The following is a 288,358-nucleotide window of genomic DNA, read 5'->3' on the forward strand; positions in this document are numbered from 1 at the left end:
GGTTTCTGTAGTGAATTCATTGTAGCCATCCAGATTGGCAGGATTCAGCAGGGGCAATTGGAGAGAACTGTTTATGCTGAGCCCCAAGAACAGACCCTGCCTTAACAAGGTGCTAGCAAGTGTTGTTTGGTAATTTCCACCTCTCTTTCTCTCTTCTGTTAGCCTCCTAAGTGCTCTAGCACAGTGGTCCCCAACCTTTTCGATACCATGGACCAGTTTAGCATACGTGTGGGGGCGGGTGCATCTGTGTGTACATATATGTGTTTGAGAGTACGTCTGTGCGTGCGTATGGGGGCGGGTGGGCATGTGTGTGTGTGTGTGTGTGTGTGTGTGTGTGTGTGTGTGTGTGTGTGTGTGCATCTGTGCCTGAGGGGGCAGTGGGAGATCTGTCTACGCGGCCCAGTCCTGCCAAGGACACAGACTGGGGGTTGGGGACCCCTGCTCTAGCAGAAATCTGTTCCAGTGCTGAAGTAAAACCTTTTATTTTTTAAAAAAATACATAGTTGGAGACAAGAGGCATTTGATGGAGGGGAACTGACACCCCTGCAAGTGCCCCTTCGCTTCCAGTTAGGCAATCACATTAACAGAAAGGGAACAAAAGCAATGTCGAAACAATAACAAATTTAAACTATCCATGGCAGCTGAACAAAAAGATGGTTTTGCCCTCAAAAAAGATGATACCACGATGGACTTCTGTATTTTGATCTTTACATTGTGTCACTGGGATTTAATTTAAATTCATTAGTGCCTAATCTGCTGTAAATTGTGGGATTAAATGGCCAAGGTAGTCACTCCCTGAAAACACTACGTATGTGCTGCGCATGTTGTTTTGTTTCTCTTGAAAACCTTTCTTAATACAAGGAATTCTAGACTTCTCCCTTCAACGCTGGACCTCCTTAGTAGTCATCCTTCAGTCTCGAGAGACTTTGGTAATGTGCTGTGTATGGAGGACTTGGAACAGTGTCTAGTGTGGCTGAGAAGGCCAATTCGAGAGTGGCAATCCCTTCCACACTGAAGACAAATACAATCTGTCCCCTGTCCAGCTTCCTGGTTTTGCTTGTTTCGGGACTGCCTCTTTGCCTCGGCCTGCTGTACAAGTGTCTCTTCAGATTGGGAGAGGCCATGATGCACTGCCTGCCTCCAGGCTGAATGCTCAGATGTCAAAGTTTCCCATCTGTTGAGGTCCATTCCTAAGGATGCTTGCAGATATCCTACATGGACCTCCATGTAGTTCAAAATTCATGTATAACTCCTATGCCCCAAAAATACAACTGCAAAGCATAAACAGTTGATTAATACAGAGACACACACATGGGGGGGGGGAGACCTCGCCTGACCCACATCAGTCTCCTGACATGTCCCAGCACACTCCTTGGCCACCACATGGAGCCGCCATGCCAGGAGAGGGAGCGGCTGGGCCACTGCCACCAAACAGGTACATTTTCACTGGCAACAGCAGGACCAACCTCTCTCAGGTCACTTCCTGGAGACAAACAGCACAGTATTTATTGAGTGTTTGTTTGTTTAAAATGTATAAGCAAAACCGCACTACTTGGATACATAATTTAAGAGAGAAGTGTAATGAAGAAAGAAGGCTAACTACTATATTCATAGACCTAGGTAATCTAGAAGTAGATGACATGGGACTGAAAGAATGTGATTTTTTTGTTCTTGTAACATTAACTTTCATTTCACAAAGTTTAAAATGCAGTCAACAGAAAGGAAGAACAGAAATAGCAGTATAACATAGTCACTTATTCAAGGATCCATTTTATTAGTCTTTCGCTAGCATTTTCCTAATATTTTGTAGACCATCCGGATGGGTAGGATACATGAGCAGCATCTCATTTGGCCTCAGTGGATCTTATTTGTATGGATGGAACATACACTATAGCAGATATTAGATGCTTCACGTACAAAACTGCAGGCTAAAAAGTGAAGTTCAGCAAAATGGTGGAAGATGCTATGAAAGAGGAACTGCAAATATGTGTATATGTGTGTACACAATAGCAACATATGGAGCTCGGTAATGGGCTCAAGTTACAGGAACAAGAACAAAAAGGACAAAAAAGAAAGAAGGGAATGGAAAACTGTCCCTAAAAAGCCTCAGACAGATTCAGTATAAGTGCAATATCAATGCCCCTGAAGAAGGCTAAAATACATTAGCCGAAACGTATTGGGCTCGCATCTTTAAATAATAAAATGATATCCATTTTACATCCTGGGACTATCATCTCTCCTTGCTTGACAGCTCAAGTTACAGGAAGCCAGATTTCAGCTGAATATTAGGAAAAACATCTCAACTGTTAGAATAATACGACAATAAAACCAGAAGCTGTTGAGCTGTCCAACACTGGGAGCATTCAAGAGAAAACTAGACAGCCATCAGTTAAATATGCTTTAAGAAAGAAAGACAGTATTTTAACCTCTATTCCTGCCTTGAGCATGGGATTGGACTTGATGGCCTTACAGGCCCCTTCCAACTCCATGATTCTATTCCCATTGCAGTGATGGAATAAGAACTCCACATGGGCACAACGCAGCTGCTTGAAACATCTCAGTTCTTTCAAAAGACTTTGAAACATAAAAAGTTTTGCCTGGGAAAAGAAGAAGGTCCGTTCCCACCCCTCTTATAGGCCAAAAGACTCAAGGCTAGGTAAATATCTCTAGGAAAGAGGTCCAACAGCCAAATGCCACCCAGAACGTCTCCAGTCACAATCTGCAGTTGGTGAGACCCCAGGAAGGCATTCAAACTTTTGAACGTAGTTTAAGAGATCTGTAGGTCAAAATTGGCACTTTGAAACTGAACAGGGCCCATTACATCTGCTACAGGATGGCAGTACAGTAATTGGTTCCAACTCCACATTTCCATAGTGGGATGCCTTTGGAAGAGAATTTTCCATGATTGGCATCCCATAGCCAAAAAAGTCCTCTCCGAAGTTATCCTTCCCCTAACTTCAGAATGTGGAATCATGCAGGGAAAGCTCTCCAATGAGACCTTGGGAAAATAATGCAGGAACGGGGGGGGGGGGGGGAGGGGAGTGATTCTTCTGGTACCCAGATTAGTGATGCACAGACCTGATACCTGGGTGTGCAATCTTGACAATGGATGTACATCCTGAGTATGCATTTTTCTGGTGTTGTCAAATACCAGGTGTACTTAAACAGACATTTACTTCGCAAGGTCAGAGCAAAACAATGGTCTGTGCAGGAGTGGCCTTTTCTAAAGCCTTCTTGTTTATCACCCAGTATCTTCTCGTCATCTATCTGGTGTGTCAGTTTTCTTTGTAAGAGTGATGAGTACAGCTTGCCAATCACTGCCAGAAGGCAAATCAGTCTGTAGTGGTTTTGGTCGGTTTTATCACCTTTTTTGTTATGGGCATAACCAATGATGTTTTCCATGAACCTGGGATATTTCCATCATTGTTTATCAAAGTGTTGTCAAATACCTTAAAAATCATTGAGAGGTAGGTGTTGAGTTTTGAAACAAAAACTGAAAGTAAATAAATGGTGTCACCTCTTTGCTGCTGGTAGTCATGTTCCCCGCCAACTGAAAAAGGCCTCTTTGTACCACCTAGTGGTTGAAAAGTATTTTCTAAAAATGTGCCTTGTACCACAAGAAAACAAACTAAACAGTTTTATAAACCACACGAGGCCACAATTTAGTTGGATTGCATAGTGACAAGATTTGTAAATCTGACTGCATGTAGTATTCTTTTGCTTAAGATAATTGTTTTGTTTGTATTGTGTTGCTTATAAATATCTGAACCTACAGTCCTCATAAATGAATCTGAGTTGCCAAAATGTAATTTCTAAAAATGTTTTTTTTAAAGCAGCTGATTGTATGGTGGTGGAGGAGACAGGGCAACTGGACAACCCTCAAAAACTGGCAGAATTGTCTTTATAATCCCTAAAGGATTTTTGAGCCCAATTAAAACACGCACAGAGACACTTTGGGGGGAGGAGTTCATTTTCCCCATCACATCCTTGTAGAAGATGAAAGAAGCCCAGCAAGATGCTTCTCATCCTTGTAAATAAGGAACACTACTGGTGTCCTTGAGCACCTAGCATCATGGAAATGAACGGACAACTCCATGACCTAAATCCATCATTAGTCTCATCTCAGTTTAGGCTCATTGAAATGTGTCGGATGCAAGCTACCAATCTTTCAATCCGTTTGATTTCGGTTGGTCCATTCTAGGTAGGAATGAAACTGCATTTCATCCCCTAAATCCCAGCAGAAAATGATGTTAGGCTGTAATTGGAAATTATGCTGAAACCGTCATTGTTTGCAGTCAGTCTTGAGAATTATCGTTCAAAACTGATTTTGGGTGATTAAAAAATACTGTAAATACACCCCGTATACCCATTGTGGTACAAGAGTAACAAACTAGGACTCAGGAAGCCTGGATTTGAATCCCTGCTCAGCCATGGAAACTCAGCAGGGAAGTGGAACTGGTAAAACTACTCCTTAAATATCTTACCTTAAAACCCCTATTAGGGTTGCTCTAAGTTGATTCTGACTTGAAGGCACATAACAAATGCATTGTAGGGTGTGAAAAATGGGGAATGTTTATGGTGTGGGGTTTGTCCCACCATTTGTACTCAGATACATAATAAGCTTCAGGTCTGTATTCTTGTTAGTCTTGTGTCTCCTGTTATCTAACCAGCTTTTTCTACTTTCAGTGAAGATGTCAGTGTTAATTACAAATGTTATTTGCAACGTGTCAACTCTTTAACCTTATGTAACCTGCAAAGAAGCACCTTCCTTTACCATGCAAAGGTGCTGATATTTGCAATGTGTTAGCTTGCTGATAAGGTTGGGTCCCTTGCCAGACAGTTGTGCTTATAAAGTCCAATGGCTGAAGTTCCTGAAGTGAACCAAGTCAACTATGGGGGGAAAAAACACAGTCTGGTTTCTTGCTATTGCACTTGCAGGTAAGAGGTTCAGAATTTAATAGTTTAATTCCATTGTATCAGAACCATCCGTTCCTCTCCCCCACTCTTCCTTGACCTGGTGCCCTCAAGACGTTTGAACATCTGGCCCCATTAGCCTCAACCAACATAGGAAGTGATCAAGGTTGATGTGAGCTGTAGTCTTAATTCTTCTGCAGAGCAAGTGTTTGGGCAAAGCATTGACTTGTGGCAGGTATATCCAGGTTTTCAATGAGACATAAGAGCTTAGCGGTAATTATTAATGAATACCTAGTTATTTGGAAGTCAGTCCCTTTGACCAATAACAAAGGTATAATTAAATTACCACAGAGGTGAAAATGAGAGAGTCAGAACTTTGTCTTTTTTGTGGTTTAATGGTAACTTAACTAGTTTCTGTTATGAGATGTGGGGCCTTTTTAAATGGTGGAGAAGGAATATTACATGGTTCAAAGGGTCCTGCTATTGCTTCATACACAGTTGTTGGTGTTGAAATGAGAAAAAAGTATATTGGAATAATATGTTCTGTATCGCAGGCAGTTGCAGGCAGTATCTTGTAGCATCCAGATTGTGGGATTTAAAAAAAACATTTAGTCACTTTTAGAGAAACTGCAAAGAATTGCTTTTAAAAATAGTTGGGGGCCCCCATTGACTACAATCTGTTTTATTTATTCTTGTCATGTGCTGTCAAGTTGCCTCCTGCTTATGGCAACCCTATGAATGAGTGATCTTCAAAATATCCTGTCCTCAACAGCCAAGAATGACTGAGCCTGACCTTTAAGGGCCAGTGTGGTCAGAGTAGTTAAAATATTGGGCTAGGACTTCTGAGGTACACGTTCCAAAACCCACTGAATAGCCTTTGGGACAGTCTCTCTCTTCCTCACTCTGACCTACCTCACAATTTTGTGGTGAAGAGCGAGGGAATAATGCATGCCACCTTGAACTTGCTGGAGAAAAGGCAGAGTGCCAATGAAACTCGATAATAAATTAATATTGGCTGATGTATTGCTGATCCACAGCAATACACCAAGTTATTTGGAGGCAAAACACTGATGTAGTTGGACACTCTTGCACATAACCTTGAAAAGGTTATCCAAAGGAGTTAACCAAAGAGGTTATCCAGTGGCCTTGCCATTGCCACTGAAACTAAGCCATGGCTTAGCCAGACATTTGTGGCAGTGGACTGCTGCAGGTTGTATCATTGCTCCTGGATCCTCTGGGTTGAGAAAGCCACTTTTACCTTCCTTGACCCCGAAGGGATGGATTCCCATGTACGTATGTTACTCATTACATGTTATTCCCTAGTGCTGGCTGCTGATGACAAAGTCCATGTTCCAAGGACTTTCTGCCAGTGGAAGTAAGTGAATTTGCTGCAGATAAGACTCCAGGGCAGGCTAATAGAGATGATGTCAATCTACAGAAGCAACCCTTCCACTGACCTGCAGAGCAACCCTTCACAATCTTTCTCTGTGTTGGGTTGCAAATTTGTATGAGGCTCAGCCAATGCAATTTGGCTGTTGGGAGGTTTACTGCAACAGTTATCTTGCTAGGAAAGGGTGATGCACAGCATCTTATGTCTCCCAGAGGTTAGTGTTGCAAAGAGGGTTCCAGCTTCTGGGGGGAAACAATACTGCTGCAAAAGAAAGAATGCAAATTCTTTGCATAGGGACTGGTTAATAATATGAAGCACACAGGTTTGGAGCATTTACTTGCCAAGCAAGCTTTCCAAATTGGCAAAGGGTAGTTAATTTCAGTGCATTGTGTAACCCTGCCAAGTGGTTGTTATATCAGGTCTCTCAACGGCAAGTAACATTTTTGATTTGTTTACTCACTCTCAGATGTAGGCGAGGAAGTGTCAGCACACAGAGTGCCCCTTTATTGCACCTGTTTGTCTGCTTCCAGGAGAGCTTTCCTCTACAAGGAGCTTTCCAAACAAGCTGGTTGTATAGGTGGGGATATTCTCTTGTGCATAAAATTAAGCAGATGTTTTTTCTGGACTGAGACCAAAAATATGAAGGAGACTAATCTAACCCATTCACATGTACACAGCCTCATTAAAGTTAAATGAGACTAATTTAAATGCTAAATAAAATGTACATTGCTGAAGGTAAGTGGGAAACTTAAAATGTAAGCGCTGAATACAAAAGATATGCAAATAACCTTACACTCATATACCTGGGTTGTAGGGATAGTTGTTGTTGCTATTTCTAATTGTACTTATCTTTAAGCAGTGCAAATATTGAAGACACTGGGAATTCCTTTTAAGTACAGTAAAGTCTTTTTGGGCCAAATTGGGTGGGGGGGGGTAGCAGTAGACAGAGGTGGGGGTGGGAGGAACAAGATTGGGTACATAGACGGTCCTGTCCTCTGGCTTTTTCCATTTCGGATCGGCAGGTCCCAGCAAATCAGGCTGGGGGAATGTGGCCCTTGACAGAAAATGTTTTTCCCCCCACCTCTGTGCAAAAACATAGTGATTTTAGCAGCTGAAATGTAAAAGCCTCTTCTCTCTCTCTCTCTCTCTCTCTCTCTCTCACTCACTCACTCCTAGGCTGATTCCTCCTTCCCTCATTTAAATGGGGATGGCCAAACTTTGGCTTGGGAATAGCACAAGGCTCTCAGCCCCATAGAAAGTTTTGCCTGAAATCTATGAGGTTTAAAGGAATCCTCTCTTCTACATGTAACTGAGTACGTGTTCAGCATCTGTGTTTCCCAAGTCAATGTTGTTGAACAGAAGCCGCTAGTGGGCAATGTCAGCTTTCATGAATTTCACAGGCGGATGGTGTTTCTGCTGCTTCTGCGCCAGTTCAGATGCACAATTAAAATGCTCAATTGTTATTTTCTCTGGGAACTGAGATTATGCCGGATAGTCATTCTCTCTCTCTTTCTCTCACTGTTGTGCAGAGGAAAAAAACAATATGGAAAATGTTCTTCACCCATTCAGAGCAAATTGTTTCTGTTTTCAGAGAGGGATACAATGAACAGTATTCTTAACACCAGGCTGGAATTAACCATTATGCTAAATATGCCCCGGAATTTTCCCCGAAATCAAACTGGGTTCCTGCTAAAGTGGAATTACCCGAACAACAGGAAGCCATTATACAGATTGTGTTTGTCAAGAATTTCTGCAATGTTTTCTCAAAGCATATGCGGCTTCTTAACGCTTTGAATTTTTCAATGCCAGAAGTCGTCTTGGCAAAACAACACCCATTTTTTAGGATGGGAAGACATTTTAACTAAAGGAGTGGCTGCCATGGCGACAGTTTCTAATCTAGTGTTGGTGGGAAATGACTGTGTTTTTTAATTCTTTCGTTGCAATTTGACTGGTGGCAGTTGGGGGCATTTTTGCACAGAGGACCAGATCCTCAGTGTGTGTGTGTGTGTGTGTGGGAACCGGCATTTGGCCCTATCCCCGGCAAGGGATCCTCTCCCCATAAGGAGCAAGAGTGGGGGGCTCACTGGGTGGACTCAGCTCAAGAGGGCTTCCGCAACCTTCTCCACAGCTGATAAAGGGAGACCCACCTAATGATCTTGCACCTGGAGGATATTCTCAACTCTGGTTACCAGCCCTTGGCTAACCTTTCTCTTCAGTCACACTTTCAGTCAATGACTGGCTGCCTGAGTTGGATTTTTAAATAGATTGTTGTGCCTTATTGTTTTTTTATTGCATGCCTTTGGAACTGCAACAGAAGGTGTCTATCTCTGGACTAGATCAGATGGAAAGCTCTTTAATCTCTCTAGATTGAGAGCAAAGACCAAAGTCCAACTGAAGTATATGCGAGACTTCCTCTTTGCTGATGATGCAGCCATTGTTGCCCACTATGCTGAAGACCTCCAACAACTCATGAATCGTTTCAGCAAGGCCTGCCAAGACTTTGAACTAACAATCAGCATGAAGAAAAAAGTCATGGGCCAGGGCGTGGACTCACCTCTCTCTATTACCATCTCCACACAAGAATTGGAAGTTGTTCATGACTTTGTGTACCTTGGCTCAACGATCTCTGACACCCTCCCTTTAGATGTCGAGCTGGATAAACGCATTGGCAAAACAGCTACCATGTTCTCTAGACTCACAAAGTGAGTATGGCTCAATAAGAAGCTGATGACACATACCAAGATCCAGGTCTATAGAGCCTGTGTCCTGAGCACACTCCTGTACTGCAGTGAGTCCTGGACCCTTTGTGTACAGCAGGAGAGGAAGCTGAACACCTTCCATATGCATTGCCTCCGATGGATTTTTGGTATCACCTGGCAGGACAAAGTTCCAGACAGAGTAGTCCTAGAACGAGCTGGAATTTTTAGCATATATACATTACTGAAACAGTGATATCTACGTTGGCTTGGGCACGTCATGAGAATGGCTGCTGGTGAGACCCTTGTCAAGCAAGTCAATGCAAAGAGGCAGTCCCAGAACTAGCAAAACCAGGGAACTGGACAGGGGGTAGATTGTTTTCAGTTTGGAGGGATTGTCACTCTCAAATTGGCCTTCTCAGCCACACTAAATGCTGTTCCAAGTCCTCCATACAGAGCATGTTACCATAGTCTCTTGAGACTGAAGGATGCCTAATCTGAAGGAGGTCATGTAAGGTGATTTTTGTCATTTTCCTCTTCAAAGGTTTTTTGTAACCAAAATAATCAACAATACCTTTTTTAATAAATCCAACCAATTGTTTAAAGCTCTGTTTAAAGATGCAGTCAGGAAATTTGGGTGGGTGGGAAGCAGCCCTTTAACAGCTTGGACAGATCCCAGAGAACAGACAGCTTGTTCCAATGACTATGGTGGAAACTGGCTTCTTAGCAGCAGCTGGAAAAGTTACTTGTTTTTACTACAGCTCTCAGCCTGAGTTTGCTGGCTGAGAGCTTCTGCTAGCTATAGTCTGAAAATGTAGCTTTCCTCAGGATAGATTCTTATATTCTCTATAAGCCTAATTTCTTATGCCTGGCCCGGTGGGGTTGCTGGGCTTCACCATTGCCTCTCATTAGGCATTACTGTCTTCTACAACTATAAGCACAGTTGGCAATCCATTAGGCACAGCAGGAGTTATCATTGCTGAATGCTGCAGTCACTGGCGCATCCCAGCTGGGGAGTCACTAGGTTAGAGGATCCCTTGTTAATGGATTCAGGCTCAGTGTCCTAGCCAAGATGTATTCATGGTTTGTGCTACTGGCCCGCCTGACTCAGGGGGTCCCTTATCCTTCACATCAGTGTAGTAGAGCGTATCTCCATTGCAGGTTTATACACCAGTTCAATCATCACTTGCAGTGAAATCGTATTGGGAGTGGTGGCTCCTGACAGTAGAGTACACTGATTAAAGACTTCCATTTTCAGCTGTAGAATGGACAGAAGTTTGTCTCATTGCTTGAAACTGAAAAAAGAAGTCTTGCAGCAGCAGCAGCCATCTGCTGCTGTTGGTGACATCATTCCTGTCATACAGGTGGAGCTGTGCGCCAGGATTCTGGCCTTTAACTGCCAGGTTCCTCCCTATAGGACACTGGGATTTCTGGTTTGTTCAGTTACTTGGAATTCTTTGGTACAGTTCAGTGGCAAGCTCCGGAGCTTTCTAAGATAAATATCCAAGTACATCAAACTACAAAGCCCAGGCTCCCACAAGATAGAGCCATGAGAGACAAAGTGGTATCAAACTGCTCTCACTCTCTAATGCAGGCACACTCTAAATCCATACTGATGGTGTGTTCATCTGAATGTATAATCCTTATGTAAGTAGCTGGGCAGGTGAATCACTTTATAGACTGTACTGAAAAATTGCACATACCAGAAACCTACAGAATAATAATTATTGTTATTATTATTATGTGCTGTCAAGGCAATTCTCAGTTACGGCAACCCTTTCCAGTGTTTTCTGGGTAGAAAGTACTGAGAAGTGGCTGACCATCCCCTTCTTCTGGGGGCATCCTGGGACTGTGCCGCTTGCCCAAGGCCACACAGGCTAGCTCTGCTCCCAGTGAAGAAGATAGCTCCCAGCATCTGACTCTGCAGCCAGATGTGTAACTCAGACAAATCTAATGAAGGCACAAACTGCATAGATAGGTTAATTTGTTTCCAGGACATTGAGCTAATGGCCAGAAATAATGTCTAGTTTTAAAATTGTTAGGAAGGTTTCTGCAAACGATACCTTCACCTCTATAGTTGCCTCATGTGGAATTTAATCTTTATGCAGTATCAACATGCTTGCTCCTCTTAAAGACAATAACCAGCGTGGTACACTGCTAAATTAAATGCAGATAATGGAACTCACTTGCAATAAGCAGGGGCACAACTTCCAGAAGCATAACAATAGCTGTGTAGTAACACCCAGCAAGGAATTAATTTGGTTTCCTTTCCTTTAAGTAATTGATTTCTGGGTGGCCTTTCCCTCATTCCAACTGAGACAATGGCCAGTGTCCTATTGAGAGCGTCAGGATGATCATGCAAGCATCTCCCCATCCCCGCAGGCCTTCTGTTATGCAACCCATCTTGCAAGCAGTGTGAGATCAGACAGGCAAAGGGAGGCTGCTGGAGTGGGGCCAAGGCTTCTGCCATTGTCCCTGTGATGCTATGGGGACTTGGCCAATGTCATCCATTGACCTTTCTGTCAAGAGTGACTTGGAAGTGAGGGAAAGGCAGGCATGGATATCTCCCACATCAAATATCGAATTCCAGAAGTTTCAAAAGCACTGGTGTATCTGATCAATACACAGAATGTTTGGACATAGCTTTTGCCTCCCACCGGCATCCCCTCTGTGAAATTGTGTCCCTTGATGGCAAGTTTGGGACCTACAGAACGTTAGCTGCTTCTTTCTTTGTGAGTTGGGAGAAAGCACAAATATTGTGGCCCTGATCCTCTTGGGAAGCACTGCATGCCAAGGACTTTCCCAATTCTACAAGCGGTGTAAGACCGGAAACATGAAGGGCAGCTCACTGGAGGGGGGGAAATAGCATGCCCAGCTCCTCTTGTGTATCCTCAACAGGATTCTGGCCCTTGCACTCTTTCATTTGTTGACGTTCTTTCTTCTGTCTCAGTTTTGGCTCAGGCTTGTGCTGCAGGCAATGATGGCCCATCTGGTTATTCAGTGACTGGAAAACCTGAAAAGACAGCAAAGGGCTGGAGGTAACCTGAAATGGATTATTTCTTCTTCCCTTCCCTTCTTTGCATATTTACTATTTTATTTATTGTGACTTTCATGGGGGAGGGACACCTCATTCCACTATTGTGGGTGGGACCCCACATGCCTGGCCCTTGATTGCCCTGTAACTGTTCTACAAAGAAGCACTGCACACATCTGTGCTGAGAAACAGTAGCTAAACCCATTTAAATGTTTATGAGTCAACGCAAAACCCAGAATAACCATCTCTTTGCGGAGTCTGTAACCAAGATAAATTATTTGGAAATTATCTAGAGCAATTTGTATCTGGAAATGAAGGTGACTGGGCAGATGGGCTACTTTCTTGGTGCACTTTTGTTGCTACGGCCACAGGATAGGTTTCAAGCATAACGCCTAGGGTTTGCATGCAAAGAGTACCAAGTGGATTGTAATCCATGAAAACTCAAATTGAAACAAATATGTTAGTTGTAAAGGCACCAAAGCATTTGGCTTTTGTTTCTGTTCTTGCTGAAGCAAGAGCTCCTTTTGTGAAAACTGTGGCTTGTGACTAGGGATAGCCTATTCTTCTCCACCTCAGAGAAAGGCTCACTTATATGTTGCACTACATCTAGGGAAGAGTCCTTTCTATTAACAGCAATTTCTGCTCTTATGGAGCTTTGCATATGTGTACTGTACACTGGTGTCCCTAGATGGAGCACCATTACAAGTGGAAGGTGGGATTCTAAGATTCTCTGAGTGGAGATCTGTTCACCAAAAGGGTCAAAGAGGCAAAGGTTACCAGCTCCCTTTCCCTTCACATTCTTTAAATCTGCTCTGCTGGGTTGGGGGGGTGGGTGGCACGACAAAAAAAGAGAGGAGAGAAGATTAATGAAAACCAGCTTCCTCCCCACCAGAAATTCCCACTGGATCAGAGTCCCTTCTGCTCATGGCGGGAATCTTTTTAGGAACAGCAGCTTACAATTCAATTCTAAGTGGCAAGAGAGTAGAACTTTCAATAGAACACATTAGTAGCTATGTGATGCTTAACTGTCATAACAAGGAACAGGACGCTGTTGAGGAAAAGTGGAGTGCAACATCGCATGGGTGTAGTGATCTGTGTGATTTCTGTGTGCAACAAATGATCACAAGTTTGCTCTAGGAATTCACGCTGGCCCATGACATCATGTGCCGTTTGATTTTCACAATACAGTTACTTGAATGAACAAAAGGTTACAGAGTAGCAATGAACCACTTTCCCCAGCTCATTGGAGCACCATCCATTCAAAGGAGCAGCTCAGTTCTTAAGTCCTGCAAAGAGAATTTGGTCCTGGCCTTGATGAGCCTGGATTCAAATTCCACCCTGCATGAGTTGACCGCAAATTGCTTTATAGACCACTTTGCACAAGTGACTTAAAGCAGTGGTGTATATTCTTTTGTTTCAATATGTTGTTTGCTAAGGGTTGAGATGGCCAATCTTTTCCCCTCTGTTTCATTGTATCTGTCTTTTTTGCACACAATATGGCATGAATTAAAAAATGCCTGTGCCTGTTTTTCAGGTTGCGTCTCTCGAGACACGGGACCGCTTCGCCCTATGGGAATGACATTTCTCAAATTGCAGTGGATGTGGAATTTCAGACAAAAGACAGAGTCAGGTTTAAGGTGAGAGAAAGGTAGAAAAACCATATCATTGATATCAGGGATGTCATAGCAGCCAGCCATGAAGGAGAAGGCTATGAGTAATCTGGCGTGCTCTGGTCCATGGAGTCACAAAGAGTCAGACACAACTAAACGACTAAACAACAAACAACAATACTTACTGGACATAATGGTTATGTATTACCTCTAGCACCAGAGGCAGTATGCTGGGGAAGATGAACAGAAGGGTGCTACCACCCTCAGGCCTTGTTTAGAGAGTTCTGATGGACATCTGTGTTGGTAAATGTGGGAAATGGGGTCTTATAGAACAGTGGTCCCCAACCTTGGGTCTCCAGATGTTCTTGGACTTCAACTCCCAGAAATCCTGGACAGCAGAGGTGGTGGTGAAGGCTTCTGGGAGCTGTAGTCCAAGAACATCTGGAGGCCCAAGGTTGGGGACCACTGTTATAGAACATATCCAGGCAACTGTAGCCTTCCATATGTTAGACCAGTGGTTCTTAACGTGGGCAGTAATGCCCCCCAGGGGGCGATTTCATTTTTCAGGGGGGCGGTAGAACTAAAAGGGGCGGCATGGGGGCGCTGGAGCAGAAGGGGGGCAGTAGGGGGGCGCTGGAGCAAGCCAAACCTGTGGAGGTGGCTGCAGCCTTTTTACAGTGTGAATGAATATATATTTTCCTCCAATTTTAATTTAGTTCCAGACTTTTTGTCTTGAAATTTTTAGTTCCTGCATTTGTTTTTATGCCCTTTTTATATTTCTTTTTGCATCTTAAAATTCACTTGCAACTAAATCATAAAATGTTACTTTTCGGGGGGCATTTCATTTTCTTGGAATTTAATTTTGTTTTCAGGGATCATTGGATTTAAGTGTCTTAAATAAATAAATAAATAAATAAATAGATAGATAGATAGATAGATAGATAGATAGATAGATAGATAGATAGATAGATAGATAGATAGATAGATAGATAGATAGATAGATAGATAGATAGATAGATAGATAGATAGATAGATAGATAGATAAGATATCATCACCATGGGGAGGGGGGCGATGATAACTTCCTCAATGGCTCAAGAGGGCGTTTCTTTCAAAAAGGTTAAGAACCACTGTGTTAGACTACAATTACTATAATCCCTAATTAGCATAGTTAATGGAGAGGGGTGATGGAAGTTGCAGTTGAATAGTATCAGAATAGCCTCTGTTGACCACCCCTCACACAGGTCTAATCCAGCAAGGGCTCTCCTTACGGTCTTAGGAGAATCTGCTATTTATTTTTCATCTCCAATTTGGAAACAGATCTATGATCCGAACAACCTTCGGTTTGAAGTTCCCCTCAAGATTGAATCCCCACCTCTTGCTGCTGAGGACACCAGCTATGACATCGAATTTGTCAGTGATTCATCTATTCAGTTTAAAATCATAAGAAAAGCCACCGGAACAGTGTTGTAAGTACCCAGATATATTAAGTTTGGCTCTTGGCGGCTCATTGTTATTTCATATACTAAAGAAGTGATGGAACATTTCTCATGCATTGCTGCTTATTTCAGCATGAAAGGAAAAGAAAAATGATCCTTTCCTGGTCCTGAGCAGAAATTCAATTTATCACAGGGACTGAAAGTAAATTACTGCCAGTCTCTGGATAAAAATACCAAGTGTACATTGAGATAAATAAAGATGGGCTGCTACAACCTCCATATATGCTCTTTTAACCATTCCATCTCAGCAGGATGGCTGGCTTTCATCTTCTTGGAAAAGTTTGTTAGTTTGTGGACTGCATAAGCAAACAATGAGTTGGGTATCTGTCAACAAACCTATTTTTCTTTCATAAATTCTGCTCTCCAATCCCCTCCCTTCTGCACTAGAGATAGTGCAGAAGGGAGATAGTTCTTTCTTTGGACAAACAGGTGTTTGGTGCTTCCCAATCCTGCTTCCTCTGGGGAGTGCCCGGTCAAAGGCAGCGCAATGGCTTCCCTACTTTGCCTACTCCAGGCACTGCCTCTGAGTGGCTGCCTGCTGGAGGAGGCAGGCCTGGGGAATGCCCAAACACCTGTTCTCCAAGGGACGAACTGGTACGATCCACCAAACCAGCAGTTTGTGCCCATCTCTATTCTACACTGCAAAAGAAACATTAATGATTACTTAATATGGGTGGCAGTTCTGTGACTCAAAAGGCATATGATCTCTGTATTCAAATCCTACAGTGTAACGATAATTTAAGGTTGCAATATTGGGTCTAAGAAAAAACGATAAATAATCATATGTTGTTGAGTCATTTTTGACTTAAGGCCACCCTTCTCACGTGGCGTGGTGGCACAGTGGGTAAAACTGCAGAAGCCTCTGTGCTGCAAGTTCAGAAGACCAGCAGTCGTAAGATCGAATCCACACGATGGAGTGAGCTTCTGTCGCTTTGTCCCAGCTCCTGCCAACCTAGCGGCTCAAAAGCATGTAAATGCAAGTAGATCAATAGGGATCACCTTGGTGGGAAGGTAACAGCGTTCTGTGTCTAAGTCGCACTGGCCATGTGACCACGGAAGATTGTCTTCGGACAAAAAACGCTGGCTCTATGGCTTGGAAACGGGGATGAGCACCGCCCCCTAGAGTCGAACACAACTGGACAAAAAATGTCAAGGGGAACCTTTACCTTTACCTTTTACCATCCTTCTCAGGGTTTCATAGGTAGAGATCGCTCACAAACGATTTACCATTCCCTTCTTCTGAGAAAACACTGGGACTGTGCATCTTGGCCATGGCTACACAGGTTGGCTCTTCTTGCAAGAGACACAGTGGGGAATCGGACTCCCAACCTCTGGCTCTGCAGCCAGATCCCTAAACCACCGAGCTATCCTGTGAGCTCCAGTGGGTTTAGTACGGCTCAATTCAGTTACAGGCAATTACTGAAAGACTGTGTCCTAGAAGTACAGTGGTGCCTCGCATAACGAGCGCACCATTTAACGACGAATCCACATAGCGATCTATTTTTTTGGATCGCTAATGCGATCGCATTGCAATATTTTAATAGCCTAAACATTGCATTGCGATGATCAGTAAGCGTTTTGCTTACCAATCTTCGCATTGCAATGTTTGCAGAACAGCTGATCGGCGGTTCCAAAATGGCCGCCGGGTGCGCAAAATGGCCACTGCAACCATTTTTGCACGATTTCTTCTCTTACCGAGGCAGCGAAAATGGCGGCGCTATGGCGGATCTTCGCATAACGGTGAGTTTTCGCCCCATTGGAATGCATTAAACGAAGTTTAATGCTTTTCTATGGGGTTCCCCCCGCATTGCGATGTTTCCGGATAGCAATGATTAATCCGGAATGGATTAATCATCGCTATGCGGGGCACCACTGTATAATGAACTAATGGACTAAATGGAAAAAGATCGAAGACAAGATTTGAATACCAAACACCAGGAGAATTAGGACTTTCTCCCCCCCAACTCTCCTGTGGCTGTCCTTCATAGTGTCAAAAATCTGCTCTAGATTTAGTTTGAATAGGGAGAGAGGGAGCTGGCGGGATAGCTCCGTGAGCTGGGTATCAGACACTGAGAGTCCAATTCCCCACTGTGCCTCCTGCAGGATGAGCCAGGCTGTCTAATCTTGGGCAAACTGTGAAGTCCCAGAGCAGCCTCAGAGGAAGGGAGTGGTCAATGACTTCTGAGTACACTAGAAAATCCTGGAAAGGCTTGCCATAAATTAGAATTGACTTGATGGCACATAAGTATTATTGGTATTTATAAGGAGGAGACAAAATTGGTTCCCAGGGCATTTTTTTGGAGGGCACTGCTATGCTCCAAGCACAAGAAGGGCTGCAGGATGGAGGAGATTGCTCATTTCGACAGAAACTGAGAGGTCTGATCTGGCCACCATGACACATCCCCTAGTTACACCTCTGTAACATGCTCTATGCAGGGCTGCCTTTGAAAATTGTTCAGAAACTCCAAAGGTTCCAAAATGTTACAGTCAGGTTGTTAACTGGGGCTAGTTACAGGAAACATATAACTCCTCTGTTATAGCAGCTCCACTGGCTGCTGATCCATTTCCAGCCACAATTCCAAGTGCTGGTTTTAACCTATAAAGTCCTAAACGACTTGGGTCCAAGCTATCCAAAAGGCCACATCTCCCTCTATCAGCCTGCCTGGGCATTAAGATCATCAGGGGAGGCTTTTCTCTCAGTCCCACCACCCTCACAGTGTGTTTGTTGGGGACACAGGAGACAGGGCCTTCTCTGTTGCTGCTCCCAGACTTTGGAACTCCCTCCCACTGGAGTCCAGGCTGGCCCCATCTTTGCTGTCCTTTCGCAAGCAGGCAAAGACCTTTCTCTTCAGGCAGGCTTTTCCTTACTGACTGGTGGTCAGAAAGGGGTTTTAAATGGATTGTTGTGCTCTGTTGTTTTAAATGTGTTTTAATACTGATTTTATTTGCCATTTTAATAGAATACTTGTTTAATTCTTTTTAAATATTTGTAGAATTACTATTTTTAGCATTTAAATACTCTATTTAAATGATGTGAGCCATCTTGGGTCCTTTTAAGGAGAAAGGTGGGACAAAAATATTTTAACTACTGTAACTAACTAACTAACTAACTAACTAACTAACTAACTAACTAACTAACTAACTAACTAACTAACTAACTAACTAACTAACTAACTAAATAAATAAATAAATAAATAAATAAATAAATAAATAAATAAATAAATAAATAAATAAATAAATAGCCAGATCCAGCAGAAATATCCACTGGATCTTGATTCACACTTCCCCCACTCCCTGCCAGCTTGAATGCTCTGCTCATTCCAGAATATTCTGATATCTACTGGCATTGTTGGGTGATATCAAAAAATGAAATACTTTCCAAAAATCAGTATGCTCATTTTAATTTAACAGTATTATGTAGGCATTTGTGCCTGGTGTCAGGGATCTCCCCCCCCCCCCCCCCAAATCCTTGAAATTAGAGTTTCTCAAAGAACTTGAGTTTGCCTGTTTAGACAAAGGGTTATAATTTTAATAAGCTGTACATTGTTTTAGATTGCGAGATTGTTTCAGTTGCTCTTTCTGAGGCTTGATGGCTGATGGTGCAAAGTTTCCTTCTACTACATATTGTCAGCTAGACTATTTCACAATGGCTGCTTCACCATAATACTCCTTCCTCTTTACCTGGTATAAATTCCATTAATTACAATTACACTTAATAGGGGAAAAACAGTGTACTGAATGACTCAGTACTTGCTCAACCTGTGGCACTATGTAGTTCCAACTATATAGCATGAGCCAGGATGTCTCTAAAAGCCCTGCTGGATTTATTTCTTTATTTAAAGAACTTTCTTCATGTGTTTATTGGCAAAGTCTCTTTTCTTCCCCTTCGGTTCGGGGTCCTTCTTCTAGCCCAGCAGTCTGATTCTTATTGTGGCCAGTCAGGCATTGCCAGGATTTAAATAAAGGCACACAGGGAAATGCCTCTAGCTCAAATGTTGCCAACCTTGGACCTCAAGATGTTCTTGGACTCAAACTCCCAGAAGCCTTCACCACAAGCTGTGCTGGCCAATATTTCTGGGATTTTTAGTCCAATAATATCTGGAGACCCAAGGTTGGGAACCACTGCACGTGTCATTGAGATCTTTTAGGTTTCATGATATTCTCTAGCACTCTTCTACCCCAATCACCATTGTCACATGGTGGGGCAATTAAATCCATGAGTCAAATGCACTTTGGGGTCGAGCTTAGAAATATTATTATTATTTTGCTACAATTCTCAGCAGCCCCCAGCCAGCATAGCCACTAGCTCAGACAGCTGGGGTATTATGGGAACTGTAATCTGAAAAGATAATATTTTCAGAATCTGGCGAACTTACTCTGAAAATTCTTCTTTACCCTCCATAATCCTGTCAAGCTCAGCTCATCAAATCTCCCTACAAACTCCCTTCATCCTTAAAAGGTAGTCAACTTTCTATCAGTTCCTTCCTCATTTCCTGCTTTCTGAAAAATACCAAACACAATCAAATGCTTATTTCGTACCAGAACAGTTTTCAGTTGTGCTGTTGATGTACAAATCTAAATACAATTGCTTTTCTTATTATTCCTGGCTTTGTTAATAACATACCTGTCATAGCCTTTATTCTCTGTGTCTCATCTCCCTCTGACCTGTTCTCCCCCAATCTTCTCCCTCAAACATGTGAATGTATGACTCAGTATACCATCTAATGCATTTGATGAAGTGGACTATAACCCTTGCAAGCTTGTTGTTGTTTAGTCGTGTCCGACTCTTCGTGACCCCGTGGAAGTTGGGTCAAATTCATGTTGGTAGCTTTGGTGACAATGTCCAACTATCTCATCCTCTGTCATCCCCTTCTCCTCTTGCCTTCACACTTTCCCAAGATCAGGGTCTTTTCCAGGGAGTCTTCTCATCTCATGAGATGGCCAAAGTATTGGAGCCTCAGCTTCAGGATCTGTCTTTCCAGTGAGCACTCAGGGTTGATTTCCTTCAAAATGGATCGGTTTGTTCTCCTTGCAGTCCAGGGGACTCTCAAAGAGTCTCCTCCAGCACCACAATTCAAAAGCATCAATTCTTTGGTGGTCAGCCTTCTTTATGGTCCAGCTCTCACTTCCATACATTACTACTGGAAAAACCATAGCTTGGAAGTTTATGTCATAATAAATAATGGGCATTTTTAATATGCCACATGGTTCTTTGTTGATTTAATTACAAGAAACTAACAAAGCCATGTCTCTGGAAATATATTTATTTAGTTCACCAGATTCCCTCCAAAGAGACTCCTAGTGGCATACCTTGGTCTCTCCCCCTTCCCCCCGTCTTTCCTCAAGCTAGATTAAGTTGAAAGATAGAATCTGGCAAAAGATCACCTCATGATCTTCATTGCTTGGATTTCAATCTCCTTCACCCCAAGTTCTATTGTTATGGCTCAGTTTGGAAACAGCTATTTTGAACAACAACTCCCAGAATCCCCAGACCAGCATAGTGGCTCAGGAATTCTGGGATCTGTTGTCCAAAAAATCAACTCTTCAGAGCTCTGGGATAGGACATCACTTCGGCATTTGATTTTTCTTAGGCACTGAATGATAAATTGCTTCCATTTCAGCTTAAATTAATGGAAGGGGTGACTACTTGTTCGGGCGATGTTTCAAAGAGGCTTCTGCAACACTAACAAAGATTGGGATTGCCCCAAAATATGTTGCTCCTTGAGGCCGAGGCCAAGATGGTGCTGTCTCTGTAATCCATCCATAGGGAGCTGACTGAATTGACAGTGGACTCTCGTTTCAGAACTGGTAAATGACTCATGTCAAAAGCTGTGGGCTTGTTTAAGGTACCCAGGACATGCTCGTATGGACCTAAAAAAGAGAAATAATTTAGTTAGAACAGCTGAGAGACTGCCATCACTCCCCCCCCCCCAAACATCTATCACCTGAGGCAAGGGCCTCACACTGCTTAATGGTTGCAGCAACTACCCAATAATACTCTCTTTAGAAAAATGCACTCTGCTTTTAAAATATGCAGCAGTACACTCCAAAAATCTGCTTCATACATTTTCATACAAGTAAAAGGAAACCAGGGAAATGTTGAAATGAACCAACAGTATGTTGTTTCTGTGTTTTGGAGCTCCTGAATGGTGAATGGTGTGTGCGTGTGCGTGTGCGTGCGTGTGCGTGTGTTTGTGTGTGTGTGTGTGTGTGTGTGTGTGTACTGCACATGGTCATTCTATTCAGTTCAGTTTTGATAGCATTGCCAGTTCTATGAGGAGGGCATTGAGTTGGAGAGTGAAAGAAGCTAGAGGGCACCCTTGGCTAATAGACATTTATCTACAGCAAAGTAAAAAAGCATAACAGTATCTAGGAAAGCAGGCGGGGTTGGGAAGACGTGCAGGGTCTCAAAAAACAGGCTCAGCTGCTTATCCTTGGTCTTCCATGATGTACTGTACTGATTTTTCCCTCTCCAATGAAGAATCAAATTTAATGCTTGGTTAATACCTTTTACAAAAAGAGGATTATATGAATGAAACATTAGCATAGGAAAAAATGAGTGAATCTTCATACAATATGTACCGGAGGCAGGAAGAATATTATACGCCTGGGGACATAATCTTTTGCCACATGGAATACATGTGAATTCCAACATCTCAGCTCAACTGATCACAGTACCAGTCCTACCACTGGGCAGTGAGACAACTGTCTCAGATTGGAAATTGCGGATGCCATAAAAGGGAAGGAAATAGGTAGATATTTGTGGCACTACTGTTACTGCCAGAGACATGCTTGTGGGATTTCCTGCCCCATTTGGCAACACAACCTACTGACTTGTATCTATGCATTTTGACTTGTGTTTTCGATCTCCTAAGTGGTTCATTGTGTGTGTATATAAGGAGATATTGAATGCAAGGGCTCTCTCTCTCTCTCTCTCTCTCTGTGTGTGTGTGTGTGTGAGAGAGAGAGAGCATATTTGCACATGTGTGGTGCTATTTGCTGCTTTTCCTCTTACACCAACACAACTGAACTCTGGAAAAGTTGGTCTTAGATGCAGTGCTTGTTTCACTGTTAGACTCAGGCATTGCTTCTGTGCAGATCAGAACTTGTTCTTGTTGCTGGTTCCATTCCCAGGGCAAAGGACAATTCTATCATGTAGATTAACACTGTCTTGTTGGGCTGGCTAGGGAATTCTGGGAGTTGTAGTTCAAGAGGGAAACACACCCTCTACTTCTCCAGGTTCCATGTCAAGATTTAATTTTTTTGTGGGTACTGTATAGAGTATAAAAATAATTAAGGGGAAGAAGTAGCCCTGAAAACAAAAATTGAGGCTTGAAGAATAGTTTATTATAGTCTTTCCAAAACAATAAACTGACTCTCAAGCAAGCAAGATCACTGAATGATAACAATTCCCAACACCTGAAACCTGTTTATGTTATCATTTACTTGTTTATGTTACAATATATAAACATGAAGTGGGATTTTAAAGTCTTATAGTGCATTCTTTACAAATACTGCAGGAACAATACATTTTCCTACTGAGAAATTGTTGTTGGAGTACTAAGCTTTTGGATTTCCAGGTCCTTGGCAAAGAGATTATTTACAGATGGGAGGAGGTGTGAATAATTGAAATAATTATAAATATAAACACACACACACACACACACACACACACACAGGGAGAGAGAGAGAGAGAGAGAGAGACCACAGAAGACAGGTTCCTATGCTGCTACCCAGGACTACCTTCTGGGATCATAGGTAATTAAGAACATTAGAACATAATCCAGTTGATGTCAGAAATCCAGACTTTACACTGCAGTACAAAAGTAAAGGACCTGAGGCACTCAACCTGTTACTCTACATCAGTCTCAGCTATCACCATGAGTGACCAGACATGGTGAGAGTATCATGTTGAAGGACATGTTCTTTCCCACCCTAGTTCTTGGCTCACAAAAATATCTCAAAGACACTGTCCCATCTTTGCTGCATGAGACATGCACCGGTTCTGTGCAAGTGAAAATGCTTCCATTAATTTTAAATCCCCAAATGATATGCAACAATAGACATCTTGTACTGCATCTAGCCAAGAAGTATATGGCTTTTTGTAGCCCCTGTTCAGTTTCCATGAGACTTAGGGAAAGAGAGAGGGACATTTAGCCAACTATGTGCCAATGTGCTTTTTAGTGAAACATCACCCAGGTGTGTGTTAGTGTGGGAGGAGAAACCGTGAGAACAAATGGAAGGAAACAAAATGTAAACACATAAGATTAATGAATGAATTCTTAGCCTTGCCATACTTTTCCTGTAAGATAAATGCCTGGCTAGAAAGAGAGAACAATTGAAAGCAAAATTTGGGTAAGGTCCATCTCTACATTTGCTAGCCAGGCACTTCAGAAAAGCTATTCCAGATCTGGGGTCTTCCTTCAAGTGGGATTTCTTGACCAAGATGTCAAAAGGAAGGGTCAGCCATGCTTAGCCATTCTCTGTACAAGAGGGATGGGATGTGCAGTTCTCCAGATGTTTATGAACTACAACTCCCATCACCCTTGATCATTGATTGCACCGGACAGAGTTGTTTGGAGTTGCTGTCTGACCACATCTGGAGGGCCACTCATTTCTTTCCTGTAAGGGCTGTGTTTTAGAAGAGTTTTTGAAAAGAAATGGCAATAATAAATATCCCAGAAGAATTAACCTTGGGACAAGCAAGCAAGCAAACATACAGACAAACAGGATATGGCTGAGGGAGAGGGAACAAGAAGGATGGCTTCCAGAGCAGAAGGTTAGTGTATTCAGGTAAAGAAAGGAACTGATTGTGCATCTTTGAATATAAAATATTGCTAAAAGCAATCAATAAGCAACAAATGAGGCTGCCTGACAGTTTCCCCAGCTGCATTTGAATGTTTGAATAGATGATAAATGGTGTCGAGAGAGGAACACAAATTCTTCTCTACCTGCTGCTGTACAATTGGTGGGCCCCTGCTGAAGCACGACCATTGTTCAGCCATCCCTGATTTCCCAGGCCCATTTCGCACGGAGAGGGCTTTTTATCTCTGTCGAGCAGCTTTTCATTTCTGGAGGACCTTGCAGAAAAAATGCCTTAATGCTTCTTCCAGTTCTGTGAATCTTCCAGTGTAACACGGGGAACTCTGCCGCAAAAAGGCCTCCGGTGGAGCAAATCTGTGCAGCAGCTTGACATTTTGCTTTTGACCCACCGGCCCACATAACAAGACTAATGAGGTTTAGACTCAAGATTACAACCAGCTTCCTAGCTTTTCCATACCAGATTTCCAACCGTAACCTTTTTGTAGCCCCCGTTTGTTTAGTCATTATTATTCTTTTTTCTTTAAATTTTATTTTTTTTCTCCTTGACTTACCCCTTAGTTAGCAATTTGATTTGGTTGATAGGGCCCCAATCCCTTACTTTACTTAGCTTATCATCTATCTATCTATCTATCTATCTATCTATCTATCTATCTATCTATCTATCTATCTATCTATCTATCTATCTATCTATCTATCTATCTATCTATCTATCTATCTATCTATCTATCTATCTATCTATCTATCTATCTATCTATCTATCTATCTATCTATCTATCTATCTATCTATCTATCTACATTTCTCTCCTGCCCATCTAGTGAACAGGCACTACTCCGGGTGGCTAGCAGCGATAATAAAAAAAGAAACAAATCACAACTACACACCCCAACCCATAAAGACGTAAATAACGAGATCCACACAATAACAACAACAACCCAAAAATGAAATAGACCCACAGGCAACAGCCAATCAGGATCAGCTTAAATTACTTCCTTTATCTAATTTAAAATACTTGAAGGATTGTCATATAGAGAAGGGCAGAATCTGTTCTCAGTCATCCCAGAGTTCAAGACACACAATACGGGGCTCACATTTCAGGAAGCTTATAAAATTTATGACACAAAATAACTAATTCCTGAGAAGACAGAAGCAAAATTCAGAAAGATATGGATAGGCTTGAAAACAACAGAATGACATTTAGCATGGATAATTGCAAAGTTTCAGCTGGGGGAAAAAAGAATCCAAACACAGTTACAGGGTGGGAGTTATTTGGCTCAGTCAAGTTAGGCCTCATACTGTGTCCAGTTCTGACACTGCACTTCAAGAAGGATACCAGCAAACTGGAGCAAGTTCAGAGGAGAGCAACAAGGGTGATCAGGGGACTGGAAATCAATCCTAATAAGGAAAGAAAGAAAGATGTGAGCATGAGGAAAAAAGGTTGTGGTGAAATATGATAACACTTTTCAAGTACAGTACTTTAAAGATTGTCATACAGAAGAGGAACAGGATCCATTCTCAATCATTCCAGAGTGAAGGACACGTAATAATGAGCTGAAGTTAGAGGAAGCGAGATTTTGGTTGAGTATCAGGAAAAACTTCTTAACTGTTAAAGCACTATGACAATGGAACCAAATTACGTTGAGCGGTCCTGAGTGCTGGAAGCATTCAAGAGAAAAGTAAACAACCATATATCAGATATACTTTGATTTGGATTCTTGCATTGAATAGGAGGTTGGACTTCGTGGTTTTATAGGTCCACTCCAGCTCAGTTTTTCTTTGAAATCAATGTAACCTTTTAATCCCTAATTGAATGGGTCTAATTTGCTTTAGGGAACTTTTCTTAGCTGGAAATTACATGGACTATTCTAGTGGGAGTGGATGATAGGGAATATGTTGAGTATTATTTTTGAATTTATAACCCAGATCAGTTTTACTACTGTAATTAGATATGAGAATTTAAATTAAATTTAAATGATTATTACAAAATGGACAAAATGAAAGGAACTGGTACATCTACGCAAGTTCAGATTATAAATGAGAGACGAAGTCTCGGTATGTAGAAATTCTAATCAAGTTCTTTATTCTTTATTCTTTAAATGGTTAGTTAAAAACCTCTGGCTCAACACGTTTCAGCAAAACCTTCTTCAGGAGCTAAGCATAGTACAAAACTACATGTTAGATATTGAATCACTCACATTTCTTTTGAAAAAAGTGATTTGATATCTAATGTGGTTTTGTATTATGCTTAGTTCCTGAAGAAGGCTTCACTGAAACGCATTGAGCCAAGGCTTTTTAACTACCCATTTAAAGAATACAGAATAAAGAACTTGATTCTAATTTCTATATCCTGAGACTTCATCTCTCATTTATAATCTGGAAATATCAGGTTGGTCCAAAATAAATTTGGGTTAACACTTGAGTTTATATTTGACAAAAGGGATGACCTGTTTTGTCCAAGTGAAACCTGGGCTGGTAAGGAAGGTAGTGTTTCCTCAGTTATGCCCTGCAGAATATTCAATCCAGCATCATGCCAGATCAGAGGTTCAAGGAGAGGTTTTGCCATAGTCATAGATTAAGAAGGAGGGTACCTTCGTTAAGTATTATTAGCATTATAGTCAGTATTGTTATTTCTGTCGAAAAGTTGTCTACCATGACCACAAGATAGATAATGCTTTGCGGTTAATAGGCCAAAGGCTCTCTTAATTTTTTTTCACTGGACAAGATGTAATGTCAAATTGGGTGGACATCAAAGAATGTCTTTCAAATATAGTAACTAGAGAGCAAGAGAAGAGGTCAAAGTAATATTGTGCATGAGAACAGGTTACTCCAAAGTCTGCCAGGAGGATATTAAGGACACAAAAAGAGATGAAGTACAGTACTTCAGTGCAGTGGAGTTTCACAGTACTTATAAGTCAGAGCCAAATCATGAAGAAGTTACTTCCCAAAATCCTCCAGTCATCATGAGAGGCATTGTCCACAAAAGTAACTTTTCCAAGCTGTAGCCAGAGCACCTCTGTTCAGACTTGTCTCCCATAAACCATATGAGCTGGAGAATTCTGAGAGTTCTAATTCAGAAAAAGCAACTTATCTAAGATCTCGTTTTACATTGTGGTAGAATGAAGGGAGTGAACCCTCAGTCATCTGAATGTGACAGGAGTTCCCAATGGGTTCCACCATCTGCCTTGGAAGAAGAAGGCATTGTAGCAGGAATGAGGAGGCCAGCCCACAAATGTTCTTAGCTGGTTTTCTCACACAGCTAGCTGTGGAAGAAACCCTTGCCTGATGGCTTTGGAGTCACACGCCCATCTTTCAGTTTAGTCTCTCTCATTACAAAATTGACTTTTTGCAGTGGGGTAACCTCAGCCTTATCCAGAAAGCTGTCTGGAAATGATCCGTTCAGGCCTTGGCCAGGGCAGTCTCCCCTGCCTCTCTTTTCCTGCAGCCTGACAGTTAGGTGAAGGGACGCGGACATAAATGACTGGTGACCATGGCAGGGGTAACCCCCCTACATCCACAAGGTGGCCTTCCACAGAGAAAGGCAAAGGGGCTTGATTGTTTACATTTAGCTCTGGCCCACTCATGTGTGATAGTCCTCAAAGAGATTACCTCGGAGGGGGTGCAATCTTCAATAGAAATGGTCTTAATGGTACTGTTTGAACTCCTAACCCGATACTATGCACGTATGTAGCAATTCTTAATCATTTAGCTTAATGAAAGAACATTAACCTTCCTTCCTTCGTTCCTTCCTTCTTTGCGAAAACACTTCCCCCCCCCCTTCAAGAATACCATAGGCAGTAGGATATTTTGGGAACTGTCATTTGAAAAGGGCAACTTTTTCTCTTGCCAGACAGAAACCCTGTAAAAGAAAGAATAAGGGAATCTTGTGTCATCCCACTCATCAAGAAGCATCTCGCAAATGGCGAAAATTGTCCCTCAGTGGATATTTAGTTCCTCCTTGAAGGTCTCTGTGGCACAATTACATGGCAGTAACAGGGTACTGAATTAGAGGGAACATTGCTTCAGTCGTCTGTGATTATTCTTGAGCGCCCAACCTGATTTTTCTCCCTCTAACAACTTTGCACATGTACCATTTGTATTACAAGTCAGAAAATCTTTTCCGAGCCAAGCAATTTCTCAGTTGTATTGATCAGGGTACATTTGTAGCTGGGAAGGCGAGAAACAAATCACCGAATCTAATCAAAACCTTTGCTAATTTCCAATTTCCTGCTCCAGTGTTCATTTATTATATATAGATTCTGTTTGCAAGCAAGAGGATATCTCATTGTGCAGAGAAAAAGGTTTCAGAGCAATTTTTTAAAAAATGCCATTGTTTTACATCGCGGTCTCTCTTGAGTGCAATTTGTACAGCCACCCAGTGCAGCCATTCTGCTTGCAGGGTCGATTTTGGGAAAAAAAAGTGATTTGTTTTGATTTAAGACTCTTTTGTTTGGTTTCTATGTATCTTGATCTAACAAGGCCCCCTTTAAGAAAAGGCATTTTAGGAATGTGATTTCTTCCTACTGAATAGACAGACCTCTATTCAATCACAAATATTAGCTGGGTAGGTGGATTTATATGGCCACTCATTACAAATATTCTTTGGGTAACAAAAAGAAGGAAATTTTTTTTTTTTTGTTTTCGCCATTGTAGATTGAGGTGGAGGAGCACTGCTCAATGACTCAGTCTCATAATGAATTGTTCTCACAAGAAATGTGGTACCAAATAGCAGTACCTCCATTGTTCTAATAGAGACAGCACGAAATAATGTACAGTTGACTCACCATCAGCCCCACAGCAATCTTAGAAGCAACCTTAATTGTGAGAAAGCAGCAAGCTTGCCTATGTTGGGAACGAGGGGAGGAAACTAAAGACTCCTCCAGCCCTTGAGTGTGATAGACTGATAGCTCTTCAATGGGCAAAGGACGAAACTGGATAGGACCCCTTGATGCTCTTCCGGGTACACAGGAAGCAGCTGAAGGCCTTGGGCTGCCCATGTGGGCTGAACAACACAGTCCTGTACAAGTATTCATAATCAACCTGTGCAGAAGAGGAATGTGCTAGTCTCACCCTTCCACCATAGTTTTCCACATACGAAGAGTGATGGTCTAAAAAGAATACCCTTCTCTGTGAGTTCAGATTCTCCAGAACTCTGGGTGCTGGTCCAGATGAAGAACCTCCACACAGATAGGAAGGTTGTTTCTATGGACTGCCACTTTCCATGTGTGAGAGCAACAAAAGGGACATGATGAACACATGAACAAGACTCATCGTGATGTGTAGTATCTACCAGTAGTCAAAGTCTTATAACTGCTAAAATTTGATAAGTTTTTTAGCTGGCCAAGTAACAAAAGGGAAATATTCCTTGCCTGGAACTCCTGCAAAAAGAAAACAATCTGATGCTCTTAGAAGAAAAGTAAATGGAACAACACAGCTTTTGAGCCACGTGAACTTTTAATGTTCAGGGAATAAGTGACCATGTTTCCAACAAGCCTCCCTTCATTGGGTTTCAGTCAGTCATGAAATGCACCAACTAAATTAGTTATATTCTGCTTCCTAAAAATAAACCAAGCCCTTTCTTCCACTATGTATTTCTTTTGCAAGCTGGCTCACTGTTCCATTATAGCTATACCTTCTTTGTATCTTGTGCACTAAAGATGTCTTTCTGCACGTCTTGCTTGTGCTGTGAAGTTCAAGAGCGAGTCAGAGAGGCCACCCTCTGCCTCCTGCCCCTCCTGGAGTCCTGAGTCAGTCAGTCAGTCAGTCCTCCTGAAGAGAAGTTAAAAATAGCAATGCCTCTTCCGTGAGGCCGCTGTATGCTGCTTGGAACAGAACACCTGCTTTCTGAGTTGATGTTGACAGGCCAAACAGCAAAACAAGGGGCTCTCCCAGTGATTAAGCTGTGGCACGTAATTCAAAACAAAGGCAGTGTAGGCTTTGTTGGTGGCTCATGTCAGTACTTCTTTCCTCTTGTCATTGGGGGAGACAGTGCAGGAAGCAGAAATAAGGTCGAACCTTGGAGAATATATGCAGCAACAGCAATAATATTGTGCTATTATGCTCATGTTTTGGACCCCTCCCCTACAGTTTTTCCCTACCCCTTCCCAGTCTTCTCCAAGAACCATCCTAATTGTTTTTCTCCACATATTTTGGACTGTAGCTATTAAACTTGCTGGCCGAAGATGACAGGAATTGTAGTCAGACATTGAACTGCTGGATAGCTCAGCTCAGTGGTTTAGATATCTGGCTGCAAAGTCAGAGTTTGGGAGTTCAATTCCCCACTGTGCCTCCTTGACAGGGACTGGACTCAATGATCCATAGGGTGATGATGATGATCTCGAATATGATTTGGGAAGGACTGCCATAATCACAGATATTGGGGAGAAAATTTATTTTTTTCAGGGGCCAGTTTTGATGAGAGAAATATGAAACTTGCTCTTCTGGTTTTTATGTTGTTTTGTTTTCTTTACAACAGGGTGTGTGGTGACTCAATGCTTTTATAAGCGAAGTGTGTTTCCTTGAGCATGATTGTCCTTGTTTTACCACAAGAATGTGGTATTTCTCACTATTATGCCTTTTCAGTTTCATTGAGAGTCAGCAGAGAAGCCACAAAAATGGGCAGTGGGCCTGCCAGTGGCTCATGAGCAGTACTGCCCACTGCTACTGTCAGTCATTGAAACTGGACTTAAAACAGTGAAAGAAACGGTGAGAGAGCATGCAGCTGTAAGATGAGAGGGGTAAATGGTCTACCATGATATGAGGCTTTACACTCAGGTTTCTGCTGTGATGGAATCATAAACCCACCATTCTCTTCAGAAAATTCTGAAAACTCAGTGATCGAATAGAGGAGCATTTTATTAATGTACGAATAGAGGTGAATTGCATGACACTGTGAAACCACTTTCCTTTAGAAAGAAACATCAGCATGTAATAGTGGGACTTTCAAATAATTAATGGCAACAAATTGACTAGCCGTGAAGATACAGTGGTGCCCCGCATAGCGACGTTAATCCGTTCCAGGATTAACGTCGCTATCTGGAAACATCGCTATGCGGAACGTAAAACCCCATAGGAACGCATTAAACTCTGTTTAATGCGTTCCTACGGGGAGGAAAACTCACCGGTAAGCGAAGACTCCCCATCTGGCTGCCATTTTCGCTGCCTTGGTAAGCGAGGGCAGGGCGCGAAAACGCTGCGGGCGGCCATTTTCTGCACCCAGTGGCCATTTTGGAACTGCTGATCAGCTGTTTTCTAAACATCGCAATGCGAAGATTGAAACGCTTACCGATCATCACAATGCGATGTTTTGCCACCTAAAACATCGCCATGCGATCGCAAAAAATGTGTCGCTATGCAGATTCGTCGTTAAACGGTGCGCTCATTAAGCGAGGCACCACTGTACTAAAAAGGAATCCTTCCAAACTAGAACAATAATGCTAGACTGTTACCTCACCATATTTTCTCTATTTGTGACTGATTTTTCACAAACGTAGAGTGGCTCAATGGTCAGAATTCTATGCCGGGAGCTGGGCAGCCTGACATCAAGTCCCGTAGCAACTGTGTGTCAATGGAGGTGTGGTGGGGCTGAGAAGACCATATCTGCCTTCCTTTCATGTATAGCTCACTTATAATTAACTACTTATTGCCCTCCATTTACAACAGCAGTCTGCTAATTGTCTGTGAGTCCTCAAAGGTATCACTTGATTGATTGAGATTACATTTTCACTATTGTTATGGATGAAAAATTATTTCAGTTCAAATAATATGCCTGTGGGAGGGTTGCAGTCTCAGCTTTGGTGCAGTGATATTTATTTGCTACCACACCCTGATTTGCTGCTACTTTCATCTCTTTTAAGTTGTTAGGAAGCGCTTCAGGCTGCCTGGTCCTGGACCTCCACCACAGAGGCAGAAATTCTTCTGCTTCACATAGTAAGTTACTCAAGAATAGATCTAGTGAGGATTGGTTGAGTTATCTCTTCTATAAATTCAACTGATTTTAATGGGCCTACTCTAGGATTTCAGCCTCTGTGGTCTTTGCTCCTTTAACTCCATCCCTCCATCTTTAAAGATAACTTGCTCCCTTGGAAGACCCAATTCGTTGTCCTTTGCTGCTCATAGGATTAAAACAGTCTCCCAAGGAACCTGAATGAGGCTACCTGTCTTGCCTTCTTAAAATCACTCATCTCAAACTGATTTTCTCTGTTAAGCCTTTGGTGGCACTGTTAACCTGGCAATATTCAGTACCTTAGCCTATAATTAGTGCAACTACACACGTGCAACTGTAACAAATGTTTGTCGTGGTGTTACAGGACATGTCTCCTTCCAGGGATGGTTTGGCTACAACCATTATTGCCATCGTTGGTGTTATTGTCATTGTTGCTATCATGACCACAATAACAACAATAATAGTTATGAATACTGTAAATCTGTGTGATTCATTCCCTCTATTGGTGCGAAATGCAACCATTTCACACTGTTTTGCATTGTAGCAAGAATAATAATATTACTAGAAATAAGAATAAAAACATCCATTTTATAAGCCCAAGAGTGTTTAGGAGCAAGGAATTAGGATCTAATGTGCAAATACTAGGATGACATCTGTTGGAATGTTTCTATAATGGGCTGTTTGCTTGAGGATGATATGATAGCTAATGTCCATATTACCCAGATACCAGTTGGGGTATCTTTACCTTTGTTTTGCCACCTTTGTTTGCTTTTTTCCTTGAGGAGTGCGCACGCCACACATATCCCTAATGCTTGGTATGGGACAAATAATAGAACCCTGATTTGCTGCCAACACAACAAGGCGTTTATGTCAGGTTAAGTGAGCTCTCTTCTGTCAAACTGTCTGAACACCAGCTCTGAAAATGCAAACACAGTAAATTGCGGTGGTAATTGAGTCATTTGGGCGCAGAGAACATTCCACTTAATTTATCCACTGGATAATTTTTTTCTCTTCCAGTTCATTTTGTCAAAGCCCCTAATAGCAAGTAATTTTCATTAAGAGTCATGTCTATTTCACATATTCCTTCCCCAGACAATTTTGTTTAATGCGTTTTATTACATCCACACTTTAACAAAGTCAGAAGAGAAGATCTTAAATAAATATGTTGTTCAAGTCAAAGGTTTGTCATAGCCCTACTAACAACAAGCATAATGGAAGAGGCTAATTAGAATGTGCCTGTGAGTTACACAGGGGGGTTAACTGGAGTAAATATGAAAGGGTCAGGAGAGACAAAAATAGAAAATCAAAGAGGAAAGAAACCTCTCTGTGCTTTGATCAGAGCTGATGTTTCCCAATTTCTTTTTTCTTCCTCCTCCAACTAGTGTAAGCTGAGAGAGATGCTAAGCACCTCAGACCTTAATGGTCAGTAAGGGAAGGAGCTTTCATGTATTCAGTTGACAGTTTTATAGTTGTGTCATGGTGCCCGTCTATTACGATGTAGGCTGAGAACTGTGGATATAACTATACACTGCAGGGTGTCCACAAAGGGTTCTGTGAACCAAACTGGGGATGCCTTTAGAAAAATACCCTATGGCTAGCTGTCCAAAATTTGGCATGTTTACTTTCTGTTTTGGGTTCTAGCATGTTTCCAAATTTCATGCACACCATTGTGAAACCTAAAAAAGTTATAGCCATTTTGTTTTCTTCATGCAGGTCAATGGAAGGTTATACAAATCATTCCAGATAGGGTGCACAAATCACTCTGGACAGAGTTGGGATCCATTTTGAAGTCCCATATTGGCCTTGAATTGACTCTGGGAGGTGTGCCCATCCTGCTTAGATCTGATGTGATGCAAATCAGGAAACCAACTCAGCAGTTGTTCCCTTCATGTGCAAAACGAGACCTAACACGAGGCAGGATGAGGCATTTTCTTTGAGTAGTAAATACTGGAGTGGAGGCAAAACAACTCCCTTTATCATCCACTTCAAAATAAAGGCAGCTCATGACTTAGGGCTCGATCACACATGAGAAAAGAACCCCAGTTATATCAATTCTTTACACACCTCTGTTGTCCTGATACATTTTTTTCCAGTGGTCACATGGTATATATATTGGTGGGAGCATTCATATTGTTTTTAACTGTATCAATTAATTTATTTCTATTTGAACCATTATAACTAGCTACACTGCCCCATAATGTGAATCAATTCATTTTCTCTACTGTTTCTTGGGGCAGTCAGCCCCACCTTGTCATTTAAAAAACAACGGAAAAAAAAACCCAAAAGTGATATATTGATAGAATAGAGCAGCAGAAGCCTTCTTTTCTCCTCTCCTTTCCATTCACTCCTCATCCTATTATATATATATATATATAATTTTTTAGATTGTTTCATAATTTTCTGTTCACATGATGCGATGCACAGCTAACACAGATTCGTGTGTGTCATGTGAACAGAAAATTATGCATCATGTGAACAGAAAATTATGAAACAATCTAAAACAAAGGCCAGACCAGTAAAACTGGGGTTCTTTTGGCTCACGTGATTTTGTTCTTAATGTCCTCTCAGTGGCATCTGTCACATTGGCACATCAGTGTAGCTTACTGTTATTCACATCACATTAGCACCTCTATCTGGCTACATGCTCCTATAGTGGCTTTAGCTTCACGACACAACCTTAAAGTTGTGCAGTGAGAAATTCCTTTCAAATTGCTGTTTGTTTGCATTTTTTAAATAAAAAATAGCAGTCATACCACAACAGCAGCTCAGGTAAATCCTGGCTTCATAGGAAAGTGAAACTGCACAGAAAAGCACAGAAAACAAGTTTTTGTTATGTTTCATTTTCCCGTAGAACATTTCTTTGCCTTTGTACTGGCACTTTGTACTCCAACATCAGCGGAGGCGTTTGGTTAGGATACTGAAAAGGCACTTATAAGTGGTCCTGTCTCAGATGTGAAACTCAGGGAGATGTCTTTCCGCAGCTCTCATTGCTTTTCACAAGCAGCTAAGGCTTCATATCCTTCTTTTGTGGCTAGTGACTCATTTGCTTCCTTTCGGATCAAGTCTACTGTTTGGTTGGTTCTTGTTTGATCCGATGTCCCTGCCCATTCCCAAGTTCTTGTTTATTTTTTTATTATTGTAGGTTGTTTAATTTATAATGGATTTCATTGTTCATTGGATGAACTGATTGGTGCAAATATAATGGAAGGCAAATTTCATTACAGTGGTGCCCCGCATAGCGATGATAATCCGTTCCGGATAAATCGTCGCTATCTGGAATCGTCGCTATATGGGGCAAAAAACCCATAGGAATGCATTAAACCCTGTTGGGGGATAAACTCACCGCTAAGCGGAAATCCTCCATACGGCCACCATTTTCGGTAAGCGAGGAAACTGCGCGAAAATGCTGGGGGTGGCCATTTTTTCTTTGGGCAGCCATTTTGGAACTGCCGATCAGCTGTTTACTAAACATCGCAATACGATCGCTTTTGCGATCACAAAATCCGCATCGCTATGCGGATTCGTCATTAAACGGGGCGCTCGTTATGTGAGGCATCACTGTACTCAAATTTGAGTCTATCTCAAATAAATGAACAATACATTTAGTACGATGTTCTTACCAAGAAGAAATACTGAGTAATTTAAAATTGTTATACTTTCAGTTGGTTCATTTAGGGCTCGCAAAGGTCCTTGAGTTTCACACTTAAGACCTATTGAGATGACACTGTTTGTTTTCTAGCGCAGAACTCTTGCAAAACTTAGTGTGATCTAAAGATGATTACAAAGACATACTGTAATAAATAATGTTTAACAAAGTATTAGGGATACAAGATGTCTTCAGTCAAGCATATGTGTTTATGGACAGTGACATTTTAAACGTTAACATGAGCTGTGTTTTGGACATCAGAGGGGCTGGCAGCAGATCAAGGAGTTAGTTTCCTGAAAATGTTGAACTATGCATTTATTTGATGAGTCAAAAATGGATTATAATGAATTCTATTATTAAAGTTTTTGTCCTCACATATCCTGTTTCCCTGAAAGTAAGACAGGGTCTTATATTAATTTTTGCACCAAAAAACACATTAGGACTTATTTTCAGGGGATGCTTTATTTTTTTCATAGACAATTTACATTTATTCAAATACAGTCACCTCATCTTCTTCTGGTTGGTGCACAATGGTGGAAGGCAGGCTTTCACTTAACTAGGGCTCATTTTTGGGGTAGGGCTTATATTACAAGCATCCTGAAAAATCATACTAGGAATTATTTTCAGGTTAGGTCTTATTTTCAGGGAAATAGTGGATTAGTTTTTGAGTATTTTGATGTAAAGGCTAAGGAAATTCTTCTCAAGTCAAAGCAACCATGTTACAGTTGTGCTTTCCATATTTTTGTCATAGATGGGACACCTCTCTTGTGAATCTCATATTTTCTGACCAGTACCTTCACATCACAACAAATGTCCCATCCACTTCTGTATATGGCTTTGGTGAAAATCAACATCCATCCTTCAAGCATAATATGGACCATATAACATATGGCATGTATTCTAGGGATCAACCTCCACAGGTAAGTAGTTTGTTTTTGTTTGTTTGTGCTTTTTCTGAAGCCACAGATGGGCACCTTTGGAGTGTCTAGGGCTATTTTTTCCCATCCCAACCCACAGAGCTCTGCAAATTCCCTCTCCCACCCCCACCCCCGTGTATCTGTGTATCTGTGTAAGAAAGGAAAAAGGGGGGAGGGGGGAGAGAACAGTGGGCTACTGCATTCCAATGCAAACAATGAACATTCTTATTTGGGCAAAACATGTCAGGAATTTAAAGGGGAAGAATATTGATTTATTGATTTTGCATAGTGACTAACAAAAGAGAAACATTATTAATTTACAGCAAAATACTGGACTCCACAGACAAAGAACTACTATGCCTACACATTACTATCAGTCAAAAAAAGAGAGAGAGAGAGAGAGAGAGAGAGAGAGAGAGAGAGAGAGAGAAGTCAAGATTGGGACAAGATTGATACCCTCTCTTACAAAAAGATGGAAAAAGAAATGATGAACCACACAGCCAGAAAAAAACAGAAATTCAACAAATGCCAAACATGTTATCAGGAACCTACACTAGACACCTCACAGATCATCATCAATCTATTGGGACGCCAACTCTCCCCAGAAGAAACCTCAGTCTTAAGCAAAGGAGGAAATTTTGCAGTCACACACAGTAAAATTCCTGTGGAAGACATCATTGCCAATGTGGAATCAGCATTATATCATTCTTCCAGAAGAAAAAGCAGAGGAAATAAGAGATGAAGTGACTAGGATCCTATGGAAAGCAAAAAACCCCAAAAGCAACATAACAAGAAAGGAGAGAAATGCCATTAAGTCCCTGAACTCATACCTGGACATCATCATCCTGCCAGCAGACAAAGGCAATGCCACAGTAATCATGGAAACAGAAGAATACAAGGACAAAATCAGGGAACTTCTAGACACAACCACCTAAAGAAAACTGAAACAGGACCCAACCAACAAAACCACAAAACAAACAAACATGCTGATCAGGAGTTCCTCCCTGCACCCTAACGCTCTTCAATGAATCTGCAAGACAGAAGCTCTCCCACCAATACTATCCGGACTCCCCAAAATCCACAAGGTCAATCCCACTCAGGCCCATTTTAAGTGCCATCAGCTCCCCAACATATGAATTAGCCAAACACCTAGCGACCCTCCTACAGAGCCACATTGGACAAACCTCATCCTACATCAAAGACTCAAGACATTTGATAAGCAAGATCAGCACCCTAAAACTCAACCCTGATCAGTTTTGATGTAGTATCCCTGTTCACTAAGGTACCAATAAAGGACACTCTGACACTCATCCAGCAGATCTTTCCAGAAGACATCAAGGCCCTCTTCCAACACTGCCTAATGACCAGCTATTTCCAGTGGGATAATGAATTCTATGAACAGACAGATAGAGTGGCCATGGGGAGCCCCCTCAGCCCAGTTATAGCAAACCTCTAAATGGCTTCTTGCCCTGGCTTCGGCACCCCTCGCACCTACAGCCTGGTTCCGATATGTGGATGACACCTTTGCAATCTGGAGCCATGGTGAAGAAAAATTCACCATGGGAAAAGAAATAGAGGGCCAACTCCCATTCTTAGATATCATGGTCCTACGGAAAACTGACCTCCAACTGGGACACAAGGTCTACAGAAAACCCACCCACACAGACCGGTACCTACACAAAAATTCCAACCACCACCCACAGCAAAAAAGAGGCATAATCAAAACACTGGTAGACCATGCAAATCGGAACTGTGAAGCTCAGTTTCTCAGCACTGAACTCAACCATTTGAATTGGGCCCCACAGGCAAATGGCTACTCCAAAAATAAAATCATAAGAGCCATCAAACCAAGAAAACAACACCAAACTGAAGAAGAAAAACAGCCATCCACAAATAAAGTAATTCTGCCATACATCAAAGGGGTCATGGACCACATGGGGAAACTTTAAAAAAACACACAACCTACAAACAGTATTCAAGCCCACCACAAAAATACAACAAATGTTACAGTCAGCAAAGGACAGAAGGGACCCCCTCACCACTGCAGGAATATACCGGATACCTTGCAGTTGTGGACAGGTATACATTGGAACCACAAAACGAAGCATCCACACCAGAATCAAAGAACATGAGAGACACTGCAGACTAAAACAACCGGAAAAATCTGCAGTAGCTGAACATGCCCTAAAACAAGCTGGACATGAAATTCTATTTCAAATACTGAAATACTGGACAACACCAGCAATCATTATGTCAGATTGCACAGGGAAGCCATTGAAATCCACAAGCACCAGCAGAACTTCAATAGAAAAGAGGAAAGTTTGAAACTCATAAAACTTGGCTTCCAGCTCTGAAAAATACAGTGTGCAAAAGGTCAACAACCTCTACCCAGCCACAAGGACCGGGGATCACAACACACAAAAGACCAGCTAATGGCAGCCATCAATCACAGTGACAGATAATCTCTTCTCCTTATCGCAACAATACACCCACAACAAGACACACTAATCACCCATCTCCTGAATAGGACAAAATCCTATCTCACAGCCATAAATACTCCACTCCCAAGCAAACTACACCAGAGGACAGAGTGCTGTCCTCTGAAGATGCCAGCCACAGAAACTGGCGAAACATTAGGAAGAACAATCTTCAGAACATGGCCAAAGAGCCTGAAAAACCCACAAGAACCATAAAGTAAAATATTTCAGCTTTTGTTGCACCTATCAATGCAGAAGTCAAACTTAACCAAGTAAATAAATATTCCTAATTTCATGTGTTTAAAATAGCTATTCAATATCTTATTTCTGCATGTCAGTGCTACAGTCTGGCAAATAATGTCTTAATTTGGAGAAGGGGAAAATGTGATTGCATCTCAACCTGAGGAAATAAACAAAGACATTTTCTTTTTCTTTCTCTCTACTTAAATGAAAAGAGGACCTAAAAAAGTAATCGATACAATTTTCAAAAGGAGTCCACATTTTGTAATTTTAATTGTTTAAACACAAGCAACATTCATTCTTGACTATGATTAATTTTTTGCGTTAACTTATTTCACTACTTTGGGAGGGCAATTGTTTTACTATGATTTTTGGGGGGAAAAATCAGAACTAATGCATTAGGAATGGTCAGAATCCTATTGTTTATGGTCATTGGTGTTAAATCCAACAGTATAAATTTCAGTGCTGATTTACCACTGGCTAAGAAGTCAAGGCTTGCATTTCTTGACATGCACTAAGGGTGTGTGACAAGAAATACGTACAAGAAGTGACTTTTTAATTAGTGGCATTTCACTGCTGAGATTTAAGGCATAGAATTTAACCCAGTGGGCATAAGTAATAGGATTTTGCGGCCATTCTATTAATAAATGTTGATGTAACATATTAATTTTCCACATTTCAACAATATTAAGACTAGTAAATTAATGTTCCTTGTGTTAAAATGTTAATGGCAACACTAACCTTCCCAGATTCTGGTAAATAATGTGCTAAAATTGTATTTGCTGCCCATTCATAGTCTTCTTTGTTTTGAAAGCTGAAATAAACTGGTATATGATGGTATATCATCATCTACTTTTGCTCTTTCAGATGTATGCAAATCTTTATGGAGTCCACCCTTTTTACATGTGCATAGAGAGCGATGCAAATGCTCATGGTGTCCTCCTCCTGAATTCCAATGCACAAGGTAATCAAAGCATTATTTCCCATGACATATCCCTTCCAGGATGAAGTCCAGTTGAACTGAGTGTGAATGGATGTATACTCACTAAGCAGTTGTCTACATTGCAAACCTTACAGCATCCTTGGACACTGCAAAAGGGATATACATGATGGCAAATGTGCAATGGTTTTCCCATTCATTTCAGCAGAGGTATGAAACTCCATAACAGCCTCTCTTTTTTTGACTGAAGAGCCACGCAGGTCTGGCCCAGGCAAAGGACAAGATGGTCCCTGCCTTGCACATTCCATGTAAACAGAACTCATCTAGCTTCATTGTTGTATCTTATTTTAACACTGGTGACAGGAGAGTGCCCTCTACAGAATCTATGGGTAACAGCCTTACTTCAGGAAGGGAAAGGACAGGCTGTGTGGCATATGCACTTGTGTCCTCTAGCATGTCGCTGCTGTTTGCACTCACCAACATTTTTTGCCTGTGATGATCACCTCTGCCTAATGGTAGGACCAGCCACACGAAATGCAGAAAAGAAGTCCATACATAGCTCACTTGCAATGTTGTTGGTGTATGTTATTGCTATAGATTGTCATACAAAATATTTATCCCTTAATGAACTTTAATGCACTCAAAATGAACTGAGTATGTAAAATATGAGTCTGGGACCAGAATAACTAAACAAATGAGTCTGACAAATTTGCAAACAAATGTTAAATTATAAACTACATTTTATTCTCAACTGAACTTAAGTTGGCCATGAATAAATTAACGTCTATGGATAGCAATGACATTCAATGGCCAAAATCTTGTTGGTTAGTGTAATATATAACACTAGAGTAAGCAGACAGGCCTTCTTTAACTGTGACTTCCTATGCTAAAGTAAGTTGTAGTTAGAGTAGAGCAGTTGTAGTTAAAGAAGGCTGACCGCCAAAGAATTGATGCTTTTGAATTGTGGTGCTGGAGGAGACCCTTGAGAGTCCCCTGGACTGCAAGGAGAACAAATCTATCCATTCTAAAGGAAATCAACCCTGAGTGCTCACTGGAAGGACAGATCCTGAAGCTTAGGCTCCAATACTTTGGCCATCTCATTAGAAGAGAAGACTCCTTGGAAAAGCCCCTGATGTTGGGAAAGTGTGAAGGCAAGAGGAGAAGGGGATGATAGAGGACGAGATGGATGGATAGCGTCATCGAAGCTACCAACATAAATTTGACCCAACTTCGGGAGGCAGTGGAAGACAGGAGGGCCTGGCATGCTCTGGCCCATGGGGTCACAAAGAGTCGGACATGACTAAAGGACTAAACAACAACAACAACAACAAAGGCCCCTTTTGAATCAATGGAACTTATGGAGGAGCTGGCTCAACAAATCTCCATTGATTCAATGGGCCTGCCATGTAGTAATTTGCTACATACACTAAGCAGCAAAATTTGGCTAAGCAACTAAGCAACACCTTATAAAATAAGGCGCTTCTAATCTGCATTGTTAAAAAATCTAAAAAAAAATTCTCCAGGTCACTTGATCCCAAGCAAAAGCTGGGTCGTACTGTATACACACTAAGTCCTACTGAAATCAGTGGTGCTTATGTCTGAAAAGATAAGAAAGACATTTGCTGAAATCTTGTTGCTTAGTGTAGTAAGTCACAAGAATAGGCGTACTGTATCAATTGGTATTTGTGAAGGCTTTCACAGCCGGGATCTAATAGTTGTTGTGGGTTTTTTGGGCTCTTTCGCCGTGTTCTGACATTTCGCCAGTCGCTGTGGCAGGCATAGTCAGAGGACAGGAGTAGCACTCAGTGCTGTGTTGTAGTTTGCTTGGGAGTTGAGTATTTATTTCCAAAGCTTCCCCATGCGGTCCATGGCCACTTTGATGTATGGCAGAAATACTTTATTTGTGGGTGGCTGTTTTTCTTCTTCAGCACTGAACTCAACCATCTGAATTGGGCTCCACAGGCAAATGGCTACTCCAAAAATGAAATCACAAGAGCCATCAAACCAAGAAAACAGCACCAAACTGAAGAAGAAAAACAGCCACCCACAAATAAAGTATTTCTGCCATACATCAAAGGGACCATGGACCGCATGGGGAAACTTTTGAAAAAACACAACCTACAAACAGTATTCAAGCCCACCACAAAAATACAACAAATGTTACGGTCAGGAAAGGACAGAAGGGACCCCCTCACCACTGCAGGAGTACACAGGATACTTTGCAGTTGTGGCCAGGTATACATTGGAACCACAAAACGAAGCATCCACACCAGAGTGCTACTCCTGTCCTCTGAAGATGCTGGCCACAGAGACTGGTGAAACATTAGGAAGAACAACCTTCAGAACACGGCCCAAAAGCCCGAAAACCCCACAACAACTAACTGGTATTTGCTGCGTTAAGGTCTCTTCAACTTCCATTAATTCAATCAGCCTTCTCTAGCTGTGATTCACTATGATCAGCAGCAAGATTTTAGCTGGTATATATATAATTGCAGTGTCACAGAATAATCTTGTTAGTAACCAATAGTGTCAAGCATGCTGGTCTAATTATGCTAGACTGCTTTTTTTCTAAATGAGACAGTGAAAACTGTTTTACTTTTGCTAAAATTGTATCATAGGTTTCTGAAAGTATCACTCCCAGAAACTGCAATAAGCTATTCAAAAAGACTTCCCTTTTATCCCTGCTAAATGAAGCAAATACTGTATGTCTATTTTACTAAAAAAAAGGATGATTAACTGTTAAAAATAGAGGCCTGTGCTAAAGAAAAGGATCTGAAGAAGATGATTTTCAAAATTCCTCAGGGGTTCCTACCAGTGAAATAAGCCAATTTAGATTTACCCTGTATTGTGTTGACAGAGAATAGTTTCTCTGTTGCCATGGCCACCCCACTGTATTAATCTTGCTCTGTAATTTTTGAAAAGGGGAATCTTTTCCTAAAGCAAAGAAATACAGTCCTTATTCAGCAAGGACTTATCCAAAAAAAGGCCCAGAATCAAAACATAACATTTTTTGCAACCAGATCTATATTTAAGTGTTGCTGAGCTTCTGCTGATAGTGAATTGTTCCTTAAAAGGACTACTGGTGTTGTTTTTGTTGCTGTTCTTTATGTTGTTGTTTCATAGGTAAAATCCTATCATTTCACAATCTGTTGCTCTCCTGTTGCCATGTGTGTTGAGCTATGTGGGCGCCAAGTGTGGATTCAAGGAGCATTTAGGGGGGGAAAACAGTTCTAGTAGTGATAAATATTTTGAGGTTGCTTCACAGAATGGTGGGTGGGGTCATATGAAGTTTTTGAATGACCTACTCAGTTATTAATTAGAGAATGATTAAAGACTCAGAGGAAAAACTGGCCCTTTGGTAATGCAGTATATGCCGAATGCCAAATATCTCTTTTCTTTCAGATGTCACATTGAATCCAGAGCCATCTTTGTCCTTCCGCACCATTGGAGGGATTCTTGATTTCTATGTCTTCCTCGGCCCAACCCCTGAAAACGTAGTCCAGCAATACACAGAGGTGAGTGGAGAAATTGGTTAGTCAGAAAAGACTAAGAGAAACCTTTACTTGTTGATGGGGAATTTAACGGTGGCTTTACAAATAGAAATGCATGGCATGGAGGATCAGGAAATCTGCTACCATCATCTCCTTCACAGATATGATTGTTGGTTTAAGGTCTATTGCCCACCTTCAGTAACCAGTGTGAGAACCGACATATTGAACTTCCTTAGAATCCTATGAACTTTAACACAAGGAAGGAAAGTAGGAGTATTCTGAAAGAAAGGCTGGCATCTAGAACATGACTTTATCAAGGATTCTCAGAAGGAATGGAAGGCACTAGACCACAGTTATCCAAATGTTATCATGCTGCTAAATGTGCTGCAAAATATTAATACGTACCACTCTAGCCTCTGGAGAGCATCCAAGGGTAGAATAAATGGTAGAATTTTGGAATGGTTTATATTCGTTCCCAGTTTTTCCACCCAATATGCTTTTTAATCTCTCTAGCATGCAGCAACAGTCATTCCTCAAAGCACAAGGAACCCTAGTGGTCTGTTATCCTCATCATAGCTGGGGACGCTCAAGCCACTTTTCTGTCACCTGTGAATACTTGCCTGCCTAAGAAGAGCATCAAATCCCATAAGAATATATTGCTGTTACTTTACCACTATGTGTTCTGTATTTGCCTTCCTTCACCTCAGTTGTCTCCCTTGAAAGGCTCATTGTTCAGAGAGGTTTCGTAAGCAAAAACGATTGGCATAGAGGCTCATAGCAACAACCAGTAATGTTCGAATGAACCCACTATTGTTACCTAATCTGTTTCTTAAGCGAGCTTTCCCCCTACTTGCCCTACTCTTCGTCCTTCACCCTTTTCCTCCTACAGGTTCACCATCATCATCACCATTACCATCATCATCCAGGTCTTTCTCCTTCTCTTATTTCTTACACTTAGTTCTTTTTCTTTTTCATATTCATTACTAAGCCTTCTCTTTAACAATCCTTCCCCATAAGCAACAAAGACCAGCACACACATTGTTTTACAACCTTCTGTGTGCTCAAGCTTGCTTTGGGATGGTCATTACTATTCTCATCTGACGATCTGTATCCTCAATGTGTACATGAGTAGAATTACAAAAGTGTGGAGTGAGGAAATTACCACCCTGGCACAGCCTCCCCCATCCTGCTCTCCCCTGAATGTTTCTGATTCCAAATCCCATCAGTCCCAGATAATGATTAGCAGTAGTGGAGCGTCTATTTGTGGAAGGTTCCACAAGAGGGCCAAGACACGAGTGTTTGCCATTTCTTTGCAGACACTCAATGTGTGTGTGTGACTACCCCACTAGTAGTACATTAGCAAAGCACAGTAAATGAGTTTGAACCTAAACTTGTAAGCATGAGCAGAGACTTTCTCTAGCCAGATCCAGTCTCTAATCAGCTCAAGTCACATACATATAATGCCTATGAGCTGTGTTGAGGGTGAGCTGGACACAGGTTCTGGGGAAAGTAAAAAAAAAATCCCAGCTTTACTGCAAACATGGATAAATATAATATAAAGCACTGAAGACAAAGGGGAAAAACTTGTATGCCACTCTTTCGACATCCCCCCGGTAGCTGTACCATGGGCGTGCATGCCCAACTGCTTGGGCTCATGCTTGAGCCCTGGGGTCTGTCTCCTTTTGGTTAATGTCCAGTAAATCTGCCTATCAAATCTAATTTAAAACTTCTCTCTGAAGTCTCCTTTTGAAGCTTGTCTGCTTAAACCTGTTCCTGAAGATGCTTAGCTGCTAAAATCAAACAAGAGTACTTACTAAGTACTGTGGAGATCATTTGTACATAAATGAACCAAAACATTCCAGTGCTCATGCCTGGGTCCCCTCATCATTTGCATCGGGACAGTTTTGATTCAGCCAATGTAAAGTGGCCCAAAGGCTCCCATGGTGACATATGTATCCCATCAGAAGAGGCACGCTGAATCTGCACTTGGTCATGGCTGTTGTTGTTTGATCCTGTGGTGGTGATGTTTGAGGAGATATGGTGGCACCAGGATTGTGGCAGGCAGTAGCAATTCTGTTTTTATATCCACTAGATGGTCTGGTGTTGTCAGTGACATCAACTCTAATCCAGCCTTTCTCTATTATTCTCATTTTCTAATGTCTCTTTCTTACCTAGCCAGAGTGGGGAGACTTGCCAGTTATGTGGTGCTTTATCAGATGACATTGTTGCTCCCATTATTGAAAAGATCCTCTTGGGATATATGCCACCATTGAGTACATTAATTCTTTTAGGGATTAAATTGGGCAGTGAAAGGCTGCACGGGCTGTTCACACTTACCTAGGAGAAGGCTTAACTTAATACAGTGCATTTCCGTCTCAATAAATATCTGTATAGTTGCACTGTGAGACACAGGCAGTGAATCAATCTGCCTCCCTCCCTCCTTCCAATATACTGTATCCCTGTTGTTTTCTCTGTGTGTCATTCTTGCCCATGGTAACTTTAATTCTCCCTGTTAGTGTTGTACCAGCTGTGAAATAATGAAAAAATTCCGAGAGAAATTGCCAGTATACCTGCAATCTGAAGGGTTTTTTTTTTTGTTTTTAAAAGAAGGTTTCAGAATTTCACACCAGCACAAATGAAATCCTAATCAAACAGCAAAGCTTTGGGAAATCCTATCCACCCCCAATGCCTGAAATTATAATTTTCTCAACCCAGCAGGGGAGCAGCAGCTGAAAATAGCAGGTAGTCAGCAACCACTGGCAGTTTACATTTCACCCTTGCGTCTCTCAAAATATAGGGTGGAGCTGTGAAAACAGCCTCAGCTATTTCCTGAATAAATATGTGAAAGGTAGATTGTAATGAATGCAGCCCCTTGTTCGCTGCTTCTGTGTACCTCCTGATGGGAAGTCTGAGGTTGGGCACTGAGGTAATTTCACAGTGAAATTATTTCTGAAGCCGCCTTCATGGAAATCTTTACAGTGCCTGCTTCTATTATTAGAACATTATTTAAACTGGTGTGTGTTGACCAGGGACACTGAATAAAAGAGATCTGCCTATAGGGAAATAACATATTTTGATCAGACCCAGTATAACCTTTCACCCACGACAGTGGAAGCCATCGTTTGTTTTTTGTTTATCCACCACTTCCACAGCTTGAACGAAGAGGAAATGACAATTTCTGCCCAAAATAAAGATAGATTTGACTATGTTATCATCACAGAGCAAAATTTAATAAAATGAGCTTGTCCGTGTCTTTTTCTAGGATCGTATGGCCATACGTGGTGGCGCTGTGGGCTAAACCGCAGAAGCCTGTGCTGCAGGGTCAGAAGATCCGGCAGTCATAAGATCGAATCCACGCAACGGAATGAGCACCCGTCGCCTGTCCCAGCTCCCGCCAACCTAGCGGTTCGAAAGCATGTAAATGCAAGTAGATAAATAGGGACCACCTCGGTGGGAAGGTAAACAGCGTTCCGTGTCTAAATCACACTGGCCATGTGACCACGGAAAGATTGTCTTCGGACAAAAACGCTGGCTCTATGGCTTGAAGAGCGGGATGAGCGCCGCCCCCTAGAGTCGGACACGACTGGACAAAAATTGTCAAGGGGAACCTTTACCTTTACCTATGGCCATAGATCATTACTGCTAGTTCAAGAAAAGAATATCAATACAGCTTCCAGACACTCTTTATGCATCTGGACACTGCACTAACAGAAAATACATTCTTCTGCTATCTGCCCTGTAATTGCTTCAAGAGATCATGAGGGAGCAATGAAATGTACAACTCGCTATTCTGTAAGGCCATCTCCCCTGTGGTGTAACTACACAGCTGCCATTACACCACAAAAGAAGTGGAAATATCCCTTGTTAAATTACAATGATGATGGGAATGTATTTATACCCTCATTTTCAGAAAACTATTCATTGCAAATTGTTTCTTGTGCTTCCAGCCGACCTCCAAGATGATGTGTGTTTGGATAGCAGGGGAAAGGGTTCTTCAGGTATAGTGATATGTGTATGTAGAATTCCACTATTTGAGGAGAATCAGCTGTGGCTACCCTCATGGGGAAGGATGTAAAACACACATGCACCAGTATAGGAGAGCCCTTTTTCATGCTGTCTGAATGTGCTGACAGTGAGGGTGGATTTTTCTACCTAGTGAAAGCGATGGGGATGTGGGCTAATTAGAGATGGGGGTATTTGTATTCGCATACTAATATCCCTGCACAGGTGGTGATAATGAGGGTCCAGCCCTATGGGGCCGGACGGTCCACTCACTGATCCACTGTGGACGGCACAATTCTACGAATGGCTCTGCAGTGCGCGATCCACTTGCTATTCCTGGCAGGAGGCGGGAGGACAAGCCTTGCTGAAAGGTTGAAGAGTGGCGAGTGGATCGTGCGCGGCGGGGCCATCCTTAGAGTCGCGCTGTCTGCATTGGATCGGTGAGTGGACCATCTGGCCTCATAGGGCTGGACCCTCATTAACGCTACCTGTGCAGGGATATTCATATTTGTTTATAAACATCCCCATCTCTAGTGCTCATCTGCGTAGCTCCATACCCCTAATGGTTGTTTTTCAATGTATTGGAAGGTGATTTCATGTGAACTTCTTTACTATGAGCAAAAAAGAATTCACACACTTTTTTTTTCGTTTTGGAGTTTGCCTTGTTATTATTTTATCCCTTGTTAGCGGCCTGTATCTTTAGCACATCCCATCTTTCAACCTTTACCTTCCTTTTTCATAAATTATTGTGTCACTTTTGTTTTGTTCAGCTTTGCAAATCCAGAGCACTCTGCTCAGGGTGTATTTCAAGGCAATAAACTCTATTCCAATAACATCAAATCAAACATAAATTCCAGGTCTACTAAATTCTGTGTCTGCTTCAGCAGATCCATCTGGAGTAGGTACCAAACGTCAGTTGCTTTATTGGGATGCTTCAGGGGGACCCATTAAAGAGACAATCCAAGGCATAATTAGATTAAAGAACATTTGTTTCCCCAGCTGTCTTCAATTCTTCTTTTAGATATTCTGTTGATTTGAATTAACCTCACTTTAGATGCTTCCGCCTAGTGAATGCTGAATAAATTGTTTCAAAAGTTAAGCCCACCTTACAAGCAAAGTTTTCTTGGATTTGTTCAACCCTAAATGCAAACTCCTTAAGGGGCTTTGGCAAAATATATATACTTTGCTTTAAATCACACCTGATGTTTTAAAGTTCAAGAGTGCAGTTATGTAACTGAAACTCTAACAGGAATGTGTAGAGGGGGGTCACATACACTGCCTAGAAAAGACAGATATAGTACGGATCAGGATGGTCCTAAAGGCAAGCTAATGGGAACAAGAACAGGATATATAAGGCTTACACCCTTGAGTTGTAACATCAACAATTCATGTTTCTTTGCCAAGAGGGCACTGCAAATGTCTCTCTTGTAAACAAAATGAAAATGTTTTCTGCACAGTGATACCACTTCCCGATATCTTGTTTTGAAAACCTTGTCAAGGATCTGAAGGACTGTCACATTCTGTGACTCCAAAAGGCTTCCCTTTTTTTTTTTAAAATGTGGGCTGTCAAGTTAATTCCAACTTACCGTGAACCCTTCCAGGGTTTCCCAAGGATAGACTATTCAGAAGAGGTTAGGCTTGCTTGCATTTGTGATCCCTGCCCCATCATCTGACAGGGCATTTTAAAATGGAAAGGACTCAGCAAGAGTTGGTGCTAGATATGTCAGGGGGAGCATTGTGTTCAATGAAAAAAATGTACAGGACTAACATCAGGCTTCTGTGTGTGTCTAAGAACTTCTTGAACCCCAAGTCCTCTTTCTCATTCAGTTTATGGCTAATATATACTTCACCCTCAATTTTTGTTCAGTTTCATTAAGCCAAATAGACAGATATACTGGAACACTGCCTGAAAGAAAGGGTGCCTTGGTAGCATGCTTAACTCCAGAAGGGAACTGTCTCAGCTTTTGTGTTAGTAATAGGAATATCACTACTAAACCTTGGTCTGCTTGCAAAGCTGAAGAGATATGTGGCGGTTGCTTAATATTCTTAAGATTGGTGCCCAAATAAAGGCCAGAGTTGGTGCTAGGGTTCCACAGTGGGCAACCCATGTGGTCTGCATATGCCCCACTGGCCATTTTTGCAGGAACAGAAATTTCTTCTAAAGCAAGGCACAAGGCATGTGCATGTGTCTATGTGTTGGGATGAGTGCTTTTCCATCGCTCAAGCACCACCACCACCCTGCAAAAGGAAGCAAACTTCTACTCACTTTTGGTTGTAGGGAACAAATTGGAAAACATATATTTTTGAGGGGGAGTTGCAAACCCTTCTGGGTCTTACTGGATCAAAATGGGACAGGCAGCTGGTACCATTACTGAGGTTGAAAAAGCAAACCATAGTAGGAGCTTGGGGGAATCATTTGTTCCATTTATTTGGACAGTGCAGATACATAATGGCATCAGAGAGAGCATCAATGCAGGTTCTGCCATCATTGTCAGTCTGACACCTGAGGCAAGTAGCTCAGTATGGCTGAAGATAAAGCTGGGACTCCTCGTCTACTGGTTTGAAGACCTTCTGGTGCTCTGGTGAAATTTCAGTATAGGATTCACAGCATGTACCCTACAAGGCCAATGTTTGCAAACATTATTTGTTTGGACTATGTTTCCAAGCATTCTCCACTGAAGGCCACCTGACAAGGGTAGCTAGGGGATTCTGGAGCTTGCTGTTTGCTGAAGTAACCCTTCCCAATTCTTTCAGAAGCTCTTCTGTTACTAAAATGCAAGATCATTTTCTCAGTACTGGATGAGTAACCTCTCATTTCCAGCTAGATGGGCGGCAGGGAAGAAGACAATATGTGAACAAGCAGCAGAATGTTCAGCCAGTTGCTTACCTTTGAATAAATAGGAAGCAGTAATCTGGAGACCAGGGCAGTGTTTGGACATCACTATGTTAAATTGTCAAGTCTTTGTAGAGGGCCAGAGCTGTTACAGGAGGGCCCAGTCAATAATGGCTTGTGAACAGGGCAGGGGGTACCTCCTTGAAATGTAGGGATTATGTGCCCCCTCCATCCTGGTCCACAAGCTGTTCATGGTTAAACTGGATGTGGCTTCATCAGGTAGTCTCCTTCTGGATAGGCTGGCTGGGTTGGGAGCTGGGGGCACTGCTTTACGGTGTTTCTGCTCCTTCCTGGCTGACCGTGTCCAGAGTGTGGTGCCGGTGAACTGTTGCTCTGTCCCATGGCATTTATGTCATGGGGTTCCTCAGGGCTCTATACTGTCCCCCATGCTGTTTAACATCTACATGGAACCATTGGGAGAGGTCATCAGGAGGTTTGGGCTGAGGAGTCAGCAATATGCTGATGACACTCAGCTCTACCTCTCGTTTTCCATCAATCCAGGTGAGGCGGTTTCTGTGCTGAACTTGTGTCTGGATCTGAAAATGGACTGGATGAGGGTTAATAAATTGAAATTCAGTCCAGATAATACGGAAGTGCTGTTAGTGGGTGCTTCACCGGACAGGCTGGAGGACCATTTCTCTGCCCTGAATGGGGTTACACTCCCCCTAAAGGATAGGGTCCGCAGCCTGGGGGTGCTCCTGGACCCCAGTCTAACTCTGGAAGCCCAGGTGGACTCGGTGGCCAGGGATGCCTTCCTTCAGCTGCAGAAATTATACCAGCTATGACCCTACCTGGATAAGTGGAGTCTCATGACAGTTACAAACACACTGGTAACATCTCGTATAGATTATTCCAATGCGCTCTATGTGGGGCTGCCTTTGAAGACGGTCCAGCGACTGCAACTGGTCCAGAATTGAGCTGCGTGGCTGGTGAGTGGTGGGGCCGCTAGGGGACATATCAAGCTGATTCTGCTTAAATTACATTGGTTACCAGTTGCTGCCCGGGCCCAATTCAAAGTGCTTGTTTTGACATATAAAGCCCTAAACAGCTTGGGTCCTGGATAACTGAAGGACCGCCTCCTTCCATATGAGCCTACCTGGCAGTTAAGATCTAGCCGGGGGCCCTTTTGAAAGAGCCGTCCCTCAAGGAGGTAAGAGGGAGGGCTTGTAGACAAAGGGCCTTTTCGGCAGCTGCCCCCAGACTATGGAATGCCCTCCCAACTGAGATTCGTCTGGCACCAACGCTGATGGCATTTCGGCGCCAGGTCAAAACCTTCCTGTTTCAGAAGGCTTTTAATTGAAATAATATCAACTGTGGGTCCTGATGGCAATTTTTAGAGTTTACAATACATACAATAATAAAAAGTGAATATATAAAAATTAAAACATTAATAATATAAGAGCAAGTGACTCCAGGAACAATTATCAGAATGATGGCAGCACAGTGAGTGAAAAAATCAAAATCAAATAGGGTTGGTGTGGAAAGCGTCCCTGAAAAGCAACATATTAAGTCATCTTCTGAGTGTTAGCAAGGCGGTGGTCCGGTATAGCTTCACTAGGAGCTGGTTCCATAACACCATCACAAAGAAGGTTCAAACTCTCATGGAGGACTGCTGGGCCTCTCTTAGGGTGGCTATGCAGAGGAGCTTGGTCTGGGAAGCTCTGGTGGCTTGGGCAGATGACATTGGGGAGAGACGTTCCAATATGTAGCATAGTCCCAAACCGTGTATGACATTATACATAAGCATCAGAACTTTGAACCTGATCAGAGACACAAGGGGTAACCAGTGAAGATGAGCCAGAACTGGTTCACACCAGCCACCAGTTTGGCCACCACATTCTGGCCCTGCTGTATTCTCAAGATCAGCCTAAAGGGAAGGTCCACATCAATAGCATTGTGGTAGTTGATCTGGGAACTGGCCAGCGCATGCACTAACATCCTGAGCAAACCCTCAGGGATACCCAGTGTGGTGTAATGCCACAAAACTCCCAGAAATCCTGGCCAGCACAGCTAGTGGCAAAGGCTTCTGGGATTTTTAGTCCAAGAACATCTGGGGAGCCAAGATTGGGAACCATTAGTGTAGTGGATAATGTGACAAACTAGGATTCAGTAGGCCTAGGTTTGAATTCCCACACAGCCATGGAAATTTACTGGGGGATGTGGAACTGCTAAAGCCACTTCTTAAATGTCTCACTGACTTTGAAAGCCCTATTAGGATCATTGCAGGTCAGTTCAAACTTGATGACGCACAACATTAGCAAAACAGTTTACACTGTACTTAAAAGGACTCCTTAAGAGTTGCATTTTCCAGACAATCTCATTTCAAAAGCTCTTATAGTTTATTCTTTCTATTTCACATCCTCATTTCTTATCCTTGGCACCTCAGTGCCTGTAACAATTGTGATAAAACTGTTAAGAACTCTCAAAGTCATAATCACAGCATCCAGTTCCACTTTTACAGACTTCCATGAGGGGCTGTTATAGATTTAAAAGAAAGTTTTTAAATTTGCTAACCATGGAAACTTGCTACTCTCAGTTCATCTCTGCAGATGGCAAGGTCATCTTGTGTGATAATTTCAAGGGACACATTGCTGCATGTTGCAATTCATCCATTTGAAAATGCAGTACTGGATACCAGACCAAGGTGTCTGCTAGCTAAGCTATGAGTAGTCAGAGTGGAGTCTGACCTGAGGAGGCGTGTGTAAATAATTAAAATATAGAGCACTCCAAATAAACACCTAACATTTTATGAGGTAGTTTAGCAGACTGTGACATTAACAATAGCATAACTCCTGTTGGAAATTTCAGAATGTCGTGTGGATTTAATTAAAGGTTTGCTTTTCACAAATTAGAGTAATTGGCAATGACTCTGAAGAAACTGGACAGAGTCAGTAGGTGGAAAAAAAGCTCAGCTAATTAAAAAAAATAATCAGCAGAGCAGTATTAGCATCTAGAGTCATAAAATCATAGAGTTGGAAAAGAGGCCATCCAATCCAACCCCCGCCATGCGGGCACATTCATCAAAGTACTCCCAACAGATGGCCATCCAGCCTCTGCTTAAAAACCTCCAAAGGAGACTCCACTACCCTTCGAGGCAGCTTTATCTAAAACAAAGCAGCCTCCCAAAACCCAATCAGCACATTCCAAATATGCTAGCCGCCATTTTTTAGTGTCCCATATTAGCTCCATGTTGGCCTTGGGTGATGGGAGCTGTATTTCAATATGACTGGATGGACTAGGTTGGGGAAGGCTGGTATGAAAACATGGAACTAGGCACCAGTATCTGAGAAGAGTTAAAATTAGCCTCTCCAGGCCACAGTTGAAACTCATAATATTTGGTGGGCCACACAACTGGGGAACAAACAACTGGAGCATAAGCTATGCTACTGGAGTAATGAGATTACTTTAATACACTGGTTCCCAACCATGGGTCCCCAGATGTTCTTGGACTGAAACTCTCAGAAGCCTTCACCACTAGCTGTGCTGGCCAGGGTTACTGGGAGTTGCAGTCCAAGAACATTTGGGACCTAAGGTTGGGAATTTATTCTTTAGTAGGTTCCAAGTGCAGACTAGTCTCTTGTTTAGGCAAAAAATAAGGTATTTGTTTGCCATCAAACATACTTTGATAAGTGCACTGAACTGAAGACCAAAAACATCTGGGGGGGGGGTCAAGCGTTCCCCACCTCTGCCTTAGCAGAAAGTACTTCTCTTTCAGAGGTTCAAAATGTTACTTCTTTTGGACTGTAGCTCCCATGGCAGAGCATTCCACAAACTGACATCCAAAAAAAAAAAAAAAAAAAAAAAAATTTAATGCCTTCAGCCTCTGTTTTGCTCTTGCAGTTTGGGCTGCTCAGTTTTGGTCAGTGTTCTTCACCACAAAAACTCCTCCAGAGAGTTGGAGGTCCCTCCAGAACAGAAGGAGAAATAGCACAGAAGGCTGCAGTTGGTTGTGGGAAAGATCAGCATAAATTGGAGAGTTAACCTGAGGAACTAGTTGGGAGTAATATAAGATATTACAGTAAGGCCAAGAGACAAAGATAATATAAGGGAAGTAAGCAAAGAAGAAATGTTGTGAACTGGTAAACTAAGGTTATTTTAGGTTATACAATCTTAAAAGTGAAAATAAAGGTAAAATTTAATGGAAGGGGTTTTTTTGTTCTTTTTTTAAAAAAATAGATTTTTTCCATCTTTTAAAATAAACGTAGAGGGTGAGAAATTATGAGTGAATTAGAATATAGTAGTAGATTATCCTAAGAAATTTGTCTAATAAATGATTAGATAGAATTTGATTATTTAAAGATGGCTGAATTTAATCAAAGTTGTTAGAAATTATAGAAAGGAGAAGTGTGGTTAATAAATTAGAATAAAGCATCATTAAGATGGAGACTTCACTTATATAAACTGAGGTAAATGAGGATGGAATAAGGATGTTTAGATATAATGGGCTCATTATTTGAATATTATCTGATTGTTTGAGAAGTATCAGTAAAGGAAATGTTAGTTAGAAGATTGGGTAGCTGTGAGTAGCTGCTGGCTATGACAGTGGGTGGTACCTCCCCAATCTTATGGGTTTGGGAACAAACTGTGGTTGGGATACTAGAACCCTGGTGGATCAAGGGTAAAGATAAAGTTATGTAATGGGCTGGAGGTCTAGGGAAAAGCTGGTTTAATTTGTGTGGGATGGGTTGTTTGGGATTTTGTATATATCTAGTGGCAATCTGTGTATATTTGGGGGGGAGGCTTTACACTTTATGAGACCAGAATGGAGATACGATGTTGGATAAATATGGTTAAGATGTTAAGAATTTCAACTTTAAATGTAAAAGATCTGGGGAGTGTTAGAAAAAGATTAGCAGTGATGTATAATAAAGATAAAGCGGATATAGTGTTTTTATGAAAAAACTCATCAGGCAGACGAAAGTGTAGACGAATTTAAATTGACTTGGTCAGTTATTTATGAGATGGCTTATGGAAACTCAAGGTCAAGAGGGACTGTAACAATCATTTCTAAGAAATGTAAATTTAAATTGAACGTTAAGAAGAAAGATGACAGAGACAGATACTTAATGCAACAAGCTGAAATGAGAAGAGAAGAATATACTTAAATTAATGTTTATTCTCTGATTTTTAAAAAGAAGAATTTAATGAATTAGAAAAAATATGGAAGGAGTTTGTAAAGATGGCGAGAGACTATAATATAGTAATGAATAAAGAAAAAAGCTAAATTAAATCCCACCAAAAAGGAGAACAATAATAATATCTTGCACCTAGAGAATACACCTCTTCTATTATTGGTTGTATCTTGTTCTATTTGAGTCAATGAGTAGATTTTAATTTTTACCCTAGATATTTTATTACTGTGCTGGAAACCACCCAGAATAGTACTATGCATTAATGGGGCCATAAATAAGTAAGTAAGTAAGTAAGTAAGTAAGTAAGTAAGTAAGTAAGTAAGTAAGTAAGTAAGTAAGTAAGTAAGTAAGTAAATAAATAAATAAATAAATAAATAAATAAATAAATAAATAAATAAATAAATATGAACAGAATGACAAGGAGAACTGATTTGAAGAATGTTTGGACAGAGTTGAAAGGAGATGTTAAGAACTTTACTTTTTATTATAAAAATTACTCCAGAATAGATTATATATTTGTATCTAAAGATTTGATTTTGAACCATTAATACTGATGTAGGTTTTATAAAAATAACTCATCATGCTTTACTGAATACTGATATTAAAATTAAATGTGATTGTAGAGAAACCTAATGATGGATGATAGATAAAAGTATTTTTCAGCATAAGAATATCATCCATGGCCGTATGGGCAATTAATAGCTAAGTGGTTTTTATAATAAAAAGTAAAGTTCTTAACATCTCCTTTCAACTCTGTCCAAACATTCTCCAAATCAGTTCTCCTTATCATTCTGTTCTATCTATCTATCTATCTATCTATCTATCTATCTATCTATCTATCTATCTATCTATCTATCTATCTATCTATCTATCTATCTATCTATCTATCTATCTATCTATCTATCTATCTATCTATTTTTATTTATTTATTTATTTATTTATTGCATCTATATATGGCCCCATTAATGCATAGTGCTATTCTGGGTGGTTTCCAGCACAGTAATAAAATATCTAGGATACAAATTAAAATGTACTCATTGACTCAAATAGAACAAGATACAACCAATAATAGAAGAGGTGTATTCTCTAGGTGCAAGATATTATGGGAACAAACTATGTTTAGATGTATGTCTGTGGAGGCAGAGGTTGGAAATCTGATTCCCGTTTGTGCCTCCCTGTGACAGGGGCTGCACTCATAAGGTCCCTTCTAGTCTGCAGTTTTAAGATGATGATGAATTAGAGATAGGCACAAATTTAAAAATGATTCACCACATTCATTCAAAAATCACTTTGTCAATGCTTATTCATACGAAGCAATGCCCCAACAAATAATGAATCAATGAATTTTTAACATTTTTTCATTTGTTGGTTAATTTGGCTATAAAATGGCCTGCATGGCACCTAGAGACATCAGGACTGCTGGGCAGATTCCTCTGGTTCTATGATCTCTCCGAGTTTCTTGGCAATTTGGTTTCAGATGTCTGGGTTATGCACCCCCCCCCCAAAAAAAATCCTCCCAGGCACCCAGGGACATCAACATCACAGAGAAGCTTCCCATGACTCTCTTCTACAATCCCTCCAAGTGTGGGTTTCCCCAAACCAGCTGCTAAAGGCCACTTTCCTGGAGGAACCACTTTGTGGGCATGTAACTTGGATGTATGAAACCCAATCTTCACCAAACATGGAGGGACTGTAGAGAAGAGTCAGTAGAAGCTTTTCTGTGATTTTTGGTGTCTCTAGGTGCCTGGGGGGACTTTCTGGGGGGGGGGGAGGCTCCTCATGGGTGTATAACCCAAAAGTCCAAAATCCTAACTTCACTGAACTTGGAGAGATTGTGGAGGAGAGTCAGTGGTTCCCTCCAATTTTGGTGTCTCTTAAGTGCCTTGCAGGCCATTTTATAGGGCATTGAATTAAAAATAAATAAATTGATGAATCAGTTCATTGATTCATCAGAAAAAAATTATAAATTCCTAATTCATGGTTCGTTAACCTGGATGAATCATGAATGAAAATGAATCACCATTTTTCTGATTTGTGCCTATCTCTAATTATGGTAGTGAAGGCTGCAACAAGAGTATTGATTGGGATATAATGGAAGTTATTATTAGATGATGAAGTATTAGATAATCATATGGCTTTAAAAGACAAAAGGAAAAGGATAAATATAGAGTTTGCCCTAAAATAGTTTTTTAAAATCAATATTGTATAGGGAGCAAAAGAGTTGGATAATGAAAGAATTAAGGTCAACTATATTAACAGTAGCAGTGGTAGAAAAAAGTCTGGAGTATAACTATTCACAATAAGCTAATGAGAAATATTAAATTGAAGAAGGGTGTGATAAATAAGAATATTTTATTGTAATCGGGGAAGAATTTGTCTAATTCGTGTTAATAAAGAGGAAGGGTTGTGTGCTTTGCAAGAATCAATGTAGCTTTGGAAGAGGAATGGGACTCCATAATTGGAGGAAAAATTGGTTATATCTCCAGATGGACCCAATTGGGGGGAGCACATTATGTGGTTTAGTGTTTTAAAAGCTTTCTGTAGTTACGTTTCTTTATAGTTATCATTATTTTTTAAATTTTTAGTTAAATAAATTTAAAAAACAAAAAGAAAACTTGTTTAGTTGTTAAGTCGTGTCCAACTCTTTGTGACCCCATGGACCAGAGCACGCCAGGCCCTCCTGTCTTCCACTGCCTCCAGGAGTTGTGTCATATTCATGTTGGTAGCTTTGGTGACACTTTCCAACCATCTCGTCCTCTGTCGTCCCCTTCTCCTCTTGCCTTCACACTTTCCCAACATTAGGGGCTTTTCCAGGGAGTCTTCTCTTCTCATGAGATGGTCAAAGTATTGGAGCCTCAGCTTCAGGATCTGTCCCTCCAGTGAGCACTCAGGGTTGACTTCTTTCAAAATGGATAGCTTTGTTCTCTTTGCAGTGCAGGGCCTCTCACTTCTGTATATCGGTACTGGAAAAACCATAGCTTTGACCATGCAGACCTTTGTTGGCAAGGTGATGTCTCTGCTTTTTAAGATGCTGTCGAGGTTTGTCATCGCTTTCCTCCCAAGAAGCAGGCATCTTTTAATTTCGTGGCTGCTGTCTCCATCTGCAGTGATCAGGGAGCCCAAGAAAGCGAAATCTGTCACCGCCTCCATATCTTCCCCTTCTAAAGAAAAACAAAAAGAAACCTAGCACTGAATATAACCTGAAATTATGATGTCCTGAAAAATAAGAGAAAAACAATACAAATTTTAATGATGTGGTGACCTGTGTTTTTACTAGACCTTGGGGTGCTTCCCAGAGAGCCACATATTTTGGCTGGATGTTGAGGGTCAAAGTCACTTTGTGACGGTTCTTCTACAATGTTAGATTTTAGACATCCTTGCACGTAATCTAATTCTACCCCACTGCCCTGAAACAAAACATTCTGCAGTTGCCCCCACTATACTTAATGACACATCAAGATTGACAGATTACAGTTTTCAACTCTGAGATTTTATGCTGGGGGGACTCCTGCTTTTTATAAATGCTGGCCTTCTTTTCTCACTCTAAAAATTACTGTGGGAATGTATTCGCGAAGGCTTTGACAGCCAGGATCTAATGGTTGTTGTGGGTTTTTTCAGGCTCTTTGGCCATGTTCTGAAGGTTGTTCTTCCCAACGTTTCACCAGTCTCTGTGGCCGGCATCTTCAGAGGACTGGAGTAGCTATGAAATGTTAGGAAGAACAACCTTCAGAACACTGCCAAAGAGCCCGAAAAACCCACAACAACCATGCTGTGTGGATGTTTGATTTTGCCATATGGAGCAAGCTGCCATGTTTCCCGTCACAAAATCAAAACCTCTGTATCCTAGAGACATCTATTACCAGGAGAACTGCATCTTCCATGCAACCTGAAACCAGGTTTTTACTGAGTCACCCAAAGTGCTAGATATTTCGGAATATTCTTCAAAATGGAATAGCATTTGATCTTTGCTTAAGAAACTATCCTTCTTGAATTGTGCTTCATATTTCTAGAAAGACCTGATCCTATACAGTATGTCTTTAGTATCTCAACTTCTGAGTTTTCTGTCACCGTTAAAATGTAAAGTTACGATGGGTTTGTTTTTCTTTCCAAGGCTATTGGACGACCACATCTCCCTCCCTATTGGTCTCTGGGGTACCAGCTCTCACGATGGGGATATTCTAACATTGATGTATTAAAGCAAACTGTTGAGCGCATGGAGCAGTACAGCATCCCATATGTAAGTGTGAACTTTGTAACATGCATTTGAATAACTGATAGGAATAAGTAGCTACGCTCACACTAGCATTCAGGCTACTGTTAATTCAGATTGATATAGTATTAATGTTATAATAGTAATTAATAGGATGATTATCTAGCATTAGTATAATTAATAGTATTGATATTAATTATTTAAGATTTAATAATATTAAAACAGAAAAAGTGGTTTTCAGAAAAATATGTATGTCCTAAAACAATTCTTTAAGAAACTCTAGTGCACCTGGGAAATTTAAAGTAGGAATCAAGCCTTCACCCCATGTTGATGGTCTCCAAGAACCTCAAAATTTTCAGGGTCAAATTTTGGTGGCATCTCATCCTGTGGCATGAGGAAAAGCCTCATTGAAAGTAGGTATTTAGGGAGAAACTGAGAGTCCATGTAAATGGCTTCCTACAGTTCACTACCAAAATTTTGCAGGCAAATAAGGAACACTCAAATTAAAGCAAGCATTAAGGTTTACTTGAAATGGCTTTTGGTGGTATGCCACCAATGTTGGTGGTAGTCCATGGGATTACATTAAACATGTAAAATGCTTGCTTTGGATATTTTTCCTTATTGTTTTTTGGGGGGGAGGTGTAGGCCATTCCCAGAATGTCCCAAGTGGATAAAAATGATCCTCAGACCTGACAAAGTTGCCCACCCTTCGTCCCTAGGAGGAATAATGTTGGGCAACTCCTACATCAGCTTTTATTATAATAATAGTGTTAGCAAAATAGTCAATATGAAGGGTTGAACTTTGCCATCTTTAAAAAAAAAACAAAAAACACACAAAACCTCAACAGTCTGTCTCTGTTGTATTTGTCAGGATGTCCAGTATGGAGACATTGATTACATGGACCACCAGCTCGACTTCACTTATGACAAAGAAAACTACGCAGGCCTGCCAGAGTTCATTCAAGAATTGAAGAATGATGGATTGCACTATGTTATTATTCTGGTAAATTAGCAACACAACCTTACTAATTGACTTTACATTACCTTTTTAATATAGATGGTTTGCTATTAATTTTGAACAACTGACGCAAGGGTTCTCCCCCTTATTTTTGTTTATAAAAGGGTGCCACCTTAGACTGAAAACTTTTTAAAATCACAGTTATATTTCCAGCTTGCTCTTTCCAAGATTTTTTGGAAGAGAGGGGACAGGGGAGAGGGAGAGAGAAGGAGGTTAAGGGAAAAGGGATCAAGAAAAATGCTACATTATGTATTTCTGAAAACAGTCAATGGGATGGTTGTTGTGGGTTTTTCGGGCTCTTTGGCTGTGTTCTGAAGGTTGTTCTTCCTAACGTTTCGCCAGTCTCTGTGGCCGGCATCTTCAGAGGACAGCACAGAATGCTGTCCTCTGAAGATGCCGGCCACAGAGACATTAGGAAGAACAACCTTCAGAACACGGCCAAAGAGCCCGAAAAACCCACAACAACCCATTAGATCCCGGCCGTAAAGCCTTCACAAATATAGTCAATGGGATATTTATAGTGTTGACTCCATTGCACTGTAACGGCCTGCCTGCCTGTGGATAGGAGAAGTTTGTTGCTGCTTGGGGTCCATTGAACTGACTTTTTTAGATTCTGTAAGAAAAAGATGGCATATAGACTTCATGATGAACTGCAGTTGTCACTTAAGCCACAATCTGCATGGACTACCAAAAAACGCCTTTCTTTGTATTCACTGTTGGTGGTACGTTTCTCTCCCTCACTTTTATTAGTTCCTGTTTCAAGAGGAGCAGCCAGGGAAAGCAAACAGGGACAAGCCACAATTGTAAGTTCACGCATGTTTTAAAGAAGCCAGAGTTCATAAGCTGCCAACAAACCGTGGGTTGACAAGTACTGTACCATTTTTTTTACTGGTTAATAAACCACAGTTTGTTAGCAGAGACAGTTTCCCACACTACAAGACAGAAGGTTTCAACATACCCCATGGCTTGTCATAATGGCCGAATACTGTTAAAAAGTCTCTGTTTTTTGTTTTTCAGAAGGAGGAAGAGAGCTCTTAAGCCATCTTGCACATCCTGGAAACCAATTAATGTTACCAGAATGGCTTGGGAGCTATAGCTATGTGGCCAGATTCTACAACTGGGGAAAAACTACATTAGGTGACTACAATGACATTTGTACATTTCTACTACAAACAAGTTGCATCAGACAAATAAAAGCTTGTTTGTACTAGAAATTTGCAAACATCATTGCTCATTTATGTGTTTATTTATTAGAATCATAGTAAGTGCCATTAGGTCATATTCAACTTATGGTGTCTCTAATGGTTTTACCATTGCCAACATCCCCAGTAGGTTTCCATGGCTCAGTAGGGATTCAAAACTAGACTTCCAGAATCCCAGTCCATCATTTTATCCATATAATAAAATAATAAATAATAATATAAAAAATAATAAAATCAATGGTTCCCAGCTTTGGGAACCCAGGTGTTCTTGGACTGCAGCTCCCAAAATTCTTCACCACCCACTGTACTGGCCAGAATTTATGGAAGTTGTAGTCCAAGAACATCTGGGGACCCAAGTTAGGGAAGCACAGCATTAGAAGATTCATCAGACTTATACAACTAGATCCACACAAGCCAGAGGACTATGGCGTTGAATGTTTTGGCAAGAAAACTCAGATGATGTGGAAAACCATTTGAATTTCAGAAGACTTTCAAAAGCAGATTGTGGTAGTGCTTGGCAGTCTCCGCTTCGAAGAAATGAAAATGAGGGGAATCCCACTCAGCCGATGGCAAATGCTTGGGCTTGTTGCTTTTTTGACTTAGGGCCAATGTATTTAAGGAAAAGACTGAACCAGCCCCCAGATTTCTTTTTAACAAATAGGCCATGTCTCTGATAACCAATTTGTAGTGTGCATCCAACGTTGCACTTCCATATATTTTCAGAACTGGGTACTGTTGCTCGTCTTTATTCCATAGCTTCAAAATAACAAAGCAGTTACTCCTTCTCCCCACAGAACCATGGGTACAATGAGAGGAAATTGTCACAAAAATTAGCAATAAAATTCTAATATCTTTGTGGAAAGCTATTCCAGTCAAACAAAGGGGTTAACCCCCCCCCCCAAAAAAATCTTTCTTGTTGATGTTGTGAGGAATGGGGTTTTGACTCTAAGGCTAGATTCATAATAATGGCTAAATCACAAAAAGAAGAGAATGTCTTACTTTTTTGCATTTGTCTTCTGAATTAGCATTCCTAGTGTGAGATTTGCCCAGTCTCAAAATCAGGACACTACCCCTGTCTGTACCTGAAATGTAGCAACAACAGCCCTGCTCTTCAACATCCAGCCATCTCTTCTTACGTCCCGGCATCTGAGTAGCTGCCCCATTCTGCCTCATGGTAGGGCTGGCCCTGCTTAGGAGAATAATATTTAATGCCATTTTCATGGAGTGCATCATAGATCTTATCAGGCGGAGAAACACATGGAATTACCTGTGAAAATTACTGCTAAAAATGGAGTTACTCTATTATTTGAAAATCAATGGGGGCATCTGATTTCAGAGGCTCTGCTATCTGCTGCTTTCTCTCCCCTCTTCTTTTTTTTTTGTGCTAAGAATGTCAGGACTTACTCATCATGATTGCTGTCTTCTCCATTTTTGCCTGTGACTTATTCTGAGTCAGAGCAAAGGCATTGTTTTGATACAAAGAGCTATGCTCTAAAAGTAACAATGGCTATCAAGCAGAATGATAAACATCTATTACAACAGAGGAGCATTAATGATGACGGTTGCCTACCGTTCATTAGTACCTAGTGAAAATAAAATTCATTGCCAAACCAAGTGGAAAATTTAAATTCATTAGAAGGAAAAAGCTGTGATCAAAAACAGTATGCTGAAACTTAACATATTAAAAGAGAGAAAAAAAAACCTAACATTGTGATGAATCTTAAAATAGTACATTACAGTTATGAGGACTAGGAAATTAATTAATGCAGGCTTCAATTTTATACATACTTGTTTTGGAGTTAATATAATTTGATACAGTGAGATTCATCTGTGATAAAATATACTATTGCTTGAGGTGTTAGTTGCCAATATGGATGCAACCTGGTTTTGTCAAGGGTTTATATTTTACCTTCAGTAAATTCAGATTATTTATACATGGTCCTTGGAGGATTATAGCCACATAAACCTTATTCAGCTATTCAATAAAAGGGTTAAACTTAACCTGTGAACCAATGCAGTGCTATGTCATTTACCCATTTTTAAAAAATCCAGCCTTCCCTGAAGTGGGAGACAGATGAGGAGGCAGAAATGGGAGGAAATCTTTTTTTCCTTTCTCTATTTTTTCCTTTATAATATAGTATTATTTCACTTTGGTGACAAGGCAATGCAGCGCTGTGTCACTTAGCAAGAAATAAAATTTAAAAATAATAAAATCAGTTTTCTCCTGCTCCCCATAGAGGGATGAGCAAGCTGATGCAGTGATATGTCACTTATCAAAACAGGGGGGTGGGAATCCAGTTTTCTCTAACTCCTTGCAGACAGGGAGACAGAAGAAGATGTGAGGGCATGGAGACTCAGAGGGAGGAATTGACTAAATGGGGTCACTCTAAAGTGCACTGATTGTTCTAGATCTCAAACTGCATTTTCAGGTGCTCCTGTTTGGCCTGACCCATCCTGAGATAACATTACTGATTAGTCACACTCTAACCCTACCTTGATCCATCCTTTGTATGGAGAGCTCAGTCCGAGGAAAAGATCAGTCTCCACCCGTGGAAACCCTCATTTGTCAGATAGATGGAGGCTGCTCTCTTTGGAGTTAGTATTTCATATGCAATAATGGGATGGAAGGAGGGCAGGGCTAGTCTGTCCCTTCAGCTCAAGGGTTAAAAAGAACCCTTTTATTGTGCACCCAAATGGCTTCTGCTGAAACATCAAGAGTCCTGTGATACCTTAGAGACTAACAAGTTTTACTGGGCATAAGCTTTCATGAATTGTAGCCCACTTCCTCAGATGTATGAATCTTAAGATTCTTTCTTTCTTTCTTTCTTTCTTTCTTTCTTTCTTTCTTTCTTTCTTTCTTTCTTTCTTTCTTTCTTTCTTTCTTTCTTTCTTTCTTTCTTTCTTTCTTTCTTTCTTTCTTGGAATGGACTAGCACGGTTGGTCCTGGGAAATTAGTTTCAGCTGTAGAACCGCACTATTTTGAGGCTTTAGGCCATTTTGTAGGCTGTTGTGGTATAGTCTCATGTGCCCCTCTTTCCCAGAAGTATTTGGGAAGGAAAATGTGGAAAATATTTGTTTAGAGTGCAAATCACTTAGGGCCTTTTTATTCTGCTTTGGAAGACGCTACTGTTGCATAATATATTTTGTTTATGTAGTACAAGCATCCTTTTGGGCTAAGACATAGCAGTGGTTCAAATTAGGTGTGTGTGATTAAAATGACTTGTTTTAATCTGAAAACATCCCTTGGAGATTGCTAGCAAAGGAAAGCTTTTGAAGAAAGTCAGAGGCATTTTGAGTAAACTGAAACGATAAGATATAATGCACATAAGATATAATACATGTACACCTTGAGTCTAGAAATGCTAGCTCTTTTATTCTTGTTAAAAATGAAAATAACTTTTAAGATAAACTAAGTAGCTGTTGAGGTTTTAGAAAAAGAATGAAATGAGATTATTATTCTGTGATCAGCCACTAGCTCTCATATATTTATGAGTAGGTCTGTGGTGCTAGAACAATCCCATGAAGCGATCCTAAAATGGGCAGAAATTTCCCAGCTGGCTCTTGTTCAAAAGAGTAAATGTCCCTCATCTTTCAGTAGCAGAAGATGGCTATGTGGCTATAAACCTGGACTTGATATTTGCTAGTGAGTATATCTGCAGACTCAGCAGTCTGAACCTCAGCTCCAAATATGCAGCACTGGCCCATAACGTGCCAACTCATGACAGCAGTCCACCATCAACAGTACCTTTGTGAAGCAGGTATACTGTTTAAAAAGCTGAATGACACAAGTTCAGTGCAACCTTGGTTGGAAGTTTATTGAAAAATTTGTTTGGTCTCCGAGATCTATGAATGGTTTGCTGCAATAGTGAAAAAATCATCCTGATTGTCCATAGCCCAAGAACTAATTACCTCCAAAGCCCAACACTGGAAATACTCAACCAAATGAAAAATAATTTTAAGTACATGAACACAGCCCCTTGAGTAAAGAAACCTTTTTGATTGGACAGTGATGAAGGTTTTTTTTTTTTTTGGTCTGGGAAACTAAAAGAGGTAGATGGATAAAACTCATGGAAGACACAAAAATGTCAAGAAACAGTCAAAAGTCCTGCAGGTTGTTAAAGTAGCTTGACAACAACCCAATGAAAGTCCTTAATCATGCAAACATTTCAGTAAAACAAACAGACCACCAGTTCCACATTAATGGCAGATCTGAAAATTGCAATAGGAAATCAGAACTTAAAGTTGCAAGAGACTAGCAACTGGAAACCAATGACCTTACAAGACTATTCAGTGTAAGCGAACTGGAAAAGCTATCTGTAGCTGTAGAAATGCCAAGGCAGCAGGCCTGGATGACATCCATGTAGAACAGATCAAACATTTTGATACAGTTACAGAAAAGTGGCTCCTTAATTTCTCTAATAACTGTATTTACTCTTGAGATCCTGAAAATCTGGAGAAAGTAATGGGTAATTGCTGTCTTGGAATTTGATTTAAAAAACCAACAAATAAAAAAAAATTCAGGCGGATCTCACTACTCTGTCATCTTTATAAATTTATGTATATTTATTTATTTATTTATTAGACTTATATACCACCCATCTAGAACATGTCTACTCTGGACTGTTGAATTCCTGGAAAGTCCTGGAAAGAATTATTCTTAACCATCTAATGGCAGTAGTAGACCTACTCCTCATCCTGCAGCAGCTGGCTTTAGAGCTGGGAAGAACTATACAGCACCACTGAACACAACCTATTGAGATTTTTCAAATTAAGAAAATGGTTACCGTTTGTTGACTTTTCAGCCACCACTAACATTTTTCATCCTCAAGTACTACTGCAAAAATTCTGTAATTTAACCAAGGATTATAAGCTAAGTAATAGCAGTCTTTTCGCAAAATTGCAGACTTATTTTGGTTAATTTTCAAAGACAACACAATCAATGGAGAACTCGGAAGAATGGTCTACCCTAGGGCAGCTTCCTGGCTCCAATTGTGTTCAACATCTATACCGACAATCAACTTCTTTCTCAAGGCACTACAAGTTTTACTTCTGCTGACAGCCTTGCACTTGCTGCTCAGTTGGACAGCTTTCAGATGGTAAAACACTTTCTAACAAATGCATTAGAAGAACGTGGTGTACGTTATGATAGAAACCAACTTAAAGCCAGCCCTACTAAGACTCAGATTATCTGGAAGGGTGTCCAGCAGATCATAGTTTTGCCCCCAAATACCTAGGTGTTACTTTGAATTATATGTTTATCTCTAAGAAACACTTCAAAAACACAATGGAAAAGATATCTGCGAGGAACAATATTCTATGAAAGCTCTTGGGAATCTAACTGGGGCACCCAGCCACTAGCACTAAGAATGACAGCCTTGGCCCTATGCTACTTTACAGGTGAATATGACATCCCAGTGTGGTATAGTTCAGCCCATGCAAAGCAAGTAGATGTATTGCAAAAATTGTAGATTCATTATTGGATGCTTGAATTCAACCCTTATTAATAAAATTATCTAGCAAGAATTGTGCCTAATGACATATGCAAAGAAGTAGCAATTAATAAGGAAAGACTCAAAGCATCTACATCAAATGCACATCTACTCTTCGACTACCATACAGCCACTCTCAGATTAAAATCAAGGTAAAACTTTTTCAGAACATCTATACGTCTTGAAGGAACAGTGGAGAATGCCAGGGCTCTAATGCAGAAAGAACTACCCACCTCTTTAAATGGTTAGAACCCCAGGAAAGTCTAGCCCCTGGCCACACTGGGACTACTTGGAAGTCATTTAGTAGGCCAGAGATTGGGACTGGCGGAACCAAGCTGAACTTAAGAAAATTGTGCTTTTGCCCTGACCCAGTTCTTTGCCGGAGTGGAGGAGAACAAGCAGCTTCACACCTATAGCAGTGTATGTCTCTCAACAGGTACTAAGGGAGATTTGATATTAGCTGCCCCAAATGCTCTTGATGGTGGGCAAAAGTCACCTGATATATTTATGAATTGAACTGTGGTGCTAAAGAAGGAAAGAAAGAAAGAAAGAAAGAAAGAAAGAAAGAAAGAAAGAAAGAAAGAAAGAAAGAAAGAAAGAAAGAAAGAAAAAGAAAGAAAGAAAGAAAGAAAGAAAGAAAGAAAGAAATTGAATTGATGCAATAAATCACGCAGGATACTGTATAGCTAAAATAGTATGGCTCAAAGGTGGGCTGCCCCTGGTATTAGTAAGGTATCTATCTCAAGTGGCAGATCTTGAGGGAGCGCAGTGTCTCTCACATCATTCCTCCTATGCTCCCTTGTCTTTCCCATCTTTCAGAAGAGAGTTCTGAGGGTGCTGCACCCTGTAAACCAGTGTGATAGACCTTCACATTGAAGTAAGAGTCAGCTGCTGGGTCAGGCAGCTTCTGCACAAGGACTGCAGGGTTGCCTCATCCTGGCCTTTGCCGCAAGCAGCAAAATGTGTTTGGCCAGCCCCGGATGAGAGCGGCAGTGCTAGAAATAGCCACCACCAGAGCATTGTCATTGCAGTGGAGGAGGCTTCGCACAGCAGTTGGATGGCAAGGGGCAGAGACTGGAAAATACATTTTTTGGGGGGAGGGGGGGTCACAGCTCCCAGAATTCCACAACCAGGTGGGGGATTCCAGGGGCTGTTGATTCCAAGAGGCAACTTTTCTGAGTTCCGGAAAGGAGTTATTAGGGGACCAGTGAAGGCAATTGAGGGAACCTTTGAAGTACAAATGCTGTTCTCTACTGGATACATGGCAGGATGGTGCTTCTGCAGTAGAAAGGGCAATGAGAAAGGACATTAGTCAAGTTGCTGTGGATCTCAATATAACAATTTTTATATCAACCAACATAGATTTATTGAAAGACTTACAACTGACAGGTGTGGCCTCACCGCAAAACTTTCCTTATTGCTTGAGGGGAGCCGTCAAAGCTCTCCCATCACAGGCATTTAAGGAGGGCTGGGGGCTTTGATGGGATGGAGTGCGCAAACTCTCAGAGGGCTGAGAGTTTCACACTTCCCAATATAGTACATCCTTTCTCAAAGGGGGGGGGGCTTACCGAGCATTGGGAAGCCCCCCTGGCTGACTAGGGGGAATCTGAAGGCAGAGAGGCTGAGCTGTGCAACAAATGGCCTGGTGCGAAGGAGAGGGTCTGTCCATCACCCTTTCTTCTAATCTGCATTAAAGGGTACACACACACACAGTCAGAACTACCACCCCCTAAAAATTTGGGGCCACTTTGTTCAATGTTTAAAAGATGTGCTTTACCTAGCTTAACAGTCGAGCCGGCACTGCTTTCATATGTGTTAGAGATATAGTGAATTTCTTTCATTTGAACATTTGGGTATAAAGTTCCCTAATGTTTCACAGATTAGCCATTGCTAGAAATTTCTTTCTTGTGTCTGTAAAGGAAATGTGTGTTTAATTTCATATGTACTTTCCATTTCTTTCAAATTCAATGTTAACACTAAAGTGGGTGAATTAATAATAGGTGGTTAATAGATATCCAGACTATTGTCATACACAAACAGTGCTCTGAAAACCTCTGTGCTGAAAATATTTGACAATACCAACATTCACTTAATTTATCATGTGCTTTAGAATGTTCCAGAATTTGGAAGAAACTCTTAAATAATTATATTACATACTTGTAACAGTGCTTTTGGTCTGTGGGAACACGGGCCTAAGGATGTGCCTTTCAGCAAAACAACAAAAACAACAATGATCAGTAATGTAGCTTTTAAAAAAGTATAACAGGTACCATTTATTCATTATTTCCAAAACATTAATGTGAGAGATCTTTTGGGATGATTTTGGACATTTGGGGCCTTTCCCCCCCTCTTTTAAGCCTCATCTTTTAAAAAAATGTTGCTCTAAGTAATGTATTAACAACAAAAAAGAAAGCATTACTAACAAGTGGCTCTTAAAGTATCAAGCAATGAAGAATGTGTTGGAAAAGTGACAAACACTGCCTAATGTGTTATTTTCAAAAATGTTCCAAGGTCTGAATATTTTTTTCAAACCTGGTGTTCCATTCGCTATTGCCTGCTTTTTTCTTTATTTTCTTAGGATCCATTTCTAAGTAAAGATCAACCTAGAGGGAGTTATCAATCCTATGACCTTGGAGAACAATTAGGAATCTGGGTGAACAATTCAGATGGAGTGACTCCTGCTGTTGGCAAGGTATGTGTTTACCTGGCAGTTGTAGGCATTCAGTTATCTCTTGGCAGCAATGTCAAACACAACAACAGTAACAGAAAAGAGAACAAAAACGAGCATCATTCCCTCAGAGTCCCTAGCAATACCATTGTCGTTATTAATTATAACATTGCTCTCAACAAAGTTCCATTCTAGCCATGTGTTGAAGGCGCCAAACAACATGGGAGGCTAACAGAAAATAATGACAAGGCTGCTCAACTCGTCCCTTACTCTTTCCCACATTAAAGGCTCAGGCATTCTGCTGTTAAAAATTCAGACTGCCTAATCCTGTACAGTTAAAACCATTGATCAAAATGGTTAAGGAGGTCACAACTGATTCCTGCAGCTGCAAACTTTCCATGCAGAAATGAATCCAGCTGTTTTAGGATTGAAAGTCCCATCAGCCCTAACCAGCATTGATGATAGTGGCAGTTGTGCAAATTGCAGTTCACAATATCTAAGGATGTGTTATTGCAGCCTTGGCTTTTATGGTCTACAGGCCATTTGTGTAGCAGAAAATCTGGACAATGCTTCATAAATCTGATTAAGTGTCCGCCTATTGTCTGTGAAAACACATGTTATAATACAGGTACTTTTTAAGGTGTAGGTGAAAAGCTTCAACAGGTTTGGTGGCCAATTCCCTGGCAAACAACTGATGAATTTTGGCAGCAATTGCTCAGCACCATTAAGTAAACAGGAAAAAAAATGTTTTTATTTCCAAATAAGCACCCATGTTAATGTGAATGAGCATGCGAAAGAAAGAAAGAAAGAAAGAAAGAAAGAAAGAAAGTCAAATATTTTAGCACTTTTAGAGACTAACAGATTTATTACTGTGTGAGGCTTCGTGGATTAATATCCACTTTCTCAGAGACAGTGCCTCCAAATGTTGTGTAACTGCAGGCAGCTATCTCACACAATAATACATTCCTTGGCCTTTTAAGTGCTATATATTTTGCCTCCACCCTCTCCCCTTTCTTTGGCCCCTTTAATTAGGTTTGATTTAATTAGGTTTTCCAGGTTGGCTGTCAAAATCTGGCAGAGCAGTATGCCATCAATTTTTGCCACCACTGGGAGAGGGTGGGTCCCATTTAAACAGGCTTGGGAAGCTGCTTCTTTACTTACCCTGGCTTTGAGGTGCCATAGAATTAGTTTCAAGATCAAGAGACTAACATTTTCAGGCTTAAAGCTGCAAGAGACTTATTAAAGGGGCTATCCTTTTGGGAAATGTTACACATTAGTCACAGTCATAGTAATTTATCTCCCTTTTCTCCTTCTTTGAAGAAGTATTCAGATATCATGCTCTGAAACTACATCGTTTCTCCTCAACCTGGCCATTTGAATCCAGCTTTTACACTTAATTGAAGCCAGCAGTACATATTTACAGCTTGCATTATATGAAGTCCTTGAAATTTGCCAAGGCTATTTGAACGAGCCCAAAGGTGTATTACATCAAGATAAGGTGTTTTATATTGTTAAGATCATCAGGGGAAGCCTTTCTTTCTGTCCTACGATTCTCACGGGCATGCTTGGTGGGGACACAGGAGAGAGCCTTCTCTGTTGCTGCTCCCAGACTTTGGAACTCCCTCCCACCAGAGGCTAGGCTGCCCCCATCTCCTTAGTGACAAACTGTCTAGGACAGGTTTTAAAACAAGATGGTTTGCATTTGTTTGTTTCTAAATCCGTTTTAGTAATGCTTTACTTAACATTCTTAATGTAACATTATTAATTTGTTTAATATTTTCATAATTCACTGTTTTTAGCTTTAATATTGTATTTTAATGATATAAGCCACCTTGGATCCTTTCTTAGGAGAAAGGTGGGGTAAAAATATTTTAAATGAATGAATGAATGAATGACTCTTACTCTCATGTACAGGCCTTGGCTCCAGGAATGTCTGTGTATCCAGACTATTTTAACCCCAAAACAGCTGCCTGGTGGGCTCAGATGTGCATTGAGTTCAGAAATGTCCTTCCTTATGATGGCATTTGGCTTGTAAGTTTTACTGTGTCTCTTCATTATACTCATTTAAGTAGCTATTTCTGCCCTCTCAAGTATGTAATTAGGAGTGGCCCATAAACCAAGTGGTGTCGGGTCACCCCCAAATTTTGAGGGGGCTGCCCTCCTGTTCTGGTCACATGTTGCCTATGTTTATATTATATAACCTAACCATTCTGAAAAACAAAATACTTTCTTCTTGTTTTGTTATACTTAGGACATGAACGAACCATCCAATTATTTAAATGGCCAGTACCCAGGATGTGCTCACAACAATCTCAACTACCCTCCCTATATACCCAGTAAGTGGATTTGGGATAGGGAAGTGGGGTTTTATCTGGCTTTTATGAATACAGTTTCAGGCTTCTGACTTTAAAACTGAAAACTCCTGTAGATATCACTCAAGGCATATGCTAGGACAAGGGCTACCATATCCTTATTTTTTTTTTTTTTACAGTCATGTGTTTTGACAGTGAAGCAGCCACATATTTAATAAATCAGATTCAGTCTTGGAATCATAAGGAAATTTTGTCTACATCTCTAATATTTCATAATGGGTTTTCATCGATAATAGGACATAACAAGGGTGATACGGAGCTGAGGCTTACAAAGCACCGTGTCGAAAAGCACCAGGAGATCTTGAGTGGCAGCAACAATGACATTACCTGCCACCACCATCTCACTGACGTTCATGTTGCCTCTAAGCATAGCTGCAGTCTTCAAGGTTTCTGAGGAAGAAACAAATTTTTCCCCATAACAGCTGATAGGGAAGTAGATTGTCAGTTACATGTGTTGGGAGTGAGCTGTAGGGTGGTTTGCTCTTGAAGGGACAGTTAAGACCCATTTGCTTTGCAAAACCCGTGTTCCTGATAAAGATGAAAACTGGTTTGCTTTGTTGAATATAGGCCAACACAGCTGTTTGTATTTCTGGTTCCTCCTTCCGGGTATGGCTATGAGGACTATTAAGTGGTGCACCTACATTTGAAATTTACTGTTATAACAGTGGGGCTTAGTGTGTCTTTGTTCCCTGCTTAGATGGGCAGCATAGGGGAGGGGATAATGGCTATAATTGTTAATGAGTCTGAATAGAAGTTCTACTTTGACTGGAAAAAAATGGCCAGCCTCTGGAACAATCCTGCCAATTGCATATGTCTACTGACATAGTATCATCTTGTGGTTAAAAAAATAATCATGTTGTCCTTTGTGGAGTGGATTCATGGGAGTCTAGTTCTCAAGCAGTTGGGAAAGAGGGCTGAGCAAAATGGATAACCAGATGGTTTCACCCTCCTCTCCCAGGTTTCTCCTGACTTCCTTGCAATCTCAACACTTTTGACAGAGCAGGTGGAAAAACTAGGGAAAGATGTGGTGTTAGGAATAAACACCAAGAGTCCTACCTTACATGACCCACTTTGAGCTACTGGTGACTCCACTCCAACCTGAAAATGGCAGAAGCCACTACAACCGGGGCCGCATTGCATTTTCATGAATGGGGTAGTCTTCCCTGGCTGAGAATACTCCCTTAGTCGACTGCTGAGCCCTCCTGGCTAAGAAGGATGAGCTATAAATGGTCTCTGTGACATCTACCCCATGGCCCCTGCTTGTTTCACAAAACACAAAGCTCACAAAGGTATCCCAACACGCCCTTTAACACGCTGCCACCAGTTGATCTCTTTATCAACCTATATTTCCCATGAAAGACTGAGGTCCATTCAGCACTGAACTTTTAAACAGAAACAGGCTTATTGATTACAAGTTGTTTAAGAATAGTTCTTAAGCTTGCACAAAAGTTACACAAAGCTTCAGTATTTTACTTTAACCTCTTCTATCTTAATTAATACAGGTCACACTCTGACTAGTCACTCCTTAGACACTCTCTCCGCCTCAAACTCCCAAACTCTTTCTTCTCTGTCTTAGACTGAACTCACTAGAGTCTGACTGACCCCTCCCTTCTAGTTTCTTTGGCTCCATCTCCCAACATCTCTCATTGGTACATGCCAATAATCTTCTACCTGAGCCAAAGCAGGATGATCGCTACAGTCTTCTGTCCAGACTGGGACTTGAATGAAAGAGCCTTCCTGGCTTGACATGTTTTACCTTCTTCAGCTCAGTTCCGTCTCCTCCTACCTCAGTCTTCAGCAACATTCGCCCAGCACAATTTCTGATTCATGGCTTCTGGGCCTTCTCTGACAGCTGCCTAAGGCTCAACCTTGACAAGCAGGTGCAACCAAGAGAAAGCACAATGTTTTAAAGCCTCATTGATTTCACTCTTCCCTGTCCTAATTGTGTTTCTAGAAAACTCCTGAGAAAAATGAGAAAAATGTAAAGGTTCAAAACAGCAGATTCATCTGCAGTTCTGAGTGTTACAGTGCTTCACTGGTTTTGACAGCCTCTCAACATTTTATGTTCAGTATCACCTGGGAGGGGAAATAATCCTGGCAATGCTTTCGGCTTAAAAAAAATAAACCCTGTTTCTCCCAGTAACGTGAGAGTGCAGTGTCTCTAGATAACTTGCCTAACGATACATGCACAAAGAATAAGTCAGCTTGCCAAAGGTTAGACTCCTATTCCAGGAAGTTAAATGCCCCCTGGCTTCTGTCAACAATTCAGGAATTAGCCCACTCAGCATTGTTTGGATAAATCCCTGTTATTTTAGCAAACCTACTTGGCAGGAGGGAATTGATATCTATTATATGCTCTTGGCAATGGAACAGCGGTGGAAAATCCAAAAATGGAAAAACAGCTACTGTATATGGGACTTTCCCCAGAACTACTAACATTGAAGGCTCCACAATTGTGCACTGTTACTTATTTAGGAGTATACTTCCTTTGTGAATGAAATCATTGCTTGAAATATGACAGTAACATAATGGCCAGAATTCTACTGAAGATTTTGTTGCATAGTTTTGAATTTATGGTAAAATTCCTTGTGGTATATAGTAGTTCAGAGATTCATGAAGGACAATGGCTACAAGTTCATCAGAGTCCACTCTTTCTTATTAACTGGCATTTAAAGTTTCAATAACTCAATATGGACATTTGTAGGAGAAAAAAAAGAATTAAAAAATTCTTTACTCACAGTTGCTTGAAATTATAGACTTATGTGTGCCTCTTTCTTTACTGCACGTATCCTTGGCAACCAGCCGAACATATCAACAGCAAAAAACAACAACTGACACCAATGAAGGAAAGAGAGGGAAAGAGACACTTAGGAGAGAGACAGGGCTCTCTTTGAAATCAAAGGCTTGGAGGCATAATTAGTGCTGAATAGAAAATCACCTCACCTCAGAAAAGTCTCTCCCAGTCATGCAAACCCCAGAGAGCATGCAAGTTTGCAAATAAAACTCCAAAATCTTTAAGCTTGCATAAGAGAAATATTGACTGTTGCAGCAACTAAACGATAAGGTGTCACTGCATGTTAGTCACTTTCCTGATAATTTACTTCATCAGGCAACTGGGACCTTCTCACTTAGTCTCATGCATGCATGTGACTTTCCAAAAGAATTTTGGCCAATGTTAAGAAAAGATTGAGTAATTATGGAAACAGATCTGCAGAATATACTTAAATGTTTAGAGAGGTTTTGTTTAGAAAGGTGATGTAAAATACTTTGAAAGAAAGCAAGTTGTTTGCCTGTACTGACACTGAATTGCAGCCCTGATAAGAGATGGCAAATGCAAAATGAGAAGCTACCATGAATGGATTCAAATACAGTGATGCCTTGCATTACGACGTTAATTCGTTCCAGCGAAAATCGCTGTAAAACGAAAACGTTGTAATGCAAAAATAAAAAGCCCATTGAAACCCCTTCAATGCATTCCAGTGGGCTGGAAACTCACCGTCCAGCAAAGATCCTCCATAGGGCGGCCATTTTTGGTGCCTGTGCAGCGAGGAATCCATCCCAGAAAACAGCGGGGAGCCATTTTATTTACCCAGTGGCCATTTTGAAACCGCCGATCAGCTGCTCTAAAATCGTTGTTTTGTGAAGAATCGGTTCCCAAAGCAGGGAACCGATCATCGCAAAGCGAAAAACCCCTATTCAGACCATCGTTTTGCTATCGCAATTGTGATCGCAAAAAGATTGTCTTAATGCAGTTTTGTTGTAATGCGGGGCAATCGTAAAGCGAGGCATGACTGTATCATGTAACAAAGTTGTTTCTAACACTATGGTACTTATTTCTACAGTTAAGAAGTTGGTGAAATTAAATAATTTAGTTAAAAATCTTCTTTAGATGTTCATTGTATGTGAAGTGTTCATCTAGATCTCTGTTCATCCTCCTTCCTCGTGTCATGTTATACATTGCAGACAGTCTTGTCATCAAAAGAAAAAAAACCTTAAGTGCTGAAGACCTGTGATTGTTAGAACATAACTTTTTCACATCTTCCATAGTTTTTTATGTGACTGATCAATAGGAGGCAAATTCAAGTTCCATTTGCAAGTACAGTATGATTGTTCAGACATGAAGGTCTGCTAGAATCAAGTGTCTGGAACGTGAACAGGATTACAGCTGCTAATTTTGAACTTTCTATAGTACATAGGTTGATTCCTAGATGGCAGTTGTGAAGGCTAATGCCAAGCACTGTTTTTACTGAATAAAATCAGTGTTTACATAATTTAAGCATGATCCAGCCCAAACTACTACTGAAAAAGAGCACCCCTGAACGCAGTAGGGGATGCACTGTCCCAGTAACCTCTACATATTTTAAATGGTCATGTCATGAGTTGTTCATATGTGTGAGATGTAACTTACTAAATCCTACACATCCCGTGTGTGTCACTGGAAATAAAATGCTCTGATTTCAGTGGTACGTTATGTCAGAATCGTATGTTTGGAACCTTAGGCCAAGATAGAAACGCACCAATAAATATGATTTTTCAGTGATTATACCTGGTGGAAATTAATTCCGAACCTCTTGCATAAAATAGGATCTCTACTATTTTGTTCCAGTTGACTGAAAATGGGAAATTATATTGACTCTAAACAAAGATATACCAAATGTGCATAATTCATTTGAAGAACAAACCTTGTCTGGCAAAATTTCACTTTCTGATCTAAAATAAAATGCATTTTAACCCATGACAACAACACATTAAGATATCAGATGTTAGTCTTTAAAAAGAGTTGTAAAATGAACCTAATTAACCAGGGTTTGGAAGCTGAGTATCACTGCAGAAATAGAGGTATTCAAAATCACAACATTTGGATTCATTTGTGGTAGTTTGTCATTACACATTTCTTGTCTCTTATTTGGACCCCAATTAAGCATCAATGCAAGCATCACTTTGCTTTGTGGCTGGCTGCAGATGCTGTTTCTCCCAGCTGCAGGTGAACTGCCAGCCAGTCAGACTTTTATGGAAACAGATGGTGAATGGAAATATACACAGGAATAATTTGTCTTCAGTTCTTTGTCACCCTCTTTGTCTGTTTCTCATTACAAGGACTTCTGCTCTGGCACAATAGTTAACACAAACCATTTCCTGCATATCTATGGTTTCCTGTAGGAAACTTGGTTTTATAGCAGGGAATTTTGAGGCAGAAACAGACATTAGAGATAGGCTGAAATTAGAGCTGAAAGCACATTAAGAGGACAGCAAGGTGACTGAAGCAGCCTTTCTTTGTTTGGGAAATCATCTCAAAGGAATCCTGGGTTTAAGTCCTGAAGATCCTAATCACCAAGCAAAGCTAACTCAGTTACACAGTCTTGGATAAGGGAGTGGCTTCTGTGTGACACTTGGATAACCCTCATTAAAGAATTACGTTCTCCCAGTCCCACAATTCACTCAGTGCAGGTGTGTTGTTGTTTTTTTAAAAAATCCAGAGGAAGAGGGTTAAATAGCCACACATCTCAAGCAATCCACTGAACTTCAAAGTTTATTCTTTATGAATAGAGTCTGCATGTATTTTAATAGGGAATGAAAATGTGGATGGTCTTGCTATATAAGGGTTAGTCTTCATTATTACTTTAATTCCCTTCTAGGAATTTCTGGTTCTTCTCTCTTTGAAAGTACATTATGTCCAGATTCTAAAACTTATCTGGGATCACTATATGACACACATTCCCTGTTTGGATGGTCAGAAGCAAAACCCACTTACAGGTAAATTTTCTGTTTTGTGCTGTTTAAGCTTTTGTGCTGTTTTTATTGAAGTTGATTGTAATGCAAGAATTACTGATACTACCCGAAAACCTGAAATAGCTTCTGCTTAGAAATGCGTTGTTCACTTCTCATTCCTCAGTCTTTTAGTTCAGGGTGTTAACCTGGGCACTTAGAATGACATGGGTCACTCAGCTACATGTCTTGAAATAAGAAGATGACTGTGGACCCTGCCTGAGGCAAGTAGTGGTGTGGGGGGGGGTAGGTGTAGGCTGGCAATTTTAAACCAAACCCACAATTTGATAACTGCCCTGAAGTCTTTGAATTTTTTTTAAATGTGATATTAATTTTTTGTTTTCCAATTTTAGTTGTTTTAGGTAGGAACCCAGTTGAGACAAAGTTAAGTAATTTTCAAGTCTATCAATTGTAACATAACAGTGATCAAGTTAAAGTGAGCATTGGCCGCTTCTTTGCGCAGAAGGGGTACATGTAGGGTTTGGAGGTAAATACCATTAATACATATGTCTGAGCTGATGGCAGGTAAAACCCAGACTCTCCCCTCTCTCACACATATTATCCTTCTCTTCTCTTTTTCCACACACGAACAATGCCTTCCCCATCACTCAGTCCTACATACAAAAATAGGGACAGACAGATGGGCGAATACAGCCCGTCCTCACCATAGATGCACATATGTGTGTGTGCACATGTGCACACACTCAAATACTCATGGAAGTCTACACACACACACATTATCTTTTTTCTGCTGCTGGAATAATTGTAAGGATTATTTAGTGTTCTGTCTTATTGAGCACAGCAGCATAGTTCAGAGCTCATAACTATTGATAAGCAATCATGCTGGAGACAAGCATTAAGGGGAAAAAAGGAAAATCATGGCTGAAATGCTGTTGCGCTGCGCTGCATGTGCAGTGATGTTGACATCATGCTCAATGGAAAATCACTGCTGATAAAGGCAATTTCATGTTACTCATATACAATGCAACGAAATTTCATGCACTCTGAAATCCTCAAAGGAAGCTTTTAATCAGTTCTTATTTGTTCTTATTGCTGATGTCACCACTATTATGCACGCAGAGTGTCATGAGTTCAGCTGAAGATCCGGAACCTGAGGGGTTAACTGTAGCTGAGGAGAATGCTGAACAATTAGAAGCACAGACAGCTGAATCGCCCCCAGATTCTCCTCCCCCAGTAGCCAGGGTAAGGGCCAGGCTTCAACAAAGACTTATGACACAAACGTCAGAGGATCGCCTGAAGGCTGCCCGCAGAAACATCAGGTCAGCTAGTCCTGAATTCTGACAGGATGAAAAGGCTTCCAGCAGTTCCATGACTGTTTTTACTATATAAGCAGCTCCCAGACAGCTGGGAAGCTCATGGAAGCAACAAGTCAAATCTCTGGCTCGCACCCACATTCCTGAGTACCTTGAACCTTGTTCTTTGGACCATTGGCTTTGGACTCTGACCCTGGACTACGTTGTGTGATTTGGCTTTGGAGCCTGACTTCAGATTACGGTTTGTGATTTGGCTTTGGCATTTTGATATCGGCTCTGCATTCTCTGAACTTCTGACATTCGACTGCCTTATCGGACTTTGCTCTTGAAACCCCCGGGAATGTGACACAGAGCTGCACAACAGGATTTCAACCAATGTTTGTGAACATAGGAAATTCATCTATGAATAGTGCAAGAAAACAATGAATCTTGAAAAGAAAAGCTTGTAGTGCAGATTTCTATGCATGAAGATCTGCCGGCATCCCTTTATCTAACTAACTGGAAAAGCAGAAGCAGGATGTAACCCTGGAAGTTGAAGAAAGAATAAAAGAGCAAAAAGAGGTGGGATCTAGAAACACTAAAAGACAAAACTGGAAAACATACTGAGGCTATTTCTCAGACTATTCCTGCCTCCTCCATTACCCTTCAGACTTTTTGTTACATGCACTGGTAATTAGCAGTCTACTTCCAGCACTGGTGAGCGCTGGAAACATCTGAGGAGCACATTCAATCGAGGCCTGAAGCTCTGGCATGAGAGGATTAGTAATAATGTTGAGCGAGCGAGCCCTCTGTCGGGAAATCTTGTCTATACCAGTGGGGGAATCCTAATAATTTTCTGTGGAGTCCAATAGTTCCTTTAAACCCATCTAAATCAATATATTCCAATATATTCCAAGCATCTCTTTAGGAATTTCTTTGGAGGTTTAAAAGCCTGAGGAAAATTTTAAAATAATCAAAAGTAATTGCATGTGTGTACTCTGATGGGCACTTATATAACTGCAGATCTCAACTAGATCTTAAATGGAGCTTTGGAAGCCCCATGAATTATGTAGTCTTCAAATGGCCATTTGACATTGGACTGCTTTTGTCCGGTGGCATTTCTGTTGTTAACAGGAACATTCTATTACTTCTGCATTAAATGCTATATAAACTTTCTCAAACTCACGTGATGATATTATCCAAGAGATGGGATTTGAACACAAACTAGTGAGGTAACAATCCCAAATCTCACACTTTTGCAGATCAAAAAGTGCTCCATGCTGGTCAGATTAAAGGCAACCATCACTCAGCACTGAACTGGAAGGCTGAAAGAGAGATGGGAAGCCTTTAAGGTCTAAAAAGGCAGAAAAATCAAACTGACGCATCATGTTACTTTCAACAGAAATTTAAGCTGGCTGAAGTAGTTTTAAGCTGCATTATCAAACGAATGAATAGAATGAAGCTGCTTCCGCTGTGGCTCCTCAGGCCTTATTATTAAATATGCAGGTACCCCAGGGACATTTAAAAGATGGCTGTAGGAGAGGAGGTTCATAACAAATAGGCTGCTATGTGGGTGGCAAATCAACTGGAGCTTTCTTTCTTTCTTTCTTTCTTTCTTTCTTTCTTTCTTTCTTTCTTTCTTTCTTTCTTTCTTTCTTTCTTTCTTTCTTTCTTTCTTTCTTTCTTTCTTTCTTTCTTTCTTTCTAAGAACAATGAAAACCAAATTGGGATTTTCCTTCTTATTATTGCAGCTAACTAAGGGCTTCATAACGTCATAAGAATTTTCCAAGGACAAGTCGGACACCCCCTTGGAGTTCTTCCCAGGGGGATGTTTGTTACCAAACACTTTGTTTCCCAAGAGGCAGTCCAATTTAAAGGGGAAACCAGCATGCCTGTTGCATCTTTTGTGCGGACGTACATGGGCAAGAAAAGGTCAATTTTAACCTTCTCGCCTGCTGATGTCGTTCTGGCACCGCACAAAACCAACTAGACAAAAGTATCTCTTGGTGATCCTCTTCTCCCTCGGGGAGAGAGCAGTGACACTCATACGCAAATGCATTGTTTGGCCAAACAAAGAGAAGCCTGGAAGACTGAGAGAGTATTCTCAAAACACAGAGATGCTCAAAAATGCACCTTCAGATGGAAGTCGGCAGAATAATAGAACTTGCTAAAATGAGTTCTGTGTAAGACGTCCAATTCCTTAAAGCGATTTGAGACAAGAATCTGTATTTGTGTATTTGTCCCTCCATATGTATGTGTGTGTGTATATATATATATCCATGGTTCAACACCACACCCACTCTTGTGGGTACCCCATGGTTAGGATTTCTTAGCATTGTAGTTCAGAGCATCTGGGACCATCTGTTTGCAAACCACTGCTCCAGGGGGACAAAGAAAGTAACTGTTCTACCTGACTAAACCCAATCTCATCTGATTTCAAGACCTAAGCAAACTTTTAAAGGCAAAAAGTAAGGCCTTTCAAATATTTGGATGGGAGTTCATCAGGAGAGGCTCATAAAAGTGGAGACAGTCACCAAATGTAAATCCAAGAGATGCATTTCCCCCCATTTAGCTGTTAAGTAAACTTATGCAGTATAGAAGACAGCTTATCCATCTTCAAGCCTTGGATTGAAGAAGGAATTCTGGCAGGAACAGTTTTTCCACCACGCTGCCCCTTTGATCTGACAAGCACCATCTGCCTATTTGCCTTCTCTCACAAAACTATTAAAGGCACAAGCAACATTTATTACAGAAATAATGATCGCCACATGCAGCCTCAGTATTCAGAAGCAGCTTTCAGGGACTGTAGCCTGTTTCTTTATACATGTGATGTTATTGCACTTCTTTAAACATTTATTGCCTTTATTTCTTTTGGTGCTGATTTATTATTGTTGTTGTTATTTGTTAGTACCTGGTACTAGGTCACAGCAAATTCTTTCAGGAAGGGTAAGATGTTCATGGGCAATTCATAAGAATCAAGGTTTAAGATGCCAAAAACTGCAGTGAACAACCTTTGGTCCCGCAGGTGTTCAACTCTGGCTCCCATCAGCCTCAGTCAGAAAAATGGGAATTGTAGTCCACAAGATATGGAGGGATACAGGTTCACTAATGTCACAGTTTTTGAGTGCATCAAACATTGTTTTGGGCAGTTTCAAAAGGATATAATTCTAGACCAAGAATGAGGAGTCTATGGTCCACCACATATTGTTAGACTACAGTTCCCTTACTTTTCAGTCTTTATCCTTTCTAGTTAAGGCTGATAGGTTTTAGAGTTCAGTTATATCTTGGCAGATCACTCATTTACTATTCCTGGCCTGGACAAATCCATTAAGGAAAATGCATCTACCCAAGGCTAATGAGTCAGTGGGTATCTGAGGGTGAATTTCTGAAAAACAACAAAGGAGAGGGACACTGCCTTCAATGGGGCTATGGTAGCCTGGTAGCAAGCATGGTAGCGTGTTAGATCAGATGATCTTTTGGCTCAATCCAACTGGACCATTTTTATATTGACCCACTGCACCCTTACTCAGAAATCCACTAACAGTATTAGAGTGGCCAGTGAGACCATGAATTCATAGCAAATAAAGACAAGGGGTAGTCAGGGATGCAGCAGAAACATGTCATGTGCTCTGCATAAAGTTCTAGAAAAAAATACGCCATCAGCTTTAATCACTGATTTTCATCTGGTGGAGCAGGTGCATGATTTCCTTACATTCCAAGCTATGTTTAATGTTTTAAATCCAGCACTGGCAATCTTTCACTGGAACAGTAGCTGTGGAAAGAGTTATATACCGAAGGTTTACTTGGATTCCAGAAATTACACATTTTACAGACATCCATTCTAATTGCCATATTCCATTGGCTAAGGTTGTGATCAGGGGGAGAAAGAGCTCACATTGTGGCACAGTCCAATGAGAGCTATTTTCCGGCAACCACACTGTTGCAGAGTTTTTAATTTCTGGTTAAATTCTTCTAGCTGCGCAGCAGAAGTCCAGGGATTCACAGAGCAGAATAGCTTCAAGTTCCCCGAGTAGTCCTCTCCTCCCCTTTTCTCATCAACTGGCACTTATAGCTTCAATAATTCACTCTGAGACATTTGTGAGAGAAATAATAAAAATGTTTCATTTACTTACAAATTGAATAGATCAAACAGCAAAGTGAGAAATACGACTGCTTTCAGCAAACCACCTCAGCAGATTCACTGCTTCCAGTACACTCAAGAGAGGGAAAGATCTCTCAGCAGATTTTATTTGTTTGTTTTCCTCAAAAGGTCCCGGGGCTCTCTTAGAATTCAGAGGCAGGGAAGGAACAATTGGTTTGTGCTGGATAGATTGACAGTTATTCCAGCCCAGAAAGCTCCCTCCCAGCCAAACCTACTAAAGACAGCATATGAGGTTGTAAAAACTCCAACACATACAACACACAGGAAATTGCAAATGAGCCTAACCCTGCTCCATGCCCAAGATGGATCTTTTTGGTCCAGCTGTTTCCTGGAGCCAGTCTGGAGTGATTCCTGTACAGACTGGAGGGTCATTTTAAGGGAGGTCACTCCCAGCAAAATTACACTTTCCAGCGCAATCAGACATGATCCTTTCTTACCATATGATCGCATCCTAAGTTGGCTGTAAGTGGGAACATGTAGCAATCAGAATTAGAGTCAAGCAGTCTTTAGGTGGGTGAGGAGAATGAAAGGTAAAAATTAATATCGGGGAATGTAGTAAACTGGTGGAAACATCTCTTAGACTAGAATGTACCAGCCCAGAGTTTATACACCTCAGGAATGACACAGGAAATGAGAAATGTTCCTTGGGATCCTAAAACTTCAAACTTTGAAACTCAGACCATATATCTCATAATTTTAATTCAGTCCCCTGTATGAAAGGTTGTGCTGCTATAATATTTTTTTAAAAATCCATTCGCATGATGTTATACAAATGCAAATACTGCACGGATGGAGGATGAAACTGATCATAAAAATAAATTAGTGATGCACCAGATTTGGTCCGGGCTTTTAAAAAAAGCTTAAAGCAACCGCCTGCCTAAAGCCTTCTGCAAATTCAATTCTGAAGTCAAATTTGTTAGTTATTAACATGGAATATTGGTTAAATAAAATCACATCACAGCTACAAGTAAAAAAATGCATTTTATTCTGTAGAAGATTGGACCTCTACCCATTTAATGTAGCAGGAGGAATTGAATCTGATCTTCCTACAAATGCAAGAAACTACATATTCTTTGATGTTCAAAAGAGAAGGAAGACATTCATCTGCTAGTGAAATCGTTATCAGGAAATGACCGATGTTGCACCTAGACAGGAAATCCAGAGTCAAAGCAGACTACATAAGAAATAAGGACAGCCATTTCAAAGTTTTATTTGAAGTTTATTCTGTGACGGGGGTTTTGTTTTCCACTTCCAAGCAGAAGGATCAAAACGCTTTTGTGAAAACTAATCTTTGCTGAGGTCAATGCATTTCTTTTCATATCCAGCGCTATCCAGGAAGCCACAGGAAAGAGGCCCTTTGTCCTGAGTCGCTCGACATTTGTTGGAAATGGAAAATACACTGCACATTGGCTAGGGGACAATCATGCTCTGTGGGAAGATATGCACCTCTCCATAGTTGGAATTCTGGAGTTCAACCTCTTTGGAATCCCACAAGTAAGTGATTCAGACCAGGCCACATAATTTTACACCCACACCCCCATACAAGTTGCCTACAAAGGGGAAGGTTTTGGATTTAAAAAAAAAAGAATCATTTTTGTTATGGTCTTCCCTTATACTGGAAAGATAAAGAGGGTTCAGATGTTATTTATTTAATTAATTGTCGGCTAAAACTCTAACTTGCCTTTATTCCAGGAGCTCCAACTTATATATGGTCTACCTCAGTTGTTCCCAACCTTGGGTAACCGAGATGTTCTTGGACTGCAATTCACAGAAATCCTGGCCAGCCCAGCTGAGGATGAAGAAGTCCAAGAACACCTGGGTTACCCAAGGTTGGGAACCACGGATCTGACCCACTATTTTTATATTCACATTGGACACTGGCAGGCTGGCAGATGGTAGTAAATGCCTATTCCAGAATCTTGGGGAAAAATTCTGTGAAGGTGTGAGCAGGGAGAATGTTCTAGCCCTGCCCCCCACCTGCCAATGTGTCTATATAGTAAAAGGGACTGTCTGAAGAGGAAAGCATCCTCTTACCCAAGGAGTCTCTCTGCAAGATTGGAAATCCTGAAAAAAACATGGTTCTAGATTGTGCAAAAAGACATCATGAAAAACAAAGTTGTCTCTTTTTCAGACTATCCTTCATGCGGAGGCAGTGACAAGCAGGGGAGGGGGCTATAACTTCCCCTGCTCATGCTTTACAATTAAGGCCATTGACTGGCTCAAGCTCACTCCGGTTCCTATCTCTGCGTTGAATTCAACCCAAGTTCCCCAAGTCCTGCAGACAGTTAGTACACCATACACTGGCTCAGCCTACACTGCACTGTTTCTGTGATTGCAGGTAAAAAGTCAGGCTGCACGGCTGATTTTTGCTTGGAAAGGTATTTATACTCAGGTCCCAAAATGATTTGGGATCATTTTAAGCAAGCTACTGAAATCCCCAACAGAAGAAAAATGTGAGAGTGGGTTTTTTTCATGACTTTCACTCCCAGACAATTCCAGAAAAAGTTTAATAAATAATTGCATACTCTTAAGTCGGCTCTAACTTCTAGCGACCCTGGACAGGATTTCCTAGATACGAGGTAGTCAGAAATGGTTCACCGTTCTCTTTTTCTGGGATGCTCTATGACTGCCTTTTTTCTGAGGAGGCACAGCGGGGAATTGAACTTCTGACTGGTTAAATCTGCAATGCATTCTTTGCCACCATCTCAAACAAGGTTTTCTTTGCCTTTCAAGCCTTTGGGAATGCCAACCATACCTCACAGTTTAAGTACACACTTTTGAACATCAAGAGTTCAAACCCATAACTATCTGATGTAACTGGTTGAAACTAGAAGAGTGGTCCCCAACCTTGGGTTACCCAGGTGTTCTTGGACATAAGTTCCCAGAAGCCTTCACTCCCAGCTGTGCTGGCCAGGGTGTCTGGAAGTTGCAGTCCAAGAACACCTGGGTTACCCAAGGCTGGGGACCACTGATCTAGAGATGTTAATGTTGTTGGAGTCTGCAGATCAATTGTGTCCCAGTATGCAGTGGGTGATTCTGTAAATCATTTAGTTCTACCCTGCTATTGGAGCACTATTGTGCATTGGTCACTTCCTGCCCCTCCTCCCTGTGTGTGCCTTGTTCCTTGAAGAAGGCCCTTTTCCAAGATGGGGATTACCTAAGCACATGCTATCTGATGACTCTCTCTCCATCTACAGTTGCATCCATGCCATCCAGCTTTAGGGGGTGGTTTACCCAGTAAAGGGACATGGTGGCACTGTGGGCTAAACCACAGAAGCCTGTGTGCTGCAGGATCAGAAGACCAAGCAGTCATAAGATCAAGTCCACACGACGGAGTGAGCTCCCGTTGCTTTGTCCCAGCTCCTCGCCAACCTAGCAGTTCGAAAGCATGCAGATGGGAGTAGATAAATAGGTACCACCTCGGCGGGAAAGTAAAACGGCGTTCCCTAGTCACGCTGGCCACGTGGCAACAGAAAGTGTCTTCGGACAAGGGCTGGCTCTATGGCTTGAAAACGGGATGAGCACCACCCCCTAGAGTCGGACACGACTGGACTAAAAATGTCAAGGGGAACCTTTACCTTTACCCAGTTTATAAACTTTTTTTAAAGCTAAAGAAACTTAACTGGAATATGTAAGACAAATATATCATTTGTTTTTCACTCAAATGCTATATTTTGACCTTTCCTACTGAAACTAAAGTCTGTAGTTAATAAACCGTTTTCTAAAGTTATTACAAGTTAACTCCATGTTTTTGACTCTGTACTTAATTTAGCCCATTGAAGATAATTGGTCAGAACACACAATGATCTCTAACAAATGTAAAATAACTTTCTCTCTGCCCACATGTTCTACAGGGGAGACCCTCTAGAACAGTGGAGGTCTGCGCCTCAAATTTCCATCAATCTTCAATCCCATTACAACCATGCCCCCAACTCTTTGGGAAGCAGGGGCTGCAGTGGGAAAGAGTCTAAAACCTTGGTGAGATGGTCCAGTTGAGGGCTAGAGGATGGGCTTGTGAGAGGTAAACTGGGACAACTTCTGCTAATATATGATTTCTGATTTTATGCTTATGTGGGCTAAATTAGATACAGTAATTCCATTTGTTGCCTAGAAACAAAGTTATTTGGCATTTCAACACTGACAATTGAGGAATTCCCCTGATCAACTCAGGACACATTAAAAGGAATTAGAATGTACAATTAGGGGAAAAGAGAGAGAGTAGGACAATAACACGATTAAAATGCACATCCTGTTGCTCTTTATCTGACAAACTAAGGAATAACAATCTACCTGTTCTATCTATTCTCTTTACAGGTTGGAGCTGATATCTGTGGCTTTTACCTTGACACCACCTTTGAACTTTGCTTGCGCTGGACTCAACTGGGTGCATTCTATCCATTGTCCAGGAACCATAATGCGCTTGGTCAAAAGGTAAGCAGGCACTGTGTAGAAACTATGCTTTCTGTCCCTCAAACAGGTATGGAAGATGTTGAATTTACTACTGGTTATGCCAAAGGGATGTGGTGACGCTGTGGGCTAAACCGCAGAAGCCTGTGCTGCAGGGTCAGAAGACCAAGAAGTTGTAAAATCGAATCCACACGACGGAGTGAGCTCCCATCGCTTTGTCCCAGCTCCTCGCCAACCTAGCAGTTCGAAAGCATGCAAATGGGAGTAGATAAATAGGTACCACCTCGGTGGGAAGGTAAAACTGCATTCCCTAGTCACGCTGGCCATGTGACAATGGAAACTGTCTTCGGAGAGGCGCTGGCTCTACGGTTTGAAAAGTGGGATGAGCGCCACCCCCTAAAGTTGGACACGACTGGACTAAAAATGTCAAGGGGAACCTTTACCTTTATGCCAAAGCATCATTTGGATGGGCCTGGGAAGGGGAGTGACATTAATCAAAAGTGGGACAAATTGGGGTGATCCAAAGACCTGTCTGGAACCTTCTTACAAAAGAAAAATGTCATTCAGTGTGAATGGAAGGAAAGTTTATGTGAGAGATAAAAGAGATCACACTAAAGACAAGAACTTTTAAGTGTGAAGCAGACTGCTCCACCATCCCTTGTATCGACGTGCCCTCACTAGCTTTACATGGCTTTTTTCCCTTCTTCTAATATTCCAAAGAAATACTTTTGGATCATAATAGTAAAGGAAATTGGAATCAACATGAAGTCGATGCTTGTGGAGCTAATTTATATCTCATAACATTAGGGCTTTATGAAAACTTCTTGATCACTTGGTGCAATTGTGGAGAATTACCATCTATGTTCATTTGAGCACCAGTCCACAAAGGCCCACACTCTGGTACATTTATGAGTCTTACATAGGCATTCTAAAGTGGAAACGCAGGCATTCTAAAGGGAGTTTGGGACACATATGCCCCAACCCCTCCCCTTCCTCTAGCCCTTCCCTTTCCTCCTCCACATCTACTCCTGATCTTCCTGCATTGACAGGAAAGAAATTTTGGAAAGGCATTCTAATGGCATACAACTGAATACACTTGATGATTTCCATGTGATTGGAAGCCCTGATAAAGCAAGACCTCTGATTCCGCAGAGTTCTGTAGACATTTCCTGCTAAATGCAAGGGGAGATCTCTTCAGAGCTTTCTTTCTCATCAAATGGGGAGACTGGGAGTGGAAGACCGCAAGTGGAAAGACATCTCTGCCTCCTTGTCCATTCTTACCCTTTAGAACACCACAAAAGGTTGTCAGGTGCAATGAAACTTAATGCAGGATTGACAAAAAGAAGGGAAACATTAAATAGCTGAAACCCTGTTGTTTAGCAGAGCAAGTAACATTACAGTAAGCCATTGAATTGGTGGGGATTTGGTAAGTCAGCTGCTCCATAAGTTCCATTGATTCAAGTAGGCCTACACTAATGACAACTTGCTATGGTAAAATAAGATGCGAGTAGGCTCCTTTGAATCAATCAATTTTACAGAGGAGTTGACTCATCAAATCTCCAGGGATTCAATCAAAAAATAACAAACGGTGAGCTTATTGAGAGAACAGAATATCTGTCACTAGTTCAAAACATAAGATGAACAGGATAACACTGCTGTTTTAACAACATAATTAAAATGATATATCTGTATTTTATTTCTCTGGATATTAGCATATAAAAAGGGACTCATTCAAAATCAACCAGAAATAAGTGCGATGAATTTAGATCTTTATCCTGTCCTGTCCATTACACCACTCCAGCATTTCTCCTTTTTAAATCATAAATGATAAAGTACAACTGATCAAATGGGGCACTTTTTGAATTTCAAGATATTCACAAAAGCTTCTGTATTTGATCAGTTTTAGTTTGTTTGGTTGAACTCTAGGTCATTGATGGAATGAAAATGGTCTTAAATGGGGTTGGAGGTCCCACACTATTATCTTCTCTACACTTTTAGTATGTGGACAGACAGCTGCGCAAAGGTAAATGCAGAAATAGGAATAAATTGGTCAACTTGAGAATCAAACCAAAGTGCTGCTTTTTCACAGGATCAAGACCCTGGAGTGTTTGGGATTGAATTTGCCAGGATTGCCCGATCAACCCTGCAGATTCGATACTCCCTCTTGCCATACTTATATACCCTCTTCTTTGAAGCCCATGTCTCTGGAAACACAGTGGCCCGAGGGCTAATGCACGAGTAAGTTGCTGATTCTTTCCCCCTCTCCATGAGGTACTTTTCATTTTAGATGCATTATTAAGTATTGATTTTACTGAATGCAATGATGATTACAAAGCGGCATTAACAATTGTTCACTTGTGTACAACAGAAGAAAGAATACAGAGAAAATGTAAGATTTATGTCATTAAGAAAGCCGGTTCCTTTACTGCTTCAGGAGCTTTTTGTTTGACGGGAGCCTTGCTAAGTTAAGAAAAAGCTGGACAGTGTTCTCTAAATCACATTAGGACAAAACAAAGTTAGCACTGCTCAGTTTCATCTGGGCTCAAGTTATGGAAAACTTTTTGAGATGTAATGGAAACACACAAACAGTATGTAAGCAAAAGAAAAAAGGCACTTAGCCAAGACCTACAGTCATGGCCAAAAATATTTGCATCCTTGCAATTCTGTCAGAAAATGCAATTGTATCAGATTTGACTTTACTTCTCTGTTTTTTTGTCTTGTTCCAACGCAAACCAAAGAAATGAACATGTGAGTACCAAAACATTTGCAACTGCAACAATTTTCTGAGAGCAGGGTTGCATTTTCCGACAGAATTGCAAGGGTGCCAATATTTTTGTTCATGACTGTACATCATACAAACAGCAGCCTTGAATGCTTTACTGATTTGGGAAGGTTTTGCCTTTGGATTAAAAGTCCCAGAATCCCTCAGTCATTGAGATCGGTGGCCATGGTATCTGGGGGATTCTGGGAGTTCTAATCAGTGACTCTCCTGTACTTCGACATGATGTCAATGGCATGATTACACTATAAGTAGGATTGCTATATTTACCTGGTAGGCTGGGGTTTACCCAAATAATGCAACTCTTTCTTTCTTTCTTTCTTTCTTTCTTTCTTTCTTTCTTTCTTTCTTTCTTTCTTTCTTTCTTTCTTTCTTTCTTTCTTTCTTTCTTTCTTTCTTTCTTTCTTTCTTTCTTTAGTTAGTTAGTTAGTTAGTTAGTTAGTTAGTTAGTTAGTTAGTTAGTTAGTTAATCTCTGTGTGCTAGTAATGTACATGGCTGCTTTCTATGATTGCTTTTGCCTCATTTCATTCTAGAAATAACTTTATAGGTAAGCTTGATGGAGAGGTACTGACTTGGTATATACCATATTTTTCCATGTATAAGACAATACTTTTCTCTAAAATATTTAGATTAAAAGTTTAGGGTCGTCTTATACATGGAAGTAAGGAGGAGGGAGGGATCAAAGCGCTTTGATTCCTGCTTTCCCCCTCCACTTTTTGCGAAGAAAGTGGAGGGGGAAAGCACTTTCCTCGCAATAAAGTGCTTTCTTGCGAGGAAAGTGGAGGGGGAAAGCAGGAATCATCAAAGCGATTCATCCAAGAGATTCCTGCATTTCCCCTCCACTTTCTTGTGAAGAAAGTGGAGGGGGAAAGCACTTTCCTTGCTAGAAAGTGGAGGGGGAAAGCAGGAATCAAAACGCTTTGATGATTCCTGCTTTTCCCCTCCACTTTCCTCACAAGAAAGCACTTTCTAGCGAGGAAAGTGCTTTCCCTCTCCACTTTCTTCAGAAGAAAGTGGAGGGGAAATGCAGGAATCTCTTTGATGAATTGCTTTGATGATTCCTGCTTTCCCCCTTCCAAAGAAAGTGGAGGGGGGAAGCAGGAATCAAAGCGCTTTGATCCCTGCCTTTCCCCCTCTACTTTCCTGCAAAGAAAGAAATTCTGGGTTAGAAAGGGGGGGATCTTATACGTGGGGCCATATTATACATGGAAAAATATGGTAAATGATGCAAGGGCTTAAACATATTGGTAGAAAACAATGTAACAATTAATGCTCTTAATTTACATAACATGATAATATGGGTACATAATAAAAATACTATGATTATAGATTTTCAAACTTTAAGATGTAGAATATGGCAACCCAGCCTATAAGGCAACCCATTCCTGTAAACAGCTTTTCATGCAAATTGGTCCTCATTACATACTTCTCAGTATCAATATAATACAGGAAGGATATTATGTAGGGTGGTGCTTCCCTCCCTTGCATCCCCAGATGTTCTTGGACTAAAACTCCCAGAAGTCTTCATCACTAGTTGTGTTGGCCAAAGTTTCTGGCAGTTGCAGTCCAAGAACATCTGGGGGTCCAAGGTTGTGAAGCACTAATGTAGGACATGGCAATGTCCAGTCACCACAGAAAATGAGGTAAGTTACTATCAGCTTTGTAGCTAACGTCCTCACCCTAGCATTTAAATCACTGTCAACGTTCACACAGAAATGTTCAACTATACTGAGAAGACACATGTCACAGTGCCCTCCTTTTCCCTTATCCTTCTCTGTCATTATCACCAGCTTCTCATCTGCCCTCTTTGCCAGCATTCAAATTTCTTCCATTTTAAAATGATTAACAAGTGAAATAGCACTGAACTGACAAGACACAATATTTGAATGAGTCCTGCATAGATTTAGAACTATAATGCTAAGCAAGGAGGAAAAAATTACGTTACAAATTGCATTGTAATTGTAGTCCTTACCAGTGCAAGCAAAAGGGGGACTAAAGGAGTACAGTTCCCTTCCATACCACACAGCACTGTGAGCATCACCAGTGATGTCACCTGCACATGCCCTGTAACTGCTCAAAAGGACTGATAATAGGTGATTGCACAAGCTGAAAGCAAGGCAAAACAACATGATTTGAAATGCTGTAAAACAGCACAAGCTCTGCCAGCTGCAATAATATACTGCACACTTTTGAGAAAAGAATGAATCTACTCACACTTAGTGCTAATGCTGTGTAATTGATGGAATAACTATCAAAAGGAACACTGCGAAATAGCACAAACAATGGGACAAATGCTAATTGATCCCTTAGACTTACCAATACTGCTATTTATTGGTAAAGGGCAGAGTAAGTCCTGTGATGAGGTAAAACAAGGAAGCTGTAGCTGGGAGCCTCTGTAACACAGATTTTGTTGTGCTGTCTGTATACAAAGAGCTCATAAGAACATGTGTTTGGAAAAAAGTGCTTCTCTTTAGTGCAAAGCTATATTCAAAAGTTATCTGACATGAACATTCTTACTCTAAGAATGTCATGATAACTAGTTCTGAAAGATAGCATAAGAGGATACATGTTGCATAATGCATGTTAGTTTATTAATATTTATCACCAGCATTGTACTTGTCAGTCTGCAGAGGATTTTACTGTTCTTATTTTATTTTTGTATAAGTATTTACCATACATGAGATAATATTAAGTCACTAGATGCTAGATAAAGAGGCAAAAATATTTATAAGTGCCTAAAGAATAGAGCTCAACCTGCACTGTTTTGAGCCCCTATTATGGACATCTACTTTTTTGATATGGGTTGGTTCACTCTTGTTTAGTCCATTCCCAGCATATGCAATTGCTGGGAATGGATTAAAATTGAGCCTTACACCTGTACAAGTTGCCAAGGCTCCTTCCAGTTTCATTTTGCAGTACAGTAAAGTGGCATAATAAGCATGACACTTCAGGATATCGACAAATTGCACACTTCTCCAGTCCTCTGCAGAGGGGCAAGGGGAATTTTTTTAACTCTGCTAGACCTTTGCTGTTGCACTTAATCACTTAGATGAAATTTAATTTTCCCCCCTTTGCCTTTCTGTGAACTACTGATCCAAACTGCTGCTGTGGGCAGTTTCTCAATTGGCACTACACACAAGAGAAAGAAAACATTTTTAAATTTAATCTTAGTGATTCAATGTATCAGCAATGGTTGGACACAGGTAAAATACATCTCCAACATATAGATGATAAGTCTTTATTCAACGTATTCAATTTCATTGGTGTTAAATACCATTTCCATATTATTTCATAACAGTTTTCCTTTGCCCTAACTGACATCCTCTCTCCAATTCCAAGCAACCCTAGTTATACAGCAGTAGCCCAGAACTAAAGGGTCAATATAGACAAGCCCTCTACTTCCGAATTCATAGAGAGTACTTCCTCCTGTTACCAAATAGTGTACCACTTGGCCAGTCAATATGGCAGGGTACAGGAATGCTTTCCCTAAAGCAGTGGTTCTTAACCTTGGGTGACTCAGGTGTTTTTGAACTGCCACTCCCAGAAACCCCAGCCAGCGCAGCTGGTGGTGAAGGCTTCTGGGAGTTGCAGTCCAAAAACACCTGAGCAACCCAAGGTTAAGAACCACTGCCCTAAAGGACTGTATTCCCTTCAAGGTAACCTGCCATTGTTTCAGCAATGGAAACAATTGCCTCTTTATCTCTCTGCCCTTTTCTCCTTCTCTCTCTCTCTTTCCATCTCTCTCTCTCTTCCTCCTCCTGCTGTGCAGTAAGGCAACAACATAAAACCCTTGTAAAATGGAGGTAATGTTTTGTATACTTCAGAGAAAACTAAGCTGTGAAGCAAATTATACAATTTCTGAAATCTAGGTTTCCAGCTGACCTTGAGACGCATGGCATAGACAGAGCTTTTCTTTGGGGACCTGCACTTATGATCGCACCCGTTCTTCAAGAGGCAAGTGCTATGCTAGTGTAAAATGCTGTGAAACTGGTAGCAGAGAGCCTATCGTTCCTAACCACCGTGGAATCCTAGAGCTAGTCAATTTTAATTTGATCCTAGTCAATTTCCTGATAAAACTGATCCAAGTGGATGTCAAGCAGTGAATGCCTGGCCCTTGCTCAGTTGTTTGCAAATTTCCAACAGCTTTGCCTGTCTTGTGATGCTTTTCTGTTTATAGTAATCAGATGGTTGGACTTATTGAGAGGAGGGAAGAGCTGGGAAAACACCCAGAATGATAAAGCAGGTTGAAATCTTTCATAGTGAAATTTAAAACAAATAGATAAATCTTGCTGCCAAACACTAAGAAAAGAGTTGGACCACAGTGAATACTCGTGCCTGCATTTATTTTTGTGCGTAAATGTGTTGCTTTAAGAGCGCCACAAGACATACAGAACATAGTCATGAACTAATTGTACGGGTGCAATGGGCCTTGTGCTTATATCTCTCCCACCTCTTTATAGCAAAGTCAAAAGACTCCATCATAAATTTGCCTTATTCAAAGTAAAATATCCAATTATCAGAGTTGGTAGTCTGGAGACAAGCCAAGAAGCAAGAGAATTGGAAAAGACAGCATGAGGGCTCAGTGCTAAACAGTGATTTGGTTTCAACAATCAGTCCAGAGTCAGTGTAAAGCCAGGTGAAACCTCATCAGTCCCTAATATTATCTGGCATATGATACTATTTCCTGGTCATGGGGGATGCCGCAATAGCAGTGCAGCAGGTAAACCACTTTCTGTCCTAGTGAGTGACCATGGAGAACATGGAAAAGATTATTCATTAGTCTACAATTCCCAGAATCTCTGAGCGGCTCTTCTAAATGCAAGTTTGAAAAGAAACAAGAACCTTTTTCACATGTTCTTGGGCACTGTTCTCTATGTAGAGCCCCATGGCATAGTGGTTAAACTGCAGTACTGCAGCCAAAACTCTGCTCATGATCCAGGTTCAATCCCAAGTAGCTGGTTTAAGGTTCACTCAGCCTTCCAAGGCTGGTAAACTGAGTAGCCAGGTTGCAGGGAGGAGGAGCGATGTGTAACCTGCATAATTAAATTGTAAACCACCCAGGAAGTGCTTTAAGTGCTATGGGGCAAGATATAAGCAGCACACTTTCTATCCCGTGCAGTCCCCTGGCCTGAAAATGTATGTGTTGATTCCCCTCCCTACAGAAATGAGCACTGTCATTCTGGTGTGGCTCAACCACACCAGATAGAAGAGAGCTCACACTAAGGGTGTGATCACATGGGTACATAGCTCACACTTTGGACCACTAGTAGCACTGTCCAGTATGAGCTATTTCCCAGCAATCACATGTACAGAGAATAGTATTCTAGCCCAATCCTGAGCCAGGTTCTAAACTGGACTTTTTTGGTCCAGCAACAGAGCTACAACTGTTGAAGGCTGGGCTGAAGCAATTTCCCAATGGATGGATAGATGGATGGAAGGGTTGTTTTATGGGAATTGTTCCCAGCAAAGCAATCCTTTCCGGTGCAGTCAGACATGCACCTTTCTTTTAATCTGATGGCATCCTGAGTCAAATCAAGGTAAGACAGTTTACTACTTTGGTCCTGGTGATATATTAGAAATGTACAAATTAGTGTTAACTCTCTTCTGATGCTTACAGGGAGCAAGATCAGTGGATGTATATTTCCCAGATGCATCCTGGTTTGATTACTATACGGTATGTATCTGTGCAGATTACTCTTCTACACATGCACAAAGCATTCAGTCTTTTGCATAAAATCTCACTGATCTCTATTCAGCTGGCATTTCAGGGTTTTGTTTGTTTTTTTTAAAAGTGAAATGAAAAGTTCCCAGTTTTCAGAGTCATTTTAGCATCTTTGTTCTCCACTGGATTGAAACATAGGCCAGGACCCTCTTGGTTAAACAGGGAGCGAGTGGACAGTCAATCATGAAAGCATCTCCTTTGTCTGCTCTGAAAGGCCTCCTGTCATATTACCAGTTGCAAGACAGATCTTGGAACCGTGTGAGAGTAGACACACAACAAGGGGCTGGCTGGAGCAGGAGAGGGGCATTTACCAAGGATGGGCAGGTGTGCCCTTCTCTTCCCCCAGTGAGCAACATCTTTCTGGATTTATTTAATTTTATTTTATGGGCTGGCATTCCCATCAGCCCTAACTAGCATAAGCAGTGATGAAGGATTATAGGAATTACTGTATAGGCCAAGAGACATCTGGAAGATGACGCACTCCTGCACCCACCCCTACTCTATCAAGTATATTCAGTTTCCAACTTTTCATCCAAAACAAAAACACTTTCTGTGTCCGTTTGGATCTTATGGCAGGTTCAGAGGTACAGAACCTGGAGAAGTTAGTTATTTGGCAGATAACTCCCAGGATTCCCTATCAAGACTGAGGAATTCTGAGAACTATCTAGTCCCAAGATCAATTTTTCTGAGCTCTGTTGCAGGTTGCAAAGGAGACTGAGCCATATGCTGAAGCACACCTTCAGTTTGCATTTTGCAAGGCTGGTGGATTTCACTTTTGTTGTACATCATGGTGCGAGAGTGCAGTCTAGCACAGTCTGAAAACCACCACTACCATCAGTAGAGGTTGCCACTGGAATTAGATATGTAGGAAATGGAGGGGGAAAACCTCTTTATGTGCTGTTTGCGATATGGTTTTGTACTTTTAGATAGCCAAGAGACACTGATCAGATTGCTTTCAGAAGAGTTCTTCAGCTGTATCAATTTTTTTAATAGGGTGATAAAATACCGGCTTCATCACACAATAAATATGTCAGTGTTGATGCCCCTCTGGAAAAGATACCACTGTTTATTCGAGGAGGAAGCATTTTGCCAACACAAAAACCGGCCACAAGAACTGCCAAGAGGTAACTAACAGGTTTATATTCATAGTATGATCATTCCTACGAGTCAAGGTGTGCAATATAATTTGATCCCTGTTTCAAAGTTATGTAAGCGTGGCCGAGGTATTAAGGTTGCGCCACAACCAACATGGCATATTTGTTACCACTATATAGTTAAATACATTGGCCAGTATTTGCAAGCATGCTGAGCTTCAGTTCTGAGAAACTGCAATGATGATGAGACTTGGTGGCAGCCTCATGAAAGCCGGGCAAATGACCAGCATTGTCAGAGTTCCATAGCAGCTTCTGCTCCTGGAGTTCCCTGTGCAGAAATATTGAAAAGGATAACGCCCGTAACAATTAGTGGGCATAGACACCAATGATCTTGCTACTCTTCTCAGTTTTTGTGATGTCCCTGCAGGTAACATTTTTGCTATGCTGATTTGATCAAGGAAGGCATGCATGTGGGCCTGCCTTCCTTTGGATTCAGTCCAATGTCTAGTGCACAGATAGGACCTCCACGGCTGTTTTTTTGCAGATGGAAATTTGGGAGCTCCTGGGAGACGTTTCTCTCTTTTGCCAGTTGCTGCCACTTGCTCACAGGACTACACTGCTGGATCGTGCTTCCTCTTGTTTTAAGCTAACCTGCCATGCTGATTTCCTCTATAGCCGCCTGAATCCATTTGGACTTATTATTGCTGTGGATGAACAAGGCCAAGCCTATGGTTCTCTCTTCTGGGATGACGGCGAATCGATCGGTAAGTGTTCAGAATTGCTGTAGTGTCATTAGTGACAACAGATTGGCTTACCTGAGAAGTTTGTGCTTGACACCTGTGTCAGATCCGTGGCAGAATGGGTTCTGATTTTGACCTCCTCTTTATAAAGATCAGAAATGATTGCTTTGAAAACCTGGAAATGATGCTGAGGTAAAATCTATATCTGAAGTATACATTTTATGCAGAGTAAAAATCATATGGTGGTGGCTGACACACACCTTTCTCTGATGCACACTTTAATTTGGTGAGGGACCTGTGTGTCAAGGAAGTAATATTGTCAGGGGGCTAGATTCCATTACAACTCTGAACTCCTAGCAGAGTCAGCCCATGGTGGAAAGGTCAAAGCTGAAACAGCAAACTAAGATATACCATCCTCTTCTGGAATTAACAGTCAGCAAAAGAGAGTTGATAGTTCTGATGGTGATGGAAGCGGAGAAATTGTTGAAGTGTAGCTATTTGTTGGCAGCAGCACTCAAAATTGACACTGGCAGAAAATGTTTCACAGACAGTGATGAGTTAAGTCTTGTTAGTCCTTTGCATTTCCGAATATTTATATCTTGAAAATCCTATGATGAGACAATCCAAAATGAAACAAGAGATAGTGCTGGAAGAGGTTCCAACATCCAGGTTTGAAGCTACTCAGTCAGTTACTGAAGGAGAGTGAAACATAAGTATGAAGAGCACTGTCAGTTTGTGCTTTGCAGATTACAATCTCATGGAAAAGCTGTGGCTTGTTCTAAAAATAAGAACAATTGGTGTGCAACAGCATTGATTGTCCTGCTGTGGAACTTATATTCTAGATAAAAGGCTCCTGTTAGGACAACTGTATGGCAAAAGAGAATGGTTTCCAGTTGGCAGATATATCATACAAGCAAAAGCAAAATCATGACTGCAAAAAAATTGCATATGTTCAATGCTGAAAATGAAGAAATTGAAATCATTAAAATTTTCAATACTTCAGTTCAATCATCAGTTTAATGGAAGCTATAACCATGACATCAGACGAAGACTGAACCTGGGAAGAGAAATTGTGAAAGAATTAGAAATGATCTTTAAGTGTAAAGATATATGGCTGGAGACCAAAGCCAAGATCATGTATACTATGTTATTGCCAGTTACGATGTATGCCTTTGAAAGCTGAACAGTAGAGAAAACTGACAGAAAATCAATTCATTTGAAATGTGGTATTGGAAGAGAACTTTAAAGATATCACAGACCACCAGAAAAACAAGTGTCCTCTTCATTTAATGAAACCGAAATACTTGCTAAAAGCTAATGGACTAAACCAGGCAGTAGGAAAAGAGAAAGCTCTGATGTGAGATGGAGGAACCCACAACCTTTCGTTTTCACGACTGGAGCAGTACTGTTAATGATATAACCTTTACAGTCATAGGGTCACTGTCAGTTTGATATGTCTTGATAGTATGTAGAAAGAAGAGTGGCTGACAGCCTCCTGTGTAAAACCCAGAAATTTGGATAATAACCCTTGAATGGTCAAGCAGATGTTTGGATATTGTTTTCTTCATTATGCAATTATCTAAAAACAAACTGCCACTCCTCCAGCTCTTTGGATGGCCTAATACTAACATTGTCTTGTGGCTTGTGTTTTGGCAGACACTGTTGAGAGTGGAAACTATTTCCTGACCAAATATACATACCGAGAAGTAAGTACTGTATAATCATGGGCAGAAACTAGGCAAATAAAGGACGTGTGTTGCAGTTGTGGATAATGGTTAAGACGGGAAAATCCAGAAGTAAACACTAAGTAAGGAGTGACAATGGGTATAAATAAGGCAGTTGTTGCCTCTGCTAGGACCAGGTGAAGAAAGGAGAACTGGGGAAAGTAATGTAAAGACAAGCCAGTTTCCTCTCTCCTTTTGGGAAAGAAATATAGATTTTGGGGCAGAGTCTTTTTTTATTTGCACTTTTGTTAAGTGCAGTGGGGTAAAAGTGCACCGGCAAATTCTTACTAGTGCAATAAAGGATGCTCTCTAGTTGTATTGTTGCACTCTAGTTGTATTGGCTGGTGTGTGGTGAGGGATAAGGGTGGCCACTTACTAACTAGCAGCAATTTGCTGATGCAGGTTATGCAGTCATCTCTACACCAGCATAACTAACTGGAAGGATTCCAGTCCTTAGTTTTTGTTAGGAGCTAAAACAATGAATTGCATAGTCCTCCTACTTCAGACCACCAACACTGGGCAACATGTGGTCCTCAAGATGCTTTTGGGTTGTAGTTTCCTTCAGCTTGACCCTGGTAGCCAATGGAGGAGGAAGATGGGAGTTACAGCCTAACATTACATTATATACAGGATATATTCCTCATCTCTGCTCCCATTCAGTTCCTTCAGAACCATTGATGGCACATGTGCCTGCCCAGTTTCTATTCTAAACTTTGGAGGATGGAGCTAACATAGTCTCCTCACTGTCCCCAGCAATGGATTTCAGCCATTCTTATTCTGCTTCGTGCAACCCTTACCTTTTGGTAAACAATGTTGTAGGCTGCTGATCAGCTATCCTTTTCTTACAGAGATTGTTGATAGCCCAAAATGGCTGGCTGAGGGTTTAATCAGCGGAAATGAATGGTTGGGGAAATCATTCAGAGCATCTGATGAAGCGGGCTGCAGTCCATTAAAAGCATTTTGCCAAATAAAATTTGTTAACCTAATTGTTAGAACTTAGAGATAGTTGCATTAGCAGGTAAGAGAAAGTGGTCAATCATAGACGAAGAAACAACAGGTTGGAATACAAGAACCAAGAGGCCAGAACTCTATTGCCAATTTATGATAGCATAAGGGAAATGGTGTAAGCCTTGGGCATAAATCACCATTCATTAAATGAGGGTGCTGGTTGCATTTCCAGAAGTGCACTTGCATGATACAAAAAGAAACGCCAAGGCAGAGAGAAAGAGACTTGTGTATTAGCTGGAAAGAACCCGGTGCTTTCTTGCAGAGCCCTTTCCTGGGTATTTCATGTGTATTAACTAACCTACTGCTTCCTAGGACTGCATGCTCTTTGCGCCGCTTGAATTCTAGCTGTGCATTGCAAATGAAGCTGTTATTACAAAAATACTAATCTTCAGCATTCTCTTATCCAAAAGGAAACCAAATCCAGGTGATTTCCCCCCCCCCCACTCACAGAAAGCACACAACATAATAAGCAGGAGTGTTGCTGTTTCACAGCGTGTATAATTACCCTATATTTCTCTCTGCAATAAAATCAGAGTATGAAAGATGATGGAATCATGTCCTGATTGCTGCAGCAGAGAAAGACCCAGCCGGAACCCATGTCTCCATTCGGTCCCAGTCCCCAGAGGACCCCCCCCCCAAGGATGATGTCTCTGAGGTTCTCAGTCCCAGAAGTATGCAATTAATAGGGCCCATTTAGAACAAGCAAAGGCCATTAATATTCCTGTGATGCTGCAGCCAGACCTCCTGCTTCTAGCCCTGACAATGAACTGGAAAAGACTGATGACTCCTTTTCTGTGTGATGATTTCTACAGAGACTAATCTCAGATATTCATTCTAAAACAGAGGATGCTGCCAAGTGTTGTAAGGCTCTTCCTCTCTGCTTTCTTCCAAATGCTTTTATCTTGTTCTCCTGGAGGAAGCCGACATAACCTGAACAGAAATGGAGGGTAAAGATTATCCCACGTTCTTCTGTTTGGTTTAGTGCAAATTGCTGAAGGCAGAACACAGAAAGACTTTATCTGCTCTCACATTCTGCACGAAGTCAGTTTGAGTGTGATTGCCAGCTCTTTGGCACTTCTATTTCACATTGCTAAAATCAGATATATTTTTTTTCCTGTCACACATTCTTGTGTGAAATTCCTACCTGCATTTATGCCAACCCCAGCTGTCAAGTCAACATTGCAAACATGATGTAATTAAAATTGCAGTTGAATATAGTAGAGGACAGCGTCACTGAAATAAGCAGAGGCCTTGTATGTGCATTAATGTAAGTCTGATTGAAAAACTGGCTCTTTTAAAAGCTATTGTGAGTGAGAGATGCTTAAACGTATTTATAAGCCACAATTTTTTTAAAGGAAAGGGTGGCTAGTAATAACTGCAGTAGAATCAAAGAGACATTAAAATCTTCACATAAATATGCTGTTGAAAGGGATGTTCCGTTCAAAAGCATCTAGTCAACCATTGTTGGAAACAGATGGACGTTGGTCTAACTTGGCAAAACAATTATTGTGCTTTCCTTAATAGCTGATCTTTTGTTGCGTTTATAATCAGTGCTGTAATGTACTCAGGGCTCTCAGTTGCCAGAGTGTCTAGACTTTTTGATTAGCAAGGATTAGAGATGGGCACGAACCTCAGTTCGGAGGTTTGTGCCGGTTTGTTGGATTGGCACCCTGGGTGTCGTATGTTCAGTTCACCCACCCACCCCCAGCCGGCTCTCCCACTCACCAGCCAGCACATGTTGCTCTTCTCCTCCTCTTTGCGCATTTAACCAGTCCCAGCAGGACCACATGCTTCCCTCCTTTGTCTCTTCTGACAGCCACCCACTGAGATGAGGAGGTGGAGCAGGGATTCCTGCAGTGCTGCCTTTGATTGGGCAGCTACTGGAGGAGGCAGAGCAGGGAAACACATGCTCCCGATGGGAGTGGTCAATTGAGCAAAGAGCAGGAGAAAGGAAGCACATATCAGCTGGTGAGTGGAGGAGCCAGCCAGGGGAGTGGGAGAAGGGAACCCGTCGCACTTGTGGTGCTGGTCTGATGAACCAGCATGAACTTCCAAGCTGAGGTTCATGCCCATCTCTAGCAAGGATGGTGGTGATGAGATCATCAGCTTCTGCCTTTTAGCTTTCTGCTTCCATTTAAATTAGAGAGGTCATTGGCCCAGATTTTGGCCAGAACGCCCTCTTTGGGGAATTCCATTCTTATTGATCTGTAAGTTTCATTGGCCAGACAGCACTAGAGATTTTCTTAAAGGGAGTTCTTGGGACCAAGGAATGATGGAGCAGATAAGGTCTAGGAAACACAGATACGATCCTCTCCATCCTGTCTTGGTTTTGAGGATCTCAGAACTGGAATTCAAGAAAAGGAGTCAGGACTGAAGAATGTGGCTTTCTTCATTTGTTTCTATTGTGTCAGCACGTACTGCAGGGACGGGAGGTTTGGGCTTTTTCAAACCCATTCTCAGAAAGAAGAAGAGAAAGGAGAAGCCCCATGGAGATTTTTAAGTGGTCAAACCTGGTGCAATCCTGTGTTGGGTTGCTCTGTGCTTTGGTCAGTGTTCTGGCCTGCTAATTTTACTTATGAGTAGCTGGATAGCTCAGTGAGTTAGGTATGGTTGGGAGTTTCCCCGCTGTGCATTCCAGAAGAGCCAGCCTGTGTAGCTTTGGGCAAGCTGCATGGTCCCAGGACACCCATTTCTTAGTACTCTCTACCTAGAAAATTGTGGAAAGGGCCACCATAAGTCAGAATTGACTTGAGGGCACACAATTAATTAAATAATTTTACTTATAAGTAACTTAGATGCTGATGGATTCAAGAACTGATTTTAGGCTAATTCATATATTCCATTTGTTTTGTAATGCATTTAAATTGAGGGATAAATGCAAGTTAGTGAATTAAAAATATTCTTTGTGAACACTAATTCTGAGTGGATAGTGATAAAGATTCATGGCTTATTCTCAACAAATCTGTTTAATGAAATTAGAAGATTAAAGTTGGAACAGATATTACTTTCCAAGTATATTCATAGTTAGTGAATTGTAGAAAAATAGTAGGAGGCTATTAAGCACTATGTTTTTTATCCCAGTACTGCTACTGAAAATAGCAGGTACCATCCACTACCAGTTGTTCCCTGAGTGCTAAAAGGTATGTCTCTAAGACAGCCCCTCCATTTTTGCGTTCCCAGCACCCCTTGAGTTCCCCAGCACCTCCACCCCATAATTTTGAACAAATGTTAAACTAAAATCTTGTTCATGAAGTCGCATTGTGTCCTACAGAAGGTGAGGGTATGTGTGATTTTGCCAGATCCTGGTGCCCACCTTATCTGTATCCATCTGCAGTTTTAAGTATATCAGTGTTTGCAATGTTGACGTGAGAGCTGAGGTAGGCTGAAAAGCAAGTAGGAATTTCACGTATGACAGAAAGCGGGGGAGAAACACAAGTGCTGCAGAGCTGGCAATCAAATGCAAACTGATTCCTCCAGAAAATGAAAATGGCTTACGTCTTCTGTATTCTGCCATCAGCAGTTTGTTATACAGCAAACAGCAAAATCTGGGATAATACACACACACACACACACACACACACACACACAAACGCATGCACGCACATATTTTTCCATGTATAAGACTGCACTTTTGACTAAAATATTTAGAATAAAAATTGAGGGCCGTCTTATACACGGAAGTAAGCTGTGGAGAGAACAAAAACAATTGAAAAGGAAAGCAGGGATTAAAGTGATCCTGCAGGGCTTTGATCCATTTGCCCCTACACTTGCTAAGTCCCACTTAGATTTCTTACTTTTGGGTCAAAAAAGTGGGGGGTCTTATACATGGAAAAATATGGTATATATTCCATTGCAACAACCTTCATAGTACATAACCACAGTATTAAAAGAATTTAAAAATAGTGCCCAGCATCTTATTGGGGATTTACATCTAAATAAACATAATTGTATAAACTAGGGTGGTAAATTTCTCCTAATTAACAAATTGCTACTTGCATTCCTGTTTGCATGCCAGTTGCCAAAATCCTCAATAGGATTCTAGACAGTAACAAATTAAATATGCAAATTAGTCTGTCTGGAATACCTTCTTCCTTAGCACACCATCTAGGGAATGTGGTCTTCAGCAGACCTGAGAAGTTTATTTATGTGTTTGTTTGTTTAAACTTATACCTTGCCCAGCTTACCCAGATATGATCTGAGACCTGGACTAATAAAATCAGGTGTGAAAGCACAGTGCACTGGTACGGGATCTGTGCAAATTGTATTCGTCACGTAGTCCATTGTCTGCTGACCCTTGGCCTGGAAGGTCGAGGCTGGAATCAGGTTTACTTTGGGTAGTAAAAAGGAAAAAATAGGCATACATTCACCACTCTCCACGGGATGGGGGGGGGCTAAACTTCTTTTCAGATGCTGTTTCACCTGCAACTAAGCCAAAGCCAGATTTTGTTTTGGCTTGGGTTTGGCTGTTAATTATCTCCAGAGTTTAATGCTTCCTCAGAATTGAATCCCCTCCTATTTTGAGGTACCTTTAAAAAGATACACATGGGAACTTATTAGGATGACCTGTAGATATGTTTATAACTAGGAGCTCTTCCAGAGGAGAGACGTTTGCTTCAGTAATTTCGAGTGTTCATCCCCTCCCATACCCCTGTTTTATTTGTTCCGGTGTCACTATGCTGCCATCTTTTGACAGCCTCCCTGAGCCACTGCTGTCTCTGATATGTACTCTGGCCCGTCCCATGTAGCAACGAAAGTTCCTAGCACCTCTTTTTCCCATTTGCTTTCTTCCCTGCTGCTGCATACACCCCACCCCCCTTTCGGTGTTCCTGGTCTCCCCACTGGCTGCCATGCTGTAGCTTTTCACCTCTCCCTATGACACGACCGGCACCTCTGCCATGTTATATTTTCCTCCTTTTCTTATTTTTGTAAATCTGTAAAAGTGTAAAAAGACACACCCACACATCCCTGACACAACGTACAGGCTAGGGGGTGTTTCTAAAAGGCAAGGAGAAGTTGACAAAGTGGAAGTTGACAAAGTAGAATGAAAAAAAAAAAGCCAAAAATGGTGGAGGAAGGAAGAAACGGTTTCGGAAGTCGGTCAAAACCCCCATCTAGTTCCTGTTCCTAAGGAGGCGAAACTGGATGGATGGTGGGAAAAATACTGGAGACTTCAGTACTTAGACTTCAGTACATTTTGTATAATATTTTGCATGACAGTCAGAATGAGGGCTAAGCCATCATATTGCAGCTATGATACAATATGTATAAGAAAAAGGTCTTTCTTGTATAAACATGATTTGATGCACATGCCAGCTGGTCCTTCCTATGCCAGTTTGCCAGTCTGATATCATGCTTGTGCTGCACTGTCAGTGTGGTATTCCAAGAGCAAAAAAAAAGGAGGGCAATTTTGTGCATGACCAAACAAAGTAATATGAGGATTATTCCTCCCTGGCCTTGTATGCTTTTGTTTTAATAAAATAATGTTCTTCTGAATTATTTTAGGGCCACCTGGAGACAAGAATTGTTAACAACAACTACCGGGGAGTTGATTCTCTGGTGTATGACACAATTCAGATCCTTGGTGTAACCTCAAAACCTCGGAGAGTTCTTCTGAATGGAAAGGCCATCCGTGATGACACACATTATCATGGAAATGGGGTAGGAGTTGTGCTTGTTAATTAATGAACATATTTATGTTAGTATCAATGGTAAGATATGGATTCAAAAGGAATACTCTAAAGTTGGGTGGCTTTGTACTCAGAGCTTAACGAATGAATCCCTTGGTAACTGCTGGGTTTGGCTTTGCTGTGGGATATTGATCACAGAAACCTGCATCAACCTGTATTTTCCTACTCCATTACCTTAGGCTCTGTTCCATACCTCTAATGACTATAAAACTAGGGGCGGTTGCTCACTGTCTTAATGTAATTGTTTCAGGAATATTGTCTGCCATGTTCCATCTATTTATTGGCAGGGCCCTGACAGGAAGAGTCATTCCTATTGCTTGAAAACATGGTCTATTGAGTCATGTTGTGGCTATAGGAACAGCCTCCTAGAGGCATGCACTGGGCCTTCTCCCTCTGCTCTGCAAACTTTTATTCTACCTGTGTTTGAAAGACAGAAGCTAGATCAGCACCCCAAAAGCTCTTCCTCGAATAATCTTCGCATGGCACTGCTGGCAAGATGTTCATGGGTGTGCTTTTTGCACATACATGTGGAATCAGAGACTGGGAAAGTTCCATTTTTGGGTGGGACACCTACAACTTCTGGAATATGCTCATGTGTGTGACCACAAGGTACATTGTACCTCTATGGTAAAACATGCCATGATGAATTGTGAGTCCATAATGAAATTGAATTGCGATCCATAATGAAAATGCAAAAACAGGAGGAGTGATGGAAAATCACAGGCAGCGATGGCTAGCCTTAGACCCAGGCAAGAAATTCTGTGATCCTCCCATATAATTTTCAAACTCCAGTTCCTATCTGACTGGCCAGTGGTGAGGCATGATGGAAGTAATAGTTTACAAGCATCTGCAGGTCTCACAGCCCTGTTTTAGGAAAAAAAATACCCACCAAGCTTGGAAAAGTTATGTTCTAGGACTAAAACGCCAAGAATCCTGCCACCTGCAGGACCCCTGGCCATACTGGCTGGAGGATTCCAGGATTCTGTGGTCCAGAAATGTAATTCCTTCAAGCCCTCCTAACCACCCTGTATGAGCAGTGATGGTCTCTAGAACTGTGAAAACCAATGGAAATTAATAGGTGACAGTTTTCTCAGCACAGAAGTATACGGACAGAGGAAGTTAGCTGACCATTTCTTATTTTATATGTAGCTAGTGGCAGCTGGAGTAATTGCTACACCATCAGTGTGGCATTCCAAGAGGAAAAAAGGGCAATTCTGTGCATGACCAAAAACAGATGCCTGTAATAGTGTATGTAACCCTGGGGTGTTTCTTTTCCCTGTCTAGGAACTATCATGGCTTAGCCAGAGTAATTAGGGCTAAGCCTCAGTAACTAAGTACTTTTATTGCAGATGTTCAGGCTGGAAACATTTAAAGTGACATCAAAGAGTAGGGAGAGAACATGCAGAGTGCTCTTTCCTCACTGCACAGTAACTACATATGGCCACACCGGAGACTGATAATTAGACCTTATAGGCAGTTTTGATTCCCAAGTCTCTCATTCTAGAAAAGATGTGAGGGAGAAAATATCAATTTTCTCTTAATGGGGAATCTTCCACTCTCCCCACCTGGGAGCAAGCTATTCCATCCTAAAAATGTCCTGTTATTTAATGTAAATCTCTTAGGATGCAGCAGTACAATATATCTAACTATTCTTCTGCCTTTAAATGGCTATTATAGCATGTTGGAAGAGTACTGTCCCTAGATTGCTATCATATTTCATTGGAAATAAATCACTAAAGGTACAAGCAGTAAACTAGTTTTTGCTGTGCTTTCTAGCTGGGAAATGCAGACAGAATAAAGTGTGTTGCCCAAAACTTTTTTTTTTACCTTGAAGAAAATAGTTAAGCAAAGCAAATAAGAGAAAGAAATTTTGCTTGAACCAAAACAGGAGGGAAGAGATCATTTTTAAAAAAGATTGGTGTTTATCATAAACATAGTTCAAAGGAGATATTGTAATTTCCCCTCCTGCAACAAAAAATATGCAAGAATAAGTGGATGAGAATGCTGTACTAAAATACGGAGGAAAATATGTGAAATAATATGTTCCAAAGCTAACAACCTTTGAGGCTACAGAAGCCCACAGAAGCTGCTTGTCTGTTGTTTATTTTAGCCAAGAAGCCGGAAACAACTTGCATTTTTCTTCAGGGCTGGCCCAAGGTGTTTTGCTGCCTGAGGGGAAATTAAGTTGTCCCTTCTCTTCCCCCCCCCCCACATTCCCTACACAGGAACACACTGCACTAGCAAACTGAATTTTGTGTCAACAAAAATGATCAGGCAGTGTCCTTCACTGAGGGCAGGAGGCACGTTTGAAGCATGCACTTTACTAGGTTTTTGCCCAGAGATGAAACTAGACCAGGGCTTTGATCTAGGGTGCAGACATTCAGAGGGCATAAAAATCCACTGCTGGAATGGCCCACACCCAACTGTTGGTATTTGTGGCTGGAAGGTCATGAACCTGTCTGCCTTGAGGACCCTCCAGCTGCTGCTCTTGGGCAGAAGGAAGAATAAAACAATATAGCACTTAGTCTTTAAAGTGCCACATCCTTTTTTTCTTTTGTTTTTCTTGTTGAAATAAAACAAGTGAGCTCAGAAGATAAAAAGTGTGGAGTATGTTCAGTGGTCCCAACCATTCCTTCCTGTTCTTTCATCCTCTGCATATGCCAGTCTCTTAAAACCTAACCTTAACTATTAGCACAGCAAAACCTCAAGTTTCAAAACTTGTAGTTACAGTTCTATTGTAATCTAAACCCATTGAAATCTATTGGGCTGTGGCATATTTAACTTTGGTGGGATCATTTCTCATAGAATCATAGAAAACTGAAGTTGGAAGGGGCCTATGAGGCCATCAAGTCAACCCTCTGCTCAATTCCTCATCTTTTGCAGTGATCCCTATCATTAATTTGGAGATTGTGGTGGAATCCCGATGTCCCACCTGTCAGTCAGGTGGAGCTCCAGAGCAAGAGCCTATGAGAGGACAGGAGGGCAGAGTCAGGGAGACAGTTGGAGACTGGGAGAGAAGGAGAGAGGAGGTTTTGAAGGTTTATGAGAGAGATTGGAAAGTTGGTGTAGTTGGTTGATGTGTTAAATAATAGTTAAAGGATAGAAGTATAATAAAATAGTCATCAGAGCTTATTCCAGTGATCGATGTGAAGTAATACAAATAAAGAAACGTGTTTAATATCCAAGTTTAATGAGTGCAACATAATAAAACATCTGTGAACCTACTTGTGTGATTCAACTACCAAATAATATTCAATTGTATTTGACAACACGTGTCTATGCACCATTATTGGTAAAGTGTGCATAAAGATCCACTGGTGGCGGTGAAAGGAGAAATAAGCAAGTCGTGTCCAAAGGTGGACCTGGGTTTGAGGGAAGCAAAGTAGGGACACTGGGGGTGCAAAACATAAGTAGTGGCAGCATTGGTGAGATCCAAATTGAATTCCAGTAAGCCATGGGATGCAAAGGGAATAAATTCCAGTATGCCAAAGAAAGGGAAAAGAAATTCTTTGAGTCTAGTTAGTCAAGGGCCAAAGAAAAGGAGTAGGAAACCCTGAAGCTCTGTGTGGATAGCTTGGAAGGGACTCCTGATCATGGAAAAACTAAAGCAGGAAAGGACTCTGAGGAGAATTCTCGTGTTGAACATTTACCTCAAGCTTAGAGAAAGACCAAAGGGCTAACTTTGGATCCCAAGCTCTGAAAGAAGAGCGCTGAAGGGAATTCAGTGGTGCCTCGCTTAACGGCGATAATTCATTCCAGGAAAATCGCCGTTAAGCGAAAACATTGTAAAGCGAAAATAAAAACTCAATTGAAATGCATTTAAACCCGTTCAATGCGTTCCAATGGGGTAAAAACTCACCGTCCAGCAAAGATCCTCCATACGGTGGCCATTTTCGCTGCCTGTATAGCGAGGGATCCGTCCCTAAACACAACAGGGAGCCATTTTAATCATCCGGCAGCCATTTTAGAACCGCCGATCAGCTGTTCGAAAAACGTCATTTTGCAAAGAATCAGTTCCCGAAGCAGGGAACTGATCATTGCAAAGCAAAATTCCCCCATTCAGACTATCGTTTTGCGATCGCAAAAGCGATCGCAAAAAGTTCATTGTTAAGCGGTTTCATCATAATATGGGGCAATCGTAAAGTGAGGCACCACTGTAGAAGGGAGGCCAGGGTCAAGGAAATAGCTGAGTAAACTAAATCTAACTGTGGCTGGAATAAAATAAATATTAAGGGGGAAAGCTTGGTGTCTGGAGAATGACAGAAACAGTGTATCAGAACCAGAGACAGGGATCCTGGATGCCTAAGGAAATTAAGTAACAATCTGCAGGTGCCGCGGAAGGCTACTATATATCACTCTCTCTCTAACACAGAAAAAAGAAAAAGTGTTTTTAAATTGAGGCTTGTATATTTGCCTCTATTAAACCAACCAACATCCAAAAGAAAAACAAATAAACCATGCCTTCTAAGAAAGGGAAACGGTTAACAATTGAGGTATCGGATGTTCAAAGTTTACCTCACAAAGAGGAAAGCATGAGGAGCAGGAGGAAGATACCTCCCAATTGGGTTAACTTCCCAAGAGTTTGACAGATGGAGGGTGCAGCAGGAATTTGAATTAAAAGAGTTACAGCTCAAGGCTGAGGCTGAGGCCGAGGCCAAGCAAAAGGAGCCAGATTTGGAAAGGGAGAGAGCTAGGGCTGGGGCCAGGCAAAAGGAGCTAGATTTGGAAAGGGAGAGAACTAGGGCTGAGGAAAAAGCTTTACAGCTCAGGGCTGAGGCTGAGGCCAGAGAAAAAGAGATAGCTATGAGAGCAAAAGAGATAGAATTCCAACTAGAAATGAGACTATTGGAATTATCAGCCCGAAACAAAAATAATAATAATTCGCATCCTGAGAATTTATTAAAAGCAGACTTAAAGAAATTCCCTCAGTTCAGAAAGGATGATTACCCTGAGGCATTCCTCATCACTTTCGAGAGGACATGCTGGGATTATAAGGTGAAAGATGAGGAGAGAATGATCCTGATAAGATCTCAAATAAGTGGAGAGTTAAATGAGATTTATTCTCAAATGTCCCAAGATCAGGCAAAGGACTAGAGGCATTCAGAAAATTGGGTACCTCAGGAGGAAATTTAGACAGTTAATTAAAAAGCCTGAGGAATCATATTAACAATTGGGAGCCAGTCTAGTCAGGTACTTGGAGAAGTGCGCGACAGAGATGTTTTGGCAAAAGAAGAAACAAACAATGAAACATGGTTTGGTATCATTCTCTCCTTTTCTCTCTCAACAGAAACTCACCATTCACATTTCTGCACCACTTGGAGAACCCTTGGACATCACACTTCAGTAAAAGACTGAAAAGTCCAGAGCATTTTTTTTTAACCTGGTTAAACCTGTAATTTGCATGTCTTCATGATTTTCTGAGTTGAATTAAAAAATCACGACTCCATGTGTAGTGAGTTTCTTTTTTTTCTGGTGACTTATATGATAGGTTATGCTAACAATATAAAATAAGTGAAATCAATAACCCCTTTTTAAAAACTATGTTAAATGTGTGGTGTAAGTATAAAAAAATCTGTGTTCATCTAACTCTCAATTAAGAATAGCAACTGAAATAGAGAATATCCCTGCCAATGTGAAAGTCTATTTAGAATCATTTAAAGAAAAAAGTGATTAGATTAAAAGATTGGCTGGAGCAGGGAGTTGGGGCTGCGGTAGCCAAGCAACTACCACAACTGTGCTGCAGAAGATGACACCAGCCACAAGCGCCGCATGGTAAGTGGTCTAACAGGGTGGGAGGTAATCAGTAGGAAGTAATCAGGCTGGCCACCTGTGCTGGGGGGGCTTCATATTCAAATACAAATACGAAGCCCCTATCTCTACTTGTGACCACATAACAATACCACAGTAGTGTCATTGTGGTTCTAAGGTCAGTGTTTGGATGGCTTCATCTACTTTCATCCGATATCTTAGGCTGGCTACCTGCCCAAAAATAATTTACCTCACCATTACTAGGCAGAATAAAATTTGTGACAGGCACCGGAAACTCATCCACCAACATTTTGAGTGTCAGTTCATGACCATCACCCACCTGCAAATGAAATTGCCTGTTACCATAATCTGAAAAATTGTTTTGAAAAGTCTGAAATTTAGTGCTCAGTTGCCACTCTATCTATCTATCTATCTATCTATCTATCTATCTATCTATCTATCTATCTATCTATCTATCTATCTATCTATCTATCTATCTATCTATCTATCTATCTATCTATCTATCTATCTATCTATCTATCTATCTATCTATCTATCTATCTATCTATCTATCTAATCTATTTATTTATTTATTTATTCATTCATTCATTCATTCATTTGAAGAGGTACTGGGGTGTATGCTAGTTGTGCAGTCAGGCACGCTAGTTGTGCAGTCAAGCACAGTGCCCTGGCACCTTATCTGTTAACTGTGGAGAACTGCACAAACTTTACACAAGCAATTCCCGTTGTAGTTTTACAGTATATCACAGAAGTGAGTACACCCCCTCACATTTCATAAATATTTTAGTATATCTTTTCATGTGACAACACTATAGAAATGACACTTGGCTACAATGTAAAGCAGTGAGTGTACAGCTGGTATAAGAGTATAAATGTGCTGTCCCCTCAAAATAACACAACACACAACCATTATGGTCTAAACCACTGGCAACAGAAGTGAGTACATGAAAAGATATACTAAAATATTTATGAAATGTGAGGGGTGTACTCACTTCTGTGATGTACTGTATCTCCACCAAGGAAAACTTAAACAAATGTATTCAGCATCTTAAGATAAATATAAATGCAATATATATTTTAAATGTTTAATCTAGGTTGCAGCTTGAATTATTTACTCATTTCCCTGATCAGTTGATAAATTTTAATGTGCTGACTTCATTTATGTGCCAACCGTTAACTAGTCCATAATGGTTCATCCTCTCTTTGCCGTGTACACAAAAAAGCAACTAAATGAAGCCCAAGAGATAGCTCAACAAGGGAAATGGATCAGGCTAAATCATGCTCACTTAATGTGTGTGAGCAGCCTCATCAATGCTCCTTATAATTTTTATTTATTTATTTATTTATTTATTCGATTTTTACCCCGCCCCTCTAGACAACGTCTACTCGGGGCGGCTTACATAAGTTAAAATAGCATATAAAATGCAATTATACAATTAATTCTAAGCAACAGATTTCCAAGATGGCAATATTCAAAAGAAGAAAAAGAAAGAGAAAGAGAAAATCACTTAATTGACTGGGGGGAAGCCCTGTTTAAATAACCAAGTTTTTAATTGGCTTTTGAAAACATCATGCTATTAATTATTGCAGTGGCCCATTCAGTTGTTACCGGCCTGGCTGCTTTGATTAGCCAGGCCGGCCAAGGGTCGAGAGAAGAGGTGGTGGCCCGACAGCGATCAAGCGCCTTGCCTACCAAATCTGGTGTTACAGGCTGAAAGGAGTAGAGAATAACCGGGCAGGACGGAGCGCTGGACATCTCTGCTAGATCCATTGTGTTTAAAAAAGGAGAAAGGTCACGGAGGATGGCCTCCACTTTGAATTTTAAAAACGATGCAAATTGGTCAGGTGAGATGCTAGTGGGAGGCCCTTCACCCTGACCAATTCCGGATAGATCGCGAACTATACGGAAAAGTTCCGCCTGCTGGTTGGAAGCTTCGCTTATCCGGTCAGCGACTTGAGATCTTCTAGCAGCCTTTACCTTAGCAAGGTAATGGTTAGTTGCGATCCTGACAGCTATCTTATTATAATCTGTTGGTTTCCTTCTCCAAATGCACTCTAGCCGTCTCCTTATTCGCTTCATCGCTCGTAGATCCTGATTATACCAGGATCCTGGCCAAGCTCTGCTCCTGAGAGGGCATTTAGGTGCGATCGTGTCAACAGCCCTAGTAGTGGCGGAGAACCAATCATCAACCAGGGCTTCAACAGGAGCGCCAAAAGGGCTTCAACAGAATCCCTCTCATGGTATCCTGGAATCTCATTGGATCCAGTAACCTTCGAGGGCAGACCATCAAAATAGGTCCCTGCTCCCTGCGGGGAGGGAGCGCCATTGCGAGGTTACATTTTATCAGGTGATGGTGTGACCATGACAAGTGGACTGACACAAGGTCAGTCACCATCAGACCACACTCGCTACACTCGGTGGAAAAAACCAGATCAAACATATGGCCACCCATGTGTGTGGGACCGTTGACATGTTGGGACAAGTTCAAGAAAGCCATGGTTTCCAAGAACTCAAGAGCTGGACCAAATACCTCCGCCTCCGCATGGATGTTGAAGTCACCCAGGACCAGAAGTCTCGGGGACTCCAACAGTGCCGTGGAGACGAAGTCCGCCAGCTCCGGTAGGGAGGTGGCTGGATCGCGGGGAGCGCGGTAACCCAGCAAGATCCCAATACCATCCCTGGCCCCAATCCACACATGAAGGACCTCCAGGCCTGGCTTCACAACCGAGGAGCACCTTGTAACCTCTAATGATTTTCTATAAACAATGGCACCCCCCCCGCCCCTCCAGTCTGCCCTGGTGCTGCACTGCATAACCCGGAGGGCAGGAAAGGGTCAAAGAGACCCCTCCTTCCCTGCCCATCCAGGTCTCAGTTATAAGACTTTTTGCACTCAGGTACACAAATTCTCAAGCATGAAATAGATAATATATCAACTATATGTGGCATATGTGCATTTGGTCACTGCTTTTTCAGGTATAGAATGTGGACTCAGCAGTGGTAGATGGATCAGGGTTCTCTTTTCATCTACTTCGGAACTGTTTCTGTGAGTAGAACGGGGAGACAGCAATCCTTTAAACCCTTCCCCACCACAGCCCCCCTCCAATATGCTTCAAAGGAGTGGGAATCCTCCGGAGAGGCATTTCAGAAGAGCAGAAATTGCTGAGGCTAACATAATTCTTGATATTATTGGTCATGTACTGTATATTTTGGCTGTATTTAGCATATATAAGAATTGTCTCAGTTTCACACAAATAAACCCAAAACAAAAGAAGGTACAGTATAGGCATTTGGCAGATATGTTGTCCCATAAAGTACTCTGTGCTGTAAATGGACATGGATTTGTCACTTATTGATTGAACAGACTTGATGCTGCAGCAGCGAAAACCTCGAACAAAATAGATGATGGCTGGCCTTTGTACATATATTGCAAGTTCCAGATAGATAGGGATAGAGGGAGATAACTTTCAAAGCGCCAACCTAGCAGTTTGAAAGCATGCAAATGCAAGTAGATAAATAGGGACCACCTTGGTGGGAAGGTAACAGCGTTCCGTGTCTAAGTCGCACTGGCCATGTGACCACGGAAGATTGTCTTCGGACAAAACGCTGGCTCTATGGCTTGGAAACGGGGATGAGCACCGCCCCCTAGAGTCGAACACGACTGGACAAAAATTGTCAAGGGGAACCTTTACCTTTACCTTATCTTATCAGTACAATCCCATATATATCTTCTTGAAAGGAAATTCCGTTGAGTTTGAGGAAACTTACTCCGCACTCCCCATAAGAATGCAACCTATGGGTGTAGCCAGATATCCTCCCTCCATTGAACAAGGAGGGGGTGATTTCCACTTCCCTTGCAGCCCCCAAATCTACTTCAGAGGACAGATGAATTACCAGAGCAGGGTCAAGAGAGGAGGAGATGAACAGACAGTCCCATGGTACATACAGAAGTCTCTTTGTGCAGTGTTGGACTTTTTCCCTAAGCCTGTACACTTGGACACACTTACCTAGGAGCACATCCCACTGAATGCAATGAGACTTAGTTCCAAGTAGATAATACATAGGATTGGGGCATAAACTTGTTATGACAACTACAAATAACAATGAATTGCTTACAATGAAAGACAAGGGACACCAATCTTTATTTCTCAAAACAGGATTCAGGAAGTTTCAGTAACTTGAATTTGTGTGTGTGTGTGTGTACACAAAAAGTATCACATCTATGATGGTATGGTGTAGTTATTGGTTTGGGGGCCCATGTGGCCCTTAGGAGTCTTGAGCTCTAAAACAGGAAGGCACGGTTTTGAGGCAACAATGTGATTCCTCTCCACTCTTGCCTCTTTGTATTTGACCAATAGACACATTTCATGCCTCCAAGAGATTATGTATACTTGTGACAGCATGTTTTTTGTACCCCTAAATACTGGAGTATACCTTTATACAGGGTTTGGGGATACAGTGTGGCCCTTGGAGGTACAGACTGGTCCTTAAGGGGCCTTAACCCTAAAACAAGAAGGAAAGGTTTTAGGGTGGAATGTGACACATCTTCCATGGTTGACCAGGGAATGTGTTTCCAGGCCTTTTTTTGCTGTCCCATTCTTATATGACATTTTAAACAAGTGGCAGGCATTTTCTCCACAGAGTTGAACAATTTAACCCTTCCATGATGAACCTCTTAAAATGGACATTACTCTAGAAATATTCAGTATTTGGCCACACAGAGAACCAGGCTATTTGGAAGTCATTTAATAGCCTCTGGAGTAGTGTTTGCGGAACCAAGCCAAACTAAAAAAAATGGGGCTTTTCCACTGTCCTATGTGAGTGTGGAGAGCAGTCAACTTCACACCTATGTCAATGTACTCTATGCTTTTCAACATATATTATGGAAGATAATGTATTGCGGAAGCCACCCAAAGTTGTCAGTTGACTAAATGGGCAGGATATGAATACAATCAGTCAGTCAGTCAGTCAGTCAGTCAGTCAGTCAGTCAGTCAGTCATAAAGATTTGGTGTTAGCTGCTCAAAATGCTCTTGATGTCACCCATTATTGGATAGAACCTATCTGAGATATTTATTGATTGTATTGTGGTACTTCTGAAGTGAATAAAGAAAGGCCCAAAGTTAGGCACATTATTTTGATATGTGAAGAAGAACATCCCACAAGGACCTCTTTCCATCTCTGGCTGTAAAAATTTAAAAAATTAGAAAAACAACAATAGCAGGTTAACTAATCAACAGTTTGCTCCTCTTTTATGACACCTAACTTCTGTGCTGGTGGCAGCTGCCTCATTCTTGCTGACAGTAGGGCCGGCCTTTACCAATAACTGCCCTCTCGGTAGGATGTTTATGAATGTTTGCATTTTAATGCTAACTGCATCCTGAAGGGTTAGATAAATGTGTTTAAAAAGTAAATCTTTTAAAGATGCTTAGAGACTGAATAGCAACTCTTAAGACAATCTCAGATGTGATCACTGGACATTCCAACCTAAGAAAATCATGTCCCTTCTGTTTAAGATGAAAATGAGCATCCGTTGTTACTGTGGCCACAGCTGTGTTTACAGTGAATTCCAAAGTTATTATCTGTAGTTGCTATGAAAAGGACCAATTTTGTGTTGGGGAGCACTGGGAAAAGAACCGAAAATAAAATTGCCCTGGGAAGGGATAGGTCTCTTCTGAGGGGATGGAGACCACAAACGATACCTCTATGTCATTCATCATAGGGCAGAAAGCCCAGAATCAGCAGTCAACTAACAAATATTGATTATGAACAACATGCACCAAATCTCCACTATACAGTTCTCTTCACAATGTTAGCCATAGGAGAATCAACATGAGTCCATGAGGGGTCGGGGAGGGTTACCTTCACCACACTCCATACCCGTACAGTACAAACACCAATTAAGGATTGCAGACTTCTAGTCTTCCTTCTTTGATATACCGTGCCAATTCACACAGGCATTGGAAACATGGCACAAATTGCATTGTTGTGTTGAGCCTAAATCCTCTACCTGTCTTGGTTCTCTCTGCACAACTCTCAGTTTGGTCTTGGCCATGTCAGGCCGTTTAGAGTCCTGTATAATGAACCCCTTCAGCAAGGAGTAGGGGAGGAAAAAACCCAAGGGAGGACGGCTTCTTGATGCTGCAAAGCCAGCATACACAGCAGGGTTCAATGTTTCTCTGCTTCACTCTTTATTTTCTGCATCCACCCAGTCTTCCAGCTTGCTCTTTTCCTCTTCTTCCCTGCTGATAGTGCCAAGCTCTTCCTCTACCTCCCTTCCCTTTCCCTCCTGGCAGGAGATTCCTGTGGTAATGTTTTCCCTCCTCTGGGTCTCTCCAGTCTCCTGGTTCCTGTGGAGAGTTCACCTCAGGGTAATAGCCAAGAGAGGGGATCTGGCCCACACCCACCAAATATTTTCGGCAGGGACCTGTGGAGGGCCCGTGGGATGCAGAGGTAGAGCCTTCCTCAGTAGCCAAGCTCATACTTTTATTATTACCATCCCTTTCTACTGAACTTTGGTGTAAATTACATTCAGAAAACTGTGTCCAGTTTTAGTGACCTCATCTCGAAAAGGATATGTAGAGTTGGGAAAAGTGTTGAAAAAATCAAGTGAAATGTTCAGAGGGATTCAAGAATGGTTGAAAGACTACAATATTTGTGGATTCTTACCTTTAAAAAAATCCAACTAAGCAGGAACATGATGCAATTAAATACATTTCTGTACAATGAATAAAGTAGGTTTTACAGTGGCGTTTGGCTTATTGATCTTATGATTTTCAGTTAATGTGGATTTATCTGTTTGTATTCTTTTATGATGTTAGTAAGCTGCCTTGAGTACTGTCTTTTAGTGGAAAGGTGAGGTATCAATGTAACAAATAAATAACACATAGGTGGAGATAAGTTTTTCTTCTTCTCCATAATATCAGAAGCTGGTATTGTCCATCAATGCTAATAGTGGGCAATTCAAGACAGAGAAAAGCAGGTACTTCGCCATATAATAATCATATGCTGTCAAGTCAATTCTGACTTAAGGTGACCCTTTTCAGGGTTTTCTAGGTACAGAATACTGAGAAGTATTTTTACCATTCCCTTCTCCTGCAGGCACCCTGGGACTGTGTAGCTTGCCTAAGGTCACTCTGCCCTGGAGGCAGAGTGGGGAATTAAATTCCCAACCTCTGGTTCCATAGCCAGATGTTAACCATATAGCACATACAAACTGCGGAGTTTACAAGCATAAGATATAGTTATGATTACCATAATGGGCAGTTTTAAATGAGAATTACAGTACAGGCATTCACAGAGGAGGAGGCCACCAGTGGCTGTTGGCTACATATTGCCATTATAGTCATAATAGTGTAGTCAGGACGACTGTAGGTTATACATTGCTTCCAGTACCCAATATGTTTTGTAATGACAATTCCTAGAAGGTGTTATTGTACTCCTGTCCTGGACTTTCTATTGACTTTGATTGGCTATTGTGGAAGCACAAACATGACTAAATGCACCCCTGGTCCACTCTAGGGCAGCTATTCAAATTTATTTATAGAGTATCTAAAATTTCTTGTGAGCTGTACAATGATTAAAAACCAGGACGAAAGCATGTAAATACAAGTAGATAAATAGGTACAACCTCGGTGGGAAGGTAAAACGGCGCTCCATAGTCACGCTGGCCACGTGACAACGGAAACTGTCTTCAGACAAGCGCTGGCTCTATGGCTTGAAAAACGGGATGAGCAGTGCCCCCTAGAGTCGGACACGACTGGACTAAAAATGTCAAGGGGAACCTTTGCCTTTACCTAGGCCCAGCCATCAGGCTTACACTCTATGAGATGCATTATATGAAATACAATGTGAGGAGGAAAATGAGAAAACAGATGTGCCAAAACTTTTAGCTACGTGACCACTAGGTAGAATGGTCAGCAGGGGCATATTCCAGGAAGCCTATGTCTACCGCATGAGTCTTGTCTGAGCCAATGGAGTCAGCTGTCTTACTTCTTTTCTTTCTCAATTGAAGCCACCTGGTTACCAATAACTGACACATCCAGGTCCCAACTAAGTAGAATAATCAGTGTATGCAGAACATTGTTACAAGACTGGCCAGAATTGTAATGATCAGAGAGAGGAAATTTCACGGTAGTCAAGGAGACAAGAAGGAAGGTTTTTGCTGAAGAAACGAGACCAAATGGAAAGACATGGAGGCAGAGGGAGATAGAGGGAAAATATACTGGTTGAATAGCTGGGGACAAATTGAGGAAAGATTAACAACTTTCACTACCATTATGGAGAAGGGATCATGGTCTTTGCTATCAGGATTGGGGGACTGGCCTCCCGGCAACTGAAAAGATTTGAAGACAAGACATTCAAGAACGTCAGACACTGTTAGTATTAGACAACCTGAGCCCCTACTCTATTTTTTATTACAGCTCTTACAACTTTTAACTAGTGACATGATGCCTGGGGCTTCTGAGAGTTGTCATTCAGAATACCAAAAGGGCATCAATTTGTATCCTTCTGTATTCGTTCACCATTGTATTTTTATTGGTTTACATTCTGTCCTTAGTCTATAATCCAGACTAATTTGATTTGAATCTATTTCACTTTCATTGTTCAGATTTGGAATTGCAAACCATTCCCCTCCCCACAAATAAAGCCCAACAAGCAAAGAAAGAAGGGGAAGTGCTAGCAGGGCTTAGGAAATGTTGGGCACTCCCACACTGGAGGATATTCATTTATATATTTGTTGTTGTTTAGTTGTTAAGTCATCTCTGACTCTTCGTGACCCCATGGACCAGAGCACACCAGGCCCTCCTGTCTTCCACTGCCTCCCGGAGTTTGGTCAAATTCATGTTGGTAGCTTCAGTGACACTGCCCAACCATTATCTATTAGGGATGAGCAAATGACAAATACAGTGTTGTTGCTAATAAATCACTTGGATTAAAGCCAAGAGTAGAACTAGTTGCTGATGTGCCCAGAGGCAATAGGAGAGTCTGATGCTGCACAACACATATAATTAGAACATGGAATGTGAGAAATATGTACCAAAATAAGTTTGAAACTAAAACAAGAATGGAATGTTTAAAATATTGTGATACTAGGGGTGAGTGAACTAAAGTGGACTAATAATAATTATGTGCCATTAAGTCTGACTTATAGTGACACTTTTCAGAGTTTTCTAAGTACAGAGTACTCAGACGTGTTTACCATTCCCATTTTCTGTGGGCACCCTGGAATTATGCAGCTTGCCCAAGGCTACAAAGATGTAGACAAAATCAGAGGACCATGGAGAGAGATAGGTTTTCTCAAGAAAAGTGGCCATGCTTTCCCAAAGGAAGCATTGATGTGCTCCCATAGCTCCTTGGTCATTAGATACCCTCATAGTGAAAGCCGCTGATGAGTATAGCCACCTGCCCATAGAGTTGATTCTTCGACTGTCCTTGTTAGGTGGGATAAAAGTCTGTCAATGCCAAGATTGAGATTGTGAGGCCTCAACAAATATTGAATTTGGGGTCAGCTGTTTTTTGAGAAAGAGTGCTCCTGAGTCGTGTATCCAGTAGAGATTATTGATCTGTTTTGAAACTGAGTGAGAGGAAGCTGGTTTAGTCTAAGATCACAGAGCAGTGCTGAGAACGGATGGCAGCATGGAAATATGGACAGGGGTAGTTGTGTCTTTAGAAATAGGATCATAAAGGTGATCTGCTAGTTTAGTTGTGAGGCGATGGATTTGAAGACCCATGAACTTCACCATGCGTATCATGAGTTGAGCACAAGTCTGAAAATCCTCTGCTGGTGATGGAGGATCTACATCTGTGAGGATGGAATTTGTTGATGTGAGAAGCACAGATGGAGTTTGCAGTCGAGAGCCATGTTCTGAGATTTCAGGATCAAGTCTGGAGTTGATAGAGCGTTGATCGACCTTGGTGTTCGAGAGGTTGTTGATCACAGTAATGTTGACGATGGCTTGCCATTGAAGAGGGTGGCATGTCCATAGACATTTGGCGACATCGAGAGTCGTTGACTGGTATTGATGTTGAAGGTGCGTCCATGGACAGAAGCAAACAAGTTGGAATCTCGGTGTAAAAGTCTACATCTCAATATTGATGGACTGCATGTCTAGGGTGGTGCTGCTGTTGAGGGCTAGCAACTGAGAAAGATTGAAGGGCATCCATGGACCAAGATGGATATCGAGAGTCATCAATATTGGAACCAGTGTCTCCATGGTGCCGAAAAGGCAGCTGAGGCCGATTTGGTGGATGCATCAGTAGGTCTGTAGAGTAAATCGAGGCTGGGGATGCTGAACAAGAGGAACGGTCTCCATCATTTTGAGCCAGAAAATATGTACTAACAGGGACTGCAAATGCTTCGCGAGTGGAAGCGTGTTTCTCGACTGTCCTGATTTTTGCAGGTTGTTGATAAGGAGTTGTCTGATGGCTGTGTGCATCTGAGTGATAAGGCCTCTTTTGATACCGAAGATGGAGATTTTTGACGTGATGCTAATATGGGACCAGAGGAAACAGCCGGTGGAGCATCCGCAGCTGGCAGGTTAGAGAAGCACTGATCAGGGCAAATGTCTACCCGATGAGAGTGCTGGGCATGGGGTTGGCTCACACGGGCCTGTGTGTCACGTTCCCGGGGGTTACAACAGCCAAAGTCCGATAAACCAGTCCAGGGTCAAGAATACCAAGAATGCAAAGCCAATGTCCATAAATCAACTCACAGAAGGAAGTCCAGTATCAAAGTCCAGAGTCCGATACACAGCGTAGTTCAGAGTCAGAGTCTGAAGTCCAATACCGGCGTAGTTCAAGGGCAGAGTCCAGAGTTCAGGGTCAGGAACACGATACAACAAACGTGGATGCAAGCCAAGGTTTTGACTCCTTGCTTCCACAGAATTTCTGGCTTCACTGGGAGCTGTTTTATAGTAAAACAGCTCCTTGAGCTGCTGGAAAGCTTTCTATCCTGTTAATACTCAGGACTAGATGCACGTAGGTTTCTGTGGACAGCCTTTGAGCGATCCTCTGACCATCTGGTCCTAAGTCTTTCCCGAAGCCTGCCCCGAAGCCTGTCTGCTGTGGAAGGAGAATCTGGAGGCGGTTCAGGTGTTTCTGATCTCTCCACATTCTCTTCAGCCACAGTTAATCCTTCCGGTTCCAGGTCTTCGGAAGCACTCATGACACTGTGGAATTGCCTCATATGCTGGATGCACCTGACAGTGGTCATGAAGGCTGGTCCAATGGTACAGGATAGCGCACTGTGTCTGGCTGAGGCTCAGGTTCCTCTCTCTCCGATGAGGCATCAGTGGACAGGTTAGGAGGACAGAAAGAGTCTGGGGGACGATTAGGTGAGGAAGTAAGATGGTCCACTCGCTCATCCCATGCCGGTGACTGAGAAACTGGTTGACGAGATGTAATTCCTTCATCATCAGAGTGTGAACCAACAGAAATTAAATCACCGGGTTCGGAGACCTGTTGTGGAGGCACCACAGGAGTGGTCTGCTTAGATTGCTTCGTTTGCGGGGGACCCGGAACCGGATCAGATGGAGGCTTTTGTTTTTCAGAAGGCTTCAGTGTCGAGGTTTTCGATGTTGATTGCTTGGATCTATGTGTCTTAGAGGTTTTCAATGAAGTGGAGGGTGCATCAGAATGAGATGGAGTAGTGGAGGACGATGTTTTGACGATTCTGCAATGGCTTTTTCCATGGCTTTAAGCTTGTGAAATGGTTTTACAGAGACTGAGCCATAGGATTTACTGGTTGCAAAGACTGTTCCCAGAGACGGAGTTTGTGTTGAGACAGGCAAGAACAGAGGACACCTCATTTAAAATTTTTGTAATGAGAACACTAGGAGGTTTGGTGCACCTCACCTAGACCAAAAAAGGCATTTGCATGGCCATCCGACAGTGGGATCTCATTATCGCAAATCACACAATGCTTGAACTGGCCCAAAGAGGCCATGAACAATTAGGAAAAGAAAAAAATGACAGAAGGGGTATGTGACGGCCGGAGGCCAAGGCATGCAGGAAAAAACTAAAATCAGTTTGTATTATGTTATCTTTGTATTAATAGTAAAGAAATGTTTAAAAAATAGAAGTAAAAAAGAGCTTGTTTCACTTTCAGACTCACAGAAGATAGAAGCACAAGGCTCTTCAACGTGGCGGTTGAAAGACAACTGAAGGCAGAGTCCTGGCACCAAGGTACTTATACGGAGGGGGAAGGGGTCTATTTTAATGTGTTTTTTTGCTACCTCAGAAGCTCTAGAATATTCCGACGAGGCCCCATGCAGGCACGGATCACCCATAGTGTGATTCACAGAGGCCACGAAGAAGAACAGGAAGCTATTTGTAATTTGTTTATTTCCCCAATAACAAAAGGTTACTTTAAATTATCACTGTAAGTAAAGAAGGCATAACCCATTGAGCGGTAGAAGAACCACATGGTTCAAGGACTGCTTCATGCTGTGCCAGTGGAGATGACAAGATGGATGGAAGAAAATAATGCTTTGCATCAAAAGCCCATGGCTTGTAGCTTGTATAATTTTTTAAATCAACTAATCTCAATTTGTTTAAAGAATCTAGAAAGCAAAGACTTACTTTTAAAAATTGTAGTTGCAATAGTAACTTATTAAATTTTTGCTTTTGGGGGATATAACCCTGATTATTTCTTTAAAAAATAAATAACTTTTTACACTGTGCCAAAAAGTGTGACTCATAAAGATATGCATGGGGCCCCTTCAAAAGTGAGGATGAATAACCTAAGGCTGCTCAGTAAAAATGCTTACATGCTTTCTTCACATTAAAACACAGTATATTCACTATTCAGCATGGTTGTTCTGGCATAACCGAATGCAGAATTTGCTCCTTCATGTTATTGCCTTAGCCGGCAGCCAGAAGAACTTTCAGTTGGAAGTAGAAGCTAAATTAGACTTATGTAATATAATTAGACTGATGTATTAAGGTACTTACAGATACTTAGAAATTTTTTTCAAGGGCAACATGCATTATCAGGCACAAAGTTAAGCATGTTAATGAGTCATTTTTTCTTTGTTGCCAAAAAAATCAGTCAAAAATAAATCAAGGTCAATTCTAGTCTTCTACAAGAGTAAACTAGGCAATCACTACTTAAAATTATGTATATATTATGACACTGAGCTCTTGACAAAAAGGATAAATAACTCCTGGCACATTTTTACAGTGTTTCAAGAGTATATCCATTATTGTACAGAAGCAGACTTGAGTCATATTTACATATTTAGCTATTATGCCCCAATCCAGTTGCTAGTTCTGCCTAGAGTAGACCTGCTGAATCAACTGAAAAATACTTAATTAACCCCCATGCAAATTATGTTGGTTTAATTGGTCTACTCTTCTTGGATCAGACAGAGGCTTAAATAGATAGAAAAGGACAGTAAAACAGATATATTGCTACCCCAAAACAAAAGTTATTTCAGTAGCTCACAAAACAAGCAGAGTCTTAAAATATGATGTAAGGAAACTACTGAAGCACAAATATTAAACTAAGATCTCTTCCAGATGGCACATTTCTCCCCCTTAGCCCTACTCCAGCTTAATTGGGGGGGGGGGGGGGAGAAATAGCACACACCATCTTATAAGGTTCATTATGCATTGAATTGTATTAATCCTGATTCAGTCTATATTTCTTTCACATTGCGTTTGTGGTGTGGCAAAAAAAAGAAACAAACAGTTGAAATGGCTGCTCTACATAGTTGATATAATGCTGACTTGGTCAGAGGAGTTTATGGCACTCAGCAAGAGGTTTTCTCAGCAGTGACATGAGATAGAATATTGTCTTCCATTCTTTCCTGACATTTTCCACACCAGGAAGCTAGGGTATAAAGACCCTTTGGACTGTCCAGGTTGTGGTCACCCTTCTGTCCTGTGAAGGAGGATCGGTCTTCTGTGTGGCGCCTGGTCTCAGGGACCACACCCAGGTGGACTCAGGAGGGCTTCCCAGGATGTAAAAGGAACTACCGTATTTTTTGCTCTATAAAATGCACTTTTCCACCCAAAAAAGTGGGGGGGGGAGTGTCTGTGTCTTAGGGAGCGAATACTGTAAAACAGCGCTCCCCAGGGCCCAGCGGGGGGATGGTGGGGGGAGCCTTGGAAGGGTCTGAGAATGCCTTCCAGGACCCTTCGGAGGCTCCTCCTCCCCTCCGTGGGGCCAGCGGGGCCAAAACTGCAACCTTCCAGGGCCCTTCTGAGGCTTGGAAATAAGACATCCACAAATGTACAAGTGACTGTAGCCAGAACTGCACATTCAGTGGAGCTACAGGTCTCTGGTGTTACACATTTCACAGTTGACTTGTGGCAGTTTAGTATTAAATTACTTAGGGTAAGATCCAGAGGTGATTTATTGCTGCTTCAACATGAATGAAATGGTTGATGGAGGCAAGGAAATTGGAGTAGATGAAGTTAAACAGGCCTCCTGGGCAGAAATAGCTGGGCTGAGTTCAGTTTTCAAAGGAAAAAAATCCTTCAGACTCTCTTAGATTGGAGATTAAACAGGTTCAGTTCCTGCTTTTATTGGATGCTAAAGGCATTGTACCTGTGCTACGTTCACTCATCTCTGGCTAAGCACCTTCGGAAAGATATTGCTGCGTCTTCAAAAGTTTCCTAGATATATATCTCGAGAAACGATAATAGAATAAAGGAAACAAGTGGGTACAGCCCAAGACAACAAACAGTTTATTGTACTCTCTTAAAAACATGCTTATGTCCATCCCATGCACAGCTTGGCATTGGATAATATAGTGAATTGCAAAATGCAGAGCATAACTGCTTCACAAATGTACCTGCCCCAGGCACTGTGTTTGTTCTCTGACCCGCAGATCCATGAGCTGCAATTGCTCCATTCATGGCAGTGGGGCTTCTGCTTGTGTGATGAGGTAGTAAATAATCTCTTGTGCAAATGGCAAGAAAGCTTTGTGGTCATAATGAATTGTTATGTGAGCCTCATGGCGCAGTACTGCAGTCAAAACACAACCTGTGTTTGATCCCAACAGATTCAGGTAGCTAGTTCTGAGGTCAGTAAAATGAGTACTGAACTCACTACGGGTGAGCCTGCATAGTTAAATTGCAAAGCACCCAGAGAGTGCTTTATGGGGCAGTATATAAGCAGCACACTTTGCTTTTTTTTTTTTTTTTTTTTTTGCTTTATGCACATGGGGAAAAGCAGTAAGATTCTAGCCCCATTTTCTCTTTAACACTCTCATTCTCTCTGTCTGCAAAGATTAATTAATTAATCTTTTCAATAGTTTTAAAGTCATGCTTTCCAACCAACAGGTTTGTTTACAGAGCTGCAGATAAAGATCAGTAATCTTACAGTCCAAAAGCCATGATACAATAGGAGAAAGGGCCTGAAAAGAGGAAAGCAGGGGAGTAATGGTACTGAGGCTCTAGTTCTTAGTTGTAAAGTCAGCTGGGGGAAAACAGGTCCAGGAGGAGTCACTTCTGATCCCAAAGGAGATGTTAAGGACAATGCTTATTCCCCACAGTTAATATGTTTTCCTGCCTACAATGGGATTTCCTCAGAGGTTAATGTCTTCGGGATCATATTTGCAGCTTATCCCCATGATTACCTTTTAGTAACCACTGGTATCAAGAACATTCCTGTTGATGGTGTCCCTTGTTGTTTACACTCCTTCCCCGCGCGCCCCCAGCTTGATGGAATGTCTCTTATCCACATTAGTGGCCTTGCAAACAATACAAATACAGTGGGGTCTTGACTTAAGAACGGCTTGAGTTAAGAACATTTTGACTTAAGAACCACTCTCATAGGAAAATATTGACTTGACTTAAGTACTTAGATTTGAGTTAAGAACTGAAAAAAACCCACGTGGGAGGCAGGGAAAGTGCAAAAAGTGAACTTTCAGTTAACTGTTGGCCAGTGAAAAGGGTGCCTGTCTGCTTCCTCACTCCTCCCAGCATTTAGAGAGTGGATTGCGAGACAGTCTTCGGACTGCCTGGTCCTGGACTGCCTGGACTGTATTTTCCCTGCCTTCCCTGAACCTTTCTTGACCTAAGAAAAAAAGAAACAAAATATCCCCCTCTAGTGGTCGAAGGCGGAATAGCAGCTTCCCATTAGTTTCTATGGACGGAAAAGAGCAGATACGGATCAAATGGTTCTCAATGCATTCCTATGGGAAATGCAGATTTGACTTGAGAACTTTTTGACTTGAGAACCGCCTTCCAATACGGATTAAGTTCTCAAGTCAAGACCCCACTGTATGTCACTTGTAGGAGCAAGCTATCACAGTGATGCCACAAAACAAACTCTTTCACTCATTCTGCCCTGATGACGGGTGAGTGTTGCAGTTATGTGATGGATCAAAATATGCCCTTATAATCTGAACTCTGTGGAGTAACTGTAACATCACCATAAATTGTCTGTCTTTAGAAGCTCTTAGACCCCACTAGAGTATGCCATTATGTTTTGCCTCTATCCCTATGCCCGGTTGCCATCTAAGCTGCCTGTTTCTGCCAGATAATAAATTGAGCAATAGATTTTGTGCCACAAGCAAATTTGAGCTTCCCCTGAAATTCCACATCAACATCTTCCTGTCCTACTGTGCTTGACAGTTACAGAGCCAGGAGATCCATAAGCAGATTGCTCTGATTTGCAAAAATTATAGCTTGATGTGGAATCTGGCCACATTCCCCTTTGAACATGCAGCATTTGAGACCAATATTCCTGAGAATATTCTTTGCCTGAAATGCAGCAAGCAGAAACTCTTCAGATATGCATTTGTCAGGCAATGGGCTAAAACGTCCAGTGCTTTATGTGGAATCCTATAGGGTGAATGTTTAGAGCATAATTAAATGGCCATTTCTTTCAGGCAGGCTCCACTTAAGTAGTCAGATGTTGTTGACCAATCTGCCTTTATTTCTGTGAAACTAGCATAGAGAAACATAAAAAAAACCTTTATGTCCTTCTGTTTCTAGCACATTTCTAGAATATATCATGCCGGCACACGATGTTTCTTTTGCTTCGTAAAATCCTAAACCACCTTAAAAATAATGAGATTATTTAAGACACTACTTTAGCTCCTCCTGTTCAAATTACTTTGTTTTTACACTCTGAGTAGAAAGAGGCCCTGCCTACTATACTGTAGGAATTTGTGGTAATTATGTGATCAGAAAAAGAGCAGACTAGGAAGATGAGTATATCGCTATGAATTGAATACTCACTCATCTTAGGCCCAAAGGATAATTGTACACTTATTATATAAAAAAATCAAAGGAAAACAAGATAAAGCCTCAACTTTCTCATAGAGTTTTGCCAAGACAGGAGCAACCCTTTGAAATGGGGAGAGATTACCTGAGCACACTTTTGCAAAGGAAATCACATTCACACTTTTAAAAAGTGCAAGCAGGTTCCCCCCTTCTCTAGCTAGCCTTTCTTATTCAAAGACAAACATCGTCTTGGGTATAAGTTGAGACACATCCAACAAACTCCAACAGACTTGAGCACAGAAACCCCTAGAGCAGGTGTCTGTGCCTGCAAGTAGGCCGAAGGCCAAAATGGAAGCAGCCTCATAGCGAACCTTCCACTGCAGATAAGGTAGAAAAGAAACTATTTTCTTGAAGAAAGGGAGTGTAACCTATAGATGAAACGATTAATGACATTATTCAAGCCCACTTGGCTGCTCTATTGTTCCTGCATTAGCTAATTGAAATACAATGTTGCTGCACTTATTTCAACACCTCTTCTCAGTATTGCTTGTTTTATTTTTTTCATGTACAACAATCTATTCTTATTCAAATACAGTCATGTCATCTTCTTCTGGTTGCTGCACAATGGTGGAGGGTGGGGTTTCCCTTAACTAGGGCTTATTTTTGGGGTAGGGCTTATATTACGAGCATCCAAAAAATCATACTAGGGCTTATTTTCAGGTTAGGTTTTATTTTTGGGAAAACAGAGTATTTGTTCAGTTCAGTCCCCCAGTTCCCAGTGGTAGACTTGTGATTAGTTGTGCCATTGGTCTAATTTGTGTCAGTATAGATGCCTGATTTGAAACTGTTTGTAGCTTGCAGCTTTAGATATACAGTACAGTACTACTCATTTGACCACACTCCAGTCTTTCTTGCTTGGTGCATTGTTTTTTATTCAAGATTCCAGCTGCTATTCCTTGTCTGAGCCTACAAGATACAGGAACTTTGTAATAGCAGTCTTGTATTACCATAGTTATTCAGTAGCAAAAGTTCACGTTGTTATTTTTTCTGAAGGCAGTCTGTTTCTTAGGATGTGGCCACTGATACTTTCCTAGGTACTGTAGAAGTTCATTAATCTTTTTTGATTGTGGAGATAGCTTCTATCTTCCTTTCTTTTTATTTGAAAACCAGGTTAATAATCAATGCCACTTCACTTTCTTTATTCCGTTTTTAGGACTTCAATCAGCTTCATGTTCCCAGGCTAGGAGTAAAAATCCTATTGATCTGTGAACACAACAGTCTGTTGTGTGAACAGATTGCCTTTTTCTGATCCTGCACAAGGACTAACCAATAAATTGTGCTTTTTTAACCATTCTTCCTATAAAAGCAAGACGGAACAACAAGGAATAATTCATTGCTAGAGATTGGGTTATTTATATTCATTGTTGTTGTTTAGTCATTTAGTCGTGTCCAACTCTTCGTGACCCCATGGACCAGAGTACACTAGGCCCTCTTGTCTTCCACTCTCTCCTGGAGTTGGGTCAAATTCATGTTGGTTGCTTCGATGACACTGTCCAGCCATCTCGTCCTCTGTCGTCCCCTTCTCCTCTTGCCCTCACACTTTCCTAACATCAGGGTCTTTTCCAGGGAGTCTTCTCTTCTCATGAGATGGCCAAACTATTGGAGCCTCAGCTTGAATTTCTGTCCTTCCAGTGAGCACTCAGGGTTGATTTTGTTCAAAATGGATAGGTTTGTTCTCTTTGCAGTCCAGGGGACTCTCAAGAGCCTCTTCCAACACCACAATTAAAAAGCACCAATTCTTGGATGGTCAGCTTTTTTTATGGTCCAGCTCTCACTTCCATACATCACTACAGGAAAAACCATAGCTTTGACTATGCGTACTTTTGTTGGCAAGGTGATGTCTCTGCTTTTTAAGATGCTGTTGAGGTTTGTCATCGCTTTCCTCCCAAGAAGCAGGCATGTTTTAATTTAGTGGCTGCTGTGACCATCTGCAGTGATCATGGAAAACATCCCCTGAAAATAAGCCCCAATGGGTTTTTAAAGCAAAAATTAATATAAGACCCTGTCTTATTTTCAGGGAAACATGGTATTCATTACACTCAAAAAACACCAAAATTCTGGCCCAAATCATCAACATATGTCAATATGGAGGTCCACCTGTCATTTTTGTATCCCATGTAGAGACATTTACTAGCTTGGCTTTGCATGATGCCTCCTCTGAGTCACTTTTTCTGAATCAGTTTTTCTGACAGGTCAGTTTTTCTTTCTTTGCTCCTGCTGCTTGCTTCAGACTGTGCATGCTTTCCTTAAATTTGCACACAAGTGACATCTCCTGGTTTTTCAAGTAGACATGCTACTTGCTTTCTACATGTTAGAAGCCTGCTTTGTCATCAAACTGCTCAATATGTATTTTCCTGCAGCGCATCACCGGGAAAATGCCTTATTTTAACATGCTTCACTACAAAGGCAAAAGAATAATCAAAATGTTCTCTTCATATCTGGAAATTGCCATTGGCTGTTAGTCAATAGATCAGTGGACTACCCTTTGCACCACATCGGTTTCTTGACTACTGCTAGCTCTGTGAGTACGAATGACGGCACTTGGTGAGTGGCAAGTTTTATTTTTGTGTGAAATGTAAAAAAAAAAAAAAAGGTACAGCCTACATTTCTTCCGGCACAGACTTTCTCCTCTAACTTAGTTCTGTTGCTAGTGTTCTCTCAATTTCCCCCCACGATAAATGAGCTGATGCTGCCCATGTGAGGAAAGATAGTTGACTGCCTCGTATAGTTTTATTAGGTCACATTGAGTGTCTGAGTTCTTGTTATGGATCCCCATCTGTTCATGTGGTGATGTCCAAATCTAAATCTCCCTCTGCTTCCTCTGCATCCTTTTCTGCTTGAGCAAGGGCTTCCACTTCACTGGTGATGGCTGAAAGACTCCTTCTTTCAGTTTGTTTCTGCTCTGGCAAGTCATTATAAGAAGAGGAACTGTGTCTGACTGTGTAATGGCCATATCCTCTGCGTTACAACTGCATACTGTATAATGTTAAGAATTGCTGCTTAGGTATTTTTCTCTTCCTTTTTTTGTAATTTTTAAAACTTGTAAACTTGAGGGCTGTGACTGTCTTCCTTCACTGAGCTGTAAGTTGCCCTAAGAGCCTGATGGGAAAGAAGCATAAATGTGTTAAATAACTGTGGTCATTTATAGATGTAAAAAGCTTAGAATGCAAAGTCAGGCAGACTTAACTTTAAGGCTAGAGATGGGCACAGACCGCCATTATTTATTTATAAACTGTCGTTTATTTAATAGTGGTTTAGTGCTAAAATTAAAGGCTTCCGGCACAAGAAATGCCTGCCATTGAAACTCTGTGCCCAATACAAAGCAACACAAACAAAAACCCTCTAGTTGTTATAGGGTTTTAAAAAGTGCATTCAGATCAGGTGATCTCACAGAACTGGCAGATTATTTCAGAGCCAGTACCCACACTGGCCCCTCAAGTTGGTGCAGTTTGATCCTCACCACAGCCCCCTTCCTTTAATCCCACCCTCTGGCAATCTCTGGCCCTCCTTTTATGGTTCACTCTTAAAACCAGTGAGCTTTTAAAAGTGATGGATAGTATTAGAGAAAAGGGACAGTTTTCTAGAGTTCTCCATAATATACAAACATACATGCAGCCACCTAGAGTGGTCACAATGACCAGATAGGTGGGACACAAATAGAATGAATGAATGAATGAATGAATGAATGAATGAATGAATGAATGAATGAATGAACAAACACACACACACACACATACTATGGAAACACAGTTATCTGCTTTAGTTTATCAGAGCTGTTTCTATTTTATATGGATTTTATCTCTGGTTTTTTTTTGACACTGCAGAAGTGATCTAGTGCTAAACTAGTACAGTATAGCAATGCACCGACAAGGTGATCAATTGCTAAACTCAGTAATTTGTTTTTAAAAAATTAAAAGTACCTTGAGGTGACTAAGGAGAAAGATTGTAAGGGTGGATGTTCTTGCTGTCCAAAGCATCATGTCCAGCTTTGTACATCACCAGAGTACCACCCATAAACACGAATATCCTTTCGGAGAACAAAACAAAGAATCACATAGGGAAAAGTCTGTTCAAGTAATTCTGGCTTGAAAAAAGGAGACACTCCCAGTGGCAGAGAAAAAACAAAACGAAACTCCACATTCGGAGCAAAAAAGGCTGGGCTGATTCATATTGTGTTTGTGTTGTGTAATCAGTAAAAAGAAAAGAAAAGAAAAATAAAAAAGAAAATCCATTCATTTTACACGTGCAGCAATATCTGCATTATTTGACCATGTAGTCTCAGTCTTAATCACTGTGGGTCTCTCTTTGTATCGGTCATGCCTTGCATTGTCTGGAGGATGAGGAAAATAACAATTCACAATCTGGCGCTTCTTAGGAAACAAATGCTATGCCTGGAAGACTCCTTAGTTATGTTTTCTCACACTATATCTTTCTTCCCTATAACAGATTTATAATTAGGGTTGATTATGTCTCAGTGTGCCAGGGAATTGATTTGTTCCTGTAAGTTCCCAAGTCAGGAGACAAATCTCACGATGAGCAGTGCTAGAAGATGAGCCTGTTTCATTTTCATGTACTGTAAGAGGTGAATTTAAAGTCTGGTCAGACATGTTACAGAAATATATTGATCCCCAAACTATTTCCGTAATAGCTATGTCCATCCATTTCCAGCTGGTACCACAGCATGAAGGTGTTTGTTGTTCCAAATACCATGCACCCACCAACTCTCTTTTCAGTCCCCTCTCCTTGTTTTTCATTTTGTGGTGTCCCACCATCAGATCCTTTGTGTTATTTGGTGCAAGACATGCAGCAACATTAGAACTCATGAGCCTTCTTTAAAAAAAAAAAAACAATTACAGCACAAACCCTGGAAGAGTGGCCTTCCTTTGGGATATCAAATTACATCAGAAACATCCATCCCCTAGACTCAGATTTTGGCCTTGAAATTTCAGGGAATATCCTGCTGCTGACCTGGCAGCTCTATTTATATACAGCTCCATTTTTGAAGAAATATATTTCAGTTGTAGCTGTTAGAAAACGCAAGTGGAATCTGCACCACAAAAATGAAATAAAAATGCAGCAGTAAACGCTCTCCTCCTCTCCTCGCTGACTTTTCCGTGATGCCTGCTACCCCTAGCTGTCTGATGTCCCCTGCTGTGAGGCTCAGTCGTGTTAACAGAAGCAGTTTTCTGAGTGGAGGAACTCAATTGGACTGTGGTCAAAACCTGAAACCAATTTTAGATGGGGAAAATCTCACTTAGATTCTCCAAGCAAGTACAAAGTCCTCAAAACTTCCCAAACGAGGCACTTGAGGTTCTTCCAGGACACGGAGAGTGATCAGCTGGCCGTAAATCAGTGCTGCTTCAGCTCTTGAAATCGTTAGGATGGAAGGTCACTTCATCAACTGTTATTTGCAGCTTCTTAAACCATCCAAGCAACTTCAAAATGAAAGACAATTTGGAGGGCTACTTTTGCCCTGTAATTTCAACCGTTTGGGAGTTTACTCTGCTTATGAAAGAAAACTGAGCAATGATTATGATCTTGTCCTGTGGAGAGGATCCTGTAAGTATAGGAATTTAAAAAAATGTTTTTCTGCTAATCTTGATGTGCAGCTGGAAAAACAACTGGCTGGAAGGGCTCTGGGAGCAGTCATCCAAAAAGGGAACCTTTCTAAGCCCTACCTAGTGCTCAATGTACTTCCATTCTTCTTCTTGTAAGAAGAATGCAATAATGGTTTGTTCCCATGGCCTTTTCTCTTCCTTTGCATGGTTGTGGGGGGAAAATGGTCAAATGATGGGAACTGTGCTACAGTTGAGTAGATACTAGTCTCAGTGGTCTCAACTCCTCCACCATCCGTATTACTTAGATCTGTTACTTAATTTCCTCCAGACTATGGTAAGCAAGTTCTGATGGGTTTTATAGCCTCCGGCTCTTTCTGCTGAATTAGGCTTTGTACCTCTTTCCAAAATTTGGGCCTTGAATGCAGAACTCTGTCCCATGGAGTGGGAAGAAAGCCAGTATGATGTTGCCTAGCGCCTTATTCCCTAATGCACAATATATTGGGAAGATTTAGTAAAAACAAAAGAGAAGCTTTGGGTTTTTTATTCTTTTTAGTTCGCAGAGCATATAGTAGAAAACAACAATACAGTACAGAAACGTGGAGCGATCAGCCCAGTGTCATCAAAACTCTCTTTAGTTTTGTGCACGAACTAGCACTTTGTATGATAAAATCACTCCAGAAGCATTTAAAGGAGGAAGAAAAGTGTGTTTGCTTACAGTTACCACCTGTAGTTATGTCAGAAGGGAAAAATGGTGGTTGGGGTTGGAGTCTCCAGCATGCAGGACAATCTTGCTTGGAGGTCAGAGAAAGAAGAGAGGCTATCAATAAAACAATGAGAGCAAAAAATGAAGAGGAAGATGAGGCGAAGGCTTGCCTCAGATAACAGAGGCAGGGAAAGAACTTTACCAATCAAATTACTGGCAAAGAGCAATCACATTAGGCTGTAAAGCCCTCTTCCCATTGACACCCAGTGTTAGTCCATGTAAGATTGCTATTATTTCACTAGAATATGAACCTCAGCAACTCATAACACCCATTTTCATTATGAAAAGAGTAATATGGTCCCTGAGTTCGGCTTTTACTGTAAGAAAAGAATAATTTTGCTCATTTAGGTGGCGGCGGCAGTGGTAGCAGCAGCAGCAGCAGCAGCAAAAAGAAAGACAGATGGATGCCTCTCTCCTAGTATCAGGAGTCTTGGGAATATTCTTTTCCCAAGGCACCTTGAATTAAAACAGTAGCATGCAAGGAGGAAATGAGGATAAGGCAGGAGGAAAGACAGAGGTAGAAGAGGAGAAACAGTTATTTCTTTAATTACCATTACTGTCAACTAGCTAGAGGAGAGATTTAGAAAGTTGCCAAGTGGCCTCTACCACTCTAGATTTGATCTTGAGCGTCTTTCTGCCAATCAGCCTCAGATGACGCATTTGTCAAAGCCAATCATTTTCAGGCAATTTGGGTGGCTTACTCATGAGCAGCCCACTGTGGCCTGATGAGGTTGGGAATCCCTATGGGTCAAGTGTTTCCCCATGATCATCATGAATGGACATGATTGTGGGAAAGCAAAGTCTTTTCCTTTTGTGAGATTTATCTTCAGTGTATGTTTTTAGTTCATTTCCCCACCACCACCTTTCTTTCGTGAGGGAGTTTAAAGTTGCATACATGGTATTCCTTGTACCTTTTCCAGGCACTGCCTGAATCCCAAATCCAATGAGCATTATAAAGAACAGATATAATGTGCACTCACCGTGGTACCTTTCTATTTGGTTATTGCATTTTGAGCATCCTAACTCTAGCCTGCTTTAATCTTTCATTATATCTAGCTATTTGCGCTCCTAATGTCACCACTGCTTTAAGTAAGGGCTCCTTTCCTGATCTAGTATTCAAAATGTGTTCTATTCTGAATATAATTACTGAATATTAGAACCTCTATCCTGAAATTGCTGAACTTTCAACAATTATACAGCGTAAACCAAAGTCTGTGTTACAATCTATTCTAGCACATCCCACAGCATATAAGAGAAAAACTGAGGTGCTAGAATTTGTCTGTTACTTATTCTTGTGACGTTTAACATGTAACCCTGCTTTTTCCCCCAAACAAAGGGCTCACGCTATGTCTTCCCACCCAGCAGATAACAATTGGGATGTTCCCCCTTTTTCTCACTGCCACCAGTGGATTTCCTTTATCCACCACGTATAAAGAACTTTATTCAGACACTTGTCAGATGGCTGCCAACAGAACTGATTTATTGAAAGGGGTCAACTTTAATCAGAATCACAGATGTTATTAATTCAATGCATATAATCAAATCATTCAAATATCATATATCTTGCCACCTTCACCACCTGCTCTATTTATTTTGACCAGCTTATCTCTATTATTTTTATTAATCACTATTTCCTTGACTATCTCTCTATCTCTCTCTGCTTCCTTCTTTGCTTCCCTCTCTACCTATTCTATTTCTCCCTGCCACCTTCTTATATTCTGCTGACTCCGCCCCTCCACTCGTCTCGTAGGCTCATGGAAATGAGACTCAGACTGTGAGTGACAGGAGTGATGTGGGGCAACCGTCACAATTCTCATAACAAAAAAATTGAAAAACTGTTAGCAGGAACGTGGTCTCTGAAATATTTTGAAATATCGAAACAAACATTGATTTAAGTAGCAGAAGAAGATTGCTTAGAAGATATCATTTAGTTTACCTTTATTATATTTCAACTTTTTGCTAAGGTTAAGTGCATAGTTATAATGGATGACTCCTGAGTGGCTATTATTTGGGAGATGCTGTATTATCACTGCCCAAGAATGCAGTGATGTTATTGTGCTGGCAGAGTAAATCAACATTGTACAAGGCAATTCTAAACATGGCGGTCCAAGCAACAAATTATAACTTTGAAACTGGACTTTGGATCAACATCAAGTCTGACACAGATGTAAAAGACAGCCTTCTCTCATTCTGTGCCAAATTTGGGGATGTTTGCACAACAGGTTTTCTAGTTACATTTTTTTTTAAAAGTAAAACTGTTTTACCTCCCCATGAACGATTTTATCTGCCATTCACAGTTGTTGAAAAACAGCCCTGACAATTGCTTTGTTTGGATGAAAGTTGATTAATTCATGAAAAAAATAAATCAGCTTCTGCAATTTTCCCTTGGTTGGTATCACTGAGAATGTCCTATAGATAGACTTCTGATACTGATGTCATCAACATTCAGGCTGCCCTTGGCTATGTAAAGCTTGACATCCTTTTTCCTGCTGACAATGTGGGCATGATTTTGTGCAGCAATGTGCCTGGCATTTTGAATCATGGATACAGAAGCATAATGTCCCACATTCATAAACCATAAGTTTTTTTTGAAGAATTGAATTTCCTTTACATTTCTTTTTATACCGTATTCTGAGCATGCCAAATGACAAACTGCTTTATAGTGGGCTATAATATCTACAAAATCCATCTTTATTAGGACCAATTGTAAATGCACAAAATATACAAGCCTTTCAGCTCTATAGGACTTTATTAAGTGAGATGGTTAAAAAAGGAGAGGAGAGGTGGAAAGGTATTGAAGTCCAGACATATAATATGGAGAACAAGGATGAATAATAACTGGCTTTTTTAAAAAATTTACTCTCTTTGTCTATAACTTGCATTTAATTTTCAACTTTTCTATGCAAGAACTGTGGTTTATTTGCATCTCTCCTAAGACATACGAAGGAATATGTGTTTTGCCTTTGGCCAATGCATGTGCATATTGCTACTGCCTTGAAGAGAAGGGGAACCTGTCTCCATCTTCTTCAATTCTCAGTGGGATTTGCCACCGTCATGCAATAAGTGCATGACTATCTGACCCACCAAGCTATATTTTCCAACCTGGAATTCTGCTTGCAGTTTTCCATGATCCAAACACATAGTCATGTACTTTGGAATTCTGTGTCTTCACCAGTTGTTGTTGTTTTAAACACTGTGATCAAGAATTCTGTAGTGCTTGGAAACTTGCATAGTTTGTGCAATTACAGTTGATTGTAATCAAGTTATAGTCGAACTGTGGGTTTTGGAGTTTGGAGTTTGACTGTTATGATGAATCAACACAGCCTCACCTATTTAAAAAAAAGGCTTACTCTACTAAAAAAATTTAAAACATAATAAGAGGTGTATTCTAAAGTTCAAAGCCAATTTCTCTTTCACATCTCAGTGAACCTATCTTTGGATCCTTTTCTATGGAAACAGCAAGTGATTCAGAGCATTACTTCCACTTCCCTGGAGGGGGTGGGGTAGATTTAGCAAGCACATTCCCTGCACACCAAGCCTGTAAAGAGATTAAGCAATCAGGAGACAATTAATGCCAATTAGACTAATTTTGCAGCTGTAAAAAGGGACCTTTTTGTTGCAGGGATTTTCTCCTTATGGCACATGTAATGAGAAGCTTGTGATGGAGAAAAGAATTAAGTACAGGATTTGAAAAAAAATTACAGAGAAACTCTAAAAATAGGCCATGTTTAATTTGTATCATATACTAGAATATTATTGTTATTTAAAATTGCAAATATACATTTTAATCATACTTTCTCATTGCACCAGTCACCCAAATATAATACAATAAAGCCAAGCCAAGCCAAGCCAATAATGAATGTAATGAAACTAAAGCAATCCATTCCGTGTGAGCAGTTCTTTGTAAACTAAATTCCAATCGCATGTCTTAGCCACCACTTAGCAGAGTCTGGCATGGTTAAACACATCAAAATCAAGACGCTTAAGAGCATCTAACCTGCAGCCATTTTTATAATTTAAGGACATGAGCTATAACACTGTTGTGTATATGCAAATCCTTTAGTTCCACTGACTGCACAGGCGCTTAAACCAAGTGTATGATTCCAGTGGCTACATTTAAATTAGCAAAGTAGGATAATGGTTGTTGTAGGTTTTTGGATCTGTTTGGCCGTGTTCTGAAAGTAGGATAATGTTTGTAGGAAGAAAACCATTTACTTCAGTAGCAACACACTGCTATATCAAAATGGATTTGTATTAATTTTTTCATTTTCATTCACACCAATTCTATTTCAGTTGCAATTATCAGATGCAAAATTCAACTGGAAAACTAAATGCTGACAATTGGAGCTTAACTGCTTATTCTTCAGAATACCTCAGGCTGTGACTACATAGTCAAATATTGCAGGATTTGCTCTGCTAAAAAAAATCAAAAATTTTAACTGATCACATGATGCAAAAGCTGATTTGAATTGGTCTAACCCTTTCTGTTCCCAGAGCAGCTTTTTTTCTCTCTGTTGCATGGAGACTTCCACTTTTTTCAAGCCGGAATAGGTAGAAATGGCTTTTCCTGTGTGGTTGGTTGTGAACATTATTGTAAAGATGGGAGGCACGTGTGTAGGTGGTGTTTCAATAACATGGGCAGTTGGGGCATAATGTTCAGGACCAAGGGGACACCCCCACTCACATTCTTTCCTCACCCCTGATCGCCATCTGAATTTTTAATTTTAAAAAACCTTCTTACATACTGTATATGGGATTAGTGCTAGATTACAGTATCACTTTATTGCTGGGTCCTAATTATTATTATTTCCTGCATTTATGCCCCATAAAAAGATTGGCAAAGGTGGTACCAGATAATGAATGAAGAATCAGCAGAAGTAGGACCAGAGGAAGGAAGGAAAGAAGGAGGGCTCTGGTCTAGAATGTGAATTGCATTGTCTTCAGTACAAATAGTGAACTCCCAAATCAATCTGCAGCCTCTGTGTGAGCACTGACTTTGATTTCAAATATAATACAGGCTGTGAGTGCATTCTTAGTGCAGCCAAATTATTCCAATTCAGCTTTCTAGTGTAGTCGCACCTCCAGTAGTGTAAAAAACACTTTCTGTTTCAATTAATTCAGTCAAATGATGCATTATGGATTGCACATAGTTGGAATGATGTCTGACTTATTTATTTATTTATTTATTTATTTATTTATTTATTTATTTATTTATTTATTTATTTATTTATATCCTGCCCATCTAGACTGAAGTCTACTCTGGGCAGCTAATAACAATAGATAAAATAAAAACAATAGAATAGAATAAAAAACAACAACAGTAGTATATAGCTCAAGATGGGGAAAATACTCAAGTGATGATGACAGGAGGGAAAGCCTGCCTAAAGAGCCAGGTCTTAAGTTTGCTTTTGAAAACACCCAGAGCGGGAGCCAGACAGATCTCTGGGGGCAGTCTGTTCCAAAGGCTAGGGGCCACTGCAGAGAAGGCCTGATGTCTTGTTCTTTCTCTCCAGGCCTCCCTCGGTGTTAGGCCCCTCAGCCACCCTTCCTGGCTAGAATGAGTGATTTGGGTAGATCTAGGTGGGAGGAGGTGTTCCACTAGATATCGAGGTCCTAAACCATTTAGGAGTCTAACGTGGTGGCGCTGTGGGCTAAACCGCAGAAGCCTGTGCTGCAGGGTCAGAAGATCCGGCAGTCGTAAGATCGAATCCACGTGACGGAGTGAGCGCCCGTTGCTTGTCCCAGCTCCCGCCAGCCTAGCGGTTCGAAAGCATGCAAATGCGAGTAGATAAATAGGGACCACCTGGGTGGGAAGGTAAACAGCGTTCCGTGTCTAAATCACACTGGCCATGTGACCACAGAAAGATTGTCTTCGGACAAAAACGCTGGCTCTATGGCTTGAAGAGCGGGATGAGCGCCGCCCCCTAGAGTCGGACACGACTGGACAAAAATTGTCAAGGGGAACCTTTACCTTTACCTAAACCATTTAGGGCTTTATATGTCATCATTAACACTTTGAAATCAATGCGGAAACAAACGGGCAGTGCGGAAAAAATGGGGCTATTATAAGAATTATTACAAAGCTCTTTGATATTTCAGATATGCTATATACATAACAAATAATTGCTAGAATTCTACTAATGTTTGCATAAGGTTTATGTAATAACTACAGCTAATAAATGTTGCTAATTGATGAGGTACTGGGATGCCTCTCAGTCACATGCCTGGTCATGTACTTGGTTGCTGAAGGAAGATGTGCTCTGGTACTTCATCAATTAACCACATCAGGTTATCTAAATTTTACACAAATGTCAGTAGGTTTCCAGCCATTATTATTCCTGGTATCAGTAATTGCCCCCCATTTGCAATGTCAGTCTTTGAAGGAATTCCTACTTTTTCGGGATTGCAAAGACTGAAATGCCATTTCATTCAATTATATTTGATGAACAAATCAAGTCACAAAGCTTAAACACTCTTTTGGAATCTTTCCCCCTTTTAAAATCAGGGGGGAAATTGGCATAGCAATTTCCCCCCTGTAATTGCTTCCATTCCCTTAATTGAATTTCCTTTTCCCCTTTACTGCCATGCCATTATACATTGAAAGAAGGTATGTTAATAAAATGTAGCGTATGTTTCTTGCGGAAGGAACAAACAAAATTGAAGATTTCAGGGAGAAGCACAATGAAGGCAGTAAAGTAATCTGAGGGATTGTTAAATAATATGCTCTTTATAGTTCACTGAGAAAACGGAACAATTAGGGGGAAAGCATAAATGACACACAACTGAAGTCATAATGAATGCTATTAACCTTAATGGAATTAAGAGTATGGATGAATTTGATCCAGGACACTTCTGGTTTTTTCACAATATTGGTTTAATTAGGGGTGTGGCAGAGAATAAGCATAGGCAAATGCAGAGGTAGTTATTATGCATGGCAATAATCATAGAATAATTGCCCCCTTGAAGCACTTGGGATCAGTGAATAACCGAGGAAGGGAGAAAGAGCAAACATGCAGTATGGAGCAGCACACTGATATAATTTCACTGATATTATTTCACCTGTTTCGTTTTCTTGTTGGCATCGTCAAGGAGATCTAAGCAGCCTTGATGCTGTTGTTGTGACAGATTCCATCAAGGTACCCAGTGCTGCCTCTAGCCCAGAGAGGCACCCACCCCCACATACATGGTCTTCCACATTTTATATGGCTGTAGATCTGCCAGACATCACACGTCTTGGGCACTTCCCCCACCTGTCCATTTCAAGCCTGTTATATATAGATTTATGTCTAACCACCTAGATCAGGTCTCTGAGGAAGCATTTTTAATGCTTGTGTTGTGGATGGTGGACTACAGTAATGATTGGCAGTTGAGTAGCCGAATAGTGATTGGTTGATGTGACTTGAATTTTTTGTGGGAGTGCAGTCTGCAGTTAATCTCAGATATGACTGTTTGGGGAGAAAGATCAGGAAGTTAGAGCAGAGAGCTGAAGAAAGGCTGCTTGAGAGTAATAGCGTAAGATGGAGTTGATAAAGAGACAGTGTCTATAATAGGTAGTGTGTATTTCTAAGGAAAATTGAGAATCTCTAATATAATTGTTTTGAATTCTAAAAGAAATATTTTATTTTAATAATAAACAATAATACGATAAATAAAAAGACAGAACAGAACTATAAATTCTAAAGAAATATATTTAAAGCTTACTACTTTTTTCAAACCTGATCAATTATAGCCAAGAACCTACCTTTCTCATCGCTTCTATTATTACTTATGTCCCTAAATAAAAATCCTGTTTGATTGCTTAAACCAACCTTTCCTTGTTATTTGTTTTATATGGAACTAAGAATAAGAAACCCAGAGTACTAACAAATGAAAACACACCCACATCACATAAAGCTATCTTTATTAATAGGAACACAATTAAGAGTTTCATAGAACACCCAGGATACTAGCTTGGCGGAATGGAGCTCTGGCTGGGACAGGATAAAAGGAACAACTGCAAAATATTTTATTTATTTATTTTGTTTGATTTTATTTATATCCCGCCTATCTGGTCTTACGACCACTCTAGGCACTTCCAAATACATACATAAAAGGACATATAAATATAACACAAAAAATTATTACATCATCTAACAAATTCTTCAAGGTGGAAAAAAAGAAAATAAAAAACAAATAAAGAAGAAAAGAGCAAATATCAACTGGAGGGAAGGCCCGTGTGAACATCCATGTTTTTAATTGGTTTTTAAAGATTCCCAGCGTAGGGGCCGCATGAATCTCTAGAGGAAGCTTGTTCCAGAGGCAAGGAACCACCGCCGAGAAGGCCTGGTTTCTTGTTTTTTCCTTCCGGGCCTCCCTCGGCATCAGGGTCCTTCAGCCTCACCTCCTGATTCGCTCGGGTGATATGGGTAGACCTTGGTGGGAGTAGGCGTTCTGCCAAATATTGAGGCCCTAAACCGTTTAGGGCTTTCTAGGTAAGCATTAAGACTTTGACGTCGATGCGGAACTGAATGGGAAATACTGGGAAAGGGATTTTTAGGGTGGCTGTCACCATATGTCAGAATCAACTTGACAGTGCATTATTATTATTAGTGTTACTAAACAGTAGTGCCTCATATTTTAGGCATTAAATATGTGAAAAGGTACCTAAGTGGTGCTTGCAGCAGCTTGAGGAACATGTAACCGAGCTAGCATGAAAATTAGTCAAAGGGTTGGTGCCTGCTTGGGTCAAAACATCACCCAATGTGCTGAGAGTCCTAATGCTACGTGAGCCATATCTGGGTCTTAGGAGTCCCTCCCCCACCTTTTAGGCACTGCACTGCACTGCACCTTAGGCATCTGCCTGGTCTCCTATAACTGTCCAGGACACTCATCTGAAAAACAGGCACTGGTTTCTGATCTTCCTTTAAAAACAAAAGGAATAAAAGGAAATGCAGGCAGACAGGAGGGAGGGAAAGGGGGAAGAGGCAGTGGACCTTCTTTGGAAGTGACTGTACCAATGGCAGTTCACCATCTCTCTCTGCAATTGATATACCATCCCATTTGAGAAGGGATCCTTCTCTTAATTTGTTCTTTTAAAAAAAGGACATTGCTCGCGGCAGGGCAGCTGAACAGACACTTGATCATTATCCCTTATGGAATTAAAGCTACCTGAAGGGTTATGACCAGATGAGTGAATGCTTCTTTAAATAGGGGGCAGTACCTGCTGCCCTGAGGTTGGCGGTCATATGGTAATTGTCACACACCCCCAGCTCCTCTATATATTCTCCCTAACAAGCAGATTGGCCTTGACAACTTCTCTTGTCTCCACTTCCGCTGCCACCAGGGGAAATCCTTCCTCAATTACCAAGTAGGACCACAGAATCAGTCGTGTCAAATATAACAGATTAACATATTTAGGACTCAAGGAAATCATAGATGGTATTGTATTTGATATTCTTTAAACTTCATTTAACTTGGAAATATGCTGGTTACTTTGTATTTAGTTTCAATCACTTTAAAACAATTTATTTATTTCTTATAGTTCTCATTGCATTCAGTTTTCTTATACGTTTCTTTTCAAGGGTTTCTTTACAAAACAATTCTTTGAAATACCTAACTCTTTCCCTAACTCCTAACTAACTGTCCTATATCATCACTAACTGAAACCCTTAACTCCTGGCTAACCGAAACTCTAACTGATTATAACTGTCCTCCATTCTCTTCTTATATTCCTTGGTTCCGCCCTCCTGCACAACCATTGGCTACTGAATCAGTGTTCCATTGTGATGGACAAGTGTGGTTTCTGGCCTGTCCGTCACAGTAATCCTAAAGAAACCCATCCTGTGTAGAGCGGACCCAACGATTTTAGACTGTTGTCATTCGCTTCAGGGAAATGTTCTCATGAATAGAGATGGGCACAAACCATACTTAGGTGGTTCAGCCCAGTTCGACCTGGCACCCACACAGGTGCTCCACAGGTGCTGCACACTACCCTCCTGTCTCCTCTGGGCAATTGCCTGCTCACCAGCCGGAGCCCACTTCCCTCCTCCACCTCCTTGGGTGATCCCCCAGTCACTGGTAGAAACATGGATGTCCCCGTCCTGCCTCCTTGGGTGATTGCCTACTCAGGGCAGGGAAGCCTATGCTGCTGATGGTGTGTGGGTGATCGCCCGAGGAGGTGGGGGAAGGAAGCACACAATGCCCACAGAACACCTGTGTGGGCACCACGCCAAATCGGGTTGAACTGCCAAAGCTAGGTTTGTGCCCTTCTCTACTCATGAATAACGTAGCAGTGCAGCTGCAAGCATGTCTGAGTGTTACTACTGATTTAGATGCACTTCAGCTTGGGGTCAAAGCTGAACTTGATCTCCAGAATTCAGTGGTTCATAGAAACATAGAAAAGTGACGTTGGAAGGGGTCTACAAGGCCATCTAGTCCAACCCCCTGCTCAACTCAGGAATATAATCAAAACATATCTGCCAGGTGATTATCCAAGTTTTTCTTGAATGCCTCCAGTGTTGGAGCACTCACCAACTCCTGAGGTAACTGGTTCCACTGTCATACTGCTCTAACAATTAGGACATTTTTCCTGATATGCAACCAAAATCTGGCTTCCTTTAACTTGAGCCCAATATTGTGTGTCCTACACTCCGGGATGATCGAGAGCAGATCTTGTCCCTCCTCTGTATAGCAGCCTTTCAAATATTTGAAAAGTGCTATCATATCACCCCTCAGTCATTTTTTTCCTCTAGGCTAAACATGCCCATTTTTTTCAGCCTTTCCTCATAAGGCTTGGTTCCCAACCCCCCTGATCATTAGAGCTGGCAGAACAGCTCAGTGAATTGGGTACCTGGCTGTGGAGCTAGAGGTCAAAAGTTTAATTCCCCACTGTGCTTCCCGGAAGAAGAGCCAGCCTCTGTAACCTTCGGAAAGCTGCACAGTCTCAGGGAAGCCCAGAAGAAGGAAATGGTAAACCATTTCTGTATGCTCTACACTTAGAAAACCCTGGAAGTTGGAGTTGACATGACGGCACATAATTACAGTAGGACCCATGCGTCCACAGGATTGGTAGCCACAGTTTCACTTATTCAGTCTGGAAAAAAATAAATAATAAAAGAAAAATCCCAGAAATATGTATTTCCACAATCTCATTATCAGAACTGACTACTAGAGGGAACCAGAGACCATGCCATGTACAGTACAGTATTCACTATTATCACATGTTTGCTGGCATCCACTGGGGGAGGCTTGGAACTAATTCCCGGTGAATACAGGAGCCCTACTATATTAATTATGATGGGTGTAGCACTCTTGATAACAGCCTTTAAATCTTGAAAAGCTGGGATATTGAAACGAATGTGGTAAGACTTGGGATGATGAACCTTATATTAGTCTAGAAAATATTTGATCTCATGACCCTCTGGAGCCAATCCTTCTGTCAGCCCTGATTTTTAACTTGTGTTGCTGTTAGGGGAGACTTTGGGGGTAGATATCTAGTGTTCTGGCAAAAGTACTCCCACTAGCAGTAATGCTTGCCTGCCACATTTTATGCTATGTGAACTGTAATGTACACTATGATCAAAGAAGGATTCCTTTCTCCTCTACATAGAGTTGTCATATCCTCCAAATCCAGACACTCAATTTTGCATGTCATACAAATCAGGTTGTGTGATTTGCATATTGTGCAAATCAAACATATGGATTGTTGCACTGTCTTTCTACTAGTATGTTTCAGCCGTGGCATTCTTTATATAATAACCACTGATCTGAGAGAGCAGGCAGACTGCGATGATTAGTATCTGGGAGTTCCAAGTTTGAATCCCAGTTTAACCACAGTGATATTCCCATTAGATGGCAGTCAACCCATTCACTCCCTATTCATGAGAATACCACACAGGAATACAGAAAGGTGACATACTGCCCCCTATCTTCCCTTTCATTTTCTTTTTTAAATCAGATGACAACGTTCATAACTCTGTTGTGTTTGACTTTTCATCTATCTTTTTTCTGTCTTTTTCCACATTAACGGCACACCTACTGTAAGGTTCTCCAATATTATGCTACTATTTTTCCTCAATATAAATCCTGCCTAAACTCTGCCCATACTAATTTCAGTTTTGTTTGACTGCTGTGGGCCACAGTAAGGGAATGAGAATCATAGCAGAGCCTGGGAATTGGGCCTTTCATACTACGCCGTGCAGAATTCTGCAGCCGGAATATTCACTGACCTTGTTGGTCAGCGAAGAATTCTAGACATTCTGCTAGCCCCAAGAGAGTAAGTTTGCCGATCTCTGCTTCTTAATAAATCCAAATCCAAATGCACACTAAGCAATAGGCTTTCAGTAATTGTTTGAAATATTTTCCTAGAAATTTAAGATACACAGAAACTCGGTGAGCTGAAGAATTTTCCAATAATATATAGTGGTGCCTCGCTAGACAGTTGCCCCGCATGACAGTTTTTTCGCTAGACATTGGCTTTTTGCGATTGCTATAGCGATTCACAAAACAGTGATTCCTATGGGGTAATTTCGCTGAACAATGTTTGGTCCCTGCTTCGCAAACCGATTTTCGCTAGACAACGATTTTGACAGCTCCCTCTGCGTTCGCAAACAGGTGTTTTTGGGACCTTTGCTTCGCAAGTCAGCGATTTAAACAGCTGATTGGCGGTTCGCAAAGCGGCTTTCCTATGACTGATCTTCGCTAGACAACGACGATTCTTCCCCATTGAAACACATTAAACAGGTTTCAATGCATTCCAATGGGGAAATGCTTTTTGCTAGACAATGATTTTGCTAAACAGTGATTTCAGTGGAACGGATTATCATCTAGTGAGGCACCACTGTATCCTCCCTCTTCCTCCTCTATATGTCCCTGACTGTTTGTTTCCTCAGGCGAAGGTCACAGAAGCCTGTGGGACATAAAGTGGAACTTGATTTTTCAGGAAGCCCAATAAGATGCATGGGGAGAAGTTTTGGACTACATCTCCCACAATCCCCCAGCCAGCATTCATTCCTAGGGGTTCATTCCTTTCTATGCACTGTTTACAGGCAACTCTACAAATAGATTTCAGCTGTTTGAAGTCCAGCTAGGGCCAGGCAAAATCATAATTATCCATGAACTGGGAGATGATGAGTCATTATTTCTACATTTGCAAGATTCTGTCAAACTATGGATAGTTTCACTTGTTGGCTAATCACTCTGAAAACCTCCTTTCTCACAAAACAATTGGTCCAATGGACCACATGCTTTGCTTAATATATCTGATTCTGTAAGTGCTAGAGGCTACATTCTTTTTTCAGTGAAAGACTGGAACCTGGGATTTAAAAAGGCACAAGGTGATTTGCCTAAAGTCCAAGTAAAACATGGCTAAATAGATAATATGGCAACTCTATCCTAAGACTATTTGAAATATATGGAGACAAGTTTATTTATTTATTAAATCTTTACACCTCCCATCTAGCAAGTCCACTACTCTGGGCAGTGTACGACTGTGAAGGTGATCGAGAGAGTGTGCCGTCCTCTGTTAAAAAGGAAGATGTAGAGGAAGGCGGATGTGTGGAAGGGGTGCTGATAGAATTGGACCAAACGGAGGTGGTGTCTGAGAGGGCTGAAGAGGTGTGTCTTGTGGAAGAAGGAGGGGAGGAGGTGGATCTAATTATGTGGGAGGAGATAAAAGAAGGAGGAGGCGCGCGGGACTTTAGAACTTGGACAGACTTAAACGTGGACAGACCAAGACACCGAGGGGTCCAGACTGAGCCCATTCTCGACCCAAGTCAAGCGTCTGGAGCAACATCGGGGTTCCCTAATCTGATGACCGGAGGGGGACTACTGCCGGATCCACCATTCCTGGGAGCCAAAGGCAGAGGTATTGAGCCCCTGGAATGGAAGGTTTCAGTTTTCCCCCTGAACTATCCTGGGGGAGGGAGACGTGTGATCCGGCCCGGGCCAGAATATCAGAAGAAACCTTTAGAGGGAGATTGGGCCCGCCACCCTTGCTGCGGCACGGTGTGTGCACTGAGGAGCGCGCCTTTGCGTCAGATGACAGACAGGGAGAAGTTTGGGCCAGCTCCCTTCTAGGCGAACAAACCGCGGTTCCTACTGTTCGTCCTAAGAAGTACCATTTGTTGAATGATCGGTTGTTGCAAGATCCGTTTGATCCTTTAGAGTTGGAAGCTGTTTACAATAAAGTGTTTAATAATGAACCCCGTGATGAGCCTCCGTGTCTGTTTCCCGCCTTCACCACAAGTGCCCCCCCCGCTGGAGAAGGACCTTCTTACACTGGCGCCCAACGCGGGGCGGGGGCGGTACCGAAGGCGGGAAAGGAAGAATGGCTGGGACTAAAAGAGACTATGGACCGGCAGGCGAAGTTAATAGAAAATCTGGTTGAACAACAAACGCTGATCGCGAGACAGATAAGGCGGCAAGGGCCAGAGGAAGAGAGAACGGAGAGACCGGCGGCAGCAGTAAGGGGGGGCTTGATAGCAGGGCCTGCCCCCATTCGTATGCAAAAGATGACAAGCTCTGATGATCCTGAGGCCTATTTGCATACCTTTGAGAGAGTGGCTGTAGCAGCTGGGTGGCCGAGAGAACAATGGACCCTCATTTTGATTCCCTGCCTTACGGGGCTGTTGCAGGAAGTGGTGGATACTTTGAGCACACAAGAGGCCTCCCAATATGAGTCAGTAAAGAGGGCTATACTTCGAACATTGAATTTGACTGAAGAAACGTATCGGAAAAGACTGAGAGATCTAAAATGGAAGCCGGGTTCCCACCCCCGCACAGTGGCGCAACGGATGAGGGCAAACGCGTTGAGATGGTTAAAACCTAATGGAGAAGACGGCGAGCGGGTAGTGGATTTGATTGTTATGGAGCAACTAGTACAGACGTTAGGAGCTGGCGCGAAAAACTGGATTCAACGAAACAACCCGAAGACACTGGAGAAAGCAATTTCCTTATTGGAGGATTATAGTATGACGGAGGAGGCTGCGAAAGAAGGCAACACCCCCTGGGCGGAGAAAGGCAAACCACGCGGTGGAGAGGCTTCACTTTCGTTTTCTAATTCAAGCACGCGGTCAGCAGTAGAGCCAAGCGGAACGCAGAAATTCAAAGGGAAGATGTTCGAACCCTTTGGATCTAAACCTGTGCGCCCGGTAACTGTGGATCAGCGGATTTATGCTCCTGGGACGGGATGGAGAGAGGGCAAGGACGGGCGCCCTATTTACACTCCCGGAGCAGGGGTACGCGAGAACAAAGAGGGGCGCCCTGTCTGCTTCGCCTGTGGGGTCCCTGGCCACGTGAGGAGGAATTGCCCGGGGGCCGACTGTTCGTGGGTGGGGCTGTATGACAAACCTTCCCCCCCTAAAGTGGATTCATCAGAGAGGTGGGAGGTAGAAGCCTGGGTGAATGGAGACAAGAAAAAGGCTTTGATAGACACAGGATGTGCCAAGACGTTAGTACGGGACCTTTTGGGACAGAAAAAAGAAGAGGGATTGACTGTTCGCTGCATACATGGGGATGTAAAGAAATATCAGACATTATGGGCCACTGTGAGGGTAGGGGCAGAAGAACGAAGGATGAATATAGGTGTGGTGCCGGGGTTATCGAGGGAAATGCTGCTGGGAAGAGATTGGGTCGGATCTAGAGATGTGGGGAAGATCAAGGAGGGATTGCAGGGAGAAATGTTGAAAGCTGAAGACCAGTCCGATTTTTTGCAGCGCGCCTCGCGGGAACAGATGCGACTGATGCAGCAAGACGATGCATCGCTTCAAGAACCATTGCTAGCGGCTCAACCGGTGGGAACTGTGGTGAAGGGGCAAACGGGATGGGAGTTGGATAGGGGATTGTTGTATAGGGTGGAGGGAGACGGGGGGAAGAAGCTGGTGGTACCCCTGAAATGGCGAAGTAAGGTAATGGAACTGGCCCATGACGTACCCCTAGCTGGGCATTTGGCAGAGGAAAAAATGAAAGCACGAATTAGGCAAAGGTTTTGGTGGCCAGAGATGGAAAAGGAAGTTAGAGAGTATTGTGTCACCTGTCCACAATGTCAAAAAACGCAAAAGCGCCCAGCAAAGGGTGCTGAATTAATGCCAATGCCCCTCATGGATCACCCTTTTCAAAGAATTGGCCTTGACATAGTAGGACCTCTGGTTAAATCAGCAGGAGGTCATACCCACATTTTAGTGTTGGTGGATTATGCCACCCGATACCCGGAGGCAATCCCCTTAAGGTCCACCACGGCTAAGGTAATCGCGCGAGAGTTAATGCAGGTATTTACAAGACTAGGCTTCCCTAAAGAAGTCATAACAGATCAAGGGACCAACTTTATGAGTATTACACTGAAAGAGATGTGGCGCTTACTTGAAGTCAAACCTATTCACACCGCGGTCTATCATCCACAAACCAATGGCTTAGTGGAGCGTTTTAATAAAACACTAAAAGGCATGTTAAGGAAACTGGTTATGGAAAAACCTAGAAGGTGGCATGTATTAGTGGCACCCTTAATGTTCGCCATTAGGGAGGTACCACAAGCATCTACGGGCTTCTCGCCCTTCGAGTTAATGTACGGATGGAATCCCAGAGGCATACTGGATTTGGTGAGGGAAAAATGGGAAGAGGGCCAAGATGATGCTCAGATCACGGTACAGCATGTGATGGAAATGAGGGACCATTTGAGGACTGTTCTAAGTATTGCCAAAGATCATTTGGGAAACGCCCAAGAGGGACAAAAAAGAAGGTATGACCAAAGGGTAAAAGTTAGAGAATTCCACCCAGGCCAAAAAGTCTTGCTATTGATGCATTCCGAACAAGCTAAACTATTTGCCACGTGGCAAGGTCCCTACGAAGTGGTTAGGAAGGTAGGAGCGGTGGATTATGAAATATACATGCCGGATAAGACCAAAAAGAATGGGATTTTTCACGTCAATTTGTTGAAGGAATGGAAGGAAAGGGAAGCCCTGTGGGGGGAAGTAGGAGAAGAATTTGGTCCCGAAGTAAGTATGTGCCTAAGTAAAGACCTAAGGTTAGAGGTTGATGAAATTTTGGAAGAGGCCCAACAACTAGATGTGAGGAGGTTGGAAAAGGAATTCGAAACGGTATTTTCAGGCATACCCGGGGAGACAAATCTCATTCAGCATGAAATTCATACACCCCCGGGGATGGTTGCTAGAATGGGGGATAGGACCTGGCCCTATCATTTGAGAGATACTATCAATGCTGAGGTAGCAGAGATGGAAAAATTAGGCATCATAGAACCATCCCGCAGCCCTTGGCGAAGCTACCCCGTACTAGTTCCTAAGCCAGATGGGCAAGTTAGGGTATGTATTGATTTCAGGCGCCTTAACGAAATTTCTAAATTTGATGCCTACCCAATGCCAAAAGTGGATGACCTCTTGGAGAGGCTGGGGGGGGCCGTCTACCTGACCTCGCTGGACCTCACTAAAGGTTACTGGCAAATTCCAGTAAGGAAGGAAGACCAGGAGAAAACCGCCTTTGTCACCCCCAAGGGGCTGTTCCATTTTAAAAAAATGCCCTTTGGGCTACATGGAGCAGCCGCGACTTTCCAGAGGCTTATGGACCGTGTGTTGGAACCGGTAAAGGATTTCGCGGGTGCTTACATTGACGATATTTTGATATACAGCAAAACTTGGGAGGAACACATTGACCACCTTAGGAGAGTCTTGAGGGAAATCGAGAAAGCTGGGCTAAAAGTTAATCCTTCCAAGTGCAAAGTAGCTAGGAAGGGGGTCAAGTTTTTGGGGTTCCGAATAGAGGGAGGAAAGATTCAACCAGTGTCTGACAAAGTAGACAAAGTAGTGTCATGGACAGTTCCGCGGGATAAGAAAGAAGTCCAACAATTCCTAGGACTGGCTGGTTATTATAGGCAATTTGTGCCACACTTTGCAGAAGTAGCTGCCCCTCTCACCGACTTAACCCGCAAAAGGAAGAAGAGCCGAATAGATTGGGGTCCACCGGAACAGAAAGCCTTTGAGGAGTTAAAAGGGGTATTGTCATCTTTGCCTAGTCGCTTCGCTCCTGATTTTTCTATTCCCTTTATATTGCAAACGGATGCTTCGGACAGAGGCCTAGGTGCAGTGCTATCTCAGAAGAAGGAAGAGGTAGAGTACCCCATAATGTATCTGAGTAAAAAGTTGAGCGACCGGGAGAGGAAGTATGCCACCATAGAAAAAGAGGCGCTGGCAGTCAAATGGGCCGTTCAGGCCTTAAGATACTACTTGTTAGGAGCTCCCTTCATTTTAGTGACGGATCATGCCCCTTTACAGTGGCTGAACCGAATGAAGGATACCAACCCTAGACTTACCAGGTGGTATCTAAGCTTACAACCCTATTCTTTTCAAGTGCAGTATAAAAAGGGGACAGCCCATTCTAATGCGGACTATTTCTCTCGACAGGACAGAGGGGAGCCCGAACTGGAGTCGAGGACGGCCCACTCGGAAGGGGGGGCGTGTGAAGGTGATCGAGAGAGTGTGCCGTCCTCCGTTAAAAAGGAAGATGTAGAGGAAGGCGGATGTGTGGAAGGGGTGCTGATAGAATTGGACCAAACGGAGGTGGTGTCTGAGAGGGCTGAAGAGGTGTGTCTTGTGGAAGAAGGAGGGGAGGAGGTGGATCTAATTATGTGGGAGGAGATAAAAGAAGGAGGAGGCGCGCGGGACTTTAGAACTTGGACAGACTTAAACGTGGACAGACCAAGACACCGAGGGGTCCAGACTGAGCCCATTCTCGACCCAAGTCAAGCGTCTGGAGCAACATCGGGGTTCCCTAATCTGATGACCGGAGGGGGACTACTGCCGGATCCACCATTCCTGGGAGCCAAAGGCAGAGGTATTGAGCCCCTGGAATGGAAGGTTTCAGTTTTCCCCCTGAACTATCCTGGGGGAGGGAGACGTGTGATCCGGCCCGGGCCAGAATATCAGAAGAAACCTTTAGAGGGAGATTGGGCCCGCCACCCTTGCTGCGGCACGGTGTGTGCACTGAGGAGCGCGCCTTTGCGTCAGATGACAGACAGGGAGAAGTTTGGGCCAGCTCCCTTCTAGGCGAACAAACCGCGGTTCCTACTGTTCGTCCTAAGAAGTACCATTTGTTGAATGATCGGTTGTTGCAAGATCCGTTTGATCCTTTAGAGTTGGAAGCTGTTTACAATAAAGTGTTTAATAATGAACCCCGTGATGAGCCTCCGTGTCTGTTTCCCGCCTTCACCACAAGTGCCCCCCCCCGCTGGAGAAGGACCTTCTTACAACGACAAAATACAGAAAGAAAATAAAGACACATTGCTGTCCAAAGGGAGAAATGAGGATGTATATGACTAATAAATGGAGACTTTCCAGAGTCTAAATTGACTTAACTCTGTTTAATACCTTATGTGCTGAGGGGGTTCCATAAGAATACATGTCTGATGCAGGAAAGGAAGCTCACCAAGTCACGGCCTTCTATTGCTGCGTGCCCCTTAACCAAAGATGGGGGCTCCTGTCTCAAGCATTACCCTTTGCTGGACTGGGGTCCTAAGGCAGCAGTTTCCAACCAAAGCCTGCAGCTGCCAATTCCAAATATAATTTCATTATTTTCTGGGCATGGGGACAGAAGCTGATCTGCTCCAGTGCTGTGACTGACTGAGGCCCCAGGCAGAGAAACAGGGTTTCATACAATATTTCCTGGGTAAGGGGAGGTAAACTGATTAATCCAGTTGCCTAACTGCAGCAGTTCATGAAACAGGGTGCCAGAGTCAAGTAATAATTGGCTGTACAGTACAGTACATTGAATGTGCAGGAACAGAGGGTTCCAAAATACTCTGACACTGACTGGCGGTCTCCAGAGGTCGAGAGCTGTATCAATTCTGTCACTAAAGAGCTGCACCTGCTATTTTGACTCACATAGCCCAGTGTTTTTATTTTTTATTTTTTACTATAAAAATGTATTTTTAAAAACACACCTTTGTACCATCTGTACCGCTTTTGCATTTAGTGGCTGAATCAAAACAATTGGGGTATGGAAGGCCCTGGGGTGCTGTCCCCCAAATTGCCCCATGCTCTCTATTGGACATAAGTGGAGACTGAACAGTTTTTTTTTTAAACTGGGGAATACGTATTGGACATGCTGAGAGCCCAGTGAGGCTCAGGAGCTGCATTTGAGCCTCTCAGGGATCACCATGGCCTACATTTAGCCCACCATTGTTATATCACCTGCCTAGGCTAAATAAAAGTCATAAGTACTACAAAACTACAAAAGAAGGGCAAAATTGTGTCCAAAACTAGGCAATGCTTCAGGCTTGTCTGCTGTGAAGTATCAGCATGATTCTTCAAGACTTTGTGGAAAGGTTATATTTCCCACCCATCATTTTCTCAAAGTTTCTCAGAACTCACTCGATTCTTTGAGTTTCATAAGTTAAGAATGTGCTACCAAGCAGCTTTTGAAAATTGATTTTTTTTTAAAAAAAGGTCAGAAAGAAAACAGAAGGTTCAGAAGAAGGAAAGTTGCTACAGTATCTCTTTCAAATAATAGCCGTAATGCAAAAAGTGGAGGAGGATGGTTCCTTCTATAAATAGTATAAGAACTGTCTTGGTATTTCTGTGTTGTTTCTCACTAAATAACAGATTTATTTATTTATTTATTTAGTGTGCAAAGAATGAGTCATGAAAGCTGTCTTTTTCTTGAGATGTACTAATTAATGACTTACCAGGAAGAAAACAATGGAGAAGGGAGGGGAGTGATTGATGTTTGCATCCTGTGGCAGTCAACTTCAATTATGGAAGCAGCAATATTAGATGGTAATTTATTCACTACTGTATATTTCATTTATTCTAAACTGGGCAGGCAACTTGTTATGTCATACTGCCTTTTGCCTTGAAATCAGGTTGCTTTCTTCAAAGTAAGCAAGACAGATCTCAATTAGTTAATAATTATGGAGTCCCTAAATAACATCAAAGAATGAAAAAAATCTGTATTGCCTTTTCAGCCTTGCACATGGCCAGCAGGGCATTGCAGTAGTATGTCTCCTTCCTGCACAACCAAGGATAACATGAGAAGGCCAAGACTGCATGGGATGAAACCACCAACGGTACAGACTTCCCTTCTATCATCTGCCAGAACAGGAAGGCGCCAATTTGCAGCAAGTTCTGCCAAGGGCAGGGTAGTAAAAGAAGAGGTGCACAGTTCAGAAGAACATTTTATGGCCTTTGGATTAAAATCATTCAGTCTGTCCTCATACTTGATTTTTAACAGTTGCATTTATATGTTAAGAAAACAATGGTATTGTTTATGAATCCAGTGCAATACATTTGAAGGAACGTGAATGTACTCCATAAATACTCGTGCTGCCAAAGCCTAACACGGCTTCCCTCTGAAAATCAGTACAAACTCAGTTGCTATTGCACCTTGTAAACACTTGATGTTATCTGTGAATCACTTCAATATCTCTTGTAGCATGCTTGTAACAATCATTAACCGTGTTCTGGTGAAGGTTGTTTGTATTTCACACTTTCCCAACAGAGAGACAATCTGGGTATCATTGTCTCTTGGTGTCCATAGTTCACAAATAGGAATAGAGCAAAAATGGTTTTCCTGTTCATTCTTGTCTACTAGAATCACGTCAAGCCAACTGGCAGCTGTTATCCTGTCTGGATGGGGAATATAAAATTTACTTTTCTATAATTCACTCTTAGAATAAGCCAGATAAATTTTGTATTCCAGTTTTAATATTAGCAAATGTAAACTATTTTAGATTTAGATCACTTGTTTTTTGAGCTACAGTGTGGTTGATATAAACTCCATGAAACAGATGTCATATATTAGTGAAGTTTGAGAACCAAGACTGAGTACATAACGTTTGCTGCTGTCAATCTCTTTTAGATAATCTATCAAACAAGATGCAGATAAATCCAAACTGATGAAAATACTTCTGAGCATTTGTTCATTTCTGAATATTTATTTATATCTGAAACATGGAATGATGAAAATTTATCCCAGTCAGTAATGGTCTGAAAATGTTTGGATACAGTACAGCTTGACGCAGTTGATTTCAGCATCTGTTATTAACTAACACCTCAGTTCACGTGGCACAACTTATGACTTACTTTAGTATTTTTAAATGAGCCATTTGTAGGCCCATTCCCACCACTACTAATCATGGAGCACAACTTTTCTCTCAAGCTGAAACCCATTAATTAATGGGAACAATTTCAGACTTGTTTTGGCTTGCCAACTACATAGAACACAGATCAAGTTCACTGGTTGCACAAGTACTGTATGGGAGAAATACAGGAGACATAAGTACGTATAGCAGTTTGAAACAGCAGTTAGAAGTTCTCTGAACCTGCTGGATACTTGAACATACACTGATTTAACTCACTATGGCTGAAATTCTGTAGCTTAGTGTAGTGAGTTACACTAAAGTAGGCCCACTGAATGAGTAGAGATCTGGTGAGTCAACTCCTCCATAAGTTCCACTGATTCAACTGAGCCTACTTTAGTTGTAACTTACTTTAACATAGTAAGTCACAACTAAGTTCCATGTGAATCAGTGGAACTTAAAGAGGAATTGACTCACCAAATCTCCACTCATTCAATGAGTCTACTCTAGTGGTAACTTACAAATCAATGGTAAGCAATTTGATTTGAGCCTATATAATATCTGCACAATCATAAAGGGGCTCCTTGTAAATAAACGTATCTGTTTGAAAACACTGCTGAAAGTAAGAGAGGAATAGATTTGGAAGACTGTGCTGCAACTCAGTCCTGCATTCTGTCAACAACTGCAGCTACTGGACTTCTGCTTTCAAACCTGACAAACAACACTGAAGAGGTTTCGGGGAAGAGGAAGCACCACCGTTATCCAATGTGTCCTTCAGCAATGTAGATTTCATGAAAGTTGAGAGAATGCAGCTCTTTGTATTCCAGTGTACTGCCTCAGTAGGCCTTTCAGCTTCTTTTAAAAACTGTTTACACCCCTATATTTTCTAGCTGTAGAATACTAATATTGCCAGGGAAAGCACTGTGCTTAAAAGATTCAGAAAAACATGGTGGTTAATTTGTAATGCAAAATGTATGACTATTAATAAGCTTAGAAAGCAGAGGAGAAACACTGTTTCTAGCAGTAAAAAAACTCAGGTGCTGATTGGCCAAGCTTGTATGATGAAAATGTTCAGTTGCTGAGGAAACTAAACAGTTTGATGTCTAATACTGAGACAGAAAGGTTGATTGTTGGAGACTGAAACCTCATACATGATGCTGAGCCCTGAAAAGAAGTCACAGTTTGTTAGGAACAAGGGACAGAGACACAGCAGAATGAAAACTGCTGAGAGCACTACTGAAAAACAAGCATCTGGAGGGATTATTCTGAAGGAAATGACACTTGTGGAAAAGGGTAGAGGAGACAAGACAGTCATGAAGCAACCATTGAAAGGAAAATTGAAGAAACCTCACAATACTGGGGTCCTTCACTGCAGGGATAAAATAAGAGAATGCTGTGAATGCTGGTGAAGGAAGTTGATGGTTAAAGAAGTCAGACCAAACGGGCTGAAAAATATTAATGATGGGGGACAATGACTGAAGGAAACAGGCAGAAAGCTGAAGAAAGCCAGGGACTGGAAAGCAGGGCTGGAACTGAGTACTATTTGCAGGAAGGCCATGAATGGACAAGCTAGGGAAGGAAGGGTTTAAGTCTAGCATCTTGACTAGGGATGGGTAAAATCTAAATTTGGCACACCAGGCCAGCCCATTTGGCCCATAATAGGCTTCTGTGAAGCCTTCTGCCTTCTCAAAGGCCCCGCTTCCTTGCAAAAGGGAGAATAAGAAAGTCACTCCCTGACTAAAGTGCTAGTTTGAGGAGCCTTCCTTGAGACAGTTTCTCAGTCGCTTTGCTCCCCTCACATTTCCCCTGTGGGAAAGCCAAGAAAGGAGAAAAACCCAGTGCCTGACAGACAAATATTTGGTGGTGTACCTGTGTGTTCTGTTTGTATTTTATGGGTCTTGACAAGAGACTGAAGGAGTAGGGGGCACATGCCAGTAGTGCCCCATTCACTCTACAGCTGCCACCATCTGTGTGGATGGTAGTTTTTGCCTATACAGTATGTCAATCTACATACACTGCAAGAATAAAGGGAATGATCTATACTGCAAGCAGTAATGACAATGTTTCAGGCACAAATCTACACCTGAGGAGTAAAAACCCTTCTGAAGGCACCAGGACATCTTAAGTCAAGGTGCAGAGGGTAAAATTTTAATCAGATTTGTGGTACAAATTATAAACCGTTACTCATTCCTAAACCTTTGGAATTAGTTCAGTCTGGTGGGATTAGACCAGGCTGTAGATTTCAAGAAACAAGACAGTGGGCAGATGCTTACTGGCAGTCTCAGCTAGAGTAGCACCACCCATTAAAATCAACAGGATCTACCCACGTGCTGACTTACCAGCAGTACTGTAGCTTGATTAGTCCACGCTGGTTAGGACTAGAGAAAGACTTGTAGTAGCCAATCACGAGTGATTTAAGCATCACCTGTGAAAATCGCTTAACTGAATCGAAGGGGATCTGAACTTGGCAACTAGTGGATTTAAGAAGGGGAAGGATTTCCAGGGAAGGGAAATGAAAACTAGAAAGAGAAGCAGCTGATCGCAGCTCCACGTTTGCCAGGCGCTGTGGGTGTCCCTCCCCTCCCGTAGAGTCAGCGCTGGGTCTGTGCACAACGGCAGAGCTCCTCCTTCAGGTTTCTTTGGCTCTTGGCCCAAGGCTTTCGGGAAAGCAGGCCGCCCTCGCCGTTTTTGGCCCGAAGTCAAGGAATCCCTTTCGCCAAGCCTTCAGCCACCCCCGCCTTCGGGCCATCGCCTTGCGCCACGCTTCGGAATTCTTGCGTCACCCGCTTCCACACATGCACATGCTCCCGCCTTTTCCTCTCCCCCCACCCCCTTTGCTAAAAATAGCATTTAATCATGGTTTGGAAGCAGGTTTACCGAGATCTCACCGTATTCTCACTTCTTATTAGGATGTGGTGCTGAATTCAATTGTTCTGGTCCGCTCTGACGACTTATAAAAGCCATCAGTCTCCCGCTGAAATACGTATTCATTCGTAGAATCTTGGACGGGCTGTTTTGTTTACTTCCGATTCATTTAACTTATGAGATGGCTGACGCATTTGTAAGTCGGAAGAAGCGAGGATCCGTGTGTGTCTGTCACTACTGCCAACAAAACACAAAAACCCGAATTGCCAACTCTATCTTGAGGACGACAAAGGCCCCCATAGTGCAACTTCTCCTGTTATTCAACTGACACACACAAGGACTGGTGCCACTTCCCATTTTTTTCTTTAATGAAAGAATACTAGATGGGTCTGTTTTCCTATGTGGTTCATGATCGGGGACGGGGAGGGTGTTCTGTCGCGAAATGTTGGGGTAGACCACCCTTCTGTTAGATGCAAGAGAAAAAGCTGCTCTAAAAAACTTCAGGAAAAACACGCCTGTTAACCTGCAATGCAACGTTCATAAATACGGATGCAACTCGGAAAACAAAAGAAGAGGGCACCCCCTATAATGCTGTTGGTCTGAGCAGATTGGGAGAAAGCAGCAATATGTGCTTACTCAGAAATAAGCCTTTCTGGAATCAGCAGGATTTCCTCACAAGATGCCTACTAGAGTGCAGCTTGGAAAAGAAAGTAAAAGGTGGCTTATGAAATCAAGAACAGATCCTAATTATTTCATATTTTTGTGTGAGATTCTTGCAAAACCACCATCCAATATTAGATCCCATCTATACTCACAAACTACACCACAGAAATCATGGATCCTTTGGGGCAAAAACATGAATCCAGAACACGGCTCCTCATGGACCCACATGATTTTTCAGCAGGGTCATCCCCAAACCACTGTCCAATCATAGGTCCCATCTCTCCCCACAGACTAAAACACACAAGCTCGGGGTCCCTGAGTGCATGGCTCACCAGTGGCACAAAAACACCAATCCAAGGCACCGATCCTCGTGATTTTTACATAGGATCATCCCCATACTACTCTCAAATAATAGGGACTATCTCTGCCCACAGAAATCATGGGTCCCCCAGCACAAGGTTTTGCAGTGGTGCAAAATGTGGATCTGATGTGCAGAGATCTCCATGATTTTTAGGTATGATAATCTCCAAAACGACTGCCTTCGAATGATTCAATGTAAAAAAAAAATCATGTAGATCCTTTAAGATCCATTCTTTGGATTGGTGTTTTTGCATCACTACAAAGCTGTGTCCTAGATTTCTCTAATACAATCTGTGGACAGAGGTGTGTCCTATAATTGGACAGTAGTCTTTGAATGCTCCTATGTAAAAATCATGTGGATCCATGTCTCAGATCAATGTTTTTGTGCCAATGAATAGTCATGTGCTGGGTGACCTATGGTTTCTGTATCATACTCTGTGGGCACAGATGATCTGTATGATTGGACAATGATTTGAAGATGATCCAACATAAAAATGTGGATGCATGTGGATCTGTACCTAGGATCCATGTTTTTGCATCGCTGCAAAGCCATCAATTGAAGAAGCTATAATTTCTGTGGTGTAGTCTGTGGGGCACAGATAGGGCCTAAGACGGGAGGAGGATGCTGCACTGTTTGAGGAGGATGCCGCATTAAAAAAAAACACCTGGAATCTTGAGTATCTGTTTCCTGGATTGCTGTTTTTGCACCGCTGCAAAGCCATGCACTGATGGACCCATTATTTCTGTATAGCAGTCTATGGGCACAGATGGGCCATAGAACCGGATAATGGTTTGGGAGTTATCCTATACAAAAATCATGTAGAACCATGGGGATCCATGCTTTGGATTGGTGTTTTTGCACTGTGGTGTAGTCTGTGGGCAAAGCTGTGCGCTGATGGGCCCATGATTTCTATTGTATAGTCTGTGGGCAGAGATGAGTGCTATGACTGGACAGTGATTTGGAGGATTATCCTACCTGAGAATCATGAGGATCCATGCATCAGATCCATGTGTTTGCATCACTGCAATGCTGTGTGCTGATGGATTCATGATTTCTGCAGCGCAGTCTGTGGACACAGATGAGTGATAATTGTTTGAGGAGGATGTTGCATAAAAATCATGTGGATCCATGAGGATTTGTAAGTTGGATTCATGTTTTTGTGCACCTGCAAAAGCATGCGCCAAAGAACTCATGATTTCAGTGGTGCACAGTAGTCTGTGGGTGCAAATGGGATCTATGGGCTGAAAAAGGTTTAGGGATGATTACATCTAAAAATCACATGAAATCATGTGGATCCATGCCTCAGATCCATGTTCTTGTGCCACTGCAGAGTCATGTGCCAAAGGATCCATGATTTCTGTAGTGCAGTTTGTGGGCATAGATGGAATCTATGATTGATGGTAGTTTCCCAAAAATCCCACCAAAAAAATCTTACGAAACCATTGGGATCCGTTCTGAATTTCACAGATCTGCCTTCTTGCCAGACCCGCAGCCTGGCTTGATGCATGTAAAGCGTTGTGCCTCACCACCGCTATAGGAATCACCCGCCTCACACCAGGCATATTTCTGTAGCCAAGTTGGGTTACGGGGGTTTCCAGACACGTGTATTTAGGCGGTATTCCAAAGTAATTTGATCAAGGCGTATACCCAGGCACGTGAAACTTCCCCTTTCTTAAAAACACGTTTGCCCCGGAAGGCATCGATGGGAAGGAGCGCTGTTCGCCCGCAGTAACGTGACGCCCTGTTCTTTCTTCCTGAGGAACGGGCCGGCGAGGCTTGTCTCTGACGAAGTAACAGCTCCTCTTGCTGGCCCGGCCGAAGTTGTGGTGAGCGATCGCCTTCGTCACGAAGTTTTCTGCACTATATTCCTTCTCTTGCTTTCACTTTGCTTTCTCCTTCCTTCAGCGTTACGGGGACTAATTTGAACATTTCCACATTGCATTTCGGGGTGGAAGGCGTTATGGAAATCTCCAAAGAACTTACAGTGATAGCTCCCGTTCTTGCCAAACATTCCAGCGCATCACTTCCCCAATGCATTCCAGCCATTCTAGATTTAAGTACTCCACGAAAAAGACCACCCAGCTTCAGTGCTCGTCTGGATCGCCTCCCGTGAGAATTCCCATTCCGCCCAAGAGGGAAGTCTCTCCGCACCTTCGCGAAACATCCACACCAACGTCACGCGATGTGCTGCCGACACGTCGCGTCCGATTTATAGCGATCCTAACAGGGTGTTTCAAAGGAACTTGAGATCTCCGAGGAGCATTTTTACGAGCGTTAACCTCGCTTCCCGGTGAATTTCCAGGGCTGAGCTGGGCTTTAAACACAGTCTTCCTCTGTCCCTCAACCAACACCGAAACCCACCGTTAACTACTACCCTGTTTCCCCAAAAATAAGACCTAACCTGAAAATAAGCCCTAGCACGATTTTTCAGGATGCTCATAATATAAGCCCTACCCCGCCCCAAAATAAGCCCCAGTTAAGTGAAACCCCGCCCTCCACCATTGTGCTGCATTGTGCAGCAACCAAAAGATGACATGACTGCATTTGAATAAATGTAGATTGTTGTACATGAAAAAAAAATCCCCTGATAATAAGCCCTAATGCACTTTTGGAGCAAAAATTAATATAAGACCCTGTCTTATTTTCGGGGGAACACGGTAGTTAAAAGTCTGTTTTATCACCCCAAGCCTATGCAGGTGGAACCCACTGTAAAATCGACAGGATTCTTCCCTCGGAACGCATGTGCTGTATATACGACGGCAGGCATTAAGAAGTCGAAGTAGTTAGGCAGAGCTGGAACGTTAACGCGTCACAAACTGGAACGTTAACGAGTTACGCCTGAAAGAACGCCCTGCGTTACCGAAATGACGGCAACACTCAGCAATATTATTTCATTTCCCGTCCGTGTAACCGCCCTCCCTGGCTCGCTCGCGCCAGGCGAGGGCAAGGAAACACGACCTAAAAACTGTACGAGGAAGCGACGCATCCCCTCCTTCCCTCCCTCCCTCCTTCCTCTCCCCTCACGCCACCCGCTCCGGGCTGGAAGAAGAGCAAACAACCGTCTCCCCGGGGAAGAGTTACCAGTAAAACCCGGGGTCTAACGGTCACCCTCGAGTGAAAAGGGGGGGGGGGGGAGGTGTCACGCGCTACTCCCGATGGTGGTGACGACACAGACCTACAATCTTTCTCTCTCTCTCTCTCTCTCTCTCACACACACACACACACACACACACACACACACACACTTCGTTCTTCGCCCTCCTCCCCCTTTCGGTCCCTTTCCGTCAGTTCGCCCGCCCGCTTGGCTGGCTGTCGGGCGTTCGCCGCCTGCGAGGATCTCCGGCGCGGCGCGACCCCCTCCTTCCTTCCTTCCTTCCTTCCCTCACCGCCTCGCACCCCTGCCGTGCCTGCCCGGGAAACCCCGTGGGCGCCACCTCTTCTCCCTTCTGCTCTGCTCCCGCCTTTCGGCCCCGGGATGTTCAGTCCGGACAAATTGTTGGGGCAATTGTCGAAGCTGGACCGATACGGGAATATGGCGTCCATGGGGGATTTTAACTCGGTCAGCGCCAACATCCCGGCGACCCGAGTGGAGGTGTCCGTCTCCTGCAGGTGAGCAGCGGGGTGGGTGGGGGGTATCTGCCGGGACGGGAAAGTGAAGGGTTGGTTGGAAGCCGAAGGGTTTTGGGGCACGTGAGAAAGAGATCCGAGGGCTGGGCGGGCAGGCGAACGTGTGAACGAAGAAATACGGTTTACCAACACTAGCGTCGGTGCTCTCTTGAGGAGAGGGTGTTGGTAGGGACAGGGTGATGCCCCTCTGGCTGTGGCATTTCCCCATCTCATACCGGGAAGAAAGCGGGTAGGCGCCGGCAGTCTCTCCGCCCGAGGAGGGCTGGGCTGGGCAGAATCCCCGCCACGAAGACTAAAAAGTGCCGCACGGAGGCAAACACAGCGTTGCGTGACCCTCTGCCCCTGTTCCCCCCCCCCTCGGGAGCGCTCCCCTGGATCCCTGTGGGGGGAGGTCTGGGATCCTTTGTGTACCCAGTGCAGGGAAGAAGGTGAGTGGGTGCGCGTGACGCACCCATTGGGAGCAATGAACCCGGGAACCCTTGATCCCTTAACAAGAACCTATACTGTAGAGGGGAATGGGGTGGTGTGGTGTCTGCGTGGATGAGGTTTACTCTTACTTGCTGTCTTAGTGCCCTGTAGAAAGCTTTAACATCTGGATCCACTTGTGAATATGCCTTCCTTGACCCTTCCACTGGAAAGGATTAGGTTTTTCTTTCTGAACACACAAACACACACACACACTGCTGGACAAACTGCTGAATGTCACGCCTTTATGCGTTTTGTTTTGTGGGGGAGTACGGCTCCTTCTCCCCCCCCCCCCTTTCACTTGACATACAGTAAGCTGTAACTTCTTGTTCCACCTGTGGCCACACTTTTTCAAGCTCTTGTGTGTTCAATATTGGAGTGGCACAGAATGTGAAATCGCTTGGTCTTCCAGTATTCAGACATTCTTTTTCCATTCCTGTTGCTCTTCCTCTGTATTTTGTGTTGGGAATTATTCTACCTCTGCACAATTTCTTGTATGATTGTTGTTTCTTGTCTGAAAGAGAATCGGCCTGTGTGCCTCTTGGATAAAGGAACCTTCCCACTTCGGGATAAAAATCCTTTGATTTCTGTGGTGAATCAAGGTAAATGCTACTTTGCATTTGGGAGAGAGATACTGGGATCTTTCTCCCAAAGTGGGATCAGGGTCTGAAATGTGTATCTTTTAATTCTGGTGACAACCCCCATCCTCCATAGAATATGTAACAGGTCAAAGCTTGGAAACCCCATTTCTCCAAAGATCTCAATAAGAAGAGTGAGAGATAGCATTCAAATACTGTACCTTCTTTCTGCTGGAGGGAAGAAAGAAAACCTCCACAAACTGTTTCCTTTTCTCCGTAGATTGGTCAAAATCTTTTTGCTTAGTGTAGTAAATTGCATTAGAGTAGGCTTATTTAATCGGTGGGTGTTAGTGCATCAACTCCCTAAGTTCCACATATTCAAGTGGGCCTACTCTAATTGCAACTTACTACTGTATGCTAAAGTAAGTTGTAGTTAGAGTAGATCCACTTGAATATGGGGAACTTATGGAGTAGTTGATTTACCAAATCCACAGAGACTAGTGCAATTTTCTATGCTATGCAACAGGATTTTAGCTATAGAGTAATATAGAGGCAGTGATTTATTTGCTGTTTTTCAGAATAGTTTCTGGACTTGTTATAGAGATCTCCTCTTTATTTTGGTATAGGATCAGCTGAGAAATTGTAAATGAAGGAGGTACGAAAAGGTGGAATATTCAAGCTGTGTTGTTGTAAGCCCCCTGTTATAGAAAGAAGTAAATGCTAGGGGGGTGTTCAGTGCATAACCTCAGTACAAAGATGGAAAGAGTAAACTGCTTTTTGGTTATTTACTGTATGGATAGGTTTCTTAAATTAAATTCATCTTGACAGAATTACAGTAGTCTGAAATTCTGTTGCTAAGGAGCAACCAGTTCAGTCTGATTTCTTCACCTTTTAATGCATCCCAAAACTGAGCCTTGAAGTACAGTACAGTATTTGCTTTTGTGGTGGTATTAAAGGCAAATACTGTAGATAACTGAAACAAATATGATGTAGGAAAGCAGTTGAAATTTGTTTTGCGTGTTATGAAGTCAGGATCTTTTGTCTTTTAGTGCTGCCTCATTTGTTGTTTTAATAGGAATCTTTATAATCTCTACACTCTTAGATTTTGGAGTTCTAATGAAGAACACTGGCTAAATTTAAAACTTAAGTCTTGCAGTTGAAAAAATGAATATATGTATTATTCATGTCATGGATCAAATATATATTATCCACAAACTTGAGGAAAAGACAGTCACAAAACATTATTGTTTCCTAATTATTTTTGTTTGCCGTTTTCTTGTGTATATCTGAAGAAAAAAAAACTTAGATTTTAACTGCATCTCCAGAGGCCTTCATCATCAGAAAATCAGATAGAAACAGTGTTCCTTTCTTATACAAGTACTTCATGACCTCATTAACATTTAGTTTTGCAGTGTTTAATTATGAAATACCTAAAACAGCAAAGGTGCTTGCTTGGAGCATTACTGGTTAGTTTCAGTGTAATTGAATGAATGTATGAACCAGTGACAGAAATAGATGCAACTTTTTGCTCTCTAGCTTTTCCACATCTCTGAGGCCTAATGTTACTTGCCCTGGGAGCAAAATCCCTTGATGAAAGATAACTACTGTATTTGTCTCTTGTATTCTGGGAGTGATTTTTATTGTTTGAGTGCACTGTTGATATGTATTTTTTCTTAAAGTTTTGGAAAAGTTTGTTTCTTTGTCAGAGATGGCTGCAAAAGGGGAAGATTGTACAGAGCACACTGATGCTAATGTAGGGTTGGGGAAATGCCTTGTTCCTGGTTTCTCAGACAGTTGAAAATTCGACACAGGCTGGGAAATTTCCAACATCTGTTGAACTTTTTATAGAGATACTACACGTTTGAAGACGTTTCCTGGAAAAAACAAAACAAAAGAATCATGTTGACATGTAGGAATCTGAATTAAAGTTATTTCCCAGTAACTTCAACAACTTGATGGGATGCACCAACCACTAAAGTTGCAAAGACAAACAAGACATGTGGGCGAAGCAAACTCTGTTGAGACTGGGTGTTCCAGAAAATGTATTGGGAGTAAGAAATCGTGCTGGATGGATGCAACATGTTTTCACACTTGGGGATCTAATTGATTTTCATGGCAGTATTTTGTACTGAAACACAGCTGATGCTCTTTTAACTTTTAAAGAGCAAATTGTTTGCCCATTTCCATTAGGTTTACCATACTTCTTGCATTCAAGAAGTAGGTGTGTTACTGTATGTATCATACTGAAGTTTATCTTATTTTTGCCCATTGTACCTGGGTTCTTTGGTAAGGACCATTGAGTATGGGGCATATTGTTTGAGGACAGAGTTATGCTTAAGATAACAATGTGAATGACTTGTCTATTAAAATTGTAAAATAACCTTAATTTGAATGTAATGCCATTTGACTGGCAATGGATTTGAATTTTTCAGTGGAACAGATTCCCCTTTCCTTTGCTCCTTGTTTTCCTGAACCCCCCCCTCCAAAGTTTGAGAGAGGCTTTAGAGCAGATCTTTTGAAGGGGATGGGAGCTGAATGGGGAGGAAAGCAAAATAAGTGCTGGATTCAATCCATTGCACTCTCAGGTAGGAAGCTAAGGGTAACCTAAAATTCATGTTTATGGGTGAAAACAAATTCCCTAATTTTACTCAGTGATTGCATAGGAGGAAGTAGTTGTATGGATGGATGTATTTTAGTTCACATGCAGGCTTATAGATAAACAGACTTTTGTTCTAAAAACTAGACAATTGGAGGATGTATCAGGTTATTTCTTTCATCTAAGTCAATGTATTTAAAATTAACTACTTTTCAAAACATACTGCCACTTGTAAGCTTTCAGTTCTTCAGAAATATTTACTTTAGTATAATGTATCTGCAGTTGACTGAATTTTTCACAGGATCATTAACTGTTTGTTAGGTCACTTTTTCAGTAGCTACAGAACTGAAATATGGGACATGTAAAATCTAAAATGCCTGGATTGTTAGAAAAGTTTTTAAAGAGGTTATTTCTACATCTCCCTTAGAATGGGAGACATGACTTTATCTCAAAACAGCAAATATGGCATGCAGTGTTGAATAGTGGATTGTTTGTTGTTCTTTCACATAGTTGAATCAGACAGGTTTGAAGGCAGAAGGGGAAATTTCCAAGAGAGCCATACATTTATGACTACATAATGGAAGTTATGTTTACTAGTACACTAAGTGTGCATTGAATCTCTCCACTTATTGTTAGATATTTAAACTTGCCCAGTGGTTTTGCTGTCTTGTTATGCTAATACAAGAGAGACTAGTTTGGTGACAGAGCATATATTTTGCCCACAGAAGATCTTGGGTTCAATCTGCAGACAAGACTCTGAGAAGCTTAATTGCAAATCCTGGAAAGTTACTCCCAGTTAGCATAGACAATGCTGAGCTAGATTTTTTTTCTCATTGTGAAATTGCTTATGATACTCCATTTTGTTGCACAATATATTTACTTAAAATTATTTTACCCCACCTTTCTCCTTAAAAAACACCCAGAGCAACTTACATAATTAAAAGACAACATTTAAAGCTAAAAAACAATAACTATACAAATACTTAAAAGGATCAAGGAAATACCACACTAAAAACTGTAAACAAAAACAACACAAAAATACATTCAAACAATAAGGCACAACCATCCATTAAAACACCTCATTCATTTAGCCAGGCACTGAAGGAAAGTGTGCCTGAAAAGAAAGGTCTTTGCTTATGAGAGGACAACAAAGATGGGACCAGCTTGACCTCCTGTGGGAGGGAGTTCCAAAGTCTTGGAGCAGCAATAGAGAAGACCTTCTCCTGTGTCACCACACACACACCTGTGAAACTGGTGACACTGAGAGAAAGGCCTTTTCTGATGATCTTAACACTAAATATACCAGATGGGCGGGATATAAATCGAACAAAATAAATAAATAAATAAATAGGTTCATATGCAAGACCTATTCTTTTAAATACCTTGAACCCAAGCCATTTAGGGCTTTATAGGTTAGAACCAGCTCTTCGAATTGTGACAGATCAGCAGCCAGTGGAGCTGCTCTAACGGTGGACAGGGGTGGCGGGAGGGGTTATGCTGTGACTGGCCCCAGTTAGCAGTCTGGCTCCAATGTTTTGGAGCCATTGTAGTTTCTGAACACTTTCCAGAGGCAGCCCCACATAGAGCACCTTACGGTAATCCAGCTGAGATGTAACTAAGGCATGTGTCGCTGTGGCCAGATCAGACTTCTAGAAACAGGCTCAGCTGGCACACTACTTTTAATTTTGCAAATGCCCTCCAAGTCACTGCTGAAACTGGACATCCAAAGTATTTTCAGTTCAGAGGAAAAATAAGTTTATTCAGACAATCAAAACGTGACCATTCTTTATTTTAGCTTTTGCATAATTCAGCAACTCTTGATTCAAAGCAGAAGTATGGGTAGCTTTGCTATATGTTGGGATATGTGTGCATAGTTTCCCAAAACACTTAGAATAGGAGGATAATGAGTATATCAACACATGGGAAAAGATAACACTCATCCTATAAATACTGGGACAGTAAATGTGTGGTCTCAGAAGGTAAGGTGTGAAAAAACATCTTGCTTCATGTTGACAGCCTTGTGGTGCTTACTTTGCAACACTCATTTATTGGGAGAATAGCTTCATTATAAGTGATGGAAAAATACAATACTGTATCTCTGAAAAATAAGTTCTTCCTTGAATGGAATTTAGAAGTCAGAAATAGGTGCTAACTGAAGGCATTTAAAGAAATTAAGCACAAAGTGTATCTATCCTTTGTAGGGTCATATGGAATTGTGTGAAATAGCGCTATGGAGGGTGTCTGTGTATGCATTGGCTATCATGGTCATAAAAAGCTAAATGAGTGACGATGAAAGACAAGTAACGTATCTGAGATCTGAGATTTATCCAAGAAGTTGAATGTATGAAAGAGATACAGCCTAAGTTTAAAAAACACACACTTGTTCCTATGAACGTATAGCCTTATTTCCCTTGTTTCAGATTATCACCAGCACACTGTCTACATTATAGACATCTCCCTCACATTTCATAAATATTTTAGTATATCTTTTCATGTGAAAACACTAAAGAAGTGACACTTGGCTACAATGTAAAGCAGTGAGTATACAGCTTGGATAACAGTGTAAATGTGCTGTCCCCTCAAAATAATACAACACAAGCCATTAATGTCTAAAACTGCTGGCAACAAAAGTGAGTAACACCTCTAGTGACAATGTCCAAAGTCCCTCCCTGGTGTCATGAGACCCATTAGTGTCACAAGTCTCAGGTGTGAAGGGGGAGTAGGTGTTAGCGCTCTCACTCTCTCAGACTGGTCAGTTCCACATGGCACCTCATGGTAATGAGCTATCTTAGGATCTTAAAAAATGAATTGTTGCTCTACATCAAGATGGCCTAGGCTACAAGAAGATTGCCAAAACCCTGAAACTAAGCTGCAACACGGTGGCCAAGATCATACAGTGGTTTAACAGGACAGGTTCCACTCAGAACAGGCCTTGCCATGGTCAACCAAAGAAGTTGAGTGCCCATGCTCAGCATCATATCCAGAGGCTGGCTTTGGGAAATAGACGTATGAGTGCTGCCAGCATTGCTGCAGAGGTTGAAGGGGTGGGGAGTCAGCCTGTTGGTGCTCAGACCATACGCCACACTGCATCAAGTTGGTCTCCAGGGCTGTTGTCCCAGAAGGAAGCCTCTTCTAAAGATGATGCACAAGAAAGCCCGCATACGGTTTGCTGCAGACAAGCAGACTAAGGACATGGATTTCTGGAACCATGTCCTGTGGTCCGGTGAGACCAAGATAAACTTATTTGGTTCAGATGGTGTCAAGCATGTGTGGCCGCAACCAGGTGAGAAGCACAAAGACAACTGTGTCATGCCTACAGTCAAGCATGGTGGTGGGAGTATCATAGTCTGGGGCTGGATGAGTGCACCGGGGAGCTACAGTTCATTGAGGGAACCGTGAATGCTAACATGTACCATGACATACTGAAGCAGAACATGATCCCTTCCCTTCAGAGACTGGGCCGCAGGGCAGTATTCCAACATGATAACGACTCCAAACACACCTCCAAAATGACCACTGCCTTGCTAAAGAAGCTGAGTGTAAAGATGATGGACTGGCTGAGCATGTCTCCAGACCTAAACCCTATTGAACATCTGTGGGGCATCCTGAAATTGAAGGTGGAGGTTCTCAAGGTCTCTTATATCCACCAGCTCTGTGATGTCATCTGGGCAGCAGATAAGTTAAATAAATAATGTGCCAGTGTCACATTGTAATCTCTAGTCCTAATGTGGAAAACTGTCTTGGTGAGATAAATTGTGTTTACTAATCTTTCTGTACTAAGCACTACACTGGTAGTTTTTATCTATCTTCTGAAGCTAATTGTTGATTTTCATTATATGCTTCATTTGCTGACAAGTGGAACTAAGGTGGGAAGGGGAGTGGATTGTGCCCCAATATCCTTATATGCACAATTGCTTTTTAGACACAAGTAATGTTGTGCAAAGTGTTCTCTGAGGCAGGGTTTCCAGTTATGGGAGTGCTGTAAGAGTGTTCAGCTAAACATGATTATGCTCTGCATGGGAAGGCCTCATGCAGAGCGGAGGAGTCTTTTTCAGCTTGGAGTCCAAATTGTAAATTCTAATTTGGGAAGCCATAAGGGCTGCATTCTCACAACTCAGTTCCATGATCCCACCCCCCAGGAGCCAGCCCCATGTGTTTCAAGCTGACGTCCTGCATTTTCTTGCAAGAGTAATATAACATCAAAGCCAGTGTCTGATCAAATGAGATTTGGTCTAGACACAACACTTGTGTAAAACACTTGGACATAGTGAGATTTGGTGAAATACACAGCATATTGCCAAGTCCACATTCCAGCTCTTAATTTATTTCTGCAGAAATTGTTATGGTTTATTTGTCTTGTGACATTTCTGTCCTATCCTTCCTCCAGTATGCTCATAGCAGTGTACACTAGTCTTCTCTTCCCCACTTTATATTCATAAAATTTTGAGTTAGGAAGGTGCAGAAAATGTCACCGGCCCAAAGTCACCCAGTGAGCTTCATGACATGGGATTTGAACAAGTCTCTTGAGTCTTTAGTCCAACATTCTGGCCATTACTTTACATTGGCTCTTTCTGTGTGCTTCTTATTGACATGGATATGTCAAACTTGCACTTATATAGTGTCTGGACAGAGAATTGGACTGGATACATGTTGTGGCTGTTTCCCAAAGGTGAGGGTGTTCTTGTGGGGTGTTCCCCAAAGGTGAGGGTATTCTTGTGGGGTGTTCTTCTCCAGTTCTGTATTCATTTCTGCCTGCTTGGATTATTGAAATGCAAACCACAATTCCTTCAGTTACACATATTTGGCTATTCTGTGGTATGACAATGCTATATTTCAGAATTTGGCACCCGAAACAAAGCTTACAGCCAGTGTAGGATTTTAAGCTTAACCACCTCTCCATTGTGAATTTAAAAGGTAGCTGTGATTTGATTAAGAATGCAAGCCGTCAGGAAATGAGATGAGGCAAAATGTGAAGAGGGAACACGTAGTCCTGCCATTTATTCTTAGCTCTGAACTTTAGCTAGCAATACAGAAATTGAGCCAGATGTGTTAATGGACCATTTACATTTCAACTCAGTTTCAGTTAAGGCAGTTTCCCCCAATTCAGCACCCTCACTATGTATCAGACTACAATTCCATTATCCCCAGTCAGCATTATGTGGATTGTCAGAATGTGTTGGGTTGCTGAGGACTGGGATAAAAATATGAAGCTTGGCATATGAACTAGGACATGACACTCAAGTCCAGTACCTGTTTTGTTATATCACGAAAAGGTAACCTGTGAAATACTAATGAATATCAAATCTGCATATATTGTGTGATTATAACTGACATATGTAGAAGTTGTCACCCTTGGAGATCTGCAACATGTATTCTAGTGGCTAAGTCTAGTTGGGTTGTCGTGGAGTATTCACATTAATAGTGCCAATTGTTCCCTGGGTGATTATATAACTTACAGGCATAAGATGAGATTCTTTCACAATATTAAAAGCATATTCAGACATTATGCTAAATTACGGATTATGCTAATCATAGTCTAGAACTGAGACAATAGGTTTCAGACATAGAGGAGACCTGGGATTTATGAGGATTTGTTTGATTTCTGTCTGTTCTGCTGTCAGGTATATAAATGGAGAAACCCCTGAAAGCAAAGCAGTATCTTTGTGGTGCGCCAAGTAAATCATCCATGCCAAACCATAGGGGATGCAAAGTCTTTTCAAACAGTGGTTTTGGCTTGTTACAAGAAATAGCACCAGACTAACATTAGCCTCCCTTAACCACACTTTGCTATGGTGTTCGATTCCAACCAATTAATGAGGCTAGCTTCCTATTTTAAAGAGATTTCTACTATGTGTCTGAAGTTACCTTTGAAAGTATGAATATTTTAAAAGTCCATCAAACATACTGCCTGAGACTATGAAGATCTTGCTAGTTATGCAAGCATTGGGGGGGAATTAATCAGGAAGCAGAATGAACTATTGATATTCTGGATGGCTTATCTATTAGTTTTAATTCTCAAAAACTGTTCAGTTATGTGCCTTTTTTTGGAAAACAGTTTTAGACTTGTTCAATTGACATTATAGATTTTACAAAAGACGTAAAATGAGATATATATTCACATAAAGTGGAATGGTTCATTAAAAATATATTCCAAGAATTTTGCAATGATCTGCTGAAGTACAAGTGGTTTGTTGTTCTGTACTGAGGCTGGGGTGGTGCAGCCTACCGGGTCTTGTTAAGTACAGCTCCCATTATTCTTCACCATTGGCTCTGCTAGCTAGTAGCAGATGGGAGACAGAGTTGGCCAGCTCTGCTGTAGGAGCACAAAACAAACAACATTATTTCTAGAGGTGAAATATTGCTTTGTCGATGGACTATGTGTATATATTTTGTAGAAATGAAACAAATTGGGCTCCATGAACTCAAACACATTTTAATGTTGCATAGGTGTTTGTGGGTCTGTATCCTTTTTGATATATGTATGAAATGTGTACACTTGCGTTAATACATACACAGAGAGATCTTTTTATAATTTGTATATTTTATCCCATCCTCCCTTCTAGATGTTCAGGGTATCCTCCCCCCAACTTTATCCTCCTAGCAATTCTGCTGGTTAGATTAGGTTGAGAGAAAGTGACAGGCCAGGGTTGCTTCATGCGGTTATTATGAATTTCATGGAAACTCTGTTCAAAACAACCAAACAACCAAAAAGACTCTTAAGTCTCTTACAGATAAAATGTGTGACAATATATTGAATAGTCTTTGCACCTTATTATTTAAAAGCAAAGCATACTGCTTATATACTGCCCCATAGTGCTTAAAGCATTTCTGGGCAGTTTACAGTTTAATTATGCAGGCTACTCATTGCCGCAGGGCCCCCCCCCCCGCATGCAATTTGGGTACTTATTTTACCAATCTCAGAAGGATGGAAGGCTGAGTGAACCATGAGTCTGCTGCCTGGGATTGAACCCTAGGTCATGAGCACAGTTTGGCTGCAGTACAGCAGTTTAACCACTGAGCCATGAGACTCTTCTTTATTTATTGTTTATTCCTCAGCATTGCAAATAGTAATATATTGATTTATGTATGACAAACATATCTTGCAATTCTGCTCAGGCTACATCTCCACATAGTCACCAAATAGTATATACAGACACGCGTCCTAATGTTGTATCAGGTGTTAATAAAAAATTTTTTTAAGACATACTGTTGTACAAAAGTTATATAATAGAAATTATATGTAGAACAAAACGCATATAAAGCAATACCTTTCCCATGAACAAATCATGAGAATAATCTCTTGATCCAATTCTGATTATCTAAAATCAGCCAATCACAGTCCACTGATACCAGAGAGCAGAGAAATGTTTTAACCTGGTGCTGCAAAGGGAATAATGTTATCTTTCCAGGAAAGAGCATGCCATAGGTGGATGACCATAACTGAAAAAACTCTTTCTCAGTACTCTTTTATAGATAAATACTTTATGGAACAGCTGTGATTTTTTTAGAGCAGGATTTGGAGGTGTTCTGATTTTCTCCCCAAACTAATTAAAGGAACTCTTCAAAGCATAAGAAGACTTTTTGCTCTGTGTAATCAGAAGTCCATTTAATCACATGGATGTGTCTTCATACTAACAAATGATTGGTCCATCTGCTTTGATATTATGTACTGTGATTCTCAATGTCCCTCCAGAGTTTCGGATGGGATTTTTCTAAACCTACTACCTGAAATTCTTTTAAATAGCAGGGTAAAGAATTGAACATGGGAATTTAAATGCATAGCAAATGTTTTGTCCCAAAGATGTTTGCCATCCGTTGTATTCACGAAGGCTTTCACAGCCGAGATCTAATGGTTGTTGTGAGTTTTTCGGGCTCTTTGGCCATGTTCTGAAGGTTGCTCTTCCTAACGTTTTGCCAGTCTCTGTGGCCGCATCTTCAGAGGACAGCACTCTGTGGTCTGGTGCAGTTTGTTTGGGAGTTGAGTATTTATGGCTGTGAGATAGGCTTTTGTCATTTTCAGGAGATGGGTGATTAGTGTGTCTTGTTATGGGTGTATTGTTGTGATAAGGAGGAGAGATTTTCTTCCCAGTTTTATTTTTCAATAAAAACTACACCAGAGCACAGAGTGCTGTCCTCTGAAGATGCCGGCCACAGAGACTGGCGAAACGTTAGGAAGAACAACCTTCAGAACACGGCCAAAGAGCCCGAAAAACCCACAACAACCATTTGCCATCCGTTGTCTATTGTCCTGCTGTTGACAGTGGTCAGCCATGTTCTCAGGTGCCCACAAGTAGTCATTAAAGGTAGCAGGCCTCTGCCACTGTTCCTTATCCTAACAACTGACTGAAACGTATTTCTGTGCCCCCTCTATTTAGTGTTTATTTTGCTTAATCTGTGAGTAAAAAGATTCTGGTTCTTTATTCTGTCAGCTACTGTGTTGTGGCTGTTTTGCAAGGCAAAACATGGCAAAACCCTCACTTTGATCTAGTGTACTGTAAGTGGAGAATGCTCATTGTTATGTTAGTATGGGATGGAAGTTTTACTGCACGTGATTGTTGACATGTGTTTGTGGAGGAAGTCTATGCTTTTCTTTTTCATCTGTATGAACATCATTGAAAGATGGCTGTGATCTTCCAGCTGGAGGTGCATTATTTTTTTTGTCAACAAATTAGTGCTGTGCGCCTTGTGGCAGATTTTGGATTAAAGGGAGCAGCAGGAGTGATCATACTGTTCAGCTATGCTTGATTGTAATCTGCAAACTCTTCACGGTAGGAAGTAAAAATTAATTGGTCATGATATCTTGTGAATTTTACCTGTTTGGAGGTAGAGTATAGCATTTTAAGTCTGGTAATAAATATGACATAATTATGGCACCATTTTTAATCCTTTGAAAGACTCTTCTTACCCTGACTATTTAGACAGGCATCTCAAGATACTACATCAACAGAGCACAGAGGTATTTTCAGCTCTTAAGTCACTAATTCTGCCATCTTGTTTTTATTGTATGCTATGTTTTTTCTTTTTAAGATCAATTGATTGATATATGTTTATTCTGATTTTTATATTTTTGTTAAGTTTATGTGGTTATAATTTAGTGTTTTATTGTTACTTTATTTTGCCGTGAACCACCCAGAGTAGCCTTAATAGTCATATGGGCGGTATATAAATTTAACTAACTAACTAACCTACCAGCATTTTGCTGAAGAAAATAGTGATGTAGTTTTGACTGAGCCAACTTTGAGATACTCCTTCTTTCACACTAGTGCTCACTGCCTGTGGTGGTGAAGTGGAGCCATGGTCTCAAATTCCAGTACTGTTTAAATAAAAGGAACTGTAACTGAACTCCATGAATTCATTAAAAAATATAGATATCAGTGGCTGCTATCCATGGTCCCACTTTCTTTTTGTGGGCTTCCTCTAAGGATCTGTTTGGCTATTATGGGAAGAAAAAGACAAACCATCATGATTTAAGTATTTACTTACTTTATTTATGCCCCGCTTTCTCTCAGTGAATAGACTGAAGGTAGTGTACAACAGCTAAACACATGTACAATGTTTAAAATCACAATAAGGTAAAAAATTAATATTAGAATATGATTACTCATGAACATATTAAAAACATCACTAGTTTAATACAAATTAAAACAGATACAAAAATGTAATAAAAGTACACTGAATCCCCATCTTATGTTCTGAGTACTTGTGGAAAAACTATTTTTTTCCTGTGCAGAGGGTTATCATAGCAGACAGTTTAGATGCCCTTTGCCAATCTGGGCTTGCCAGATGCATTAGATCAGTGGTGTCGAACTGTGGCCCTCCAGATGTTCTTGGCCTTCAACTCCCAGAAATCCTGGCCAGCAGAGGTGGTGGTGAAGGCTTCTGGGAGTTGAAGTCCAAGAACATCTGGAGGGCCACAGTTCGACACCACTGCATTAGATAATAATTTCTTGTTAGCATTGGACATGTCTGGAAAACACCAGGCTGGCTAAAAGAACTTTCTTCTTCATAGTTTCTGTGACTCGCAAAAATGGGTCTTGTGTCTTCTTAGTGCTTTGTTCAGTTTATCATATTTTAGTGGCTTTCTTTGTCTTTTATTTCTTAATTGTTCATACTTTTAAAAATAGAGTAGATTTTAACACTTCCCTTGTTTTTATATATGGTCTCTATCACTTTCTTCAAAAAATGTGTTATATGTGGGGAGGAATTTGCTCCTTCAAGTGGGCATGAGAAATGTTTGTTTTGCTTTGGTGAGATCCATCTTATGCACCAAGTGTAATTTTTGCCAAGGCTTCATGAAGTCAGATTCTGGAACAGAAATCCCAAGTAGACATTATATCTTAGGGAAAAGTCTCTACAATCTGCAGATTTAGCTGCTCAGTCTACACTTTTTCATAATTTTTCTTCCACTTGGAAATTTCAGTTGAAAAAATTCTGAATAGCAGCGTTGGACTTTGCTTCTCAAGAGCAATTTACATATTGGCAGTCTTGTTGATATCAAGCCCTTTGGTATCAATCATACAGTATTTTAAATACTGATGCACTATTTCAAATAATTCATAAACTAAATGAAAGTGTTCTCATGAACTGGCTAAGGAACTGCTAGATAGCTCGCTGGTTTATCTATCTGACTGTGGAGCCAGAGGCTGAGAGTTCAATTCTCCACTGTGCCTCCTTGACAGGTATTGGGCTTGAAGAGCCCTAGGGTCCCTTCCAGTTCTGTAGTTTTAAGATTATTGTTAAAAGAATAATGTACACTGAAGAAGCAGAGAAAGAAAAAGAATGGTATAGTCTGTCTTCCATCATTGTTTGCCCTTTCATCTCCAAGTCCTTGGTGACAGTTTCTTTCCTAGCAGAACAGGTGATACTGACCCAGTCAGTCCCAGTGTCAAGTAAATGTTTAGAGAATCTCTACAGAAAGCAGGAAGAAAGATGCAGACACCTCTTCCAGCACCTGATACCATGGCATCCTCTATAGGGAGGAGATCCTCATCTGCTTTATTGTAAGGGGTATTCCATTGCTGTCTTATCAGCCAGGATAGCTAATCAGGGTCTCGTTTTGTCTGAAGTAGATGAAAAATTATATGTGAACCAGAAGTCCATGGCAGCAGCTAGAAACATGGGAGCATATCAACATACCTCTCAGTGAAAATCATCTATCTGGATAAGGCGTCAGTCTTACCATGTGTACTGCCAGAAGTCGTCTTCTGTGTATTTGTGTGACTCATCTTTCGCCTCTCTCTAATGCTTGTGGTTAACTGATTTTCATCACTGTATCATCCAGAATTTATAGCTAAGGGAAATGTGCACTGGAGTATGCAGTATGGTGGAATGGGAAAACCCCTGCAGTCAGAAGCTCTCAATCTGGAAGATTCCAAAAGGGTGAATCTGCAGAGGCACAGATCTATCAGTGGGAAAGCTGAAAACACTGTTTGAAGAACAAACATTACAAGAAGCAACTTGCTTTTCTTTGCCCATATATGACATTTCTCATTTCTCAAGTAATTTTTTTTGTTTTCATGTCAACCAGGAAATTTTTTTGTAACTTTTGAGACATCTTTAAAGACCTTCTATTCATTCACTAGAGGTGCACCATAGTATGACTTTTTAATCTCAGCAAAGCACAGGAGTTGTACGAATCCCCTTAACTTTTCCTCTGTTCTTTTGGGAGGTCAAAAACATTCTCCAGTTTCCAGCCCATGTTTTGCCAAATGGGCAAGAACAAGTATTTCTTTGTCATATGAGTTGATTAGGTTTCCTGTTCCAGTGAACAAAGTAGCCACTTTACAAGGACATTGGCTTCCTCTACAGCTTTCTCCAAGGCAGTGGTTCCCAACGTTGGGTTCCCAGATGTTCTTAGACTACAACTCCTAGAAATCCTGGCCAGTACAGCTAGTGGTGAAGGCTTCTGGGAGTTTTAATCCAAGGACATCTTGGGACCCAAGGTTGGGAATCACTGCTCTAGAGGAAACTCTGTCACTAATATTTGCAAAGCTGAAGTGTGATTATATTTGTTGACTTGTGAGCCACTGTACACTGTATATCCAGGCTTAAACATATGTTTGTTCTTTGGATGTGCTGTGTTATTTTCAATTTTTGTGAAACATTCTGTTTGCCAGTAAATGAACCAATCAGTCACTCATTTACATGAAGTACAAGCCCATGGAGAAAAAGGGATGGGTTCACCTATCAGATAGCCATTTGTGAACTCACACAATCCAACCTCCTCTTCACAGTCCATCTGTCCAGTTAGAAAGTCTGATAGTTGAAATTCTCCAAAGAGCCCTATAGAATTTTATAGACCTCTAGGAAAAAAACAGAAGTCTGTGTTCAACACAGCTGGCATTTATCCAATTTTTGAGTTAATTCCAGAAGGAAACCGAAATTCAAAATCACATCAAAATTCACAGAATAATAGAATAATAATATATCAAGTCACAGAATAATAATAATAATAATAATAATAATAATAATAATAATAATAATAATAATAATAATAATAATAATAATAATAATAATAATAATAATAATAATAATAATAATAATAATAATAATATTTATTGTCATTGTAAGTATATACACAGTATACCATACAACGAAATTCACATGAATTTGGAAGGGACCAATAAGGCCATTGAGTCCAACCCGCTGCTCAATGCAGGAATACATATCAAAGGATTTGTGTTGCTTTGAATCTTTTAATTGTTGCAATGATTCCAGGCAACAACAGTTTATGTAATTCTACAAGCTTTACTTATATTGTTTCTAAGTTCCATATGCACAAAAAATATCCCAAAAACCTTACAGCTATAGAAAACTATAGGCACAAATACTTGAAAATATATTAAAAATAAAGTTGTAGACAGAGACGTAAGTTGGAATTCAATCCAAAATACAGGAGCATAAAAATAAGATTAAATATTAAAAAGAATGTTTTAATTACATTCTAAAAATGCACGGGCTTTAAAAGGCACAATTAAAAAGCTGAGAATACTGTATATACTAAAATATCAACATTTCAAGAAGTAAGAATATACTAAAAAAAATGACTTTCTCAGCTTTTAAACATATTATGAACGACACCCAGAAATTCATGCTCTCATCCAGCCAAGCCATGGAAGAAAGTCCATGTTGACCTCATCTGCTGCCATTGTTGTTGTTACATGATTGTTGGTATCCAGTTTGTGTGGTTCGGTGTGTTGCACTGTGCTGCCATGTACGTGTCTCTTGCTTCTTTTTATTTATATTTCTCTCAGATGTTTACAGTTTCCTTTCAAACTGGACCTGTACCTATAGGATCTTGTTTCACCAGGGAAAAATGTATAATAGAAATTTCTATTTTGTTTTCTACCTCTGATATTACAATTCCTGCTAATCAGAATCTGGCAAGTTGCCACCATGACAATAAGCATTATTTTGACTAACAGTTACAGGAAATATGGATTCAATGGGATGAAACTACAGGGGTTTAGTAAAATAAAGTTGAGTTAGTCACAGGATCTGCAACACCAGCCGCTAGTCATGTCAACATATTTCAATATTCTACATATCAATTGTTTCAATATATTTTCAATTCCTTTGCGAGGCACTGACCTTGCTTCCAAACTCGGCTGGAGAGCTGGCTGACTGTTTTACAGTAACTTAGTACTATTGTTCATACCTCATGTTAAAAATACAGTGTACATTTTCAGGGTTGCTTTTTTGATACCACCATTAATTACGTTAGCATTCTGTACATTCAGCATTTCACTTCTTCATTTCATGCTGCTTTTTCTGAAGACTGATGGGTTGGAGTGGAGTTCTTCCCAAAAGCAACTCAGCTCTAGAAAAAACAAGAAATACCATATTTTCCCATGTATAAGACGCTCCCCACTTTTCTAACTCAAAATTAAGAAATCTAAGTGGGTTGTTGTTGGTTTTTCGGGCTTTTTGGCCATGATCTGAAGGTTGTTCTTCCTAACGTCTCACCAGTCTCTGTGGCCGGCATCTTCAGAGGACAGCACTCTGTGCTCTGGTAAGAGTCTTTAGAAGCCTTTGCGAATACATTAAATCTAAGTGGGACTTAGCAAATGTAGGGGGAAAGGGATCAACACACTGCAGGATCCTTTTGATCCCTTTCCCCCTTATACAGCCATGGGATTGCTTTGATCCTTTTCCCCCTCCTTTTGATACGCCCCTTGGGACTTAGTAAGCAAAGGGGAAAGCAGGGATCAAAGGCATCCTGCAGTGCTTTGATCCCTGCTTTCCTTTTGCTAAGGGTTAACAAGTGGAGGGGAAAGCAGGAATCAAAACCCTACAGGATCTACATTATATACATTACATTACCATGATATACATTAATTACCATGAGCATAATTCCCAGTCTTCTGATTTGAGGCATGAGGACCTTATATATGAACTACTTGCCAGAATTTTACTGGTTATTTATAGTGGTATAAATGCAGTTGTGTAAACTGCAGTAGTATTTTGTTCCTAGTTAATGAATCACTGCTTGTATTCATCATTGTGCACTAGTCGTATGACTTGATGCACAGTGATGTGTACAAGTGGGTACTCCTTAATTAGTGGAAATATTCCATGATGGTTTCCACTACTGCATTTCCACTGGTGTATATAATCAGTGGGCTTCTGTCGGCTATGGTCTGTGGTTTGTAAATTTTCTTGGGTGTTTGGAACAGTGAACTTGAATAATAAAATATAATAAAAATAATAATTTAAAAAATATGCCTTTTAATAAATAAAATGTGTTGTCTTTTTTGCTGTTAAAGGATGTAGTGCATGGGAAGTAACCAATGGTCAGAGATTACTAGAGCTGTAGTCTGAAGGGCACCATGTTGTTTACCTTTGGAAGATATATATGAGAAATTTGCATTGATCTCCTGAGTAAAGAGTTCTTAGATTTCATCCTTCAGACTGCATTCATACAGTTGCTGTGTACAGTTGCCTCTACCATTGATATCTGACTCTTTCAGCTATATTACAAACCAAAATTGCATGAGGCTTGTCTTAGATCAAATAATTGCTTGAAAAGAGTATTTTGCTTTTTTAGCTATTCCTTTCAGTTGATTGAATCTTAAGGAGGCTTACAAAAGGCTATCATAATACACACCCCACTTAAAACTTTCAGAAAGAAACATAAATTGCAGCAATCTAGCTTTTGGAAAGGGCTAAAGCATGCTTTCCTTTTGTTCTACAGTCTGAAGGCAGCTGAATTTGGAGCAGAGTGATCTTTCTAAGTAAGGAGGAAGAAACTATGCTTCTCCCCAGCTGCTTTTCCCCTGGGTGGTACAGTTGTGTTCAAAATTATTCAACCCCCACTGAAATTGAATGTTTTGGCCATTTTGACATTGATTTTGATCATTCAGTCATCTTGCTTACATTTACATGAAAGAGGCACTTGTAGGTCAGAGAAATATAACCTTAAGTTTATAATGAAATAACCACAAATGTCTTTTCTGTGCTCACATCATTATTACTTTTTATTCAACCCCCAAGTGACATTCAATCTTAGTACTTAGTACAACATCCTTTTACAGTTATAACAGCTTTTAAACGTGAAGCATAGCTTGACACAAGTGTCTTGCAGCGATCTACGGGTATCTTCGCCCATTCTTCATGGGCAAAAGCCTCCAGTTCAGTCAAATTCTTAGGCTTGCGCACTGCAACTGCTTTCTTTAAGTCCCACCAGAGGTTCTCAATCGGATTTAAGTCTGGTGACTGCGATGGCCACTCCAAAATGTTCCAGCCTTTCCTCTGCAACCATGCTCTAGTGGACTTGGAGGTATGCTTGGGATCATTGTCCTGTTGAAAGGTCCAACGTCTCCCAAGCCTCAGGTGTGTGACAGACTGCATCACATTTTCATCCAATATCTCCTGGTACTGAAGAGAATTCATGGTACCTTGTACACGCTGAAGCTTCCCTGTACCTGCAGAAGCAAAACAGCCCCAAAGCATTATTGACCCTCCACCATGCTTCACAGTAGGCAAGGTGTTCTTTTCGTCATATGCCTTGTTCTTCCTCCTCCAAACATAGCGTTGATCCATGGGCCCAAACAGTTCTAATTTTGTTTCATCAGTCCACAGAACACTATCCCACAACTTTTGTGGTTTGCCCACATGACTTTTGGCATACTGCAGTCGACTCTTCTTATTCTTGGGAGACAGCCTGGGGGTTCTGGCACGGAGAGCTTCATTACGCAGTGTGCGCCTTATTGTCTGAGCTGAAACTTCTATACCCACATCTGACAAATCTTTTTTCAGTTCCTCAGCAGTCACACGGGGACTTTTCACCACTCTACGCTTTAGGTAGCGCACAGCAGTCGAAGTCAGCATCTTCTTTCTTCCACGACCAGGTAGCATTTCAACAGTGCCCTTTGCCTTGAATTTGTGAATGATGCTTCCTATGGTGTCTCTTGGTATGTTTAACTTCTTTGCAATCTTCTTATAGCCATTGCCCTTCCTGTGAAGACAAATCACCTCTTCTCTTGTCTTCCTGGACCATTCTCTTGACTTCACCATGTTTGTAACCACACCAGTAAATGTCTAGAAGGAGCTGAGTATCACAGTCATTTTAAAGCTGCCTAATTGGTGCTTATTATGCTTGATTGGTGCTCGGTGACATCCACAGGTGTTTTCAATACCTGTTCGAAAACACCTGAATGAACCTCTCTTCTTCAGAGTGGTAGTCTTTAAGGGGTTGAATAATTGTGGCAATGAAGAAACCACAAAAGAAACATTTACTACTGTATTACATAAACAATTGATGTTATTTTAGTTGCATTTGGTTCTTTAAAACGTCCTTGTAGGATTTCATTCTGAATACAATTCCAAATGTACACTATAGTCCCTAAACCCCTTTACAGCATTGGGGGTTGAATAATTTTGAACACAACTGTAGATGGGGCCATAGAGTCATTCATGTGCCATTATATTTTGGCTGGAAGGTAGAGAGTGGAGCCTGTTTCCAGTAGCCCTTGGATTTATGACCAAAAGCAAAGACCAGATTATGACTGCCTTCTACTCAGTATTTCCAGAGCAAATACCAGCAATACCCAGTGTGAAACCACCATGCAGATAGGTTCTTGAGTGACTGCAGTGATGGCAATACTGTAGCTGTGTGTATGCCCCATTGTACGTGTTTGAGAAAGTTGATAGTGAATCTTAGTGACATTGCAAGAAATCAAGGGAGAACAAACCAGAGAATACCATTAATATATCATTAGAAGAAGACATTACTTAAGAGCAAAAGACTGTCTATATATTTTATCATACCCGTGCCTGAATCCACCAACATACACTTGAATTTGTAATTGGTGAACTGGGAGATAATATAGTTTTCATTGTGAACAGCCAATGTTTCAGACCTGTAGCACTGAAAGATTTGCAAACCTGGAAAGAATGGTGTTAGAAAGTGAAATACATATTTGCCTTAATGTATAATTGACTTTTAGGAAAGTTCTTGTAGGTGAGAACCCTTGTTCAGAAGGGGTATTCTCAGTCTTGACTGGCAGGAGACATGTGTGCTGGATTTGGAGTGCCTAAGGTTCAAGGTCCAGGTTGCTCTTATCATTTGGTGTCTTCAAGAATGAGGATTGTCACTTTCCAAAAAAAGGGGGGGGGGAAAGCTTATCTCCAAAGCCTTCATAAGATCGCCTGTCTGGGAGGTTGCATGTGTAGGTCAGCCTTTCCTCCTTGAGAATATCAGCAACTGGGTGGCTATGAAAACAAGGTTCATCAAAGACTGCCAGCCAGTAAGATCCTCTCCTCTAAGGGATGTTAATAAATTTGTGTTGCTTAGAGGGTTTGATACACTTTCAGAACTAGCATCTTTGTTCTCACCCATCCCCACATAAAACCATCTTATGAGGTCTTTTTCTGTCCATTATGCCAGTCGAAGTCAATTTTTAAAAGAATGGACAGCCTTCTGTTTGCCAGTTTCTATAGAGCATCTGAGTTCCCTCGCGCACAATTAAAATTTGAATGAGGCTAAATCTAATTAGACAGGTCAAATTATGTAGCTTTCAGTGCACAAGTCTCCTAAAACTTTACAAAGATAATGTAATATTTTAGTTCAAGGCGTTAGTTTAAAGAATCAAATGTATTTAGAGAAGTGTTTTTTCAAACTTTTTCTATCAATTTCTTTGCTAGGGCTCTTGCTTGCTGTGTTCTGTATTCCAATGGCTCCAACTAGGATAAGCGTATAGTTCTTTACTTTTTGTGTCCATTACGCCCTGCATCTGTGGATGTATCACTCACTGTTTCTGTGGGGCTACAGCCCCAAACTGGATGCTACAATTTGTACATTCCAAGTTCTTTTCACCAGCACCAGAGCAAGAGTTGCTTGAAGAAAGAAAGAAGTAAGGGTGCAAATGTCTCTTTGAAGCTAAATAAGAACAGAGTCCCAGATGCATTTATCAACTGATGATGAGAGATTTTTTTTTTTTGAAAGAAAGCAGAATCAAAATGTATATCTTAATTGTGGCTACAGCGTTCAAGTGATCGATTAGATTAATCAGTTTTCAAAGCCTAGCAGCTAAAATACCCAGGAGGCTACGGAAAAGGGTTTTTAACAGTGCTGTTAATTCTCACCATTTGCTGCTTTGCAGCTGTCAGTGCCTCCTTTGGTGGACAGATAAGAGAGCCAGCTGTAAACAGTCTAGTCTGGTGAGAAAACTGCTCCCAGGATTCCAAGCAGTATGTAAACTAGTCTTCATTGCCTCCCTTTAGAGTACAGCAGAAACAACACCAACAGCTGGGATTAATTACCTATTTGTTTTTTACTGTTTAGTTCTGATGCTGCTTCTTTAATTGAGCCATGTTAAGTTTAATTGTATCATTTTGTTGCAGTGTTGCATTTATGCTATGTATGTGGAATTATTGTTTTTAATTATATATTTTGATGTTCGTTTGATATTAATTGTGAGCCATTTTGAGCACAGTCCACTTTGGAAAAGCATTACGAAGTTATGCTGTTTTGTTCCAGTACAAATTCAATGGGTGCTGGTTGTTGTAGGTTTTTCAGGCTGTTTAGTTGTTTTCTGGAGGTTTTTTCCCTAATGTTTCACTATCTTCTATTGAGACACAAGGTCTACAGAAAATCCACCTACACAGATAGGTACCTAAACAAAAACTCCAACCACCGAATTGTGAAGTTCAGTTTCTCAGCACCTAACTCAACCACCTGGATTGGGCCCTACAGGCAAATTGCGATTCCAAGAATGAAATCAAAAGAGCCATCAAACCAATAAAATGACACCGAACTGAAGAAGAAAAACAGCTCTCCACAAACAAAGTATTTCTGCCATACATCAAAGTCATGTACGGCATGGGGAAACTGTTGAAAAAAACAGAACCTGCAAACAGTATTTAGGCCCACCAAAAAAATACAACGAATATTACAGTCAGCAAAGGACAAAAGGTATCCCCTCACCACTGCAGGAGTATACCGGATACCTTACAGTTGTGGCCAGGTATATATTTGTACTACGAAATGTAGCATCCAGACTGGAATCAAAGAGAATGAAAGAAATTGCAGACTAAAACAACCAGAAAAATCGGCAGTAGCTGAACACACCCTGAAACAAGCTGGACATGAAATCCTTTTTCAAAACACAGAAGTACTGGACAACACCAGCAATCATTATGATAGACTACACAGGGGAGCCATTGAAATCCACAAACACCAGCACAGCTTCAACAAAAAAAGAAGAAAGTCTAAAACTCAACAAAGCCTGCCTCCACACACTGAAAAATACAGCCTGCAAAAGATCAGCGAATTCTACCTAGCCACAAGGACCAGTGATCACTGCACACAAAAGACCAGCAGACAACTCCCATCAGTCACAGGGACAATCTCCCCCCCCCCATCACAACAAAACACCCATAAAAAAAACACCCTGATCACAGGAAATACCCAGTCTCCTGAAAGGAACAAAAACCCTGATCCCACAGCTAAAAATACAACAACCCCACACACTACACCAGAACACAGACAGAATTCTAGCTCCTGTCTTCAGAAGATGCCGGCCACAGAGACTGGTGAAACATTAGGAAGAACAACCTTCAGAACACGGCCAAAGAGCCTGAAAAACCCAGAACAACCATTAGATCCCGGCCGTGAAAGCCTTTGCCTCTAGTTTCCACCCCTCGTGTGCAAGTCTGCCCCCCCCCCTGTGGGGTTCCATTGAGACAAGAATAAAAGGGGCTGAGGAAAGCTATGCAGAGGGGGGCGGAGTCAAGCACGCTTGCACAGTCATGCACTTTAGAGGAGACTTGTTTCCGGTCTGTCTGTCTGTCTGTCTGTCTGTCTGTCTGTCTGTCTGTCTGTCTGTCTGTCTGTCTATCTATCTATCTATCTATCTATCTATCTATCTATCTATCTATCTATCTATCTATCTATCTATCTATCTATCTATCTATCTATCTATCTATCTATCTATCATCACTCTGTCTTATCTGGGTTCCATTTGAGCCTGTTAGCCCTGATCCATTCCAGTACTGAAGCCAGGCAACACTCAAGCATCTGGATGGCATCCACTGCAGAGGTGGTAACAGAGTGAGTTGCATGTAATCAGTGTACAGTGGGGTCTCGACTTACGGAATTAATCCGTATTGGAAGGTGGTCCGCAGGTTGAAAAATTCGCAGGTCGAATCTGCATTTTCCATAGTAATGCATTGAAAACCATTTAATCCGTATCTGCTGTTTTCCATCCATAGAAACTAATGGGAAGCTGCTATTCCGCATTCTACCACCAGAAGGGGATATTTTTTCTTTTTTTCTTAGGTCAAGAAAAGTTCAGGAAAGGAGGGGAGAGGCAGGGAACAGTTTTAAAAGCACTTTTGAAATCGTTTTTTCAACGAAGCCAATTTTAAAGCATGTTGAACACAGAGACAGGAGTCTGGAATTCACTGTAACCCAGTCTTTGCAAGCCAGCATTCTGACCCACAGAATTCTTCAGCACAAAGACAGGCAGGACTCTGGAATTCACACCTTAGCCCAGTCTTTGCAAGCCAGCATTCTGACCCACAGAATTCTTCAGCACAAAGACAGGCAGGACTCTGGAATTCACACCTTAGCCCAGTCTTTGCAAGCCAGCATTCTGACCCACAGAATTCTTCAGCAAAAAGACAGGCAGGACTCTGGAATTCACACCTTAGCCCAGTCTTTGCAAGCCAGCATTCTGACCCACAGAATTTTTCAGCACAAAGACACACAGGACTCTGGAATTCACTTTTTCAACCAAACCAAGCCAAACCAAACCAAGCCAAAGGCAGGAAAGGAGGGAGGGAGAGAACAATGGGGAAAAGAGGAAAGAAAGAAAGAAAGAAAAAGAAAGAAAGAAAGAAAGAAAGAAAGAAAGAAAGAAAGAAAGAAAGAAAGAAAGAAAGAAGGTCATCACTGGGACACACAGACCCCTCAGACAAAGGTTTGTGCTTTGAAGCACAAAGAGAGAGAGAGAGAGAGAGAGAGAGAGAGAGAGAGAGAGAGAGAAGACGGGGAGAGTTTTTGGAGGCTAAAACACACATTTCAAACAAAACACATTTTAAGAACATTTTTAAAACCAGCAACTTTTAACCCAAACACATTTTAACAGGAACAAAGCAACTTTTCAACCAACCAACCAGCCAATCCACTCACCCAGCCACCCACCCAGCCATACCTTTTAAAACAAAAGAGAGGTGGCTTACCTTTCGTTGTCTTCTGGAGGTCCCCTCCTCTGGGTCATCTTCTGCAGGGGATTCCTTCTGCAGGGGGTCCCATGGTGGCGGGGAAGCCTTCGGAGCTCTCAAAGGGCTCCCCCCCCAATGCAGGCTTTCTCAGGGTGGCCGGACTCCCAGGGGAGGGCTTCCCCTAGGAGGCCCATCCACCCTGGGAAAGCCTGCCTTGGCGGGGGGGCGTCCGGAGGCCTTCCCCACCGCCATGGGAAGCCTCCTGGAGGACCCCGCTGTTGCCGATAGTGCCTCCGAAGGCCTCCCATGGCGGCGGGGAAGGCCTCCGGACGTCCCCAGCAGCGGCGGTGGTGGGGGACATCCGGAAGCCTTCCAAGGCTTCTCTGGAAGGCATCTGGAGGTCCCCCCCGCCACCGCCGCCACTGCTGGGAACTGCGCCAGGCGATCCCAGCCATGCTCGGACTCCTGGACGGTCCAGGAGTCCGAGCATGGCTGGGATCACCCAGCGCAGCGGCGGCGGCAGGGGACTTCCTCATGCCTTGCAGGGCTTCTCTGCTGCCATGGGAGGCATCTCGGAGGTCCCCCCCCACCGCCGATAGTGGCTCCGAAGCACTATCGGTGGTGGGAGGGGCCTCCAAGATGCCTCCCATGGCGGTGGATAAGCCCTGGAAGGCATCTGGAGGCACGGCCTATGGTCTGGAAGAGGGAGGTGGGGAAAGCGCCAAATTTGAATTGGGCACGTTTCCCGCCTCCCTCTTCTGGTCCGTAGGTCGATTTTGCTGCCGGAAGTCAAAGTGAAACTTTGCGGCTGGAGAAGTCCGTAGGACAAAAAGTTCGTATGTGGAGCTGTACGTAAGTCAAGACTCCACTGTACTGATGACACCACACTGCAGATCTCCTGATGACCTTCCCCAATAGCTTCACATAGATGCTGAACAGCATTGGGGATAAATTGTACATAATGAAAGGGAATGTTTGAGTTTTTATACTTTTGAAAAAAGTTTTTAGCATTAAATATTGTCTGTTACAATACGTTGTCTTGATTTCTAAGGAGAAAGGTGGGCTAAAATATTTTAAATAATTTTTTAATGGAGTATAGGTTTACTGTTATTTCAGTACAAATTTTCAGGGTGGCATTTAGTAAGAAAATGGTAAAATAGCAGAAATTAAAATAAAACCAGAATTCTTCTTCATTTATATTAATTGAACACTATTGTGCTATGGATGATTTACTGAAAGCAGTACATTATGTGCACAAGGCAGCAGACAATACTAGAATTAAAAAGAGTTGTAGAATTTAGCATCGTGTCGGAGTTGGATGGTGTGTTTGAGGTCTTGCTTACCCAGTGTGGGCAAGAGTAGGAAAATAATACAGGAAATATTATAGCATCCCGTAATGGTTCAACTAAAATAAAAAAAAATGCAATAGAAATGAGCCTAATCCTGATTCACTTTTCAGTTCTGATCTCCCCATGAGGTAATATGATATAGCCTTAAGATGCTAGTCTTGGAGCTGAGAAACTCTGGCACAGATTGCTAGTAGCATGAAATCGTTGAATTTTAGCCAGTCACTGTCTTGTAATCTATGTCACAGGGTTGTTGTAAAATTAAAACTGAGAGAAGAGAGAACCATGAAATCTGCTGTATGCTCTTTAGAAGAAGGATGGGATAAAAGTGAAATAAATATGTTAAAATGGCTGGCATCTTTTTGTAGTTGCATGAGATCTGGGTTAAATTGCCATGGCTATTTGCCAAGGTGCTGAGGTGTGTTTCTGTTGCTCAAGGAGGCATTTGACAGGGCATATAACCGGGATGCACCCTCATGCCACATCAATTAGCTATGTCAAGTTATGCAAACCTTGCACAAGCATCAGTAGGATTCTGGCACAAACTCATAAGAAATACTTCTTTGGAAAAGATTTAACTAACAGAGGACCAAAAATGAGTTCTAGACGCATGAAAAAATACAATGTACACATGAAGCCCAATCCTAAAGGTATTTACTCAATAAGTGATAGGTGCTTTTGCAGTAGTGAATTTCACTTGCTAGTTAAATGAGTAGCAACAGACTGTTTTAATGCTGTCTGTAATAAAAATCAGCAATTATGTGGATATACTTCATAAATTATACAATAATTTATTGAATGTGGGAATAGACTGTTAAATAGAAACCTATAAAACAGTGTCTGGTATGTTTATTCTACATATTTATTTACCACTTTGGTAGGTTTTGAAAGGAATGTTGAAAATGGCACATTTATGTACAATTTTAAAAGTATGGTTAAAAGCAAATTTTGCACCAAATGAGTCAATACTGTACTAGTGAATAGCTAGCTGTTAATTACAATCTTTCTAATGCTGATACTGTAGTTACTGCAGAATGAAGTAGTGGAATTCTAAGGCGGTAATTTGTGCCACTTTAAAATGTAGGTTTTGGTATCACTTTTGGAAAATCCCCATATAAAAATAAACCAAACAAAATACACGCACACAAAGTAACATGGCAAATACTGTATAAAGATTCCAGTTCAGCCCATTGTGCTAGCTTTCTGTCTGTAGTAAGCTTTTAAGCTTAAGTGGACCTTTAAAAATGTGAGCCATCCCATCTATCCCAACCAAAATGATGTTTATTAGAGAAGGTGCTTGTCTTAAAGTAGATTTGCTTAATTTGATAAGGGCTAGGTGAGTACCAATACACTGAGGATGACAAGATAAAGAATGTGATAAATACTATTCACTGATGGATATTGGGTGTATAGTCTGTCTTAGATGGGGTAGTACTTCCACTGTGGATTTACATGGTGGTAAAGGTTCCCCTTGACATTTAGTCCAGTTGTGTCCGACTCTAGGGCGCGGTGTTCATCCCCGTTTCCAAGCCGTAGAGCCAGCGCTTGACCAAAGATAGTTTCTGTGGTCACGTGGCCAGTGTAACTAGACACGGAATGCCGTGATCTTCCCACCGAGGGGAAGCATTTACATGCTTTTGAACTGCTAGGTTGGCAGGAGCTGGGACAAGCGACAGGAGCTCACTCTGTCACGTGGATTCAATCTTACGACTACTGGTCTTCTGACCTTGCAGCACAGAGGCTTCTGTGGTTTAACCCACCACCACGTCCCTCCCAGGTAGTAGAAGCAGATAATTACTTTTGTTGAATGCCCTGTTACCGTGAAATGAAGGACAATGTTAAAAAGTCAGGTACATAAATAAAATAATAATATATTTTAAGTAATATTATATGATTATTTTTTGATTGAGATATTTAGCCATTTTTTTCTTTTATTATCAGGAACCTTTTGGACAGAGACACTTTTTCAAAATCTGATCCAAGTGAGTATTACATGCTTTTGATGCTTCTGCATCTTAATGAGATGATGGGATAAAGCTTTTGGCATAATTACTACATTCACATGTCATGATAAGCCATAGTGTGCTTTGTTGTAATGTATTAAGCCACTTCTGCTAACTAGTGTTTGTTAAACACTCACAGATCATATTTAGAAGCTTTGGGATTGTGGATGGTTTGTAAATTCTGCTTTGTTTAAATAATGGTTTGTCTTAACATCTGAACCCCAAACCTTGGCTTTTTCATAGTTTATTTCCCTGGCTGTGAAGCAGTTGATGATAAAAGGATTTATAGCCAAATAACCCTGAAAAAAATCTGATATGAGGAAAAGAAGCTAAACCATTTTTGTTTGTCTGTTGTAAAGTTTGTGGCTTAAATAACAAATTGTGGTTAGCACATACCGTGGCTTATTACTATGTTTTGTTGTTTCTTTCTCTTCTCACAATACAGTAAAATATTTTCCTTTTGAATTGCGAATGGATGAAAGTTTAGGATTCTCCCATTGAAAGGCACTAGATGATAGCTTAATAAGCGTCTCTCATTTCTGAAGATGACATGGTCCTTATTCTCATGTTAAACTTGTATTTTAACAATATTTTTTAATAACCTGTAATATTCCTAAGCCCCCAAAAGCCAATTTTAGTTCAGTATCTCCTAAATTGGCTTATAACATTTGCATGTCCCTGGCTAACATTTTTAGAGGATAGAGTGTGTGTTAGCTTGTAATAGATGTGTTAAAATACAAAAACTTTGAAATGATTGGCTTTTCCTTGATTCTCTTCACAGTCTGTGTTTTGTACACACAAGCTATGGGAAATAAAGAATGGAGAGAGGTAAGTTTTTGTTGCAAATACATGTATGTATCAATTGTTTATTAGTAACAGCAGAAGAAAAAAACATTCTAGATTAGTTTCAGTTTTTAAAAGTGGTGCAATTGTTTTATAGATACTTAGGACTTCACTTTATGAAAGTTATACACACTGTAATTATCCTTCATGCTGAACAATGATTGTAAGCCAGAATAAGACTAGCGAGCAAGCTAGACATAAAGTGCAATGCTTATTTCCTTTTATTTACCTATGTCTGCCTACCAATGACCAACTACAAAACAAAGCACACAAGGTTGCTAGATCTGAGAATGTCATGCTTCTTTGGGTATTTAGGAGGCAAGATAATCACAGGACAAGCAGTGAAGATGTTTTGTGTTGTGTGCACTAAGTTTTAGGTTCCAAAGATTGTGCAGGAAGTTCACGTTGTCTATCTTTCATATACAGTGGTGCCTCGCTTAACGAGCGCACCACATAACGACGAAACCGCATAGCGATCCGTTTTTTCGGATCGCTAATGCGATCGCTTAACGTCTTTTGAATAGGGCTCAATTCGCTTTGCGAAGACAGGTAAGCGTTTCGCTTACCGATCTTCGCAAAACGAAGCCCGACAATCAGCTGTTCGGCGGCCAAAATGGCCGCCGGAAGCCCGGAAATGGCCCAAAATGGCCGCGCGCAGCGTTTTCACGCCCTCGTTAAGCGAGGCGAGGGCGTGAAAATGGCTGCCGGCCATTACGAAGCTTCGTTGAACGGTGAGTATTTGGCCCATTTGGAACGCATTAAACCATGTTTAATGCGTTCCAATGGGCTTTTCTGTCCCGTTCAACGATGCTTCAGCATAGCGAAGGTTAATCCGGAACGAATTAACCTCGCTATGCGAGGCACCACTGTACATCATTTTGCCATTGTTACAAAAGGGCCTGACTCATATGCCATTATGATGGCCAAACCACTGGTCTCATGATTTGGTTTTGAAATGTAATAGAATGGAAGATTGCTGACCTGTAATTTTTAATTCATATGCAAAGAAAATAACATACAGACATCTTTCATCAGTTGAAAAAAACATGCTGAATATACTACCTAGATTGACCTTGACTTTGGACTTTGGCAGCATTGTGTTCTCTGGACCAGGGAACCATGGTTTGTAACACATTTTGTTTAATTTAACAAGCAGGGTGAATTTGATTTAAAATCATGATTTAAATTTAAATTGATTTAAATCATGACTTAAAATTCAAAAGTTTGGATTTTTTGATGATTTAAATTTTAAAAAATGGTTTTTAAAATTTAAATAATTTAAATAAAATTGATTTTCAAAAAATGATCGATTTTTTCCTGTTAAAAAACATCATAACTCACCATTTGAAGTTGACGAGGTGTCTCTCATATGGAAGCAGTCAGTGTTTTCCCACTTCTTCGGCAATACAGTCTCCAACAACTAATACAGTATTATTATTGACAGAAGTTTTCTTTTAAATCTTTTTATCTCAAATCCTCTAAAAATATTTCATGAATGTGCCTTAATATCAGAGCTTTGGGTGGTCTCTGAGAGACTCCAGACTACAGTTTTAAAACACTGGATACATTTAATTTCCCTTTAAAAAGTAAAGGTTTCTGATAGACATAGTGGGTTATTTAAAATAATAATAATGGCAAGTGGCACTAAACATTTTATACCACATTAATAATTTTGCCAGATTTACAGAGAATAGATCTGATAGTTTAAAACCTCCATGCATGCTCCTCATTATTAATACTATTATCAATGAATGTTTTAATAAATACTGTAGATGAAAATTTTTCATATTGATTAGTGATTTTCTCAAACTTTTATCTAATCTCTTCAATATTGGCCTGAATCCTGTTGACTGTTTACACCAGTGTAAGAGCAGTGGTATATATCATGCTGCCAAATTTCTGCTAGTTAATGAGTTGCAGTTTTTATTCTGGATTTTGCTTAGATTCTGGCTATTGTGTTTAGCCTCCAGTACTACTAAAAGTTGTAGCATTATTGATTATATTTGTGTTTCATTATTTTAATTGCATGCATTTCTGAGCCCATGTGTTTTTTAAAAATTGAAACAAAAACAGCCTGTATGTTAAAAAGACAATGACTTTGCTTAGCATAGTAACTCACATTAGAGGAGGCCCAACCCCTCTGTAATTCCAGTTGATTCAAGTGGGCGTATCCTGGTTGTAATTTAGTGGGCCAGTTTGAATCAATTGAACTTATGGAGAAATAGACTCATCAGATTATCATTTATTTAGTGGGCCTTCTGTAGTGTGACTTTCTAAGCTAATCAACAGTTCAGTCAGTGTCTGAGAAGATTTTCTGGTAAGCATTTTTTTCTCCGTTTGATTGATTCTTCCTGTTTATAAGCTTATATACTATTCACTATTTGTCTTTATATCTCAATCTTTGCCCAAGTATATATGTACATACTGTACATATTATATGTATCTTTTATTGATACGATTTGTGTAAAATAAATTTCTTCTATAGTTTGGGAGAACAGAAGTAATCGACAATACTTTGAATCCAGATTTTGTAAGAAAATTTATAATGGATTACTTCTTTGAAGAGAGGCAGAACCTGCGATTTGACCTGTAAGTTTATTCTCATACTTTAAGTTTTGATAGCATAATGAGAGAGTAGTGATCTATTAGAGTTAATGAACTGAGATTTGAAAATGTTTTGACACTATAATGGTTGTATCACAGTGCAACATTAAAATATGTTCCCAGGCAATTCACAGAATGGTTCTGAGTGCAACTCAAATGAGGTTCCAATTCAACAGGTTCAGCTCAAATTGAGCCCATTGATGTCAGCTGGTGGGATGACATAGCGGGAGCTCTTTGTTTGGTGAAACAAGCAGAGGGACCACGTGGTAAAGGTCACAAACAGGTTCAGCTCAAATTGAGCGAGGGCCATAGTCATCAGTAAGATCATTTTTTGTATTATAATATTGATTTAACTGTGAAATACCGTGACTGTCTACTTAAATGTAAGCCCGCTCCATTCAGTATTCCTGCATAAGAATACTGCATATAGGATTGTGGCATAAACTATAATTAGAATTCTAAATTGATTTTTTTTTAAATTTTGTGTTCAATTTCAGTTACGGTTTTGGCTGCAGTAGATACCTTGTAAGGAAATTCTGCTCCAAACCCTTTGATACCTGTATTTGATTCTGTATTCTCAGATTAATATAAATGTGAATTATATTTGTCCTTTCCAGAGGCAAAGCAGTATCCACAAATTTACTAGGATAGGGCATTAAAGGAATAAGCACAAACCAGAAAAAAAGATTAAACAGAACAGGGCAGATATAATGCCACCTGCAAAATAAATCCATATGTGCTTCACCCAAGGAGTAACTGCTACCCATAATCTGATTTGGCTATCATATTAGCTTGCAGATATATTTTGCCTGGATTTTAGTCATGCTGTTTGGTGTCCCTGGCCAGAGTTCCTGGCCTCCTTTCTTTTTCTTTTCTTTTTTTAAAAATAAGCATCTAGCCATCACAGAACTGGAGTCGTAAGGCAAAGTATGGAATCTCTGTTTTGCTCAATTATTGCCTAAGGAAGGAGCATTTCCGTCTTTTCTGCTTGTGAGTGAAACTATTGACAGCTTATTGAAGCTTAAAATATCCCCTCTCAATTCCTGATGAATTTTGCGGTTTGATAAAGTCTCATTCTGCCACTTTTTTCCTTTTTTTTCCCTTTTGGTAGACTAATTAAGCTTCTTTCACAGGGCTATCTGCAAATATAGAAAACATGGATGTTGTGGGAGTAAATGGGGCAGCAGTGGGCAACAAAACAAAAATAACTGCAGAGGTGGATCCAAACCCATAGTATCTTAATACATTTTAATATTTAAAGTGCTGTTGAATCTGTAGCTTTTGCTACAAGGGAGCTGGCATGGCAACATTACAGTATGTGTAGAGCCCAGAAAAAGTTCCTTTCTTGGTGTATAAACTCCATGCTGGCTAGGGGATTCTGGTATTCCAGATTATTTCCTGTCCTAGATTCAGGGAATAAAATTGACATCTTGCCTGTTACATTCGTCTCACTTTGAATTTATTGTTGCTTGTGTTGTCTATGTTTCTAGCTATTTCCTTTGTATCAATGAGTTTACTTGTTTTTTAATTCAGATATCTGGGGAACTGTAGCTCAGTTGCCACATCAAGGCTGAACCTAGATTTGAATGCATGTGTTCTAGACAGGAGTGCTACCTTCTCTCTGTTTCTTTATACCTTCTACCTGAAATAAAAGCAGTAGCAACAAAAACTACAGAATTTTCTCAGTGTTCCTTTCGACTGGTGTGTTTAAATACATTCAGATATTTGTTCCTATTCATTTTAGGTATGATGTTGATTCAAAGAGTCCAGATCTATCAAAGCATGTAAGTGCTACTTGATTTTAATCTTGGAGTGTCCTAATACAATCCTGTGGTATCAGGAATCATAAATTTGGATCAATCATGTTGTTACTAATGGATTCCACAGAAACCAAGTCTGCAAAGTAGTGGTCTAGTAGTCACATGGTTGAGCACTGCCACAAACCTACCCCACTGATGCTAATGCATTTATAAACTGTGAAGTAAGAACAGAGAGACCTGGTGGTGCAGCGGGTTAGACGTGGTGGCGCTGCAGGTTAAACTGCAGAAGCCTCTGTGCTGCGAGGTCAGAAGACCAGCAGTTGTAAGATCAAATCCATGCGACGGAGTGAGCTCCCATCGCTTGTCCCAGCTCCTGCCAACCTAGTAGTTTGAAAGCATGTAAAAATATGAGTAGATAAATAGGTACCACCTTGGTGGGAAGGTAACGGCGTTCCGTGTCTAGTGGCGCTGGCCACATGACCACGGAAACTGTCTTCAGACAACTGCTGGCTCTATGGCTTGTAAACGGGAATGAACACCGGCCCCTAGAGTCGGACACAACTGGACTAAATGTCAAGGGGAACCTTTAAGAACAGAGAAAAAGGCTGTTGGAAATGATTTACCAGGTCACCCACTTGTGGCTGAAGCTGTGGTCTAGGACAGAGAGCTGGCTCAAAATAAAACGACAGTGGCCATGTGTTCTTTGCTGGCTGCAGCTGCAGGGCGATAATGGGAATCCAGCTACTGGGTCCAGCAGCCTCTCGCCATATGGCCTTGGCACTGCAAAAGTTTGCCTTGAGGTAAACAGACCAGGGATCTTTGGGAAGCCTGTAACAGGTGCATAGCAGTTGTAGCAGGTATCTTGTTTCTTTTCCTGCATTCTGGCATCACATTTTTTTTTTGCATTCTGGCACCACATTTTTTCAGGCATTGGCGTAGATCCAGGTGGTGTGGGGGCAGCAGGCAGGAACCTGTTGCCTCTGGTATGGACGGATCCTCTTAAAGGGAGCTGAGGATGAGGCTTTGGTCTGTCCTAGATCAGGGTCTGACTCTGCCCCCAAGTACCAGGGAGCCATGAAGTTATGTACTGTACGTCCACATGGTCTCCAAGGTAATGTCACTTCTGGTGGTGACTTTCTGCAAACTCCTGATACATAGTGGTGACATCAGAGGGCTTTCAGATTTCTCAGGGCACTGGATGGATTCCCAGTGCTGGGCCAGACTAAACCGCTGCTGTAACCAATCAAACTGTGTCCTTTCCCTCCCAAAGTGGACTGGTTGTGATTATTGTTATTATATGTATTTTTTAGATGGCTTGGGCCTTAGGTCCACGAGGACATTTCTGATCTCTTCTTTTTAGCTTTTCCTGAGGGGTGGGGGAAGAGAGGGAAGCATGAACCCATAGAGTAAGACATCTTACATCATACAACATCTTAAAGTTCTTACAGATTTCTGATTATGGAAAAAGTTAGTAATGGGGAAATGCAGATGTCATGGCAAGACTGAACTACAGTATATCCCTGAAAAAATTATTGAAGCTATACAAATTTACATAACAATAATTTTTCAGGATTTCTTGGGGCAAGTTTTCTGTACGCTTGGAGAGATTGTTGGATCACAAGGAAGCAGATTGGAAAAGCCAATAGCGTAAGTATAATGTTTAAATGTTATTTATTTCAGCATTATGAAATGTTTAAATGCTTAAATGCTTTACAGATAAGATAGTCCCTGCCAGCAGAATCAGAATCTAATAGGCATGATGTAAATGGAGAGGAAGGTAAGTGGGGACAGAAGGGAAAGCAAGTATTGCTGAACCTGCTAAGCTTCGTTTTTTTTTTCTCGAGGTCCTTTCCAGTAGGTGCTAATGTTTCCTTAAGGCAAGCTGGACCTAGATTTTCTGTTGTGTAAGAAATGAGGATGTTTGGCATCCATTCTTAAGGAATGGGTGGGTTTTTTTAATTACTGGTGTTCATTTTGAATTTGAGTAGTGATTCTTTAAATGAATTACAAAACCTACAGTGAAAACCTTTTCAGTATTATTTCATTATAAAGCCTAAAAATTCTGATCATAAAATCACCATGATTTGTTCTCTCAGCAGGAAGGCAAACACAGAAAATTTATTTTTCAAGTTGTATAACCTGAGTGTGTTTTAAAAACATCTTATTAAAAATGATGGGTTTTAGTAGTATAAAAAGTTTTCTTTAAGCCATAGCTACCACCCTAAATTGGTCTAATGTTTTAGAATAAACTTTAGTGAGTATTGGACTTGTATGTTTCCTTTTCTTGCTTAGGCAAAGCTGTGTTGCAAATGGAAACTTCCACTTCCATTTCAATTAACCATAGCTTGTCACAATGTCCCAACCAAGGAAACTAATGCTAATCACAGCTTGTTGGAACAAGACAATTTCATCGTCTCTGATGTAAAACTGGGTTGTTTTCTAAATAATTTATTTTGGTTTTGGATGTCACAATAAGCGGCAGTTAATCTAAAATGGAGGCAGAAGCTTTCAAAGTCCTTTGCATGGCAACAACTGGGGGAGATGAAATGCAAACTCGTGGCTCATTCTCAGAATGCTTAAGCATGGTTTGATATTGTATCTGAACTAGAGATGGGCATGAACCTTGGTTTGTAGGTTTGCGCTGGTTTGTATGCACGGCATCAAAGGTGACGCATGTTCTCTTCACCCACCTCCCTGGCTGGATCCCCCACTCACCAGCGTGCTCCTCTCCTCCTCATCTTAGTCTCCAGCAGGAGCAGGAGTTTCCCTGCCCACTCAGACAAGGAGGCAGGACAGGCATACCCATGCTCCTGTCAGGGACTAGTTGAACAGCTGGAGGAGAAGAGGAGCACACTCTGACTGCTGAGCACATCATTGGCCAGAGAGGTGGGGGAAGAGAACGCAGGTGCTGCGCATATGAAGCGACACGAACTTCTGAACCGAGGTTCATACCCATCTCTAAATTGAACAAAGCCATGATTTACAACCTTTTCTTGCACTTAAAAAAAACCAGAAACGTATTTTCATTATGCCTGAGTTTAGGATTCCCTCTCTAGGAAAGTTTATCTCAGATTGCATTAGTGTCTCTTAGATAAATGATGTTTTTAATTCTCCAGGCTTTTCTTTAACAGGTTTAGTAGAAAATAAATTGTTTTAGAAATTATTGAGCTGTCTGTTCTACTATCTAAATGAGTTTTGACATTGTGGAGAATTTGGATTGTATTTTTGTTTCAATTTAGCTTTGAAAAAATAATGTGTTAAATTTCTTTAATACTGGTCTATTTGAATAAAAGGCAGAATTCACATTCCTTAAATCAATAAAACAAAACATATTTTAAAGTGTTGTTTTGTTTTGTTTTGTTTTTTGGCAGTCTACGCACATTATTTCAGAAATTCAGTGTCATTCCAAGGGTATAGTTTTAGCTGCTTGGTGAAACTCTGCTCTGTGTATTCTTAGTATGACATGATTTCAAATTTGCTGTTTAAATCAGCCATTGAAATACAGGCAGATATTACCACACATGTCTTTTCGGCAGATTGAAGCTTCCCTGGGGAAACCTGGTTACCAAAACAAAAATGGCCATTGCTGGTGCAAGCGGGCTGCAGAAGTGTGTATTTGTTGAAGGGGGGTCAACGGCTTTCATATGTTTGGCATGTAATTGCCTCCTAACACATGTGTTTAGATGCTTTTTTGTTTTCCTATAAAGTGTCTGTATGTGGTACATTGCAACATGTGGTATCATCTCTTTGTATTTGCATGCTGCTATGCTTGTGTGTGTGCTGTGTGACATAATGTTTGCTTACGTTTGCATTAGTTATACTGTTTGATGTGGCTGGTTGTTTGTGTATTGGAGGGTGAATCCTATTGCTTATTGTCACACCTGTTTTATTTGTACTGTGAACCTATATGTCTCTGCATGTGCTGTGTTGCAGGGCTTTCTGTATGTTGTGTACTACTGTCTGTTGCTGTGTATTTGTAGGTAGATTGTTCTTATTCATTTACTTACGGTATGCTCCCAAGAGTATGAGAAGAGTCATGCTGAATTGAACCAAAGTCTATTTAGTCCAGCATTTTGTTTCCACAGCAGTTACCAGATGCCTACAGGAGTCCCAGTGCAGGATTTGAACGCAATATCCTCTTAGTTCAGTTCACTAGCAGTTGGCATTGAGGCACACTGCCGTTGCTGCAGAAAATTATATCAGAGCCATCATGGTCGGTAGAATAATCTTCCATGGGTTTGGTTTTTAAAGCAATCCAAGTTTGTGGCCATCACCACACTATCTGTTAATAAAATCCCTAGATCAGGGGTGTCAAACTCAAATTCATCGGGGGCCGCATCAGCAGTTTTGTCCCCATCAAAGGGACGGTTGTATCTGTACTGATGGCCTTGCAAGGACCCCATCCGGCTTGGTGGGAAAAGGAAGGAAGAGAAAGTGTGTGTGAGAGAGTGTGTGTGTGTGTGAAGGAAGAGAAAGTGCCTCTGTGTGTGTGTGTGTGTGTGTGTGTGTGAGAGAGAGAGAGAGAGAGAAAGAGAGATGCAGGAAGAGAACGTCTGTGTGTGTGTGTGTGTGTGTGTGTGTGAGAGAGAGAGAGAGAGATACAGGAAGGAAGAGAACATGTGTGTGTGTGTGTGTGTGTGTGTGTAGGAAGAGAAAGTGCTGGTTTCTGTGTGTGTGAGTGTGTGTGTGAGAGAAAGAGAGAGAGAGAGAGACAGAGAGAGTTACAGGAAGGAAGAGAACGCGTATGTGTGTGTGAAGGGAAAGTGCTGTGGTCTCTGTGTGTGTGTGTGTGTGTGTGTGTGTGTGTGTGTGTGTGTGTGTGTGTGTGTGTGTGTGTGTGTGTGTGTGTGTGTGAGAGAGAGAGAGAGAGAGAGAGAGAGAGAGAGAGAGAGACATTCCCACCCCACTTCCCTTCAACCTCCCTGCGGGGGCGGAAAAGCTGCTGCCAAGGAATGTCGCCCGCTGGCCCCTCACAGAAATCAGGCCTTTTTCGAGCAAGAGAGAGAACGGAACATAAGGGAAGGGAAGGGAAGGGAAGGGAAGCGAGCAACCAGCCAGCCCTCCCTCCCTTCTCTCCGCAGCTGGATCCCAGGCGGCCGCCCTTACCTACCTAAGCCCCGGTTGGGCAACGTTGGAGGCGGCCGTTCGACCTGGCCGTTGTGCTGCAGGGCCAGCGCATCGCTCTGCGTTCCCTCTTCTCTCCCTCCCCTCAGGGCCGCGCTGGCCGCTGCCTCCCGCGTCCCCCCAGCATCGCCTCCCTCCGCCTCGGAGCCCGGCCAGGAACTCCCACCGCTCCCCTTCCCCTTGGGGGCGACAGAGGCGGCGCGGAGCCCCCTCCTCGTGCGGCCTTGGGAACGGCTCTCGCCCCAGGCTGAGAGCGAGCGAGGAACAGGCATGGGAGGGAGGGAGGGGGAGCGCGGGGTGGAGGGAGAGGAAAGGAGTGACAGTGCCACAGCCAATCGGAAGGAGGACGTAGCCTTGTTAACTTGAGCCATTTTTTCAATGAATTTACTCCGTGCAGGCACGGAGTAAATTCATTGAAAAAAAAAAGGGGGAGGCTGCAAGGCTGGCGGCGGCTCCGCGGGCCATCAGATGAGGTCTGGTGGGCCGGATTTGGCCTGCGGGCCTTGTGTTTGACACCTCTGCCCTAGATTAACTTCCTGCTGTGTGAAGAATTACTTACTTTATTTATCTTGACACTCCCAATGTGCATATGGTTTCATGTGAATACATGTCCCTCAATATCTTTGAATTTGGCATGACACTGCATGTTTGCTGCACATGTTTGTGTGACACCTGCTTCTGTGCACATTTGCCGGGGATGTGCTCCTGAGTTTATGATCGGCTGCTAAATGAAATTGCACATGTCTTTTCATGTTTGTGTATGAGTGAGAGGGAGGAAGAGAGGAGGCTGGTGGAGTAGCTCGCATTTTATGGCTGTAGCAGTCTCTGGCATGTTTCACTTTCTGTAGAGTTTTGCTTGAGATCTCCGTTGATGTCTTTGCTCTACCCACTGTATTTGTAGTCTGTGATAATATAGAGCTACATTGCACAGTTGTTGAAAGTTACTGTCCCAGCTCTAATTTTCCTCACTTGCTACACTAAACAAAAGTGTACTAAATCACATGGCTTGCTCACTGTTTTGAACAAACTGAAAATAATAATGGATGGATTAGCAGCGGCTGCCAACCTTTTCCGGTCCGCGGCCCCACTGGAGAAGGTGGGGCCCCCCGTGCATGCATGAACAGCGGTGCTTGTGCGGGCATGGACGCGCTCGTGAGCATGCATGACCGGCAGTGCCGCCATTTGTGCATGTGCACAACAGTGCATGCCTGCACAAGCCCCGCGCCACCGTTCGCGCATGCGTGCACAGGCACAAACAGCCTATGCGGGGGGGGGGAGGTCTGTCTTTGCGGCCCGGTTGGGCTCAGGCCGAGGACCAGCACTGACCCACAGACCAGAGCTTGACGACTGGATTAGAGATTAAAATGTCCACTCCTTCAGGGACAGCAGCGGAATAAAGACACATCTTAAATGCTTAAAATGTATTATAGTATGAGCTTTCTTGAAGTACGAAGTGAGGTACAGTGGTGCCTTGACTTACGAACTTAATCCGTATTGGAACGGTGGCTGTAAGTCAAAATGTTCGTAAATCAAAGCACCATATCCCATAGGAATGCATTGAAAACTGATTAATCCGTTCCGGCGGAAGGGGGAATAAATAAATAAATAAAATTAAAAATAAAACACTGCAAGCCCCACGCTGGGACTGAAAACAAAAAAAAAATCACCAAAAAAAAAAGCACAGAAACATACCCCCCAGCCCAAACCTACCCCCCCAAATCCCCCCAGAATAACTTTTTTAAAAGAAAAAAAAGCAGCACCGTACCAGTCTGCAGCCTCCCGGGGCTCCCCCGCCACCGCTGATCACCGCCTTTAGGCTTTCCCGGGGGGGGGTAGACCGGAGGAAGCCTGGAAGGCTGAGCCTCCCTTTCCCTAACCGTTGGGGCAAAAGAGCTACAAAGAAGCAGCCTCTTCGCCACCAACGGTTAGGTTTTTTGAATTTCCCACCTTTTTCCCTTGCCTTTTTCTGTTTCCAGGTTAAAGCTTCGGCTGCAAGTCAAAGCAAAATTGTGTGGCCGGAGCTGTTTGTAAGTCAAAATGTTCATAGGTCAGGGCGTTCGTAAGTCAAGGCACCACTGTATAGCCTTCTTTAACAGTGTTCATGCTATCATATCTATGTTGTGAATGTGGCACAGGAGATTTTGTTGCTTTGCTGTACTAGCTTAGCAAAACTCTCTTTTCAAATAGTTACAACACAAGGCTAACTTCGAGGTTTAATGCAAAGATTATTGCAGTATTGATTGTAATGGAAGAAGGAGGGTATTTGGAGAACAAGATTTTTGGCCTTTGCCCAGAGGTATTGGGCAGAGGGAGGTATTGAGGGAGCAGTAGAATTGGCATTAAAAGATAAGAGAGAGATAGGTATTTGTTGTTTTCTCTGTCCTTCAGTCCACCTGTCCGCCAAGGCCTTGCATACTTTGATGGCAGCCAATCACTACCTGAATGCTGTTTGCCAGTGGAAAAAATATAGCCATTTAGGATTTGATCCTGGATAAGGGACATGACCTTTTTATGCATTATAGAGAGCTGACTGGATAAGAATGGGGAGCTGCAGCATTGCCCATCAGAATTCTCCATGTCTCAGACATGGTGAGGAGAAGGAGCAAATGATCTGGAAAGTTCAAGAGGTCAGTTTGTAGTATTTTCCCCCTGCTGATGGAGCTAGATGGACACCTTGATTTTCTCTGGTTTTATAGAGGAATCTAGGAAAAACAATTTACTGAAGAAACAAAGCAGCAGGATAATCCCAACAAAAATATGGAATGAATCTGATCAGATGCAGACAAGAGCCCACTGTAAGGCTCATTCTGTCATAATAATAGCCAGAAACAAATCTTTTCTGCTACCATTACATCTGTATAGAATCACTCCGCAGTGTTGTAAGTCCTTAAAGATCTATTGCATCAAGAATCAACTGAATGGATGAATTTGAAAAATTTGTTGGACATTTTGTGGATAATATTACTTCTGTGTACTCTCACATTTAGTTACTTTCAACATAGCAGCTGCTTCAGAGATATTGCTTGCATCTCAATGGCTAGGTGTGTGTGAGAAGGGAAGAAAAGGAAGATAAATGAAATAAAGAATACAGCTACATGTTTTGGCACAGTATAGGGCACTGGTTCTTAACCTTGGGTTACTGAGGAGTTTTGGACTGCAACTCCCAGAAGCCTTCACCACCAGCTGTGCTGACTGGGGTTTCTGGGAGTTGCAGTTCAAAAGCATCCGAGTAACAAAGGTTAAGAACCACTGGTATAGGGTAATGAACTCAATCATTGGGTGACCTGCCTGCCAGCTGATGTGCTTGTCCCATGTATACTTTAAGCATCCATCAGAGTAATGGTGTTTGGGAGACCATGTGTGTGGATCCCTGCAGCACTTAAATGTGAAACAGGCACAACGGCCTCTAGGCTGGTATATGTCTAGAAGTCTCAGCCCAAGATCAACTATGGGTTCCTGCATGAGCCCTGTCTATCGCCAGAATACATAGATCCAGCCAAGTGCTTTGAATGCCATATATGGAAGCTATGATAAAAATCAAAAGTACAAAATGGAACTATGTGGATTGCTGTAAGGGAGGCAAAAATTCAGAAGGTGGTACGTACTAACCAGCGTGTAGATAAAACCGCATTGCAGCCTGTCAACTGCTTAATGAAATCCATAGTAATAACATATTATGAAAATGAGGATGATAGCTGAGATACTTTGTTTTCATACTGAAAATGGGTAATAAGGAGGGTGACTTAATTAGTAAATAGATCAGCTAGAGAGGAAACTCACTATTCAAGTTCCACTGTATAGGTTCCTTTGCTCACGTAGCTCATCATCACTGCTGACTGGCTAGCATGGCTACAAAGCTCCCAGCGGCTGGAGTATGTTGCACAACTAATCCAAAACATTCAAGGTGATGGAGGATGGGTACTAACCTTTATCCTCCTCTCTCACATTTCAAAGGTTGCAGCCCTGCCCCAGCTAAGATTGCAGTTGCTCTTTGTGTTGTAGATACTTCGAACTTAACCTTGCTCAGGGAAGGAGGCATAATCCTTGGAAGTATGAAATCATGTTTCCATGCTTCATCTTTGCCCTTCCTTGTTTGTTTAAAGGAGGTAGGAGAAATATGGTGAAGTGAGTGAAGGGAGCGGTAGATGTCTCTCTTGGAGAAAGAAGCTGATCCATCCAGCCTTTAGGCTGTTGTTAAGACTTCACTAGGAAAAGAAGAAAATTTTCTAGGCCTTTTTGGATAGCTTGCACCCATTCTCAGTTTTTCCATTTTCCTAGTGCAAATATACAGTGGTGTCTTGGCTCTAGGAGTTCTTTGATGAAATGGGAAGCTATAGCTACAGATTATCTCAGTGGCTGAGCCTCTATTGATGTCTTACCCCATGTGATTGATTTTATTCCCCGTCTAACTGATTTTAATTGTGAGAGAAAAGTAGTATAGTATCTCCTGAGCCTTTTTCTGTTTTTATGCTGTTTTCTTTATTTTGGCAATCCAGAATAGTTCTCTTTAATACTAATAATTCTGCACTGTCCAGTTGATTCCAACTTCAGGCAGCCACCAAGGGTTTTCTAGGTACAGTAATGTGTTCTAATGGGGGGGGGGGGAGCCGTCTTACGAAGCAGGGTTAAAAAAACCCGTCTTGCGAGGCAAGAACCCAAACATCATCCAGCGAAAATTGCCCATAGGAACAATCATTTTGTGAAGGACAACATCGCTCAAAAAAGTCATCGTCTAGCAAATTCCTCATTTTGCAAGGCAATCGTCTAGCGAAGCACCACTGTATAAGATACTCAGAAGTAGTTTACCAGTCTCCTCCTCTAGAGCTTCACTGGGGTGCAGGTGGCAGAGCACACAACTCCATCGGCTATACATACTCTAGACAATTTTGGCTGACCTCTCTCCCAGGAGGCACAAAAGTGATGTGAACTCACAGTCCCTGTCTCCACAGTGGCCCATCTTACTGACCTACAACATCTCACTTATTTTTACCACCCATAAACAGTAAGGGGAGTTTGGTTTTAATTATTGTAGGACGCTCTTAGCGTTGTGAATGCACTAGAAGGGTGGAGTATATGTTTTCCAAATGTATAAATAATGAATGTGTTTGAGGCTATTTCCACATCTTATGCAAAATATAAACAAGCACAGTTAATTTCCCACACCCCAGCCCATCAGAGGAGGCTCAGATATTTCAGTGATTTTTTTTCAGGAAACAAAAAAATTATGAAATAGAAAAATATTCAATTTGAGATGCACATTTAAATTATAATAAATTTTGTTCATGTAGCAAAAAGAATGGAAACTCCCCGTTAAGGCATCTGCTTTACTTTCCCATTGAAGTAGTAAACACATATTCTGTTACGTGCTTGTTTACACTCAACGTCCATGCACCAAAAGTACCTTGGTCACTCAGCCCAGTAATCTGTAGAATGGGGGAGGAGTAAAATTAAAGAAGCTGTGGGTCAGTAGCACACTGTGTGCCCAATAAACTTTCATTTTAGTCAAGGAGAAAAGTGGACTTCTGAAGTACAGTAGTTTGTGATGGAGGAAACAAACCAATTAATGGGGACTATTGGAATAGAAGTGCATTGGGTCAGTTGATTAGTCTGTTAGTTGTGAAAGTTTTCTTGATTTAGATGTGATATAGATGCTTTGATATATATGCACAAAATCTCATCTTAATGCTGTTTTGTTACAGGGGAATTCCTGGGAAGAAATGTGGCATGATGATACTGACAGCAGAGGAACTGAACTGTTGCCGGGTAGATTAAAATTTTGTTGTTGTTGCTATACTACAGTGGTGCCTCGCATAACGAGTGCCCCGTTTAACGACGAATCCGCATAGCGATGCAGATTTTGCGATCGCAAAAGCGATCGCATTATGATGTTCTGAATGGGCAAACATTGCATTGTGATGATCGGTAAGCGTTTCGCTTACCGATCTTCGCATTGCGATGTTTTTTAAACAGCTGATCGGCAGTTCCAAAATGGCCACCGGGTGAAGAAAATGGCCGCCTCAGCATTTTTGCGCGGTTTCCTCGCTTACCGGGGTGGCAAAAATGGCAGCCGGATGGAGGATTTCCGCATAGCGGTGAGTTTTCCCCCCATAGGAATGCATTAAACAGGGTTTAATGTGTTCCTATGGGGGGTTTTGCCCCGTATAGCGACAATTCTGGATAGCGACAATTTATCCGGAATGGATTATCGTCGCTATGCGGGGCACCACTGTATATTGAGCTAAATTCAACTGTTAGTCCTAACTGTAGTAAATTTGTAGTGTCAGTGGGACCTGGGTTAAGTATTAGCTTACTAAAGTCCCGTTGATTCAGTGGATGTACTTTAGTTAGGACTAACAATTAGATTTAGCCAGTTGCTTCATTCTTATGAATTACCATGAAAACTGTAGATACCCATTTCTAATTAGTAAAATCTGGATCATCTTTGCAACCTTTGAAGAATGAATGGCAAGTAAAAACAGTACAGTGGACCCTCGACTTACGGAATTAATCCTTATTGGAACGGTGGCCACAAGTCGAAAAGTCTGTAGGTCAAGGGTCCATTTCCCATAGAAATGCATTGAAAACCATTTAATCCATGCCAGCTTTTGGCTTCTCGGGCTTCGAAACCCCCTCCGCTGCCCTCTGTCTTCAGTCCACGCTGCCCTCTGCCAGGGACAGGAGGCAGAGGGCACCGGGGACAGGAGATAGAGGGCAGCGGGTGCAGCTTTGGAAGCCCGGGAAGCCGAAAGCTGCTCCACGCCCGCTGCCAGCTTTCGGCTTCCCAGGCTTCCAAACTCCCTCCTCTGCCTCCTGTCCCTGTGGGCTCGGCAGTGGGTGCGGAGCGGCTTTCGGCTTCCCGGGCTTCAAAACCCCCTCCGCTGCCCTCTGTCTCTCGTCCCCGTTGCCCTCTGCCTCCTGTCCCTGTGGGAGGCAGCGGGCACCGTGGACGGGAGACAGAGGGCAGTGGAGGGGGTTTTGAAGCCCAGGAAGCTGAAAGCCGGCAGTGGGCATGGAGCGGCTTTCAGCTACCTAGGCTTCAGAACCCCTCTGCTGCCCTCTAGCTGCTCCACACCTGCTGCCGGCTTTCGGCTTCCCAGGCTTCAAAACCCCCTCCACTGCCCTCGATGGGAGACAGAGGGCAATGAGGATGGGAGGCAGAGGGCAGCGGGGACGGGAGGCAGAGGGCAGCAGGGGCATCTTTGAATTTCCCACGCCTTCTCCCCGCCTTTCATAGGCCGAAGCTCCGGCCACAAGTTGAATGAAAATTTTGAAGCCGGAGCTTTTTGTACCTTGAAATTTTCGTAAGTAGGACCTTCGTAAGTTGAGGGTCCACTGTACTTTGTACTGACAGTATTCTAATGAATCTGTGCAATGTGTAATAATGTTTATTATTGCTTAACAGCACTGATATTTTAATATACAGTATTTAGATTAACATATAGGCCAAAATCCTGTTCCTTAACATAGAGATTTGCATTAGAGTAGGCCCACTGAAATAATGGAGATTTAATGAATCAGCTCCTGTATAAGTTCCATTGATTTAAATTGTCTTACTGTAGTTGTGACTTACTTTAGTTGACTTATCAAATTTCTGTTGATTCAGTGGACCTAGTCTAGTGCAATTTCCTATGCTAAGCAACAGGCCATAGATGCACAAAAAGCACCAGTTTGTTAACTGCTGGATTTGAAGGTAAAGCTTTCTGCATAATAACATGATCACCATGTGGAGATGTCTGAAAATAAACTCAACATCTCAACCCTTCAATGAGTAGCACCTTCCTTTCTGGATTGATCTACAATGTTTTTCTCCATACAATTCAGAAAATACAGAGGAGGCAATGATGTCATAAGCAGTCCTCGTGGCAGGTCCCTGCTCGTGAATACAGTATTTTGCTGTAAACCCCCAGCAATTAAAGTGCTGCAACACTTTTGTCTTCTTTAATTTTTCTTTTCTTTTGTTTGTGACCTGATATGCTAGAAGCAACTAACATAGCTTCCTCTTCTAAAAATGTTCTCCTGGTATCTCTTTTGGTACACAGAGTTTGTTTGTTTCTTTGAACATCGTCATAAAAGTGCTCATCCTGGAGCCCAAGGTAGTGCATAGATAGGTTACTCACCTCATTAGTACTTCTTCATATGACATTAATTTTATGTGAAGTGGGTCTGAGTCTTGATTAAAATTTTTGTTCATGTAGGAACTTGATAGTCTATTTTATCTTTTTGTAGCAGAAGCATATATAACCAGTAATTAATTTTTACTTCTCTTTCACTTTTTAAGTTATTATGATAAAAGAAATCCAAATGTGGTGCTTACATTATAAAAGATAATATTTGATTATAATTTATGTATTAAACTGCTAAATGTATCCTTTTATTAGGATGCTGTAATGATGCAGTTTTGTGCAAATAAGTTAGACAAGAAGGATTTCTTTGGGAAATCGGATCCCTTCCTGGTATTTTTTCGAAGTAATGAAGATGGCAGGTTGGTGCAACTTATTTCTTCTACAAAACATTTTATGAATTCTTGCAAGCTTTGATGGAGAACAAATAATTTTATATACAACATATAAACAGTTATTTTCTTTCATTGTGCTATTATGGTTTCAACATCACTTTAAATTTAAAGTGTAGATCACCATTCAGTTTTATATATGATGAAAAAGCATGGACATTTCCTCTGTAGAACTGATTCAAGTGGCTTTTCAAACATTCCATCAATATTTTGTATGTATGCAGTAGCAAAACTGAGCTTCATAAAAAAAAACCACTACACTAAATGCTAATAAAAGATTAGCAGAAAGTGTTCTGCTCATTATGTTTGGTTAGCTTGCTGCAGTAAGTCCATAATGGGAAGACAAGCAGGATTCTAGAATGTTAATTTCATAGTAAATCAGTGAGGAGGATTGAGGGATCTTTGAATTATGTATAGTGGCAGATTCTGGAATCTGTATTTTTGGACTTCCCATTCTATCTTCTGACACCTTTCTTTTCCATCCTGTTACATTCACTCCATTGCCTAAGGTTCCATGATAATACATATTACACTGTGTGAGGTGCTGAAGGATATTTACGGGCAATGTGCTGAGGGAAAGGCACTCTGCATATCTCAGAAGTCATCTCATATTGTTTGCAGTCATCCAAAGAGCTTGTCTGGATCAGGCAAAGGACCCATCTAGTCTAATATCCTGTTTCTAGCAATGGCCACCCAGATACTTCCAAGATGCCCATCAGGCTGAGAAAATCCAGAGACTCTACACCAAAGCACAGGTTCATCAGGAGCTTCCACCAAAGATCAGTGCATAAGAATGGTTCAGATGTGTGTGTATTTGTTTCCTATAGGATACATCATGGAAATGTTTGCCATCCAGAACTCTGCTCATGTGAACTTCCTTTTGTTACTCATATACTGTTCTTCATGCTGCCATTGATCATCTGTTCCTAATTCTACATCTGTTTTAAAAGTGGTTTATATGTGTAATACAGATAGCATTAAAGTCATTCCCATGGGATCGCCCCCCAAATTTTTTATTTTCACTTAATTTGTAATAAGCTCCCACAAACAGGCAAGCAGACTATAGTATCCCAAGTAACATGTTAAACATTGTTTTCTAGTTTTACAGTCTGCCACAAGACAGAAGTTGTAAAAAATACCTTAAATCCAGTATGGCAAGCGTTCAAGATTTCTGTTAGAGCACTTTGTAATGGAGACTATGACAGGTAAGAGAGACTGAACCTTTTTGACTATTGCTCTCTATAAAACTGCATAAAATGCATGCCATCAGTCCAAAACTCCTAATAAATGAAATGTTAACATTATGTAATCCATATAGTATGCATAGTGGATTGTAGTCCTAAGAAAGCAGATATAGAATTGCAGTATAAGAGATAAATGAAGTATTGTGGTGTGTTTGGTATGGTGGGTACTGTTTTCTTCATGGCCTTCTCAGTGGCTCCTCCCAGGCTTTGGAATGCACTACCCTGAGAAATCAGATTGCCCCCCCCACTCCATCCTTCCATTATCAGACAAAAACCTTCCATTTCAGGTTGCCTTTTACGCAATAAGTAGAGATCTAGGAAACCCTCCATTTATGAAATTTAAATATTTTAAATGTTTTTTAAAAAACAAAAGGCTGTCAGCCTTACAGCTTAATCGTTAGAAGTGGATATGCATAATGCAAATGATCAAGCACATTACAGTGGACCCTCAACTTATAGACGGCTCGACTTACAGACTTTTCGAGTTACAGACTTCTCTGGCTGCAAAATTTAGATTCGACTTGCAGCCAGAGAATCGACTTACAGACCAGGAAAAAACCAAAATGGAATAAAAATAGAATAAAAACCACTGGTTATGGGATTAATCGGTTTTCAGTGCATTGTAGGTCAATGGAGATTCGACTTACAGACTTTTCGACTTGCAGCCACCATTCCAATATGGATTAATTCCTTAAGTAGAGGGTCCACTGTACTTGTTTTATTTCTTATGTTGATAATTATTTTAATGTATGTTCATGTCCCAGTTTAATGTTCATGTCCCAGTTGTTATTTTTTCCCTTTCAGAACAATCAAGGTAGAGGTATATGACTGGGATAGAGATGGAAGGTAATTATTCTGTTGCATTTCATAAATTAAATATAGAAAAGGAATGCCGTTATTTACATACTTATTATAGTTTTGACAGTTTGGGGCTGGGATTGAGCTGTGAAGGTATATCCATCCATTGATTCTAAATCTAACATTTTAAACAAGGGAATATGAGTGTATGTTAAAAGGAAATGAATAGACTGGTTTTTTTCTGGTTGTACACAAGCTTGATTTGCAATCACATGTGTACCAAACTTCTTCCTTATGCATTTTCAGATGAGGAAATTTCTTGTCTACTTTAAGAGTTTATACAATTTAACTACTTTACACAAAAGTAGTAAAAAAGGTCTGCCATTTTCATTTGAGACTCCTAGACTCCAGACTCAACACAGAGTTCTTCTTAGAATCCTAAGAACCTCAGTTTTAATGTCTTTTATTTCTCAGTGTTTGAGATTTAAAATGTAATGAACAATATTCACTGATTATGATAATGTATTGAACAGAAAGAGTGTCAACTTGTATACTAAATCGAGGTTTGTCTGACTATTTGTACTCCACTAGTGATTAATTTTGCCAGTTCAGTACTGCAGACTTTTAGTGATATGAGGAAAACTTTTTCATTCTTACTTCTTAAAAATGAAGATATATTATGCATATTTAAATGAATTAGATTTTACTTTGAAGGCCAGATGAAAGGTGTGTGAGTAAGGATCTGGCTGATTTATTCAGTGTAATATTCCTTAGAGGAATCAGATGTTATGGGATGTTTTATTCCCACGTTCAGCTATTACTTTGTTAATCTGAAATTGTGTTTCTGTTTTTAGTCATGACTTTATTGGAGAATTCACAACAAGTTTTAGAGAATTATCCAGAGGCCAATCACAGTTTAATGTGTATGAGGTAAGTAATTTGAACATGTCTTTTTATACAGTATCTCTTCGATCACAAATACTGAACAGTTGATGTCCTTTTTCACATATGCCAATATTCAATTTCTATATTTCCTAACAATCTTTGGCCAGAATTCTGTGGCTGTCCAGATGAGGCTTATATAACTTGTTGAGATGCTAGAGTACATCCCAAGTTCTAAAGTCTAGTGCATGACCAGGCCTGTGACTGACACACCCTGGCACCTTGTTAGTTAACCACATTTAGCCTCAGCAAAGTTGCACAAGCCATGCACAGACATCAGTATTACAGTATTCTGGGTTTTCACTGCTACTATGGGAAGCAGAGCATTTAGATCAAAGGTAGACATCTTATTTGTGTATAAAGGCATATGTATATTGTGTGAATGCAATCAATGTATTTGTGAGCTCCTTCCCGAAAATGGATACCACTACATAAAACAAGTCTAATTTTTTTAGCATGGCTTGAAATATTTTATACATTTATGATAATAGCTTTAACATTATGTATCACTATATAAATATTTCAGGATACTGTATGTTTTACTGCTTACTTGTGTGTGTCTGTGTTTTGTTTTTTAAGTGTTTTTGATTGATGGTCTTCAAAGTATATTTAAAATACTATTATTATATTATGAAAGCCACTGTGATTTAGTGGATAGAATGTTGGCCTAGGTTCAAATCCCTGCTCGGACATGCACATTCAGTGAGGTGTGGTAATGGTAAACCACTACTTGAATATCTTGCATACCTTGAAAAGATACGTTAGGGTTATGGTTAAGTTCGAAGTGATTGTACAGCATGTAACAACAACAGTGTAATTATATTTAATTTTTTAAAAATATTATAACTTACTGGCTGAGATCCTGTTGCTCGGTGTAGTAAGTCACACTAGAGCAGACACGCAGACTCAGTGGGTATTTGAACAGTCAGCTCCTCCATAAGTTCCAGTGATTCAAATGGCCATACTCCATTTGCAACTTGTATGTTACAGCTAGAGTAGGCCTGATTAACTCCCCACTGATTCAGCAGGCCTATGCTAGTGCAACTTACTATGTAAAGTGAGAGGATTTAGGCCATTGTGTTTTCACTAGAGAGGGGGATATTATATAAAGATAATACTGTTGTGGTGCTGGTCCCACTCATCCTTCCAATGGCGCCTGGAGCTCTGCTCTCTTCCTGCTTGGCTGCGCACTCCAGGCAAGGGGCAGGAGGACAAGTCTCCCCACTGAGTGGCCAGCTGAGCAGGAAGAGAGTGAAGCTCCAGATGCCATTGGAAGGATGAGAGGGACCAGCGCTGCAGCAGGATACATGAGTGGATGGCCCGGTCTTGGGGGGGTGGTGGACCATCATTAGGTCCAGCTGCGCAGGGATACTTGTATTTGTATACAAATACTGTATGAGTATCTCCATCTCTAGTTTTCATTTGTATCTATATTTTAACTATTTGTGATCCTCCTTGGGTCTCTACACTAGGAGAAAGGTAGCCAGAAAAGAAGTAAATAAATAACTGTATACAGAAATGGAACTAGAACTTCCAGATGTATGTCTTAGTAAGTCATCATGCTTCTTCAAAGAAAATAAAAGCAGAGGACTTAGCTATGGCGTTGTTCATTGTGCAGATGAGAAGAGACAAAAGTGATCGGTGAATTTTTCTTCTGCCTCCAGTTCTAATTAGGGATTATGGTAAAAAAAAGTCAAGATGATTGTGAATAACTATGGATAATGGTAAAAAAAGTCAAGATGATTGTGAATAACTGTCAGGCAAGTTTCAGTGACTGCCTGATAGTTGTTACAGACTTCGTTGAGTACAGCTCTGAGGTAGTGTATCCTTGTACTGTATAATAATAATAATAATAATAATAATAATAATAATAATAATAATAATAATAATAATAATAATAATAATAATAATAATAATAATAATAATTTATTGTCATTGTAAGTATATACACATACAACGAAATTCACAGACACCCAGAGACCAGACACATGCACACACATAAAATTCCCAAACACTCCCCACCCACTAAAAGTCCCCCACTAAAAATACAAACATCTACACCGCAGGCCAAGTTACACAGTCCAACTAATTATTCACTACTGGTGGTCTTTAAGCTCATTATTAATCGCAATTATAGCTCTGGGATAAAAACTATTGAGAAAACGTGTGGTCCGAGTCTTAATTGTTCTATATCTTCTGCCAGATGGTAACAGTTCAAAAAAGTTATAAGCAGGATGGGAAGAGTCTCTCAGGATGCTATGTGATTTCCTTAGACAGCGGGATGTGAAGATGTCATCCAGGGTTGGTAGCTGGAGCCCGATGATATTCTGGGCAATTTTAATGGTTCTCTGTAGAGCTTTTTTGTCCGCTACAGAGCTACTCCCAAACCATGCCAGAATGCCATAGGTTAGGACACTCTCAATGGTGCTACGATAGTATGACAGAAGCAAATGCTGAGATAAATTTAACTTGCCGAGCATTCTCAGGAAATACAGCCTCTTCTGTGCCTTCTTCATTAGCATGTTGGCATTTATAGTCCATGAGAGGTCCTCTGAGATGTAAGTACCCAGAAATTTAAAACTACCAACTCTCTCCACTTCCTCACCGTTTATGTACAGTGGTAAATGTACATATCTCTTCCTCCTAAAATCAATTATGAGTTCTTTAGTTTTTTTGATGTTAAGTGTGAGATGATTTTCTTTACACCAAAGTATCAACCTTTGTACTTCCTTTCTATAAGCAGACTCATTGTTCTTATTTATGAGTCCCACCACTGTCGTATCATCCGCAAATTTAATAATTGCATTGGTGTTATACAGTGGGGTGCAATCATGTGTGTACAGGGAATAGAGGAAGGGACTTAGCACGCAGCCCTGGGGAGCTCCTGTACTTAGTACCAGGGTAGAAGAATGGTGAGATCCCATCCTTACTGACTGTGGCCTATCTGTCAGAAAATCCTTTATCCACATGCATATCTCCTGAGGTAATCCCAGGTTGATCATTTTAAAAAACAACCTATTTGGTAGAATGGTATTAAAAGCAGAGCTATAATCCACAAACAACAGCCTCGCATAAGTTCCCTGATGTTCTAAGTGGCTCAATACAGTATGGAGTACAATGGACACAGCATCATCAGTAGATCTATTTTTCCTGTATGCAAATTGCCATGGGTCCAAAGAAGGTGGAAGACTAGCCTTAATGTAATCCAGCACCAATCTCTCAAAACATTTCATAACAACAGATGTTAAAGCTACTGGTCTGTAATCATTGAGAGATACCACAGCTGACTGCTTGGGGACTGGCACTATAATAGATGTCTTCAGGCAAGTGGGGACTGAACACTGCAACAAGGATAGATTGAAAATATCCGTAAAAACTCCAGCTAATTCTGCAGCACAGCCCCTAATAACTCGTCCCATGATTCCATCTGGTCCAGCTGCCTTTCGAACATTAATATTCTGGAAAGCGCGTCTCACATCTGAAATCTGCAGTACTAGTGGTTGTCTGTTGATGGTAGATTCTAGTGATGTATTATAGACAGTAGGTGCTGGAATAATGGTTGTTCCTGTTTCCACTTCAAAACGGCTGAAAAATTGATTTAACTGCTCAGCCAAAAAATCACTGCTGCTACACAGACTGTTTTTGTTACTCTGACCAGTGATTTGTCTTAGGCCGTGCCACACTCTGCGAGTGTCAGAACTTTCAAGGTGTTGTTCAATTCTCTGGCTGTACATAGCTTTGGCATCCTTAATGCCCCTTTTCAGTTTAGCTCTAGCCTCTCTGTACTGTAGTTCATCACCAGAATGAAAAGCAGCATTTCTGGCTTTTAATAAAAGGCGCACTTCTCTATTTAGCCAAGGCTTGTTATTAGAAAACACTCGTACTTGTCTGGTAGTAGTAACAACATTGATGCAGCTTTTGATATAAAACAGTACTGTTGAGGCATAAGTATCAACATTGTCCTCCTCAAACAGTGCCCAATCAGTGCTCCTAAAGCAATCTTGAAGTTGCTCAGATGCATCCACTGGCCACACTTGTATTTCTCTAATTGATGGTCTGATTCTTTTAACAAGAGGTCTGTATGATGGAATCAAAAAAAGAGATATATGATCTGACTGTCCCAAGCTAGGCAATGGCTTCGTCTTATATCCATGTATGATGTTACTATATACCTGATCCAAGGTATTTTCCCCTCTAGTGGGACAGTCCACATACTGATAAAAGTTAGGGAGGACGGTCTTTAAATTGGCTTGATTGAAATCACCTGCTACCACCAGCACTCCATCTGGGTAGGCCTGCTGCTGTTTGCTGATAGCAGTTAACAAACAACTCAAAGCTGTGGTTGTGTTAGCATCAGGAGGTATATATACTGCTGTTATTATAATAACATTAAACTCACGAGGCAGGTAAAAGGGGCGGCATTTCACTGCCAAATACTCCAAATCAGGAGAACAGTGAATGTCCAGTATTTTAACATCTGTGCTCCAATTATCGTTTGTGTAAACACAAACCCCTCCACCTCTGCTCTTCCCAGATTCAACAGATCTGTCTGCTCGATGTACTCTGCGTCCTTGTAGTTCAATTACCTCCCCTGGGATGGAAGAGTTAAGCCATGTCTCTGTAAAGATCATAACGCAACAGTCTCGAATATTTTTCTGTAGGGAGATAGTAAGTTCCAGCTCCTCAATCTTGTTGGGTAGAGATCTAACATTTGAGACAAAAAGACTTGGCAATGCAGGCTTGTGAGGATTTTTGCCTAACCTCACTCGTAGACCGGCCCTGCAACCTCTTTTCTGCTTGCGTTTTCTCCGTGCTCTTTTCTTCCTGACAGGGAGAGCAGGGGGAGTAACCCCCGGATATGCAGGCTGTCTTAAAAGCTCAGCTGGGATGTTGTAAGTTGAGACCGTTGATTCAAAGTTGTAACCTTCTCTGCCAATAGATAATAATTCTTGTCGACTGTAAATTACTTGTGCCTGAGCATGTAGAGTCCGTAATAAGGGCCGATCTCTGGAATGCCTAGCCGCTGCAAGTGCTTGCGCCGCCATCTTGACCAACTGTCAACAAATATCTGTCCATATTTAGCTGCTTTCCAAAACAGCAATAGTTAATTCTTGCAGCATTTTTCAATTTTCAATATTCTCATACTTGCTACCCAAAAAATGTGAAATAAATTTCTCTTGTTCCAGTCAGTGTGTCTGCACCTTTTGAAATGAATTGCTTTACTGCTAGGATAAATGGTTTTGCCTGAGAGGACAGACATGAACATACATTACTGGTTTGTGCAAGTGGCCCTGCATCCAGCAGTACAGTATTTATAAATAAACATCCCTGTAGATTGTCATGAATATAGATGAATATCACAACATCTTGCAGTATCTTAAACAGAAGTCAGACCTAGTTAGGTGTTATGTGTGAACTGGAGGGAAAGAAGTTTAAATGTGTCGTGATGTCAGTTCTATCCCCAACATTACTACACCATCTGGAATCAGCAAGACCTCTGCATGTTTAATGTGAAAGTCTGCAAAGGAGCCTGTAAGCACACTTTGCTGAATACGGTTACAAGGCTTCTGTGATCAGTAACTCTGACAAGGCAAGAGTTAGGTGATACCTTTACTTTACTTTATTAGATTTTTACCCCGCCCCCCCTAGACAAAGTCTACTCAGGGTGGCTTACACAAATGATAAAACATCATAATATAACAGATATCATAGAAATCATTTAAAACATCATAATTTTAACACTTATTTTAGATCATTGCCATGATGAAATAATTTAAAAGACAAAGAATAAAGATCAGTTATTGACTGCAGGGAAGGCCTGCCTAAAGAGCCAAGTTTTTAAATGGCTTTTAAAAATATCCAGCGAGGATGCCAGACGGATTTCTCTTGGGAGACTGTTCCATAGCCGAGGGGCCATTGCCAAGAAGGCCCAGTTTCTTGTTCTTTCTTTCCGGGCCTCTCTTGGCGTTAGACCCCTCAACCGTCCCTGCTGGCTATGCCGGGTGATTCAGGTAGATATAGGTGGGAGAAGACGATCTGCCAAGTATCGAGGTCCCAAACCGTTTAGGGCTTTGTACGTCATCATTAGCACTTTGAAGTCAATGCGGAAACGAATGGGCAGCCAATGCAAAGCAGCCAGAGTGGGAGAGATATGCTGATATTTCCTCACCCCTCTAAGAAGCCTGGCTGCCACATTCTGCACCATTTGAAGTTTCCGCATCAATCTCAAAGGCAGCCCCACGTAGAGCGGATTACAATGGTCTAATCTAGAGATTATGAGTGCATGGACGAGTAGTCATCAAGATATGGTCGCAGCTGGGCAATCCGCCATAGATGAAAATAGGCGGAGCAGGCCACGGACGCCACCTGGATTTCCATGGAAAACGCCGGGTCCAGGTGTATCCCCAAGCTGCGAACCTCGCTCTTTGCGGCGAGAGTCGTCCCCCCAAACGAAAGGAAGTCACCCAAACTGCTAACAGAGGGACCACCCACCCTCAGGACCTCCGTCTTGTCCAGGTTCTTTATTATCTATATACCTTTATTAAACCACTTAAAAATCACACAGATTGCAAGCTTTTGTGAGTAATCTCCCACTTCTTCAGACTGTGTACCACCCCTTCATGAACAGTGCAGAAAACTTTTTAGGTCTGAGTCCCAAAAGTTCATGGCAGATGCCTGTGCCAAGTCTTCTTTTAAGAGGTGAATCCAGACCCAGGTTGCAAAGTCAACTGGGAGGCATGGTCTCAAGCACCTTCCCTTGTAAGCATGGTCGGAATTTTCCATCCCAAACTCCAAACAAAGGATTTGCTTATTTTCTGGCTTTTTCCTAATTCTTTCTGATAAGACAGGGTTCCTGGTCATGGGAGTGCAGTGAGCATCTTAAGTTGAATACATTTGACAGGCTCTGCTTCAGATCTTCGCACAACTGTACAAGGCACTTCTGAGTATGGTGTTTATGTGGGAGATAGGACTTATATGCATGCCATTGTCCATATCATCCATGTAGCCCTCCATAGTGCTTGAATAGCGCTGTAATGTTTTTAAAAGCTACCGTATGTGTGTGCAAAATTTTAAGTACACTAAGCGTCCTTTCTTCCTCCTCTAACTTTTCCTGTTGTGTTTTCAATTAATTGGCAATTTATCTGTGGATTTATGTATCAGGCCAATGAGCATTGCTAGCTGCAGGGACTGGCTCTTCCACCAATATCCCAGTGCATGCCCAGACTCATCCCTTTACTTTTCAAGTTCACCTAATGGATTAGCAAGATCTCATGGAGGATCTGCATATGTTCCATGGGCTTGAGGGCTTGGACAAAGCATGGCTGCACAATTGCTTTCACTCTTACTTAATGTTTTCAGAAGCTGAGTAAAGATGTACAGTGAATTGGTATAATTATCCCAGTGACTCTCTAAAGAGTTCAGTAATATTATCTAGCTCTCCTTAGTCATTTAAGTTAATTACTCTTACTCAACCAGCTGCAATAAATTATGTAGATTCATTTCAATAGTTATAAAGCTCAGTTTGAACCACTTTTAGACACTGTTCTGGAGACTTTGAACCCTTCAATGCCATTTTTAAATTCTTTTTAAACGATTACCCATTTGCACTGTATGCGACTCTAGATATTTATGCCCAATAATTTTGATCACTTCTAAAATGAAATTAAACAGTTAACAAGTTCATGAACACACTCAAGCCTAAAGCTGCATTAATATTAAAAGGATTTTCTTCTTGACAATGTTATCTTAAAACCTGTTATCTTTAAATGCAGGGGTCATGCTGAAAAATGTTTCTTCACTTAGCAATTCAGGGTTGATAAGTTTTTCAAGGTTGAGAGGTATTTCTGAAACTGGTGTTTTCCTTATAACTGTTTTCTTCTTTCATAGTTCCTGAATGTTCCACATGTAGCCAAATTCTTGTTTCCTTCCTTTTATTTCTGTCAAGAGCATTCAAAGTGCAAATCAGCCTGGGGTCCCACACCCCCCAATCTAGTTTTGTCTCCACCACAGAACTTGGAATCTTTTCACTTTGTTTCAAAATGTGTGAGCCAATGCAGAAAGAAAAGATGGAGTTTGTGTGGAACAGGTGGTTGAATGTAAGTTTCTTGGGACTATCATAACAAATGACCTGACTTGGAGTGCAAACACCGCTGCGTTAATCAGGAAGGCACAACAACGGTTGTATTTTCTAAGGATTCTTAGAAAGCAACAATTGACTGAGAGTTTGTTAATCACCTTCTATCGGAGTTCGATTGAGAGCATATTATCCTACTGTCTCTGTGTATGGTTCACGAGCTGCACAGTGGCAGAGAAAAAGGCAATTCAAAGGGTGATTAAGACGGCCCAAAACATCATTGGCTGTTCACTCCCCTCTTTGGAAGAATTGTATAAGAACAGATGTAAGAGAAAGATATCTAACATACTGAAAGACTCCTCTCATCCGGGATATCAGCTCTTTAAACTATTACCATCAGGAAGGAGATTCAGGGTATTGAAAGCAAGGACAAGCAGATTCAAGAACAGTTTTTACCCAAGTGCAGTATTGAGTTTAAATGTGGGGCCATAGGTTTTTAGTGGATTTTAATTGCTGAGAGAAAACGGGGTATCTATATTTGGATGGTGAAAGTTGTGTATATTTTAACTTTTTTTTGTAGTGTTTTCCAGTTTTACCTTGGGGAAGAGCACCTCATTTCGTTGCACCCACTTGTGAGCGCAATGACAAATAAATTTCTTATGTCTTATGTCTTATGTCTTAAAAGACCAACAGAGCTCATGCATATGCATGCACACACGTGTGCACACATGGGGGGGAAGAGAAAGAGATGCTTTGGAAAAGCACCTTCCCCCTTACCTTTTGCCCCAAAGGGAGCGCAAGAAGAGCATGTGTGCATGCATGTGCATGTGCCCCCACACATACAGCACTAGCTGTCACCTCTCTCTGCAAAGCCTCTCTCCTAAGATTCTCCCCTAAGACTTGATTTTTCCATCTTCTCCAAGATAGGTAGACCTCTGGTTTGTTTGTTATTTAAAGTTGAATATGCTCTCCTGTGAGTAAGATAAGATGAGGAAACAGAGTCATTGAAGCAGGGAAGCCCTTTCAAGGCAGTTGCTTTGAACCGTGCCATCTAAATAGAACTGCAATTAGAAGGCTGTTCTTTCTTTGCCTATGTGGCCACTTATATCGAAGAGAACAGAATGTTCCAGTGTGACTTTCCTGCTAGAGAATGTGCATTAACTTGCACTTCCCTCACTTTGTAGTCACACCCTTAGTGTGTTATAGCAAAAGCAAGGACTAGTATATGTTTGTTTGTTTCATTTTTATCTTGCCTCCTCTAGTGACAAAGCACTACTTTGGGCAGCTAACAGTAATAAAAGGGAAAATAGCCCGCCCACCAAGACAAAACAACAGTTTTGAAGGAAAAAAAACCTCCAGAGGTAACGGCAAATATAAGTCACTTAAATAAAGCATCAGTCTCTAAGTATATTAAAGGGAGGAGATGCTACCAAAGGCCTCTTTGAACAGCACATCAAAACTTCCTCCTGTTTTTGCTGTAACAGACTAAGAGTGTGACTGTACCAAAAATGAACCAAATCCATAACATTAAGTTCCAAAATGGATTTTTCATTGGTTGATTTGACATGGAATGACCCATTCTCACCACATGCATAGGGAGAGCACTCCAGTTCTGCTTTCCCTTCATTCTGGTTTCAGTACCTTGAACGTGTAGAGTTCAATCAGTCTAAGCAGTCTGTTAACCACTGGGTTAATTTACGCCCCAGGGAGATTGTTAAAATATATTAAAATTTAAAAAAATTTACATCAGTGGGCAAAATCCTGTTTGTGCAGACATAAAGTTATGTCCAAGTAAGAGCACCTGGGGGTTGGGAACTGGCTGAGTAGATAAGAGGAGAAGTGAATGCCTTCTTGCAACAAGGCAAGGTATCAGAATGTCTTAAAGAGGCAGTAGAAATATATATATAAAACCCTATTTGAATCCCACTGTATTTGATCATTATTGTTCTTTCTCCATTATTCCATTTTTGGGCAAGGTTTTGGAGTATGTGGTGGTGTCTCAACTCCAAAGGTTTCTGGATGAAGCAAATTATCTAGATCCATTTCAGTCTGGTTTCAGGCCAGGTTACAGAAGAGAGACAGCTTTGGTGGATGACCTCCACTGGGAACCGGACAGGGGAGGTGTGTCCCTGTTGATTTGCTGGACCTTTCAGTGGCTTTTGATGGCACTGACCATGGTATCCTTCTGGGGTGCTTTTCTGGGGTGGGTCATGGAGTTACTGTTCTACAATGGTTCTGATCCTCCCTGGATGGCCGAACTCAGCAGGTGGTATTGAGGGATTCCTGTTCAACACCCTGGCCATTGGCCTGTAGTGTCCACCAGGATTCAGTCTTCTCCCCCATGATACTCAGTATCTACATGAAAGTTCTAGGAAAGGTTGTCTGAAGTCATGGGGGTTGGTGCCATCAGTATGCTGATGACACCCAACTCTTATCTCCCCATCCCATCTGATTCCAAGGAAGCTGTTCTGTTCCTAGACCACTGCCTATTGTCAGTGATGGACTGGATGAGCGCTAATAAACCAAAGCTTAATCCAAACAAGTCAGAGGTGCTCCTGATCAGTCACAAGGCACATCAGGGGATACGGATTCACTGTACTGGATGGGGTTACACTCCCCCTGAAAAGTCAGGTCCACAGCCTGGATGTGCTCCCGGATTCAACCCTGAGCTTGGTTGCACAAGTCTCGGTGACCAGGAGTGCATATGCACAGTTACAACTGGTGCACCAGCTATGTCCATTCCTTGAGAAGTCCAGTTACTGCAACGTGTTGTATGTAGGGCTTCCTTTGAAGGGTGTTTGGAAACTTCGGCTGGTTCAAAATGCTGCAGTCAGACTGCTGACTGGCACTAGTTACAGGGAGCTTCACTGGCTGCCAGTCTGTTTCTGGACCCAATTCAAAGTGCTGTTTTTTATTTATAAAGCCCTACATGGCTTGGGTCCAGAATGTTTGAAGGATTGTATCAACTCACATGAGCCTTCTTGGATTTTGAGATTTTTTGAGGAGGTGCTGGATGTGGCTGGCAAATTGATTTTCTGCCAAGTAAGTGGTTTATAAAGTTACTTATTTCCAGTCATGGCAACACTGTAAGCACATTTAGGCTCTGAGCACAAAGGTCTACTTGACTTCCAAGTAAGGTGGAGACATGAGAGGCAGGACTTAATATGAACCACGATATTCTCACTATGCTTCAAACCTTATTTGGTATCAGACTGTTAACACCCTAAAGAAGGCAGTTGTGTAATTCTTGGCTTCCTAGGACATCTGCCTGACCGTTATTGGAAATAGAATGGCTTTTTTCCTTTTCTTTTCTTTTCTTTTCTTTTTTTCTTTCTTTTTTTTGTACCAAGATCAGCTGAAGAAAAATGAATAAATAGTACCTTTTCCTTGTATTAAATCACAAGATTAGTCATGTGAATGTTGAAAAAGGGGGACATTTCTTCCTTCCTTCCTGTATCATTTTTAAACAGTTTTCTGTATCTCGTCTTATCTAAGTTCTTGACCGTATCTAATTAGTTGCAATTAATTTTCATTGGAATTGGTGCCATTCAAGGAAGCTATAGCCAAATTGCCATGCTAATTTCAGTGGAACATAAGTGCTGCACAAGTTGAGTTAGTCAAAACATAGCCAAAACATTTTGCACTCTATGCAGCAGTCGTGCTAGTACACATATGCATTGGCCCGTCTTGTTAACAGATCCTTTCTCCCTTAAGTTTTACTGCTTCAGCTGCTTTGTGACAAATGAGCTATTAAAATTAGATATGAATGGGTGATTGAGCTTAAAAGCATTAATCTGCGTTCTCAGATTCAGGCCAAGAGTTCAGCAAGTAGTGTAGAGTGAATGCTTCTCAGGGCAGTCAGAGCTGATAGTGACTTAAAGTCACGTCTTGCTGCCAAGAAGAAAGCAGGAAATAGAGTGACTATCTCCTGGCAATGTGTATGCTTTCTGTCTTGGAGTCCGCAAGAAGGATATACTGTAAACAGAAGTAAGGCAAAAGAGCCCTTCAGCTTACAGGATTTGGAACAATTCTTAGAACAACCAATCAAGGATCTCTCATCCTCCATCTGTGAAGTCACCTTCTTTGTACCCATTGTACCGTCCAGATGAACAAGTAGTGCAAGCTTCTTCCCCTTGCTGTAAGAACTAGTTCCATTTAACCAGGATGAGTCTAAAGCAAGCCTGATCTGTGCCTTCCCTCCATGGAAACCTTGTATGTTGTTTAATCAGTTTGTTAACTTCTCTTTCTGTGGCCCTAGACAATGTGACCAACTCCATTCGACTGTTTGACCTCCCAGGGCATGTAGAAGCCTTCCTTTCCTCTTAGAAACTTGAACAAGCCTGCCTTTAATCCCTCTTTCCCACCCTTCCGAAGCTTGATTTCAGGGATGTGGCCAAGTGGGATATGTAATTTTGAATATAATCCAACGGCAGCTCAAATAAGCCATAGCTGCTGACCACAAAACTGTGAGGATAGTGAAGGTGGGGGAAAGCAAATCTTATTCTTGGTCAATGTTCTCTCTAATTTTTTGCCAGCGCTGGGCGGGGCCCTTGCTCCACACACATACACGGGGTTCTGGCCAGACCTTGATTGGCATATTAATTTATGCAATATCAGGGGTTTATTTAAAGGTTATAGCTATGCCCCTTTCAAACTGGTTGTCTTGTGTTTATTTGTTAATTTAAAAATCCTCTCACTTTGTCATTAAATTGGTATTCAGTGGCATTCAGATTGCAGGATGTTTGAAGTTTGAGAGTGTTTGGGATCTACATATGGAATGGGGCTCTGTTACAAAAATTTGAGACACTACCTAAAGAATATCTGGAGACTTCTTTGTTTCCATATACATACAGCTAACCACAGCTAACATCTTGTGTTAACCTATTTTTCTAGGTAATAAATCCCAAAAAAAAGGCGAAAAAGAAAAAATATGTTAATTCAGGAACAGTTAAGTACATGATTTTCCATCCTTTCTAACACATCTTGAAGTGTGATAGATTTAATTCAACATTGTCTGTGTTATAGCTTGTCTGAAGAAACTTGAGTGTTTCACATCAGGCAGTATCTTTATTAGAACCAACCAAAAGGCCCAAACCAGTAAGTATTCTTTGGTCAGCCCTAATAAAGATACTGCATGAAAGCTGATTTTATGTAGTTTTTCTCAAGAATCTGCAGGGGTTCTTTCACTTTTTCTTGAAGGAGCTAGGTAAAGGTATTCTAACATAAACTTGCTTGGAGCTCTTAAGCACCTTAGCACTGATTTAACTGAAGCCTGTTCCAAAACAATTTAGAAGTTAAGAGTACTGTATGGTTCCTTATCTTACTGAAACAAGATACAGTTATATTACTTTCTTTTTTCTTTTTAACGAAGCCAGGGCAGGAGTTAGGTACAAACAAGTCACACCATATTTGTGACTAAAACAATTGTCATGCAGTAGTATTGCATTAAGCAATCTGTTTCTGTCTCTGTAATTTGCCACTTTTTACAGGACACTTCACCCTGTAGTTTTACCACCCATGCCGGAGAGATGAGAAGTGTAGATAGGATTAGTGATACATGCTAGTTCCAAATGCAGTACTTATCATCTTCACTCCAACATGCTGTAGAAGTTTTAAATAAAGTTGCAAGATTGTACATTATTGCACATAAGCTTTTAAATGATTGTTTTTAAGATTAATGTTCATTACTTGTTCCGTGTCACTTGCTCTCAGGTAACATTACTTTCCTTCCTAGTGGAAACAGAAGTTTCATTTCTTGACTATATTAAAGGCGGGTAAGTGATTAAGTTATTCCAGAATTCTGACATAAACAATTTTTTTAAAAAAACTGTCATGCTAAACTAGTTGTAAGAACAGTGTCAAATTTTATCTTGAAACAGAAACAATGAATGTTTAAAGATTTATTACTCTGTACACGATTTTTCCTAAAGGCATCTTTTCACAGATAAAGCATGATTTGGAAATTTGCCATTGTTTTATGATGATTTTATGCCTCATCACTAGAATATAATATATGCACATGGTCACAGAGATATTGTATCATTGAGAAATTATGTTATTCTCAGGAGGACATTAAACACAAGAAGCCATCTTAACAGGTCTTTATATCTAATAGGCAGTGAATCCTTTTTCATTACTTTAGGTCTGGGATGCTAAAGTGCAGACTGTAGACAGCATGCAGCCTCTAGGGCCCCAGGTGTAGCTCTGTTGCACCCCTGCAGTCCCAAGCACACTCACATTTCCCTTGGTATTGACTATTTTGGCACTGACAGTGTATGTGATATCACTATCAAAAGACTCTTCTGCATGTAAAAGATTTCAGATGGATTTATCTGAATTGTCCAGACACAAACAACATAAGGAGAAAGAGGAATATAGGTCTCTGGTTGTTATAGGTTTTTCGGGCTGTGTGGCCATGTTCTTGAGGTTTTTATATAGGTCCTTTTCTTCAAGCCCATCTCACTTCCCTTTAAATGTGCTACAGTGCCAAGAGTGTTTACAACATATAGAGCTCCAGTGGCAGTGTATATTCAAATTAAAGGCATAATTGTCTTCCAATAGATGGGAAAGTGCCCCTTAGTAACAGATTTGTGTCCAGTTCTTCAGAAGAATCTTTGTTTCAGCTTAAAGCTCCTATCTGACTTTAATATTTTATGTCATTGAAAAGAAATCACAGTTTTGGCTGATGTGGATAATTCAATAATAACCAATTCAGAAGCAGCCCATGCCTTCCTTCCACAGGAATTAACAGATATTGTGATATCATTTGACTACCAGTGTTGTTAGTTGACCTCTTACAGTAGTGTTGGCATGAGTCTGCCATTCAGGCTTCTTCAGGCATTGGTGACGATCACAGTAGATTTGTTTTGGTGTGTTAGGGAGCACTCCCATCAACAGAGTCATGCTTCATAGTCCAAGCAGGCTGTAACTCTCACATCAGTGTTCTACACCTATTTTCAAAGTTCTTTTGACAGCATTTGATAGGCGGGATATAAATTAAATAATTAAATAAATAAATAAATAAATAAATAAATAAATAAATAAATAAATAAATAAATAAATAAATACATACATACATTTGTGATCTTCACCAGACATTCAAAACCACCAGCATGTATCATAAACAAACAAGGTAGAACATTGTATTCTTGAAGGCTTTCATGGCCGGGATCCAATGGTTTTTGTAGGTTTTTTGGGCTGTTTGGCCATTACACAGTCAAACAGCCCATAAAACCTACAACAACCAAGGTGGAACATTCTCTGGAGCAGCTCCATTTATTTATTTATTTATTTATTTATTGGATTTTTATCCCGCCGCTCTAGACCATGTCTGCTCAGGGCAGCTTACACAGATAAAACAGAACAATATAAAATATATAAAATTATAAAATTACAATTTATGTACATAACCCATAAAGAAACTTGTTTGCCCTATTGCAGTTCATGCCACTGGTAAAAACTGTGAATTGGCAGAGTGTCTCATTTATCTCGATACAAACAAATGCATGAGTAGGCATTAGCTCACACTATGTGCCATCTATTTGTTTTTAATTTTTAGTTGGGGTGTCACAAGAGGAGTTATTTGCAAATGGCAGCATTTTTGTTCCGGGGCAGGAAGTGAACATCTTGCTGTGCTTTCCTCCCAACTGTGTAATTCACAAAGACCCTAAAGAAGAAGGAAAGTTTATTTACTTGTAATGGTGTTTCTTTGAATGGTCTCTGTGAATTCAGACAATCCATCTTCATTCCAGCAATTGCACTTAATTGGGTTCTTCCTCAGCTGGTAATGTTAAAAATATTATCCTACTGAGATTTGTTTTTTTCCTCCCCAGTGAACTGACCATTGTATAACTTTGAACAAATCTTTGTATAAATCAGGTGAAATTAATTTGTAAAACCACATGCAATTGCATGGCCATATTAAATTTAAAATAAGCTTATTTCAGAAAAAAAATTAACATGGATTACTACTGTATAAGTAGGTTACAGTTTAATTTCTTTACTGTGATCTGCTGCCTAAATTTAATATATGTGTTTTAATTTGTCGAGTGCTCAAGATGTTCCAGCATATTGCATTGGAGAAGTTGCTTTTTTAAGTACAGTATCAGTTTAATAATAGAAACTTGATTCTACTTTTTGAAAAGCATGATGATGTTAGTCTTATATTTAATAGGTGCTATTTGACAGTTCTGCATATGGTAGCATTTATTTTTCTCTATAGTATTCTACTGAGTTTTCTTGCCTTCTTCCTTATGCTGCAACATGCCCATTTAAATGGCTTGTATTTCATTTACTTTATAGGACTCAAATAAATTTCACTGTGGCTATTGATTTCACAGCTTCAAATGGTAAGTGTTTTTAAGTTATATTAAGTAAAACTGTATAGTTTTTAAAGAAAGTGTAATGTATTGTAATAGTATATTAATCTGCTTGATTTGGTCTAGGAGTTTTGTGTGAATAAGCTGTAGTGCTTTAAAACCAAAGGTTCCCTATGTAAGCACAAAGGCTTACACAGTGGTGTTTTGATGATCATCCCTTCATGCTATGTCCTACCACATAACTTCCTATACTTTTCCACTTGATCCTGATAAAGGTGTGACAGTATGGGCAAAACTTCCTGTTCTTGCCAATCTCCCGGTTCTTGCCATGCTAACGCTCCCCACTGTGGGAACTCCACTACCAGGAGGATTTCCCTGCTTTCCACAAAAATGAGAGGTCCCTCCCCTCTATCTCCCCCTTTTTCCCCCTGTTGTTCTTTAGAAGGAATCATTGTCTGAGCAGCTTGGCATTGGCAATGAAAAGATCCCATTCTGCATAGGAATTGTAATAATCCTGTGCAGTTCGGCATTCCTTTTAGGAAAAATGGCAATGAAAAATCCTACTCGATCTTTTGAGAAAAAATTTTGTTGTAAAAGGAAAAGAGGAATTTTTCCCTTTTCTTTCTTAGAGGCAATGAGATTCATATCCCTAGTCCTCCAACCCTCTGAACCATATTTTCAGAAGACATAGGATTTACAGTACTGTACTGTGAAATGTTTTCTCCAGTATCCAGCCTAGTTCATTATCTAAAGACGTCCACCTCAACTTGCTAACAGAAAACCATAAAAGAGTTGTTAAAATTTAATCAGGGGCTTTAATAGTATATATTGGTTATCTTACACAGAGGCTATTAATGGACAACTACCAAGTAGCCTTTATGTTGCTGGCTTTTTTGTTTCTGGCTGAACATTAATAGAAATTGTTTAATTCAGTGAATGGAATATGTTGCAGATTGGTGGGATAACTGTGGGGAGAATAAATAATAAAAATAGGGTACGGCCAAGTCGACCATTCCCTTCTTCTGGAGGCATAATAGGACTGTGCAGCTTGCCAAAGGCAACACAGGCTGGCTCTTCTCCCAGGAGGCACAGCGGGGAATTGAACTTCCAACTTCTGTCTCCACAGTCAGCTATTAAACTCACTGAGCCAACCAGCCAAATAAGAAAGTTTTAGTCTAAATTTTGGCAGATCTTCAAACCACAACTCTTGATCCCATTTGCTTTCTCCCTCTCTTTTGTCTGTCTAACAGGGATTCGTATAAATTCGTGCTTCTACCTCTGGTTAAACACAGCTTCTTGTTCATACAAACCTCAAACAAGCCAGCATCTAAAAGCTCAGCTTCAAATGAGTCATAATTAAGATAAAACACTGTTTGTTGAGTTCAGACATCAGAGCCAGCAGAAAACCAGAAACAAGAGCTTCTAAGCTCTTTTACCAGCACATAGGAAGAAAACAGGAGGGAGCCTGCATGCCTAGAAAAAAAGGGCAGTCTTGTTCATGTCTCAGTAAACTGTAATTTACAATGAAGTCCATGATGTTCTCAGCCAAAATTCTAGCTTATTTCAAACAACTTTGAAAATTTGTAACAGTTTTGAAATGAAGCAATTGAAAGAAAAAGGAATCACACCAAGCATGTGCATGTTCACATGTTCTTAGGCATTCAAGATTCTCTCTGGACTTTGGTCCATCATACAGTGGTGCCTCGCTTGATGAGGATAATCCGTTCCAGCAAAATTGCTGTAGAACGAAATCATCGTCAAGTGAAAGTAAAAAACTCACTGAAATGCATTGAAAACCAGTTCAGTGTGTTCAATGGGCGAAATACCTCAGCGTCCAGAGAAGATCCTCCATAGGGTGGCCATTTTCCGGTGCCTGTAAAGTGAAAAAGTCTTCCTAAATACAGCGGGGAGCCATTTTGAAACCTGACGATCCGCTGTTTTGATCATCGTAAAGCGAAAAATCAGTTCCCGAAGCAGGGAACCGATCATCATCAAGCAGTTTTTTCCTATTAAAACATTGTTTTGCAATCGCTATAGCGATCGTAAAATACTCATTGTTAAGCTATTTCCTCGTCTAATGCGGTAATCGTCAAGCGGGGCACCACTGTATATATAAATTAATTTAAGTTATATATATTTGGATCAAATATTCAGATCCAAAGTCATCCTGTGAATCATTCTGTTTGACATAGAAGATGATAGTCAAGATTAAGCTATTACAGCACTCTCCCAATAGGTCTTTTAAATGCCTACTGAAAGTCATACACAAACAAGGAGCCCTAAATAAGATGCTTTTTTTCAACAGGAAATCCTGCACATCCAACATCACTCCACTATATGAACCCATATCAGTTGAATGCATATGGCATGGCATTAAGGGCAGTAGGTGAAATCATTCAGGATTATGATAGTGACAAAATGTTTCCAGCTCTTGGTTTTGGTGCAAAACTGCCTCCAGATGGAAGAGTATCTCATGAGTTTGCCTTGGTAAGAGATGGATATATTATCTTCCCCCAAACATTCTTCACTTATGTGCATAGTTTTTCATTTACTTTTTGTGGATCTGCATGTGCTCAAATTCAATCGTTGATTTTTATTAGTATTGTAGAAAATGCTGTCATTTTTGCCATATAATTTTACCTGCTAATGATGAGGCAAAGAAACAGAAACAAAGGAATCAAACTGTATTTTACTTTTTAAAACCATTCAACATTTAAGATTTTGTTGTTGTTGTTATAGTTTCCAAACAGGATAGTTATTTGTGCTTTTCAGTTTCCCTCACTTCTCTTAACAATGATTCTCTGATCAAAAAACAAAAACAAAAATCTTGTTTTCAGTAGCAGTGCCCATTCTGTGTTTACTCATTCTTAATACATTTTTCTGTAAGCATTAACTTTAAAAGAAGCAGCATGCTTAGTTTTTGCTTTGTGCATTAATGTAAGTGGGTTGATGAAAGAATGTTCCCACAGGAATTAATGTAGATGAGTGGAAAAGCAGCATGCAGTAATGTGTCTCTAGAAGGTACTGTGATCCAATGATGGACTGGAAGTGTCTGTGCTAGAATTCACTCTTGGACTGAGAATGTTAAATTCCAGTTGCGGCAGCAGGAATGAAAGGGTGCCTGCCGGTTTGTACTGCTGAACTTCTGTATATACTGTAAATACACTTGGCGTTGGAAGAAGCTGTCTTTGTCTGTGTGATTCAACTGGACTGCCTGGACTGAAACAAAAGTCTGCTAACTTACATCAAGAAGATTGGGGTTCGGTATTGGAGTTGTGCTGTTCATAGACTATTACGCTATTATGTTAACATTTCATAACTGCTATTCACAAGAGTTAATTCTCCAATTCCAACTTTTACTTACAGAATGGAAACCCTCAAAATCCTTACTGCAATGGAATAGATGGTGTAATGGAAGCATATTACATGAGTTTGAAATCTGTACAGCTTTATGGACCAACAAACTTTGCTCCTGTTATAAATCATGTAGCAAGGTAATGATTGTGGCAGCTCTTTCGGGAAAATCTGATACAGTAACTCTATATTGGCAAAAACCAGAATCCTGCTAGGGATTTACACTGGTGTTCATATAATGGCCTGAACTGCAGTGGTGAATTGCCACCAGAGATAGGCACCAACCACACATTGGTGCTTCTGTGCAGTTCAGCAGATTGGACCCACTGATGTTACATGGTGCTTTGGATTCCACACCCCGCCTCCTCCTGTGGGAGCCCACTCAGGAGGAGGAAGAGGGGCAGGGAAGCCCAAGGCACAGATGGGAAGAGGCAGGGTGGGGAATCATGATGCCCATGCCACATCTGTGGGCCCAGTATGCCGAATTGCACTGAAGCAGTTTGTGCCCAGCTCTAATTGCTACTAATTAACAAGCTGCTCACATTTTTGGTCACACACTGATTTGCCTGACTAACATGAGTGTGCGTAGAAATTCTTCAGTTAGTGGCAACTGTGGTGGCAATTCACCATCGCAATTTATGTACAGTGGTGCCTTGACTTATGAACATAATTGGTTCCGTTATCTCTGGTCACAACTCGAAATGGTTGTAAGTCGATGCACTATTTCCCATAGGAATGCATTTAAATGCAATTAATCTGTTCCAACCAAAGGAAAAAATCACCAAAAAAATCACTGCAGGACCCTTCGGAAATGTGATTAATCCCTTCCGGCCAAAGGGGGATGGGAGAAAAGCAATCAGTCGTGCAAGACCCATTGGAAATGCAAAGAAAGCAAAGCAAAAAGCAAGCAGATTGTGCAAGACCCATCAGAAATGCAAAGAAAGCAAAGCAAATCTCAAGCCGATCATGCAAGACCCATCGGAAATGCAAAGAAAGGAAAGCAAAAAGCAAACAGATTGTGCAATACCCATTGCACATATAAAGAAAGAAAAGCAAAAAGCAATCAAACATGCAAGACCCGTTGCAAATGCAAAGAGAGCAAAGCAAAAAGCAATCAAGCGTGCAAGACCCATTGATAATGGGGGGAACCAAAAAAGCAACCAACCCCCCCCCCCCAAGAATGGGGGGGAACAAAAAGCAAACAAACTCCGCAAGACCCATTGGAAATGGGGGGGGGGGAGAAAAAAACACAAAAAACAACCAAACTCTGCAAAACCCGTCGGAAATAGGGGAAAAAAACCCAAAAAAAACAAGACCCATCACAGCACAGAAACATAACTCCCCCCAGCCCAAAACCACATTGCAAAAACCACCCAGAACAGTTTTTAGAAAGCAGAAAGCAGCACCTTACCTTACCAGGCAGTCCGCCTCCTCCGATCTCACTCACTCTAACAATTGGGGCGAAAGAGCTACAAAGAAGCAGCCTTCTCACTACCAATAGTTAGCAATTTGAATTCCCCACCTTTTTTCCCTGACTTTTTGTGTTCATAACTGGAAGCTCCGGCCACAAGTCGAAGCAAAATTTTGCAGCCAGAGCTGGTTGTAACTCAAAATGGTTGTATGTCAAGACGTTCGTTAAGTTGAGGCACCACTGTAGTTACATTCATGCCATCTAAATCTCCAGCAGGGTTCTAGCCAATATAATTTATTTTTACTGCAGAGTGCAGTATACTGTAGCTGAGTTTGTGACTATTGAAAAGGAATAATCACTAAAATTTTTATTAAGCAAAAAGGGAGCTACACTGTGTGTGTGTATGCCAGCAATCTCCCCTGCAAAATAATGTCATTTCTCTTATGTTGATATAGTATATACAATAAGATTTTTGCCACTATAATAGTGCATTATTTAAACATTAAATTGCTTATGTACATCTCTGTATGCTGTGTTAAAATCAGTTTGTCCTGCATCTGTTACTTTATTACATGCTATGTTCTTAAATATTTATATATATATATATATGCACACCCAAAGTAAGCTTTTAAGTATGCATAAGAATATTGTGATCTTATAGTCAATAAACACACTAATTACATATTTCAAGCTTTTCTTTTTAAGTGTTTCATGTGGACTTTTTAGTCTGTTTCACAGATGTAACAGCATTCCAAATGTTTTGTTTTCTTATGTTAAAAGTCTGACTAGTTGTTGTTTTTTCTTTTAGATATGCTGCCTCAATAAAAGATGGCTCCCAGTATTTTATTCTTCTCATTATTACAGATGGGGTCATTTCTGACATGGCTCAAACAAAGGAGTCCATTGTGAATGTAAGTTGTGCTTAACTTGATTTGGGATTAAACTATTGTATTTTTTAAAACAGCATTATTAAATAATGTATATCGACTTCATGAAATACATTTGATTTACAGTCGGTGAACCAGCCATGGAGGTGATAAAAAGTAAAAGTCATATTCAGTGACTCTTATAACAGTTAAAAACAGATAATCTGATAAACTGGTCTCTATGAGATACAATAATATTAAGAATTTTTTTCAACTTATTCGGTGATTAAAAAGCATTGGATGCCTTCCTGAGATAACTGTGTGATATGCATGTATCCGTGAATGCCTGGGAACTCCTTTGGGGAATCCTACAGAATCAGAGACAGATGCTTGCAGTGTTCTGGAACAAACCTGCCACTTTTTTCCTTCAAAAATTCAGTTGCTCTACTAGCATTTTGCTCTGTTTTAGCCTTTGCTGACAGCCTCTGATTTTCCCAATTTAAAGACTCATGAAGGCAAATTACAACCTATTTAAAAGAGTCTACTTGCTCCAATCTGTGACAATCAAGGGACTACACATATTTAAACTGCTTTTTTTGGATCATCAGCATCTTGGATTTCACATAATTTGTCGTTAACATTTTCCTAAAGAAATTGGCAAAAGCAACTAGCTGTCTTCTGACATACGCATGTCTGGGAATTGACTGCATCACTGGCATACAGAAAAATTAAAATGTAATATATTCAGTTTAAGGGAATGAGAATCAATTGAACTGAAGAAGAAAAATCAGTCAGATATAATTTAAATAGAGTGGGGTTAAAGCGTAGCTTTGCCATTCTCTGTGAACTGAGCAACTCACTTCTGTTAAATATAGATTCATGTAGCTTTTGTCTTCTGTTTATAGAACTTAGCTTAGAAATAGTAAACACATATTGATAGTGAAATAAGCCAGTTTATATCAAGTTTTCTCCCTAGAAACTCCCTAATGCAGATTTTGAAATAAAAAGGCTGCGAACAGTTGTTTTTTGTGTGTGTTTTAATTCGTCAGCCAAATAAAATGGGAAAGATTATGATATCTCATCTCAATAATTTACCTGGCCTTTGAAGTTATTAAAAAGGAAAGCAGTCTTAACTTTTGCCTATAATAGAATGTAAATGTGTTTGTTTATAATTGCTTGGACCTCTTCTAGCATTTATAACTTTGAATTATATTCAATAAACAACACATGGAAAGGCTGAAATCCTGTTGTGCAGTTACACAAAAGGTGTAATTTTCAGCAGCAAATTGCCATAAAATAAGAAATCCCTGTAGGGATTATCTGTTGCATGCTTAGTCACACATCTCAGGTTGCAGCAAATGATGACTATGGAAATTACTTGATTTGGGTTTTAAAAGTCAACTAAAAACATGGTTGTATGTTCAGGCCTTCCCTCCTGTCAATATTTAATTCTTTCTTTATTTTTCTTTCATTTATTATTTGTTTTATTATTGTATTTGTTAGGGACTGTTTGTAAAATCCTTATGTTTTATTGTATACACCTTATTGGAAGCCGCCCAGAGTGGTCGACCAGACCAGATGGGCGGGATATAAATCAAATAAGTAATTAAGTAATTAAGTAATTAAGTAATTAAGTAATTAAGTAAGTAAGTAAGTAAGTAAGTAAGTAAGTAAGTAAGTAAGTAAGTAAGTACGTAAGTAAATGTGCAATGAGACTTTGGCCAGTATAGCTCAAAAACCAAAGGACTTCATTCATTCATTCATTCATTCATTCATTCATTCATTCAGTTTTACAGAAGTATATCTGTCCCACTGCATAAGATCTCAGCTTGCCACAAAACATTCTAAAACAGTTCATAACCTTAAAATACTTTAAACAAAAGCAAATCGATAAACTAATTATTGGAAACCAAGACTTGATCTCACTAGGTGGTGAATGTTCAGGTGAACAGCTGACGTCATTTGGTGCTGAAATAAAGACAATGTTGGCACCAGTCAGGTGTCCAAAAAGAGGGCATTTTACAGACAGCTGAGAAATATCTCTGCTAAGTCATCACGTGGCCTATTGGTCCCAAAAGTGAATACACAGGAGTCCTGCTTGACTTCTCCCCATAGATCAGGCAGGTATATATAAGAAATATTTTCTCACACATCTAAGTTCCAAGAAATTTAAGGCTGTGAAACTCCTTGAATTCTGACTAGGAGTGCATTAGCAGCTATTGCAGTTCTTTTGAAATTTATGTCATTTGGCTTCCTGATCCTGCTCTTACCTTGCAGAGCCACTCCAGTAGGATATAATTAACCATGGCATCAAAAGATGCTGAGAGATCTAGGTGAGTCGATTGTATGGTAGCACTCCCTGGTGTCTCTTCTGAAGCAGGTCATCCATCTGTGTAGCAAAGGCTGTTTCCATTCCCAAAACCCAATTGGAAGCCAGATTGAAACAAGTCTAGACTCAAGGAACACAGGGTACTAATAAATAATACAATAATAAAAGCACGACAAGTACTCTTCAATGAATTTCGGATGGATGGCAAAATAGAAGAGGATTGGAACAGTGCTCTAGCAGTATTATAAAGTCTTTAGTTTTCCAGTTTCTTCTTGTCTCTTTTTAAAAAACAAACTGGAAAACTATAGACTTTATATCCTTGTTGTCACAAATCTATAAACTATTAACAATAATAATAATAAATTGATAGGAAAAAACATAGAATTTTGCCAGTCTGTCAAACAATCAGGATTTAGGAAGAATTCTGAGTACATCTCCTCACCTTTCTACTATTAGAATATATAATAAAAGACACAACTACAGATTAGTAGTACAGAGTATAGAAATGCACCACTTATACAATCAATTTATAAACAAGCAGCAATGGTAATACAGTTACACAAAAATATAAGGGAAATACTGTAACGTGAGACAAAGAGACATGTTGTGTCCAAAAATATAACAGTATTAGGGAATGTGTTCAGAAATCTCAGTTAGGAATATAAGTAAATTATTATCAGTGGAAGGTAACTCAGTCATCCTATACGCACCAATTATGTTATAGTTATAACAGAAAAACTGGGGCTTGTCTACATGGCTTGTTTTGGAGTGGGCTGGTATAAGCTAACTGTGGTCACCTAGGGTCGACTAGAGGTTCACTATGCCATTTGGTGCAATTCTCACATCCAAATGGTGTGCCATCTTCAAGTGACCCTCTTTGGTTCAGCTCCTTCTGCTGTCAATTTGCCATATTCTGAAGTGGTTTAAGAAGAGAGCTACTTCACATAGGCAAAATATACCTTTCCTGTGCTCCTTGGTGGATGGGCAGAAGTTTTCTGGGTTTTTATTTAAGACTATTAGGGCACTGTAGATGTGCTGCATTACTAATAAAAATATTTAATATTTGAAAATTCCTCCTAGAAGGATGATGAGACAGGAGGAGGCAAAGAGGGGTGCTTCCCCCCTTTTCTTTAACTTGTCTTAAAGATCCAGATGTGAACCTGCCTGCAATCAAAACTATTACCAGGTATCAATCAGTGGTCGATCCAGCAGTGGACATTTTTTTGACTAGCCTTTTAAGACAAGGCAAAGAAAATATTTTAAAAAGTGATGCAGTGTATCTACTCTAATACAGTGTAAAAAAATTAACTTCCCCTGCTTCTCCACAGAGCAGAGGACGTGTTTGATTTACCAGCATTTTGGTGTGACTGTTTTCTTAAACCACTTCACAATATGGGAGATTGACAGCAGAAGACAATTCAGCAGCCACAAGCTTGCTTTGGTTCATTTCTAGCAATTACACACACTGTAATCCTACATGCACCAAAAAAGTAGACAGGAACGCTCTGGGGACGGACTGGCTTGCTCTAGCAATTATGTCATGTGATCGGCAGAAGAAAAGAATGAACCAACCAGTCCCTGAAGTGGTCAAACAGTGGGCAAAATACTGCTTGATTGCACTCTTAGATGACTTACCAAGTATGTTGGAATAATTGAACATTGAATCAGACCAAGTTGGTTTAAAATTAAATAAACAAAAAAGGTCCAAGAAAAAAATAGAATATTATCAATTGATGGCTGTCATATAGAATGTATTTATCTGAGGTGAGTTATAAACTGGGGGAAATTTTATCAGAAAGCAGAAGTGGAGAGATGAGTAAGATTTGCATGGTCAGCTTTTTATAAATAAATTAAATTCTTACAAAGAAAGAAAATCCTGTAAAATTAAGATCAGTAGATAATCAGTGTGTTGCCAGTAGTGTACCTGTACTGGCTCATGCTGCACAGACATGGGATCTAAAAATCCATGATGGAAAACCTCACAAAAACTGAAAGAGCAGTGGAGAGGCAGATACTAAATACCATATAGATAAATATCATATAGCTAAAGTAAGAAAGACTAAAATAGCATATAAAAGAACAAATAGTACTGTTAAAATAGAGATGGTAGACCTCACCATGAGACAAGTAGGTGGACAATGGAATAAGGAAATAAATGAATGACGGTTGCATACTAGATTGATGGATGATTTTAAAAGATCAGCAAGACTAGCATTGATTAGAATAGAAATAGATTTGTGGAGGCAAAAAAGGGAGGCCTGTATACAACCTTGGATGTTTGGGTGAATGAAGGAGGGGGCCTAAGGGTACCAGACAGTGGAACTACTGAAGGAAGACCTAAAACAGTGCCTTTGTGGAAGGGGGAAAGAGGAGATGAGTGGGTGAATTTGACATATTTTTTTAAGACTTGAATTTGAACGAACCAAATTATTTTTCATTGCTTGTCGGATATATGATAGCAATTAAATCATATAAATGTTAAGGAGGAAATAAACCAAATAGTTTAGTTTTAGATATTTATTTCATTGGTTTGAAATATAGCTCTTTTGAATCTCCAGATGTATAAAAATTTACATTTTAAAATACTGAAAATTATATAAAATTATATAATGATAATTCTATTTTTTCCTTGTTTTAAGGCTTCAAGGCTTCCAATGTCAATTATAATAGTGGGAGTTGGACCAGCAGAATTCGATGGTAAGTATGTATCCTGGTTTTAGAATGAGTTTTAGAAAGACCTGCCAGTAGAATTGTGGGTATGTTATCAAAAAGGCAAAATACTGATTCTATACATTAATTTATATTTATTTTGTACTGTATATTTTCTCGTCCTTACAAAGTGAACTCTTAAGTACCTTACATAAGAAAACATAATACAAAGTAGTGCAACATAAAATTGCAGAAAGCAGATATGAGTAGTTATGATGGAAGTGGCAGAAAGAAAAATTGAGGAAATTAATCTGTAATAGGTTTGGGAGCAGCTACATTTTGGCTAAGCCTCTGAAAAAATAAATTTGCAAGGGTCTGTTGAAAAAACTAGCAGATTGTTTTGCTAAGTGGAATGTCTTGCTTCTGGGAGCTATCTCAACAGTTTCATATTCACCATTGGTATCTGACGCAAAGACATTAAATGGACCATGTAGGGAAGGACATTTGGAGGAAGGCAGATCTTAAACTGCCCAAGTCGCAAGCTGTTAAAAAAGGCAACTAGTGCAGACCCAACAAGATGGGAGTAATGTCTTTGACACACAAGTGAAGCAACAGTGTGGCCGGAGAATTTTGCATCAACTTTTGAATGTTTTTCAAGGAGAACTTCAAATAGAGAGCTATGGTAGACTAGCCTGTCAAGACATCGCTGACCCCTTTAAGGTTCCAGCAGGAGAATAGAGCATGGGGCACTATATTTTTTTTTTTGTTTTTTTTTCTCTTGTTGGAATTTATACAGTTTGCACAGAATGTTTCTGTCTAAATTAATAAGGTTGAAGTAATATATTTGCATGTTAATTATGGTAGTTTCAATTGATTATTTAACTGAACTATATTTCACAAGATTTTGTGTATAATAATTTTGGTGTTGGCAGTGAACATATAATGCTGAGGTCACGTACTGATACTCGGAAATTCTGAACGTTTTGTAGATAAAAGAGTTGAGCATCATTCTAGAGATCTTCTTATCTGGACATAAAATAAGTAACACAGCATCAGCACCATACCTCATTTTATTTTATATTTTTTCTATAATATTCAGTGCCCAGAATGTAAACAGAATTGAAATTACATAATTTATATTCTTATGATTGAAGATTATAGGTGGGTCATGTTTTTTTCAGCAGTAAAAATGAATTATTTAAAGTTGTTGAAACATCCATTCTTAACAGTTTGCTGGTAGTTCAACAACTTCTATGCTTAGGCAATGTAATCTATGTAATTTAATAACAAAACCAATCCAGTGCTTTTCATATAAACCTTTGTACAGATAAAATTCAAACATAAAAATGATTTATATGTCTACTTTTTTAAGCTATGGAAAAATTGGATGGTGATGAAGTAAGACTGTCATCAAGAGGAGTATATGCAGAAAGGGATATTGTTCAGGTGAGATGGAAAAGTACTTCTGTCTAGCAGATCTTTTCAATGTTTATTGTATCTCTTGCATTTGTATGTTTTCTGTTTGGTGTTATTCAGTGATATATTCAGATTGTCCTTTCAGGAAAGCATACCAGAAAATTTCAGATTACTGTAGGTAAGTCAGGTCGGTCGCTTCCTTCAATTTGGAGGTGAGCAGCAGCCAGCACAAGCACCCCACTCTATTCATTTCTTGAGAGAGACAAAGGGTCTCTATCCTTATTAATACAAATATGAATGTATCCTCATTTCCATTACTTTAAATAAATGTAAATAAATTTTAAATCTTCAAAACTGAAGATATTTTGTTGAGTGTCAACAGAGGCACAGCCACTGGAGAAACCAAAGAAACTAGCAGTCTGGCACCATTACTTTTTAACGTTTGCACAAATTTGCAGTCAACATACCCATGCTCCAGGAGTTTCATCTACACTGATGATCTTGCTTTCACACTCCAGGAGAAAATTTTGAGTCCATTAAACACCAGCTAACCTTTGCAGTAGAAGATCTTTGTTTCTATTAAACAACCAGCTGAGACCAACCCCTTCAAAAACACAGGTCTGTGCCTTGCACTTTAATAAATAGAGAACCATATAGGAAGCTGCAGGTTAGCTGAATGCAGTGTTTGTGTATCAGTGAATGCAGAGTTTATGTATCTGCAGTTTATGCCCTACCACCTGTACAAAAGTTCTAGTAAATGGCTGAGATCTTTTGTACAGGTGGCATTATTGTGGCCTTCAACATCCTCTTCATGTTATCCTTTTGAATTGCTTGAGTAGGATGGATTTGAACAACATGCTTTTTCTTTGTTCTGGTTTTGCCTATTGAGCAGGATTTAGAAGATTATGCCCACAGGGATTATAATTCAACCCTGTGGCCATGAACATACAGGATTCCACGTTGTTCCTCATGCTATTCAATATCAACATGAAACCTCTAGGAGAGTCTTGGTGTATAGTCTGGGTTGACATCAATATGCTGATGACACCTTGTTCATCAGGGTGGGAAATGGGTACTCTGGTGTTGGTGATCAGTAGAAGACATCATGTATGGTTAGGTAATTCTGTTTTCGTTGATGTTGCATTCTTCCTGAAAGGTCAGACTGGTATATTTAGTGAGTGCTCCTGTATTTTTATGTAGTAGATGTGGTTAGGAGGACTTTTGCACAGCTTAGAGAAGTTGAATTCAGCCAACTGTTAAATGTGTCATAGTAGCATCTAGGCAAGCACTGACTCTGAAAAGTTTTCAGAACTGCAATTGCCACAGTAGTGTCAGAAGCCTGTGATGTAGATCGTGATGACTTCATTCTGTTTAATCTGTACTGACTCCTGATTCATTTTCAAACATAGTTCTACACACTGGTCATTACCTTTGAAGTCCTATACAATTTGGGACCATTTTTTTTCTAGACCATCTCTTGATACTTAAACCATTCAGTCCACTGAGATCATCAGTGACAACCCTGTTCTCTGGAACAATTGGTGGCAACACAAACCAGAGTTTTTTTCCTTAAAGTAGTAGCACCTTAGGTTTCCCCCTGAAAATTCAGTTGCCCTCACCATTCAAGTGTTCTGTGATTCAGTAGAACAGTTTTGTTTTGCTAGGTTATCTGTAGGGAATTTTTTTTCTTAGTTTTTATTTTATACTTTGCTATTGTGGTTTTGATTCCCCCCACCCCCAATATAGAATGGCTTAATTTTTTTTCGTATGTTTTAATGGATTGTTTCATTGTGTTTTTATTTTATGGCATATATGATCTGAAGGTCTTTGGCATGAAAATAGTCTAAAATATTATTAGAACAGAATATGACCGAATAGAGAAAAATTACTTGGAAAGGTTCTAAATAAAATAAAATGGAGAAGACTTCTACTAATAAGATAATTTTATTATTAAAATAAATAACAGTTTATTTCCAGGGTTTAGCTTTTCATTCTCAATTATGTTATAACAGCAGTGTTGATCAGTCTCCCTCCAATTTCATTTCAGTTTGTACCATTCCGGGACTACATTGACAGAACTGGAAACCACATATTAAGTATGGCCAGGCTTGCTCGAGATGTCTTAGCTGAGATCCCAGAACAGTTTCTCTCCTATATGAGGGTCAGAGGAATCAAGCCATCTCCTGCACCTCCTCCATATACACCACCTGTTCACGTAGTGCAGACTCAGATATGAGTGCTCTGAATACATCATAGATTGTGCAAACTAAAGAGCCCTGTTTAAAAAGAGTTCTGGTACAGCAGTGTGCTTAATGAGCCAATGAGCTGAGGCCAAGTGTCCCACTTGGTATGCAGTAGAAGCTTCCAGTGGGTTTTGCAGCAAAGTCAACTAACTATAGACACCAAAATGTCCAGTCTGGTTGCATGCGCAACTGAAAAGCTTTTATGTATGAGGAGCAAAAAGGTGGTGTTTGTTTCTGAGTTTCATTTTATTTCTAACGTAAAAAGCTATTACTGTCGTACGTTTTTGGAGAAAGCACAAGTCACAGGTTCAACTCAGAAGTCCTTGTCTTTCCTGTTTTAAAATGTACATACAATGTGAATGCAATTCCTATGTATCAATGTTTACATGTTACTACTTTTGAAAGTTAACTACTTTTTTATAATTATTCTTAATCTTAATAATTTGGAATACTGAATTGTCTTGTATCTTGCAATAGTGAAATCCACAAGAGAAGCAATATCTCTCTGAATGATTGTCCAGACAAAAACGACTGCAAACTAAGGGTGGAATGTGGGGCAGGGATGTGGGACAAATACATTCATAGGTCTCAATAAAGGAAACACCTCACTCAAAGTGCTCAATAAAGAATTCATCTGACACATTTGAGAATAAGCTTCCAAAATGTGAATACTGTAAGAATATGTATTTTTGCGAAATATTCCAGTTCCTGAAATAAATTGTGTTTACATTTTTTTAAAGACTGATTATGCTGGCATAATACATTTGAACAACATAGTGTAATCCTAGGAGGTGGCTGCATCAAATATTTTCCAGGCCTGTAGTTCAGCTCACATAATGTGTAAAATCTGTAGTGTATCTTGCATACAATAGAGCTTTGTTATCATATTGCTTTCTGCAGGTGGATATTTGATTATGAACGACTTAAAGCTCTTATGCAAATTGTTTGTTGGTATGAAGTTTCTTTCGGTTGTCCATTTTAAAGGGATGCTAGCTCATTTTGAGTTGGCTTTTGACACTGTCACACTGCATTGTAGGGCACACAAATAGTAATCTATTAAATAACTGAGTTAAAATTGCACAGCTATGTTGCTTTGTGCACAACTTTGTATATAGAACTACTCAAATATTTTATGATATGCCTGTTCTTATTCTAAATATCAGATGTTTTGCATGTACAGTTTTTACAAGAAATTCACATTTTTGTGAGTATTTGTGTCAAAACTTTCAATTAGAACAAACGGCCTTAATCTCACAAATATTTCAGAAATGATTGTGAATTGCCTTCAGATACTGGATGACATGGGGTCAAAATTGTAATTGCCTTGTAATGTGTAACTCTTTTTTTTGTCACATAACCTGTTTACTACTTTCTTTATTACTATACATGTTATTACTGAACAGTATTAAATTAAGGTGCATTTTTTAAAGCATGAAAGAGATTTTTTTTCTGGAAGAGTATATATACATAACATTAATGGTATATAATCCTATGTAATACAAAATCTTCCATTTTTAAATATATTAAAGATCCTTAAACTATTCTCATACTGGAAATTTCTTTTCCTTTTCTGAGTATTATAAAAATCAGAGTGAGGACTTAATTGATTTATGTTGAATGAGTAAATGATCAAAAGTCAGGAATTCCAGCTACAAATATACTGAATTCAGTTCTTAAAAAAAAACCCAGTTCATGAATGTGGGATGTTGTGCTTCAGTGTTCACAATTCTGAATGACAGGAAGTAGCCTGATATTGCTGCGTAATATTGTGCCTGCATTTTGAGCAGAAAAAAGGATCCCAAAACTTACACGGCAAAGAGCAGCCAGAACGTTGACAACACCAGTGGAAGCAGTCAAGATAGTCTACATAGGATACCCTCTTGTGCTCACTACCGTTCACAAAGTGACACTATGAAAGGGAAAATCCCAGAAGCTGTCTCCTTTTTTCAACAATTAGCGACTTCTCACCCAATCACAAAGCAATTGTCGGGGCTGTTTTTCAACATGTGGATGTTATTGAGTAGAAGAGAGTATCATGTAGATCATCTTGATTGCTGCCATTTTGCTAGGTAAAGCGTGGCATACTTTTTCCTGCTGGCAATGTAGGCATGATCTTGTGCAGTAATACCAGGCCATTTCCTGATGTTTCGAATCATAGATGCAGAAGCACAATATCCCATATTCATAAACCAGAGGTTTTTTGAAGAACTGAATTTCCTTGCTTTTGAAAACAGGAGTTTAAATATACATATGCTACACACAAATTCAATCAGAAATTTCCCTCATATTGAATTACCCAGTGGTAGAGGATTCCAGAAGATGAGCATGTGATCTCTACTATGGTTAGTGGGAGAAGATATAAGTGTGAAGAGCTTGGATGTGTCTGTTGTCACTCTGTGTCAAAATATTTTAAAAGCCTGTTTTGTACGTAATGAAATGGTGAAGCAAAGGTATGAATAAGAGCAATACATACAATGGAAAAACATACACGCCCTCTAACCTCTTGGGTAAACTAATGTTGCCATGCCCACTGTGCCAAATGCAAACTAGAAAGCTATGTTCCGGTTTCCAAATCCTTTCATTGGGGTAGGCAACCTGTGAAAGAAAAGTGATATCAGACCAAAAGCTCTTAAGAACATGTTGCATGCACGTTTTCCAAAAGATGTCCCTTTGTCTTTTGGGGGGGAAAAAATTTAAAGGAGGAGAAGTGTGAGTTAGCAAAGATTGTCACTGGGAACCAAGATCAGAATCAGCCATACTATGTGAAAGGCTAACAGTGAAGAAAGCCAGGGACTAAAATCAACTCATTAGAAATTGGTGTTGGAGAAGAGCCTTACATATACCTCAGAAAGTCAGAAAAGTAGGTACTCAGTCAAGCCTGAACTCACTAGAACAAAAATGATAACCTGAGGCTGTCATATCATGCACATATGAAAATACAGAGCTGATCAGAAAAGACAATATTGCTGGTAAAGGGGAGGGGGCAGTAGGAAGAGAGGAAGACCTGACATGGGACAGATTATCTCAATAAAAGAAGCCTTGGATATTAGTTTCCAAGAATAGAGCAGAACTTATTAGAAAAGATAATATTGGTCAGAAGGAGGCAGTAGGAAGAGAGAAGAATTTAATATGAGATACTTTTGATTTGAAAGATCTGAGCAGTGTTAATGATAGGACATTTTACAGGTCATTAACTCATAGTCACCACAACCAGAAGATACTTGATGGCACATAGCCTTGTTTGACTTTTTAAATTAATTATGAGGCAATTGTGTATTAATTACAGTGGTTGAAAGTTTGACAGGATATAGGCACCAAAGCTCTGCTAACATTAAGTAAGACCATCCCCAGCCACAAAGATGATGATGATGATGATGATAATGATAATGATAATAATAATAATAATAATAATAATAATAATAATAATAATAATAATAATAATAATAATAATAATAATAATAATAATAATAATAATAATAATAATAATAATAATAATAATAATAATAATTCACAGCTTAAAGAAGTGAACTTCTGAATACTTATTCTCTATTCTTTTTTAAATCTCTTTTAAAATGTTTTTACAGCCAGACACAGAATCTCTTTGCCAGCACCAATGCCTGTTTGGCCAGATAGGAGTTTAAAAGTTCTCATCCTGAGAGTCAGCTAATTGGGTCATAACGGAAAAAGTGAAAAGTTGCTCTAGACCTTACCCTTCAAAGAACTGTGTGACCTGGGGATATTTAAGGTCACTTGTTTCTGCAAGGGGGTGGAACAGTTTTACTTTTTAAAAATCATAACTCATAATCCTTTTTGTCCAAATTTACCCAAATTTGACACAAAGCAAGAGCAGACTAGTGCTGATCCAAAGTCCAGTTTCTAAATTATATATTTTTTTTTTTGTTTGGGCTGCCCCCATTTTTAGAATCGCCTTGTAGAATATTAACTTGCTCTGGTGCACAGTAGCATCAATACACAAAGGAATTTTAGTCTTAGGTAGGATTGATAAACATTCCAGAAATCTTGGAAGTTGCTCATAAATCTGCAGAGCAGAAAACTCCTTGGAGAAGACATTAAAAGAAAGCAGGACTACAGTGTTTCCAAAATAATTAAATAATATTTACAACTAGAGTGGCAAAGTGCGGGCCATATGTGGGCTTCCCAGAGTCATTTCTGATCCTTCCCAGACTTATTCATGCCATATATATTGGACCATTAGAGTGTGCAAGAATTTTACAATTTTTTAAAATTAAGTTTAAATGCACTTTTCAAATAAAGAACTCCATTGTAGCAACATTTGCAGTACATTATAATAATCATGAGCCATCAAGTCAATTCTGATTTATGGTGATCGTTCTCAGGATTTTCTAGGCAGACAATACACAGAAATTGTTTACCATTCCCTTCTTCTGCGGCTGCTCTGGGACTGTGCAACTTGCACAAAGACACACAGGTTGGCTGTTTTGGGATACATAATGAAGAATTGAACTCCCAGCCTCTAGCTCTGCATTTGGATTCCTAATTCTGAGCTATCCAGTCAGTTTTGCAGTACATAACCAGTCCATTAAATATGCAATGTAACTTCTCTGCAGTAACAAACACAGCAAAGCTAATGCATTTCTCTTCCAAATTGGAAGTAATACATAAAGTGGTCTTTGTTGCTTAATTTTTGGAAGGTTAAGTACTCTTTGTTTTTCATTTGTGCCACCATCAAAACGAAAACCATTTACGTGTATTTTCAATATGTCATTAGGAAACCTTTCACTGATGGCTTACACTACATTTTGATGTACCTTCTGAGTTGCAAAATTCTGACATAAACTGTTCTAATGTAATTCAATAGCTTATTATTCTACTTAACTGGTCTTGTAATTGAAATCTTATTGTTTTAAGCTCTATGTAGCAAACTGTCAAATTAGTTGTCTACCTTACTCACAGCATGCGAAGTTCCTCTTTTGCTGTTGTTTCATACAGTTTAATTGACCCTGACAAGCTATCTGGCAATTTCAGTGACATGTTCGCATCAGAAAATGTCATGGTATTAAAACACCACTTCCATTAGGGTTCTATAAAAGAGGTGATGAGGTGAAATGAAATATTTCTAGTCTGCTATAATTTTAGTCTGTGTTATTCAGAATCACATTGATGGCTGGTCATGTCTACTTCAAGACAGAAGGGATTTAGATTCCACATTTTCTTTTTGCCATTATAACCTCTTGTCCCCTAATTCCTGTAAACAATGTTGTATATTTGGAATAAAAGTAAAGGAATAAAATCCAGAGGGGCATGCAAAGAATCAGGCAACCAAATTGTTCAGTTTAAAAATATACATAATAGTCTTGTTCCCTTAATGAATTACACCATACAGTAATTACAAGTGGGTATTTCCTTTTGGGTGTGGGAAAATGTTGTGCATATGCGCTTTTAAAGGGAGTCAGCATTTATTGTGCCCAGTGATGGGAAGATTGTGATCATTCATAAAAGTGATAGCAGCTTTGTTCCTCAAATGCAAGTTTGCCATGGTGTTCTGCATGGAAGAACACAAGACAACAAATTTGAACTGACAATCAGGAGGAAAATAACAAAGTGGGGGAGGAATATTGTTAATGCTTTCTTGTTCTTTTACAGAACTGATCAGAATATTGTATTTTGAGCAAACTCTAATAGATGTACTGTATAAGTAAACACTACTGAAGGCCCCTTGGAGAGGCAGGTTGTAGGGCTGAGATATTTGAGGGGAGGGTATTGTAAACGGAGATGAGCACCATGCCCTAGAATCGGACATGACTGGACTAAATATCAAGGGCAACTTTTACCTTACCATTCTAGCGAGAGAATGGGGCTGACAGTTTGAATATCCAGTGACAGCACATTATTATTTGCGATCATTACTAAAGTAATCTGCAAGGGCTTGCCATTGTGTACTTAAGAGTTAACAAGTGAGGACGTCTTTGTTACAACTCTTCTCTTATTAAAGATCACTGCTCAAGTTTTGCCCACTTCCCCATTGTTGAAAATTATTCAGAGTTATCTGCTTGATCTGTAATAACCTCTCCTGCTCCATTTTAAAGCCAACCTGAGTAAGACATGTATTCTTAAAGTTAAAGATATGCTGGAGAAAGACAATTGCCCTACAGTCTGTTCGTAATCGTTCAAAATGGCCATAATAAACTAACATGTTAATATTCAGAATCAACTTACAATTAGGTACATCAGGCTCCATATGGTGGAGTGGAGAATAGCAGCAGGTTGTCAGAAGACAAAATGGGTGTCCTGAACTGCACTTCTATGTTAGCCGGTTGTTGCTAGGGATGGGATGCTATTAAGGATGCTAAAGTAAGAATCAAATTCATTCAATTTATGTAAGTGGGGGGGAAAGGAGGTGGGAGTGGAAAAGTCATCTTGTTCTTTGTGGGGACATCCACTCAAATTGAGTGCTGGGAGAGTGAGAACAGACAAAGAAAATATTTCTTTACCCAGCATGTTGTTAGTCTATGAAACTCCTTGCCACAGGATGTGCTGATGGTATCTGGCCTAGATGCCTTTAAAAGGAGATTGGACAGATTTCTGGAGGAAAAGTCCATCACCAGTTACAAGCCATGATGGAGAAGTATAATCTCCAGGCTTAGAAGGAAGGTACCTCAAAATGCTAGATGCAGGAGAGTGGTATCAGGAGACAGGTATCAGAGTTATCTAGTTGTCTCGTGTGCCCCCAGAGGCATCTGGTGAGGCCACTATGCAATACAGGAAGCTGGACTAGATGGGTCCTTGGCCTGATCCAGCAGGGCTCTTCTTAGGTTCTTATTCTGATCACTCCATGGCAGCTGCATCAGCCCTGATTTGCAATGCTAATCTCATGGCAGGAGACTTCTATCAGCTGGCAATTGTTCCAGATTTGATCACTCAGAGTGAGGGCACAGTTTCTCACCCAGCTCTGACCAGCTTGAGATTGACAGCCTGGAGAATTCTCCAACAATAAAACACAATGTCCTTCAAGCCAGGAAGCCATTCACCAGAAAAAAATATATACACATAAATGTCTAAAGGAGTAATGTATTCTCGAAGGCTTTCATTATCTGGATCCGATGGTGGTTGTAGGTTTTTCAGGCTGTTTGGCTGTGTTTTGGAGCTTTTTCTTCCTAATAAAACATAATGATTGCTGGTGTTGTCCAGTACCACATTGTCATTCATCACGTCCAAAACTCTTCATGTCACAGTCCTGTTTGGGTGGTGCCTCTCAAAGAAGTCCTGGCACTTGGTCCATTTCTTGCAGATGGCTTTTATCTCCTCGTTGCTAACCTGTAGTGCCTCTTCCTCTTCCTCAGTGGAAAGCTCCTCCACAATAGCCTTCTGCTGCTCAGTTTGCAGTTCAGCAAGTTCTTCTGTGGTCAACTCCTCTTTGTGATCTTCAGTGAGCTCGTCTACGTCATCCTCGTCGACATCCAGACCCATGCCTTCACCCATGGAGACGATGTCCCTCACCACCTATGAATCAGTCCTCTCAGTGCCACTGTTTGTGACACATTCTGGCCATAGTTTCCTCCAGGCTGAGTTCAAGGTCGTAGTTGTGACATCTTGCCAGGCCTTGTCAATGCTGTGGAGGACATTGAAATGTGTCCTCCAGAACTATTTCAGGGTCAAGGAAGTCTCCTCGATAACATTGAAACACCTGGTGAAGAGTGCCTTTGTGTACAGCTTCTTGAAATTGCTGGTCCCTTGCTGGTCCATAGGCTGCAGAAGAGGTGTTATGTTGGGGGGGAGGAACTTGACCCTGATGAAATCCTCGTCAATATTGTCCACCAAGAATGGGGGGTGTGCCGAGGTGTTGTCCATCAGCAGAAGGCACCTCTCAATCAGGAAGCTGGTTGTCTGAAAGATATTTCTTGACAGTGGGTGCAAAGACTTCATAGAGCCATTCCATAACTTTCTCTTGCTGGAATGGGCGAGGAGTGTGGGAGTGGTACACCAGAAGAGGCTTGATCTTCAGATCACTGGTGGTGTTGGCACAGAACAAAAGGGTCAATCTACCCTTCATGGGTTTGTGGCCTGTCATTTTCTCTTCGTCCTGAGTAATGTAGGTTCTCCTGGGCATCTTCTTCCAGAACAGCCCTGTCTCGTCACAGTTGAAGACTTGCTGGGGGAGGTAGTCTTCTTCCTTGATGAATTTGGCAAAGTCCAACTTGAAGGCTTCTGCAGCATCATGGTCAGAACTTGCAGCCTCCCCATGTCTTACAACGCTGTGGATGCCACTTTTCTTGTGGAAATTTTGAAATCATCCGCTGCTGGCTTTGAATTTTTCCAGCACAGAACTCCTCATCACAAAAAGAGATCATTGGGGGGAGGGGTAGAGACCTGAGTCTAAGCTGCATTTTAAAGTCTGTTTGCACCAAAAATCAGCAAGCATTCTTCTAGCACAGAACTCCTCATCACAAAAAGAAAGTATAGAGAGACGGGGGGGTAGAGACTTTAGTCTAAGCTGCATTTTAGACCCACAGCAGCCCAATAAACCTTTGGAATGGTTGTTGTGGGTTTTTCGGGCTCTTTGGCCGTGTTCTGAAGGTTGTTCTTCCTAACGTTCCGCCAGTCTCTGTGGCCAGCATCTTCAGAGGACAGCCCTCTGTGTTCTGGTGAGCACAAACCTTTGGAACACCATTTCCGATTTTAAATGCAGACAAGTAAAATGCATTTTAGACCTCCATTAGCCAGCACAGACCCTTGCAAAAAAATCTCCCCCCCAGACTTCAGAAACACTGTATGTAGAGTAAATATGTACAGTAAGTACGTAAAACACTGCAAGTCCCACGTAGGACTGCAAAAAAAAAAACCACTAAAAAAAACCACAGAAACGTAACACCCCCAGCCCAAACGTACCCTCCAAAACACACCCAGATCAACTTTTTTTTAAAGGAAAAAGGAGCACCTTAGCAGTCCAAAGCCTCTGCGGAGGCTTTCCGGGCTTCCAAAGCACCAGCACCCGACCGCTTCTCCTTCCTCCTCCTGCGCCGCCACAGAGGCCCTCTGACTCACGCCTTGGGCAGTGCTTACTCATGAGTAGACCCACACCTTTGGTGGCACTTACTCATGAGTAGACCCGTACCTTTGGTGGCGCTTATTAGTGAGTAGACACGGGCCACCCTGCCTCTCCTTCCTCTTCCAGCACCCCAGGAGTAAAAAAGTTCCCTAACTGCCTGCTCTAACCATCGGGGCAAAAGCGCTACAAAGAAGCAGCCTCTTTGCCACCAACGGTTTGAATTTCCCGCCTTTCCCCCCTGCCTTTTTCCATTCGTAACTCAAAGCAATATTTAGCATCCGGAGCTGTTCGTAACTCAAAACGTTCATAGGTCAGGTAGTTCGTAAGTCAAGGCACCACTGTAGAGTAATCCTAGAACGAGCCGGAATTTTTAGCATGTATACATTACTGAAACAGCGACATCTATATTGGTTTGGACATGTCGTGAAAATGCCTGATGGTCGGATTCCAAAAGATCTCCTGTATGGAGAATTAGTGAAGGAAAGAGGAGAAGGGGATGTCAGAAGATGAGATGGTTGGACAGTGTCACCGAAGCTACCAACATGAATTTGAACCAACTCCGGGAGGCAGTGGAAGACAGGAGGGCTTGGTGTGCTCTGGTCCATGGGGTCACGAAGAGTTGGACACGGCTAAATGACTAAACAACAACATGGATACTTAGTGCAGGGAAATTGCCCCAGAGGGAGACCACAGCTGCAATACAAGGATATCTGCAAGCAGGATATGAAGGCCTTAGGAATGGACTTCAACCAATGGAAAACCTTGACAGCTGTGCGTTCAGCCTGGAGGCAGGCAGTCCATCATGACCTCTCCCATTTTGAAGAGACCCTTGTCCAGCAGGCCAAGGCAAAGAGGCAGCCCCCAAACCAGCAAAATTAGGGAGCTGGACAGGGGACAGATTGGATTAGTCTTCAGTGTGGAAGGGACTGCCACTCTCGAATTGGCCTTCTCAGCCACACTAGACGCTGTCCCAAGTCCTCCAAATAGAGCACGTTACCATAGTCTCTCAAGACTGAAGCATGCTTAATTTCAACTTTTGTACATACGGTTTTTATATAGGGTATAGGACAATGTAGTATTCTGTAGGTTTTTTTTATACATTTGGATGTTGGTTCTTGATCATATTAAATACTTGATTTGTCTTATTACTTTGGAATTATGAAGAGCCCCACATTCTGGACTTCCAAGCATTTCCAAAAGTCAGATGAGCTATTCGTAAGCTATCAAGGATCTTTAAAAGGTGAGGAAATCATATCCCAACATATATTGAAATGTATAGTCAACACCAGTGGCATACTAATTGGCAAAAAGACCAGTCTCAGACTCTTTCTATGAGAGCAGTTGCCACATCCACTACGTTTCTAAAGGCAGTTGAACACAGTGACATGGCTGCAACCCTTGACCTTTGTCAAGTATTACATGCTGGATGTCAGAGCGAAACTTAATGTATAGTGGTAACCTCTTTTGTGTTGCCATAATATTCCATCAACTGGTAAGTGAGCTTCTCAGTTACCCATTAGTTTAGGCATCCTTCAGTCTCAAGAGACTGTGGTAACATGCTCTGAATGGAGGACTTGGAACAGCATCTAGTGTGGCTGAGAAGGCCAATTTGAGAGTGACAATCCCTTCCACACTGAAGACAAATACAGGACTGCCTCTTTGCCTAGGCCTGCTGGATGAGTGTTTTGTGTGCAATTCACAGAGATCACTAAGAGGAAGGACACATTGCTTATCTGTGACTGTAGTTCTTTGAGTGGTCATCTGTGAATGCACACAACCCAGTGGACTGGGGAAATTGAGGATTCACCGCAGGATGGGTGGGAGCACACACAATCCAGAAAATCAATCCAAAGGAATGTTAAGACTCTGAAATGTTCTGAGGGGAGTTTCATGCAGGTGCAGAAAGAATGAGTGAAAGAATGTGTGAATTCACCAACGACCACTCAAAGAACTGCAGTTACTGGTAAGTAGCCTGTCCATATCCTGTAAGTCTTGAGAATGCCCTCTTCTACCTGATTTTGAAATACTAAATGCACAGTTACACCTGTCTTCACTTGATTCCCATTCCTCTAGTCTTTGCCCTTTTATAAAGTCAGCTGTGTTGGAGTCAATAAACTCAGCTCTTTCTTCTCCTTCATGTTGAACAGCTCTCAAGGTAGCTTAAATCAGAAGTATGAGTTTCTCTTAGCTCCCCACCACTACCATAAACTTGAAGAAATGATAAATAATGTTTATAGGAGACTTTGAAGTAGACATATTTTATAATTGCATCTTACAGTCTCAGATATCAGGCGGTAGTCCAGCACAATTGCAGAAGCATCTGTTGCCACCTGATGTCTGTGCTTTTCAAGCCCATATTTCCGTGGTGGTCATGAGGGAATTTTTTTGCCAGCTGAGGCATTTCAGTCCTTCACCTGAGTAATTCCCTTGGCTTCACCCACAAACTATCTGATCATTCAGCCTGTCACTTTTGTTTGTTTGTTTTTACTTTCTGCAATATATAGTTTATAGCATTATTCACAAGAAGTTATATATCTTCTATGGACAGAAAAGTAGAAGAAGGCTAGATTAAAAGACAAAGCACCCAGTAGCTGAGCCAAGGTCTGTGTTGCTTATTGCCACCTTTGCCAATCCTTTGGTACATATAGAAAAAGACAGATAGAAAATGATTCACAACAAACAACATACTTCCCATCTCAATCTCAAAATGTGCCAACATGCAGAAAGCACCATCATGAGCAGACCACTGTCATCCTCTATCTTTGTTTGATTTTACTTTTTCCTGAATGCCCAAAATTGTCGCAGTTTTTGCTTCTTTACTTTTTTTATTAGTGACTGTAAACCATTTATTTATTTATTTATTTATTTATTTATTTATTTATTTATTTATTTATTTATTTATTTATTTATTTATTTATTTATTTATTTATTTATTTATTTATTTATATCTCACCCACTTAGACCACATCTATTCTGGGCAGCTTACAGTAAAAATATCATAAAACAATTAAAACAACCTATTGAAATGGATTCCTTCACAATCTCATCAAACAGATTTGTGAAAGCTTTGCTAGAATGCCAATTGAAGCAGTAACTACACAACAGTCTGTTTTTAGGATTAGGAAGGAAAGGCAGGAATATATAGTGAATGCCACTTATTTCAGGCCGAATGTTGTCTGCAGGATGCAGCCTGGCCCAGGATGTCTTTGTGGCCAGAGGCAAAGAGGACACACTTCTCCATTCCACACACACTGGCTGACTTGACTCTTAGTTGACTAAAGGCACTGTCTACTATACCTGAGAGCAGCAGGACACTTGAGAGGAATAGGATGTTCAGAGTGGCTCACTCTATCCTCTAACTGAGCTGAATGGTCAGAGGGCTCAGAAGAAACAGCTCCCAGCATCAGCTACCTGGGGTGGTTGCTATGTAGGATTCTTTCATACATGCAGTTCCCCCTTTGTGGAGGGAAACATACTTCTGTGCATGTTGGGTCCCCAGCTAGTTTATTGTGATTTGTATCATTTTTCAGATGAATTGCTATCTGTACATCATCCCTTTTCTGCCCAGAAGCATTGGGACAGAATACAGTGGTGCCTCGACTTATGAACTTAATTGGTTCCAGAACTCCGGTCGTAATTCAAAATGGTTGTAAGTCGAAACACCATTTCCCATAGGAATGCATTGAAATGCAATCAATCCATTCCAGATGAAGAAAAAATCACCAAAACAAACAAACAAACAAACAAAAAACACTGCAAGACCCGTCGGCCATTCGGGCCGAAGGGGGAGGAGAAGAAATGCAAACAAACCATGCAAGACCCTTCAGAAATGTAAAAAAAGCAAAGCAAAAAGCAAGCAAACTGTGCAGGACCCATCGGAAATGCAAAAAAAGCAAAAAGCAAACAAACCTTGCAAGACCCATCAGAAATGTGGGGGGGAAACCCCAAAAGCAAACAAACCCGCAAGACCCATCAGAAATGGGGGAAAAAACCCCAAAAGCAAGCAACTCCCGCAAGACTCATTGGAAATGGGGGGGGGGATTAAAAAAAAAACCTTGCAAGACCCATCACAGCATAGAAACATAATTCCACCACCCAGCCCAAAACCACGCTGCAAAACCCATCCAGAACAGTTTTTAAAAAGCAGAAAGCAGCACCTTACCTTACCAGGCAGTCCGAAGCCTCCTCCGATCACACTCACTCTAACCGTTGGGGCAAAAGAGCTACAAAGAAGCAGCCTCTTCTGCTACCAACAGTTAGCAATTTGAATTCCCCACCTTTTTCCCCTGCCCTTTTTTTTGGTTGTAACATGAAGCTCCGGCCACAAGTCGAAGCAAAATTTTGCAGCTGGAGCTGGTCGTAACTCGAAATGGTCATAAGTCAGGACGTTCGTAAGTCGAGGCACCACTGTAATATCTTCTAGAAATAACATTGGCAGAAGCTAGCAGTAGCAAAATGATGAATGATCCTGTGACTTGTGCTCTCCAGGATAGCCAGAGTCTCACTCGTTATGAATGCTGGTTTAAGGATAGTGGTGTATCTTTGAGCAGCAAATTGTGGCTCTAACTGGTGAGTCCATGATTAAATTTGTAGTTGTGCACCAGTTGTGTGACTGATCACTCAACTTGGAATGTTGTTGGGAACTCATTAGTTAGTGGCTGTTCCCTGCTCTGAGTTATGCTCTTGTGCTCACACCCGAGGTCCAACCACTCACACAATGGATTCTTGTTTGAGCAGAATGAGTTCAGAGGAACATGCTTCTTAACAATATAAAACAAACCATAGGGTAATGATCAATCAAAAAAAAAGGTAAGGTGCAGTTTTCACCAACAGCAGATTGCAGGAGGAGATTTACTGACAGAGTAGGAAATTACTGTATTTCTTTACAGAATAATACAGAAAAACAATTAAATTTTAAAAAATTAATAGAAAATCTTGCTAGTAGGAAAGGCTGTGTAGAGTTAAAGGCCAATTTCATGTAAACAAATTCCTGGGTTTTAGTGCTAACCATCTTTAGTATTTGCTTTAATATCCCTAAAGTCTGCTAATATCTATGCTGCATTCATCCACAATGGTAATATCTATGATTTATGTTTGGTGCTTATCAAAATATGCTTTGTAAAGACATGAAAAACAGATAAGCTAGCAGAGATTAAAATAAAAATGAAACATAACTTTACCAACAACAACTACAACAAACTAGGGCAAAAATTTGTAGAGACATTCTAAGAGTATTGCTGAAATAACACTGAGATCAATATGCAGAATCCCTCAAGCAACAAATATAAACAGTAAAAAGGATGGCAGGGGATTGCGTAAAGCAAAGTGTGCTGCTTATATACCGGCCCTTAGCGCTTCAAGCACTCTCTGGGCAGTTTACAAGTTAATTATGCAGACTACACATTGCCCCCCCCAGCGAGCTGGGTACTGGGTATATTTTACCGACCTTGGAAGGATAGAAGGCTGAGTCAACCTTGAGCCAGCTACCTGGGATTGAACCCCAGGTCCTCAAAATTGGAATGGAAGACTGAAGGCTGAATTCTGAAGCAATAAATGAAGAATAAACACAAATTACAGTAAATACAAACTATATCCAAGCACCACTGAAGTTCTTTCAAAAAGTCTGATTCAAGAGCACTGGTGAGACTTTTGCAGAGCTTAGATTGGAAACTAGAGGATAAGAGTCACTTCATAAGACATTAAGATCCTCACACAAAAAACATAAACACTTAAGAATAACAACAGAAGGAAGACTAACCCAGATTATTGAAATTCAGAAGGCCAAGGCTTGGAAGGGAAGAGACTCAGACTAATGAAGACAACAAATAATAACAACAATAATATGCCATCAAGATAATTCAAGTTTATGACAACTTTTTTCAGGGTTTCCTAGGTATAAAGTACTCAGCACTGGTTCATTATGCCTTTCTTTTGGTGGCATTCTGGGACTGTGCTACTTGACCAAGGCAGACTTTGTTGAGAATTTTGGTTAAATATGTATTTTGAGGACATAAGCAGAGTTAGGAGTTATCAGGTTGCAAAGACACTATAACACAGAGAGTAAAATATCAACTTAGTCTATTAGCATAGTATACAGAGAGAATAGACATTGATCGGGCGGCATAACATAACATGATACAACACATAGCATAGAAATAAGTGATCTGATTTAAAGCAGATGAAATGTTCCCACTGCATATATAGTTCTGGGACCAATAAAAAATACATTATTTCATTTCCTACTTACATAAGGTTATATCATGTACATCAGCTGTACAGCATTAAGTCTCAAACCTTCGTACCTACAAATGAATACAATCAGTACATGACTCAGGTAAAATCAGCTATTTTACTTTCAACTGTACAACTTTTATACGTACAAAATATTCATATCGAAATCTCAACAGACTTTTCTCCCAGGAGGCACACTGGGGAATCAAACTCCCATCCTGTGACTTGGCACCTCAGCAGCTAGAAACAACCACTCCCAGCAAGCAAGCTAACAGCTAACGAAAACCAAAGAACTGCATGAGAGAATAGAATATAGAACTTCCATGACATCCCGTAACCGTGGAATTGCACGGTGAAATCCTTGCAAGCTGGAGCTGCCCATGGGCAAAGTTTGCTCAGAGTTCCCCTTCTCCCTGCAATCACATCACTGCATAACATGGCCATTGCTATCAGCAGGATATGTACCTGAATGAGGTGAAAGAAAAAAAAATGTTATCTTTCCTTGATGTGCAGAAGTGGACTGGACTGGCAGCTGAATCTTGTTCCCTCACGGCTGATGGACCAGTTTCATCCATGGCATGTGCTGTGTGGGAAGCAACACAGGCTAGTTTGTAGGCAGGGGGGCAAACTGTATGGCAAGGAAAAATTATAGGCTGGGGGACTTGCGGGCTATTCCCCCCTCTGTTCCCCCCACTTCTGAGCACTTCGTGCCTTAGGCAACCACCTCACACTACCTCACTGTAAGGCTGGCCCTGGTTCCTGTCACCTTCCTTTGCACCTCTTCCTGTGGCAAACTTGAATGTCAAACAAAAATCAACACTGGTTGGATATTAATGGCACGTGTAAATAGCCTGCGAGCATTTTTCTGTAGTGAAAAGCAGGCCTCGAATGGGAGAGACAGCTCAAAATAGGAAGATTCCCAATGTCTGGTTAAATATTTGAGGTTATTCTCCCACTTCTAAACATTCAATTTAAACAGCCCTAACCCAGTGTGTTAGTCTGGATTATAGCAAGTTATAATAATAATAATAATAATAATAATAAACCTTTATTGGCATACAGCAGAAGAAGCCGCAAAATAAATACAATAAAATACGCATACAGGGTTCGTTGCATGCGAGTGGGGTGGAAAAAATAACAGCGTTAAGCCCCTCATTTTAGAGAGGGCATGTTGCGACGTCTCTGAATAATGGCGTGAACATATCGAGCAGTTGATACAGTAACTTCCTTGTTAGTACCATTTAAAAGGTATTGGGTTTTCTTTAGGTCATCCCATCGCGTGTAGGAGGGGGGAAAGACCGACTGGTGGAGCAGGCGGATATCCATGTACAAAATGCAGTGAAATAGCATATGATGCAGAGATTCAGTTTTTCCCTGGCCACATGGACAGGTTCTCAGGTCTGTAGGAAGGCCCAAGTATCTGCCCTGCACTAGATTTGATGGAACTATGTTGCATCTGGCGAGAGTAAATGCCCAGCGCTCTAGTGGCTGTTCAAGAAAATATAAGTAGCTTGGGCTGCGTCCGAGAGTGAGTGAGAGGTGAAGACGAAGTGGAGAGCAGACTTTTTGTGCCGCACTAAACAAAGTTTGCCCTTCAATGTCCAGGACCCTGTTTTTGATGGTTGGAAACACCTTGGAGGGGGGTATAAGGCCCAGAAGGTCGGGAGATAGCCCTAGAGTCTTAACTTTCTTTGTGAATAGGGCCAAGCCATTGGGAAGCAGGCTATCGGCTAGCAACGCTTGCAATAGGGTGTCCTTGGGAGAGAAAAAACAAATTTTGACCCAGTATTTGAGAAATCTGAGCCAGGCCCTAGTCTCAATTCTGTATTGGCCACCCTCACGACACAGAGCTGCGTATGGGACACAGTGAGGGAGGCCAAGGATTTTGTATAAAAATACAGATTGTACTCTCTCCACAGAGCTGTGTAGTGAGGACAACCAAATAGGGACACCGTATAGTAGCTGAGCAACTGATTTCGCGTTAAAGATCTGTAAAGCAGCGGGAATAAAGCCATGGCCCCAGGTGTGGTGAAATCGTAGGATGGCTTGGGCTGAGAGTTTGGCTGTCTTGATTGCTGCCCGTTGGTGAGTTAACCAGGAGTGTCGGTGATGGAAAGTAATGCCCAGATACTTAAACTCTCTGACCTGCTGAATGGAATTCCCATGGAATGACCATACGAAGGGTTTCCACGCTTTGCCAAATACCACAATTTTGGTTTTCTCAAAGTTGAGTTGAAGGTTGTTGTGAGACAGGTATTCAAGGCAGCAGGTAATTAGTCTCTTTAAGCCCACTCTTGAGCGTGAGAGGAGAACCATGTCGTCCGCGTACAAAAGGATTGGTATCGAGAGATGGCCAATTTTGGGGCTGTGACCGTTGACAGTGCGTAAGAGAGGGGCGAGATCGTTGATAAACAGGTTGAACAGGGTTGGAGCCAGGACGCAGCCTTGCTTCACTCCTCTATTGGCAGGAATTGGGTTGGAAAGGGCCCTTCTCCCTGCAATCACATCACTGCATAACATGGCCATTGCTATCAGCAGGATATGTACCTGAATGAGGTGAAAGAAAAAAAAATGTTATCTTTCCTTGATGTGCAGAAGTGGACTGGACTGGCAGCTGAATCTTGTTCCCTCACGGCTGATGGACCAGTTTCATCCATGGCATGTGCTGTGTGGGAAGCAACACAGGCTAGTTTGTAGGTGGTGGGGGCAAACTGTATGGCAAGGAAAAATTATAGGCTGGGGGACTTGCAGGCTATTCCCCCCTCTGTTCCCCCCACTTCTGAGCACTTCGTGCCTTAGGCAACCACCTCACACTACCTCACTGTAAGGCTGGCCCTGGTTCCTGTCACCTTCCTTTGCACCTCTTCCTGTGGCAAACTTGAATGTCAAACAAAAATCAACACTGGTTGGATATTAATGGCACGTGTAAATAGCCTGCGAGCATTTTTCTGTAGTGAAAAGCAGGCCTCGAATGGGAGAGACAGCTCAAAATAGGAAGATTCCCAATGTCTGGTTAAATATTTGAGGTTATTCTCCCACTTCTAAACATTCAATTTAAACAGTTAGCAAGTTAATTTGGCTTTTATTTGGGGGATCTAACTTCTTGAGCTTTACTACTGAATAGTATCTATGCCATCAAAGAATCCTATGGAAAGCAGATTGGATTTGTCTTTAACGGTTCTGCTTTACATTTTACATTGCGGTCATTGTTTTCCTTGACGAAGATTTACTAATGCTAGCTGATTCTTTTTTCCTGTTTTAAAATTAGATTTGGTCAGTGAACAGAGTCTGCAGTAACCTTTACTATATCTTGTAAGCTAGCTCCTTAGTTTTGTAACCCTTTTACTATGCAATCCTATACAAATTGAACTAAGGAAGAACAGAACTGCAGTCCATATTTGTTTATTAGAAAAGTGCATTTTGTAGATAGCTCACTAAAAATGCTGGGCAAAAGTGGCCAATAAGACTTAGATTGGTCTAGTGTTGACGTAAATGTTCTGTATGTCTGGGTATCAAAAGGACTTTGCCACAGGTATGCTTTCTGACATTGGTCATTTCACCTTACTTGTGTCCATTTCTTTCTTACATACTTATTGTTCTCTGCTTTCAGTTGGCATTGTGCAAATGTGTATGGGCCTTTCTGCTGTGTTTTCAGAAGTGCCAAACTTTGAGGAGTTCCATATGATATCATAAGGGGGGAAAAAGATAAATCTAGAAGCCTAATACAGACAGAGCAACAGAGACAGAGATACATAAATATATTTCTATACATGTTTGTCATATTTATACGTTACTTTTTACATATTGTGTGTTTGCCATGTTTGCCTATTCCATTTTGGTTGTACTGATAAACCACACTCAGTGTAATGTATTCGCGAAGGCTTTCACGACTGGGATCTACTGGTTGTTGTGGGGTTTTTGGGCTCTTTGGCCGTGTTCTGAACGTTAGGAAGAGCAACCTTCAGAACACGGCCAAAGAGCCCGAAAAACCCACAACAACCACGCTCAGTGTACTTTTGCTGTAATGTGTAATATTACCCTATCCATTTGTACATGGGTTTTAGGATGCTTTTCCAGTCTTAAGTTATTATTCCATTAAACCAATCTATCACATGAATGTAAAGTCCACATAAAGAAACTCACAGTCATGTCCTCTTATACGGTATTCTCTTTTTCTCCAATGATTCCACATGGTAAACAGATAGTTGTTGACAAGGACTGAGCAGAATTTCCTCCAGGTTATGGTTGTGTATTTATGGGCTTCCTGCATGCCAATCGGCACTGATAAGGCTAGGCATCTCTGTGTACCTTGTCTATCCACATAATCTCGGATGAGTTTGCAAGCTATTCCAACCGCCCTTCTTTAGCCTCGGCCATTGCCCTTTATAGAGGGCTTAAATGATGATGATGATGATGATGATGATGATGATGATGATGATGATGATGATGATGATGATGAAAACCAAATGATGGTAGGCACCAGGAATCTCATTATCTGCTTCTATTAGGAGTAATGCAACAGGGAGAAGAGAAAACACCAGCAACCCTGTTCACATTAATCCCACTCTAATGACGGGACAGGCTGACTGATAAAAATCCATATTCTTTCTCTCTTCCCTCCCCATTGCCAGGGCTAGTTGTCTTTTGCAGGGACAGGATAGCCTTCATTTAGTCCAAAATGCTTCTTTAAGACCTGGGAGGCAGAGCTGTGGAAAGAACCCCTCCACGGATTTCCTTCTCTGATAAGGTTTGGAAAGTGAACGTTTCCTTTGTATTTACTAGAAAATAGTCTCCCCAAGGTTCCCTATAAGGTATGCACCTGCACGTGTATGCGACTCTGCCCCCTTCCATGCAGGGTTCATCCTCCTTCGTGCACCTATAGTGATCATTTTCAGCCCCTCTGTTTCTGTTTGCAACAGAGGAGTAAAGTCGTGCATGCTAGCAGGGCTGAAAATTAAAGGGAATGTTGGTGTCCCCATTCCTTTCTGGCTCCTTCCTTCTTGTTCTATTGCTGAATCCATATCTATAGAAACTGAAAAGACAATTAGAGGGGAAAGCCTTTGAGCATCATATGGGGGTACATAAATGTTTACATGTATACGCATAGATGAATGCTTGCCCCTACATAATGCAGTCAACAAAGCACAGCTGTCAGAAATTGGGTTGGTGGGTTGGTTTAAACCACCTTATTACCCTGCTCCCTTGTACCCCTTCTTCTCCCATGCAAATGTTATCTCTGCATGGCACTTCTTCCATTCCTAGTGAGTACAGCCCATAATGTGGGCACAGGAGTCCTGTGCACCCCCCTAAACCCACTCCTGCTGCAAAGTATTAGATATTGGGACAGCAGCCTATAACTCTTTCCATTTTTACCCTGTAAGAATTGGAGCCCTAATCCAAGTCACGAGGCATTCATGGTATATGCACATCTGAACTATGCTGAGAATTTCTAACCTTACTTGTGTAAACCATCTCTATTGAACTGCCAGATATTCTCCACTGAGATTTAAAAACATACCATCTGAAATGATCCTCTGATACAAAAAGATTATATAGAACAAATCCTTCTCTAGTGCAGTTTTTTTTTCCCTTTAAACAGCTATTACACCAACTTTCAGTAGAATAAACAGCAGGGCTTCCAGTTTGCTTTGGCAGTCCCATGGATTTCTTGAAGACACTGAAGCACGTGCATTCGCGTTAGGCTTTAAAAACGTTTCACATTGCTCAGACTGTAACCTTAACTAGGGATTTAAGAAGCATATCAGAATTACGATGGCAGTAAAGGTTGTGGTGAGTGCACATTCCCCATGGAATTGTTGTTCAATGAAAATAGTGAGAAAGGAGAGCAAGGAAACGTTAAACCCAGTCCAGCTTTGGGGGAAAGTGTTCACTGCAGTTGCTATTATGAACAAAGAGCATGCCTGCCGTTGTGAGTGTTGGCAGTTTGCTGTGTTTAATGTCATGGCTGATTGCCCTCTTACCCAGGAATAACCACGCGAGACCAAGTGTGTGGGTTAAACACAGGCCACACTTTATTAAAGTTCATTCCGTTCTCGTGAACATTGCCAATTCTTTGGCAAAGGGGGGGGGGGTCCTGCTGTCGTGCGGATTCAGGTTTCCCTCTTGGATTCTCGAGTGACCATCGCACGGCCAATAGGCTGAGCTCAAGCCACCCACAGAGGCAAGCACCTAAATGTTGAGGAGGGACCTCCGCCTGGATCAAAGAAGGGCTGATGGGAAACCCGGTGCAAGAACAGGAAAGAGCTAAGGTGTGTGTGGCGGCCGTGACCGCCCCGTGCCACCCGGAGTTCCTCCCCGACTGGCCTCCGGTAAGATCAAAGGGAGCCCTCAATAGGACTTGAAGGGGAAGGGGGGAAGGGTCCAAATGTGCGCTATCGCGGAGCGATCCCACCAGTTCCAATCAGAAGAATAAAAGGAAGGAAAAATGGAGTCTCTACCATGTAGAAGAGGCATCCTCCATACTTGCTACATGCTCAAAGGTCAGAGAGAGAGAGAGAGAGAGAGAGCAAACAAAACAACAGAAGCAAACAGGAAGAGGGGTGAGGACTTGCCTCAAGCCCTGGAAATAGGACTTTGCTAATTGTTTAATGGCAAGGCATAGTTATACTAGGCTGTGAAGTCCCCTTCCCACTGGAACTCATTGTTAGGTTGCATGGAAGCCTCTTATTTTCTCTAACAGATTGTCTGTAATAATCAATGGCTTGTAAAGAAAAGATTTGTCTCTTTTTAAGTAAAAGGAGACATCCAAGATGTATACTTCTTGCTGACGCATGCTGTGTAGAGCATCCTATCCATCAAATAAAGGCTCTTTGCCAAAGCAAAATTGCTATCCACTTAGATTTACAAAAATTTGCATTTCTCCATTCCTTTTCTGGATGAAATCAGCTTTCTCGATACACTTTCTGTTCTTTTCAACAATGACCCTCACTACCTTCCTTACATAAAATAAAACACAGTTCATTCACTCTGGAATATGCTAGTGCAAAGCATAGTGACAGCCAATTGCTTACATATCTTTAAAAGGAGAATTTGGCAATTTCATACAAAATAGGTCTACTGCTGGCAGCTAAATGTGGTGGCTGCATATATTACTGCTGAGATCAGAAGCATATGAATACCAGTTATTAGCAACAACAATGAAGAACATGCTGCCTTCATATCTCACAGGCTTCCAGGAAGCATCTGGCTAACTACTATCAGAAACAATATTCCATAGTAGGTGGGCCTTTGGCCTGATTCTGCAAGTCTCTTCTTATTTTGTCATGTCTGGTTCATCAATGCTGAATCCGAGAGGTTTGGATGGGAATCTCTATTCCAAAGGAAGATCACCCCCACCCACCCACTACCACTAGAAAGAGGATTCTGATATGTTAGGATTTTGGTGTTTGCTCTCTGACTTTAACACAGCTAGTTGTCCAATGTTCACTGCTGAGATATCCTTTTTAATCTGTTTTACAGTATTTTTATATTTCTTAATTTGTTTTTATGACTTTAATGGTTCCTTGTCTAAAAGTTTTTAGATTTCTGTTTATATATTGTATTTAACTCTTGTTCTTTTAAAATGATTTGTGAGCTGCCTTGAGTCCCACTGTCAGGAGAAAGGTGGCATAGAAATGTAATCAATCAATCAATCAATCAATGAAGGTGATCCACTGTCTCTGGCAAGGAAGGCAACTCAGGTGCAGAGAGAAATGCACTCTGCACATACAGACATTGTGGTCTATCATTTGTCATTGCACAAGTCCTCATCAGTCATTGCCACAAAGCCACAGTTCAGAAGAATACTAGAATGATACTGTGCTGGAACTGTGAAAGAGGAATATATATATACATATATTTCAGAGCAAGAGGCTTTTAAAAAAAGAATTTCTGTTCCATTTGTCAAGTATTGCTGTAGTGATCTTTCAAAAAAAAAATGTTATTTATGGCCTGACAAATAAAACTGACATTCCATATCAGGCTACCAAGCAGCTGATTCTGGACTGTGTGCTTAAAGAAAACCTCTTCCTCTGCAGAATATAGACTATAAAGGGAAGTATACCGAAACTATCAAGGACCTGATCCTTAAGACACTCATTGCACTTAAAAAACAACAACAACAGCACACCTGGGGAATGTGCTGGGAGTGGGGTATGTGTGAGTGAGGATGCAAGTGAAATAGCTATTTCCCAGACTATTTAGGCAAACTCATATAAACCTGTTCACCTGTAAATGTTTTCCCAGTGGTAAAGAGCCTTCCTTCGATTGAGCACAGTTATGTGGCAAATTCTTCACACTGCTTTCTGGGGTATTACAACTGACTAGCCTTCGTCTTGGTTAGATGCATCATGGTAAGTTCCAGTTTGGTAACTAGATATCTAATGATGCCCAGGGTGACATTTGTATCCTGCCTTTCCTACAAAGCAACATACTGTACTCGGAATTTCCAACCAACTCTTTGCCCAGGAGACCCAACTTGGCTTAGCAACAATCAGACAGCTATTGCCTGGTCTTATCTTGTTCTGCATATTGCCCTTTAAGATACTGGCAAAAATAATTAAAAGAGTTCCTCCACCCGCCCGCCCCCCCATCTTATGACACATTGCTCTCTTATTATAGCACTGCTCTTGCCACTTCCATTACTATGATCAGAGCGCCCCCTGCTGCTCTGGAGGCTGGGTCACCAGATTTAGTCATTCCATTAAAAGATACAGTAGTCTTGCTTGTAGAGCTTGCAGGGCTGAATGTCACTGCCTGTGTGGCCTGTGAATTCCAAACAATGCCATTCCTATTTCAGGGTATACATTTCTTCCATTTGTCTTGCTGATTTAACGTTTTAATTTTTACCACCACTATGAACCAATCATTATGTAAAGAGTCTATTTGTCCTCTGGACAATCTGTTCCAAGAAATGCAAGAAAAAGTAATAGCTCCACCCCCCCCCATTTTCTTTTCCTAGAGCCCCTAACTGTACTTAAAATCAGCCTCAGCAGGATAATGAGCAAAGCTGTTGTTGACGCCCACAGTGGAAAGCACTATTTTTGGTGTTTCCTCCATTATTTCCATCTGTCACCAAAGAGAAAGGCGGTGTTAGTTGGAATCCTGCCGCTAAGTCCTGCGTTAGAGTTGCTACTCTTCTGAAAACACCGTCAGCAGCTTGAAGAGAGGTGTTACCTGCAGTTCTGCGCATAAATAACTTGGTCTGGACTACAGACATGGCAATAAGCTGTAATGGGATACAGAGAGAGCACCACATGCAGCCTAGACTGGCATTGCTCAATTAAATCAGAGATCCAATTAATTGAGATTTCTGCTGACAGCAGCTGCAAGGTAGGCACCTCTGGAAGGCACAACAGAGGTGCAAAGAACCGGACTGGTCCTACTATTAGGCATGGCAAGAAGACCATCTCAGGCATCTGAGCAAAGTTGCCGTGAAAGGGCACTAAATTATTGCTTACTTCATTTGCTGGTACTGAATGCTTATTGCAAGGGAATTGGAGAGGGGCAATCATCTGGTGAGAATATCTACAGTATGTCATGCCAAGATTCAGTACAAAAATAATAATTGTGTGCCATCAAGTGGATTCTGGCTTGTGGTGACCCTTCTCAGGGTTTTCTAGGTATAACCTGTTCAAAAGTAGCTTACCCTTCCCTTCTGGAGGTGCTTTGGGATCACGAAGCTTGCCCGAGGTTGCACAGGCTGGCTGTTCTCTTGTGAGGCACAGCAGGGAACCATCCTCCCAACTTCTGGCTCCAAAACCAGGCGCTCCGACTCAGTGAATTATGTGCCATACCAGTTTGGATGGGACAGGCAACTATGAAAGGTCCAGAAGCCACACACACCCCTTCCCCATCACACCAGAACTTTGTGCCTCATACCTGCTAATCACTTCTAGTTTTGATAAAATGGTATTTTGCCCCATCAAAAAGGGCATGAAATAGCACTCCCCTGGAGCCTTCTGGGGGTGTGAAAGATGGGGGGGGGCAGTTGAGAGTAAATTAGGTTGGCTCCAGAGGAGCACTAGGTGCCTTGGTAGGTTGTCTATGGCCCTTGGACCACACTAGTTCCAAACTGAGGCAATAGATGCTGTGGAGTGAAAGGTGGCGGCAAGCTGTGGATGGAGTTGGGAATGCAGTATTTTGTGCCTTGTAAACTAGCCTCCTGTCCTTTAATGTGGTGGGGTTACCATTAACTGCCTTGTTTGGCATTTATATGTGGAACGGAGAGGGAAGTGCTTTCTTCTTAATGCAAAGCAAAGCAAAGTGTGCTGCTTTATATACTACCCCATGGTGCTTAAAGCACTCTCTCAGTGGTTTATAATTTAATTATGCAGGCTGCACATTCTATGCTCCACTCCCCAGTAAGCTGGGTACTTCATTTATCAAGCTCAGAAGGATGGAAGGCTGAGTCAATCATTTGCCGGCTACATGATTCTGTCAGGACCAAACTCAGGGTCTGAGCAGAATCTGGGCTGCAGTACTGCAATTTAATCAACACCACGAGGCTCCTTCTCCAAGCTGCTTACAAAATGATTAACATCCCATGAATTGTACAGTCCTTAATAATAATGGCATGTGGTCAAGTTAGTTCTGACTTACAATGACCCTTTCCAGTGTTTAGAAGGTATAGAATACTCAGAAGGGGTTTCCATTCCCTTTGTCTTGCAGCTTGCCCAAGGCTACATAGGTTGGCTCTTTTCTTGGGAGGCACACAGTGAGGAATCAAACTCACAACATTGGCTGTGACCTAACCCACTGCTGCTGGAGCAATCTACTATAGCTGCATGGCAAGAATTGGGAATTTGCAGCCCTCCGGCTATCGTTCAACTCTAGTTCCCATCAGCCTTCACCATTACCTCTACTGGCTGGGGCTGACAAAAATTGTAGTCCAATGACATCCTAAGCCATTTTGCTGTATGTTTCAGCTAGCCTTGCAAGGGACTAATCCTGAGACTGCTCAGAAGTGTTAATAAACACTACAAAATAATAGAATAAATCATAAATTATCTTCTGCCCTTTGGTGATATTTCAGCCCGTGATGGTTCACCCTGTCAATGCAGAATTAATCTTCTGGGAATGTCACTGTGCAAAGCAGCTGCCTTTCTAGTGACTCAGGACATCTCCCCAAAGACTTCCAGCTTGATGCTTTCAAACATGAAAGTCTCTTTTGGGTTTTAAAATTAGCTGGCCAGAAAATACACAATAATTTAATTTGGATTAAAAGGACAGAACAGCATCCCACTCATTACTACTGTCTGGTATTTTAGAACACTGATGGGCAGGTTTTCTGAAAGCTCAACGGCACAGAAACAAGATATTCCAGAGCCACTCAAAACCAATCCATTTCATCCCACTTCCAACTTAGTCATCAGTTGTGAAATAGGGTAGCCAATAGGTCACTTTTTTCATAACAACAAGTGTCCTCAATGAGAATGTTGAATTCTCCTTTGACCATCCAGGAGGTGGTGGTGGTGGGAGTCACTGCTCTAGACTGGGAAGGACTTTTTTTAAAAAATAACTTTCATTCACAGAGGCTATTATCAGTTGATTTGAGTTTCACCCACCTGCTGTACTACTGCTGCTCAAAATATTCATATGAGTTGTCCTTGTTTGTTTGTTTTCCCTGTTTCCAGATGGAATAAACGTTCGATATAGTTGGCAAGACTTACAAGCGAGAGTCTAGATCAGTGGTTCCCAACCGTTTTGAGCTGAGACACCATTTTATAAGAGCCAAGTAACCTGTGACCCCACCACCATGTTTACATCAAAAGGCATTTTTAATGGCCTAAAGTTATATCTTCTCAGAAAGCAGAGGGTTTTTTTCCCTTCCTCCACCCTGCAAAGCGCTTGTTTCACATACATACACATATGTGCTAACTTTAATATCTTGCTGTGAAAGGTCAAGGGAGAAATTATTAAACAAGGGCTACAATACATATAAGACGACCCGTGACCTGTAGAAAACACTTCACAATTTCCAGGTTGGGAAACACTGGTCTAGATGGAAACAAAATCTTTATGTTTCAGGACAGGGAAGATGGACAGCCAACATACTTCAGACATATGAAAAACACAACGCAATTAATGCTTGCAGTATGGCTCAAATGATAATACATGTATTATTAATGATCATACACGAAGAAGATAATCACAAAGGAAAGTCAACATACTATATAGTGATGGAGAGGGACAATTTCCAGGGACCACTGTCAAGTTGGCCTTACATTGCACTGATGACTCAACTCAGACTTGACTCAGTATTTTGTTTTAATGACTACAGATGCAAAACCCATCCACCATTTTCTGGAGGAAAAAGCTTGTTTTCAATAGGGAATTGGCCTTCGGGCTTGGTATTTGGTGTTGAAGACTCCGACTTGGACTTGGGATTTGGTACCAACGACTTGGACTTAGGCTTTGTACCCAATGACTTGCCAATATCACTGACCATTTCTAAAGGTTTCCAGCAAGAATACAACTGGCACAATAGTGGCTCAGGTGTTGGAATAGGCCCTCACTCAAATTTCCAACTGGTGAGATTTCAGGTGCCCAGTACTTCTTATTCAGGTCTAGTTTCCTCAGAAAGGGCACTGAAAACTCACTGGCATTTTAAAATACGTTTGTTTGATTTCTTATTGTTATACCAGTTAAACAGTAAGCTCTTTCTGACCAACCTTGAGCCAACCAATTGGCAAAAATCCTGTTGCATAATGTTGCATCTGCAAAACCCAGATCAGGCACTGGAAACATTCAATCGAAACCCATGTAAAAAGGAGCCCTAAGGAGCCTTGGAATTTGAAATGCGGTTGGGGGGGGGGTTGAGGACACAAATAGCCTCCAATGAATTCAAATTAAAGTTTCTGGTGCTTAATCTAAGTTACACCAGTGTAAAGTTATGCAAACAGAATTTTGCCCACCGAAAGCCAGTGTTGTGCTGTGACTAGATTGTTGGACTAAGTATTGTCCAATGAAAACCCTGAGAAAGATTTGCCGTAAGTCAAAATTGACTTGACAGCACACAATTGATGTTATTAAAGCCAGTCTACTATGTTTGGGCTTGTTCCGAATCCCTTTCCAGTGGTGGCAGTACTCCTTTCCATTGTGGCTGTGGTATCAATAAATACCATGGGTGTGTGTGTGTGTGTGTGTGTGTGTGTGTGTGTGTGTGTGTGTGTGTGTGTGTGTGTGTGTGTGTGTGTGTGTGTGTGTGTGTGTGTGTGTGTGTGTGTGTGACAAAATCTCAACATGAGAAACCTAGATCTGGTTAAGGCTTCCCCCCCAGATAATAAACCTTGCTGTTTACAATTATAATTTTGAAATATTGGTTTAACAGCAGAAAACAGCTCCTTCCTCCTCTGATATGAAATAGTCCAGATTGACTGGATGCCAAGATTGCTGTTAAAGCACATCAACCATTAAAAGCAACAGATTTACTTCCTCTCAGAGACAGCAGAATCCTCTCCAAGCAGATGGTATCTCTGTTTGCCAACTCAGTGAAAACGTTGGCAGTTAAGCATTTCTTTAATAGCAACATCAACATCAGCTCTAGAGGTGAGTCCTTTTGCATCCTCACTTGTTGGTTTCCATGGCGTCTAGAAAGCTATGACAACCAGAAAGACACATCAATGACTATCATTATTTCTTTTCCGGCAGGTTAAAGTTAATGGAATTATTCGACTGCGTTCGGATTCAAGGCAGAAACTTTATTAATACGTATACTAGCTTATAGAATGGACTACAATTGCGGAATTACTCTGTTTCCCCAAAAATAAGACCTAACCTGAAAAAAAAGCTGTAGTATGATTTTTAAGGGGCGTGGTGGCGCTGCAGGTTAAACCGCAGAAGCCTCTGTGCTGCAAGGTCAGAAGACCTGCAGTTGTAAGATCGAATCCACACGATGGAGTGAACCCCCGTTGCTTGTCCCAGCTTCCGCCAACGTAGCAGTTTGAAAGCATGCAAAATGCAAAATGTGAGTAGATAAATAGGTACCACCATGGTGGGAAGGTAATGGTGTTTCGTGTCTAGTCGCACTGGCCATGTGACCACAGAAGATTGTCTTCGGACAAACACTAGCTCTATGGGTTGGAAACAGAGATGAGCACCGCTCCCCAGAGTCAGACATGACTGGACAAATTGTCAAAGGGAACCTTTACTTTTATACGATTTTTCAGGATGCTCGTAATATAAGCCCTACCCCAAAAATAAGCCCCAGTTAAGTGAAACCCCGCCCTCCACCATTGTGCAGCAACCAGAAGAAGATGACATGACTGCATTTGAATAAATGTAGATTGTCGTACATGAAAAAAGCATCCCCTGAAAATAAGCCCTATTGTGTTTTTTGGAGCAAAAATTAATATAAGACCCTGTCTTATTTTCAGAGAAACGCAGATATATAAACAAGTGTTCCAAAATAAACCATGTGGAGGGAGGGGAGAAACTGTTGAGGAAGCAGGATTTTCTAAAACTTCCATTTGCAACTAGAGTATAGAATTCTGCCATACCCATGCATGCACACTGTGGTATAGTAGATCCCGGGCTCAAAGGATCAAAATCCCAGAATATTTTAAGTACCAGGGAGCAGTACACCACTTGCCACTCTCATCAGGTTTTTCTGTTCCAAGTTTGAGAGATACCATACCCACTGGAAGTAATTTTAAATTTGAATGGCATTTAAGTAGCCATACTTTTATTACAGCTTCTCAAAATCCATTCAAGTTTAAAAGACAGCTAATTTCTAATGTTGAAAAAACAATGGACAGCAGCCTTTATCTGACTCTTCCTTTGAGCCCCAAGGCGGATTTTTATCTGACCGTCTCTACAAATTGTTTTGTTTCCTCAAAGGCATTTATTTTGTTTCTGGAGAAAATGGAGCGATTATGTGCAATGACATTTACTCTGCTCTTTAATTCTGATTTAAAAACAAAACAAACCCCCCACCAAACATCCACATATGTAATAATTCACACTTGAGTGCCTCTTTCTAGATTGATAGCGTGCCCAGCAGTTATAATTTTCAAAATGCAGAAAATACAGTCAAAATTAAATTTCAGATCTTCTAAACAAAGCAATCAGGCACTGATTTTTCATCTTTGATGAAGGAAGCATCAAGAAAATTGCTGCAGGAAAATGATAAACTCACCTCCTTTATTTGAGGAAAATGGCATTATGAAATAGTCAGAGGGTGGCTTGACAACCATCTAATCGAAATCGAAATCATTGTATTGCCTCATCCTCATTATTATTCTTTCCTACATTTATGCCCCATAAAAGGATTGGCACAGACTCCTGGTTGGGGTCTTGAATTCTCAACAGGGAGATCTGAAGCTAGGCTCTTCATGCATTTTGGTGAACCTGCTTAGAATCCTCTGCAGGATCAGAACCTGGAAATCGAGATCATGGGGATGTTGAGGTGGGCTCTGGCAAACACCTGCAGTCTTACTTCCCACCACAGAGAAGATGCAGGGCAGAAAAGAGGTCCAGAGGCAGCACCAGCTCAGAATCTTAGGTTCCTTAAAAAGAACCCGGCATGCTCCAGTATCAAGTGCATTTCTTGCAAAAGCACTGGGAAGCAGCTTTGCATAGGCTATGTCACATATGTCGCATTGGAGCTTTCATTTACAAAAGACACGGACTGACTTCAGGTGTTTAATTACGTTCCCCAGTAAAATATTCCAAAGCAATTTCAGCTTGGTTAATTTCCCTGGTTGCCTTAGGGCCTCTATTGCCTGTTTAATATGAAAAATCTTGCATTGGACTCTGAATGCACAGATTCCTTTGGCATTGCCTAAAATTAACCTCCAGTGTTGCTAAAACAAAATTGCCAGATTTCTCTTTATTTCTGTTCTCTACCTGACAAGGAATCTGTGAGTTTCACGTAAGGCTGGGAACGGTTCTGGATAACTGCTGAATTTTACATTTGTAAAAAAAATGCCGAATCAGTCCCAAATACTTTAGGAAGAATGCTACATAACATCTAGGTCGGCTGAGTTATAGTAAGTCTACTATCTCTTCCAGTACTTGAACCACCTTAAGAACCTAATCGATGCAGACTTAAGTTTCAAGACAATGCCTGCTGTTTTCTCTCACAGTCCTTTCCCTCTTCATGTAACATCCAAGATCAGTGGGGAATTCATGAACATAGCAGTATTCTGTAACATTTGGGTTGATTTTTCCTACTGCAGTTATGTCCTATTGAGAATTTGGAACTTTTTGTCTGGGGTACAACACAATTGTTAATTATTTGATTTCTCTTTCCCTTTCCTCAATCATGGGATTGTTGGCCTAGAGTCCTCTAAGCATCACCATTTACCCTCTCTCCATCCTAAATAACCAATAGGGGTGGGGGGTGGGGTTGGACATAGATGTCAGGAAGGCTTACCTATTTATCTGTCTCTTTGACCTGTACCTACCCCTGCATTTACTTCCTCACTTTAACTTCCTTTTATGTTTCTGTAAAGAAAAAAACATGTTATTACACCTCGAGCATGTGTTTGCCTAGTTAGGATTAGGATTTAGGCTTTTCTGTTTTTAATGTAACTCCCTCAACAATGAGTTAGTGTGACAACCCCAGACCTACTGGAGTATGCCACACTATAAATATGCTGCCACCAACCATTCCCTATAAGAAGTCACACAGACCAGGAATGGATTTTAACAAACAAAAGAACAAGGTTTATTTAAATAACAAACAGGGTAAATAAAAAGATCAAGTAAATAAGATACTGTAACATGGCAAAGTCCCAAACATATACACACAACAGTTTGGTTCACACAGAACACTTTAAAGTAAAGCACAGACCCTGAACCTATCAGTTCTGGCTACCTATAAAGAAACCTGAACCTATCAGGTAGGTACTAACTGACACACAGTTGTACTCAGTCTGACACACAGACTCCAACTCCAGCTTCTAAACTTCTCCACACAAGTTCCACATATATATATACAGTACAGCTCCTCCCCCCTGATGTCCCGCCTTCCACTCCCCATAGGATGGAACTTTCCCTCCAAACCCATGACAGACAGGTACCATCAGTGCTGTATGTGACACCTCCCCTCTTTATAAGTTGTTTTGCAGGGGGAAAGCTAAAGTGCTTTTCTCCAAAAAAACAACCAGGATCAAAACACACAAAAACAGTTATACAATAACATACAATCCCATACTTACACTCTAGGTTAAACATATCAATTAGGCATTTAAACATTAACATTTACAATACATTAAGTCACCTTTATTAATACAAACCAAGCCTGTTCAAAAAAAAAAAAAACAGGTACATTTAACTTTTGGTCACCAAAATATACATAGTCCATGGTTTCTTCGCCGTCTTCACTCTTCGGGTCTTCTTGACAATGCGTCAGCAACACAGTTCATTGATCCTCTGACCACCTTCACTTCAAAGTCATAATCTTGCAGGTTTAACGGCCACCTCATAAGTTTACTATTGTGGGTTTTCATTGTCTTTAACCACTGCAGTGGTGAGTGGTCAGTGCACAGAACAAAATGTCTTCCCCAGATGTAAGGTTTGGCCTTCTGAATCGCGTATACTATGGCCAGGCACTCCTTTTCCACGGTTGCCAAATGTCTCTCACCTTTCTGGAGTTTCCTACTCAGGTAGGACACTGGATGCTGGTCACCATTTTCATCCTCCTGGCAAAGAACTGCTCCTACCCCGCTGTTAGATGCATCGATGTAGATGATGAACTCCCGGTCGAAGTCGGGAGCACGCAGCACTGGATAATGGATGAGCGCCTCCTTCAACCTCCGGAACGCCTCCTCACAGTCGCTGGTCCACGGGATGCGGTCATCAGTCTTCCTCCGCGTCAGATCGGTCAGCGGAGTCGCTATCTCGCTAAACCTCGGGATGAACTTTCTGTAGTAGCCCACCAACCCAAGAAATGATTTGACTTTTTTCTTGGTGTTGGGTCTGGGCCAATCATGAACGGCTTCTATCTTGGCCTCTAGGGGTTTGATCACTCCTCCCCCTACTATGTGACCCAAGTATTTTATTTCTGGGCTACCCAGCTGCAGTTTGTTCTCTTTGCAGGGCCTAGGCCAAAGCACTTCCTCCCCTGGGTTAAAGTGCCTCTCCCTGGCTTTCTGGTCATACCAGGTTTTCTGTCTGACCTTCTGAGCTTGCAGGGTCTCTGCTGCTAGCTCTAGGTTTCTCTTTAGGTCATTCATTAAAGAGTCTATATATGTCACAACGTCTTGTGGGTCATCCTGGGTGATCTGCTCCCAATTTGTTTGATTAAATCAAGTGGCCCTTTCACCCTTCTCCCAAACAAGAGTTCAAACAGACTGAACCCGGTACTGCCTGGGGGCACTGACCGATAAGCAAACAAAAGGGATTGCAGCTTCTGGTCCCAATTGTTTGGATTCTCTGCCAAGTAAGCCCTAATCATGTGCATCAAAGTCCCATTGAACTTCTCCGTTAACCCATTACTTTTGGGGTGATAGGCAGTGGTTTCCTTGTGTTTAATTCCACAGATTTGCCATAACCGTTTCATGAGCTTCGATGTAAACGATGCGCCAAAATCTGTGATTATTTCTGAGGCAAATCCCATCCTGGACATATACCCCACCAAGGCATCTGCCACTGTGTTAGTTTCGATGTTAGTCAAGGGAAGGGCTTCGGGGTACCTCGTGGCATGGTCCACAATGGTGAGAATGAACCGGTTTCCCCTCTTTGTGGCCTTGGGCAAAGGTCCCACAATATCCACTCCTATACATTTGAACGGGGTGTCAATCACAGGCAAAGGGCACAACTTCGCTTTGGTCCTGTCACGGTTATTCCCCTGCCTCTGACACACATCACATTGTTTACAGAACTCCTTGATCTGCTTCCCTATTTCAGGCCAGTAAAAATTTTGTGTGATTCTCTGCTGTGTTTTGTTCACCCCTAAGTGCGCAGCAAACATGTCAGAGTGCCCCCTTTGTAAGATCATGGGGCGATACGTTTCAGGTACCACTAGCTGACTTCTGATCCCATCTCCCCCTTTTGAGACATTCCTCAGGGTCTCTCTATATAAAATTCCCTTTTCCTCGCGAAATCTCGCTGGGGTTTCAGGTGTTAGCTGGGTGTCTGTCACCTTTTCAAAACACTTTCGGAGAGTGGCGTCTGCCTTTTGCTCTTGGCCAAATTTGCTGTCTGTGGTTAAGGTTTCCACCACAGCTTCGGAACTACCCTCATCTGCTTCAGCCTTGGGCTCGTCAGTACCCCCCTGAACTGTCTCCGTGGTAGCCTGTGAGCGTGTAATCACTAGCACCCATTTCACATGTTCAGCCAGGTCATTTCCCACGAGCACGGCTGCTGGCAGAATCGATGAAATCGCTAGCCGCCACACTCCCCTCCAGCCTTGAAAGCTCACAGGTACCTCAGCTACTGGCAGTGAGATCACCTGTCCCTCAATCCCTGCCACCTTCAAGCTCTCATTTGGGATTATATACTTCCTAGGAATAATATCTGGATGGCACAGGGTCACCTGGGAACAAGTATCCCTTAGCCCCCTATACTGATGGTCAAGTATTCCTACGTCCACCCCTGCGGTCTCAAACAACTGCGAATCTGTCCTCACTAGTAAGCAGCGCTTGACCTCCACAAGAGGACCATTTTCCCCAGTCTGATCAGCAGATGTAACTGTTCCAGATTGAGTAGCCATGGCAACAGGCTCCCTCAGTGGCAAGGAGCTTTGCTCTTTCTGGACACAGAACACAGCTTTTGGCTTGGTTCCACTCAAATCATGAGGCAAATTTCCCTTTAGCTGCTTTAATTTCTCACACTCTGAGATTAGATGGCCCTTTCCTTGACAGAAATAACATTTTCTGCTGTATTTTGAGTCTTTCTCATCTGGTTTTGGTTTTCCCTCCAAAATCTGAGGTCTTTGTGGTTTCATGTCTGAGGGCTTCCCTTCAACATGGGCCCCTCCCCCTTGCTGGTTTTTCCCTGGTCCCTGAGAGTACTTGCTGTAGGTTTCTTTGGGTTTACCTACAGATTTTCCCTCAGCACCTAAGGGCTTTCTTATTTGGTAAATAAAATCTGCGATCTCTGCCGCCTCTGTCACTGATTTCGGTCTCCTCTCCCTCACCTGGAACTTCAGTTCCCCATGCAGGACTGAATAAAACTGTTCCAGCGCTATCAGGTCTTTGAGCTGCTGAAAGGTCTCTGTCCCCTCCTGAGATAGCCATTTCTCTAGCAACCTCACCAGTTGGGCCCCCACTTGGGTAAAAGTCTGCTCTGGTTTCTTTGTGAGTGACCTGAATCTTTGCCTCAGCTGTTCCGCATTTATCCCATGTCTGGCAAACACCAGTTTTTTAAACTCAGCGAAGTCTTTCAGTAGTTCCACTGGCATCTCTGCATAGACTTCTGCCAGGCTGCCACTGATTAAAGATCGCATAATGGTCATCTTCTCAGTTTCCCTTACTGAGAAGTCCACAAACGCTCTTTCCACGAGGGAAAAGAACACCTCAGGGCAATCTCCCTTGTGGTACACAGGGAATTTCTTCAGGTCAGTTTTAGACAATTGGCCCACCTCAGAATCTCTATTGTTATTATTATTATTCTGGTTCATCATTTCCAATTTTCTTAACTCAAACGCCAATTTTTCTACCTCCAACTGTCTCTGTTTCTCTTCCCTTTCAAACGCCATCCTTTCTTTTTCCAGAGCAATTTTCTCTCTCTCCCTCTCCATTTCAAATTGTCTTTGTTTCTCCCTTTCCTCCATTCTTTCTCTCTCTAATCTTTCCTCCATTTCCCTCACCCTCAGTTCATGCTGTTGGGCTAGGAGCATTTTTCTGAGTTCTGGGTTCTGTTCTCCCGTGCTCTCATCCTGCACTGAGCCAAATTCCTCCTCAGAACCTTGGTCTACCTGTGGGTCTCTTACTTCACCCATTTCTGCCATTTGGCTTCGAGTCAAGGGCATAATCCCCCCCAGAACAGGCTGCCTTCAAAAGTCAAGCCTCAAAATAAAGCGACGACTTTTTTCCTTTTGCCTCAGAAACAGCCTTCTATAGACTGCTGCTGTTCCTTCAGCACTAACTTGCAACTGTTGCCAGGCAGAATCCACCCCCTCTGCTAGGCCTCTCAGCAGACAGGCTAGATCACTGTTACTTCACACAGCTTTGCCTCAGCCCTTTCCCGCCAAAACAGGTTGCCTCAGAGCTCCCTAATCTAGTCCCACCAATCCGAGTGTGCACGTTCTTCCACTAGCCTACCTCCCCGTGAGGTAAGCCTAGAAGATTACCTACGCGCCCTCAGATTGTCCCTGACTAGACCCCCCTTGCTCTGGGCACACTTGCCAAGGCTTTGCTGGACCACTGGACAACTGGACTAGTCGTATCCCACACGCTGGACACCAATCAATGTGACAACCCCAGACCTACTGGAGTATGCCACACTATAAATATGCTGCCACCAACCATTCCCTATAAGAAGTCACACAGACCAGGAATGGATTTTAACAAACAAAAGAACAAGGTTTATTTAAATAACAAACAGGGTAAATAAAAAGATCAAGTAAATAAGATACTGTAACATGGCAAAGTCCCAAACATATACACACAACAGTTTGGTTCACACAGAACACTTTAAAGTAAAGCACAGACCCTGAACCTATCAGTTCTGGCTACCTATAAAGAAACCTGAACCTATCAGGTAGGTACTAACTGACACACAGTTGTACTCAGTCTGACACACAGACTCCAACTCCAGCTTCTAAACTTCTCCACACAAGTTCCACATATATATATACAGTACAGCTCCTCCCCCCTGATGTCCCGCCTTCCACTCCCCATAGGATGGAACTTTCCCTCCAAACCCATGACAGACAGGTACCATCAGTGCTGTATGTGACAGTTAGTTATTTGGTTTTAACTGTGTCTCCTGTTTCATTGTGAGTCTGCAGTAGGCTAACCACCCATATAACAACACTTAACCTACTTTGCTGCAAAGAGAGAATGTTTAATAATTTTCTTTCCTCTTACTCTCATGTTGTGAACACTCACAACAAAATACATTTATAACAGTAGGGACTCCCAAGGATCATGAATAAGTAAGTCTGGAGCTGCATGTGGAACCACACAGGAGAGAATTAAGAGCATAAATATGTAAGAATGGTGTGCCCGGCCAGATCAAAGCCCTATTAAGTCAAGGATTCTATTCCCATATTGGCCAACCAGATGCCAGGGGGAAGCTCCTACTGCTCTTTTCCTGCAACTTGTAGAAAAGACGTACTGTTTCTGATCCTGGAAGTTCTTTTATAACCAGCAACTAGTAGCTGCTTAGAAGCTACTGAGAAGCATGATATTCTTCGATTCCCTTTCAAAACCACCATCTTGTATTATATTTTGATACCAGCAAGAAATGTAGAAACCTACATGGTCCTTTAGGGGTTGTTGGACTGCAAATCCCGTAAGTGCCAACCAACATAGGCAGTGTTGAGGAAAGATGAAAATTGTAGCCCCAAACCAGAGAAATTACATAGGCAGAAGGAGCCAGGCCTGCTACCTGTGCGCATGCACACTGCCCAGCTGATAGGTGGATTCCTGAGCAGAGGGAGCAACTGGCTCCAGGAAGAGAAGCCAGCCCACTGTTTCTGCAGTATCAGCTGGCCAGCAGGCACATGCACAGAGCCAGAGGGCCATGCTCCTGGAAGGGCAACCCGCCCGCTGTCTCTGATTACGGTGGTGGCAGCATCAGGAACAGGTAGAGAGGCACCAGAGTCAGTGGGAAGGGGATGGGTTGGCAGGTGGGTAGTCCCCCTAGCACAAATCTGAAAAACTAACTGTGAACTGGTTTGCTTTTCAGGGGGGTCACGATGATTTGTGTTTTGTGGTTCATGGATTGCTACGAACCACAAACCATCATGAATCACCAGTTTTCTGGTTCATGCCCATCTCTAACAGATAGTCTTCAATTCGACGAATTTCTTACTACCATTCACCCCAGACATTTGTTTCAAGGTGTTATGTGTAGATTTGCTTTGACCTACAGAGGTGGATCAGAAATATACCCGTTTCTCTCTGGATTTCCCATCCGCATTCAGCATTTGTTCATTCTTCCATGTACTCATAATACTGGTACCACATGCTGGTTGTCCACACAATGCAGGGCTGAAACTAGTGTCGACAGAGTCAAAGCAGGAGAAAATCACGGTTTCCTAGGTTTTTCACACCATCTCCAGGTTTCTTCTGTCCCTTTGTCCTGCTTTGCTCTAATTTGCATCCCAGTGCCTCCAGCAACAAATCAGAGGAGCCGGTGCATATCCCAAAATGCCAATGAGACTATTGTCCATGAGAACAAACAAACAAATAGGACCCAAAACAACCTAGAATAAACAGAGACAACATGACATGTGGACAAACCCATTTAAAGATGTGTTTGTTTCAGTGTGTACAACGTCCCCACAGTGCATGTACACACAGTTTTGTAGCGCATGTGAGGCTAACAGATTTAATGTACCAAAGCTCACACCTCAATTAGACTTAACAGTACCGCAAGGCTTTTGATTTTGTTTTTATTATGCACCCTCTCCCTGTGGCAATCAATTGGCAACCTCTGCTGTTTCCATTTCCACTAAATGTGAGAGGCACTACTGACATTTTGTTCTATGAATAATGTTATATTGTCTCATTGTCTAATATCCTGGCTACCGCATCTCTCTTCTTCATTGTCATCTTTCACAATGTCTGAAGTGGTGAACCAGGTCACGAGGACTAGCAGGTAGCCTACAGGTAATGGTTTCAGAAAACATTAGAACCCTGTCTCTCTCAACTCAAGATTAACTGTCCATCTAAGGGAAATAAGTCTGTTGTGGGCATAGGTTAAACTGAAGTTTGTGCTGATTTTTCCCCTTTGTGAATGAGATACTTCTGGTTTTAGCTGGAAATAGAAATATATGCATATTTTAATATTGGGACACTGATGTGTTAAGGTACTGAGAAAGGTTTTTAAATTAAAATAACACTCTAAAACTGTTTAGCATATTTTATAGTGCTAGAAATTTTTGTTTTTATTTGTTGTTGCTAGAACAGCTTGGAAAATTCTGCTGGATTCGGAAGTGCCTCTCAGAGGAATAAGGTCTCTGTATAAATATAGGGATTACTGCGAACAAGACAGTCTTCAGGAGTAGATTGTTCCTCAGCTGAGATGGAGCATCTACAGCTATGCTGTGGTTGGACTTGAACGTCAGGCACAAAAGCCTTCGGTTCTAGGCACAGAGTACTAAAATAATACCTGTACTCCAGCTTATAGTCCTGCATTGTTCCTGCCTTCTCACTATCTTCCTCCACATATTTGGGCTTCCTTCTGACCTTGCTGATACCCTCAATCCTGTGTTTGGACTCTGGCTACCTTTGGATCTTGCTTCAGATACTACCTATGCTAAATGTCTGATTAAGCAACTCTTTGGGGCAGAAATTCAGGTGTGGACTATGTGAGAGACTTCTATCTGCTAGCCCAGGACTTAAAATGATATGAGCTGGCCTTGATAGGGCGATTTAGGAGGATATTCTCAATTAACTAGTGTGACTGAGAGACCAGGAACTGCATAGATTCTGATCTTATGTATCTAATGGACTAGAGAGCTGGCATATTGTGCATCCCCAGACCACCTTGGGAAGTAGAAGGCCCCACGCCTACACAGAGCTACGAAAATCACAACACAAAATGAAGAATATCAATTAGAGAAATATTATTAGTATACTATGATGATTAATCACACACCCACAGATGGAAGTTGAACAACAGGAACTCAATTAAAGGAGATGATAGCGTTTTCCTAAACTAAGGGAAGAGATGATAGTTGTGCTGCCTAACTGTGCCACAATCAACATACACACCTAAGAAAATAAAACTGGAAAGATAAGAGTGTTATAATAATTAAATGATGTTTCACTGTAGGACAAAAATGTGAGAAGGCTTTATTAACACTACAGTGGGACAAAGAAAAGACTTTTGAAGTAATACACACACCAAACCTAAAACTACTCCATATTATCACCCCAGCCCATAACAAAACAGCTTGCTTCAGTAACTAAACAGTGAATTTGGAAACATCAGTAGTTTTAGCAACTATCCCTTCCCCAAAGTAAGGTGATTAAATTGGTAAACGTGCCCTGGGATCAGAAGGTGGCTCTATCAGTCATCCTGTTTCTGGCAATGACATGTTTGGCTTTCCTGTCTTTTAGGTCTTAGCAAGAGACTAGCCTTGTCAGAGAGTGGGGTCTTTTTTTAGCTTTCAATTTCATTTGCTCTTGTTACACTAATTATTATTGTTTAGTCGTTAAGTCATGTCCGACTCTTCATGACCCCATGGACCAGAGCACGCCAGGCCCTCCTGACTTCCAGTGTCTCCTGGAGTTTGGTCCAGAAAGGACCAGTAATAGAAGTCAGTAATTCCAGGCTGATCTGCTGCACATCCCCCCCCCCAAAGAGATTTAACACTGGCTCCTGATCTGCCTGCCCCTGCCCTGAAGGGTGACTGCCCTGGCCTTGATAGCATAGCATAGCATAGCATAGCATAGCATAGCATAGCATAGCATAGCATAGCATAGCATAGCATAGCATAGCATAGCATAGGCATCGTTCACTCTTGAGAGACTATAGTATCGTGCTCTGCATGGAGGACTTGGAACAGCATCTAGTGTGGCTGAGAAGACCAATTTGAGAGTGACAATCCCTTCCACACTGAGGACAAATACGATCTGTACCCCGTCTAGCTCCCTGATTTTGGTGCTTTCATGACTGCGTCTTTGCCTTGGCCTGCTGGGCAACGCTCTCTTCAAATTGGGAGAGGCCGTGATGCACCGCCTGCCTCCTGCGCTCAGATGTCAGGGTTTCCCATCTGTTGAGATCCATTTCCAAGGCCTTCAGATCCCGCTTGCAGATATCCTTGTATCGCAGCTGTGGTCTCCCTCTGGGGCGCTTTCCCTGCACTAATTCTCCATACAGGAGATCCTTTGGAATCCAACCATCAGCCATTCTCACAACATGCGCGAGCCAACGTAGACGTCGCTGTTTCAGTAATGTATATATGCTAAAAATTCCAGCTTGATCTAGGACTACTTTGTTTGTAACTTTGCCTGGCCTTGATAAGCCAATGCAATCAGCTCTTGTGGGAC

General features: G+C 41.2%; 2 protein-coding genes and 2 long non-coding RNA genes across 7 annotated transcripts; all 4 read left to right on the forward strand.

The window, feature by feature from the left end:
* The first annotated feature begins 7,023 nt into the window (after positions 1–7,023).
* On the forward strand, positions 7,024–94,944 carry LOC110080797 (sucrase-isomaltase, intestinal). Its single transcript, XM_073002284.2, has 17 exons — positions 7,024–7,039; positions 11,951–12,038; positions 13,569–13,671; positions 14,963–15,111; positions 36,302–36,470; positions 40,052–40,148; positions 43,527–43,639; positions 59,754–59,879; positions 60,724–60,855; positions 70,140–70,253; positions 72,144–72,260; positions 72,481–72,565; positions 78,238–78,355; positions 85,108–85,276; positions 88,097–88,213; positions 90,279–90,427; positions 94,839–94,944. The coding sequence occupies exons 1-17, from the start codon at positions 7,024–7,026 to the stop codon at positions 94,942–94,944; spliced, it is 1,968 nt and encodes a 655-aa protein (XP_072858385.2).
* A 1,569-nt stretch (positions 94,945–96,513) lies between these two features.
* Positions 96,514–112,472, forward strand: LOC144589528 (uncharacterized). The gene is made up of 6 exons (XR_013545689.1): positions 96,514–96,643; positions 97,685–97,815; positions 98,461–98,549; positions 100,182–100,231; positions 106,760–106,915; positions 112,232–112,472. It is a non-coding gene; the product is annotated as an uncharacterized LOC144589528 (long non-coding RNA).
* A 5,039-nt stretch (positions 112,473–117,511) lies between these two features.
* Positions 117,512–158,154, forward strand: LOC140707401 (uncharacterized). Of its 2 annotated transcripts, XR_013545690.1 has the most exons (3): positions 117,512–124,895; positions 156,876–157,027; positions 157,216–158,154. It is a non-coding gene; the product is annotated as an uncharacterized LOC140707401 (long non-coding RNA). The 2 variants fall into 2 exon arrangements; XR_012087443.2 differs by lacking the exons at positions 117,512–124,895; positions 156,876–157,027 and adding an exon at positions 129,611–135,509.
* Positions 158,155–163,934: 5,780 nt separating this feature from the next.
* Positions 163,935–248,528, forward strand: CPNE8 (copine 8). 3 transcript variants are annotated; one of them, XM_020796991.3, is made up of 20 exons: positions 163,935–164,043; positions 194,437–194,477; positions 195,280–195,326; positions 197,827–197,930; positions 199,690–199,729; positions 201,276–201,352; positions 210,529–210,592; positions 213,208–213,311; positions 214,442–214,546; positions 215,390–215,431; positions 216,238–216,313; positions 229,293–229,346; positions 230,112–230,173; positions 232,701–232,747; positions 235,023–235,204; positions 236,084–236,211; positions 238,291–238,393; positions 243,317–243,374; positions 244,699–244,772; positions 246,790–248,528. In XM_020796991.3, the coding sequence occupies exons 3-20, from the start codon at positions 195,303–195,305 to the stop codon at positions 246,976–246,978; spliced, it is 1,533 nt and encodes a 510-aa protein (XP_020652650.1). In that variant the 5' UTR covers positions 163,935–164,043; positions 194,437–194,477; positions 195,280–195,302; the 3' UTR covers positions 246,979–248,528. The 3 variants fall into 3 exon arrangements, 2 of the variants coding, with proteins under 2 accessions (XP_020652650.1, XP_020652649.1); XM_020796990.3 differs by lacking the exon at positions 163,935–164,043 and adding an exon at positions 165,349–165,826; XR_013545691.1 differs by lacking the exon at positions 163,935–164,043 and adding an exon at positions 165,556–165,826 and having other exon boundaries at positions 233,968–235,204.
* The last annotated feature ends 39,830 nt before the right edge of the window (positions 248,529–288,358 follow it).

The sequence above is a fragment of the Pogona vitticeps genome, chromosome 5 (genome assembly GCF_051106095.1).
Source record: "Pogona vitticeps strain Pit_001003342236 chromosome 5, PviZW2.1, whole genome shotgun sequence".
Taxonomy (NCBI): Eukaryota; Metazoa; Chordata; class Lepidosauria; order Squamata; family Agamidae; genus Pogona; species Pogona vitticeps.

Excerpts from the sequence above, each read along its gene's own strand:
- LOC110080797 (XM_073002284.2), top strand. Across the intron at positions 12,039-13,568 it reads AAGACAGCAAAGGGCTGGAG|GTTGCGTCTCTCGAGACACG; the intron begins GTAACCTGAAAT and ends CCTGTTTTTCAG. Across the intron at positions 13,672-14,962 it reads AAGACAGAGTCAGGTTTAAG|ATCTATGATCCGAACAACCT; the intron begins GTGAGAGAAAGG and ends ATTTGGAAACAG.
- CPNE8 (XM_020796990.3), top strand. The coding sequence starts at position 165,693 with ATGTTCAGTCCGGACAAATTGTTGGGGCAATTGTCGAAGCTGGACCGA. Across the intron at positions 199,730-201,275 it reads GTCCAGATCTATCAAAGCAT|GATTTCTTGGGGCAAGTTTT; the intron begins GTAAGTGCTACT and ends ATAATTTTTCAG. Across the intron at positions 235,205-236,083 it reads TATCTCATGAGTTTGCCTTG|AATGGAAACCCTCAAAATCC; the intron begins GTAAGAGATGGA and ends TTTTACTTACAG.